The 288,358-nt window shown below is 37.3% G+C and overlaps 5 protein-coding genes and 1 pseudogene across 8 annotated transcripts; 2 read left to right on the top strand and 4 right to left on the bottom strand.

Moving 5' to 3' along the window:
* Positions 1-64,726: 64,726 nt before the first annotated feature.
* PAPOLA (poly(A) polymerase alpha) lies at positions 64,727-115,481 on the bottom strand. Its single transcript, XM_026716981.2, has 22 exons — positions 115,235-115,481; positions 103,040-103,213; positions 102,456-102,522; positions 101,673-101,754; positions 100,312-100,421; positions 98,118-98,171; positions 96,176-96,287; positions 94,701-94,790; positions 94,464-94,602; positions 93,043-93,115; positions 91,505-91,625; positions 90,742-90,826; positions 88,426-88,479; positions 86,399-86,518; positions 77,990-78,099; positions 74,311-74,432; positions 72,338-72,480; positions 71,699-71,799; positions 70,568-70,788; positions 69,597-69,659; positions 67,502-67,579; positions 64,727-66,895 (listed from the first exon to the last, which is right to left on the bottom strand). Exons 1-22 carry the CDS (start codon positions 115,240-115,242, stop codon positions 66,800-66,802), a joined length of 2,223 nt encoding a protein of 740 aa, XP_026572766.1. The 5' UTR covers positions 115,243-115,481; the 3' UTR covers positions 64,727-66,799.
* A 3,774-nt stretch (positions 115,482-119,255) lies between these two features.
* AK7 (adenylate kinase 7) lies at positions 119,256-151,589 on the bottom strand. 2 transcript variants are annotated; one of them, XM_026716999.2, is made up of 18 exons: positions 151,444-151,589; positions 147,946-148,131; positions 147,077-147,185; positions 146,282-146,376; positions 145,889-145,999; positions 145,650-145,733; positions 144,891-144,979; positions 143,543-143,633; positions 142,799-142,876; positions 141,723-141,872; positions 140,391-140,519; positions 138,887-139,034; positions 135,942-136,070; positions 134,588-134,656; positions 131,536-131,733; positions 127,895-128,115; positions 121,877-122,035; positions 119,256-120,062 (listed from the first exon to the last, which is right to left on the bottom strand). In XM_026716999.2, exons 1-18 carry the CDS (start codon positions 151,546-151,548, stop codon positions 120,024-120,026), a joined length of 2,190 nt encoding a protein of 729 aa, XP_026572784.1. In that variant the 5' UTR covers positions 151,549-151,589; the 3' UTR covers positions 119,256-120,023. The 2 variants fall into 2 exon arrangements, with proteins under 2 accessions (XP_026572784.1, XP_087778277.1); XM_087922151.1 differs by lacking the exons at positions 119,256-120,062; positions 121,877-122,035; positions 127,895-128,115 and adding an exon at positions 128,829-128,917.
* Positions 151,590-152,128: 539 nt separating this feature from the next.
* Positions 152,129-157,748, bottom strand: GSKIP (GSK3B interacting protein). Of its 2 annotated transcripts, none has more exons than XM_026716982.2 (3): positions 157,248-157,748; positions 154,153-154,396; positions 152,129-153,759 (listed from the first exon to the last, which is right to left on the bottom strand). In XM_026716982.2, the coding sequence occupies exons 1-3, from the start codon at positions 157,292-157,294 to the stop codon at positions 153,598-153,600; spliced, it is 453 nt and encodes a 150-aa protein (XP_026572767.1). In that variant the 5' UTR covers positions 157,295-157,748; the 3' UTR covers positions 152,129-153,597. The 2 variants fall into 2 exon arrangements, with proteins under 2 accessions (XP_026572767.1, XP_026572768.1); XM_026716983.2 differs by having other exon boundaries at positions 157,402-157,493.
* A 380-nt stretch (positions 157,749-158,128) lies between these two features.
* On the top strand, positions 158,129-207,695 carry ATG2B (autophagy related 2B). The gene is made up of 42 exons (XM_026716979.2): positions 158,129-159,039; positions 164,087-164,249; positions 166,485-166,637; positions 167,259-167,361; positions 167,789-167,948; positions 168,191-168,370; positions 169,960-170,056; positions 170,339-170,521; positions 171,413-171,567; positions 173,327-173,432; positions 174,800-175,061; positions 176,006-176,156; positions 177,122-177,217; positions 177,330-177,518; positions 178,706-178,979; positions 179,488-179,590; positions 180,611-180,806; positions 182,377-182,519; positions 183,500-183,657; positions 183,879-184,051; positions 184,469-184,619; positions 186,382-186,581; positions 187,043-187,123; positions 189,648-189,754; positions 189,879-189,971; positions 190,705-190,772; positions 191,933-192,009; positions 192,558-192,728; positions 193,909-194,050; positions 195,472-195,674; positions 196,557-196,783; positions 197,641-197,749; positions 197,841-198,035; positions 199,696-199,797; positions 200,524-200,602; positions 200,749-200,953; positions 201,687-201,756; positions 203,004-203,086; positions 203,251-203,372; positions 203,535-203,689; positions 204,655-204,801; positions 206,733-207,695. The coding sequence occupies exons 1-42, from the start codon at positions 158,878-158,880 to the stop codon at positions 206,961-206,963; spliced, it is 6,225 nt and encodes a 2,074-aa protein (XP_026572764.1). The 5' UTR covers positions 158,129-158,877; the 3' UTR covers positions 206,964-207,695.
* Positions 207,696-234,759: 27,064 nt separating this feature from the next.
* On the bottom strand, positions 234,760-250,953 carry BDKRB2 (bradykinin receptor B2). 2 transcript variants are annotated; one of them, XM_087922149.1, is made up of 2 exons: positions 250,855-250,953; positions 234,760-237,926 (listed from the first exon to the last, which is right to left on the bottom strand). In XM_087922149.1, the coding sequence occupies exon 2, from the start codon at positions 237,914-237,916 to the stop codon at positions 236,813-236,815; it is 1,104 nt and encodes a 367-aa protein (XP_087778275.1). In that variant the 5' UTR covers positions 237,917-237,926; positions 250,855-250,953; the 3' UTR covers positions 234,760-236,812. The 2 variants fall into 2 exon arrangements, with proteins under 2 accessions (XP_087778275.1, XP_087778276.1); XM_087922150.1 differs by having other exon boundaries at positions 250,846-250,906.
* Positions 250,954-258,171: 7,218 nt separating this feature from the next.
* On the top strand, positions 258,172-280,094 carry LOC148128259 (uncharacterized; annotated as a pseudogene).
* Positions 280,095-288,358: the final 8,264 nt, after the last annotated feature.

Raw genomic sequence — 288,358 nt, 5'->3', positions numbered from 1 at the left:
CATATGGTCTTTTATGGGAGTCACATACCTTGCATAATTTAGCACACACAGCTAGCTCCATCAATCCAGGCCACCAGCCCTATGTAAAATTACACAATCTAATATGTTGGATGGAAATGAGTGCCAAGAGCTGCCTTGCCGTGCAGCACAATGCTCAGGGATATAAGACAAGCTTTGTGTGCAAAAAGTCAGAAGTTTAACATTCACTTTAAAGAGGATCAGGTCACTAGTAAGGGGAAAAAAACCTTTGCAGAGATGTTGCAGAGGTCACAGTAGGAGGCTAGATGGACAAGTACCCAAAGCCAGTAGAGATTCCTCTCTGCTTGATGTCAAGGATGTGCTCTGGAGTTGTTGTCTAGACTAGAGGAGGACCATTCCCGACACAAACAGCTATCTCAAAACTGGATAGAAGGGCTTCCAATAAAAATGTTTTACAACCTTGGATTGCAGATACCAAAATTCTTCTAGAGCAGGGGTGTCAAACTCAATTTTATTGAGCGCTGCATCAGGGTTATGTTTGACCTGGGGGGGGGCATGGCTGGAGTGGGCGTGGCCAGGGGGCATGGCCAACTTGACATCACTCATGTCGGTGGCACCTATGGTGGCCAAGTGCTGAGGCAGGACTTCCCTCACACCCTCCCTACTCATTATAATTTCTTTCCTTCTTTTTTCTTTTTTCTTCCTTCTCCTTTCTTCTTCCTCTCTCCTTATTTTTCTTTCCTTGCACCCTTCTTCCCTTCTTTTTCTTTGTTTTCTCTCTTTCCCTTTTCTCCTTTCCTGTCCCTTCTTGCATGCTCAAATGCAAAAGAGGAAACATTTCTCCTTTTGTTTTTACGTTTTTTGGTTAGGCCTCTGCCAGTGAAAACGGAGCTCAGAGGGCCCACATGTAGGCTTCATTTTCACTGGCAGAGGGCTGCAGGAGGCCATCTTGGCCAAAAATGGAGTGTGGCCCTCCCAAGCTCCATTTTCACTGGCAGAACGACCACAGGCCAGTCCTTTGCTGTTTCCAGGGTTGCCCCACAGGCCAGACCTAAGCAGCCTGCGGGCTGATTCAGCCCATGGGCCATGAGTTTGACACCCCTGTTCTAGAGAGAGTGTGCATAATTTGTTGCTTGGGACAGTTTCCTTTTTTTAAAAGGCTTTTGTTCTAGGCCTACCCAAGAAAAAGTGCAACAGAAGCAAAGCTCCAATCATTTTCTCGTTTAATTAAGGAAGAGAAGAAATCTGCCCATGCTGGGATTTTTTACCTCAATACAGGGGAAACACTCCAAGAGAAAATGGAGTTGTATTTTTTCAAAACCTTACTCTTGATCCAGAGAATAAAATCAGATTAAGATATTTCTAGAACTCCAGATCCAGCTCACAAAGTGAAGCAGTTCTATATACCTCAAGAAGGTACCTGCCTTTGCATCATTGTGTCAGTGGGGAATTGTCTGAGGTGATGACATAGCAACACAGGATACTACCCAGATTTTAAATTTTAAAACGTCTTTTAAATGTTTGCTGTGAATAAAAGCTTAAACTTGTTCTTTGCTTTCTGTTCTCTTCTGACAAATAATATTGGCAATTCCTTCTATTTAATTTCAGAACTTTCTTTTGTTCTCTCAGAATTATTTGTAAATTTAAACACATCTGTCGTATAATATTCCTATTTCCACTAGTACAAGAGAAGTAAAATCTGCTCTATTGTCCCACTGGTGACATAGTGATGATGATTTTGTTATACTTTTCTATCATTTATTTTATAGAGATAACTAGGAAACTATGTCTTATCTCTATCCACAGACATTTCCCTGTGATGCAGCATAAAATAGTTCACAGTTGGAAATGCAATGAAGATTTCTATACTTTTGTAATATGAAGAGATTATACACACACACACAAAATACACTGACACACCCAGAAACAATGCTCTTATCAGAGAAAACACTGATGCTTGTATGTGTGTGTGTGTGTGTGTGTGTGTATCCTGCACACAGACTATTTAGTTATCCCATCCCTCTAATATAACACATATCCAAACATCCAGAAAATTCCAAATCAGTCCTGATTACAGTATCCTGATGATAAGTTTATCAATAGGCAGGAGTGGAAGAAAAACATTCATTTAATTATTGTTACATTAACTCAATTGCTATAAATACTGTTGGTTGATTTCTGCAGGTATTAAATGATCCTCATGGGCCCTGCTTAAAATTTTCAGGTCTTTCAATTATTTATATTTGCTTTAAAATTGTATCTCTTCATTTGTTTATTTGTTTTGTTATTACCTTTTAATTCACTACAATGTTCTGACTCTCTAGTTTATAGAAATAAAACAGCCACAATACAACAATATACGTAAACATAAATCTCCTAAATTTAAAATTAAAACAATATCTCAATTATAGTTTAACAACTCATAACAGTTTAATAACTCAATAACAGTAACAATACCTGCCCAGATTCTCTTGGTAAACAGATGGGCAGCATACCAATTTAATAAAATCAATAAATAAAATAAACATAAATATGGAGGATATCTGGATCAGAGGTTGGCAAATGCTTCAAAAAAAAAATGATTACAGGTACCTATAGAAAACAAAAATCCAATGTTTTCAAATAATGCAAGCAACCTTCTCCTAATTCATCTAGAAGAAAGAAATTATTATTAGAGTTTTCCAAATTCATCTCCTTTTCAGTATGTTACTTAAGCTGTGAATAATCAGACACATCTCTATAAGATATTAAGTGGCTCTCCAGATGCTGCTAAGAATAACTATCCAGCCATTATGACTAATAATAAAGTATGAGAGTTATTGTTTAACAAGGTTTCTTATGCTTCAAATGACGAAGAAGGAAGAACAAGTTTACCATACAGGTAATAACAATAACAATATATTAGAAACTCTTAGGCAATAAGGATTTATGCCACAAGATAAACAGTCAAATAGGATCACAAATAACAATTGTTGCTTCCAACAGTAGAATACTCTTAAAATAGAGAACTAACCAATTTTTAGTCCACTAGTGGTCATGAGGTTTGATATAGCTGCAAATCCATGATGCATTGAATGGACAGTCAACTCAGCTGGTGCTCATGAAATATGATCCAGCCCCAAGATTATCCAGATATGCTGAGCCAGCTGAACTCCCAAGATCACCGCTTTTGAAATGAACCCTTAAGTGCGTCTTATTCTCTAAGTCCTTGTCTGATTTTTAATACTCAACCTAATCCTCTGGATACTAAACCTCAGTAACAAAACTCTTTGTTGCCATGTAGTAGTCATTCAGAATTTTCATAGCCCATATCTGATTAGTCTTTACTGTTAAAAGGAGTGAAATAATTACACTAGTGAAACCAGAGCAGAGTCCAAGTTCTTCAAGATGTAGTATCAAACTTGGTCTGATCTATCATAGTGCTACCAGAAGACAAAAACCTGGATAACAACTAAATGTAAGCAAATAAGCATTAAAAAAAATCTAACTAATGGTTATTTAGACATTTGCTATCCTGATCTCATAGCTCTAGTTTGGCAATGGTTCTAAAAAATTGGAAGTCAGAAACAAGTGGGTTGTGAATTTGCTGAAATAGCCAGATTGACTTTTTCTGATTAGAGAAGGAACAATAACTATTTTTACAAAAAAAATTGGAAACCCTTTGTGGACTTTTTGCTGAAAATGAACAAAATGAATTGATGATTTTGTAAACTACTGAATAAAAGTGGTTGTTTTTTGGAAGAAAGAAACCTTGTTGTATAATTCGGGATGGTGGAAATGGTAATAACTATGTTTGTAACCATTGTAAAGAAAATTGGAAAATGCACCTTTTGATTTATTTTTTCTTCTCTTTTCCTGACTTTTCACTGTTTCTCACTTTTTATCTTTTTCCTCTTTTTAATTCTTTCCTTATGTGTCTAGCTGTAAAATATTCTCAATAAAAATTATATTTTTAAAAAAGGAAGAGAGAGAGAGAGAGAAACAGAGGTGGAGTAGAAGTAGAAGAAATGTGCAAGCTAGCAAGAGCTGAAACAGGGTGTCAGGGGAGTTCATCATCAAAGAGTTAAGCTATCTGCCAGTCATCACTCAGGGGATAGTTTTCAAGATCCAAGGTAATGGATGCTCAGTAATATAGGGATTGATGTTTCAGTTTTAAAGGCTGTCCTCTTCACATTGCTGTGTCTAGATATGTGTGCAGCAGAAAGAATTCCAAACTTTTGAATCTATTTCTGTGGCTTTTCTTCATTTCTCAGTAGCATTCTTAGAATAAACATCCACATGTGTCTGTTTTACTAAAATGTGAGCATTTTTATAAGGACAAGTAACTGATCTAAGCTTGAAGCTAATCTAACCTTAAAGCCATTTTCTCAAATAGTATATACAACATAAACATGAACAGGAGAAGAAGCAATGGATGGAAACTAATCAAGGAGAGAAGCAACTTAGAACTAAGAATAAATGTTTTGATAGTTAGAACAATCAATCAGTGGAATAACTTGCCTTCCAGAAGTTATGAATGCTCCAACACTGGAAGTTTTTAAGAAGAAATTGGACAACCATTTGTCTAAAGTGGTGTAGGGTTTCTTACCTGAGCAAAGGGTTGGACTAGAAGACCTCCAAGGTCCCTTCCAACTCTGTTATTCTATTCTATTCTGTTCTAATTGAACAAATTTATCTCATCTGGCTGTGCAGTGGAGTGGAATAGTGAAATCATTAATCTATTAATAATAGTTGTACAACTTTGTCTACATGATGACCAGATTCCATCACAATATTTTGCTTCAACTTTATCTTTAGGAATACTCCAAACCTTTCTTATCTTTTTAATCTTTTCATTTTTTTAATGGTTTTGTTTAAATTGTGTATATCATACATGTGAGATGGGCGGCTATATACATTTTATAAATAAAGTCACTTAAAGCTTGAGAAAGTGAAGCTTACTGACTTTAAAAAAATATTTCTGCTTTTCTTAATAAGAAAGCTATGAGACAATATTATGGAAAATAGGGCTATTACATCTGGGTTGTAAAGCTTTGAATAATCACTAGGTGGCAGAAAAGAGAAGATTTTATATCTTCTTTTGCCATCTAGTGGCCAACCAGATTTTTGCAGCCCACATATAGTAACCTAAGGGAAATACTTTGGGTAAAAGGAATACTGCAGTGTTCATCACTCTTTGGCCTCAAAGAAACCAGAAAAATGTTTTAGGCCTCCACAAAATTTCAGATGATCCAGGAATGCAAAATGAAAACTACTAAATCAAATGTAAAAAATTAATGGCATGACGTAAAACCTTTACTTTCCAAAAGAGCTACAATAAAAGAGGCTATACCCATATCCACAAAAACATTCATGAAAAGAGACAAGAAATAGAAAAGTCAGAGAGAGAAAGCTTAGATGCATAAATGAAGTTTCAGTAACAGTACAGGAAAAGATATGAAAGGAACAGAATGGCTGCTAACTTCTTATTCTTGAACTGGCTGCATCACCAGATAAATAAAGGAGAATATTTGTAGCTCAGGGTTAAAATGAGGGCTTTTCGGTGCTCTCTGAGCTTAGTTGTTTTGCAGGTGTTTCATTAGCCAAACTAGGTAACATCATTAATGCTAGTGAGGAGTGGGGTTTTCTGTCAGTTTATATTCTAGTGGCCTGCCCTATCAGTGTTGGCGAGAATAGCCTTGGAAGTTCTTTGGCTGGGTTATTTGCTGTTGGCTTGTTTGGCAGCTTCTTGATTGGAGTATCATTTACTTGTTGATTTTTGGTCTGATATTAATCTTGGAGTTAATCTATGCTCACCTGGGTATTGATTGCTGATGGGAATGTGTTTTTATCTTTTTGTTCTCTTTTTCTCATTGATTGGGTTTTTTTTGCACAGTGTGTAGATTTTGTTTATGTGTGTATGTCTATTGATTTGCTAACTTGCTAGGTCAGGTATGTTGTGGAGCAATGTAGTCATAGATTCTTTGGCTAATTCCAGGTTTATGAACATGAAAAGGGCTGTGACCTCAAATGAGACCCTGTTTCATTCTCATCTGTAGTCATATTTCTGATTGTTTTGAAGGCATTATAGTTGGGAGCTGATGGACTGTTTGCTCCATCAGGTGTCAGGTGTCCAGGCTTTGTTATTAATTCTATTGTGAAGTTGTAGATCCTTGGTAATAATACAATTAGATGAAGAGTTATGTCTGGCTTATGTATTTGGGGTGTCTCTAAAAGCATGGGTGGATGGGGCCACTGTTTCTCATCTGCCATTTTTTCTTCTTTGGTAATTTGGTCTTTGTTGGTGAAGTCACTGAAAGTTTTCTTGATCTGATTGTCTAATTTCTGTATTGTGTTGGTCTTCACTGGGATGTAAGTTTCTTTGTCTTCGAGTAATAGTTTCACTTTTTCTACATATTGTGATCTGTCCATAATAACTGTGGTTCCTCCTTTGTCTCTTGATAGGCTAATGATAGCCATTTTTAAAGCTTTTCTGAGGGCTACTCTGTCCTCTGCTGAGTTAATTTTGGTCTTCTGGTCTGTGATAAGATGGTTAGTCTGATGTTTTCTTGGACTTCTGTGGAAAGTCCAGTAGTTTTAAATACTCTTTTTTGCAAAGAATTCCAGGTGATTGGGATCATCTATGTTTTGGCTGAAGCCTACTCCTTCCTATTACCATATTTGAAGGAATCCTTCTTGCTGGATTATGCCTTTCTTGCTGACTTTAGCCTATTTTCTACATCTTCCTGACTTCATTTCTCCGTTTTTGGGTTAAAATTTATAGACATATTTGGTCACAAGCCCTTGTTACCATGTTCATTAAGCATCTTCTTTAATTTTAAGTCTCTTGTGAGCTGCTTGCTCAAATCACATCAGCTTTTAGTCACATTTAGTTATTTCCTGGTTTACTCCTTCACTAATTCATTTGAGAGTGCTGTTCTTAATTCTTTTCAAGGAACCCCAGCTGGCAACAATACTAATACAATATGTAGTAGTATATAATATCAATATGTAGTATTCTTCACATGGTAATGTATTACAATTTTCCTTAGTTTATTGCAATCAAATCCCATAATTTGTATGTGGCTGTAATTTTTACCAAACTCTTAAAATCAATAATTCTAACAAACTGTGGTCATTTGAACTCAAACTTACCACTTTAAAATCTTCAATGATCTCCTTCCTTCAATGATCAGATCCAAGATAGAAGATTCTCTAGTACCCATTTCCATATTTTGAAAAAGGAAATTATCTTCAACAAAAGTCAAAAAAAAATTACAACATTTTGTTTTTGGAAGAATACTACATTCCAGCAAATGTAGCAGTTCTTCAAATCTCTCACCATAACTACTTCCTGATATACTGGGACTACAGTTATCTGCTTTAATAAATGACATCCTTCTTCTGGCTGATTTTGGTGGTCTGTGGCTGAGTCCTATTAAAGCATCTCCTCTGTTAGATCACTCTTATGATGTGTGCAGTTTACTGACACATAACCAGGATGTGCTATTATTTTCTCAGTCCTCCAAAAGTTCAGAATTCTTGTACTAACAGAAACTAAAATTGATCTGTAGGCAATCTCTCTCTCTCTCTCTCTCTCTCTCTCTCTCTCTCTGTGTGTGTGTGTGTGTGTATGTGTGTGTGTGATGTTTAACATCTCTGGAGGCTACAGGACAGTCTCAGCATCTGACACAGAGAAAAGTTTCTCTAAATTCCTTCAGGCAGGTTGGAAAGCAACACTGGTTTGCATTATGTGAAGGGCCTGTGGAGCATACATATGCCCTGCTTTCTGGAACATTTTTCTTTCTGGAAGTCTTGCCAACTTGGGTTTGGCAAACAGAACTGGAAACCAACCTCTCTATGTACAGCATTCTGTTTCTTTTATATAAATGAATTTATCTTCCAAAGTGAAGTTTTTATTGTTATTCACGTGTCTTTTTTTTCTTCCCGAGTGGAACACCCTATACTGTCTTCTTTCTGAGGGACATATGCTACCCTGCTTCTACTCTGTCTGTTTGCCTCTTTATCCCATACTGAAATTCCATTTTCATCTTCAAGGAAAGTAGTTGAAAGGATAGAGTGAACGTTTCATTATGTATGGGCTGTAACAACTTCATATATGAATAGAGATGCATAGATATAACACCCCTCAATATATTGTTCTCTTTTCAGTCATTCGAGAACAATAAAAACAAGGCAGGGGTTTTCCTTTTGCTCCTCTCTGAACTTCATTACCAGTGGAAATAGGCTGTGCTGTTCATCTCAGTCAATGGATTCCCTATTTGGCATCTCAGCTTTCATTCATGGCACTTCCACACCACAACTGTTTTTCCTCCACAAACCCCAGGAAACGATCTCTGAAAATCACCTGGTGGTTTTTTCCCTCATCACAGCCCACTTCAAACATCTACAGTGCTTCTTCCAAATGATGATTTAGAGTGGTATTTTTTCAAACTTGCCAACTTTCAGATACTTAGATGTCAACTCCCAGAATTCTCCAGCTAACACGTGAGCTGGAGAATTCTAGAAGTTGATGTCTGCATGACAACAAGTTGCCAAATTTAAAAAACACTGATTTAGAACATCAGGAACTTGCTCCAACCAAGACCCCCCCGGCATCTGTTTCAGGTCAGATCAATTTCCACCTCTGCTGCCAGCACGTACCACAGCTGCAGCTCATTGGGGTCTCTTCTGTCAATACAGCTTTGATATACATCTTCATTCAACCCATCTTTAAAAGCTTCTATCAGGGCTCCCTGGGACCAACCTCGAATATGACACGCCAGCTCTCTAAATTCCTGGGTGTAGTCGACCACTGATCTCCGCCCCTGATTTATGGTCTTCATCCTAATTCTGGCCTTACGTTCAGCAAGTGGATCTTCAAACCTGGCCCACAGCACAGTCATGAACAAGTCATAAATCATCAGCTGAGGGGCATTATCATTATGCAAAGTCACCATCCACTTTGCAACTGTTCCCTCCAGAGCCCTGGTAACACATCTAACTTTGGCTGCTTCTGAGGAAAAATCCCCTCAGTATTCCTCCATATGGCTCCAGATTTGTGTCAGGAAGAATCCTAACTCCTCAGGATCTCCCCCCTGATATTTTGCTTCCAACGGAGGCACCTTTGGAATTCTACGTCTTCTGGCAAATACTCCCCCCGCTGGGGGCCCCTGGGCTGCTGCTGCCTGTTGCGCTAGCCCAGGTTGATTTATGGGGGTGGCTGCTCTGATTCTTCTGGCTGGGGCTGCCTCCCTCTTCTCTCCCTCATACCTTTGATCAGTTTGAGGTTCTCTGATAGCTTCATTTAGAAGATGCATGGCTCGAGTTAGTAAAAAATTCTTTCTTTCCTTCTCTTGCCATGGCTCTTCTCTTCCATGCCGATAGGTAGTGGTCACTCCTGGAGGAGGCTTTTCCTCAAGATCCTTCCAGCCGACTCCCAGGGACCATTTGGGTTTTACAACTGTTTTTTTGCCAAGACTTAATTCTTCTAATAAGTCGGTTTCCCCTGCTGCCTCTAACAGCAGGGAATCTTGTCCTCCAGTCGCTCCCAGGTCTTCTTGGTCGCTGGCTGGATTTGACATTGTGTTCAGACCCCTCGGAAGAAAATTTATTAATTCTCCGGGAGGGCTGCTAATGTGGAGATTCAGAATAATGTCAGCTGGTGCTCCATTCAACATCCAGGAAAGAAATACTTAGACTCCATTAATCAAAGAAAAGATCTTTTATTGGAAATCAAGAGGTAGCAACAAAAAAATTCTGAATCTAAGAAAATGGGCGCGTAAATCACATATACAAAGTAATGACAACATTCCCACCCCCAATAGTTCAATTGGCTTACCCAATTAAAAGTTGTGTATATCATCAAGTGGACATCTCCAGGTGGTGATGAGGCCTCTGTCTGTTGACCTTGACATATTTTGATAAAGAGTTGCAGCTGCGCATAGCATAGGATACAAGCCTAAGCAAGAATCTACGCCGCCCCCCCCCCCCAGCTTATACAGTTCTGGTTTGTAACACCTCCAGCTCACTTCCCATAACCATTCCCCCCTCCTCCCGCCGTTACTTATGACAGGTGAAAGATGGAAAACAAAGGGAGAAAATCTTGAAGGCTGACAATACCCTATATCACCAGACTTGAAATTTGGGGCTTGGACAATCTTGAACTACGCTGCCTAAGGTTGGACTTAAGCGTAGTACACAAAATTATCTGCTACAATGTTCTTCCAGTCAATGACTACTTCAGCTTCAACTGCAACAATACAAGAGCACACAACAGATACAAACTCAATGTTAACTGCTCCAAACTTGATTGCAGAAAGTACGACTTCAGCAACAGAGTGGTCAATGCCTGGAATGCACTACCTGACTCTGTAGTTACATCCTCAAACCCCCACTCCTTTAACCTCAAACTATCCACTACTTACCCCGTTCCTAAGAGGTCTGTAAGGGATATGCATAAGTGCACCATCATGCCTCCCATCCCTGTCCTATTGTCCCCATCTAATCGTACCTATTTTCTGTATTCTTACTCATGTTTATACTTATATCTATTATTTTGTAAGTGATTGACAAATCAAATAAATAAATAAAATAAAATAAATAAAATATCCCTGGCATCATGCTGAAGTAATGCTAAAGCCCCAAGTGACTCTTCCCTTGGTCTATGAATCCTCCAGAGGGAGTTGCTTTACAAACCCCACCACCAAACCCCACTCTAACAGTGAGCACAGATAGAAAACTGAAGTGAAATAAAATTATCAGTCTCTGAGTTGGCAGAGAAAGAGGCCTGCATCAATTGCCCTCTCCTTTCTATTAATCCATATTCTGCTTTTACTGATGAAGTGAGCAAATGCTTTTATCCATAGTGTTATAATGCAAAACAAATGAAATACTACAATTGATGGATTTCGCTGGCTTCCTTCCTTCCTGCTAATAGTTACGTGCCAGTGGGAAAAACAACCCAATTGCTTTTCTGAATGTAGGATGTGGTGAGTTTTGGGGAGCTATAATTGGCCTTTTGGAATGTAAGGTTAGTCACTTTTCAAGTTCCCAGAAGATGCTCTGCAACTTTGTCCTATCAATTGAACCATTTATGATCACGAGTCTAGTGCTATTCTTGAAAAGTGCTAAATCTAGGTCAAAAAATAACCCATGCTGCTCAATCAAAAGCTTGGATGAAAGACTGGGATAATGATGGAAGATAATGCTCTTGCTTATTGCACTCTTTCCTGCTTCATCCGGCCCCAGAAGCCTCATATACTTCTCCAGCATTCTCTCCTTACTGGGCAAAGGACCTCCAGACTAGGTCAGGGACTAGGAATCAAAACTAGAAAAGGAGGCGCAAGAGAACCCAGATGATAATTACATGCTTCAAAAGTCTAGAGTGATGTCTGAGCCAAAAAAGGGTTTCCTGCAATTGTACGGGCAACACAAAGATCCATAGCCATCAGTGGAACACCTTGCTTTCTTTGTAGAACAGGAGCGTGGTTGTTGAAAAAAGAGGAAAGATGATAGCCACAGTGGTGTGATCAACATGCTGTCCATTTTGTGTATGTGTCACACATACAACAACACCCCATTAAATATGGGTGGGACCTTGATCACATTGCCACAGCTGTCATCATTCAGACATATATTGTAGACGCCCCTTTTGTGGAGCCTTGACAATCTCTCTCTCTCCCTTTCTCACCCTCTCCCCCTCCCCCCCCTCTCCAAAACAGCAAGAGAAAGGAAAATACCAAGTTGTCCCATATTTGACTGAGAACACAAGCAGAAATCCTGCTAAAGATAAAGAGTATGCCTACTCTTCTCTTCTGAACCACAAATCATCTTTGTCTTCTTCTTCTTCTTCTCTATCTCCGTTCTGATCCCTGCAGTTCATTAGCTACCTGCCCAAAGGAGCCCCCATAATGATCTGAATCAATGGAAAATGCTCGTGTATGTCATGTACACCAACAGATCAAACAGAAACACATCAAAGGGAAGAAGAAGAAAGACAAGAATGAAGCAGCCGGGTTTCATGGTCCCTCAATGCTGCAAAGCAGAGTCCCATTCCCTTCACATACAGCCGCTACTCTCATCCAGAGACGGAGGCAATATAGTTGTGGGCTCTTCCCAAAAGCTCAGGGAGAAGAAGGGGGGGGAGTTTCGGGATGGGGGGGGAGGAAGGCAAGAAAAGACAGTCTCTAGTGACTACATGACCAGTTATTGCACTATTCGTGCTCAGACACACTGAGGGGCTAATTAGTACTTTTAATATGCAAATGAGAACTGGAACAGATTAAATCTAGGGGAAAAAAACCAGCTGGTGAATATGTTATTTTAATTATTGCTCCAAAGAAAATATGGACAGATTAAGATGATGACAGAAAGGCCTGCTATTTTACCTGCATTTGCAAAGTTGCAGCACAGATTCTGGTAAAGGCAAATATCAACAATAGGAAACCTGGTTGGAGAGTATTAACAATTTGTGCCAGACTACTTGCAATAACCAGAACTTAGGGCTCATCCTCAAAGTTCCCTAGTTCCCTTAACATGCCTCAGTAAATATTTTTATGTGATATATACAAGAAAAGTCACTTCCTGGCTGGATTACTGCAACATGTTCATGATGGGGCTACCCTTGAAGACCATCATGAATTTTCAACTGGTCCAGCATGCAGCTACATGCACAATTTTGGGTGCCCCAAGGTTGGCCCTCCCTACTGCTCTATGAGCTACACCGGGACCCATTTTCTTTCAACATGCACATGAAGGTGCTGATTATCATCTGTAAAGCTCTGAATGACAAAGGCCAGGTTATTTGTGAGATTGCCTCCCTCCCCTCCCAAGAATATTAGCCCATTCCACTAGGTCAGACAGAATGGGTGTAATCCAGGTGCCTTCACTTAAAAATAGCTATCTAGTGGAACTTAGGCAATGCACACTCTCTCTGTGCAACCTGTGCCCTTTGGAACAACCTTTCTCCTAAGATCCAGCAGAACCTATACTCCTACCATTCCAGAAAACCTTGAAGATTTTACTTTTCCCACATGTATTGGGGTAGAGTGTGGTTAGAGCCAGCAAAGTTGCTTGTTGGTATGTGGAGATGTGTTGTTTTGGAAGACACTGGATTTTTAAATTATTTTATGGGTACTTTTTACCATTTTTATTATCATTTGTAAGGCATTCAAGGCAATGGTATATGATGGGCAGCTATATGTCTTTTAAATAAATTTCCTTAAGGCATTGCCTTCATCTCTTGTCTAGCACAGATATGCGTGGGTTGAAGATTGTTTTGAGAGAATATTAAATCTGTTTTTAAACATGGGTTTAGCCCTTCTGTGCTGCACAGAAGGAAAATGCTCTTCACTGCCAACATGGACTTGATCAAAGTCCCCCAAAATGCAATGGAATTTCTTGCTCTCCAAGATCTTGGTCTCTGATCCTGCTGCATCTGTGCTGAAAATTTTGCAATATTTAGGGTTGGGTAGAGGAAGGGATGATTGTGAAGAGAAAGAATGATTTTCAAGGTAGCAGACAGGCTCTCGGAGCATTCATTCATTTATTTTTCCAGGGATTCATTCAGGCAAGCAGCTAATGAACCAAGGGCATCAGAACAAGATAATAAAAAACTCTGCACTGGAGAAAAAGGGAGGCAAAGATAATCTGTGATCGGAAAGGAAGGTTGGACGTCTTTGTCCCTCTGTCCTTGAGAGGGCTCTAGTAGCCTCCCACCTCCTCCAATCCCTCACTGAAGATCCTTTCCCCAGTTTTGGCACAGCATTCATTATCCTTTTCTTTGTAGGTCAGTAAGAGAACAGGAAAGACACCTTCACCTTTTCAGTCATTATTTTGTTAAATCTAGCTGAAGAGATCATTTGACTGTCTTCATAAATCAACTTTGAAGCCACAGAATTAGTTCTGCTGCTGCTGTTTCTCAGTTCCTTGACATTGCTGGTGCTGCTCATACCAGAGTGGAATCTCAATTTTGTTTTCTCCAGTTAAAAGAAGTTGGTATCACCTAATAGCCAAGCAGTAATGCTTACTCTGCTCTTAATCTCATTCAGATAAACAGGACTTCACATCTGGCTTTTTTGCAAGTGGAACATTTTGTTTCAAACAATGTACAGTGTTTGTTTTTGCAACATTGACATAGAAGGAGGTTACTGGGTTATTAATTGTCATGTTGCCTCTATGAAAGCGATAGTCCTATGCCACTCTGACACATATGTGTTATTTAAAAGTTACTTAGACATGCATTCAAAGCATATTTTTTTAAAAAAAATTCCAAGTGACAAGAGTTGTTTTTATTTGAAAAGAAGCAGTTAGTAGACTCTGGTCAGAATTCCTTCAATGGATGGTAGTATGAAGTAGTGATTAAGGCTAAGGAGACCCAAGTTCAAGTTCAAGTCCAACCTCAGATGTGGAAACTTACTGGATAAGTTTGACTGAATCAGTGATACTCAGCTCAACCAACCTCAAAGAGGCTAGAATTAATGGCTCTCCTATGGTAGCTGGGTTCAGCTCTTAGAGGGAAGGAGGGAGAGTCTAACAACTAAATAATGTTTATAATTTCTGGCAAAATTATTCCCTAGATTGCATGGCCTATTTCCTAGATTGCAGGGCCATAAAATATATACAAAGTAATTTATAAATTATTAACAAATATGGATATAGGTAATTAGATGTGCATGATTGTACTTATATAGACATAAATGTAGACGAAGCTGAATAAGTAATCCTCAGTTAATGACAGTTATTGAACCAGGAATTCTATTGCTAAGTGATGAAGTCATAAAGTGCAACATCATGTGATCACACTGAGTTACGATGGCAGTTCTGGTAATTCCAGTTGCCATCATAATGTGAATCAAGTGCATTCATTAGGCCAGAAGTCAAGTGATAGTAATTGGAGATCTGCAAGCTTTCTTTTGATTTTTCTTGTGAAAAGTCAGCACTGAAGGTCACTAAAGGTGACCATGGGACCATGGGACACTGCAACAGTCTCAGTTTTAAGACCAACTGTAAGTCTCCTTGTTCAGCACTGTAATAATTTTGAGTGGATGCTGAATGAGTGATCTAAGACATGGAAGATCCAGGGAAAAGTTCACCTTCAGCCTTGAAATCCCATAGTCATAGTTGCCCAACCTACTCTGTAAATTCATTATTTTGCAGAAACAAGTTGGAGATTAGAATTATCAAATGTATAAATAAAAATGGATAAACTGCACTGCAGAAGTCTGCTAATATAGAAATATAGGTAAGGATTCAAATTTGCTAATTTTAAGATAAAGTTTAAAAAGTTTAAAGAAATGGTTATAATTATACTGCACAAATATTAGTTAATCAACTAATAGGTATGTCCACCAGATATTATGCAGATTAGGATGAAGAGGTTAGATTAAAGACTGATTAAAAAAAATAGTCAGGGACTTTTATTTATTTGAATGGATGTAAAACTAGGCTCGGATAAATAGCTTCCTAGGGTTGACATGCTAATGATTATGTCAAAATTGTATGTTTTGTCTTGAGAAATCCTGGAGAACATGTAAAGTGTCAGATAAGTGAAAGAGCAGATGTTTCTCCTATAGTATTTTTAAAAATGGGGAGAAACATTCTGAGGCACTACACACCAGTTACTCTGACAACTCTGCGTTGAAGATTCGATAGCAAGTGTTTAAGCATCTTAAAAACAATATGGTGATTCCAAGAAAGGAGAATATTTGTAGCTCAGGGTTGAAATGAGGGGTCCTTGGTGCTCTGAGTTTGCAAGTCAGGGAGCACCAAGGACTCCTCAAGATCTGCCACCCTGATGCATACCAGTGCTTCATCCAAATTGTTTCATGTTCTTGTGTTCAAGCTTTTCTGGAAACTTCAGTACCTCATTTCGGCAACATCCTATAGTCAAAACTGGCTTCTTTTATCTGTTCTGTTGGCAAAACTCTTCAGAGGCTCTATTGATTCCCAATTGGGGGCCCTCACACAGACTTAAGGACTGAAGAGAATATATGCTACGATGTATCATTACACTGTTGAATTTTCAGTTGTGGCTTTTAATCTTGGTAGAACTGACAGCTCCTCTTTCACTCAGTCTCTGGAGTGGAAGCAACCAGTTGCCATATTGTATCCTGAGTTTTAGAATTGCTGCAGCTGCTAAGTACCAGTTAAGGAAATGCCTGAGACATCTTTTATCTCTTATGCACTGGGACCCCTGGCTCAGCAGCATGTAATAGGAGCCATGACAATTTTATAGGCTTTGAAAGCCAGCCTCTACTTCCCTAAGCCGGCCAAATCCCACTATTCTGCCTCTTCTGTTGTAGAAAAGATGTTTCCTGAAAATAATTGGGCCTGGCAGCATCACATTTGTTCCCAAAAACAAAACCAGTAGTTCCAAATCTCAGTGAATATATTTGCTCTGTAAAACAGTCACTGACTTAGGTGTTGTTTTTAATGAATCTGGGATGCTGGAGGAGCAGGGAAAACGTTGAATTGCTCTGGGTTTTTCTAAGGAAAGCAATCATTATTGCATTTATTATAGTCACTACTGGTGAAAGAGTTATTGTGCATTTCTTGTCATTAAATAATATTGAACACTTACTGGATAGTATTATGAACAGTCCACTTGAATATGTATCATGCAGTTGTGTTCAAATTGAGTAAGGAAAGTCCTATCTGAATTAAGCAATTTACCCAGAGGATAGCAGGGTTTAATAGTTCAGTGGACTCTCAATCCAGAGTTTCACACCTATAATTTGTATGGGGAGAATAAAAAAAACTCTGTTTGCTTCTGTGCTGAAAGAATTGAGAATTTGTTCCTGTCTCATTGATACATTCTCTAACTCTTCTACAGATTATCTTTCAGATGAGGTGTTTTTTTTTTTAAGAAATTAGAAAAAATACTGGGATTTTTTTTCAAATCAAGGCCTGCAGGCCAAAAATTAATGACTGTAGATTTATTTTAGTTAAAAGTTCAGTGTTAACATATTTAAATATCTGATATGATTTTTCTTGAGCCCCTTTATATTAGAAATTTGATGTTGGTAATGACTTTTAGGAACTTCTGGAAACAGTGCCAGTGCTTTTGGAAGCCAGATGTCTTCCAATTTTGTTTCTGCTCTGTTGCAATGTGTCAGTTTTTTGCAAAGCAGCTTTCCTTATCAGGGGCATGTACTATGGAACTGTCAGCCTTTCCATATAGACAGACTGGAAACATAACCAGATGAGCTAATTCTGCTTTGTTGTAATGCTACTTTAATAAAACCTTGCAAGTCTGAAAATACAAATCTAGTGCTATCTTCTTTATAGTCTGAGAATCCCTTCTGAGCCACATTCTCTGCCTATTATGTAGCTGCTGGTTATGATGTCTCTTATCAGACACTTTCCTAGGCAGCATTTCTTCCTCCTGTCTCTCATGTTCTTTCTCACATACTATTACAGGAACTTTGAAAGCATGCAGCAGTTTAAAACTTTCTTCATTATCTCTGCACAGTAACCTCCAGTGGATTTGTCTTTTAAACTTAGTATGTATCAATAGAAGAGCGTGCATGAACGCACCAACGTGCCTACCGTCCCTGTCCGATTGTTTCTTTATTTTTCTTATATGTATCCATTTCATGTATTCATAACTATGTTTATACTTATACGTATTATCTTGTAAGTGATTGACAAATCAAATAAATAAATGAATAAATAAATAAATAAACAAATAAATACATAAATACATAAATACATAATAAATAGAATATTTGTAGCCCAAAGTCCAAATAAGGGGCCTTTGGTGCTCTCTGAGCTTGGTTGATTTTTTTTTTTTTTTTTGCTCATGAGAGCAAATCCCATTCCCTACTAGCACTGATGATGTTACCTAGCTTGGGTAGTAAAACATCTACAAGAAAACAACCAAGAAGCCCTCAAACTTTTTTTTAAATTTTAAAATAAAGTTTATTTAAGAATCATACATTTAAAACATTTTAAAAACAAACAAACATATAAACAGATATATATATATATACACATATATACATTTTGCAGCAAAAAGTTGAGCAATGGTTACACATTTTTTATTTTTTAACAATGATGTGATCTGCCTTGTTATAATACCTTCCTTGTTCTTTCAATGCCTTAGTTTCACAAAATGCTTTATGATTAAACGCACGTCTTCAATAAATTTATAGCTTATCCAGTTGTCAAATATTGCCTTTTCTTTAACCATTTATACCAGCAATTCCATGTTTTATAGTAATCACTATCTTCGTTATTTTTTAGTAGTTTAGTTAGGATATCCATCTCTGCACACTCGTGATTTTTTTTGATGACCATCTCCTCTGAAGGGGTGGTAGACAATTTCCAATTTTGTGCATAGCTTATTCTAGCTGATGTTATAATGTGTAAAATTAAATATTGGTATTTTTTTTCCATTTTTGAATCTATCATACCCAGCAAGAAAGTTTTGGGTTCCAGTTTTACTTCTTGTTTAGTTATATTTAAAATCCAATTTTTGATATTTTTCCAAAACTTTTGCGCAAATGGACAGGTCCACCACATATGAAAATATGTTCCCTGGATGAAGTTACACTTCCAACAGTTTGGGGGAAGTTTCAGGAATATCTTAGCCAGTCTCGCGGGTGACAAGTGCCAACGATATACCATTTTATAGAGGTTCTCTTTAAACGAGGCTGACATAGTTAATTTGTAGTTTGTTTCCCAAATATGTTCCCACTTGTTTAATTCAATACTGTGGCCCACATTTTTTGCCCAAATTATCATGCACTCTTTGACTGTTTCTTCTTTTAGTTTATAATCCAATAGATATTTATATATTTTACTAATCATCTTCTTTTCCTCTCCTTGCCAAATTTTATCTAATTCTTGGTAGGTCATGTTAAGGCCAAATTGTTCTTTATCTTTTTTGTAGTGCGATTGTATCTGCGCATAGGGCCACCATGGTATCTCTTTTCCTAAAATTTGTATTTGATTCCTAGCCTTTAACTCTCCATTTTGATGTAATAAATCTTTATATCTTACAATATTGTCAAAATCTAAGACATTTGGATGTGTAACTACCTCCATTGTGGATAACCACAGTGAGACCTTGCAATAATGTACTTTTTTATCTTTTCCCAAATATTTAGTAGCACATTCCTTATATAATGCCTTTGAAAGTGGTGAGACTTCCGGTTTGCAGTGCTTCGGTGCAGGCAGAAATCCGCGACTGTGTGCTGTCCCTGCCTGTGTTCACTGCCTGAGTGCCCCGAGCCATTTGGCTTCGGGGCTAAGCCACCTTTGCAGAAGGTGGTGAAGACTGGGGGGCTCTGGCAGGGACGAGAGACATCACATCTCTCTTCCCTAGCTGGCTAAATCTCCCTCTCCGAAGGCAGCTGAGCGGCGGTCTGTAATGGTCGTCACATAGAAGAGCTCAGCTGGAAAAAGAAAGTGCAGGAGGAGCTGTGAAGAAGTGAAAGTGATCTTTGCTGACCGGGACAAAGCAACAGTGAAAGTATCCTGATATTTAATACTTATTAAAGATACATTGTTCCCAGATTGAGTAAGCGGCGAATGGATATTAAAGGAAAAACTTTTTTTCTTTTCACTCTCCTTCCAAACGGAACAGCGATAGAACTTTGAGAGAAATCGGAAAACCCACATTGGAGGTATGCTAAATGCTAAAGACTATGCTAATGCTAAGGGGATATGGATTTCTAAATATTTAAAGAAAAATCTTTTTTTGCTGTAAGTGGGAAGGGAGAGGGAAAAAAAATTGAAGCAGAATTTGAAAATAAGGAGCAGACTGCCTAGAATTGTAAAGAGCCATTTGAACATTAATAAGACTTCAAAAAGACATATTTTAATTGAAACTTTGTGACTTAACAGTAACCCCAGAAAAAGAAATGGAAGAAAGGAAAAAGTGCTAAAAGAAATAGTTTATCTGGATTGTTTGGTGACTTTGGATCTTTTGGGAAATCTTTTTTGCTTAAAAACACTCAGGTGGTTGTTTTGGGGAAAATATTTCCTCTTTATAATGGCATTATCCTTGGATGAATCCAAAACTGAATATCCAAAATATAAAAAGGAAGAACAAGACTGGAAAGATACTTTGGGCACTCTTTTTCAATCTTTAGAAATGGCGGTACGTTCTTATGGAGAATCGATTGCGCAGCAGGATGATTGGGATAAAGAAGAAACCATCTTTGATGAACATGTGATCCTATCTGGGGAGGAGAAGAAAGAGGAAAAGAGAAAAGGGATTTTAAGACCTAAAAAAACAACCAAAAAAGATAAAAATGAGTTGAAAGGTGGATACAAGGTAGAAAACAACAGAAAGGGGGAAAGCAGAAGAAGAAAAGGGAGGTGGAGAGACAAAGGGGTAAAAAGGGTAAGGAGAAGAATAAGCAAGGGAGAAAGGAAGGGGTGAGAAGTCTTAATGACAGGAAGCAAGATTTAAAGAAACAAAATTCATTTAGAGACAATGGGTAAATCTAATTGAAAAAGGGATTCTGTAAGGTACATAAGATTGTGCTTTTATATGTGTTTTTAGAATAAAATGCTTAAGATATAAATGAGTATTAATATGTATGATTAAAATGGTATTGACAGTGGTATTAGCCACATTATATATCTATAAATTTGTTCTTTTGTTGTTGTTGTTCTTTCTTTTTTTTTCCTTTTTCTTTCTATATAATACATTGTGTAATTTTAGAATGTGCTAAATAGAATCCCAATACAAGCTATGTGTGATATTAAGTATTATTAGGTTAGAGGAAAGAGTTAAAGGCGTTATACTCCAATCAGTGTACAGGAGAAGTTTTGTTTAAAGAGAAAAGATGAATGGATAGCTGAGAACAGACAAAGAATGACAAGTATTATGATTTGAACTGAGATGAGATAAGTAGAATAAAACTAAGAGAGTTAAAAGAAGGAAGAAGCTATATAGAAAATGGGAAACGGTAATAAGATATGGAATGGTATATAAAAGGAACATGATTTTTGAATTTGTGTCTGTACGATGAGTTTTAACCCGGGATCAAGCAACTTTCAGAAAATATGTTTTATGTTTCTATGTTTTATGTTTTGTCTGTTTGTGTATTGGAAGAGAACAATGAAATTGTAAAATAAGACAGATGGATATAAAAAATGTATACAATCTAAAGCAAAAGAGATATAATTTGAATGAATAGAAGGAAAGGGAGTAATAAAGAGAAGTTGGGATAAGATATGAAGTTGAACAGATAAGGTAAATATATATATTAAATTGTGTTTACATGGAAATGTGATAATTTGGAATAACTCTGTCTTTAAATAAGATGTTGTATTGGTTTTTTCAGAAAAAGATTTCTTATGTTATTATATTCTATGTTTTGTTTGTTTGCATATGGTTTTGTAAAATTAATAAAATTTGCTTAAAAAAAAGAAAGAAAGTGGTGTTTACTCTTTCCATCCCACACAAATGCGTGCCATCCAAGTTGGAGATCAAAACCCTATAGTGTTAAAATCCTTTTGTTTATCAAATTAACCCAGTCTTTAAGCCAAGTTGCTATCGCAGCATAGTAATATATTTCAAAATCTGGAAGACCAAAGCCTCCTTTCTTTCTATCATCTTGCAATAATTTATATTTTATTCTGGTTTTTTTCCCTTGCCATATAAATTTGGATATATGTTTATTTAGTTCTTCAAAAAAACTTTTTTCCAACTTGATTGGCACCGTCTGAAATAGAAACAAGAATTTTGGCAGAACATTCATTTTTACTAATGCAATACGGCCTAATAAAGACATTTATAGTTTAGCCCAATTATCTAAGTTTTTAAATATTTAAATTGTTAATTTATCGTAATTATCTTTTTTAATTGATGAGCACCTAGCTGTCAGACATACCCCCAAATATTTTAATTTATTTACCACCTGTATCCCTAATTTTTTGTTAGTTCTTCCTTTTGTTCATTTGTACAGTTTTTTGTTATCACTTTAGTTTTTTCTTTATTAATTTTTAACCCTGCAACCTTTGCACATTGTTCTATTTCTTTCATCAAAATAGGTGTCATTTCCAGGGGATCTTTCACTATAAAGGCCATATCATCAGCAAATGCTTGAAGTTTGTACTCCTCTTTTTTAACTTTTAACCCCCTGATCTCTTGGTTTTGTTGGATTTGTACCAATAGTGTCTCTTCTGCTAATATATAAAGTAGGGGAGCCAAGGGACATCCTTGTCTTACACCTTTGTTTATTTTTATATTATCTGTATTTTCCCCATTTATTAATATTTTTGAGGTTTGGGTGTTATATATTGTTTTGATGAATTCTAAAAAATTTTCACCAAATTTCATGCCTGTCAATTGTTTAATAAGAAAATTCCAATTTAAATTGTCAAACGCCTTCTGAGCATCTAAAAACATCAGCGCCATTGTTTTAGTTGAGTGTACTTCATCGTATTCTAAAATATCCATAATTATTCTTATAGTTGTCTTCATTTGTCTATATGGCAAAAACCCATTCTGGTCAGTATGGATAATCCTACTTAATATTTTCTTTAATCTTTCTGCCAATATTGTGGCCAAAATCTTGTAATCTATGTTTAAAAGTGATATTGGCCTATAATTTTGAATTTTTTGTGGGTCTGACTGCTCTTTGTGAATAAGGGTTATATATGCTTCGGTCCATGATTTTGGTATATTAGCGTTATCCAAGGCTTAATTTAATAAGCCTGTCATTAATTCCTCCAATAACACTTGGAACTCCTTATAGAATTCAGACGGAATTCCACCCAGGCCCGGAGTTTTATTTTGTTTTTGAGCTCCAATTGCCTTTCTAATTTCTTCTGTGGATGTTTTATTATTTAAAATACATTTCTCTTCATTTGTAATTTCCGGTAAAAAAATTTCTTCCAAATATTGGTTAATAAGTTGTTCTGGTATAGATTTGTTAAAAAAAAGTCCTTGGCAATATCTTTCTTTTCCTCAGCCTGGGTACATACTTTCCCTCCTTGGTCTTGGAGAGCTACAATCGTTCTTTTTCCTTGTTCTTTTTTTATTTTATGGGCTAACCATCTCCCTGGCTTATTTGCATTTTCAAAATAATTTTGTTTTGCTAATTTAACTTTTTGGGCCAGGTCTTCCTGCATACTTAAATTTATCTTATGTTTTACCAAATCTATTTCTTTACTAATATTTTGATTATTCGGGTCAACTTGTCTACTTACTTCTAACTCTTTAAGCTTCTCTCTCCACACATTTTGTTGTTGTCTTTTTTTCTTTATTTTTTTTAATATTATAACCAATAGTTAAACCTCTCACATAGGCTTTTGTTGTATCCCAGAGATTTTGAAGAGACGTATGCTCTCTCTTATTTATTCCAAAAAATATTTTCAATTCTTTTCTCACCATTTTAATATATTCGTTATCTTTTAATATACTATTATTAAATATCCATCTTCCAATTGTTCTCTTTCCTTTCCACTTAATTTGAATAGGATTATGATCAGCCCATACATTTGGCAAAATCTCTATGTTTTCAATGTTTTCCATTAAACCTGGGTCCATCCAAATCTGATCTATTCGAGACCAAGACTGATGGGGATTGGAAAAGAAAGTATATTGCCTTTTGGTTGGATATAGTTCTCTCCACACATCCTTCAAGTTTAATTCCCTTACCATGTTATTAAAAGACGATGGGAATAGTCTCCTTTTATTTATTTATTTATTTATTTATTTATTTATTTATTTATTTATTTATTTATTTGAGAACTTTTATAGTCTTTATCCTTGTCTGAAACAGCATTTAAATCTCTACAATACATACATTTGTATATTCATTTTCTACTATCTTGTGATGGAGTTTATTATAAAATTCTTTTTGATTTATATTTTCGGGGCATATACTGTAACTAACAAGGTCTTTTTCTGATTTAATATTATTTCTATAAATAACATTCTTCCATCATCACCCTTATATACTTGTTTGTGTAGCAGCCAGTCTTTTATATATATATATCCCTTTTTCTTTGATTTGAAAGAGCCCAATATATTTTTCCCAAATTAGAATCCTTTAGGAGGTCTGTCTGTTTGTCTATGATATGTACCTCTTGTACACAAGTTACATCTGCATTTTGCTTTTTAAGTTTTTTAAATGACTGTTTTCTTTTTAATGTTGAATTTAAACCATTGATATTAACTGAGAATAAGGTAATTTCTCTGCTCATATTACTGTCTGTGTAGAGCATTTTTTGTTTCTTTCCTTGTTCTGGGTTCACTTGTACTTGGTCTGTTGTCCACATCTTCTCTAAGTTTCTGAAATTCTGACTGTGGTACGGGTTCTTTCTCTTCAGATAATTGTTCTTCCTAGCTTCTTGTATTTAAATCTTTTCCACTTTCATGTTCTTCTTCAGGTCCCAGATATTGTTCGCAAAATTGATGTGATTTCTCTATTGTGTCGATTTTATATTTTTTATCCTGCCATGCTACCAGGAGCCCTTCTGGGGTGAGCCATCTGAACGATATACCATTTTTAATTAACTGAGATGACAAAAACTGGTAGCCCCTTCTTTGCTCCCTAACTCTCCTGGGTATTTGCTTCAACATTACCACTTCATGATCTTTATATATCAGTGGCTCATCTCTGGTCTTGCCGTATAGCATGTCTCATATCGTCTTTCTCACAAATCAGATGTGGACTTCTTGGGGTAGTCTGTGTCTTTGGGCATAATGCGTGTATACTCTGTAGACCTCATCAATGTCATTCTCAATTTTGTGTTTGTCTTTCTGTAGGGCTGTTGCTATCCCAAAAGTCATCAACTAGTGAAATTCGGAATCTTTCAGAGCGGGGGTCCACTCCTCAGCTCCACATCGACACAGCGCCCAACCCTCAAGGAGCCCTCAAACTTATTATCTCTCTCATTGATCATCTCATGAACCCCACCCAATCATAACTTACTTTGTTCTCCCATTTTTCTTGATTTATTCACTCTTCATATACTTGCTTTTCAGTTCATTCTACATTAATTCTATTTGTGTTTTCAGGCCACCTCAATGCACTTTTTTCATACCTGCCACTTACTTCGTTATTCAATCCACATCCATTCAACATCCATTCATTCTTTGCCCACCTTTTTCTTGTTTTATCACAGAGACTCTTCTGTACCCTATTTCCACTGCATTTAATTACTTTTTTTGAATTTTTCTTCATTTACCCAACTCTCACTTCCATATAATAAAGGGAGGAGGACACAATATTGTACAGATCCATTTTTACTTGTTTTAACGATCACAATTGCATTACAACAGACCATTCACTGCCCGCTCCTTTTCTACCAGCATTATATATCTTGAAATTACTCTATCCACCTTTCTATATTTAGTAACCATTCTGCCAAAGTACACAAGTTCATCTACTTGCTCTAATTTTTCATTATTTATGTATAATTTATTCTTATACACCTTTTTTCCTGGGAATCACAATAACCTCATATACAATAATTTTCAAATCCTCTTTGCATCATAGACTCTAATATTCTCTACAAATCATCCAGGTTTTCAGTCAAAAACAGGACAACATGTGCATACAAAATACACATATATTTATGTCTGCAACCAGGCACATTTCTAATGTCTACACAAGCATTTCTTGCACATTTATCTATAAATGCATTAAACAACCAAAAGGAATTCACTCCCAGTATTAAATCATTTTATATCCATCTTACTTGATTTAGCAACCAACTATCCATATTTATGCAAATATTCCATACTTCAATTCTATTAACTTTATCACATGCTTTTTCCAAATCAGTAAACATATAGTAAATGTTCTTGCTCACTTTCATATATTTTTCATTGCCTTGAGGAAGAGCCAAAATCTGATTGGTATATAAAGTCACACTTTCAACATAAAGTCACACTGCACTTGCCAGATTTTTTTTCTCATTGCTACCACTTGTATCCTTTCAATAAGAACAGTGCCAAACACTTTACCAGACACACTTAACACACTAATCCCTATATACTTTTTGCATTCATTTTTGTTTTCTATCTCTTTGTGTAATGGAACGATAATGGCATTCTTCCAATCATCAGACACAGATGCAATCTTGACAAACATGTTCAGCAAACCAGATTCAAATTTTCACATTTCTCCAGTTACATTTACATATATCTGAAGATTTACCATTTTTCAGTATTCTCATTACTTTTAGTACTTTCTTTTCAACAATTTTATTTCTTGAATGCTAACATTTATAAAATTCATTTTGCTTTTACTATTTGCAAAGTTGCTTTTCAGTATTATCTCACTTCAGTCCTATGTCTTCTATGTTTATATCTATCCCAATTCTATTCACTCTGTTGTTTAGCCCTCTTCACCTACTTCTAGAAGAGCACTTTATTTCTTCCAAAGCCTCTTATAACCAATTTCTCTGTCTCTGACTGAATTATTTGCATTTTTTTTATTTTTAACAGCACTTTTTATCAAGAGATAGTGGACTTGTTTTTTTTTTCATATGAACAAAAAAATAATCCAGGCTAGTGAAAGAGCAACATGGATGATCTGGTACAATTGACTGGTGTTTTCCTTTAATCTGCATGAATGACCTTTAAGTTCAACTGCTGGTGATATGTCCATACAATTTTCTTGGAAACAACTAGAAAATTGTTCATCTTTGCCTTCTTCCATGCTTGTTTTACTTCCCAGTTTAGCCTGTGATGTTTATGTTTCCTGATGGGCTTCTATCCAATTACTGATCACACCTAACTCGGCTTAGTTTCAAAGCCCAGACAAGGCTACTCATGTTCCTGGTCACAGTATCTGATGTGTAAACCTAGCACTCACATAAATACTGTTTACTACCCAATGGAAAGATCCTTTACATAACAATGAGAAAAGCCTCATACCTTTCTTTTATCTGAAAAAGAACCACTACTGTCCACTACTAAGAAAAAGTGATTCAACTAAAAACTTGAGAAAACGAACCCAGTATTTTGAGAAAAAACTGTTTGAAATGTCTTCATCCACTCTTCCATTCATTTATTAATGACTTTGGTACATTACAAGGAATTCAGGATGACTGAAAAGAGCCTGGGCTTTACCTGCACATTCATGGTCACTATCTTGAATTCATGACCCTCCGACAAACGCCCCTGACTCGATCAGTTCTGCTTCCTTGAAGAAAGATAAGTGGAAGTGCTTGAAACATTTACCTAGTCTTATTGAAACTCTTCTGACTTCTCTTAAAGTTTCTTATGCCCCAAGCCAAAAGGTCTTCCAGATATGCTCTGAATCTGCCTTATATGACATTTCATTATGTGACACTTCCGTGACATTATTTGTTCCCTAGCATGAATTGACTGCTTATTAGTAACCTATGACTATCACTGTGTTGTATCTTCTGATTCTTGATGAATGTATTTTATTTTTTCTTTATGTACATTGAGAACTTATGCACCAAAGACAAATTCCTTGTGTGTCCAATCACACTTGGCCAATAAAGAATTCTATTCTATTCTATTCTATTTCTATTTCTATTTCTATTATTTCTATTTCTATATTTTTTTCTATGACAATTTAGGTTGGCTTGCCACTTTGGCAGAAGCAGTTTCATTCTTGCACTCTGCATTTGGTGTTTCCAGTATGTTGTTCAGTTGCCATGTTATCTTATAACCTTCCATCTCCCTATTTTGCCATTACATTTTTCTCTTTTGAGGATTATTACCTTACATTGCTCAAGTGCTGTGTTGTAATGACTATGATGTCGACCATCCCCAGGAGCAAAGAAGAAAATTTAAGGTAACTGACAGAGGGCTATTGAGAGTCAGAAGATCATTAAGAGACTGAGTTGTGACGTAGTAGAGCTGGAACAGAACAACAGAGGAGTAAAGGTTTTAGACTGTCGACTGAAAACAATCAATCCATCTAGTTGATATTTTCCAGGATATTATAAGAAATGGCATAGTAAAAAATTGGGATTTATCAGAAAGAAAAGGAAAACAGTAGAGAAAGAAGTGCTATAAAGCTGTAACATAGTGCACAATGCATTAATTTATCATAGATATACATCACTGAACAAAGAGGAGCAATCAATAAAATGCATATATAGGATCAGAAATATATAGCTGAGACAGAATATATGTTAAGAGATGCAAGGTCTTGTCAAACACTTCTTCAAAAACACTATTTTATTCTATCACACTTGATAGCCCATCCAATCTCCTCCACTCAACCCCATAATAACATTCCTGTGGTAACCTCTCTAGTATATTTATTGATCTTGAGCATAGTATGTGAGCATCAGATATTGTTTCTATACTAGTTTCATCAATGTCTTCATAATGAAGCAGTTAAAAAAATCAGGGTCAGTAAGTAAACCAACAGGAGAATTCCCAAATAAGAGAACTGTGCAAGATGCACATTTTAAAGCCCAGATATGGATCAGATGACCAGTAAAGGAGTGCCTGATTTCCCTGAAATTAAAAAAACCTTCCTTTTCTTGTCCATTTTCTTTGGGTTTCTCATAGACTAATTTTTGTACAGTTTCTGGCATTTTAGAGCAATTATTGCAAAATTATTGGGTTATTTCTTATTACACCCATTTGTTCTGCAAAATAGTTCATTTTATTATGACTTTATTATGACTTTCATTCAGATTTTTGGTGTTGCCATTGCTACCTTAGAATAATTATTTTTCTGTCAGATGCATAACTGCTTTCAAATCTTGAAGTTACTTTCAAATAGCTGGTAAAATGACCTCAGATACCTTAGCGTGTTAAAAATTTAGCATGATAGCTCATGCAATCTAGAGTCGAGTAAAGGAAACATGAGTGAGGAACACATATACTGCCACAAGATTTTGTATGTCCAAGAATATGGTAATCTTAAAAGGTGCACTGAGCTTATTTTTAAAAACAAAAAACTCTATAAAGTATAATTGTACTGTGAGGCCAAACATATAAGCTGTACAATAATTTATATGACTTTGAATATGTATAGGTACGTGTAATTAGTGAATTAAAAGCCTACTGTTATGTGGAGGGAGGCTTGGAGCTCAACTTGAAATAAATAATGATACCAGAAAGGGTTAATACCTTATGCTTCAAGAGAAATTGGCAACTTAGGGAAAATGCAAACTTCTTTTTTTTATTTTCCTGCTAGCTAATTTGCTTGAAAGAAGAACCTGCATTTAAACGATTGTCCAAGCACAGACGGCCAAGTTGCAGCTTTGGAAAGTTACCATCATCCTCTCACATCCTACATTTCAAAGCTTTGGAGCAGCCTCGTTTCTTTCCAATTCTGCTTCCTCCTCCCTACCCCTCCCTCCTTAATTTCCAAGAGAGATGAAATCTGGAACAGTGGGTTTGCGTCTGTCTTTTGGCTTTAAGCCCCAGATTATGTGGAGTTCCCACCAACAATAACATTGCAAGGTGTCATCTCCGTGTGCATCGTCACCAAAGCAGAACAGAAGGGCTCTTGGGTTTCTTTGTAGGATTTTGAGAAAGCAGAGCAGGCCCATTTTTGAAAGAGCTGCATATGTGTTCAGAGAACTATCTGTACAGGGCCTGTGGTGCTCCTCTTCACGCAACGCCCCTGCCCTTTCCACGCCCCACTTTGGAACAGCAACAGCAACAATCAACCCCCAAGGATAGCTCACATTTCTGACCAGATTGTGCATAAAGGTTCCAACAGGCGCCTGGAAAGTCATTCCAGCAATTAAGTGTTTGCTAGTGATTTTTCTCCCCCCTTATGAAGGATATGCCCCACTGTGCAGGGTATTGCAGCCACCCTCCCTGTCAGGCCGTTTCTCAGTAGCATTGTGGCGCCATGGAGAGTAGCTAATTGGATTTGTTGTCACCTCCTGAAGCTGCCAGGAGCTCACGTCTGCTCTGGTTACAGATGAAGACATCACGGTGACAGGCTTAGAGATGGCTCAGCTGGCATCCTACGGACACTAATAGAGCCATGTTGATTTAATGTCCGAGTGGAGAGGTGCGGACAAGCTGTTCAAGTTTTCTATTCCAAACAAAGCAAAGATCTGTTATATCAGTCATTTGAGGATCAGTAAATAAACTTCCATGTGGGTGCCTCTTGGTTCTCAGCACCTAACTGACTCTACAGAAGGATGACAAAGTATTTTAAACACTGAGATGGTACTTTCTTCCCTCTAACCAGAGAGAATGCTGTCTCTATGTTTTATATTGCCCTGAGGGAAATCAGTTAATTCCTCCATACATAAATTTTACTTAACTGTGTAATTATGGATGAATCCTATTAGTCGTTAAATTGCTCACTAGTTAAAACGTATGCGTGTTTCTGTGGGATGTGTGTATGTGTGGAAAATCTACAGAACATTTGATTTAAGATTAAAAAGTTGATTTGTAGTCATCCGATTTCTTCTGATCTCAGAAGAAAAACAGGATGGAGCCATACATTTTAATATTTTCCCATATATACCTACTCTGTGTTAAAATGTTAATAATTTGGGAACATTAACAACATTAACTCAGTCACTATAAAAATTTCTATGAATTAGTGAATCCCTATTATTCTCACAGTGTAGACTGCAACATTGTAAACTCTGAGGACCTGTGCGTGTACATAATGAGTTATTTTTGTGCACAGGAAAGAAGGTTTCACCCACTGGAAGGGGAAATTAAAACTTTGCAAAAATACGTGTGACTGTGGAGCGCAACCAATAATTTTACTTCTCAAAGGACTTCTTGACAAGGATACCTGATCTTCAGGTTAGGTCAGTGTCATAAATATAGAATGGAGAAGCTGAAAAATTCTAGAAAGCCCGTGGCATTCTGCATCAATAGTTTGGTTCCTTCTTAGACATGATGTCTTGGGCGCTAACAATGAACACTAAATAAAGTAATTACTTTAGTTAGGAAGGCAAGGAATTCTATTCCTGAACTATCTGGAGGTACCTAGGGAAACCTGAATGATTAATCAAGATCAGCTGAGCTTATATTTACACTGTAGTACTAACAGTGAAGTTGAAACGAAGTGGGGAGGGAATGTTTGTAGTTGACAACAAGAATGAGCTGGGGCACTGGAGTTTTTTAGAGGGTAGATGCTTTTTTAGGATGAGTGATACCTTCTTGATTACTCCTGCCTTTTTTTCCAATTTGCTGTATTTATTCATATAAATATTTTTATTTGATTTCACACTCACACACAAGCCACTTTGAGACAAAACTGCTTTCTTACCAAACAGCCTATAATAACATGACAGTAAAACAGCAATGAAAACCAATAAAACAGCACAACAAAAAGGGTTTTTAATTTACTGAGTCAACATTTATATACCAGACTAATAATAAAACACTTTCTTGAGTAAAAATTAAAGGATAAATTATTACAAAGCTCATGCTTTAAATTTCGATCAATCCTGAAAAAAATTCTCATTCCTGGAACTTCATTGGGAAACCTTGGAAAGATGAAATGGCAATGAGATGCTGTAGATTTATGTGATTTGGTGTGATATACCATGAACACAAGCACATTTTTAAATATCTTGGGTGGGGGAGGATGATTTTATACGATCAATAAAACCAGTATGTCCAGGAATTTAATTAAGGCAGTGTTTCAATTCTAGAAAATCGAGATCAGAGTTTCTCAACCTCACAGCTTTAAGATGTGTGAGTTTCATCTCCCAGGGTGCTGGGTAGGGAATTCTGGGAATTGAAGTTTGTACATCTTAAAGTTGCTGAAGCACTGGTCTAAATGAACATTATTTTAGCCTAAGGCTAATGGTACAGATAGTCCTTGACTTAAAACAGTTCACTTAGTGCCTGTTTAAAGTTACAACAGCACTGAAAAGGTGAGTTATGACCATTTTTCACGCTTATGCCCACTTCAGCATCCCTATGATCATGTGATTTACATTCAGATGCCTGACAACTGACTCACATTTATGACAGTTGTGGTGTCCTGGGATCATGTGATCCCCAATCTTCTGACAACCAAAGTCAATCAGGAAACCAGATCCACTTAACAACCATGTTACAAATTTAACAACTGAAGCGATTCACTTAACAAATGTGGCAATAAAAGTCATATTGGGCAAAACTCACTTAAGACACTTCTTGCTTAGCAACTAAATTTTGGGCTCGGTTGTGGCCATAAGTTGAGAACTACCTGTATATCCTTCCATACAATTTTTTTGTCTTACCAGAAATAAAATAGAAGGTCAGTAAGTAGGCAACTTTAAACCAGCCACTGTCCCTCAAGCTCACTAGATGCTTGTTTGGGGAATACATGAGAGGAAAAAAGTATGAACTCTTTGTGCTTGTAGCGGAAAAGAAGGATATAAATGAAATATTTTATTATTATTATTAAAAGCATTGATTAAGCTAATTGTAAGACAGAATGCCTCTCAGTTGTACTGAGAATTTAATGGTCATTGTCAAAGCAATTTTTTTTTGTTATATATATGATTTATACCATCTCGCTGCAGTAACTCTGCTTCTCCTGGAACTTTCTGTATATGAATGGGAAGCATAGAAAGTTAGAATAGAATAGAATGGAATTCTTTATTGGCCAAGTGTGATTGGACACACAAGGAATCTGTTATTGTGGTGGTGTTTTCTGCCCCCTGCAGCTAGACTATTTTTTGGCAACTTTAAAATGTGTGGTCAATACATCCTAAAATTGCCAGGGTTGAGAAACAATGTCCTGCATGATCTATCCATCAAGCATCAAAAAGATTGCTCAGTTTCATACATCAGGAAGATAATTTTGCCTCAAGATGGAACTGGGCAATTGTGTGAAAGCAATTGTGCACTGGCTGTTAGCTTTACCTGAAGACTGGGAGGTGATGAGGGAAACATACCCTGATAGATTGAGATTTCACCAAATATATCTGCAGAATTTGGTCAAAAAAGTTAAGATGGTGGTCACTATAGTGCAACTGAAGTGCTATTTGTTTACTTTTATTTTTTATTTTATTTTATTATTTATTTCTAAGAATTACAGAAGTAAAAGTATGGGTATAAGCTCAACTCAGAGATAAAGTGTACGCCTGGCAGCATGATTTTTATTCTAGATTAGGCCAGTTATTGAGAATTTTGCTTGCAAGTTTGCTGAGTCAACACTTCCTTTTCCTTTTCCTTTGGGATCAATCAGAGGTGGTTCTGTAGAACTGGTAGCAGAAATTTTGAGTAGTTCAGAGAACCAGCAAATACCACCTCTGACTGACCCTGGCCCCATCTATCCTCTGCCTCCCGAGTCCCAGCTGATCGGCTGGGTCTTCTTTTGTTGCCCTACACAGGAGAATGGAGCCAAAAAGCAGGTTAGTGGGGTGCAGAGGGAATAGGATTTTGGAGTAAACTTCCCCCAGGACTGGTGGGGGGGGAATGGAGATTTTATCCTTCCCCTGCCACGCCCACCAAGCCATGCCCACCAAGCCATGCCCACAGAACCGTTAGTGAAAAAAAATGAATTGGGGTCAATAGTGTGGAGAAGCAATAGGTTTAGCCTGGGGAGATCCTATTTCAAGTCCACCTTCAGCTATCTATGGCTACTGAATAACTGTTGACGAGGGGAAGTAATCTCCAGAGGTAGAATTGAGTTTAAAGATTTTCTACAGGGTGAATTCTTTGCTCTGGAATTCCTTTGAAAGGAATCAGGGACGTCGCCTGCATCTGAAGTAGCCTTGTGAAAGGAAGAAAAATGGACTGTAGTCCCCACTTCATCTCTCAAAAGACCATGTGTGCATTAACTAGCCTTTTTATCCCTTCATTTTCGTGACATAATTCCAATTCTTCCATGCACCATCGCTTTTATCAGCCTGGGAAAAGATATATGGACTGTCCATTGCTATCAAATAAATTGTATGAGGTTTTCTTCTAAAGAAAATGCTTGGTAGCAGTGGTGTTATGAAAAATCAGTTAAATGGGCATTATTCCATTTTGAGGAAACTGTTAGCAGAATGTAACATTTCACTCATGTTTTATAGATTCCCAGTCTCATTCTGCTCTCTGTTTTGCCTCAATGTTGCTGGAAGTAAATCAAGCCAGTAGGAATAAAATGAATCCAAAGTGTTGTGTACCTGATGTTTCCCTGCCAAAATAGTCTATTGCCCTAGGCAGGGGAAATACTTTCAAACAATGCTAATAAAAGAGAGTTCTTTGAAAAATATATATAACTCAGTAGATCAACTGGTTACTTAGAACGCTGAATAGCAGAACAAACCATATAATCAATAAAGACGCATTTCCATCTCCTGAATGTTTGAGTTTCTACCTTTCTTAGTCGGAACTTCTGATATTTCTTTTTCTAACAGAAAAAATAAAAGAAGAAACAGGAAAGCAAAACTTCTTTCACATCTTTACTCATTCTCTCTCAGATTACCATCTCCCCCTTTTCTTCTGTTTCCTCCAAACCAAAGAAACAGGTTAATCCAAACCAAAGAAACAGGTTAAAGAAATGTTTAACCATATAGTAGCTTCTTTCATTGTGGTATGTAAACCATTTTCATACATTTCAAGTTTGGTAACTAATTACACTTTTCTTTTTCATAAATCTTGGTTGTGCAGTCTTGGGTTAGCATGACGTGTGATGTAGTCCATGTTGGGCTCCCTACCTCTTTTTTAAAAAAAAGATTTATATTTAACTATTGCTTTTAAATCTACAATTAGTCTCCTCCTAACTGAGACTCATTAGATACACACTGCTATAGTACTTATTGTAGTTCATATGTTTCAACCCCCTCTTCCGGGAATTGAACTTACGGACTACTGTGCTTCATACAGTGCACCTAATTTTATGAGTTGTAATAGCCTTGTTGAACTAAATTGATAGAAAGGGAGATGCACTAAATATGGACATTCTGTAAGTAATATCAATTCAGCATTGGCTGTCTGTATGCATTATGCTAAATCTCGGTATGGTTTCTTTGGTTCTGGCTGCACAATTCAGAAAGCAGAACACTGACATGTTGCTCAACCAACTGTGGTTCAAATTAACCATGGCTTGGTGTAATTTCTCACTTTGCACAAGGTGTTATTTCTTAATTTCCTTGGCTCTTCAGGGCTGACTATACTTGCATGAAATGCTTATCTATAATTGGTTTTGTTGGATTTTTTATTTGATTTACACAATACATCTAATTATAAACTAACTGTAGAAACTGAATTTGCACAATGCCCTACCCAGGCATCTACACAGGAGCCAACATCAAAATGGTTGGTACAACTAGAAACATCAAGTGTGTTGATCCTTTTTGTATGCATGCCATACATCTGGTGTCTGTTAGAAAGGAATGGTGATTTGATAATGTCCATCTTCCCTTCTTATTGATGCTATTGGTCCTTACTACAGATACCCCTTCCTTAGGCTAAAATAAAGTTCATTGGTTTATTTTTGTGTATTTTGGGCACACATCCACTTTTGTTTTAGTGAAACAGTGCTTCACTACAGGAAATATTTTCTTCATAGGTTCAGTCATTATCACCAGGTTGCTGCTTGCTAATGTATGGTTGATATGCTACCCTCTTCTTATCTTTGCTATTTCTGCCTTAAAAACATGCAAAAGAATTATTTCAAACATTTCTTGAAGTGAAAACCTTAAAGGTATCCAGCTGACTTGGCAAGGCCAATGTTCTCTAAAGAGTTTATCACCCCTGCTACACCTATCCTATTCTACCAAAAAAATGAAACATCTGCAGACATTGTGAGACTTCCCCATGATAACCAATTGACTAATCTTTTTTTTTCTTTTTTCCAAACTGAATCTTTCTTCTTTTCAAATTGAATTCTAACTTCTAATAGTTAAATTTTCAAACCTCAGCTCTGAAATGTTGAAGTGCAAACTTAAATAGAATCATGTCCACCTGAATCTCAAAGTTCTGATTTGTACCTGCCTGTTGTGCATAAGAAAACTTGCTCAATATCTCAATGTACCAATTTTTGATTGAAAAACTTCATTTCTTGAGGTTAAACGTGCAAGGATGAACTCAGCACACTCTTACTGATAGCAAGATCTAGCAATGACCCATTTAGGGCCATCTGGGTAGCAGTCAACTAGGAATGTACTTAATTCCACCACATTAGGTTTCCATAGAAAGAAGGAGGATAAGTCAGGGGGATAGAAGAAGAGAACACTGATGCAGAAAACTATTTAAATTAAAGAATGTACCACAACAAATATATTCATATAAGTAAAATATGCATACTGTTTTGCACTTCCCCAATTCCCCAAATTTTGGAAATTGCATGGAATTTTAATAAAATCTACTAAATTTGCTGAGAAGGCAACAAACATGCAGGCCTCCCACTCATAATGTATCCACCCCCGTGGAATCCCACTATCTGCATAGTAGATTTGAACTGTGGTTAATTTTAAGTAATCAGAGATACATTTCCAGATTTGCCTGTAGTTTAATTCCCACTTCCTTCCTCTCTTTCTTTGTTTATGAGAATCAACACAGTGAAGTGTCTAAGGAGTTGGACCAGAACTGGAGAATTCTGAGTTCAAATTCACCCTCCATCATGGAAATGTGATGATTGTTTTGCAGCCTGTCATTCTCTTGTAGGCCAACCAACCCTGTCATGGGCTTCTGGAGAAAAGATAAAGAAAGAAAGAAAGAAAGAAAGAAAGAAAGAAAGAAAGAAAGAAAGAAAGAAAGAAAGAAAGAAAGAAGGAAGGAAGGAAGGAAGGAAGGGAGGGAGGGAGGGAGGGAGGGAGGGAGGGAGGGAGGGAGGGAGGGAGGAAGGGAGGAAAGTAGGTTGTGTAGCTTGGAATGAGCCAGTTTCCATGATGACCAAACATTCCAAGAGATTTACTATGCATAAATAGCAGAATGTTCCCAATTGTTTGAAGTAAAACAGAAATCCCATTGTATTATAATATCATTGTACAAATAGAGCATAAAACATGGAATTAATAAGGCTGGAAGGGATGTTAGAGGTCTTCTAGTCCAATCCCCTGTTCAATCTCTTCTTCAAAACCTTATATTTTGATTGGTTGCTCCTGCCTCTTCATTCTGCACACACACACACACACACACACACACACACAAAATAGGGCCTCCTTAGGTGTGGTATTTTGCTCTCCACTGTCCCCCACAGAGAGGATTAAATGGGGAATGAGATAGGAAGAAATCGATTTTACCAACTCTGTGAGTCTTAGAGTCAACAGTTGGAGGGGGAGGGATAGCAGGAAATAACAGCCTCTCAGCCATCATCTCCCATGCACTCCCTGCCCCCATGCACATGTGCCAAATACCCAACAATCAGCTGTTGGGTGGGCAGCACGTGCGTATGCGCAGTGGGGCTCTTTGGGGCAACCTCTCATGTGCCGGCAGAAGTGGCTCTGCATGCCACTTCCAGCACGCGTGCCATAGGTTTGCCATCACGGTCATAGGTGGTCCAAAAGCACCCCACCAGCTTTCATGCCTAAGGCAAAATTAAAACTCACGGTCTCCTGGTTTCTAGTCTAGTGCCTTAACTACTTCACCAAACTGGGTCTCAATGTTTTCCCCATAAAGCTGATAGAAATCCATAGCAATTTCAAAGGAAGTAAAATTGATGTACTTCTGAGGTTATAAGTAGAGCTTTCCACTTACAGGGAGATTTCTATAGATTTCTTCAGTTAATACGACAGATGGATAGCACTTCAGCTAAGCAGTGGAGAAAAACCCAGTCTAGACTTGCTCAGCTGCAACTAAAGAGTTTCATTCTTCAAATCAGTGTTGCAATTTTTTGAGTTCTTTTCAAGAATGGATTCATATAATGCTCATTGTCATATCCAAATGGAGGTTATTAAAACATGGTGCTGTGGTGTAAACCCAGTCAATCATTATTTGTTCAGTAGCCAAGGTCAAGGGAATCATAAAATGTGAACCCAGTCTGTCCAATATTAGGCTAATGTGATCATATCATCAGTACAGTACTTAACTTTTGTGTAGCACAATATAACTTGGATAATATTTTTTAAAATTGTAAAACGTGTTCAAGCATATATTTTTAAAAGATAATAAAATTGTGTTTTAAAAATACTATTCTTCAGCAGCAAATGATATTTTTCTTTCCAAAGTAGACTTTGGCAAAGTTCTGTTCTCTTGGCTTAGCTGAACTCCTGAACACAGATGTCCCATTTGTGTTTCATTAGGACATCAGCTTCACAGAGGCTCCTGACCTCCGCACTAGGCAATAATTACCTGGCTCAGACCCATTCCCTCGCCAGCTGGCTGGGGATCTGGTCTGCTCAGGCCGGGACCTTAATTCCATCAGCCCTTTCCAGTCAACTGGACAGCTCAATCAGCTGAAATATTTTTTAAAAATGGGACAGTGTGATACTCAAACAGCATTGCTTTGGCCTCTTCTCATAATGCATTTTTCAAAAGTAAGAGAATGGAAAAAAAATAACCCATTCAAAGGAGGAACTGAGGATGCTATCTATGGAGATGGAGATTTGATGAGATTTTTTGTACCTTCTTTAATTTTGTTTTAAAAAGAAATATTGCCTCTGAAGATTGGGAAATGATTTCCTTAGAATTAGTTTAACAGAAAATGAATAGGAAATGGCTAGAGGTGGATGGAAATACACATGTTTTACATGCAAAAAAAAAAAAAGCTCTTTTTTGGCCTCTGCAGACAGGAATGGGAAAGTAGCAGCTCTAAAAATAGCTCTAGATCAGTATTTTTCAACCATAACATGCTGGCTAGGGAATTCTGGAAGTTGAAATCCACATATCTTAAAGTTGCTAAGGTTGAGAAATACTGCTGTAGAGCAACTTGCTTTCCATTCTGAGGTCTACAAATTCACAGTCAAAAAGTAATTCTAGAAGACTCATGATTTAAGATGTGAGGAGGACCCATTATTCCCCCTTAATGAATTCTCGAACACACCTATTCCCTCATGAGAAACAGTTTTACAATCTACTCTCTGAGACCAGAGTCTAAAGAGTTGCTATCAACTGATGATGATGTTATCCATTCAGTTGTGTTCAACTCTTGACAATTCTATAGGCCAGGTCTCTCCACACCTTCCAATCTTGCACTGCTTCTTTGAGTATGTTATTGACTACCTATGCTAAAACTAGATTTTAGGCCAATTCTGCACTGCATATTAAATGTTTCTTAAGCCAGTTTCAGAAATTATAATATGAATTGTAGTGTGTTAGCAATGGGGACAGACTGGTGTTGATGGTATACCCTGCTTCTTGCCTTTATCATCTATGTAGTGAAGGCAGACATCGTTGGCTAGTTCCTAGGTGGACCAATCTACCTGTTTCTGTCTTCTCTTTTTGGAAAGGATTGTTCCCTTCTCACAGCTCCTTTACTTACTCAGTTGTTTGCAACATTTCACAGCCTTTCCTCACATCCACTTTATTTTTTCCCCTTTATGGTACCATCCTAGCACCAAAGCTATGGTAATCAAAGCAACAGGGAAGAATTTATTCTTTGCTGTCATGGTCCTCCATAGGATTATTCTATATCAAGGAAGAAGTGATAGTTGAGCTATAGTTTTGTGAGACTTAGCATTAAAATAATTTTATTTTTTAATTTAATATTTAACATTTTAGAGACAATTTTAGCATTTGAAAATCTAGCTTTCTAGATGAATGTTGTGACAAAAGAAAAAAAATCACACATGCACAAACTATGTACATATTTTGGGCTGGGCCGTAATGTGCTTTGTATGGTTTATATGCTTAGTGTTTTGAGTGACCCTAGACATTGTGATTACACAATAAAACATGATTAAACTAACTATGATTTAATGTATAAGCCAAGCGACTAGTAGGTGATCTGTAGATATATGGTTTTGCTGTGAACCTGCTGAGACTGAATAATTTTAATTTCTGTTTTGAACATAACACTTTAAAATGAAGACTGACCCTACCAGAGTCGACTCAAAACAGAAGAACATGACTTTCAAAGTTTCAAATTTAGTACCTGGGGATTAAATATAAGATATATTAAATGTAAATAATAGGAACCAACATATTGGTAGATTTGGCCTTGGTTGGTGAATTAATGTAATTTTTAAAGAACTACAATGTTTTTTATTGTTTTAACTTATTTTTTTATCATGTCGTGTTTTATTTTGTTCCTGGTAGATGGAGGGCTTTATAAGTTTATTTAATAAAGAAATAAACACGCCATTTGTTAAATAAGGTCAATTAAGGCTGTATAAGTTATGCAGTGAATTAGAAGTAGTGATGCATTTATAAGTTTTTTTTTTTTAAAAAATGGAAACATCATTATGTCATAACCTGTTTCTCACAATCATGATATATATGCACTGGAAATCTCAGAATGTCTTATTCTTTTATTTACATTTTTACTCTTTGCTATACAGACAATTCTGTGACATCTTGAAGACAATGATTATGAATAAGAATGAGAAGTGTAGGTGCTGCTGACCAGTCTGTGAACATGTATATCTTTTTAAAATAACACAGTCAAACATAATAATATTACAAACACAGATTAAGTTTGGGTTATTGTATTATTTTTATATAATTCAGACCTAATTGTATTTCTGTTATTTCATTTTGGTTTAAAACTAGTTGATATAGAGATATATCTAGGCCAAATTTCTAACTACCACTAGACAGATGTTTTGGAAAGCTAGCATGTGATAACTTGATGCTGATGCTATCAGTGGTGCCATTACGATAGGAAAGAACTCATAATTCTGATTTAACAGTGGAGTCACCCACAAATGCTTCAATATTATTTAATATTGCTAAGTTTACAATAGAGAAAACAGAACATTCCTTTTCTCAGTGATTGTACTACTATGTTGGAACATTTTCGCGGGTACTTACATGTATGGTATTCAGCTTTGTTCAGGTATTTTCCCACGTCATTATAGTTGTGCTTTTAAAGTTGTAGCAATGTTTCAGCAGAATCTCATCTGCCATCATCAGGCTTCTGTATCAATACATTTCCAAATTAATTTCTGTATCAATACAGAAGCCTGATGATGGCAGATGATATATATACATATATATATTTTCCCACATCTTAATATTTGTGCTTTTATTATAGTGATATTTTGGCAGAATTCCATCTACCATCCTCAGGCTTGTGTATTGGGTTCTTTTTAATCTTGTGTGTCAGGCTTGGCAGCCATTTTTTGTTTGAATTTGGTGCTGGCTTTCTGCTTTATTTGAATGGTTTTTTTCCTCATCCTGATTGGCTGGGAGTCTAGGTCTATATATATTTGTTTTCTTAAGTTTTCTCAGGTATTTATATGTATGGTATTCAGCTTTGTTCGTGTATTTTCCCATGTCATTATAGTTGTGCTTTTCAAGTTGTGGCAACATTTCGGCAGAATCTCATCTGCCATCATCAGGCTTCTGTATTGTGTTCGTCTGACGTTACACACAGACGAACAAAGCTGAAAACAAAGCTGAATACCATACATACATACATACATACATACACACACACACACATCAATCTGAGGAGATTGCAAAGTATGCCAAGTTTCTATTCACAATGAAAGAGGGGAAAAGATATCAGATTAGTGCTCCCCAACTTTTGTGTTGGAGAAATGTAAAATGAGGCAGGCATGCTGAGTGAATGGGCATGGGTGCTGATCTGGACACATGTCTGTAAAATGGGAGCAGCCTTGGACTTTTATACATACTGTATTTCCCCCAAAATAAGACCCTGTCTTATATTTTTTTGCCATCAAAAAAGGCACTAGGTCTTATTTTCAGGGGATGTCATCCACTGACTAACCTCACTTGCACACATCACTCCCGGCCTCCTTTTTGCTGTCAGAGGCCTTCAGGAACTTCTTCTTCTGTGGCTGGCAAGCCTTTTCTGAAGGCCTCTGCAGCCAATAACAGAGCTCCGGATTGATCCAGCTAGAGGCTTCAGGTAAGACTTGCCAGCCTCGCCAGTTGCAAAAGAAATGGGCCGGCAAGGCAGGTGTCACGGTGTGTGAGGCCTGGCTACAACTGTCCAAAGTAGTAAGGCAGCTCCACACCCCCATCCCCACCGTAGCTTAGCTTTTACCTGTGCACTCTGGAGAGGGTGGGGTCTTAATTAGGGCTTATTTTGGGGGGTAGGGCTTATATTGGGTACACATGTAAAAATCAAGCTGGGACTTACTTTTGGGTAGGTTGTATTTTCAGGGAAACAGGGTATTATTTCCCTTCCACTGGTTTTAATGGGAAGGAATTTGTAGGGGGAAAGGGGAAAGTGAGAGGCTACGTTGCTTGTCTTTCACTTAATTCATATCAGCAGCACTAAAAGACAGGATACCTGTCTTTATACAAAATAGTCCAAAGGTTGCTCATTATCTGAAAAGAAATTTCTTATCACTGAGCTAAAGACCAGCTCAGCAAGAACTTTATATAAAGAATAGAAACAAGCCCAGCCTTACAATTCAACAATAAGTAGCCAATTTAAACAGTTGATGACATCTCCTAAATTAAAGCTAAGCCTCCACTCATTAACCTCCCAGCCTACCATCCAGAGTCTCTATATAAATACATTTAAGTAACAGTTATCTACAAGTGTCTTGCTATTTCAACTGGTTGCCTTGTGATGTTACTCAGAGAGGTTTTTCTGAATGACATTCTGGAAGGTAATTATACTATTTTTTTGCAGACTGACATAATGGCTACTTCACTATGTGCCATGTTAACGATAAACTCTGTTGCCACTGAGAAACCTTCACAGATCAGAGCAAGGACAAGAACTCTGCAAGATCTTATGTAGTTGTTCCTCTTAGGCTGTGCTTACAGGAAGTATCTTTAAAGCAGTTTCTTGAACCTGAAAAGATGGGTCAGAGTATAATTTCCATACTTTTAATGGCTTGCTATGTTAGCAATATGGAAGCGAGACTTCAACTTTTTTTTTTTAGTCCCACAAACTTTTGTTTCAGTGCAGACGATGGCAAGAAATGTGACAGACCTGGAAATTAGATAGGCAAAGAAATGTTTGGGGGAAGTGAGGGCATCTGGGTGCCAGGTGCTGAAACGGGCCCATCTCTGTCCAGCAGTTGCCCAGGCTTGTGAGGAATGGCTGGCATGTACCAGTACTTAAATGCAGCAGCGTTCCAGCTCTGGCTGGGAAGGGGCAGCCAGCGTGAGCACTTCCGGCAGGAGGCCCACTCACTTCAGCACTCTCCAACCCTCTGGCATTCCACCAGCATTCCACCTGGGCTGCTGCCTTATGTGCAGGCCCTGTCTCCACCACCTGAGATAGTTTTCACTTGATTTCTGAATTTTGGGTAAGAAAAGGTGGAGCATACTATATATGACGTCTTAATAGATGGAAAAATATGGTATTAGCTATCATTACTGCACTGAGTGAATATGTAAGGGAGGGAGGGAAGGAGGGAGGGAGAGAGAGCGATCAAGAGACCAGAATAAGATCCAGTCTCCAGTGCAAACTTGCATAATGTTGAATTTACCAATCTCTTTGGGTTATACTGTAAATAAGAGCAAGATTACCGGCCATTCCACATGGGATCTTAGACCAGTACATGCATTTTCAGCCAGATGCTATTGGATGTGTGTTATTGATGATTTGAACCCAGGAATCCCTGTCAAAAACGTTGGAGATCAGTATAGTTGTGTTGTACCTAATTTTGGCTTTGGGGTACACATCACACTTTCTTTTTGTATGTCCCTGAATTTAACATTCAGGATTTCTGGACTTTCACAATTTAACAGCTTGAGCTCCATTCTCCAATTATGTTTCTATGAGAATAAAACCAAGAAATCCTCAGGAAATTTGTATCCAATTTGGAGGCCAAAACACCATGAGAATTTCTCTTAATCTGATCCCAAGATATGTTTACCCTTGTTTGGATAACTCTATCAAATCTAGCCCCAGGATATTTTACAGTAACATCCAGTGGTGGGATTCAACTTTTTTTACTACCAGTTCTGTGGGCATGGCTTGGTGGGTGTGGCAGAGGAAGGATACTGTAAAATCTCCATTCCCTCCCCAATCCTGGGGGAAGGTTACTGCAAAATCCCATTCCCTCCGCACCCCACTAACCTGCTTTCCAGCTCCATTCTCCTGTGTAGGGCAACAAAAGAAGACCCAGCCAATCAGCTGGGACTCGGGAGGCAGAGGATAGATGGAGGCAGGGCCAGTCAGAGAGGGCATTGGCTGGTTCTCTGAACTACTCAAAATTTCTGCTACCGGTTCTCCAGAACTGGTCAGAACCTGCTCAATACCACCTCTGGTAACATCCCCTTTACTTTGCCTCCAGATACTGTTGAATTATACTTCCCATTCCCATTTCCTGATGGGTCATGCCACAACATTCAAACTATAACCCTCATGTTTTTTTCCCTCGAATTATAAGATTACTGTAAGTAGCCTTAGTTGATTTCTTTATTTGGCTAGCTAAGAAATTACAAAATTGAACTTCTGAAATGCAGTAAATGCAAAACTTACAGAACTAGTTTAAAGGAAGGGGAAGAGAAAGATAATGTTGGTGAGTAGAAGGAACTAGGGCACAAGGAAATGTCTTTAGAGATCAGAGGTGGTATCCAGCAGGTTCTGACCAGTTCTGGAGAACCAGTAGCGGAAATTTTGAGTAGTTCAGAGAACCGGCAAATCCCACCTCTGACTGGCCCCACCCCCATCTATTCTCTGCCTCCCATTGACTCCCAGCTGATTGGTTGGGTCTTCTTTTGTTGCCACGCATAGGAGAACGGAGCTGGAAAGCAGGTTAGTGGAATGGGGAAGGAATGGAGATTTTACAGTATCCTTCCCCTGCCATGCACACCAAGCCATGCCCACAGAATTGGTAGTAAAAAAAATTGAATCCCACCACTGTTAGAGATGTTTTCAAGGTACAGGCTGTTCCTTTCTGCATTCTGATATTGAGTACTAATTGGTCACAGTAATTTCCTCTCTTAAAGGCAAGGGCACCTAAAGAGTTTCTAGGGAAAGCAGCAACCAGCAAGCCAGTTTGTTTCAGAAGGCAAGCATTCCTTGTTGTCTCCCTTTTTTTAGTGTATCTTCCTTTCTATCCAATCAGAATAGAGCTGGAAGGGACCTTGGAGGTCTTCTAGTCCAACCCCCTGCTCAAGCAGGAGACCCGATACCTTTTCAGATAGGTGGCTATCCAGTCTTTTCTTAAAACCTCCAGTGATGAAGCACCCACAACTTCTGAATGCAAAGCTGTTCCACTGGTTAATTGTCCTCCCTGTTAGAAAGTTTCTCCTTAATTCCAAGTTGCTCCTCTCCTGGTTAGTTCCCATCCATTGTTTCTTGTCCTACCTTCTGGTGCTTTGGAAAATAAGTTGATCCTTCCTTTTTGTGGTAGCTCCTCAAATACTGGAATACTGCTGTCATATTCCCCCATCTCACCCCAGTCCTTCTTTTCTCTAGATCAGGGGTGGGCAAACTACGGCCCAGGGGCCACATCCGGCCCGTTGGTCTTTTTAATCTGGCCTGCCGAAGATTGGTACAGAATTAAGGTTTGATGTGAATGATTGCATTCATTTGATTTTGACTTGTAGTGACAGGCATTTCGACACCAGGTGGCGGCCCGTCTGTCAAATTTTAAAAGTCAATGAGGCCCCCGAGCCAAAAAGTTTGCCCACCCCTGCTCTAGATGAACCATATCCAAATCCTGCAACCGTTCTTCATGTTTTTGTCTCCAGGTCACCTTAGTTGCTCTTCTTTGCACATTTTCCAAGGTCTCAATGTCTTTTTTTATAATGTGGTGACCAAAACTGGATGTAGTATTCCAGTTGTGGTCTTACTCAGTGTTGGGATTCAGATTTTTTTTACTACTGTTTCTGTGGGCATGGCTTGGTGGCGTGGCAGGGGAAAGGATACTGTAAAATCTCCAGTCAGAGGTGGTATTTGCCGGTTCTCTGAACTACTCAACATTTCCGCTATCGGTTCTCCAGAACTGGTCAGAACCTGCTGAATACCACCTCTGGCCTTACTATGGCTTTATAAAGCAGTACTGATATTTCATGTGATTTTGATTCCTTTGGAATATTTTGGAGTTGCAATTTCTAATTTCTTGTTAATGCTTTAATATCATTTTTCTCCTTATATAGGATTCTCTCATCTTCCTTTCCCATTCTTCCATTTACTGAATCATGAATCTGGTTATGGTACTAAATTCCTGTTTCTTGCTTCTTCTGACAAGTTAGCATCTGGTATCAAGTTTTTCTATAAAATCTAAAAAAGATATGTGGCTGGGTGGGAAGTCAAGTAAATAGATCTATACATAATCATTGAAAGCTGGAGACTGTATAACTTTAAGTTCAACTCATATGGTGGGGTTCTGAGTTGGAAAAAAAATGCACTAAACTGCGTATTAAGTGGCCACTTTGTCAAATAAACTGAGTTTATATTAAAAAAAGTTCCTTTCATGAATAACTCCATAATTTATTTTGCAGGATAAGCAGATTTCAGATCACATGCAAGCGAGGCTCTTCATATTCTGCATTAATGGCAGGCAAAAATCAAAATTCTATTTCATGATGATTTCCATGCTGTGTTGGATTTAAACTGTTATCAACTATTGCTGCTTTTAGCTTTGATAATGATATTGCTTTTTTCCTGTGTTTAAAAACAGTTGCTAATGGTAATGCTTGATAAATGTGGCTAGCACGGTGAAGAAATTCTTTGCATACCCATGAAAGAGACATTATTTTCTATGCTTCTTTCACAGTAGAATAATTTTTTTAAACATTTGCAATAGGAAGAGGAGAAATAATATATGCCCCTTATTAAGTGCTCAAGATGGCTAAAGGATCTGCCTATCTCTTTTCAGATTAAAATGCTTCTCATTTCCATTAAAAATCTCTTGTTGAGTATTTGCAGCAGTGCGGGGAAGTATCCCTATAATTTTAAAATCAAAAACAGATAAGCAAGCATGGGACATTGTAGCATTAAGTGCCAGCAAAGAGATGTTCACAACTTCTCTTCCCTCCCCATTGCAAATTTTAGAGAAAATGTCCCTATTTCTTGACAATTTTGTTCCCTTGTTTTCCATTCCACCCACCCTACAAGGAAATACTATATGTATGTACATTAATATGCACACACAATTAATTTATACTTTTCACTTTCTTTTAAGTTGTGTTTGGCAAGGTTTTATTCAGGAAACTCCTCCCACGTATTTTAAATACATCCATTGATGCCATAAAAATAGAAAGGGAGTGACAGCGTCTTGTCACTTTCATTTATTCAGACATTTCTAAGGTTTATAGTCTTGACTATTCCCATTTCATTTGTAGAATTATTGCTATAGCCATAATGCCTTTTTTTTCCTTCCCTAAAATGAAAATTGGAGTATTCACATATCATTTCAGGCTTCATGTACTGAATTGCTGAAGCAAGAAAGAAATAATGGTAGCTATGTGATTGTGTGAATTTAGGTAAGTCTTGTCACACAAGTCAGAAAAATACAGGGGCTCGAAACAGCACAGAAAGTCCTTCTTTCCTAGGGTGATTAATCCAGATCAATGTACAAGTAAACACTCTGGTATGAGGTGGACAGGGAAATAATTAAGTAATTTCTTCATTTTAGCAAAAAGCACTGAAGGAACCGCATGAAGGTTGATCTGAATAATCTGGCACAAAGAGAAAAATAAAGAATCGGTAGTAGCAAGCACAGGCTTTTGTATTGTTCAATAATACACACAGAGAGAAAGGGGTGAGGGTAAGGTTCAAGGCAAGCGCAGAGTAACATAATTTCTCTCTGCACAATCACAAATAAAATGACTCTCAATTCGGCAGGATTAAATTAAAGACAGATCTTGTACTTGGTGATGGTTTGAGAGAAGTGAAGTTTGTAGTGCTTGTTTCATGAACATAAGTGGGTGTCTCTAGTGGCTATCTAGTAATTTCTTTATACTCAAGCATTTTCTATACAACATACAAATGCTAACTGGTTTTCTCACATGTTCATAATATCTTTTCCCTTTGCTACTTTTGAAATACTATTCAGGTAAGCCTTCCTATAAGAGGCTGATTTCAGCACCTGCAAATCCCAGGTTTAAAGGAGATAGCTATTTATAACAATTCTGTTCAATATTTTCCCCCCTATTCTGTAGAATATAATAGAACCTTTTATTTTATTCTCGCATTTTAAAAGTTTCTTAAATCAGGATTGAAAATCACTATTTCAAATCATTCTCTGTTTTCAGATCACCCAGAGAGCTTTCACGGATACTCGCGTTCAAGAGTGAAAGTTTAGCTGGAAGATTCAGGCTTGCTGACAAACACTGCAAGTTGGAAAGCAGAGTTTTTAATATATACATGCCCCCACCCCCCTGCACATACATGAAAGGAACATCAGTGCTAATTTTGAAGATATTTCTTTTGGTGTAAATGAAATAAAAAAGGGACAAAACCATTTCTGCCTTGGTTTTCAAAGCAAACAGGTTTACTTAAGCTTTCTTCCAACATGGAGGTACTGTGCGGTCATACATTTAAAACATGACTTAATCATTGAATTTCTTCTCATGCTTACTGTTGAATATAACATTCACAGAAATTGTTTATTGAAAAATTCCATGAATTGTTTTTGTAGTTGTTTGGTTTTTTTAATAATTTTTGAGCTAGCAATCCTACACCTATTTAACCTGAGCATTAGCCCCACTAAAAGCAGTGGGAATTACTTCCGAAGAAGGGATTTTGGCATCTGGGAGGTTAATTTTCTTTATCAAAAGTGTACAAAAATTTCCTAATTTTGCAGAGTAGCAATTTGGTTTAAAAAAAATCAGCAATGGGGGAAAATGTTGGTTATGCTGCACTAGACATTCAGTACTCAGGGGATCAATTATAAAAACACTCGTTCAGCTATTTCTATTCAAATGAACACCTGAAGAGAAGGTCTCAAATGGTTTTAAAAGTGTGTGGATATTACCGGATAAATGTTAGCCCAATAAAAGAGATCATCATCTGCTATTTGTATGCATTTACGTTGACACTAAAAAGATCTTTGTGAAGGATTGCTGCTGCCTCTTCTTCCTTTTTTCTCCACTGTTTTTGTAAGCATGCATCTTTTATCTCCTATTCCCTTAACAATTTGGGAATTAAAGAAAACATACCAGATGAGCTGTTCTTTCGGATTAAAGGGGCCGCATTTAGCCGCACACACCTGAAGAAGGAAAAAGCCTATTTCTTTCGCCACTTATAAATATGGAATGATGTGCTTGGAGGTGAAGTCACAAATTCCTAATAGATTTCATCAGTCAATGCTTGAAAACAGTTCCATTTACCCTTTGGTCTCAAGGCATGGGACTTTTCATGTCCAAATTGTACTAGCTTCTTCCTCCAGTTCCTTTTGGCCATTTCTCCCACCTCTTCCCAATTTTTTTTCTTTCCATCTTATGAAAAACCTTACTACACCCATTTAAGGAGTACTGCCCTCCAGTACTCCTATATTTAATTAGAAAGGCTGAACAATTATTCAAAGAGGCTATACTTTGCAATATGCCGATCCAGATTGTCTATTCTTGGAACTGGAAGAGGCATGATGTGTCAGATGATGACAGTCTACCAAGACTTGGGGCTTCTGAAATGAACACCGGCATGGAAGCAGACCAATATAGTTTTGGTGCTCAGGAGGAAAAAAGAGAGAAGGGGGGGGGGTGAGAGGAAGGGAGAGAGATGCCAGTAACAGCACTGGAAGCAGCTTTACCATCTGGAAAGCAAACAAACAAACAGCTCTTAAATGTCAGTGAAGAATATGGTATAGTTATATATGTAAAGTATTTTTATTGATTTCTGTAAACTGCTATAGCAACCTTTTAGGTGAAGTGTGAGATTTAAAAAGTAAAAAAATAAATATCAAGATTAATAACTTAAAGAATTATCTGGAAGTATGTAGCTAGGGACAGCGGAGAAAAATAAAGAGACAGCAAATAATATTCACAATGAAAATATTTTATTCCTGATATAAATTCCTTCTATGAAAAATGATGTTGTGATTTGGAAACAGAAACATTAAAACTATTGTGTTACTTCCAATCTCTCATACCTTTTCAACAAGGTAATTTTTTTCTCTTTGGGATTTAAGATTTTAAACCAGGAAAGACAAGGTTAAACTTTTAAAAGAGAAAATAAATTTATTTATATAATCATAGTGTTTCTTTGTTAAGCATTTCAGTGTCAAATGTAGCAATGTTTTAAAAACTAAGCAAGATATTCAAGATTTTTATACCCGTTGATAACCTTTAATCATTAAATGCAACTCTTATTTGTTTATTCCCATGTAGAAAAGTCATACCAAATAGCACACTCCTATGATGCTTTCATACTTCTATGATTACTCTGTATCTAGTTGCTTTAAAAATGGGGGGAGAAAACAAGAATAAAAATAGATTTGTGAACATGCATTTGCAGTGACTGATTTTCTTGGAGAGCAAAAATAATTTCTGTGGTCCATAATCAAATCAATATTTTTTTAATTCATTCATTCTTAACTGCACACTGATGAGAGGAGAGAAAGGAGCTAGTACCAACTTTTAAGCAATGAATACTTTGTAATATTTTTCACTCAAAAGTAATGCCATTTCTCTTCCTCTTTCTAGCTTCTAGAGATTCCAAATATACTGCCTGGGGGGCGGTCAGAGATGGTTTATCATGCAAACACACATCTGTACATTGAAAGCATTTGTTATATATGTCCACTTGATCCTTCTTTATCCCCAAACCTTTATTGTTGCTTTCATCACTATGTTTTGAAGAAGGAAACAAAAATTACTCTGAAGGATAGCAACTGTCAAAAAGCAAGCTCTGATTCCAAATCTTACAGTGACACCTGCAGTCGAGTCATATTCATTGATAATTTTATCCTAAGGCATAAATGCATCCCTTGTGCCATCAGTAACATGCCAATATTCATTGTGCTGATCGATTGAGGTACAAAATTATATTGGACAATGCCCATCCCAAAGAAAGTATGAATGAAACTTCTGTTTATCAGACAAATATCAACATTATTTGCATTAAAGCTGTCAGTCACTTGGAACCTAAAACTCTATTGCATGATATGAGAAAAACCTGGGCATATGGTCCATGGTGATTGACTAGCAGTTCATCTTATTAATCTAATTCATCTAGTATATTCATGAACAGTGAAAGACAATTTGGTAATATAGTATATAGCATGTGAACTTAAGTTTCTCACCTTTCTGTCTCCAGTTAAAGAGACTTGTCAAAACTTCTGCTTGATGAAACTGTGTAAAGTTGATCCAGATGAACTAGTCATCTATTTCAGTATAAGTCTGTAAAGATTTTATATTGGTCCTGCTTCTGTGCTTTTAATAATATCTTTAAAATACTAGGGAACCAACGCATAGAAAAAGGTCATCAACTTTGTATATCCCAGAGTGAAAGAGAATAATCTTAACCCACTGGGAAGCAAATGATCTATTACAGGGGTGTCATACTCATGTTGTCGTGGCTGCATCACGTGACGTATCAGGCCTTTCCCCTCTCCGCTACATCGGGCATGGCCAGCACATGATTCATCCAACCCGTGATGAGCAGCCCTGGTCTATTGGAAAGTTAGAAAAAATATCTTTAAAGAAGGAATAGCTTGAGAAAATAAATTATCTGAAAAGCAGGAAGTCTCCCTTTCTTAAACATACCCAAATGAAAATGGGATGGTTGTGGATGGTTTAATTTACATTTCTGGATAGGGTAGAAAGTTGAACTAGTTTAAAGGTAAGCTTCTTTAAATATAAAATAGTTTTTAAGATAAGACCTGTTCCATGGGCCATGAGTTTGACACCCTGGCCTAAGGTGTACCATTGCTCCTGCCTCAATGCAATCTTAGGGAAAGGAAAATATTGCCCATTTGTCTCAAAATTCTATTCCCCTTTTATAAAATAAAACAGAAGAAAAAGTACAAATTATATTCTGATTTTCCTGTTTTCATATACTCTGATCATAGCCATATATACACTATCACAAGCAGGACATTAAGAGGTATGTGTGTGTGTGTGTGTGTGTGTCTGTATCTGTGTGTTGTAACACCAATATTTTGAAATAATCATGATAATTTAAGTAGGAATATACACATAATCAAGCACATACTACTATAAGGTTACTATTTAAGAAGACCTCTCCCTAAGTGGAAAGTTGTGCAGAATAGACAGGGCAAGAATTGCTGAATTCATTTTACAAATGGCTTCTTAATTCAAAAATAGCCCAACCCAACTTGCAACAGTCTATGAATAATAGAGCCTGACTTATACTTGAATCTGGAATGAGAGAATCTGTATTCTTCCATTATGCAGCTTTATTGTGTCTTCAGCAATATTATGAGCTTAATAAATAAATGCCATGGCAATGGCATTTGTTGTCACAAAAAAAATTAAATTTGCAATTAAATTAGAATTATATAAATGGTCAAGGCATGCCATATTTCTTTGAAACTGGTGTGTAAGGGGTTGAGCTATGCATCCTTCAGATCTGTTTTTTAAACTGCCCCCACCCAACCTCCTCTGTCTTTTGCTCTGAAGGACCAAGTTTCAGAGAAATTACTCCAAGGATTTACCAAACCTATCCTGATTATACATGTAATGTAATGTAATGTAACTTTTCATTTGGAGAGAAAATAGACATTGTTCAAAAGGCTATCTACAAATAGATTGAAAGTTTTTGTGCAAATATTTTTGAAAGGAATAATTACGCTCCTTTCTGCACAGATTGGAGCTATTAGAAAGTAGAAGAACTTATTTGACTTCTGCATAAAAAAAAATCTAGTCCTCACCTCAGCCAGTTAAATAAAGCCACTACAAAATGTCTTCTACTTATAAGGATAGGAGTAGTGAGATGACTATAATAAATGGTTAGATCAAGAATATCTTCTAAAGTTCTCTCCAGGTCATCACCAAGTCAATGTGATTCGGCAACAAGTTGCAGTTTGATTTCAAGAACCACTCTGCTGTAAGAGTAGATTTATCACTTATTGAATCACACTGTCTACCTTCCCTTTTCATCAAAGTATTTGGTGCTAAATGTAAAAAAAATGTTTTAAAACAAAAATAGTGTTTCTTTAAACAATAAAAATCCTTTTTTGCACATGGAAGAATTTTCAAATAATATATCAGAGATAGAATGTCAGAGGATTCATTTTTCCGTGAATGAGGACCCCAATCTGCATGAAATTTTTGGTTGATGCTGAGTTGGAGCACAGCTTTAGTGCAAAGTCACATGTTTCAAAGGTGCTATATTATTAATAGCACAAGAATAAGCTACAGCTAGTTTCTGGTTCCTTGGCAACCTTTGTCTTCAAAAACTGTTCTATGTGGGTTTTATATGCCAGTGAGAATTGGTCCTCAGGAGTGCAGGCCCAAAAGTTTCGTTGCATTGCAGGTAGTCCAGAATTGGGACCAGAATTTCCATTGCTAAAGCAGTTGTTATGTGAGTTGAGAAGATAATCTGGCTCCCTTATTGAAGCTGGCTGGGAATGATCACATGACCTAGGGACACTGCAACCATCCCAAATACATGTCAGTTGCCAAGCATCTGAATTTTGATCATGTAACTGTGAAAATGTTGTGACTGTCATAAGTGTGAGGATAGGTTGGATGCCACTTTTTTCTGTGCCACTGTACTCTGAACAGTCCCTAAATAAATGCCTTATAAGTTGAGGACTACATGTACTATGAATTACTAGGAGCCTTTCACTTCATCTTTGAGTATGAACCAACTGGGAAAAGAGGGAGATATTTGTAATGTGCTACTTGTTTTGCCATTTCACTACTGTAATTCTGCTTTACCATGCTGCTTGTAAAATAGATGAACCAAGCAGTCATAACATTATAAGGGAGGCACTGGGTTTTATCTCTAATTTTGTGTTCTTGAATTTCTCTGATCAGCTGCCAGAGACAGAATTGCAAAGTTCAGATCTAGTATTCTTCCTCCTCTTCCTCCATCAATCACTCCTTGAAAACTTTATAATTTGCTGGTCTTCTCATGTATTTGAGTTGCAAATCTCTGATCTGATTCCTCCAATATGCAAATATCTTTACTACAAATGTGTGTAAGAGCGACTATGTTCAAATGTGCAAAAAAAAAATCCCTTTATAACTTTTCTCAATATTCTGCTGATTGCCAGCTCAGTAGCAGATGTGCTGTGCTTAATGGTGCATATACAAGAAGCGTTCCCTAATCCCTAAATGAACTTCTTATCTCTAAATATATACAGGATAAGCTATATAAACTCCATTTAGTTACTCTGCTATTAAATCTACCAGAACTGAAAAGGCAATGAATATTGTTAAAGCTAGCACCTGTTAATGAAAAAAAAAATTATGTCCCCTCCCCAATACAAAACAACAATGCCAACAAATCAAAATTATCAAAACAGAAGTTAAGGCAAGCTAGGATTGTTTAGGCTCAGTGAGGGAGCATTTGGCACTTTCACTAATGATGAAAGATTTTCATTCCCATGTTGAAAAGTAAGAGGTATCAGCCCATTACAAGATCATGGGTCCCCTCTGTGAATTTACCAGACTTATTGGTAGATGGAGCTAATATGGATAAAGGGAGATGTGTTCAGAATGAATATTTCATTAGGGTATTTCTTAATAAAGGTTTAGGAACTGCTAGAACAATTGGTACAAGATGAATTACTTTTCTGCTTCTTGTACAAAGCAAGATCCTTACTTTATTCAGATTAGTAGTAACACCACCACATAGACCTCTGGAATTAATTTTCTCTTTGAGAAAGAGAGTTCAATTCAAAACCAGTGTAAAAAAAACCCTTTTAGAAAGGAATGAAAGGGCCTTCAGGTTGTCCCTAAAAATTTGGCACCCAAATAATTTAAGCAGACAAATGATCACCTGGCTGATTCCACCCCCACCCCCCCACCCCCAGTAGTAAAAGGCACTTCTGTGCTGCAATTCCATTAATTATTTCTGAGATTTATAGTCAAAACACATAGCAATGATGCCAGAGACAAGAAGATTGGCCTGGATATACAAGACCTGATGATGTCAGTCTTACCGGACTTCCCACCAAGCTCAGCGCTACATTTTGCAATATACTTAATCCTGAAAACAGAGACTTGATTACAGCAAAAGCTGATAGAGATAATACTGCTAGATAAATTGCTTAACTGCAGCTAAAATAAAGCCATACCTATAGAGAAGAGCTGCCTCCTGTAGAATGTAGAAATCAGATTGGTGTGTGTCTGTTCTGGAGTTTACATCTTAGAATTTTGTCTCCCACATTTTTGAATCAGTGAAAAGAGAGCTCCTCTCTTATTAGGAGTGAGTCTAACCTGCTCAATGTGTACACAAGAAGTTGGTCTGGCTGCTTCTCAGCTCTCCCACTGCGGCCCTTATATTTCCCATGCTTAGGGTAGAGTAGAATATAGACAAATAAGATGGTGATGGCAGATGCTTTTGTTATTTTCATGTTCACTGTTGCTTGTATTGGTCAGAGGGACGAAGCTGGAGAACAGTAACAAGAGCAACAATGGAGTGTGGGAGGAGCATCCCTTCCTTTTAAAAAAAGGTAGCTTGAAGAATAGCCAGTGCTGTGAACTTATGGTTGTAGTAAACCTGCAATGCATGCTATAACAAAAGCACAGCAAGTATAGACAGGTCTGCCCCATCCTTTTAAGAACAGAGCAGTGGGATTCAGCAATCTGGATGGTCCACATAATAGTACTACTGCAAGGACATCACACCTTTTTTTTCTACGTAGCTCTGGCAGGTAAGGGGATCCTATTTATATTACTCTGTAAGTCAGAGTTGCCTTGATGAGGTGGATGGCATGTACTTTTGGTAAATGAATAATCCTGCGCCCCTTTCACTTTTCGGTGTCCCAGTGGAAACATAATGGAAGTGAATGCTAAAATTAATTGCACTCCATTTAAGACAAAGCCTTTCTTTACACTGGATGATCAAGCCTAGGGTGGGATGGGTGTGGGATAGTACAACCAGCAGCCTTGCAGAGATGCAGCTTTCAGCATTTAGTGCTTCAACTTGCGGCGCACCTGCCTACATTATGCTCAGATATGTCCAGGCAGTTCTATTGTCACCTTGGATAAACATTAAAACATTTACCATGTTTATGATGGAAAACATGAGAAGGAGGGAGGGAAATTTCTCCAAACAAAGAAAAGCCAACGTTTAAAAGAGAAATTGCTTATCCATATGCAAATGTTTTGCGATTATTCCATAGAAAAGCTGTGTCCTAGTTTTTGAAATATATATTTCACTTTATGTTGCACACAGCTGGGTTTATATTGGCACTCATGCTAATATGCAAAATACAAGTCTCTTGCATTCAGAAATGACTCTCTTTATAAAATGCCAGGAGGGCACCTGCTTTCTTTTGAAGGCTTGATCGTGCCAAACACTGAGCAGCCGTTTGTGGCCATTTTCCAGCTCTGACCACATAGCTTTCCTGGCTTCATGCCAACTCAAGACCAAAGAGTGTTTACTTCAATTGCTATGGCCTGGTCAAAAAGTTTCACACATTCCATGGGAAGGCTGCAATAATGAGATGCAGCACATTGAAGAGAGAAGGATGTCAAAGTTGATTGTGCGCAGTGTAATTACAGGGAAGCTTAGATGCACTCACACACTCACACAGTGTCCTGATCAGCTGGATGAACAGGAGTCTCATCTGCATAATACAAAATACTCCTCACATACAGAATATTAACCAGTCTTTGCAAAACTTAGATTGACATTCACACGGTTGCTGGGCTAATCAGAAGCTACAATTCACATTCATTTGGAAAGTGAAGAGTGATATCGACTGGAAGGGATGTGCTGTTGTATCACTGTACAAAGAAGTCATTACTCTGCCAGAAACAAATCTGTTATTTGATGAAGTTTTAGTTTCCTGGAAAATGTTTGAGATCCACTTCCATGGACTTTACCAACTCATCTGATTCTTTTCCAAACCACTATTCTCTATGACATCCCTGCATTTCATGTGATAATTGCTAGAGAGACATGTAAAAACAATTACACAGCTAAAGAACTCTGCATGTGATTTCCCAGTTCAAAATTCAGAAAGGAGAAGAAAGGATGGCCAGCCTGTTCGCCAGTTCAAAAAAACTTGTTTTTGAAAACATTTATGAACAAATGAGAAGCTCCCTTAAATTCTCGCATTATCATTGCAAAGCCCCACCTATAAGCCAATTCACATCACCCAAAAGTTGTGTTTTCCCTTTGTGACTCCCAATAGAGCCAGTACATCCCTTGGTTTGGGGAAGGCATGTGAGGTTTGTTCTTCTCCATAGAAAAATGAATGATTCTGAAGAAAAGAGCTTCATCAACATAGCTCTTGACATTGCTTTACTACCAAGTCAGAGAACTAGATCATTTTTTGGTTAAATCTCATTTGCCTTAATTATCAGGAACTGCTTAGTTTTTTTGCTGTTGTTGCATTAACTACTTTACTTTAATTTTCTGAGTGCACTTTCAGGACCTTAAGATTGCTACTAAAAGGTGTCTTGTTTCTCTATGGAACTGAATAACCCATAAATACATCATGAGATGGTTCAGTGGAAGAACATATGCTTTGCATATAGAACCATACAGAATGCATGTTTTACATCCAGATCGAATCCCTACCATCTTCAACAGAAGCAAATGTTAAAGTTTTCTATCAGGAATTCAATAGTTCTGTCCAATTAGATCAGCACAGTCAATCAACTTCACAATTTAATTTTTCATTCCTTTTAATTTTTTCTATATGATTTCAAACCCAGGTAGAATAAATTTAGATGACTGCCCAAGATCACTGTTGAACTCTAGAGGTCTTCCAGGTTTCATTTAAAAAAAAATGCAAGTTACCCTGATGATGTCATTATCATTAATCAAAATCTCTCCTTTCCCTCCCCTTCAAATTTCTGTATTTAGTTAACAGTGTAATTAGAGGCAAGTGGGAAAACAGCACTGTCAAAGAACAGCCTGCATCAAGTGCTTTGTTATTCCCTTATGATTTTGAATAGAAACTGGAGAGAACATTTTAATTAGCATGTTAGGGCTATTTCACACATTACAAAACAATAAACCCAGGTTTGCCATAGTATTTTCAGTCAATAGGAAATTGCCACTGACCTGATTTTCTGAGAATTCCTACAGATATGTGGGCTTTTTCACATAATTATTTTTTTGCATTTTGGAAGCATAAACTTTACAATATTATATGCAAGGACACCCATAACATGCAGTTCAAAACTGACTATAAAACAGATTGTCATACACAATTGAAAGTCTTGTTGGCTTAATTGTAAAACATATAAAATAAACAAAGGGAATAAATACTATAAATATGTAACAAGGGAAGAGCGGCAGATCTCAAAGAAATAAATATTCGTCTGTGTTCACAAGTAATTACATGCTAAAATTTTGTAATAAAAACCTATGGTAATGGGTAAATTGTGATCCTACAGATGTGGTTGAATTAAAGAAATATAATACAGGTTGTGTTCTTCATCCTTGATTTTTCATTGAATGGCAGCACCTTCTTTGTCTTCATTAAACTTAGTTTTCACTCATACAGCCCTTTGAGTTATTAAGACACTGTTCTAGAACATCAACATCTTCTTGAGGAGTTAATTTCAGTCCTCAAGAAGCTTCAACCCCAATATAAACAATATATTTGTTTAGGAAAGATGTTTACTGCTCATTCACTCCCTGAAAAAGGACTAAACCTAGTATGTCTCGGCACCTGATTGGTTATGTCAGAGCTCAAAAGCAAAGGTTAATACTTGGGTAGGAGACCATCAGAGAATTCCGGGACTGTAGCCTAGACAGAAACCTTCTCAAAAAGTGCTGGTGGCAATCTAATCTGGTACTGCTGTCAAGCAAATTGCAGAACTGTGCCCATGTAGTCATTACCGGATGAGCTGAGATGAAATCAAATGTGCTTTTAACTTGGACATAATATCCCTAGACCTCAGCGTCTAGGAACATCTCCTGTTCACCAGAATTACCATATTAGAAATGGTAGTCATGGTCTTTGGTTCTTTTAAAAAATTATCTAGTATAGAACCAGGTAAAACATGCTTCTGAAAAAAACGTACGTGCAGTTCAAAAGAATGGAAAGAAGATCCACGAGAGACTACTCCTTTAGTACTGTAAATTACTAATATTCAGGAGCTATCAAATGCCAATAAAGAAGAAAGAATGACATGGAGGAATCCATGGCTGGATAATGGAACAGCAAGATGGACAACTCCATACTAAAACATTTGGTGCAGATCACATTTTTAATATGATTTGGTTTTACTGTGGAAAAGAGAAGCCAAGGGCTTGGAGGTTTTAACAATAAAAATGTTATTTAATAATATCTCTGGCTTCTGACATGACAGTTGATTTCCATTAACCTTTAAGTTTAATTATGCATGCCAAAATTTGCCAAATAAATATATTAAAAGTACATTTCAATCCCTGGCACTGCTTCCCAAAATACTTCTGTGATATTATCTCCCACAAAATCCAGCTTTTCTGATACCGAACGGACACATCTCCCTAGTTCCAATATATATCGGCAAATAAGCTTATAATTAAAATAGTATCTCAAAGTTCATACTCTCCCATTTAACCCCATCTGCAGACTATTGGCGATATTGTTATCAAGTGACTTTTGTGTTTATGTTTTACTGCATTTGTCTATTATTCAAATTTTTGCACGACTTCATCCTAATCATTCACACGCACCATCAAGAAACCAGGGACAGTGAAGGAGGAAAGGAGTCAAGAGAATTAGAGATTCCATGTCCATCACTATGCACCTTTCAGCCCTTCTACTGACTCCCTGGGTGACCTTGGTTAAATTGCAACCTTTCTGTCTTCCTTTATCCACCTAATATGAATCTAACTCCTATGACCCAATATTTGTTTAGCTTCTAGTCTGTTATGAAGCTTAATTAATGTTTGCCAAAAGCTTTGAGATCAGATGATTGAAAGTGCTAATATAAAGTTCAAAATATGACAACGACAATGAAGGTGTTTTGGGGAGGCAGTGAATGGACATTTTGGCTAAGTGCCAGAAACTTTAATTGGACCAAATAGCTTCTATCTGAATTCATTCATTAAAAATATCCAAGTTCTTTAAATAAGGATTTAAATATATTCATCTGTATATAGATCCAGTTGCCTATATTTCTGATTTGAAAACAGAGCTACCAAACGGGGAAATCAACTATCAAGTCTTAAGCATTGTGCTGTAAATAAGATCTGCTTTACCTAGTTTGTATCCTTTGTGGACAAACATCCAACACAAATTACAAGCAAAACCTTTCAGTTTAAAGCAATAAAGTGCTTCTTGTTTTTTTTTAAATATAACCTTTAGCAAAAAGCTGAATGTGTTATATGTCAGATATTTCTAATACTGCCATATTAAGCAGCAAAAAGGAAATTAAAATTTAAATATAAAAGAATTCGGGTTTTTGAAATCTTAAATGTCTCCAAACCTTTCCAATTATTGTAGCTGCCATGATAAAATTAAGGGACATCCACATGTAAGCTGCCTTAAGTCTCCAAAGATAGGATATATATTCACTAAGGTATTAAGTGATCATTAGAATTATCATTTTACTTCTTTTAACCCAACAAAACAATGAAAATTATGTAAAGGGATCAAGCTTGTCCATTTTTCTGACAGTTAGCAATACACAGAACAGACTAGGAAGAAATGTAGGGTAGCAGCAGCTGGATCAAAGCCCAAAGTTATGACTCCTCCATACTAAGACACCCTCCCCTCTACCTTACCCCTGGCATGCGACTATGCAGCTTTCTATATCTTTGGAATTTAGGAGCATCGCCAGGATCCAGGACTTTCATCAAAATGATGGAGGCACCATCCTACAGCTGTAATGTAAGCTCCACTCCATTTGTATGTGCAAGGTCGCAATGGACACACAAAAGGGTTCGAACCTGTACCTCATAGGCACAATGTTGTTTTCATCGTTTGTTCCACCTCCATTGATGGGATGCAAGACTAACCAAAGCTCACCCAAAGAACTTCATGACCAAACCAGAGCGTGAATGTGAATCTCACAATCAACTGCTTCTTCTCTTGACTCTGTCAAGCTATCTCAATATTTCTTTTGGGAAATCCTGTTGTGTTCGGGATGCCTCTCTTTTCTCCTCTCTTGTCAAATTAGGAATTGAGCAGCTTTCATGTTGATATTCAAAATTTGGAATATACAATGCACAAACCAAACTGAATGATTTTCAGGCATTTGTTCTTTTAAAGGTTATTTTGACATGGCTGTTATTTTTGCTTTTTAAAAACAATATATTTATGTATTTTGTTCTTTTGAAATGCTTTCTTTTAAAAAATACTTGGTGAGATTAATTGCTTCTTGAAATGCTTACAAAACATCCTGAAGATAAAATAATCCCTTTTTTATTAAGTGACAGTGGTAGAGCAATATTTCTATCATGAGAAAAAAGAATATTTGGTCTAGGGCATTTAGAAATATTAAAAGATTATTTCTAATCATGATTTAAGTAGTTCTTAATTTTTCACAATTGTTTTTGTACTTACTAAAATTCTTAAAGGAAAAATAATTTTTAAAAATTATTTCAATTCCTCATCCAACTTAAGTCAATTAAAATAATCTATTTCCTCATTAAAAGAATTATATATAACAGCAATATTTTAGTGAAAAGATAATGGACCTACACTTTTAGAACAAAATTTTGATTCTATATACAATATTTGGATACACTTGGATTCTATAATCCAAATCCTACATTAAAAACAAATACCAGCATAAACAAAATTACAGAACATTGTTTTCTCAAATGTTAAGCATTTATTTCTTAAATGTTAAGCAGACGTGCATTTTAGTTTAAAATGTTCATAAATGTTTAGGCGAGGGAATCTTTGAATATTTAATAAATTTATTATGAATGGGCCATGAAGCTCATAATGAAACTCATATTTCCTTTCCCCTGGATCAAGGAAGTTAATCCTAACCCAAATACCAGCATAAAACAAAAATAACCAGCAATAACAAAATATATTACTATTATGAAAGCTCTGAAAGCCTCCACATCACTGATAACTTTCACATAATACGTAAGCAAAGTCACTTCTCTGTTGGAGGCAGCATTCTTGGCTGTGAAACATGCCCTCTGAGGCTGGTGGAAAATACTTTCCCAACTATCACTTTTTGATACTTCAGTACCAGTTTTGGTACTGAAGGACTGAATGTAGATGCCATTGAAACAGAAGATTCCAGGAAGTGCATAGTATGCTGGGCACTCACTGGGTGGAATTTAACATTGGATCACAATGCATAAAATGAAAGGGCCGAACTTTTCTAAGATAAATTTTTCCTCCAACATAAGATAAAGAAATTCCAAACTGAAACCCATGAATTTACCAAATATAGAAATCTGACAAAAATGTAACCCCCACAAATCCACTCTCACAGGTGTCATAGTTTCAAAGTGTTTAAATGTTCAGTTTCAAGTTTTTAAGCCTCCTATCAAATCTACAAGTGGGAATCCCAAAGATACTTTTTACCAGGACGATTGAGAAACTCCATAGACATTCAAGTGTAAAGTATATCTTGAGAGTAACCATTTGGTATAGCGATTAAGGCACCAGACTAGAAGCTGGGAGGCCCCATGTTCTAGTCCTGCCATAGGCACAGACCCAGTTGGGTAACCTTGGGCCAGATATTCTCAGCTCACATCAGCTAGCTACTTCTGAAAATCTTGTCAAGAGAATTACATGGACTTATGTAGACAGCTACAAAGAATCAACATTGACTTGACACAAATAAAATAAATATAAAAAGGTGTCTTGAACTAGTTTTCCAATATATTATACACACTCTTTCTAGGACTGAGCTTTATATTTGTTTTTTTAAAAATCTCAAACACTTCTATCAACTATAGCATTTATAACACTCAGATATCCATAACTCACTTGTATCCATTATGACTCCAAACTGCCACTTTTATATGCGTACATATAATGTCTACATATAAAAACATGACTGCTATTATATAAAAACATTTTTATTATAAATGTGCATATAAAATGTGACTTTTATGTGCATATTTAACTGTTTTCTGTGGGATGTTCAATCTGGTACCTGTCATGAACAAAGTAATACTGTCGTTCATTACACAAAATACATATCTCTACATTTGCAGGAAGGTGGAATTTGAGGTCATATACTATTTGTCCTACAGAGCAATCATTGTAAAAAAAGAAAATCCCAGACACTGCTGTTGTGTTAAAAAATTATCCACCCACTTTTACTGAAAAAAAAAAAAATCTTCTTTAGGTAGAAACACTTATTTAAAAGCGGCAATTTAATGTTAAGCCTCTATAGACTAATTAATGCACAGTTTTTCAACTGGTTACAAAACAATTTTATTTGAATTCAGCTTCTCTGCACTTTGCTTTAGAGTTTATTTTGCTTTAATTTTTATTGAAATAATGATGAAATTCCTAATGTGCTTAAAGCAAATTAAAATCAGTTCCCTTTAGCACTATAAATATCGTGAATATGAACATGGATTGAAAAAGGAATATAGACTGCTTGTCATGATTCAACCCTCATCTAAATAAGATCACAAACATTGTGGAATTTAGTATCAACAATATGACATACTAAACATCACTTGAAAGCCATTAAGGTTCTAGTATAAACCAAAACAGATCCAGCAATGCTTCATTGTGATATCTTTTTTATAACAACACCCTGACTCGGAAGTTTGATAACAAACTTAGCACTCTTTTGGTGATAATAGTGGCAGATGTTCAATGCTTATAGATTTTAAATATTCATTTAACCCTTTCACATTGCATCAACAAAATTTATATACACTTGATTCTGCTGAATAATAAACTAATGATTTGAAGATTAAAGTGAACAAAATAATTATTAATAAAAGTTCTGTTCTAGTACATGTGCAATGTACTTTTAATTTGTTTGCCTTTCGTTTTTCCTTTTATTAAATTAGCAATAAAATGAATACTACACTTCAAGCTGATTCAGTTTTTTTTAACTAGGTGTGTAGAAATCTCCAAATTTCTAGATATATAGAAATATAATAAAAATACAAAATAAAATACATGGACATATCAAGGAATATATGAATATATTTCTCAGTTAAAAAACTGATTTCATTAGTCATTTACAGATGCATTCATATACTCAGAATACCAGATGGAAGTTTCCTGAAAAGTCGGGAGTTTCTGCTTTCATTAAGATCTCTTTGACCTTTATTCTGCTTACTTAAGTTTTACAGTGAGTTCTGATCCTACACAAACAGTGGCAGCTGGGCAAATTCTAAAATTTCTTGAAAAGGCATCTTAGTACTTTCTAACTAAAGATTAGAAGTTAATGCAACTTGCTATATACTGTTATGTTTAATTTAACTATAACTACATTCCAAATAAACATATAAATCACCTTCTATTTAAATCAAAACTGCTTTTCCAAGTTTGAAATAAAAGTGAGTAGATAACATTGAGACCTTTCAGTGGATTTGTTTTAACCACAAAGCTGGTGGAAAAAATAATATTAAGTGGTACATGGATTTTGGTATGTCTTTGTTATTGTTGTGCAGATTTTACTCACTGAAATGAAAGAAACAGTGCCATCTCCTGACTGAACTACTAACTGACATTTTTTTCATGACATGCTGATCAGTTCAACAACAAAAATAGAAATATCACTAGCAGTTTCAAGCTTAAATTCCACTCTTCCCCAAGTGAATTAAATTATCATTATTCCATCGTTCCATACTTAGATCAATAATATGCAACATTAAGTAATGGATATGCTCTTTGGTCCTTTGAAAAATAAAAGGTTTCTTATTTAGACTAATTTGATGATTGTGGAATACCACTATCTATAGATTCAAAAGAAACCAAGCAACTGTGGGATTGTGCTGTTTTTTTATTGTTTTCCATGGAGAAATACATCATCTGTTTACAAAATAGCTCTTGAAAAATACAAGGAGTACAGATACTATAAAACAAAGCAACTCCAGTCATGAGACACCTACGTACATCATGCGAAAGCAACAGTCTGATCTCCAGGTTATGAAAACTAGAATTAAAAAGTCACTATACAGGAAAGATTCCAAGTTCCCAGCTTGGCAAAACTTGGGTGCAGATACATGAAACGTTTAATAAAATGAAGGGGGGTGGGGGGAGATGTCCTGATGTGTAAACAAGACTAAATTTGTGCCTGGCAAGTTCGATCTAAATTCCATAGCTACATAAAATGCACAGATAGATTGTACACTTCAAATGATACCCTTCTTATTTGGGCAGCAGGGGAAAGGGAAGGAGCCAAGGAGGGTGTGGGAAAATTTAAGAGGGTGTAAGCCGGATCACTGGAGGCAGAAGAGGGCAGGCCTAAAAAAAATTTATACTAGACATCATAGACAAATGGCAGAAAATAAAGATCTTGGTTACTGCATGGCTGAGGAGATAGGTAGGGAGTAAGCTACATTCTCTTGACTTTGGAAAATTAACTTATAGGGAAAAGGGAAAGAGCAATTAGGTTTTTTTTAATATGGAAATGCACATGTAGAAGGATTGAGCACAATGCAGGGAAGGAAGTTATTAAACATGCTGATCAGAAAAAATGGGAAGGGCAGTTTAACCATCCCACTTAATTTCGCTGAAATCAAGGTTACGTGTAGTTTGTTATCTCCATCTGATAATCACTGGCATTCCACACTTTCTATTTAGTCATGAGAGGTTTCCATTTTTAAACAAACTTGCTGCTAATCATTTTATAGCTCTACAGAACAAAGCAAAAACAACTGGTTTAAGGAGAGCTTCATCAGATCATTTAAGTGCCTGCTAGAAATGTGATTCTAAAAAAATTAAACATTCAGAATGTAAAGCTATTTTCAGATGTGCTATCTAAAAATAAAACTGTTAAAACCCTAAGTGTAGGTAAGATCTGCCTTAAAATATGTAATCTTTGTAATGCAGACAGGACTCCTCTGGAGTATACAAAACTCTTATACTTAATGATGAAAAAGCCATCAAAACAGGACTATGCTTCACAGGCACACTTTATTTACTGTATTTCATTTCTGGGGGAAAGTCGCATCTGTACCTAAGGGCTACAGAGCTTAAAAGAAAAACTACCAGCATTTCACTGACAACAATAGTCCAATTTTTTTGCATACAAACGAAACATGAATTAAATGCAAACATTTCTTTTTCCTCTCCAGAAAATATGGTAATAGGAATGGGAAGGTAATAAGGAGAAGGCTTGATTAAACTGAAGGAAAAAATTATTTGCTTTTTGATAGCTGATTTGTATGCACCATAAAATAACCCCCAAAATAAAAAATAGACGATTTCTTAATCATGCCCCATCAGATACTTTAAATGAATTTTCCCAAACTTATAACCTCAAGATTTGACATTTTCTTATAAGGATTTGCTGCATCCTAATGGTGACTGAGCTAGATACATGCATACTTTTACCTTCGGTATACAATATATCAAGCCATTTTCTAATTTGAAGGTCACAGATTTTGAAGAATTTTTTTAATAAAAATAAAATCTATCACGCTGAAGCACTAAAATTAGTCATATTCCAATAAAAAAGTACATAAAAGTGCATTTAAGGAATTCTTTTGCCAGTTTTAGCTGAATTTCGTTTCTTCCAAACAATGCATCAACACAAACCCAATCAGTACATCAAATATGGCTAGAAATAGTATTCCCATTCCTTTTTTTAGGCAGTAATCCTTTAAAGAATTTAATGTAACTGTTGCTAACACATTAATAGTACTCCTGGCTCCACAAATACGAACCTGGACTTCCAGATCAAGTGATTATAGCCCAGCAAGGGAAGTGCACAAAATATACCTAAATCCATCTGTGTTCACATTCTCCTCTTGCACCTTCTGTTCTCCTTTCCAGTATTAGAAGACAACAGGTTAAATTGGCAGATACTGTTTATGGACCCCTGAGGTTGGTTTTACCGATTCAATCTTAGTTTTATTGAATTTTTGATAACTGGAATAGGATTTGCAGGGAGAGCAGGGATATCTGAAAGATCGGTACTGGGCATTTTCTGGATAGAGAAAAAAAAGGAAGAGAAATATTAGATAAAATTTTGATTATACATTATTAAAAAGTTGAACATGAAAATTTCCATTTGTTCTAATTGTTTCAAATCTTAAGTTTTCCTCCAATTTTACAATTTGGGCCAATTTATTTCAGAATGATGCTAATAACTTAACATGGATTTCTGAAAATTTACACAGATCAACAAATTCCTCTGCTTCTTCACTAACTGTTGTTTGAGTTATTCAACAACTCCCATTACAATCTGCCATTTGCCAGAAATGTAATTAATCTTCAATTATGTCAGAGGCTGTGCAATCCACTATACAGAATTCACTATGAGGGCACATAAAGCAAAGAAATCTATCTTAATCCACATATCAGGATGCAGACCACAGCTTTATATCGCAGGAGGTGGCAGTGTCTTGCCTATCTTGGCAATTAAGTAGGGTTGCTCTTAATTCAAGTTGGTTGGCTAGACTGCAAAGTAGTATTTAAGAAACAACACAACTACTTCTATTGTGCTCCCAAGAAAATGCAAAGATGCAGTTGCCAGAAGTCAAGTTGAAGGCTTTTATTTCTACAAAATACAGAAATAGATTCATTCTAGTACCTGAGGAGCTTGTAGAGATACTGTGGTCTGAAGAGTTTCCTGCTGAGAGGCCATATCTGATTCTGTATCAAAAAGTTCCTGAAAAGAAGAAAAATATGCCAACATTTCTTAGTAGATCATTGTAATTCAATTATGCATTATTTGGATTCCTAACATTTTAATATTAAACAGAGTTTATTAAATTTATTTGAAAGAAGATAATCTGAGGTAGTTCAAACACAATTATATCATCCCCTTCTGACATCTACCTCCAGAGACCTGAAAAATGATAATATTTTTCCCCATTTGTGTCTCCCGAGGTCAATTCTGTTGAACTCACTGAGAATGAGGGGGTATTTCACCAAATCCACTTTCCTTTGGAGGATTTATAACTGTCCCAAGCATATTTCAAAGGACATTCTGGTTGCAAAGTAAGGGGTGAAGTAACTGAGGTTAAGGTGATTACCAAGCTTCTGCTATTTTTTGGTGTGTTGAAATTGTCTTTTTTGGTTGCTCTAAAACTGTTGTACCGGCCATCCAAAGATTGAAAAAGTCCTTTACAGAAAGTAAGAAAGGGACCTAAGCCCTTCCCTTTTGTAGATTCCTTTTTCAGTGCTCTAACAAGTGACAGCCAAGAGATGCATAGCAGGAGAGACTTGTGTAAAGATTGTGCTGTGGTCTTTTCAGCTGCAGCTAAAGAGCCTTTTATTTTCCTGGATCTTTCAAGGCTAAAATTTATTTTAACTTTAAACCATTATAATTGTTCTGAGCTGCTGTTAATGTCATTTTAGAGTGTAAGACTGTTTTTATTTTCTGCTATTGAGAAATGGTCATGATGAATTTAATCTATGAATCTATGATTGAATTTAAAACTGTGTTCCAGTGATAACACACTGCAGGAAACACCAGAAAATTCCCTGAGCCAAAGAACCTGGCATATCCCTGATTATCATTATTACTTGCGATTTCTCTTTTATTATTCTTTTTAAATCATTAAGCTATCAACAAATATTAATCATTTAGAGCATACAGAAATTAAAAACAAATGTAAACTGTAGACTTCCTGATGCTGTTGAAGTCCATTTCCAAACAACACTAACTCCCATAAGTAGTGGTCAGGGAGGATTAATTTGATTCAAACTCTGGAGGCTGATTTTCTTAACTTTATCAAATCTCTCTTACTGAGTGGTACCATATCTCTCAATACATTTTGAGGGGTAGGAAGCAAGTGGAGGAAATAGTTTTATGACCTCACTGTTGATTCCCAAAGGTATGTGATTGGAATTCGTGAAGGTGAATCTTCAAACAAGATGGACAATTAAATTGGTCTATTGGGCTTATATATATTAGAATGTCTTCAGTCAGAGTAAATTCACAAAACGTAACGTATTTTTCAGAGTATAAGATGCTCTGAAGTATTAGAAGCACCTAGCATTTGGGGAGGAAAACAAGAAAAAAAAATCTGCCCCTGCCTTCCAGCAATTTGCCTCCTTGCAGCAAACAGCCTGGTCAGCTTCAGCACAGCCTGATTAGCACGAGCAGCTGATTGTCAGTTGGATCAGCCTCCCGACAATCAGCTGTTTCAGGCTGCAGGGATTGCCATTTGGCTATTGCCGCCTTCGCGCACCTCATTTTCAGCCTCCACATCCCGTTTTCAGACTCTGCATGCCCCATTTTCAGTCTGTGTGTGCCCCATTTTCAGCCCATTCTGGGGAGGGGAGATTGAAACAGGTAGAAAATGGGGAGCGCAAAGGCGGCAATAGGCGATGGCGATCCCTGCAGCCTGAAAAAGCTGATTGTCAGAGGGCCGATCCTACCAACAATCAGCTGCTTGTCCTAATCAGGCTGTGCTGAAGCTGACCAGGCTGTTTGCTGCAAGGAGGCAAATTGCTGGGAGGCAGAGGCCGAAGGGTGGGAGCTGCCAGGTGGGCGGGGCTTCAGCAACATTTGCTGTATAAGATGCACAGATATTTCTACCCACTTTTGGGGGTGCAAATATTGCATCTTATACTCTGAAAAATACAGTATATAACAGCTGGAGTGAAAATTATACATTTGTTTTAAAAATCGTAGTTATTCAATACACTATAGCTACTACACAGTGTAAGAGAAATACCTTAGTTTCCATCTTATCATGATCACTCATATCAATGCAACTAACATCTTCATTTGTTTCATCCTGTAATAAAGGAGAATCACAAGAAAATGGGATACTTGCCCAAAATACAAAATAGTGTCTATCCAGAATTTAATTGCAACTAAGTTATATGTATAGAACTGTTAAGAGCACAAGGATCCATAAAACTTTGAGCATAACAAATATGAACAAAAGGAAACTAGCCATAATGAGTGTTCATCATCGTGAAATTGTACCAGCAATTTGCAGCTATCACGGTTTTGCCTGCTCAAATAATTGCATAAATAGCTAATCATCTGTATAAAATTTATTTCAGGAATATTGAGTTCTGACTCATCCCTCTAAAAAGCACTGGTCTATTTTATAGGAATAGCACATAAACTAATATATGCTTCACAGCACTCAATGAGTGGTTTACAGTGTCAGCATATTGCTCACAACAATCTGGGTCCTCATTTTATCAACTTCAGAAGGGTGGAAGGCTGAATTAACCTCGAGCTGTTCAGGATCGAACTCCAAGCTGCTGGCAGTTAGCTTGCAAAACTCCATTTTGTGTTTGCATTATGCTTTTATGTAACAGGGTTTTCTTAATCATTTTGGATATTTTTGTGTTATTTTGAGAAAATTTGTGTGTGTGTGTGTGTGTCTGTTATAATGTCAAACTATATACTATCTCTCATAATGGAAATGCAGAGATTATGAGTAGTTAATAATATTCTTTAAAAATTTCTGATTTACCTTTAAGTGCTTTTTGAAAGCATTTTAGGCTTGATTGTTTTAAATTCTTTATAATGTAAACATGCAATAAGGTATTAGTGTTCCATTTAATATTTCTTTAACTTTTATCATCATTCTTTCCTCTCAAGAATAGGCAATCTTTTATTGATCAAGACCTGAGAGCACCAAAATGAAGAAAATGTACTGCTGTGCCAACAAAGAAATAGAAATACCTCATCAGTCTTTATTTTTTTAGGAGATTCTTCTTTATGGGGAGATGATGTCCTCTTCACACCTGCTACAGGGCTAGTTACTTTAGTTGCAGTGTTTCCTGAAGGTCTCTGTGGTTGGTTGACAACACGGGTTGAAGAAACTACTCTAGAGATGGTAGGCTTTGGTGGTGGAGAGATGGCTGGCTGTGTGGCAGTTTGAGGAATGCTTTCACTTGAAGTACCTATCAAAATATAATTTCATGTTTACAATGTCATCCAATTTTTAGTTTATAACTTCATGGGCAAAAACCAGTAAAATCTGAATTCCTTTCTTCAAGCAAACCCTATTCTCCACCAAGGGCAGTTACATTTTAATTGTAATAAATTAAGCAAAATATATGATTTCTTTTTTGACATAATTTATTCTGCAGGGTTTATGATCAAAAATTGTATATTTGTGTAGAGAATTTTTAATTAACATGATAGGGGAACTATGAGCACCAAATCTATGACCTTACGCAAGAGCGTTTTTTGTTCTAGATTAAAAAATTTGGAACAGACGTATCAGCAAAAGACAAAAAAATGACAAAATAACAACTATGCTAAGGTCTGCATTACAGTCCACGTATTGTGTATTCTGTATAGAAATGTAAAAGGTACAAAGCCTTTATTAAGGCTGAGAAAAGCGAGATATTTGCAAAGTATATTCTGAATATATTGAACTGAATTGGAGAAACATCAACATGAATGAGCATATGTGAACTGAGTACAAGTGAGAAAGGGATACAGCCATACATCTTGTGTTCTCTTATATGCAAGTTCTACTTAGAATTAATCATGTAAAGAAAGACTGGTTTGTACTCCCTCATCCCTATTTCAAATTTTCATTCAAAGCTTGTGCATAGCTAAAGTCAGTAATATCAAACAACAAGCAAATAATTACTGGGGGAAAATTACTAAAGAAAACCTTGTCATTTCTATTTTGCTGCTTCATCGGTTATTTCAATTATTTAAAGTTGCAAAATGACATGTTAATTCTACACTACAATAAGTTGCTATTGAAAATCTAAACCACACAAATGGGTTTCAATAATCTATAATATCTATAATCTGTAATAACCAATAATTTGAAGATTCACGTGGGTTTCTTACCCCCTGAGCTTTCACTGGAATTTATTTGTGGCACAGTGACTTCAGAAGCTTGTATGTTGGTCACAGATGCTGCTGTTACAGCTGGAGCAGGACTGCTTCTGCTAAAATGTTTTTAAAAAGAGAGCATGAATTACAGGAAGGCATTCCTACCAAGGTGTCTTTTCTCTCTCCTCCACCTAAAGCTTTTGAGGTTTACTTCCTCTCAGAAAGTCTAAGATGGGACCAGTGAAGTAGAACACATGACTGATAACTGTAGTAACTTAGGTGGGTTATTAGTTTGCGTGTCTGAATTAACAGTATTGTGCTTGAATTTGGTAGGCCCATGTGTCACTACAGCTTCATCAGCTGCACTGATTACCAGTGAGCTTCTGGATGCAATCCAAAGTGCAGGAAATTACCTTTAAAGCCCTTCATGGCATAGTATATGATATAGATAGGGTACAGCACAATACAACACAATACAATCTTTGTAGATCCAAGTCTGAAGGAAGAAATAAGATTACTTGCAAATTTATAGTGTTTAAAATCTAAAACATATATATTATATAAAGTTAAAAGATTTTCTGTGTAAATATTATAGTATGAATTATAGATACCAATAATGCTCTGAACATTAAGGTAAGTATTAGAGACAAATACCCCTGAGAGCTTCCAGAACTGTTCAAAGGACTTGTCTTCATAGCACTGGTAGGAGAAGGCACAGAAGTGCTGTTATCACTATCCATAGATAAGTCTAGGCTGCTGTCATTCAGCGCTGTCAACCTGACTCCTTCTGTTGAATGCTGCAACCAAGAAGACAGTGTATCACAGAAGCAATTCAGAAGTAATAAAAAAGACATATTATAATACAAAAATTAAGCACTATCATTTTATGGTCCTGTTCAAGTATTAACAATTTATAGTTTGTTCAGGGACACCAGCAGGAAAAGTAAATTCTGATAAGCACCATAGTTAATTGAAACATCTGCCTAACAAATTCCCTTTCTTTCTGGACTTTCTAGACTACATGAACATACATGCACTACAAATATATTGCTTTCAAAATAAGCATGCTAAATACATATTGTTTTCTTACAATTATGTTATGAGGTATACAAGTGACATAGAAAATCCTAAACTTCTACAAGCTTTGGGTTTTTTTTGCAATTAACATCTAAACATTGCTAATGGCGTATTCCTGTATTATTTGTAGTTAGCCAATCAGAAATTAGAGAAGAGCAGAGTCCCAATTTTAGAAAATAAAAATAATATGATCCATTTTTTTCTGTGCAGCAGTGGACCTTATTTACAGCTAGTCCTCAAATTACAACTGCAATTGGGATTGGTTTGGTAAGTGATGTGGTCGTGAAGAACAATTTCACAGGACTGCAATACTTAGTGATAGCAATCGAGGCAGTCCCATTTGCAGATGTGCAGGTCATAGATTATTAAGAAGGAAGTAGAGGGAATTGCCAGTAAGGGGTGTGGCAAGAAGCACAGGAGAGGAGGGCGATTCTGGGAGGCCCAGTGTAGGCTGTGTGTGTATTGAGGGAGGATGGTGCTATGGTGTAAAACCAAAAACACCAGAGAAAAAGTGCTGGGGGGGGGTGTCATGTGAGCATAGGAAGGCTGGGGAAAGAAGACATGGGCTGCATGCATGCAAATGCAGGGAGGTCAGGAAAAGAAGGAATGAAATGCATGGGAGCACAGGGAAGTTGGAGAGAGTATGGAGTGCATGCAAGTGCAGGGATACCAGGGAAAAGTATGAAGTGTGTATGAGCACACAAGGCTACAGAAAGAGGGCACGGGGTGCAGCAAGCAAGCACAGGGAGGCTAAAAAAGAAGATTCAGGGTGCATGCGAGCAAAACGAGGGGCCAGGAAAAGAGGGAGCAATTGAACAAAAACGGTTGAAAAAGACACTTACCTGAACCACTTGTGATCGTCTCTGACAGCTTCCCCATTGATTTTGCTTGTGGGAAGCTGGCTGAGAAGGTCGCAAATGGTGATCGCTTAACTCTGGGACAATGCAACCAGTCATAAGTGCGAGCTGTTTGCTAAGTGCTCAAATTTTGTTGATGGGACTATGGAAATGTTGCAATGGCCAGAAGTTCAAGGACCAGTCATAAATCCCTTTCTTCAGCACCATCATAATTTTGGTCACTAAATGAACCATCATAACTTGAGGACTACCTGTACCTTTTTTCTCTCTCTCTCTTCTCCTCCATTACCTGCCTCCTGCTTTAGTAAGAAAGGGTGAAAAACCAAGGTACTGCTTTATAGAAAACAAGATTGTGACAACTAATTTTTCATAAATTTGATAGTTTTAATACTACATCATCTGTAACAAACATTAAATTGTTGTCTATTGCCTGATTACATATGTTTAACATTACTCCTATTAACCAATTTAAAATATCAATAATTACATCTGAACAAAAATCATCCTAAACTAAAAGTTAAAGTTAAACCAGGAAGCCAGTAGGTGGGATAATATAAATGGGCTTAATGCGTAACAATACTTTTTTGGGGGGGAAGCAGTGCATACCTGAAATTAATAACAAAAAATAACAGACTACTAAAACACACACACATACAAAGAGAGAGATTTTATCAATTAATACTCAAATGTTACCTTTTTCTTTTTCTGAACGACATGACTAGGTAGTAATTGATGAAGTTGTCTTTTCCTAACATGCATTGCGGCAATTTTCATATCCATTTCAAACATCTTGCTGTTTATTGCTTGCCTATAAACTATGTAATTAGAATAAAATGAAGACATTTTACATTTCAGAAAGCTGAAACTTCCTCTGAAAAAATTGCATTCTGCACATATACTGATTCAAGCTGGAAAAATATAATCCTCAGAAAATACAATATCATTGTTATTCCCAAAAGCATTCTTATCCTACCTTTGCTGAGGTATATATTTTTATATTTATTTTTGTTTCCTGTTTTTATATTTATTGTTCAATAGTTATATGCCATCCAATGTTGCACATTATGAGAGGATAGCTATACAAATTTGGTTATTAAATTACAGATAGTAAATCCTACTATTATAACTAAAATTTGGAATTTAATCCAGTTTACCTATCCACAAAACAAAACAGTCCCTTCTTTCTGTGGAACGAACCAGAATATAGGAGAACCTTTTCACATAAAGGAACAAATGGTACAAACATTATTTCTTCTTTCTCTTCTGTCTCTGACCTCCAGTACCTATATGCTTCAAATAAGAGTCTCCATTTCTCTAAAACAAAGCCATTCAGAGAAATAATGCAGAGGAATGCAAGATGAGCTTATAAAAACTACCATCTCTCCTTTTTACAGCATTCATGGATTTAGATAATTCTGGACACATATGAAAGGAAACAATTTTTCAAAAAGCTACCAAATATTTCTTTTATATCCATTATTTACCCAAAGGAAGAGAGAATTGAGTTTAAATAGTAGATTAAAAAAAAAATCATAGACAAAACCCTTCCCAGAGGATAGAGCCCAAATTGCGAAATCTACCAATTCAAATTCTAAATATTTTCTCCCTTTCATTCAATAAATGTATGCATGACAGAAGTATATCTGTATCCTTATACGTATGTGTGTATACCTGTCAGGAGTCATACTCCAAAGAAATGGCAGAGCCAGCACTCAATAAAAAATTATAATTGAATAACTAAAATTTGTTTTAAAATAAATGTTACATATTTAGAAAATAACTGATGTCCATTTACATAAATTAAATTCATCTTTCGCATTAATATTCTTCCTGTTCCTAGCAGAAAACAGAAAAGCGGGATAGAAATATGGCAAGATGGATAATTGCATTGGGGAAGTGAAATGAAGGGGAATAGGGAATCTAAAGCAAGATGAGAGAAAAAGGCAACTGGACAAAGAAAAAAAGAAAAGGTTGGGCTGTGTCGTTATTACATACAGAGCTAAATTCACCAGGCAAACAGCCCCATCAAGCATTATTCACTTTGCCATTGACATTAAATGCTTCATTTCAATGGTTTCCTTGAAGAGATTCTCTCATCCAAAAAGAAGAAAACAAATCAAGGTCCTGTAGCGTCTCAAGTAACAAATTTTAGTAAAAGACATAGCACTCCTATATCGGGTGTTCAGAGTTGCTAGACTGGTATAGGATTTATTTGGGAAAGGATGGAGGGGAAGGCTGGTTTTTATGCTAGATAAGATTGCAAATACATAATCAATTAACATCTGTAATGTTTAAAAACCCATTGTGTCTGACTGAGACCTTCTGATTTTGCCTGAAATCTTTTGATGTATGTGAGTTCATATATTTGAGCTCTGAGCTACAGGTGACAATCAGTGGTGTTCTATTGTTCTGTTTCTGTTTGTTTCTATTGTTCTATTTGTCTTTTAATAGATACTCCCTGGGAATAGATCTGGCTCAACATCCTCATTGAATTATTTGTTCAGCAACCATTCAAACTTGCAATGGCACTGAACTAATAGTATGATGTCCTTGAAGTTCTGGCCAGTGTTAAAAAGCTTCCCTGCCAACATCCCACAAGCTATATGATAACCAACAGGAAGTCAGAAGTCGCAACCACATGAGATCCTCATTTTATGACTTGTGTGATCCTTGTTAAACAATACAGGTAGTCTTCAACTTACAAAAGTTCATTTAGTGGCACATTTTTCGCACTTATGACCATTGCAGCATCCCCATGGACACGACTTACCTCTGGATGCTTGACAACTAGTATTTATAATGGTTGCAGGGTCCCAGGGTCATGTGATCATCTTTAGAGACCTCCTGACAAGCAAAGTCAATGGGGAGCCAGATTTACTTAACAACCGTGTTATTAATTTAACAATTCCAATGATCCACTTTACAACCATGACAAGTCGTAAAATGGGGGCAAACTCACTTCACAAATTTCTCACTTAGCAACATAAATTCTGGGCTCAATTGTAATTGTAAGTTGAGGACTATCTGTATTCATCAGGGACTGCCAGAACCACTATCACTATGCAGCATGATCATGTGACACTGAACTTTAGAACTGCATTGCTTAGCAACAAAAATTCCAATTCCAATTACTATTGTTAACTGAGACCTGTATTAATTTGATTGTTTATCTCATGCAGCTCAGCCTCCTGAATGTCTGATTTAATTTCAATTGCACATGTCTGTGAAATGGGTCTGAACAAATGTGATTGTAGTTTAGAGCCTCTCTGAAGACGAGAAAGTTGGTGGTGTACTGGCAGCGTTGAAGTATATGCAGAAGGGCAATTTGTAGGTTTCCCGCATTTATGCATATATGGCATTTATATGTTCTTATTGCTTTATCTTCAACCTATCCCTTTTGAAGAATATCGTTGAGACAGTGGCGAAGGATCAAATACAATTGGTCAACCAAATAAATAATCTGTATTTATTTCAATTATTTTTTTCAACATATCAATATTATTCCTGTACAACTTTCTAAATTTGCCTTTCAGTGTTACTAAATTTAATTGTATTCCAAAACATTTAATCATCACAAAAGAATGGGCAAAATGATTAGTATACTAGAATAGGCTCTTTACAAAGAAAGACCATAGTGCTTGGGGACCAATTAAAAAAAAAAGAATATGAAAGAAGTATCATATATGGAGTAGAACATGCAGAGAATTGAAGTTTATCTAATGAAGGTAAATTGAAAAGAATGAAAAAGGAGGCACACTTTAAAGTATAAATAGTTAAACCAAAGAATAAACTGCTATTAGATATAGAAACAGCCTCCATTTAAGATAGATTTAAAAGAGACCCAGAAAAATTCATGAAAAATAGAATTACAAAGCTTTTTATCACCTCATAATCAAAGATGGCATTCTTAAATATCAGTTGCTAAGAAACAACATTGAAAAAAAACTACTCCTTTTGAGATTCTGGGATTTATCTGGTCACCCTCTGAGTCCAGAATGCTGGATGATATATACTTTTGTTCTTATTCATTTATTACCCTTGTGGAAGGTTGTTGCATTTTATAGACAAAAGTATAGGCTATTTTGAATTTTCTGTATTAGTATTCAAACTAAATTTAAATCATGTTATGGAAACTATAGCATAACGGAATACAATCAGTGGTACTATTACAATTACTGCTGATACTAATTAGGAGACCATAGTATTTATATTTAAAACTTGGAGGGGGTCAAAATTATAAATATGAAGGCCAATACTTTTCTAACAGTTGCCAGTACCATGAAAGTATATTTCTATAAGCAAAAACAGTTACCTGACTAATATAGCTTGAGGGAACGGTTGGAAGAGAACAATTTCAGTCAGTCAAACTTACCAGTATCAGTAAAAGACTGAATGTCAAATGTAAGATCAACACTCAGATTTTCAGAATTCTCAGTTTTCTTAAACACTAATCCAATCACCCACATTGTTCGAAACTCTTCTCTGTGGGAAAATAATAATAAAAATCACAAAGGACAATAGAAAGAATCCTAAAATATAACTTTTGGTAAATAACTATTTCCAACATCAGCCATTTGTGTAACATGTTAAAAAATATTCAAGAAAGGCATGACAGTTCAGTGATTTTAGAATTATATAAAAATCTTGGAATTCTCAGAAACTATTGCTCAGTTTCAAGAGAGCAAAACTGCCAGAGGCTTGTTGCCAAAACAGGGTAAGTGAAGTTGTGTCTAGCCTGATTTCAACCACTTCATGATAGGCACAGAAAATTATGGATTTTTATTTTTAAGTTCCCACCAAATTGAATAAACATTAGCTCATATTGATTTCAGCCTTCCTAACGATGTGAGGAAGGCAAGTCAAATCTAGTTTGGGTATGGTAAATTTGTTTTCTCCCATGCCTATCCCATCTATCAAGGCTTTTTCAGCTCCTCTGAAAAATAAATAATAGAAATGCCTTTCTGCTAACATAGACCTACTTCCCAGGCAGAAGGAAATCAACAACTAGCAGATGACTTGAATGTGTTTTACTGCAGATTTGAAAGGAAACTACAGCCACGTATCTCCACAACCCACATCTCAAACACACCAACAACAGCCAAGCCAACTACAATTGGCCCAAACCCATTGGGTTCACAACCTCTGGTGATCACAGAAAAAGAAGTGCAAGATCTATTACACAGACAAAAGCCAGGAAAAGCACCAGGGCCAGACAAGATAACTCCTTCTTGCTTAAAAAGTCTGTGCTGACCAATTGGCCCCCATCTTCACATGAATCTTCAATAGATCACTAGAGATGTGCTTTGTTCCTTCCTGCTTCAAACGCTCTACTATCATCCCAGTGCCAAAAAAGCCCTCCATCAAGGAACTGAATGACTACAGACCAGTTGCTCTAACATCTGTAGTTATGAAATCTTTCAAAGGCTTGTGCTGTCCTACCTGAAAACCATCACAGATCTGCTGTTAGATCCCATGGAGTTTGCATACCGAGCAAATAGAACAATGATGCTGTTAATATGGCTCTGCACTACATCCTACAACACCTTGAATCTCCAAATACCTACGCAAGGGTCCTCTTTGTGACTTCAGTTCAATACCATCAGTCCAGACATTTTTCTAAGTAAATTAAACCAACTAGCGGTACCTGAACACATTTGTAAGTGGATCATAAGCTTCCTAACAGACAGGAAGCAGCAGGTGAAACTAGGCAGAATCACATGATACCTGTACAATTAGCACAACCCTCCACCAAGGCTGTGTGCTATCTCCACTTCTCTTCTCCCTATATACCAATGACTGCATCTCAAATGATCCATCTGTTAAAATAATGAAGTTTGCTGATTACACAACAGTGATTGATCTCATTCAAGACAACGACAAATCTGCATAGACAGGAGGTTATACAATTTGCCTCATGGTATAACCAGAACAATGTGGAACTGAACACACTCAAAACCATAGAAATGGTGGTAGACTTTAGAAAAAACCCTCCCATACATCTCTTAAAATACTAAATACAGTATCAACAGTAGAGATTTTCAAATTTCTAGGTTCTACTATATCACATGACCTAAAATAGACACCTAACATCAAAAATGTCATCAAAAAAATGCAACAAAGAATGTTCTTTCTGCGCCAACTCAGAAAGCTCAAACTGCTGAAGGAGCTGCTAATACATTTCCACGGAGGAATTATTGAGTCTATCATCTGCAACTCTATAACTGTCTGGTTTGGTTCTGCAACCCAACAGGACAGACACAGACTTCAGAGGATAATTAGGACTGCAGAAAAAACAATTACTCCCAACCTGCCTTCAATCGAGAACCTGTATATTGCACGAATCAAAAAGAGGGCTGTGAAAATATTTACAGATCCCTCACATCCCGGACATAAACTGTTTCAACTCCTTACCTCAAAACGATGCTATAGAGCACTGCACAGAACAATTGGAGAAAAGAACAGCTTTCCCCTGAAAACCATCACTCTGCTAAACAAATAATTCCCTCAACACTGTTCAACTATTACAAAGTCTGCACTACTATTACTCTTGATCTTCTCATCACTCCTTATCACCCATCCCCTCCCCACTTGTGACTGTATGACTGAAACTTTGTCACTTGTATCCTTATGATTTATATTGACTGTTTCCTAGTATGATTTGTTTGCTTATTGTACCCTATGACTATCATTAAATGTTGTACCTTATGATTCTTGACTTTTGACAAATTTATCTTTTCTTTTATGTATACTGAGAGTATTTTCACCAAGACAAACTCCTTGTGTGTCCAATCACACTTGGCCAATAAAGAATTCTATTCTATTCTATTCACCCAAGTGCATCTCTGAATTAGGACTGCACTCTACTTGTTCAACATTTAATGATTGTCAAATGAAACAAATTTTGGGTTATAAATATTACCAAGCAACTACTTCAACTACTTTGTCCCTTCTTCAAGTAAGGACCCATTATAGCTGTTTGAGATCCTAATCCATGGTCTATTGCAGGTTTAGTAACTGGGAACTGAGAATTGCTTTTCTGCTTAAAAACATTAATATTGGATGGGATAAAAATAATGTTATCATTTTCCATAATCCAACCAAAAATTGTCCTGTTTACTTTTGTTTGCATCTTACTCATTGAATAAGAGTTTGCACCCAGAAGTGCAGTCCTCTAGAAGACTTTGTGCAAAAGGGTAAATTCAAAAGTATATATCTATTTGTGCAAAGTCTCTCAGAAAGGGCGTTGGTACTTACCTGATACGCCCGTTCTCTATGAGCTGTGAGGAGCAACCAGTGATGGGAGGTGCTTCAGTCCCTTCTAGGAAGGCTGGGCTTAAACTTGAGGACACTCCTCCTCCTCCACAAGACTCCTTAGCATTCCCAGTTTTGTGAAGCCAAGGTAATGATACCCTATATGCTTAAGCCTATGTAATAACCCTGGCCGGAATAGACCCCCTACCAGACGGAATAAAAGGGAGGGGCTGAATGCTCCTCACAGCTCACAGAGAACGGGTGTATCAGGTAAGTACCAACGCCCTTTTTCCCATGAGCTGTTCAGAACATCCAATGATGGGACATACCAAAGCTTGGCACTGTCCTAAGGGCAGGACTGCATCTGGGTTGCAGACCTAACTGTCTCTGAAATAACTTGCTGCAAAACTCTTCTACCAAATGAAGCCTCAGCAGAAGCAAAGACGGCAATTTTAAAATTTCTAATAAATGGAGATGGAAAAGCCCAGGTTGCAGCTTGGCAAATCTCCTCTATTGTAGCTTGGGTCGCCCATGCTGCTGTAGTGGCTGCACTCCTGGTGGAGTGAGCGGTAATGCCTTGGGGCACTGGAATCAAGTGAGAGTCATACAACTTAGCGATGGTGGCTCTTAGCCATCCACCTATGGTAGAGGGTGAAACCTTGCGCCCCAGGGTGTTAGGCTGAAAGGACACGAAGAGGGCTTCTGTCTTTCTGGAGGGCGCCGTGCGCTCTATGTAGATGCGTAAGGCTCTTCTTACGTCCAAGCGGTGCCATTGGTGTTCGAGCCTGTGTGATGGACGTGAGCAAAAAGGGAAGCTGTGCATTGAGTGGGGAGGCAAACAGGACGACTACTGTCGGCCCAACCTCCGAGTAGCCTCCAAAAGATCTTGGGGTCCAGACACCACTGCTGAGCCAATCCGCTTGTACATTCGCTACTCCGAATGTACTCCGCCTTTAGAGAGAAGATGGATTTCGGCCTGCAGGAATAGTCTTTCTGCTTCCCTCATTAGTAGATTGGAATGAGTGCCCCCTTGTTTGTTGATGCCTTTGTGGTTACATTGTCTGTTAAGATGAACACATGTTTGCAATGGAGATGCGGGAGGAATTGTCGAAGTGCCAAGTACACCGCTCTCAGTTCTAGCCAGTGTATATTGTGTGCCTTCTCTGAATCCGTCCAAAGGCCTTGCGCTGTATGTGATTGGAAGTGGGGCCCCCATCCCACTAAACTGGCCTCTGTTGTAACAATTGACCTGTGTGGATCCTTGAAAAGGCATCCCTTGTTGATTTCGGGCTATGTCCACCATCGTAGAGATCTGAGAACGGTTGATGGAACTTTTACGCAAGTCCTGCCGTCGTCTCTCCCAGCACATTGGTATGGCAACAGGAACCATTGCAGGGTTCTTGCATGGAACCGGGCCCAAGGGATAATAAAAATACAAGAAATCATTTTTCTGAGCAATTTAGAAAGGAGACATAGTTGTACTTTCCTAAGAGTTCTGATCTGTTGAGCCAAATCTCTAATGCTTTCTCATCTGTCAGGGGAGAGGAAAACTTTGCCTTCCAGGGTGTCAATAATGGTGCCAAGGTGAATGAGTCTAGTAGAGGGTGTTAAATGACTTTTTGACCAATTGATTGAGAACCCATGTTGTAGGGTTACAAGTGTAGTTTGAGTGTTTGAATTTGCTTGATTGATGGAAGATGCCAGAATAAGAATGTTATCCAACTAGCATTGAAGTCGGATGGACCTATCTCTGAGTGATGCTGCCAAGGCAGCCAAGACCTTTGTAAAAGTTCTGGGAGCTGAAGCTAGGTCAAATGGAAGAGCAATATATTTGTAATGAACGTTGTTGTAACAGAAATGAAGGAATTTGAAATGTGAGGACCTAACTGGGATATGTAAGTAAGCTTCTGGTCTATGGAGTAATGATGCTGAGTAAGATGGATTGGAGAGTGGTCATTTTAAATTTTCGGTAAACTAAATATTGGTTTAGACGTTTTAGATCCAGGATTGCCCTCCATCCCCCTGAACTTTTAGGGACCACGAAGAGGTGTGAATAAAAACCAAGACCTTTTGATTAGAAGGGACGGGTTGTATGGCCCGGATCTTGAGTAGATGTGCTATGGCTGTGTCCATGAGAAACCTTTTTTCTGCGTGCCTGGAAATTGGGGACTTCATAAAAACATTGGGGGTGGGGGTGGGGGTGGAGCTGAACTCCAGTGCTAGACCAAATCGTACTGTTCCTGACCCATGTGTCAGTGGTAGAGGAGCCCCATTGGTCGGCAAACCTTTTTAGGCGACCGCCTATGGGAATCTCATTGTGGTCGTTACTTGGACCTGCGGAAGGGCCTAGATCCTGTACCTCGAAATTGTCTCCTAGGATGGAGTTCCCTTCTATATCTGTCCCCAGGTTCAATTCTATCTGTCTGTTGTCTGAATCCAGGCTGTCTTTGAAATCTTGGATAGTAGGGTTGGTAGAAGGGGCGAAAGGAACCTCTACGAAAGGACTGTGGTGATCTGGACTCTGATCAACGAAAAAGAGAGGGAAGAATTTTCTTTTTGGTTCTGGTTTCAATTAGGAGGGGTTCAAGCGCAAATGCCAAATAGTTTGTTCTCCGAGATGGGAGCTGAGACAAACCGCCACTTGTGCTTGACATCTGCCTGCCAATGCCTGAGCCAAAGTAACCTTCTAGCCGTAATTTGGGAAGCAATGGCCCCCGAGGAAAATTTAACTACATTGAAGGTAGCATCTGCTGAAAACTCTGCAGCAGCGATTAATTTAGCCACATCTTGATGTGCCCTAATGTTTGAGGCTGGAATGGTATCCCTCAGGTGGTGGAGCCATCTGAGAGATGATCTGGTGAAAATGGAGGCAGCCGTTCTGATCGCCCATGCATCCGAGACGTGTGCCCTGCAGAGAGCTAATTCTGCCCTCTTTTCCTCAGGCTTGAGAGCCTCTTCAGCTTCACTTGGGATGGCTGAGGAAGATGCAGGCTCATCCACTTCTGGAGTGTTTAGAAATTTAGAGAACTCGGGTGCCAAATTATAGTATTTTTTATCGTGTCCTGTGGGAGCGGGATATGAGGCTGCTGCAGCCCATTGTTTTTGTACTAAATTGGAAAACATGTGTGACATAGGGATAACCTCTGCCTCAGTGACTGGTTGAGAGAATATGAGATCCTCTGCTTCCCCTGAAGTATTTGGTGGGGGAGGGGTACCCACGTTACCCAGTCGTGCAGTGTTCTTGGCCTTAAAATAGCAGGGATTTAAATAATTGTGGGCGGAATAATCCTGTAAATACGGAGAGGTCATGTGAGAGGCCTTCATCATCAGACATCCCCCTTTCTAGCGGATCCACCTCTGACAATACCTGGTCAACGGTGTGTACCGACCCTTCCTCCATTTGATCCATTGGATCCCCTTGATCTCCCATATCCTGTGTGTACTGAGGGTCTCTGACAATGGGCAACGATAGTTCTTGGGGGGGGGAGAACCGGACCTGATGAAGATGTGGATCTGTGATGCCCAGAGATCGTTCAGAAAGAGATCTGCAACCCGAAGCTGAGGGTGTTCGTCCTGCCTGAATGGCCTGTTGGATGCCTGCTGCTATGCCCTTCTGGATAGCTAGCTCCATCCACGCCCTCATGTTGGCAGGGATTTCCTCCGGAAGTTCCTCCTCTTGTCTGAGGCCAGCAGCAGTTGGTGTGAATGTTGCCTCTGGAGCCCTCCTTGGGGAGAGAATGTTAGAAAGAGCCTCCTGGTGAAGTTGTATCGATATGCTGCTCCTTCTGGATAAATCCAGAGGGGCGGTTGGAGGATTCTGGCCCTGTGAGGTAGAGGGTATGATGAGTGGTAAAGTGGTGGGCTGTGCAGCTGCTTGTGTACGTTTTTCCAACTGCCTTTCTAATGCCTGATGGCGTCTGCGTGCATCTTTCTCTGCTGCCTTAGAGGTCTTTTTGGGCTCCATGGACTTATCTCTATTTTTAGCACTTAGTCTAGATCTGGAGTTGTAGCTGCTGGCCATGGTAATGCCTTTGATAGCAATGGAAAGAGGCTATGAAATTAGGTGGCTGGAACACCTAGGGGCCTGCTCCCTTAAGGGGCAGGGGATCCTGGAATAAATAGTTCCCCAATGCCTTTAGCAAATGTTGTCTCCTTGTTCTGTTTTGCTTTGTTATCTATTTATCTATATGTTAATAACTTAAAGATTTGTAGAATTTAAGTCAATCAAGTCAATTGAATAAAGTACTTGTAATATTAAATGTGGAGACCAGAACACCCCACTCCAGATCTGGCACCTATATGAGGGCACAGAGGTCTGTAACTGATAATTAGATCAGTTTAGCTGCACTCACTGCCTGTGGAATCCAGCAGTTCAAGTCCTCTATCATCCAGTGGACTGGAGGCAGGGACTCCTCCTTCTCAGGTCCTCAAGAAAAGAAACCTTGTTGGGAAACTTTCCTCACAGACAGTAACAATACTCAGCAAATTTAACCACTCAGCCTTTAAAATGCTGGCTGCTTCATGGCAGAATGAAAACGAAAGCAGCTATCACAGCCCTGCCTGCTGAAAGCAAAACCGCTCCGCAGGAAGGCGCAGGGGCTAATTCCCTGCCCTGAGGTGTTCTTCAGTGAAAGCCTCATAATAAAAAGGGAAAAAGGCTGCACTTTTAAATGGAAGCTTCAAGCCTCCAAGGGACTCCGGCTGAGAGATCAGAGAGATAAGCCTCTTTGTTTAGAAGTTTAAGGCAGCATGTCTCTGAAAGGAGAGGCTTTTAGCCTCAGGGCAGATTGGAAAGATAACCCTCTCTGTTTATGAAGCTTTAGCCTCAGGAGGCTGGAAGGTAAAAACAAAACAAAAAATCCAAGCAAAATGACTTTTGGAGGTTCTCAGGGGCGTGGTTGGTGACAGAAAATATGGTATTAGCTGACCTGAGAAATAAATCAGCTAAATCGCCAGTGCTCTGTTCTGACCAGGGAAACAATAACACAACCTGTCTGAAGAAAGGCTGAGCTAAAACTGGGGACGCTAAGGAGGAGTCTCGTGGACAAGGAGGAGTGTCCTCAAGTTTAAGCCCAGCCTTCCTAGAAGGGGCTGAAGCACCTCCCATCACTGGATGCTCTGAACAGCTCATGGGAGAATATCTCAAAATGTATAACTGCAAGGCAAAATTTTAGATATGATTTTGTGAATATCAGCATACGGTATCTTCTGTTACCTCTCTTACACCCGTGTTCATAGAATAAAGAAGACAACTGCTAGAATTTTTTTTTTTGCAAGCACACCTCTGGATCCATTTCCAGCTTTTGTAGTACAATAAAGGTATTTTAAATCTTAACTGCATCTGCATATATTATCCCAATTTTAATCTTTTTCTTTCAATTTCTCTATTGTCCTACATTTCTTGTGGAGAACAAGAATCTGATTTTCTTCCAAATCATGACCTAAATTAAACTGTCAACCTTCTGACAAAGTTAATAGGAAAAACTGCTTTTTTCTTCCAGTCGCTTTATTAAGTTTTTAAGTGCCTTACTTGTCAGGATTTTCTTTGGGTGCTGGAAATGACTGAGGATTTACATGAGCCAGTGTAATGAATTCATTCTTCTCCAAGCTTCCAACCAAGATACGGATTTTTGACTCTACTAAGCCAACCCTAAAAGATAACAGGCAATATTGAACAATACAAGTAGTTAGTCAACTGGAATAAGTTAAAAGTATAATTGCTTGTGAAAGAAGTTTCACAGAATATTTCTGCCAGTGATAATATTCCCCTTCATCCACTATTTCTCAGGACTGCAGAACCTTCCATAAATGCATGGGTGGCAAGGTAGAGTTGTGGAAGATAAGCAAAAATAGCCTTAACAAGAGAATCCAGTGCATAAAAGAGCTATCCATAATCTATTTCACAAATTCATAATTTTTAGAAAATGCTGATTTGGGTTTATGGTATCTAATTTTCCACGCTAATCTCCCTATCATCAGTTAAAGATTTATTCTACCACAGGCAAGATAAAGATTCTAGTTTTTTTCCCCACTAGAACCTCTTGCTGAATATCTTAATTCTGCATGGGAAAAATGTGTTATTTACAGGACTAACTGTTTTCAGAAGTTTTGGGAGACTAATAATATGGTAATCTTTGTGGCTAGGGCTGTGGTTCTCAGTATGTTAATACTGTAGGTAGGAAGTTGGTTGTTTGGGATTTTAAGTTTTATTTATTTATATCCCACCTTTATTATTTTTACAAATAACTTAAGGTAATGAATATATCCAATACTTTCCTCATTCTACTTCCCCCACAATAATAACCCAGTTTGATGAGTTGGGCTGAGAGTGACTGCCTACCTAAGGTCAGCTAGCTGACTTTAATGGTCAAGATAAAACTTGAACTCACAATCTCTTGATTTCTAGCCTGATACCTTAGCCACTGGAACAAATTTTATTTTGAATCTTTTCATTTTATTTTTCTATCATTTGTAAGGAGGTCATATTTAGAAATGAGTAGCATTCAGATTTTAGGAAGTAAATGAATACAATAATCAAAGAAGAAAAGTTATGCATACTTATGGAACAGTGATTGTTTTTTGTGAATTTGCCTCAATATGATTGTGACATGTAGTCAGGTTAGTAGTCAAACAAATTATTTGCTTAAGAAGCTATCAAACTCTGAATGAGGCATTATCTGGTAATGCTAGTTTTTTAAAGTTGATTTAGAGCCTTATCAAACAGGAAAATAATGTTGATTAGAATAATAAGAATAAGTTGTGTGAAGCCTGCCATTCAGACAAATCAGCCTAACTACCTTTATACACCATTCAAAGAGACAATAAAAAAGCTAAGAAGGAAATAGAAAAATAAAAATATATTTTCTCAACAGCCAAAACCCAGATAAGCAGGAATAAACACCAGACAAACTCCAATCAAGCAGAAAACAATAGCCTACTCCCAATCAAAGAACTACCAAGCAGTAAGTATCCCCCACCAATACTGGCAGGGCAAGCTTCATTAGCATTAATGTTAGCTAGTCAAGTAATGAAAGTTGTCTGCAAACAAGAAATTCAGAGAGCATCAAGATTCCACAAAAATGAGTATCGTGCTCTGGTTTTACATGGATTTTTTCCTTGTTTTTCTTTTTAATTAAGTATTTTCTGTTGTAAGTTTTAACTGAGCAAATTTGCTGTCGGCAGCCTGAATAAAGTGGGGATGAGGATTGAAAATGAATATAATCCCACTTGTTGTACTTAGTTTTAGTAGCTCTGATTAGTGAAAACAGAAGTAAAGATAGTTATCAATGATTCCCCAGATTTACCCAGTTTTGCATAACACATTTTTAGAATGTGTGCTTATCAGCCAAAAAATAAAGAATTCTGTTGTTTCCGAGTTTCACCTTTATCGATCATTCGCTCCCCAATAGGAGGAAAAGTAAAGCAGAGATGTGGGTAACTGTGTTATATGTAGCATAGACATTTACAGTGTTCTGCTCAGACCAAATTATCTGCCCATAATCACAGAAGGATCATAATCAAATGCTAAAAGATGGCATTATGAAGAATTTTACTCACCATTCTAATCGTTGTTTTTCTGTTGGTGCACTTGCTAGAAGAACAATATAATGCCTTTGAAAATTAAAAAATTATATTTCTTTTGAAAATTTGATTTGTATCCTATTTTTCAACATTTACTGTATCTCATATATTAATGTTGTCTCCAGTTAACCCGGTATCTGCTGTAAATATTTTAATCTTAAAAATCTGCACAGACACTTATAGTGGTTAATGTTATCAGGTCAAAACAATATTAACAAAATCAAAACACAGTCCTACAAGTTGAAATAAAATGAGATTCAGATTATGTATTAAAAAACTTTACTAGAACTAATAAATTTATCTTTAGTTGAAAAAGATTGTTAGTATTCTAGTAGTCCATTATTCTGAAAATGACTTCTAAACCATCTTCCCACATCTATACTGATAGCATGGAATATATTCAAGGTTATTCTGAAACGTTTTACATTTATGAACTCAGCAAACCATTTGCACTTCTACCCCCCCCCCCGCCCAAAAAAACCCCACTGCTAAATATAATGGCCTCAATCCAGAACCCACTATGTGTTTTGATGAGTATGCAGAACTGCTTCAGAAAACAAAAACAGCAATTGTGCCAAGAAAAGTTCACAGCAATTATCTGCCTCTGTTGAAGTGAATTAGTTTGTGGGTATCTTTTGGTCTGTCTGTTGGACGTTCTCTGATAAATGTGATTGTTTTAACATATTGTAAGTTAACCATTTCTTGATGTGCATATCTATAGTAGGTGAGTGCACACACACACATAAAAGTAAAGGTTTCCCTGTACAGTCGTGTCTGACTCTAGGGTGTGGTGCTCATCTCTGTTTCTTGAGTGAGGGAGCCAGTGTTGTCATTTTCCATAGTCATGTGTTGTCATTTTCCATAGTCATTTTCCAGTACTATAGGGCTAAACACCAAAGGAGTACAGCACACAGAAATTTGGTTAAGAGCACTACAGGTACAAAAAAATAAACAACAAATGCAGTCAAAGCATTTCTGACTTCCAGAACAGACTTAGAAAATTGTAGTGAGTGATATATGGAATGAACAACGTAGAATGGAATCTGCCACCTAACTGTCATCTCCAAACTCTGCTCTTTATTATTTGTTGTTGTTAGTTGCAAAGTCATGTCCCCATTTTATTATATTATATTATATTATATTATATTATATTAATTTAATAATAATCTTTATTATTACTACTAGATAAAATAAAACTAGAAGCATCATTTGCTTTTGATGGACTGCAAATAATATTACAATGGACTTTCCCACACAAATGTTAGGATTTGTACAAAATTCTTTTCCAGCAAAACGCATACAGTAAATTCATTCTTAAAGTTAGTCCAAAAATAATCCTACTTTGTAGATGTTTAGTTTTAATTGTTTTACAATTGTTATAAATTTTAAGTTATAATCTGTGATTTGTTATCAATAGTAAACTGAGCTTTCAAGCTATTTCAAATGAAATGAAAACTTTTTAACAATTTATTGTATCCTAAACTTGTGCTTTTTTCAGCATTTTGTTGGCATGAGATTATTTGTATCTGAGGGATAGATGCTATTCTCTGATATTTTGCTTTAATTTATTTTGTTATGAAATATAATTAAGTTCTAAGTTTTTTGTGGCAGAATACAGAAAACAAAATATTAGATCATTATTGCCATTAAATATTAATCAATCTGTACTTATTAAACTTGCACCTATCCATATTTAGAACTGGATCTTTTAACATAGTATCCTCTAGTTATCGTTACAGTTAAGAAGACACATTGTACAGTAAATTCCATATACAGAAAGTACCTTCACTAAAATAATATGTGGTTTCAGTAAGAATAGTACCGTTATAACTATATAAGCGTTTTAGATCTGGGGAATCAACCTTTATTAAAACATTCTTGGGAATGTACAATATGTGTTTTACTTAAACCCAGTTTTACAGTTTACAATACTGCATTCTAATTATTGTAACATCAGAGCTCCTGACTATTCAATTAATCCAACTATTTTCCATTATACTAATTCGATTTCTAATAATTTATTTGCAAAGCCCCAAAGATCCCAAGAAAAAATTATAGAGATGATTTGCTAATTATTAGAACTTACATATATATTTCATACTCAGTTGAAATAATAAAATCAACTATTTCTCCTAGGATAAATGTAATTTAATCAACAGTGTGTGATCAATTCAGCATTTGCCCATTACAGCAATGCTAGTCAATTGACCAGTTGAAATCATAGCAATAAGCATAAGAATGTTAAGAGATCAATATACTTAAAAAGCATCTTTCATACCATAAAATACATACTTGTATTTTTGAAAGAAGTTTGGAGCTTCAAAAAGTTTGGACCACTCTGCCTTACTCAGCAAAATTTCATCTGTGATAGCAAGACCTGAATCACAAAAACACATATTCAGCCTTTTACACATTGTATCTGTTTGAACATAATTTGCAAATTACAAGGGCTAAGATTAATATTACAATTAAATATCTTCATTATGAGAGCTTTATTAATCAAACTTTATCAACAAAATATCAGAACTCTGTAATGCTTGTTAGTACTCAGTTTGCTGTGCAAGATTTCAACAAAAACTTTATTTGCTTTGTCACTCAAGCTTTTGAAAATCAGAAAATCTAGGGATCAAATTTGGTGTAATTGTTTTTATGTCATTAAGCTGGGTAGGAGTTGTATATAATCAGGTATTTAGAAACCAAATTGTAGTACGGCTAAAATAATTAACTGAAAGATTTGCTGCTATTAAATCTTTATCAACTTTTCTAGTTCACACTTGAAAGTTCTTAGGATATATGTTGTGGTATTTAATTACTACAACGGTATATCTGAAAACATACCAGCTGTTGGTAGGAGCTCCTGGAATATTTTAGAAAAAACTGGATAAAATACTGTACTCAATTACTTTCCATTTAGGAAATATTCTTATGTTTTAGTATTTGGGAAATCCATAAATTCATAACTTACTACTATTCATTAAGTGCTTATCCATTTACAGCATATATGAAGTAGGGCAGAATTAAAAACTTTCAGGAATAGATCTTCAGAATTTCTTACCTTGCTTAAATTCTTCAACCATGACCATACGTGTAGAAACAGATACATTGTAGGTAGAGTTCTGCTGGGGATATGCTGGTGTAATTATAGGCATAAGATGGTACCTATCACTGGGATTTACCTATACATAACAACAGCCAATCAGTTTTCTTCAATCACATTCAAGTAAAAAAATTTGGATCTGTCCATTGAAAAAAACTTCAAAATGATTATTCTGGTAAGAACTAGTAACTGTGAATCATATTAAATGGTTAAACCATTTCAAACATAAAAAATGGCCAACAAACTGTATTTTGCTTTTAGCAATTGAAAAAAAACCTGCTATATTATGGTCATAAAACTGAAGCACTACTTCAATAATACTGAGGGATGGTGAATTAACTGGTTTTAATCCAGTCAGTACAATATTGATGAACCTGATGGCACATTACTACTTGGATCTGCTCTGTAATATGTGGTCCAAATTTTATTGTAGTATAAATTAAGAAAAAGGCCAATTTTATTTTTTAAAAAAAAACAAACAAAAAAAGACTAAGCACCCACAGGATCATATGTTTTTAATGTATTTTTTATTTAGAACAGTTTGTTTGATGAAGGAATAGCAAATGCATTTCAATATTTTTAGTTTCATTTTTAGACTTGAAACCCTATTATTTCCTTACATTTTGTTTTACTTATTAGAGTATACATTGTTATTGTGCCAAAAGGTAACAAGGCAATAGGAATGGTAAGCATAACATAACATTTAATGAGGGCTTTTATTAAACTATTTATTGTAAACAAAAACTGTACAGTCTTCACATACACCCATTTTGCTTGTTTTGGTGAATCAAACGAGCTCCGATTCCATGTGCTCTGTAGACATAGGTCTTAAATCCAGCTGGGATTTCAGCAAGCCCCAAATTCAAGTGAGATAGCCACATACAATAGGGAGAAAAAATATTCTATTCTTTTTAACCTTTTATGTAAGCCATACAGAAACCCAATAAATTGTCCAGAAGTACATCAGCCTACAGCACTGCTGAACTAAGGGGATGTGGAGCTGGTTAGGACTGAGTTTAAAAAAAGTCACTGGGAATCCCATGAAAGTTAGAGTTTTCTAATGGAATAATTGAGGAGTAGAAAACCATGCTCACAATCATCCACAGGAAAAAAAAGGTATTGTAACCAACTGCCCATTAGCAGGCATGTATGACATATGTGTACAATACTGAGCCCTCATAGAACCATTATTTCTAATAAAATTATTGGTCATAAACACTTAATTCTCATATTATACGGTGAATGAATGGATGTAACTTTAAACCTGAAGCACAGTTACATTTTAAGGCTCATCACTGGTGAATTTTTACCAATTGAGGGCAGACTTTATAGTAGACTTGAAGTGTAATCCAGGACAAAAGTAACCATAATCTATATGTTACAAAGAGCAGAAAGTTCTGAAAAACTGAATTTGTATTGAATAGGTTCTCAGGGGTTTCATCACTTTGCTTTACTTTACAGTTTGAACTTATATGGGGAAAAAATAATACACTAACCCTTGGGTCCCATACAGGCAAATTAAGATTGCATTCTTCTGGCTGTTTCAATAGCACTGGATTTGGCCATTCCCTGTTTAGAGAGATTGTAGCACTGAGTAAGAAAAGCACTTATTAAAAAGCAAACAAGCATGTTTGAATGTGAGCTTTTATTTTATACAGATGCAGTATTAGCTGAAGCTTTTTTCAAAAGAAATCTCTCTACTTTTATTGATTAAGGAATGTTCTTTCAACTAAAAAAATTATCAGGCCGCAGAATCAGCAAATGCTATTTTATATAAATCACTCCCTCCCAATTAATCTTCAGATTTAAAGGGCTCCTGTGTGGGGTATATAGTTATGCTATCTGTTTATGGAGATTAATTTAACCTTTATAATCCATATCTCATGCCCAAATGGATAAGAATTGCCATCAGCAAAAGAGTATGAATGGTACGAACATTTTACATTACTTGGCAAATGAACACAGCATTTGTCTGTTAGTTGTATCCTCACAGAAGAGTGCATTGATCATTTCAAAATGAATTTAATATGTAAATTATCCAATATATTAGGTTTTAATGAGTTAACTAAACTTAATAATTCTATTATTCTATCTAGTCAAAAAGTGTTTCTTCTGAGAAACAAATTTCAACTCAAATTTGAAAAACCACATATTTTATCCACACCATTCTATCTATCTTACTCAATATTTATAAAGTTTCCAGCATAAGGCAATGGTGCATATGTGTAAAGTACCACAATGTTTTACATTTAATTCTGACCTATACAGGTATTATTGGTCATTCCAGTTCAAATAATATTTTAAAAATTAAACCCAACATTAAGAATGACCATGAAGACAGTGGTTATGTTTTTTTTATCATAGAGCATTCTTTTTTATGAAAAAATAATGAAATTGTTCCCTAGTGGTACCTGGAATTATTTCAGTCTCACCCACCTGCAAAAAAATCTTTGAGGGAAAGGCTTAAAAAGCGTTCAGTCCACCATTAAGCATCTTAATTATTCCATGAAATATGTAGCATGGAAATTACATCATGCATGGTCATTGTGGAGTAACTATCCTTCTTTAAGGGTCTTAATACCACTACATTCAATCTATTTAGGCTACATATGTTTGTGTACCCTCTAATAAGTTAAAACTAAATGGATGATATTATAAGCCAGGAGCTCCCAGGCTGCCAAAGGCCATGTTCTGTTTAGTTTAAATGATGTAAATAGAAGCTCTATCCTGACAGTTATAAAATAAAGTTTAGCAACTGTTAAATCTATGCCCCAGTGTCTTGCAATCTCTTGGGAGAATAAATGCTCCTTTAAGTGAAATTCTTAACCTGACACCATCTGAAAAAATGCCATAGAAACAACACTAAAATTCAGGGTCTATAATAATTTTTATTTTAGTGTAATCTAAAGAGACATACCATTTAGAAAATACCAAGAAAAATTTATGTACAAGAGTTGATGCTATTGCATTTGGATAAAGCTGGCAAGTTCTTGCTACTAGCATAGCCCAGGAAACTCCACCAAGGAAACCTAGTATATTGGAATAGATGTTGTGCCCTGTTGTTTAGAAGGGAAAAGAGACAGATAAGTTTAGTTACTTTCATTCAAGGCACAGTATCCTTTTTAAAAATCTAGTTTCATAAGACTCCACTTACGTTTGGCCCACAGTTTGATAGCTCTCAGTGTTAACCTGAAATTGTCAATGTTTGGTACTAGATGGAGAATTTCATCAGTTACTCTGCAACCTGAAACACAGAAGCAAAAATAAATAAATAAATAAACACCACCCCATCATAATCTTATTTTTCTTCCAAATACTTGGAAATTTAGTCAAAAGATAACTCAACTCTAATCTAGCTGTGAGATTTTATATTTGTAATCTAACGCACATATCGGCAAAATAATACACAAACTGATATTCAATCTCAAGTTTGAAATTCTTTAAGTTCAGATGGAAACCATTAAAACACAAGCTCAAGTAATTTTGTTATCGGGCAGGCAAAAATTATGATAAATAAAGCCTAAATAAAAGTACTAGTCATAATACACAGAGGTGCAGTAGTTGGAGCAAGAAACCTATTTCCCAGAAGTTATTTCTCCAAAATGTACTACTTAACAGGTAAGACAGGCATGATATTCCCCTCTGAAAAAAAATCAGGGCCGGCCAAAAGAGACCCCCCCGCCGTGCGCCAAGAAATCGCACACACAACACCAATGCTACACACCCTTCCTTTCCAGCCGGTCAGGTGTGGATCAGCTCCGGAGCTGGGCAGCCGTTTCCCTGGTGGTGGGGCCAAGGCCGCTGCCCGGGGAGTGCCCGCTGCTTTCCCTCGCCAGGGCCAGGCAATGCGTGTTGCATGGAGGCTGGTCTGTGGCTGCCCAGCTCCCTTTTCCTGCCGCTCAGCGGCCTCCACTCGCACCGCCCGGGCTCTGCTCAGGTATCCGGCTGGGGCTGTCAGGAGTTGCTACCGCCGGTGCGGCTCCAGTCCCGCGTTGCCTTGGGAAGGGAAAGGCAAAACCGGGAGCCACTGCTGCCGTTGCGAAGCGCCACCGCGGCTCTTCCTTTTTGCCTTTCCCTTCCCGAGACAACGCAGGACTGGAGCCTGTGGAGCCGCACCAGCGGTAGCAACTCCTGACTCGGGGAGGGGTGGGGGGGAACAATTCCCCCCAAAATCGGAATTCCGATTTTAATCGGAAGAATATCATGTCTGATAAGACAAAAATGCATTATTGTGCAAGCTAAATAATAAGCCAACATTCCAGCAGAGAGCTGCTACTCTTCAAAGGATTGTTTACCACTTTCATATCCCAAGCCATGTCATCTAAAAAAACCTTTTTTTCAATTTGCCATAAATGACTTAAGTTCGATGGGGACAAGAAAAAAAAAATGGTCCTGATTTTGTAAATCCTCTGCCACATGGCTTTTTTACCACAGGTTACACAACTGTTTTATATTTAAGGTAACTCGAGGAATGAGAAGGAAGTTAATGTCCAATTTGGATAAAGAATGAATTGTGAAAAACTTTTATGCAATTCAAAGCAGAAATCATTATGAAAAGCCACTCAGTTTCTTAAAAACTAAGGTTCAACTTTTGCTTTGATTACACAAATCTGGTTAAAATAAACTTACCATTAAGACTTCGTATGCATCTAATGTCTAAATTTTTAAGTAGACTATCATCTCGAAGGTCTAGGTCTTCAGGAATAGTTTGCAGTGCTAACCTGGCAAACAAGATATCAATCTAAACAAAAATAAATAAAATAGAATAAGTTCTCAATCATATTATCCCATTTGCTGACAAAATATTACAAAGCTACAGTTTTTAGGGACATTCTAATGTAATTTTATTACAAGGTTCTCTCAACCAGAATAACCAGTAATTTTCATAATGGATTCTGCAGCTTTGTATAAGGTAGAAATCTAAACAGAAGATATTTTCATTATTTCCTAATAAAACCTGATAGATGTAATCCTCGCTTAAGTACTATTCATTCAATGACCCTCAAAATTTGCTTCAAGTTATGGCCATTGCAGTGCCCTTGTGATCATGTGATTACAATCTGGGGTCTTCGCCATCAGTCTTACAACAGCCTTATTGAATATATAGGGAGTCTTCAACTTACAACCATTTATTTAGTGACTGTTTGAAGTTATAGTAGCACTAAAAGAGAGTTACAACTAGTGCCTGAAGTTACAGCTGTTGCAATATTACCATGGCCACATGATAAAAAATTTGGCCACTTAGCAGCCTGCCTGCATTTATGGTTGCAGGGATACTGCAATTCCCCCACCTGCCCAATGCGCTCTTTTGTGTTCCTGCACTCTGCAACCCCCAACATTCTGGTTGACCTTTACGGTCTTCTTGCTCCCACTGTTGATCAAGCGTGTTCAGATTGGGGCTCTGAGAGGCAGCTGCTGGCAGTTTTCTATCTTTCTCTGTTCTTTACTCACTATCTTTTCTGTATCAAATCACTATTTGTGTCACTGCTTGTGACACTGCTTTCTTCTCTCATGTCCTCTGAATGGTGCATTCAGATATCATAATCGCAAGGTAAAGTTCAAGAAGCTTTGCAGTTTATTTTATATGTCGATTGCAAGTAAAATTATGCATGAATAGTGAATGAAATTCCATCCCTTACTACTTCAGGAAATCTGTTTATTCAATAAACAGATTACCTATCAAATGAGTTTATCTCATATTAAGGTGTGTAATTCTGACTATCTGAACATTTTGAGAGGTTTGGTATTGCTTGTTGCTTTTAGAGCACTACATAGTATGAGACCAGATTATTTAAAAAACTGCCTCTCTGCAGTAGCTTCTGCTAATCCCTTCAGATCTAGAAGAATTGGCATGTTCTAGGTACTAGTGAAAAAAACAATGTCATCTAGCAAGTACAAGGAAGTGTGCCTTCTTTATCACATAGGAACAGCTCCCCTCTCCAAATACAGACACACCCTACTCTATTAGCCTTTTGCAAGGCCATAAAAATCTGGACATTTGGAACTGAGATGTTAGTTTAGGAGTTTTGGTATACTTTGTTTTTAATGAATCTTGATGCAGTTTTAATTGGCGTTGTTTTAATATAATTCTCTGTTTTGTTTCTTTACCGTCCAGAGTTTCTTGGACTGATGACCAGCCATATAAATTGGATGGCTAGATGGACGGACAGATAGATTCTTATAACTGAAGCCACAATGTACTCTGCCTTACAGAAGCTCTATCCATGGGAGTCTTACAAAAAACTAAAGCTTCTTGTGACAATATGTACCATTGAAGGTTAAGGACCCTCATTCTGTCTTGAAGGCTTTGTTAAAGGTCTTAGAAAACAAACAAACAAACAAAAGGATTGGGGATGATAAACTACTAGTAACACCTCTCTCATCAAGGGCCTACTGTGAGATCTATAACAGTGGAATGTTCTGGTCCCTTGACACCTAGGTCTTGTCTTTTAATACAATGATTCCTCTAAACTGGGAAGAATTGTGGACTCCTTTGAAAACAGCCAAGTATGACTTTATTCTTTTCTAAAGAGCAGGTGTGTAACATAAAAGAATTTTTTTTTCATCTTACCTCTATTCCATCAAAACACAATTTAATAACAGGGACAAATGCTTCTTCAACAGCCTGAAAAATAAGCATTTTGCAATGAGAACTATTCATTCTACACAGAAACAAAGCTAGACTGTCCTAGACTTACAATCCTTTGTTCAGTGACCATTTCAACTTATGGTACTGCTAAAGGAACTGAACGGTCTCCAAAGTTATGACTATTGCAGTACTTTCACATGTTCAGAATTTGAATACCTGTCCACCTTTAGGACCACAGTGGTGCTTCAACTTTCCTCCTTCTGCCTATCTCTTTCCCATCTATTCTCTTTTGGTCTCCTGCACTTTGTGGCTCCTGATGCCCTAGATCAGTGGTCGCCAACCAGTAGTCCATGAGAAAATTTTAGTAGTCTGCAGAGAAATGTCACCCCCAGATCACCCACCAATTAATCCAGGCTGCATGGGAACATAAGGCTGTGCTGCCTACATGGCCCGTGGGAACCCTCCCCTCCCACTCACTCCTTACCTGGCAAGCTTGCTTGCTAAGTTGCTATTTTTCTTTTTTCTTTTTCCTGACCATCAACTGTTCTGCTGTGCCGAGAGATTTAGATTAGCTAGAAAGCAGGAAACGGTTGGATTTCTTGTTTTCTAGCTAATCTTTAGATCTTCAGCTCTGCTTTTAAGCAGAGCCAAACTTTCCTTAGGACTGAAGCGTCTATTATTCAGTGCAGGTAGCTGATGGCAGAATTATTGATCTAAGTGAATCTGTGATTCTGTGAGCAACTCAATCTGACTGCATTGCCTGATTTTGGGTAAAAGTTTATCTCTTTTATACACACACACACACACACACACACAAATTATTTATATAAATATTTATAATATTCACATACAAGCCACGCCCAGCCAGTACATGACCACCAAGCCATACCCACAAATTAGGTCACGCCCACATAACCGGTTGTTAAGAAATTTGAATCCCACCGCTGCCTGTGTGTGTGTGTGTGTGTGTGTGTGTGTGTGTGTGAGGGTGGGGGGGGGGAGAGATTAGATCAGCTCTCTCTCTCTTCCACCAACGTCAGCATGCTACTGTCAGTCAAAATTCTTATTAGAAGTCACCGGAATTTAAAATTATGAGTTTGGTGGTCCCTGAGGTCCAAAAGGTTGGCAACCCCCGCCCTAGATGACTTTTACCATCTTACTGATCTGGCTGCTGACCAATGATGCCTAGCCTGGTCCTTCAAGGCTTTCTTCCCAAGATCACACATGGTCGTTTCCTTATGAGAACTGATGAACTCACATGGTTTCCTTGTGAAGAGCTAGGGACGGCATGCACTGTCAGCAGCAAGTGCAAGATGAAAAAGGGCAGCTGGGGAGGTGGAGGGCAGCAAGATTCTTGAAGCACAGGGTAGCAAAAGATTCAGCTGCAGCAGCTGGGGCTTCCCAAGACACAGAGACTTTTTGTTGCTTGGTTCTTGGGATATGGCAAATCTGCACCATGCTACTGGGGTTTCCTAAGATGTAGTGGCTTTGCATCACCATGCTGCTGGCCTGGATTGTGACAGGTTTCAGGGAGAGAAATGTTTTTGCACTGTGCTATGGCTATAAGCTTCTTGCATTCCCAGGGCCTTCATTAACCAAGAAGCCATTGAATCGAAGTGTGGCAAACAACCCCGGGGCCATGAAGTTCTGTGACTGCTTGCCGCACATAAGGCAGGGTTCAGAGTAACCAAAAGGCCAGATATGTAGGAAAGATACTGGGGCGGTGGTGGTGGTTGGAGGCAGTCCCTTACTTTACCAAGGCTTAGGGCTGAGAGGGACTAAGCCCAGAAAGGCTTGGATTGGAATGGGTCCTTAGCTAACAATTGGTGGAATTAGCTTCACAAAAGCAACAGGGAACATCAGAATTGCCACTGCTAAGTGATGAAATCACATGATGTCACACTTTATGACTGCATCACTTAGTGATGGGAATTCTGATCCCAACTGTGGTCCTAATCAAGGACTAAAAAGATGAATAAGATTGGTTTTGAGTCCTACTGTTTCTAATTCTATAATAAATAGCAACAAAATAATAAGCAACTGGAATAGAAACAGCACTGCATTATTGGAGGATATTGCAAAATTAGCATTACTTCATCATGCACTACAGAAGCAACTTTTTGAATTTTTTGGTTTGGATTTATAAAGTTTATAAATTAAAAGAGAAGCTACATACCCGTAAGTCTTTGACCTCTTCCTGTAATTTCAGTTTTTCATAAAATGATGTGAAGAAATCACTCCTGTCAACATGCCTCGGCGCCACACATAATGCATCAATGTCTGCACCTAAAGCAAGCAACCATAAACTGTTAAATATCATATAAACTGCCAAAATGTTAAGGCTGTAACATCTACTTTCAAAAGCAATATTCTATAATGTAATATATCCAAGTACATTGGACAATATTCATGTTTTTCTTCTTAATTCAAATGCATACTTTCAAATCTGCCATTTACAATAATCCTGAATAATCTAATTGTCAGTTACATTTATAATTCCCTCAAATTTAAGATAAACAACTCAAAACATGAAATTTAAGATTCTCTATAATTTTGCACCTCATTTCTTCTACTGAAGAACTGTTATTTTTAATTCAACATTTATGTAAATGTTTCATAATATGCATACCAAACGTCCGAAATAGAAAGCTACATTCCCATTGATTAGTAGTATTTAATTAAAATAAGAGATATATTTTTCATTTTCCAAATATATAGTATTTTAAATGAGAGTATGTTTTTAAATTAATGAAATTTATAAATGTTATACAATTTAATGCTAGGTTCAATTCACTTACACAGAATTAACTGGGCAGACCTAGCAGTTTATATTAGGGCTAGTCAGAATTGGAAGTGTTAAAAAGTGTTCCTGAAGCTCTGGACTGATCACAGACTGTTGCACTGACATCAAAAGGGATCTTCTTGTAGATTTTAAAGATGGGAATAGGAGATGTCTTTGATTATAAAAAATCCTTGAGAAATCTCCAAAACATGAAAAATTCCCCAAAATCATGTTACTTATTTTCAGACTCCAAACAGCTAAGTTTTGGTAATACACAGAGACTACAAAGTATATAACTATCACCAAAACATGAAAGGATACCCATGCTGATTTTTGAAGAATGCATCTTTACAATAGGTACAATATTCTTCATTGTTTTGATAGCAAAAATACCAAAGTATACCTACTGTATAGTTTATTGTAAGAGATAATCACAAAAGTTTGAGTTGACCAGAAAAGTTTTAGTTGACTTAATTGAAATAGGAATTGTTAACATTATAGGGCTAACATCACACAGTGGCTCCTTGAAAAATTTTCTGGCCAATTTTCTCTAATAGCCAAGATCAGTTTAGAAGATGACACTCCCTGAGATAGCAAAGAGCCTTTCCTGCCACAAGTGGGAAAGTTTCTGCTACTTTTACTTCCAACAAAATTCTTGTGAAAGCTGTGTACATTTTCCAGATTTTTTTTTTTGTAACTGAACACATATCTGTCCGTCCGTCCATCCATTCACCCACCCACCCATGATAAATTACCTTTCGTGTGTACGCCTAATCGATATGAGCCAAATGTAAAAATTTTCCCTCCAACGTTTTCTATTACAGATTGAGGAAGATTCTGAAGAAATAAAAAATATGATTTGAGTTTTTTCCCCAATTTTGTAAACCATGCAGTCAATACAATACTGAAAGTTAGAGAACAGAAGCTAGCTATCCTATAGACAGCACACTAGTTATCATGTATCTGAGCTCCAATTAGTAGCTTATTGCTCAGACATATAGGAACAAATTCATCTCTCTCTATATAATAAAATTCTACCAATTATAATGACTTTCTCTATCTCAACAGAACTATACTGAAATACTAAATATAATTCAACATGAACAACTATACATTTAATGTATCTAAGTAGAAGTTATAAAAAGTTGCTTCCTTATATACTGAAAATCCACTTGCTGAAATAGTGCACTGTAAGCACAACAAAAAAGAGAAATGTAACGAAGTGCGAATTGCAAATCACCCTTGGTTACTTTCATTTTACAGAATCCATAATCTCTGTCTACTGGAGATAATAAGACTTGTATAGACTAATTAAACATTTTTAAAAATAAATCTATAGGGACAAATGCCTGAAAGTCTATTTTTTCTCCTTGAAACTTTTTACTATTTCTGCTTTATTCATACAAAAACTATGAATATGTAATATTCCTCTCAAGATATCTTTTATCCATCTGATAGAGTTTATTACCTACAAGTTTACACAATAATACATGTGATCTTTTAAAGCTTTGTTATTTTTAAATGAATAACATTCATACCTTAATTTCACTGATTTCTCGTATCCATTCCTTTACTAAGTTATTTAGTTTTCCCAAAATTAGAATTCTGTTGATGAAATACATAATTATTACAGCTACATACTTTGTTGTTACTATCATTATCATCAAAATCATTCTGTCTTTGATGTTTTTTCTGCTAGATTGTTAGCTATTTTAGGACTTCCACAGGTAAAAAAATGACTACTAAATAACATTACATTTGAAAGGTAATACACAAAATACTCCCATTTTGCTAACAATTTAGCATATATTTTATGTTCATTTTGTGCTGAAAAACTGTGCAATAGATATAATTCCCATTTCACTCCTATGTGTGATGAACATGACCAGAAAATGGCTATGTGATAGGAACAACTATACTGCAAGAATAAGAATCAAATTATGAATGAAAATTCGACAAAACTAAACTTTTTAAATATAAAAACAGTCCTGACATGTTCAGAAATTTAAATTTTCAACAAGTGGAGCCTGAGACAATTGGAAGTTCTGTGTTGCTTCTGTTATGAATTTTCATTTTTCCTGAGAAAATCTCACACAAGAAAAATAAAAAGAGTTGTATTCACCTGCGTTGCAGTTCTTCCTCTTCTTCAAAGACACCAAAGGGTTTTAGGGTTTCAATTAACTTCTGGGTAAGTATACAGTCATTCTCCTTAGGGGAAGCTAAACTGATTGGTGAGGTAATGCCATAATGTTTCTGCGGCTGTTGTGTTTGTTGTGATCCCTGGGTTGTAACTGGACTGTAAGTAAACAAAACAAAATTATAATTAGTAACATTTTAACAAGAAGTAGTTACTGTACTTAACAGAAAAAAATAAACTGAAAGGCTAGAAATTTGAAAATAGTTTATGAAATATTTATTTATAAATTTGTAAGCAGTTATTTAATGAAATTTGTAAACAGTTATTAAATAAACATGCTATTACATATGAAACCACCTCTATACTAAGTAACTTATTTCGCCTAGTTCATCATCATCAGTTCTTCTTTGTTCTTAAGGAAAATTAACATATAACGCTAAAATAAACAAATCAACAACAAATAGTCCTTAATGGAAGTACGTCTACATGGAGGCATGCATGTAATGGGATACCTCAAGGTTCAATCTTAGCCCTGATACTTTTTGACATCTTCATAAACTATTTAGATGAAGGAATAAAAGAAGATATCATCAAATTTGCAGACAACAAGCTGGCGGGAATAGCCAGTGTTTTACAAGACAGACTCAAACTCCAAAAGGATATGACAGACTTGAACACTATCCAACAAAACACAATTCAGTGGTAAGAAAAGTAAAGTTTTCTTAGGCAGGAAAAGCCAAATGCACAAGTATATAATAGGTGATATCTGGCTCAATGGCAATAACTGTGAGAGGGATCTAGAAGTCCTAGGGGACAACCACTTAAATGTGAGCCAGCAGTGTGCTTCAGCTGCCAAAAAAGCCAGCACGGTCCTAGTATCATCAGAGAGATAGAATCAAGATCACAGGAAATGTTACTACCACTTTATAATACGTCACCACAATAGAAAAAAGATGTCAAGATTTCTAGAGTGCAGAGAAGAGCAACAAAGATGATTAGAGAACTGGAAGCTAAAACATATATAGAAAGGTTGCAGTTCATTGAAATGTAATAGCCTGGAAATACACCAAAACTATACCATTGACTTTATTTTGTAAATGAAAACATTTTTGGGAATCAAACATTTTCAGTATGATTAACAATGTATCTATTGACTTATATTTTCTTTCCATTCTAATGTTTTGTCCAAAAGTTTATGAGAAGCCTGAAACTAATTAGGCCAGTTCTTTTTTCCCAGTTCTCAGTATAGATGGTAGAATTAGCACAATAGTGATCATCATTTTAAGTAATGTAATATAATTTAGTATTTCCAAAGATATTTTTTTAAAAAATTTGCAATTCTTGTGTTGCAGTTCTTAACTTAACAACCACATACCACCATGTATTAGGATGATAGACAACAAAACAATTAAAAAATTAATGGAATATTATAGAAATTTTCTAGAATAGCATAATACATGAGAGTCAGCTTAGTGTTTAAGGCATCAGGTTAGGAAGTAGGGGACCATGAATTCTAAACCTGCCTTAGGTACAAAGTCAGCTGGGTGACATCAGTGAGTTATTCACTTTCAGTCAAGGGAAGGAGACAACTTTCAAAAATCTTGACAGGTAAACTGAAGGGATTAGTTTAAGCAGTTGCCAAGACTCAACATTGACTGGAAGGCACAAAAAAGAAAATAATATACAACCTACTTGAGGTTTTTTTATCACTCTAACCATCATGCCATTCTGACTGCATCCAGCTGGATATTATACCATATTTTGACACAAGTCCATACTAGTTAGTCAGTGTAACAAGACGGGTATTATATTTCAATGGTTTCCAATCTATGGCCCATGAGATCTATCAATCCCTTGGCTGATTTCTCTTTAATAGACTCCATAGAGTCTCAGAAGCAGCTTTTGGGGAAACAGGGAGAAAGGCATTATCTTAAGATTTTATCATCCATATGTTGGAAACTTAAGCCATTGGAATCTGTTAGAATCTCTCTTACAGATATATGCCCACAAACTTTACATTCTTACTAATTGATACTTGTTAATGAAATGGTTTTTGAGGGAAAATAAAGTACAAGAAAGTACTAGCTAAGAAATAATCATTAATGTTGTTTCATTTGCCAGCCAACTTATACTTTAAATTATCTGTCAATCTTAAAACAATGTGTTGTATTCTACTAAATTCTTCCTGCCATAGAGATATTTCATATAGTTGAGATTTCAATGTCATGGATAGTTTAAAAGTTGTAGCCGCTTTACATTTAATCCTTGCTTACTGATCATTTGTTCAGTGGCTGGCTGACATTTGTGACTTTGCCTGCCAACTTTCCATAAGCAGTAAATAGAGAAGCAGGCAGGCAAACACAGAAGTCAATCTGGTAAGTGCCCCAAGGCTTCCTGCAGTTGTCTGAGAGCCTCTCCAAGCACTTCCCTAACTCACACACAGCTAGCCCTCCCAATGCCTTTCCCAACCCCAGTGGCATTTCCATGCTCCTTGCTGGTACTTTCCTTGTTTTCTCTGGTACTTTTAACAACCTGCAAATCTTCGGCTACAACAATTGGGACTTCTGGAATTGTCATTGCTAAATGATGTGGTTATGTGACATTGCTCTTTAAAAATGCATTGTTAACAATGGCAATCTCAGTTCCAAATGTAGTATAATAGTAACCCAAAGACTACCTTCTATGTTATTTTATTTGGCAGTCTCCCTCAAATCTGCCCATGACAGAAACAGTATTTTGGAACATCAAACTGGAAGTGATTACTGTTGATCAAAAAGCACAAACATTAAGAAAAAGTTCAATCTGTGGTACATCTTGGTCTAACATATTTCATAAGTAAGATTTCATGTTTTAAAAGAAATTCAGAAAACTTGTTCATTGTAAAGAATAGCTTTCTGTTAAATTTAAAATAAATTTCTAAGTAAACAGCTATCCACTGGTTATGTAAATTTGAGACAAAAATAATTTGTTTATATTTAGAAGAAATGGAGAATACACATTCAAAAATTAAATACATGCACTTGCAATACTTTTAAACTGTTGAAAGTCAAAATAAACTTAATTAAATTGAATTTTTGACTTAACTTTTGACTCTATATATCTATAAAAGAGGACATCCAAAAGTGGTATGTTTCTACCACTTAATCTGTAAGCAGAATCACTGTCATTATCTTCCTTCTTATAGGTCTGATGATTAGTTAATTAAGAGCATATTATTGCAAATAATAACTAGACACAAGAACAGTTTTTTTTCTTGAAAGCCATCACTCTTCTAAACAAATAATTCCCTCAACCCTGTTCAACTATTACAAAGTCTGCACTACTATTACCATTAATCTTGTCATCACTCCTTATCACCCATTCCTTCCCACTTGTGACTGTATGATTATAACTTTGTTGCTTGTATCCTTACGATTTATATTGACTGTTTCCTAGTATGATTTGATTGCTTACTGTACCCTATGACTATCATTAAGTGTCGTACCTTATGATTCTCGACTCTTGACAGTGTATCTTTTCTTTTATGTAAACTGAGAGTATTTACACCGAGAAAAATTCCTTTGTGTGTCCAATCACACTTGGCCAATAAAGTATGAAGTATTCTAATATAATAAGAAAGTCAGTAGATGCTTCATGGATTATAGAAACACCTTTGATTCCATTGATCATATCGAGATTTGGAAAGTGCTCAGAAAAAATGGTATCTCTGAACATCTCATTCTCATTAGAAACTTACAGAGCTCAGGACACCACAGCATGGACAGAATATAGCGAAAATCACCGGCTCCAGGTTTGCAAAGAAGGGCAACAAAGCTATATATTCTCGTTTTATTTATTTTACCAAGACTAGCACTTGGTACAGCAACTATGAAGACCTTGGAAAAAATACATGCAAGTCATTGTATTTCCTATGACTCTATGGAAGTGAAAGTTGGACTTGAAAGAAGCAGAATAGGAACGGCATTGCTGTCTTTGAACTTTGGTTTTGGAGAAGAGTTTTGAGCACATTGGATACAATCAGTAAAACAAACTGATGGATCACTTAACAAATCTACCCAAAATTCTCATACAAGACACAAATGACATGGCTGAAATTATCCTATTTAGGACACATTATGTGAAGACCCAGTTCTCAGGAGAAGGCTCTAATGCTGGGAAAAGTAACACGAAAAAGAAAAGGATGTCCAGTTATAAGGTGGATGGATTCAATTATGCAATGAGTATTGTAACTGAGTCTATGAGCATTGGGAGAGCTGGAAGAACAAATTATAGAGGCAGACCATCACTTGAAAAATGTTTTGATAGTATATAATCAATAATAAATTGCTCTTTGGGAAGTATCTTAGTCATATTTAATTCCTAGATGTGTTGTACTCTCTTGATGCAAAATGCTTCAGCTAAGGGATATAAATACTGAGAAAGATATGATGGATGACTATGTGTCCACTTAGCATATATCCCCCAATGGAACATACATGTTGACCGTGAATGAGGTGGCTATAACAATGTAAGCTCTGCCCCATAGACTAGTAAAAGTGGAAGCTTTGCTCCATCTTATGATGATGGCTGAAGATACTATGGCACCTCTTAGAAGAATACTAGATAGTCTGTGAGCATGAGCGATCTAGGTATATTTTTTATTGTAACTTATCCATTCCTTCTCCACCTTCCATTTGGCTCAAGTGACAAGAAAACTCAACTGTTGTGAACTATACAGTTCATCCCTAACATGAGAGAAGTACTCATTCAAAAAATCTACTTATGTGATGCATTGCTCCTCTATAGTAGAAGTTCCAATCTCCAAGACCAGTGACAGATATTATGAAGGCCACCTTCACAATAACCATTTTAAGGATATGGTGTATAACGATGGAAGGTGTGAGTATCTTAATGCCTTGACTAGGTTAAATACAACATGGAAACGCAAAGCAACATCATAAGTACAAGGAGCTTGCTAACTTGGATTATTATGCAGAAATGGGCCGAAAACCATCTTCTGCAATAACTGATTGGGACTAAGAACCACACCCTTTCTTAAGATGCTTGGTTTAGGCTATACTGTCTCAACTATAGGGAGGTCAGATTTTGGGACATTATCAGAGCTTAGGTAGATGTTTACATTTTTTTTCCTTTCTAGGTCTGATTTTGTAAAGTAAGTCTATGAGATTATTTTCAACTGATATTTAGCATAACCTAACTGGCACAGCTGGTTCTCTTCAACCTTCAGTAACGCTGAATTCTAAATAACAAGGGTCTCAAATATAAAATTCTTTTTGGACAGTAATTATATGGACAAACTTGAGTATTTGAGGGTCATCCAATTCTATATTCTGTTCCTTTGTTAGGTAAAATAGAGTGAGAATCAGCAGGAACAGAAAGAGGCACAGAAAACACTGTTAAGTCCCTGTTGTGAGTACATTATCCACCCCTGCCCCTTTCTTAGGGAAATGTGGTAAGCATTTTACCTTGCAGTTGTCAATTTACAAGGTTGTTTTCTGCCTTCTAAATCATGTAATACAGATTTTGATCCAGACTTCATTTGCCTGAATTTAAACCTTTATGGCTCAGCCGTTCTACTGTCAATTGTTAATTCCACTGATATGCCAACCAAAAAGGAGAAATCATATGTAGCTCAGCTCATATGTAACTCCTTCTTTAACAAGTGCACATGATCTATTTCTCTTTCTCACTTTAGGTACAATCCTTGTCATTATAATATATATTCATAATATGGCACCCTACTTTCTTCGTACACACGGTTTTTTTTTTTTGTAGCACTAGTCAAGCTGGTATTATTTCTAAGAAAGCAATGCTTCACTTTACCTCATTATTTAGCCAGATTTTCTGAGATTCTCCACTTAGGCAGGACACTCCACATTGAAAGCTGGATTAGTAGAAGATCATAAATGTTTAACATTTCAATAATGTTGTAGAGAATCACCACCGGAGATAATGTTTTTCTTTATTGTGACTGGCAAGTGCCTCTACAACTTACTGTAAGGCAACAGTATCTACTGCAGTGATTGTGACTGTACCTTGCCAACTAGATGCTATCTATATATAATTATTATCCTTCAGATGACTAAAATACTACCATAAACTAGATTTCCTTTATACACTCACTTTCTGCTTTAGGATGGAGCCTAAACATTGCAGTCTACGCAATAAGGCCAATGAAATGTTTTATATGCCTTGGGATCTGAACAAGCCATAATGGAACAGGACCACTTTTTCAATACTCATGGGGATGAAAGTTAGATCAAATATTTATACTGGTAATATATTCTTGGTTTTTGAACCAAGGAGTTTTCTACAGGCCAGCTAAATGGAGATATGTAAGTATACCTCCTATAGGTTAAAGGTAAAAGTAAAGGTTCCCCTCGCACATATGTGCTAATCATTTCCGGCTCTAGGGGAGTGGTGCTCATCTCCGTTACAAAGCCAAAGAGCCAGCGCTGTCCGATGACATCTCCGTGGTCATGTGGCTGACATGACTAAACGCCAAAGGCGCACAGAACACTATTACCTTCACACCAAAGTGGTCCCTAGTTTCTACTTACATTTTTACATGCTTTCGAACTGCTAGGTTGGCAGAAGCTGGGACAAATAACAGGAGCTCACTCTGTTACGTGTGCTAGGGATTCGAATAGCTGAACTGCCTATCTTTCTGATCAGCAAGCTCAGTGTCTCAGCCACTGAGCCACCGCATCCCTTAACCTACAGGTTAGGGAATGCTAATTCATCTCCTTGGTGAAGGCATCCAATAATGAATCTCAGTACTGTCACTCAGAATCAACAGTGTTCTGTTTCAGTTTATAAATTTTAAGTGAAGATAGCTAGCCCTTCTTTTTTAGAGACAGTTTGAATAGGAGCTTGAATACTTCTCAACTAATGACACTATTGTGCCTGCCTTCTTTTAAGGAAACATGTCTATTATCTGCAGAAGGTGGAGGGTTTTTTGTGGGATCTAAGGGAATAATTAAGTGATGGATACTAATTTGAAACCTTGGATCAACATTCCTAATATCTACAAATCTGTGGTCGACAGTGGAATAATTTGCTTTCCCTGTCTCAGTGAGAGAACAACAATCTACAGTATCTTGTATATTGTATTCCTTAGAAACTATTTTGAAGAAAAATAGTGATTCCTTCATCTTCAAAATACAAAGGGGAAATTGGCTTGATTGTCTCAATGCTTTCTCCCTCCTCTTAGGAGAAGCCTGGAGAACAGGAAAGAAAGACTATTAATTACCTACCAAAGCAATCTGACATTGGTTATCATTTCCTCAGCTATAGGCAGCAGAAAATAGTTTTAAATGCTGGACCAAAACTCAGGATACGGTGAGTTCTCTCTTAAGCATGGAAGCAAACTGGGTGATCTTGGAACAATCACTCTCTAAATCCAACCCACACTCAAGGTTATTGTGATGGAAAAAATAAAAGCATATATTGAGTGGAGATGTATAAAATTAAGGGAAATTGTAAATCTAATAAATAAATAAAGGTGTGTGTGTTATGTACTATGGCTATTACCCAGAATTCACAAAGAGAAATAAATTAACATACCTGAAGGCCTCACTGCCGGATTGTTACTTCCTAGGATGGCAATAGCTTTTGAGATACCAGTGATGGCTAACCTTTTCCACGTTGCGTGCCAAAAGTGCACTCGTGTGCCTGCACCCATGAGGCAATGCATGCACGACTCCCGCGTCCCACTGCACATGACCCCCTGCACACGCACCATATGCCTCTGCGCATGCACATGCAACCCCCCCCGCACATGCCACATGCCTCTGCACATGTGCATGCATCAACCACCCTGCGTCTCCCCCCACATATGCAAATACCCGAATCAGCTGGTAGGGGCATGGGTGCATGCGCAGAGGGGCTCTTCCGGGCGACCTCTTGCGTTTTGGCAGAAGTGGCTCTGCATGCCACTTCCAGTACGAGTGTCATAGGTTCGCCATCATGGTGATATACCAAAGAACTGCAGTATTTGAATCCTTGGAATAGACAGATCTGGAGTTTAAAATAAAATTAAAAGGCTACAAAAAAGTTATGAAGCATTATGTTCTCTGCAGCATCTCTACCTCAAGGCAAGCCAGGGCTGAAATTGGAGACAGGTTTTTTTTTCTCCCACAGCAAGGAGGATAACAAAATTGGAGTAAGTGAAAGAGGACTTTCAGTACTGAATGCAGGGCTCCAGTTTAAGAAACAGCCATTCTCCAAACTGAATTTAGAGAAACTTCAATAGAAAAAATAAAACCTGAAATAAAGTTTTCTAGTTTGATTGCTTATTCATATAAAACAGGGCTGGGCAATTAATTTTCCCAAGGAGCCACAAGAGAAACTGTTGTGGAGCACTGCCCCCACCCCACCACCCAGCCATACTGCCACCACCCAGCCCAACACTGATACTATAAACTGGACAGGGACCACGCACAGCCCATAGGTTATAAAATGCCCAGATTGTTTTACACTGAAGTTTACAGAAAACTCACACAAACAGATCAATATTTATATTTTGATTCTCACCAACCACTAAAGCACAAAATGGGAGTCACCAGAACCCTACACCACCAAGCTGAAGGTCTGCCTACCAGCAAAGATGGGAAAGAAAAAGAACTAAAACACATCAAGGAAGCCCTCAGAAGTAAAGCTATCCTAAGTGGGCCTTCATCAAATCTCAAAAGACCCTACTGGAGCTCCTCCACAACAGACAATGAGAATAAAGGAATCAACATTCCATTCGTTGCAGTATAGGAAAAGCTCAAGAGAATCTTCAGCCAACACAATATATATGCACATTTCAACCCCAAAAATACACTAAGGCAGAAGCTTGTCCACCCCAAGGATAAAACACCAGACACAAACTGAGCAATGTGGTATATGCAGTACAATTCAGTGAGCCATGTACAGTTCTGTATATTGGGGAAACAAAATGACCACTTCATAAACACATGGTAGAAACATAGAAAAACAAATCCATCAGGACTAGATTCAGCAGTCCATCTGCATTTAAAAGACAAATGCCATTCTTTTGAAGACAGCAAAGCCTACATTTTGGATAGAGAGGATCGCTGGTTTGAAAAAGAGATCAAAGAGGATATCTGTCAAAATGGAACAGCCCTCTCTCAACAGAGGGGGAGGATATGGCTTCATCTATCTCTAATCTATAACACAATCCTTTCAACAGTTCCAAAAAGGTTCCACGCCTATTTGCACCACTCAGGTGAACCTGATGACACCAATAAACCTCCTGGTGGCCTTAACAACTCAAAAATTACCAGCTGTCTGCAAGGAGTATAAATCCCTCTATTCCCCATCATTCAGTCAGAGGTGAAGAAGCTTCTTGGATGAAAAACATCCAAGACATTTTGTCTTCAAAGAAAAACCAGGAACTCCAGTTGCCTCTTGAAAAAGCACAGTTGGGATGCTCAGGTCTGATGGCAGCAAATACATTTGATAAAGAACCCTGAGCAAAATATTCATTATTTCCAGTTATTGAGATAAATTTCCCATTTACTAGAGAATAATCATGTAAGAAGTAATCATGTACTGCCCCCCAAAATGAAATATTTTGGGGATATTAAGAGGCAGAATATATTTCCCCAAAGGAGAAACCTTAAGACAGAAAGCAATCCAACAGCCTCTTTAGATGGATAATTTGTGCCATTAAGAAATCCAGGCCAGCCTATTCACAAACAAAACACTTTCAGGTCCAGATGATGGGATTAAGTATTTACATCCCCACCCACCCAAATTCTAAGAACAGGACATGACTTTTAAGGCATAATAGGATTAACCCACCACCATTAAAATAGTAAAAGACATCAGACTCACTACATTGCACAACCCCCTGCAGCATCTTTGCACAACCTCCTGCAGCATCTCAGAACCCTATAAAAATCCATGTACTCATCAAACCAATTTGTCAGCTATCCCAGAACTACATGCTATTGTTCCTTCTGCTCATCAATAAACAGAGTCCTTCTTTCCAATCCATTTTATTTACAGAGCCTTTTTCACAACTTGGAACCAGACTGGATTTTTCCTCCTACAACCACATACCCTATATGAATGAATGGAAGCATTGCAAGTAACCCAAACCACAGCAATGGAAGTTCACTGTGATTAATCTCTCCTTCTGGCATTCAGGCAGAGATGGGAAAGAAGTAGCCACGATATAGGACCACTCCAACTGCAGCATCTCTACTATCCTGAGTGACACTGGGAAAGATTTCAGTTACCGCATTTCATATGGAACAATTATTGGCCCAGTAGCCTAAACCAGGGGTCTCCAACCTCGGCAACTTTAAGACTTGTGGACTTCAACTCCCAGCTTTGCTGGCTGAGGAATTCTGGGAGTTGAAGTCCACAAGTCTTAAAGTTGCCATGGTTGGAGACCACTGGCCTAAACATCATTACCAAACCATTTTAAAGATACAGGAAGTATTAGCCAGACTGCCAATATAAAGATGACAATGATAAAACCAACAGAAATGGTAACCTGTAACTTGTGGCTCACAATCATTTCCTTTTTAATTGACACAATGGCAATGAACGAATAGTTGAGCATATTATATTTCAGGCTCCAGTACATTTCACAAATTATTCATTATTTTTATATCCTCTTTTATATTTGGAAAAGTAGAAAGTTTTGGAATGCTCTGTAAGAAAAAGAAATGATATTAACAAATTATTCCACCTTTATAGAGCAAGCTAATTTCAGTAAATTTTCAATAAATCTAAATACTTTTAGTCAGAACTGTGATACTTTCCTTAACTTAGTCTTCTGAACTTGCTTCCAAAAAGATGCTTTGGAGTGCAGGGGGGGCAGGGCTGCAAAGCATAGCATTTATCTGCAACAACTTAAAGCTACTTTAAGAATCTGCATACAGCCACAGGCATTCCAATACTCCTTTTCTGAAATTCAGTCTGAAGCACTGAATTTAAATTGCAACTGCAATTGAAATTGTTGCAAAATATTCCCAACAATCATAACAATTATTTCCTGATGCTATTTCAACACAGGCTCTACGAGTATACAGTTTTGTATGTATGTATGTATGTATGTATGTATGTATGTATGTATGTATTTCACCCATGGAAGATAGCAAAGTAATCCTACATGATTCAGTAATACAATTAGAAAAGTATTCATGCATGGAAACTACTTTTAAAAAGCGGGCCAAGAAAATTCTCACATCAATCAACTCACCTCAAACGGGTGCACTTTCAAATCTTAATATTCCTGAACGCACCAAAACATCATAAACATCACAGCTGGGTGGGGGGAATCTACAAAATGTACCGAAAGCCTATAGTTTTGAGGCTATACTATGCCAATGACAAACAGAAGTAAACGAGTAAAGAGGATGGGTAGGAATAAGTTTGCCCTCCTTCAAGACCACATACAATTAACTGTAGGGATCTAATCTTAAGAAAAACAGTACGTGAACGTGCCTAAAAGGAGATCAAATTAAAATCTCCCTTGCTGAATGCTTCTTGCATTGGGGGAAACGGATGGGTTGCAACCCGCGTGCAACTTTCATTAGTCGGCGATGGTGCCAAGCAAGCAAGGCTGCATGGATGCACGGAACCCTCCGGGTCTCCACCAGACCAACCAAACCGCCTAAGAGCTTTGTATCCAGACAGCCGCCGCCTCCTCCCGCCAGGCCCCACAGAGGAACGGCTTTAGGCATCACGTGAGCGGGGGCAACAACCCGCCTCTCTTGAGTGCCATCAACGGCGCGGGGAACGGCTTTTGCCGGCCTCTCAGTTCCTGCTGCCGAGGCTCGGCCAGGGACTCGGAAGCGCCATCCCGACTCCCAAAGTTGTACGGTTAAAGTCGTAAGTGGGGAAAAAAAGATATTTAAATGAGACTCCCGGCCGGATTCCATCTCTGGGAGAGAAGAAATGGATTCGGCTGAGGGAAGATGCTGCCCGGCCTAATAACCTGAAAAAAAGGGGGCCGGGCGTGAGTTCGCCAGCAAAGAAAAGGAGCGGTGGGCGGGGGGGGCTGAAATGTGGACACCAGAAGAAAGCCGGCCGGCCAAATGGCCGCGAACTCGCCACGGCCCGGAAGCGCTCACACAGGTTGCCTTCCAAGGCTCCTGCCAGGCCTCACGAGTATACCCGAGCCCGTCCCTCTCCCTCCTTTGGCGGCCCTCAACTTACAACGGCATCGTCTCTCCGGCTGTGGTTAAACGCCGTCTCTTCTTCTCCGGGACAGTCACTTTTTCCGCCCCTGAAAAACGGGCCCCGTGAGCATGATATGGGCCTGGCTGGGGCCCTCTCAGAGAGGGTGAATAACCTCTCACTAGGCCTGCTAGTTGCTGCTGTTGTTGCTGCCGCCGCTTCTAATTCTTCCTCTTCCCCTCCGGCCTCCTAACATGGCGCCGAGGCGCTACCACAGCAACGTTCTGGAGATGGGAAGGAGAAGGCGGGGCCGCGGTGCAGAGGCCAATAGACGTGCTGACGCAATGGCGTTTCCCAACCCTCTGCGTCAAGTGACGAAAGAGGGCTGCGGGTAATGCGCTTGACTGTCGCCGGTTTACAATGGTTTATGGGTAATGTAGTCCTCCAGGCGATTCGGGCGTTTGAAGTTGAATGAATTAAAGTTTAATAACGGTTCCTGCACTGCCTGAGCATGCGCCGTGGAAAGGCATGGAAAGTTGATCATTTTGATTGTTGTTGTGAGAGATGTTTATGTATAGGGTAATTCTTGTTTCCTTTACGATTTGTCAAAGGGGCGACGGGAGGAGATTGAAAGAGAAATCTCCCATTTACACTTAGAGGTAAAGCTTGCACTTCACAGTAATCTGTTTTCCCTTAGAATGTTGTATAATTTGTCGTTCATTCTTTCTTTGGTTCATATATGTTTGAGCCATTATTTTATGATTCATGTTTTGTGAATAAGCTATAATTGGAAACATGCTGTGCAATAGATACTAGTAGAGGTATTTATGCAACATACCAAGTTAAAATTAAATAAATCATGGCTTAGCATAATATTTGAAATGAACCCAGTCTTGTGTAATTAATCAAGGAAGGGGAAGATTTCATTCATAAACTGCCTGAATAGAAGGATAACAAGTGCAGATTATTTAAGTATACAAAAGCCAGGATTTTCTAAGAAAAATCATCAAGATGTCTATTAATAATTATTGCCCATAATGCCCAAATGAAATATTTATATTTGACAATATCCTGAGGGATCAGAAGATGTGGTGAGATCTGGCCCATTGAATCGCCAAGAGTTGGAGATGACTGAATCACCGTTATATCCTGAGGATAAAATAAAAGGATGATTTAGAGTGAGAGGATACACTCATATTTGAAATGTGTGCCAAAGGCTCTAGTTCAATATTAGAGCAGAACCAAATGTTTGGTGTATAGTTTTTATGTTTCACCAGATAAGACTAGAAAAAAATTACTTGAAAGTCTGAACCTCAAAGTGTCATCATAGTTGGAAAATTCTGGGATCTGTACTGTAGATAAATAGTATCAGGAGAGCTGCATGTTTTTAATCCTATTTTCTAGAGTACATCTGAACCCATTCAGATTGCCATTCTAAGTACAAGTATTGAATAGTGGAGCACACCAAAAATACTGATGCCCCCTATAAGAAAAGAACCATCCTATAACCATGCCTATAAGAACCATTCTAGGCATCTATTGTATGAAGTCATTTGGATTCAAAATCTGGCTATCCAAGTCTATTGGAGTTGCCTAAGGTAAAATTTGGCCCAGTTATCCTGGAAGAGTTCAAGCCAGTCATCACTGATGAAGTTAATCGTGTCATCAGCAGTTTGAGTTCAGTCTCCTGTATTTTAGATTTCTATCACCTATTGAAATCTGGGAAGTGATCGTTGGGTCAGGGAATGGTGAATGTTTATCTGCAGAAGGGTGTAATTCTGTTTGCCTCGAAGGAGACAGATGTCTGCTCTTGCGCCCCCACCCCAATGAACAGATTATTGCTGTGACTAGTTTTGTACCCAATGGATCCAGACAATTTTCATCCAATCTCCAGCTGAAAAGGTGAATGGTATACAGTTCTAAAAGAAGCAAATTATCTGAATCATTCTTGGTTATAAACTGAGACAACATTTATAATGTGGATTATTTTTGACAGACCCGATATGGTGGTAGAGTCCATCCTGCCTTCCTTGATTTCTCTGCCACCTTGCTGCCTTGCCTCTGCCGATTTCTCTGCATCAACCATAGAATCCTTCTGGCCCATCTTAGAGAATTGGGAGGCACTGTGTTATAGTGGATTTCCTCCTTTGTTTGGATTTCAGTCCAATCGGTCTAGGCAGGAGGAGAGGTCAAATTCTACCTTGAGAGGTGCCTTAGGATTCTTTTATCTTGGCACTCCTATTTAACATCTAAATGAAGCAGCTAATGAAGTCATCTGTTCATGTGGGTGTGGTATTATCAGTATCTCCAACCAGAATCAAGTGATGCCGCTGAGGTCCTTTCCTTTGCACCTGGAAGCTGTTAGAGTCAGGATGGGGGGAAATGGACTCTGGCTCAAAACACTGGCTAGACTGGCTGTGGCTATTGATCCTCCTTCCTGACACCAGAGATTTCCCACATTTAATTTTGGCTGGAGGATGCACTTTGCCAGTGAGGGTGTGCAATTTGGGAGTCCTCCTGGACTCATGATTTCTGCTTGATTAGTAGATGGCAGTCATGGCTGGAGGGGTCTTTGTACAGGTTTGCCTTGTGCACCAATTGCACCCATTCCTGGACTTTGTACCTAGTGACTCATGTCATAATAAGCTAATCAAGTGATTACATTCGGATTACTATAACACATTCTGCATGGGACTGCCCTTGGAGAGTATTTGGTAGCCTGCATGGGACTGCCCTTGAGGAGTATTTGGTAGCTACAGCTGGTCTAAAATGTGTTGGCATGAACAGTTTTTGGTTTTTCTCATTTAACACCACTGCTCTGTGAGCAGCACAGCTTCCCAATAGGTTTATGGGGGTTATGGCTGATAACAGTTGTTTTAATCTTTGCACATTGTCTGGAGTCATTGGTGTGAGATGGGTGGCCATCTACATTATTTTTGTTTCTAGATTCAGGGGCTAATAGGTGACCCACTAAACCTTTCTGAGCTTCCCACTTTGTCAATCAGCATTAAAGGCAATGCAGGATTAAGGACATTTCTCCATTAGTGACTAAGAATACAAAATGAAGTAATGTAATGCTTCCACATCCATAGCCAGTTTAAATAGAGTTATTTTAATAGTTGAAATGAAACTATGAGCCCTTTTTTCCCCTATGTTTATTTCTCCACATACGGTAACCCTAACCCATTCTTAAGACCATCATGAAAGAAATGCAGATTGTTGTTTCAAAGTATTGTTACTTTGGATGGTAGTCTTGCCAAATTTAGATCATGTGAATAAATATTATCTGCATACCAACAAATGTGTATAGGCAGTTAACGGCAATAATTAGGATTTAAATTTCATCACAAAGCAGTGCTGTTTAAAGCATGATGTCATGTAAGTACATCACTTAATGACAACAATCCTGGCATGCCCCACTGCCATCATAAAGTGAGTCCCAGGCTATTTGTACCGAGCCAGCAGGCAGGAAAGGCACAACACAAGTGTAATGCTGCCAGGAATGGGTGCTGCTAGGCCGGGGAAGGGTGCAAGCAACTCAAGTTACTTGTAACCTCTCTGTTTCCTCACTATCTTTGCTTTTGGGAAGCTAGCAGAGAAGATAGAGAATGGTGATCACATGACTGCAAGATGCTGCGACTGTTGTAAGTGTAACCTTATTGCCAAGAGTCCAGGTTGTGACCAAGGGAACTTTGAACATTAATTGTAAGTGTCCTTTTATAGCGCCTTTGTAGCTTCAGATAGCTGCTAAATGAATGGTCAGTAAGCAAGGGCTGCCTGTAAGCATTTCCTGCCAAAATGTGGGCTTTGACAATAGAGGGCTGACAATACTGCAGAATATTAATGCAATCCACACATTCCCGTGAAAAGCCAAGATTGACGGCAATTTTCTTTGACTTTATCAATTGTCCTTAATCAGTTCAACAACCTTTCTCATGTGAAAGTCGTCAATTGCTGTGATAGGTTGTCCACTTTGTTTTTGATATTATAAATCAACTCTTCTTGGTTCATTGTTTCACTTTTTTTTTTGCCCAGCTATTCAGTACTCACATCAACACAGTTATCACCAAAAATGCCCTTTATTTGGTGGTGAATTTCACAGGGGGAGGGGGGAAAATTCCAGCAGCAGTCAAAAATTCAGTTAATCATTTGAAGCGCACTTAGCTTTCATTTCACAAGCAATAACAATATACATTTTGTTCACAGCAACTTCCCAACAATTGAAGTGAAAGAATAGATGCTAAAGGAAATGTGAAAGCTTCTAGCATTCCAGTACTGGTCAATTGTTGGTCACTTGTACCAATTCTCATAGTGTCACTCAGCTATAGAGGTGATACAATGCATGATCTCATTATTGCTTTACATTGCCTCAAGGATACCTTATTTGATGCTATGTCATGGAAGAAATGGCTTAAAGCTATAATTCTATTCTGTCAGTGTAATTGAATTAATTGCCAAGAAACAACTTCGAATAAGCTTCCATATGGCTGCATTGTAAAAGGACTTTTGGTCAATTGAACAAGTACCAGTATTCTTCTTTTCCTTTACTGCGTAGCTTAAGTACATGTTGTCAAAAACTTGATAAACTACATAGTTACTTTTCCAAAAATAATAATTTTGAAGCTTTTTCTTTAAATGTTTTAAAGGAACGTCCTGCAATTTATCAGATATTTTATAAGTTGTCATTCATTGTAGATAAATGTACATATCCTCAAACTAGATTTCTTAATTAAAAAAAAAATAAATTAGTGAATTGATATTTTACAAGAGTATTACACAACAATCATTAACATTAAATTTAACATAACAGGGCAACTGTTTAGATTTCTTAGTCAAATTCTGGATTATTCTTGAAGAGATATTCTGCCTGTTGATTAAAAAAAAGTCATGTAAAAAGATATGTTCAGTTTCTACAGGTTAAAGATAGCATTGCATTTCCTAAAATTAATGGAAATGGACTGAATTATTGTTAGATAGCCCTGGTATTGGTGAAGGATTAGATAGTATCTTTTACCAAAGCTTTTAATAGCAACATTTGCTTGGTATTCACAGTACAATTCCTGCTATAGGCAATCCCATTATGAAAGTGTGCCTCATATGTGGAAGTGAATGTATACCTGGAATCCAAGGAAGAATTTAATCAACAGAGACAGAGAGCATATTAGAAAATTGTTGAGCTCAGGTTCCATTAATCAGATGAAAACTTGCAATAAGCCAAACCATCCACCATATGGAAATGACCTAATAATTAAAAATCAAAGTCCAAGGCTACCTCCATAAAATTATACCAAGAAGGATCTATCTCAAAACAAGCTAACCTATGTCTATACCTTGAAAGATAAAGTCTATTGTTATGCAAATTAATGTTTATGATAAAATACCTGAAATGTTTGTAAACTATATGTCATCTGAATAAGCTTGTTTCCCTCCCCTTGTCATTCTGTGTTGATCACTTAATAAACTAAATTAGACTAAATATTTTGTCTCAGCCCTCTTTTTTTATTTTCATTTTTTATTGATATGGGCCCAGTCTGTGTTATAGTGTGTCATTTTCTTATATATGCTAATGTCTGCTCAGTTCCCAAATAGAAATTTTATACATATGTACCTGGAAGTAAACAATCCTTTACATAGTGGAATTTAATTTTAAATAGATAAGGATTACACTGTCCATGGTAGAAGGCAGTTACAAACTGAAGTGTATAGTAAAACCTGGGAGGAAAATATGTTGCTACAAAAGAAACAATATTCTATACATACCAATAAGACTGGTTCTAGAGCTAAAGTCAACCAAAAGTCTGTTTCTAGGACTGTAAAAAATGCTTATGACGATCCCTGATGGTTAGAAAACAGCTTATAGGATAACAGCAGATGTATTATCTTTAGCATGATGAATAGAAATAAGAGGCCAAATTAAGAAAACTTATGGGATATTGTTGAGTTAGATGTACATTTTTTTTTACACCAGATAAATTACAATTTCAAAACACAAGCCTTTTTTGAAGGAATTGTGCTAAGGGCACTGTAGATTGTATAGAGCAGTGGTGGCTAACCTTTTTGGGCTCCTGTGCCGATAATTGTGTGTGCGCTTGCACGCGCTCGCTTGCATGCCAGCACCCAGAAGGCAATGCGTACAGGTTCCCCCACACCTCCTGCGCATGCGTGCGTCCCTTGCATTGCGTGACTCTGCACATGCGTGTGCACCTACACCATGCCTCACAATTGCACATGCATGAGCGACTCTTGTGTGTACCACACATCTCTGCGCATGCATGTGCATCTCCCACACACCCCTGACCCCCGCACATGCACGCCAGATACCTGACAATTAGCTGTCAGGCAGGCGGCGCGCATGTGCAGTAGACCTGCTCTGGGCGAGGGCCCGTTGCCAGCAGTAATGGCTTTGCGTGCCACTTCTGGCAATGTGCCATAGATTCGCCATCATGGGTATAGAGGAACTGATAGAGGTATCATAGGCTTCTTATAAAGTTATAGGATTAGTTGCTAGTATTGCTGAAACCAGAAAATCTACAAGTAGGTTGTAAAAGAAATAACTAAGGTTTACAAATAAGTAATAAAAAAACACTATTTTTGTCTCCTACATGGGAAGGTGGATGGGATGGACAAATGGATAAATAGATTTAGATAGATAAGCAGACAAACAGACAGACATTTCCTTACCAGAAAGTCAACCGGGTCATCTGGCCTAACCATGCAACATTGATTCAACCCCTGCATAAGTGTTGGCATCACATGCTTCATTAAGTAGTTTCTCAGTGGAATTGATTGGGCTTCCAGAAGTTCTTGTTCTTGCCGCTTCACTTCTTCTAAACGCTTATTCTAAACAAAGACAAATCTATTAAATTGCATAAAGACATAACATAAAGTCTAGAGCAATAATAATAAAAACCTGATTTTTTTTAACTTCTTTTCAGATCATATACCTGACTTCAGTCTCTTGAATTCTACATCCACTCGTTATTAAAATGTAGCAAAGTTTGTATAACCTACAGTTCACATCATGCATATGCCCAAGAGAAAATGTCTACTGTGACGTTTCCTGAACATATTTTTCTATATAAATCATATCTAAACCAGCTGTGCATGCATGTATACTCTGTAGATTTTTAAAGCAAAGGAAGTGTTGGCAATTAAGATTGTGATATCAGGTGACCAAAAAAAAGTGCATGTAATTGCCCAGTGTAAATTTATTTTCCAAAAAAACCAGAGGACATCATGTATCAGGCCTCTCGCTAGGAAGGAAAATGCTGCAAGAATTTATTTCTTCAAACACAAAGACTCAACAAAAAGATCAAATGTAACAAAACAGTAAAGACATTATGAAAAGTATATAGCAATGGCTACATTCAGTATCAAATCCACACTATCCTATGAAAGTTAAAATCATCTAAAGCAGGGTTGTCAAACTCACATCACAGCAGCATCACATGATGTATCAGGACTTTTTTTCCCTTTCACTAAACTGGGCCTGGACATGACCAGTGCATGACACATCCGACCCTCAGGCCAGGAGTTTGACAGCCCTGATCTAAAGGGCTAGAAGCAATTCTTTCTATATAGAAGTTTCCATTCATTTGTTTTTAATAATTTGATTTAGTATCATTTTATTCATTTTTGAATGTATGAAGACTTTACATCACAAATTTTAACACAAGAAACTTATTGTATTTATGGAGGTCAAACGTTTATCCAAAGTTCAGTATATCGACAGTATGTTAATTAACAATAGCCGTAACTCAAAACAGCTATTATGAGTGAGCCATGTTCCATTCCTAAATCTGGTTCCTAAAACCAGCATGTCAAGCTAATACAGATAATTTATCACTAAAACAGTATATCTAGTTTTGTTAATTCATTTGAGGCAGAGGTATGCGCAACCTGCATATTTGTAAATTATGGTCAACAACATCCACAATATGCAATGTTTTGTTAAAATGTAGCCCAAATGATAACATCGTAATGCATGTAGAAAAGTGCCAAGAGTTGTAAGATGATGATGCAGGGCTGCTTTTATCATGTGCCCCTATGGCCTCTCCTGCAAATGCCTCTAGTTATAAAAGTTATAAAATGCCAGTAAATCTCTGATGACCTCACAGTAAGGTAAGGCCTCAAGGGATGCTTACTATTCATACCATAGATAGAAGGTTCTTTTGAGGGAAGGAAATATCTTTCCATATCCAAAAATTAGCAATACAAAAAACAAAATCACACCTCCTTTAAGCTTTCTGTTTCTGACATGCTTATATAGACAAATGCTAGATTTCTCAACATTTTTTGTTATAAAAGCTTATTTTCATTGAGTCTGAAATGTTCTACTCTCAGTTTCTACAAAATAGTTATTAGCATTTTTCTCAACAGGATCTGGAGTGCTGCTTGATTATCGTTTGGTGTTTGATATAGGTGGCAGATGGGATATAGGAGATACAGGAGATTGAAAGATGAAAAAATTCATGGAAGTAAACACTGAAATTTAGAGCATTAAGGGGAAATGTGGCACCTCCCTCCCTTGGCTAAACTATTTATGGGATCTTATACAATCTACTTTATTTGAAGGCTCTTCAGGTAAAATTAAAAAGTATTTATTTGCTGCTGAAGTAGACATTTAATTAGTCTGGTTCTGAAGACTTAAAATTCATTCATATTATTCAACTGCTTCCTAACTACTGCTTGTCTGGGATTGCTACTCCCTCATGGAAATTGTTCTGACTTTTGTTTGGGGGTGGGGAATAGAAGCAAAGCAGGAATTCGAAATCTCTGTCTATTTTCTGTAACATGTTAATATGCATCCTTTTCAAGCAGCCTACTGCCCCTCCCATAACCCTTCATTTTGACAGAGCTAAAAGTTCTTTTTATTGATGTTTCCCTTATAAAACTGGAGTCCTTTGCTATTCTAGTATGTCTGAATTTCTACAGATATTAGCTGCTTGCTCTTACATTTCCTTGGCGAGTTATCAATCTTCCATTTCTTATGAATGAAATGGATAACTCTTAGTAAAAGGTCCTTTTACTAAGTAATCAACACTCAGATCAGCATAGATTAACTCCAAGGTCAACTTCAGACTAACAATTAAGCAATACCCTAATCACGAAACTGCCAGAGAGCCATTAGTAAACAGCCCAAACAAAGAACCCCTAAGACCACCCCCACAGACAGGCAAGACACCAGAATTGATGAACTGATAGCAAACAGCACTCCCTACTAGCACTGATGGTATTCCTTGAATCCCAAGAATATGCTTTTGTTACCTGTAAAGTTATCACTACTTATCTCTATTCAACTGGTTCCTTCCTGTTAATTAGGATCAGATTTAGTAGCACTGTAACAGAAATATATAATACTATCCAAGATGACATAAAGACTACAGCAAGATTTGCACAGAGAGATAGAAATTATAATAGCAAGGAGTCAAAACTAACATTGTCTCGTCCTGTTCTCAAAAATTGTTTGCAGTTTCTTTTTGTAATGGGAAAACTAGGTAATGCAGATAATTTGTCAGCCCTCTAAGGCAGATCAGACCAGAAAACCAAATTTATAGTAACAAAATCTTGTAAATTTGAATACACTTCCCATCTCCCTCCCTTAATCTTTGTGAGAACTAGGGAGAATCTTGTCTGAAATGTTTACTTAGGCTACACATCTGGCCCAGATTCAAATTTCTTTTATCTGACCATTGTCTTGGTTGTGTCTCTTTTTCCTGTTCTTCAAGGATATTCCTCCTTCCTATTACATTAGCCTTTGGAATCAGTTAAAAGTTGAACGAACTGAATTTTAAAGCACTGAAGGAATTTGCTGAAGGTCTGGCTAAATATTTGTATATTAATTTTTCTATTTTGGAGAGCAGGCAAACTGTTGAATGACTTGAGGGCAACTGTCTTATTTTCAAAAGATCTGGAAGATCAATATGTGAGAAGATTCTAGAGATTTCCAGGTATTCAAAAAAAAAAGAGCAACATTATCAGGGGCCAACATTATAGGTTTGCCCCCTAAACTTTTCCTCTCTTTTTTAATTAACTTCCACAGTAGTGTGGGAAGTACATCCCAAAAGGAAGTACACCCCAAAAGGACAGAAACCTCACAGCACCTGAAACCTCAGAAAACAGTGCTAAGAGACTCAAGCCAGCCCTTTCCCCTTTAAGAAAACCAAGAAGCACCATCTGAAAGGAAAACTCAGAGCAGCTGACAACAGAAGCATTTAAGTAGAGCCATTAAGATAAGGGCAATCAGGCTAAAAATAAATTCCCCAAGGTAAACCAAAACTCCCTTGTTCCTGCTCCTGACAGGATTAAAACCCCAAGGACAGGAAAACTAAAAGGCCTGAGACAAAATTAACCCAGGAAAACAAAACTCAGGGCAATCAGAAACATATCAAAACTCATCAAGCTGCAGGAGCTTCAAAGGAAATTCAGCATAAAAGGCTCAGATTCACGCTGCTAAGCTGCTTGCAAACCAGGACCACTCTAGCTCTGTCACTTTTTTGCTTCTTGCCTTCCTACATTAAAAGAATTCCATTTTCTGGCAGCTGGCTTCTGCATCCATTTCTTCTCAGCATCTGTAGTGTGTCCCAGCTGAGAAGGAACTGGGAAATATCTTCCATTAGTAGCTATTGGGAATGCTCTAAATAGAAGTTTTGATACTATTTTGCTACTTTGATACTAGCAAAATAATTTTTAAAAGTACCACACAACATCTTCATTAGCACATGTGTGCTGGCATGATGATTAAAAGGATATAGCAGATATGAAAGCTATACACATAGAACACTAATCACAAAATTCCTTGTGAAATTGAAGTGAGGTTTCAAATGGGATGTCAAAACATTCATTCCTTGGCCCTATTCAATATTTGTATTCATGAGTTGCAGGAAAAGGTAACATCAGATTTGCAGATGAGATAATGTTAATATACTAGAAGACAAAAATAAAATTCAAAGAAATGGGCTGAAACATTAACATAAAATGCTAAGCTAGTTGTATAGGAAAAAAATCAGATGTAGATATATAGAACAGGTTATACTTGGCAGTGGTTTATGTGAAAAAGATTTAATTATTGTTAACTACAAACTGGATACTGGATACTGCTGGATACTGCTGGTACAGTGTTATGTGGCTAGAAAAAATATTAATGCAACTTTAGGCTGAATTTACAGAAATTAATTTCCAAATCAAAGGAAGTGATAAGCCTACTGTATTGTACATTAATTAGACTCACTTGAATATTGCATCCAAGTTTGCCTCTCCCCAGAAGTCACATTTCCCAAGTGGGAAAAGTTCAGAGAAAATCAAGAAAGATTACCAGGGGACTAGAAATTAAGTTGTGAAGAGAGGCTCTGAACATATTAAGCCTCTAGAAAATAAGACCTAAAAGAATATCAAATAAGGAAACTAAGCCACATGAGGACCATGGGTAACATGGGATTGTTCTTTGACAACACTTTTTAAATACCATATTTAATGTCATAAAAAAGAACATTTTTCGCTATCATCCCAGGAGACATAGGTAAAATAATGAATTAACTTCCATGAATAAAAATTTTGGTGAACTCTCCTAACAGAGCAGTTCTACAGTCAAATCTATTGCCAGGAAATGCTAGGTGCTTGTTCATTAAATGTGTGAAGTAGAGGTTGGACCATCGTTTGGGGTGCTTCGGGGTGAGTTCCTGCACTGAGGAGTGGGGTGAACTCAATAGTAATATCCAACTCTGTTAAGATATTAAGGTTTAGAAACTGACCAGCAGCGAGTAGCTGCAGGATACTGTGAAGCTGATGTAAATCTAGCTGATGTAACAAGAGTGATTCAGCAGAGTATGGGTATTTCCCTTTAAGTTCCCCTTAAGAGGTGTGTATATAAAGGCAGCCTTTAGGGGGTATAGTTCTTTTTCCTTGTGACTAGTATTCAGTGCAGAAGTTCTCTGTGTGTTAAGAAGAAGAAAAGCTTGCTTGATGAAGGTATTGCCACCACATGTATATTGTCTATATATACCTGTTGTATATTAAACCACTGTTACTGTCTAAGTCTCTGTGTGCTGTGTAGTGCCCCTGGGTTATCTCATAAAGCTGCCAAATGCTCTGACAAACTCTAGTTTTCTCTATGTGTTCAGTTCAGCTCTTATCACTGCTCCTGAGAATATTTATTAGAGTTTAGATACAAAATATCTAAATCTCTTAGCAGCACTTCCTTTCAAACAAACTAAATAGAAACATCAGGTGCAGGTTGCCTTCAACTTACAACCACAAATGACCCCAACATTTATGTTACTAAGTGAGGCATTTGTTAAGTGAGCTTTGGCCCATTTTATGATATAATTGTTAAATGAATAATTGCAGTTGTTAAGTTAGTAAAACAGTTGTTAAGTGAATCTGACTTTCCCATTGACTTTGCTTGCCAGGAGGTTGCAAAAGTTGATCACATGACCCTGGGACACTGCAACCATCATAAAGATGAACCAGTTGCCAAGCATATGAATCTTGATCACATGACCAGGGAGATGCTGCAATGGTCATAAATATTAAAAATGATCAAAACTTTTTTTCAGTGTCATTGTAACTTTGAATGGTCACTAAATGAACTCTTTTAAGTCAAGGACTACCTTCCTGAAAGATTTTTTCCCCTCTTTCCTCCTCCTTTGATAAGAAATCTGTAAATATGCTAAATTTTTCTTATATTTAGGATTAACTTACCCATTCTTCCCAGTTTGCTATTTTTTGGGCCCTTTCTTCCAACTCCTGTTTCTCCAAGTCAGCCTTTTCTTTAGCTTCTCTAGCAAGGCGTTCTTCTGCTAGTTGCCGTTCAAATTCTTCCTTTTCTTCATCTGTCATACCATAATTTCTAGGTTCACCAATGTTTTTTATTATTTCTTTTGCTATAACTCTGTTTTCCAGGCCCTCAAATTTTGAAACATCTTTCAAGTGTAAAAAGGCAGGATAGAAAAAAATTGTGAGTTACATAAAATTATATTCAATGTTATTACTTTTTAATTATTATAAACAAGCCAGTTGCTTTGTTAAAAATGCCTCCTTGCAAATTTAGCAAAAAATATGCCAAATGAATGGCACCAAAGCAATATTTGATATATAATTTTTCTATTAATATAGGCAAATGTATAATGTTGTAATATTTGAAGGGATCATGTATTTTTGCATGATACAACCCAGAATAATATATGTGTGGAGCAAAAGTAATGAAATTTGTCAAATGTACAAAACTATTCATTAAAAGAGTTTTAAAAAGTAGACATGGAACATCTATGGCTCTATGACTGTTATCGGTAACAGCAAGAAAATATTAAACTGTGGACATTCCACTATGATAGCTTTGAATCTAAGCAGTCATTTAATTCATTTGCTTCTCATATTTATATCACATCTTTCCTCCACGACCTCTAAGCAACATATATAGTTTTTTTTCCAATTTTTTTCCATAATAACTATCTTGTAAGATAATGTGATAAACTGATTCTGGTATGACACAACAGTGTTTTGTCAAAGCATATGATGTCCCCTATGCTTGAAAGATGGAATTCATCTTTTGTTTTCCAAACAAAGTCCTTAAACATGTTGAAAACCTTTTCTAACTAGCCACTTTGTAATTTTCTGGCTTACTGGTTAGACACAGGACATCAGAGAAGCTCTGGACAAAGTCAGACAAGCTTCTCAAAAATAGCAGCCTTTTATATCTCCCTTATTCTATAAGACAGTATAGTACTGAGGAGAAAAAGAAATGAAAAAGGAATGAGGAGAGGACCCTGCCTAAAACCATTCAAGCTCAAGGCACGCACAATATTTCTCCAACTATTTTCTCTTCAATAAATTCTGAACAGGTACTTTTCTTTCGAGATTGACCAGGCCAAGAAACAGATATCAGAAAAACTATTGAAATTCTATCACTAAAGTTATTGTTAATTTATCAATTGATTTGTTATTAATTAAAACAGGATCTTGAAAACCTGAACAGAAATTCCCTCTCGCCTTATTATACCAAAGAGAATCAAGATGGAGCAATCTTGAATTTCTTTTTCACTCCATTCTCCCTTCCAAGGCTAAGTTGGCATTCACCTAACGCAGTGGTGGTATTCTACCGGTTCGGCCTGATTTGGCCAAACTGGTAGCTCTGAGGAACATCTATGAGTGAACGGTTTGCTCCGATGATCAGCTGCTGGAGCCTCCTAACCACCCCAGCTCTATACTGACCTTTATTTCTTGCTTTTCAACCTCAGCTGCTTTGCGCAGCACAGCCGATTGCTGCGCATCAGCTGTTTTACATACAGGGCTTGCAGCAGAAGGTGAGTTGCAAACACTGTGCGTGTGCAAAGCGTGCACACCAAAACAGTAGGAAAACTTTTTGAAACCCACCACTGACCTAATGGCTATTGAATTCCTTCTTCAAGACCCCTTTATACTTCTTTATAACATGTGCTGGAATCCATGAATCTATTCAATAACAATTTTACATAAGCTGACTACTGTTTTTATTTGGAATTCTGTGTTTGTGACAGAGAAAGAAAATCTTTTTTCCTATAATCCCTTTTTCTCAATAAAGGAAATGATAAATGATCAGCATACAAATGTAAACAAACACATGTAACTGACAATATTGCCTAATTGGGTAAAGGCATTTCTGCAAGAAAACAACCAAGCTCAGAGATAACCAAGGACTCCCCCTTTCAACCCTGAGTTACAAATATTCTCTTCTATTGGAAACCTTGGTCACCATACTCCATTTTGTTTCTAGGGATTTGGTTTAATAGTGGAATTTCTCATTAAAACCTTTGCGACATGCAAACATTTCCTTCTGTGTTTTGAGCTACATGTTCTTTTCTCTTTTTCCTACAATAGGTCAGGGAAGACCCTGACCAAACATTAAAGAATTCAGGATGGGCAATTAAGGCACATCAGGAGGCCTAAATTGATTGGTAGTATCCCATCATAAATATCAGTACCTGAGGAATTCTTGGAAGCAGTTTGCCAGCGAAACTGTATTATTCCCACTATCACTAAAAAGAGGTACTTTAGCCTGAGAGACTGTTATTTGTACCACACATTGAGACTGCAAAATTGAGGAGGGATTTGAATTGGGCCTACCCTTCTCTTGTCTACCATTTTTATCAATAAACAAATAACTTCTGAATACAGGTAGTCCTTGACTTACAACCATCTGTTTAGTGACCATGAGAGGTTGCAATGCCACTGAAAAAAGTGACTCATGAACATTTTTCACATGTCTGTTACAGCATCCCCATGGTCATGTGATCAAAATTCAGCTGCTTGGCAACTGGCATGTATTTATGATAGTTGCAGTTTCACGTGATCAGCTTTTGTGATCTTCTATCAAGCCAAGTCAATGGGGAAGTCAAATTCATTTAACTATTGTGTTACTGACTTAACAACTGCAGTGATTCACTTAACAACTGTGGCAAGAAAGATTGTAAAATAGGGCAAAACTCATTTAATCACTGCCTTGCTTAGCAATGGAAATTTTGGTTTCAATTGTGGTCATAAGTCGAGAACTATCTGTAGTAAAAGAAATAAGGATATTTATAACTTAAAATAATCAACTGCCATATATCTGAGTAAAGTGAGTAAAGCTTATAATTAGATCATTTAGAAAGACTATCTGAACTGTATCTGATTTTGTGAGAAGATTGTTCAAAGGGAGCTCACACATTCACTTGACAAGTGTGAATAGGTTCATGTGTGAGAAAAGGATATGTTGTGTGCAAAAATGCATGAATAGGCAGGGTATAAAGTAGATGCCAGTCTGGAGCCTATTCCTACTGCTACTCCACCTTTTGCTGGTCTCCCCAGTCATAATCAAAAACTTCTCCAATCATCAGTGTGGCCTTTCATATGAAAAAAAAGTCACCCAAATTTATGTCATTGCTATTAATAACATCATTTGATCTGATACTAGTTTTATTATCATAATTTAGTGATTATTGTTGTAGTGAAACAGATGCTGTCTGGATTTTGCAGAAGTATTGGTTTCTTTAATTACCTCACAATGCAGCTGAGGTTACATATGCTGACTGTGGAGGGCAATCCCTTTTTATATTTTAATTCTCTTTCATGACTTCCTTTTTACATGTTGAGAAAATTAGCTGGGTATGAGAAATTGAGACCGAAAGGCATAATTAAAATAATTAAGCTATTTTCTTGTTTCCCTTTATTTGCTGTTTTCAAGTTGGCTTAACAAAATTTGACATATAATACTGTGCATGTTGTAATTTTACTCATTTGTTATCTATTGATAGTACATGAAAATGACACAAAAGATCATAATGGTAGATAAAATGAAATGGAATTAAATGTATTTTATATCATACCAATATATTGTGGATGTATTTCTATTTCATCAAAATAGTTGAGAACAGTTTCATCCTCAGTGTTTAAGTCCCTAAAAAGACTGAGGGATCTTAAGTATCGATCCTGGGCATAATGCGTTCCAGCAACAATGCTTTCAGGGAGATTCATGATTCGGTTTTTCAAGAATTCATCAGAAGCATTCAAAGAAACAACATAGTCTACAAAGTAAAAAAACATTTCAGATATTATAATGGTATTAGAGTGACCTGCTTAGTTCATCTTTTGAATTACCTTTCTGTGCACAATGATGAATCAGTAGTATTGAGATCCTGTTTAAAAACAATATATAAAGGATATATAAAGATTACAAGAATGCTGAAATAAATATGGCTTACATGGAGACAAAATTTGATCTGAAACTACCAAGCACACATCTGACTTTACATAATTAAAGATATATTTTCTTTTATCTTTCATGCAAGATATCTTGAATGGACAAAATATCAATGTGAACAAATCATTTTTGAAAGATTAAATTCACATATTGTGCTGATTCAAGATATAATTTGCTCACTTGTAGTTTGTTGCATAGTATTAACAGGATGACAGGGAATAGTATTTCATCACATAAATACTATAATTTACAAATTTCAGGACACAATTACATAATGGGCGGTTGCATCATTGTGTGTCTGTTACTTTGGCATCATTGCAGTTTATTGCAGATGATGCTGTGCCTCTTGAAGAATCTGAAGTTAGCTAGAATCACACATGATAATCTACAAAACATGTTTTACAAACCATGCTGGCTAGATTCAAATATAAATAACCAACCATTATATTTAGTGCAATAAGTGGGTTAGTCAAAATTCTTTGTGTTTTATTTACCATTAGATAAATAAACCATCTTTTTATTTATGTGAATATCAAGATATTTACTGCAGTTGAATTGTTAATTATAATTAATTACTTGTATTTTTTAAAATTACTATTGTATTTACTGTAAATGCAAATCATTCACGTTTTAATAATTTCAGTAACAAGAGATACTTGCCACAATGTTGCAACATAAACATACCTATCTTAGTTTCAAACAACATATCTTTTGCCATTTTATTCCCCACTGAATGTTCAGCACTTTCTGGCTGAATAGTCTGGATTTATTAGAAATCCATTCTCACATGAAGGAAATGACTTGACAGTTATAAACTAATGTTGAATTTAAGAAGTGTTTAACCAAGTTATTTGATTTATTTAATATTTTATATATTCTATAGCTTTTGGCCACTGGTTACAGAAACTGGCTAATATTGAGTTTTAAGTTTGATTGCCAATGTCTTGGTAGGATAGGTATTGTCCTGATTGTATTGAAGGTAGAAGCATTTAAGATTATTGAAGAGATATTATGTCCAGTTAGCAATTCTGGGATTAGTTTTGGAGTATGAAGTAGCTTCTTATACCTTAGGCATTTTTACTCTATTTCCCACCTTGTTTTCATGCCCTTATCTTGCTGGACAATTTTTCAATGAGTAGTGGATTCATAACTGCACTGGCTGGATACTTTTGTATTTCTCACCAACTTCTTATATTGATCAATATTTAAAATAATATCTCACAGATGGGATTTGGTGTTGTGAAATCATTATGCTTTTAGTTATTTTTAAAGAAATTTTGTAGGAAGGTGTGCTGTTGTAAATTATGAATGGGGAAGGTCAAAGGCAATATGTAAACTTCCTTTCCCTCAAATACTTGTATTTGAGACTTCTACCTGAGACTTCTCAGAAAACAACAACTGAATGAAAAACTTCTAGTGACCTTCTACTGCTGCACCATAGAGAGTATCTTAACTTATTGCACCTCTGTATGGTTTGCCAATTGCACAGTGGCAGATAGGAAAGATCTCAAAGATCCATCTCATCCTGGGAACCCATTTTTTGAAATATTATCATCTGGCAGATGGTACAGAATAATAAAAACAACCACAAATAGGCTGAAAAACAGCTTCTATCCCAGGGCAGTAGCTCTTTTGAATTCTACTGTATAGTGCAGCGTTGATGTGGTGTTGGGGGTTTTCGGTTCAATGTGTGGAGTGTGAAGGATGTATGTTTGTGTTTATTTTCATGGTATGATGTGCACTGAAGATGGTGTTTGATTTCGTTGTACAGGTGCAATGACAATAAAGTAAACTAAACTATTTTCGGCTTGTGTCTTCTTATACCATAAATACCATGGATGAAAAATATGTGTTAACAGAGCAGGATGTGGGAAAATTGAAGGCAAAGAGCCTGTGATGACCAGGGGCATGGCACAAAGGCAACACAGTCAAATAAGCAAGAAGAGTCCCTTTATTATCTCCAACTTTGCCCCCAAGGTCCAGGTTACCTTCCGCTGGAGAAAAACTCTCCCAGGAACAGCCTTTAACTGGAGAAAATTCAGTCCAAAGCAAGGTACATACAGACTGTAACTAAAAATCCAAACAAACCAAGCTGCAGTAATTAACTTAACATGGCAGGAGAAGGACTTTTAGACCTGAAAGCACAGCAAAACTCACACAGTTGGGAAGATGCACAGTTGGGAAGACGCTAGGAATACAGATAAGCCACGACGACACCAGATAAATTCACAATTTGCTCCCAACAGCTTGCTGTGTGCAGCTTCCCTTTTTAAACACTGTGTTCCCAGCTGTAGCTAATGAAGGGAATCGGGATCCTTTCCACGTTGCTCCCCTCTCTGTTCCTCCCTATGTGCCCTAGGATGAAGAGGGGGTGGACCTGGGTCCTCCTCTGAATTCCCTCTCTCTTGCTCTACCTCTCCCCTGCTCTGGCCAGCCGGACTTTGCCCTTCCCCAATTTCTTCCACAGCCAATGGAGCCACACTCCCACTCCCTGTCAGCTGTTCGTCCTCCCCCTCCGAATCAGATTCTAACAGGGGCATGACAGAGCCTTTAATTTTCAGCAGTATGTCACTTACATTTTTATTATGGATGCTTTCCATGTTTTCTCAATTCCCATATGACTACAACCAATCTAGGTTTAAAAATAGAATTAGAATAAATATTGCAAGTATGCTTACCAGGAGTTATTAATTTGTCATAGTGATACATTTTGCCTCTCATATCATCATCTTCTTCCTCCTCTTCAACTATTTAAAAAAAATTAACATGTTTTAAAAACAACTGGGATTTTGCAGTTTGCAATAGTGGTCTAGTATTAATGAGTATATTTTGGGCTATACCAAATATAATTATTGCCCTTGCTACTAACTGCCAGATTATACACCTTTCTTTAGTCTTAATCTTACTCTTGCTTCTTTCCCTTTCGTTTTTGTAGATAATCATGCTATAACATTATGTATATTACTGACATTTTCCTAAACAACATTTCTGGGTCTTCTGAATCTAAGGCTGAAAAAAATACAGACAACTATTAGAAGGCAGGACAGACATTTTTCTATGTTTTTATTCCCATGCTGCATTTGTTTAGATTTTCCCACACTGTATTTGTCTGAATTTGTCAGATACCATATAATTAATTTATAATGGGTAGAGACCTTAAAAAAGTACATAAAATTAGGGTCTTAGATAACCAGTTACAAGGATCTCATTCCATTCCATTATGAGCTTCGCAAATTTATTCATAAATAAATAAAATTAAAAGGGGAGGCAGATGTTGAATGGAAATGATAGGATGGAAAACTTTATGAGGCTATGGGTCTCATAATTTCATAAATACCATACAGTTAAAAGAATACATAATATATTTTTACCTAGAATTTCAGTAAGTTTTACATTAAATATTAGGCTGTAAGAAAACAGGAAACAAAGTGCCTTGATAATTGATTGCATATTATATTTTGACTAAATAATTCCATTTCAGCTGAATAAACTTTTTGGATGAGAAGTGAAGTGCCTTCAAAGAAAAAAACCAGAAAGTCCAGTTGCCTCTTGAAAAAGCACCTTTGGGACAACCATGACCTGGATGACTGAGAATCTTCATAGACAAATTTTTCACTATTTCATCAGCCTCATGAAATTACTAGTTTTTCTATATGAAGAAACATATATATAACTGACTATACACAAATACATTTATACATAGATACCATACATATTATAGCATGTGAATACTGATACAGTATTTTCAACTGAAAGTGGGGTAAAACTATTTAGTGTTGCCCTCTGTGCAGAACAGACAGCCTTTTAGAATTTCTCAGCAGCAGTCTTTCTTATCGTTTGCCATGTTCTGGGCATATTAGTTATCCATGATTGTCACTAGAACATAGGTGCTATAAGATGAATACTTTATTTCAGCACAATTTACAAGGTAGGAGAAATCTGTTATTGTGAAACTGGCCACAGGTAAGTTGCTGTAATGCAATGCAATGCACTCTACATTAAGTTCTAATAAAGCAGTATACAAATACTTACTGTTAAAAAGATCTTTTGCCAGGTCATAGATTTTTGGAAACCCATCCAAAACGTACCCTTGGTTTCTACAAGGCATAGACATTAGCATTTCCTTCATGAACCGAATCACATAGTTATCATCTAGACGACCTAATTTTAATGGGAGATGTATTAGTTGAGGCAGAGTGGTCAAAACTGAAAATTACTATTATCTGGACACATACTTATTATACCTATAGTGTATTAGAATTACATACCCATAGTTACTTTAACTATAGCTTGATCAATTGGCCCAATTAAACTGATCCATAAACTAACTGCAAAGATTGGCCATTCACAACATGCTACAGTAAAACATGGTTTGCTAGTTTGTGACTCTGTTGCACAAATCAGTCAATGGGGTGAATTTATAGCTCAGCCAATGAGCATTTGCTGGGGACAAACTGACAAGCTGGCAAGGATAAAGCTGGGTGGCAAGATTTTGCTTTCTCTTTATTGCTGTTTGCTATTGTGACCCCCACCCCCAGAAATCTGCTTCTTAAAATGGGTAGCCTTACAATACTTTTAAATAAATAAGGAGGGGGAAGTGATGGTGGATCTATCTATGTCTTCATGGCTTCTAACAAATGCCTGCAATTCAGCGTATTGTTTGAATGTAGGCTATCAGTCTTTTATTAGACAAATAATTTTCATTTATATGGCATTTTTTTCTGTAAGAATGGATGTCAGTTGATTCAGTTGTATCTGAGAATATAAAGGAATGGAATCAGGCACCAGAAAATTATGTTTTTATAATCTGATTAAGTCTTAAACCCTTCAATCATTATTTCCATAGTAGCACTCTTTAACATTTCTGCAAATGGTTGGATTAAAAAAATTAAACTAACTTTCCACATAATGCTTCATATCTAATCTAATCCCTAGGCCACGGGTGTGAAACGCAATCATGTCATGTGATGTATCACGGCATACATTTTTTTGTCTTTGTGGAGCTGGGGTGGGTGCGGCCTGCATGTGATGCATCCGGCATGAGGGCCACCAGTTTGACTGGCCTGTGCCTAGGCAGAACACTTTTCAGAAATGATTCAAAATAATGTACCAATAAAAACTTCAAAGTTTCTGCAAGGAAAGTTCTTTTCTGCTAATCACTAAAGCAACATTTATAGATGTGTACTTTAAGGGACAGACTCATAATTCAACTCTTAAAGCAGCTGCAGTGGTGTTTCAGGCTCATACATTTCCAAACACACACAGATATACTTTCCTCTGTAGTTAAAAATAATTATTTAATTGCTTTTCAACAAGAGCCAGTTTGGTGTAGTGGTTAAATCATCCAGCTAGAAACTGGGAGACTGTGAATTTTAGTCCTATTTTGTTCACAAAGTCAGCTGAGTGAGCTTGGGCCAATCATTCTGTCTCAGCCTAGGTGGGAGGCAATGGCTGATCTAATGATGAGTGATTGCAGGTAATCCTCGAGTTATGACAACCACTGAGCCCAAAATTTATGTAGTTAAGTTAGACGTTTGCTAAATGAGTTTTGCCTCATTTTACAACCTTTCTTGCCACAGTTGTTAGTGGTTGCTAAGTTAGTAATCTTGTTGTTAGGCTTCCCTATTGACTTTGCTGTTAGAACATTGCAAAAGATGATTACAGGACCTTGCAATCTGAATATTGAGCACAGGATCATGCGGCTGCTGCAAAGGTTGTAAGTGTGAAAAATGGTCTAAGTCACTTGTTTCAGTGCCGTTGTAACTTTGTGCAGTCACTAAACAAACTGTGTAAGTCAAGGGCTACCTGTATTTCTCCTTAGAGCAGCTGAAGGGATGTTCAATCATCATTCATCATTAGATCTATCAAATCTTCAATTGCAATGTTCAATATCATCATCATCATCATCATCATCATTTTAAACATTGCCTATCCACAGCAGGATAAAGGCCTTTATATAGTGGGGTGCTAATACATGTGTGACAACCAGCTCTGTCAGTTCCATTGCTGCTCACTGTGCTGCAAGGCTGCCAAAGAGCTGATTTGGATGGTACATATTTTATATTTTATATATTTTATAGCTCTGCTCTTCTCTCAAGCAGCTTGCAAAATTCCTGAAAAATTTAATACAGGTAGTTTTTGACTAATGACCACAACTGTGCCCCAAAATTCCATTGTTAAGTGAGACATTTGTTAAATGAGTTTTCCCCCCATTTTATTACGTTTCTTGCCATGGTTGTTAAGTGAATCATTGCAGTTAAGTTAGTAACATAATTCTTAAGTGAATCTGTCTTCCCCACTGACTTTGTCAGAAGGCTGCAAAAGGTGATCACATGACACCAGGACACTGAGGGAGTGATAAATATGAGTCAATTGTCAAGCATCTGAATTTTGATCATGTGACCATGGAAATGTCGGAATTAACTTAAGTGTGAAAAATGGTCATAAATCACTTTTTCAATTGGGTTGTGACTTCAAATGGCCACTAAACAAACTGTTGAGGTTGAGGACTACCTGTAATCAGCTCTTGTGAACTGTTATGAATGGGTTCTACCATACCACTCATTCCATACTTTATATTGTCTAGATTTTTGTAGCCAAAATCTGGTGGCCTGCCCATTACAACAATACTATTTCCAGCTATTTCTATCATTTCTTTCCTGCTTTCTTATTCATATTTTATCTCATGTTTATTTTCCTCTGAAGCGTTCACCATAATCTAGATGAGACTGATGAACCTGAGAGATGATAAAGGCATGGAAAATTGAATCAGCCACAAATGGTTGAGATGACAAAACATTCAATGCCATAAATCATGGTTTGCAAACCACAAAATATAGGTTTACACAAAATCAATAAAACCAGGTTACAGTTCCATATTTTTGTGAATACAATCAAGAAAGTTAAATGGAAGAAACACTAGGAAAACCATTGCATTTACTCTAGAAGAGTGAATTTTTGCTAATTTTTTCATTAACCTGAATTTTGCTCCATGTTTTCTTTAATTCCATCTAACAATTCTTGTGCTTCTTCTATATTATCTGCTTGTTCTTCCTCCTCCTCTTCCTCTTCTTCTTCCCCTTCCTCTACAGACTCTGTTCCCTCTTGAGGAGCAACTAATTTTTCCTGCAGTTTAAATTAAAATAAAATGACAAGAAAATTTGAACTAACTGGGGAAAAACTAAAGCAACTTTGCCCCGTTGTTTCTACAATGTATGAAAGAGTTCCCCAATGTTTCCAGTTTTGTAGACAGCGGAGATGAGGGGAAAGGGAATGGTTTCATGCAAATATCCACCTATGCATCTCTGACTGAACAGTATACATACCAAATAAATTAATAAGTTTTTTTAAAATAAAAGATACACAATCAAGTTATTCCAGAGAATAGTGAATAGCTAATCCATATGAACACACCCTTAGCAAGATGGATCAGCATCAAACATTTCAGATCCCGATCCTCCCACGAGAGTTGCTGAAAAAGGTCAGCTTTGATCAGAGGTGGTATTCAGCAGGTTCTGACCAGTTCTGGAGAACCAGTAATGGAAATTTTGAGTAGTTCGGAATACCACCTCTGATTGGCCCCGCCCCAATCTATTCTCTGCCTCCCGAGTCCCAGTTGATTGGCTGGTTCTTCTTTGGTTGCCCTGCACAGGATAACAGAGCTGGAAAGCAGGTTAGAGGGGTGGGGAGGGAATGGAGATTTAGCAGTATCCTTCCCCTGCCACGCCCACCAAGCCATGCCCACCAAGCCATACCATGCCCACCAAGCCATGCCCATAGAACCGGTAGTAAAAAAATTTGAATCCCATCACTGGCTTCAATGCCTTAATTGAAAATAGTTAACTAACTTTAGTTGTACAAATGCAATCATGGCTATTACTAAACTGTCCACCCAAATTCAAGGCTGAGTTTAAAAATTTGCCCTTGCTACTGCAAACTTAAATCTTCATTAGAAATGTGACATTATCAACGAAAATTTGAATTCCTATTCCCTGATTGGTTTTGCATCCTGAATTAGAAATCAGATGCCATGTCTGTATTGCCCTTAGTCCATGATGATACAATTGATTTAAACTTTGTACAAATCCAACTTTTGATGATTGTGCCAATAAACTTTAAACTGATTTTTAAAGTTTAAACTGGACTTCTATGTTTAATTTAAAGAACTATTTAAGAGAAATGTACACAGAAGTCTACCATACTGAAATACATTATTTAACAGCTGAACTATATATGTTCCAATTTTTCTATTGAAATATTGAGAAGCAGAGAATAGAATGAACCTAAGTTATAAAGCACATGTTTTGCTTGCAAAATGAATTATTTTCAGACATCATGACAGAAACCATAAAATGCATAATCTGATGACGTACAATGCAGGACATTTTTGTTTTTAAATATGTTACTGTAAACTGTATTTTTAATTCTACTCATACTTCTATAATCTTATATAACAGCCCACAACTTCAGTGATCTGCTTACCAGATTTTCTATGGCTTTAGTGATCACTTCCTTTATTTTAATGTGGTGCACTTTGTAATATTTGCATAGTTCTTCTGCAATTGAAGTTTTCCCTACTCCAGGAGGACCAAGTATACAAATTTTAACTGGCTAAAAGAGAAGGATTTAAAATGCATATTTATTAATAATTCTTCATGCACCATGGCCAAAATTAAAATGAAAAAAAAAACCCTATCTTTTTCTTAGGTTCACAATGACTGATACAGGCTGGAAAAAAGCCTTCAATTCTGGTTTAATTCTAGTCTTCCTGCTATCATAGAAGACTGGCTGGAAAAACACTGCTGCTATCGGTGTTCTGCCAATTAAGACATAGTGGCACAATAGTTGAAACATAGCAATTGTTAACAGGATGAAAGGCACTGCTTTTTCTTTTTAAAGAACAACAGAGTTGGAAGGGACTCTAGAGGTCTAGTACAACCCTCGGCTTAGGCAGGAAACCCTACACTACTTCAGGCAAATGGTTATCTAATCTCTTCTTAAAAACTTCTAGTGTTGGAGCATTTACAACTTCTGGAGGCAAGTTGTTCCATTGATTAATTGTTCTAGCTTATGTGGTGTATTGCATATTCCCATTAGGTCATGGCAGCAGCCCCTCTCCCCCAATAGCACAAACATCTACCCATAGTGGGGAAATAGCTCTATCCATACTGACTAATCCATCCATGGCTGTAAAATAGCTTAGGATATAGTATAATTGAGGAACTTTTTCCCAAGGACCGTATGTATCCCAAGCTCTATTTTTGTAACCTTTAGAGGATTCCTGATGATTGATAAAAAGCATACTCCCCAGGGGTGGGATCCAACCGGTGTAACTACCGGTTCGGTGATTTTACGTTTTGCGCACAGATGCGCCTGACACGCAGTGCGCATACATATATCATCATCAGCTAGCTGCCTGGACAGCTTAGCAGCGCTGCACGCAGGTGTGCAGCAGTTGAAAAAACACTTTTTTCCTGCTTTTTCAACCACAGCTGTGTCGTGCAAAGCAGCTGTGGTTGAAAAAGCAGGAAATAAAGGTCAGGTAAGAGACCGGGAGGGCGGGAGGGCCAAAACAGCAGCAGACATAGAACTGGTTCTATGTATGCTCTCTGTCTGCTGCTCTTCAGAGCTACTGGTTCTACAGAGGTGGACAGAACTGGTAGAATCCCACCCCTGATACTCCCATGTTAATATAGTTCAAATTGCAGGTTACAACTGATATATAAATACATATTTTCTCCAAATTGTATAGGAAATACGTAGTAGGTCACAGTTCACTCATGTATTGCAAGTATGGATTTCCATTATGATTACCAATAATCCACGAGTTAGTTTATACTCATTGACAACTTGTTCAATGTTTTCTACTATCCCTCCTTGAGCAACCCATTTTATGTTGAAGTTCTCCTTCAAGAATACAGCTTCCATTCGTAGATTCACAAACAATTCATCCAAGTATGTTTGCTGTAGGAAGTGCAAGAAACTCTTATTAGCAGTATTTATAAACAACCTTTCTGCATAGTACAGTATAGCAGAACACTTCATAACAGAAATTAAAATCATAAATGCAAATGGATAACAAAAAAGGTAAAAAAACACTTCTCTAAATGTCCAATGAATTATAAACATCAGAAAAAAAAAAAGAACTTTCTCCAGGCTATAACTATAAAGTTTTACTAAGTACCCCCTAGTATAAAACTAATCTAGAGACCCTTCAGAGTCAGCTGGGAACTGTACCTGCTGCGACAAAATCCATTAAAATATATCAACATGAACATTACCAAGGTACATGATTGATACTTAGGTTTATCTTTTGGGATTTGTCATACAGTAAATGAATAAATGAACTATCAATTTAAAAGATGGAAAGTATTGCTTATAGATTTAACTTATTACTCACATTCTCTCAAATTACTCCCCCCCCCACCCTGCTCCTTTTCTGTTAGTTAGAAGTCTGAGATTTTGACCACATTGGATATCCTGAGCATCTGCAAATCTTATTTTTAAATGGCAAGATACTTCTTTCCTCGTATTGTAAATACCAGTTGCAATCCTCCCATCTTGATCAACTTCTGCCAAAGCTGCTATATGAAATGGGAAGGAAACTGCAACCAGTTGAACTTTATCAAATTTACAAGGCTGCCCAACTCCATGACAATTCTTAGCAACATAATGTATTTTAAAAAGAAATAGATATACAATGAGAAAAAAATACAGATACCCAAAATAGAACAACAAACACCTGATCTGATATAATAACATTTCCACAAGTTAACCTAGCTAAAAAATGTAAGGCCTTATTTAAATGAAGTCAATGTGAGGGCAATACAAATCTCTTCTTCAAATAATCTATCCTTTCTAGTAGAAAATATTCAGAAAGATAAGAGTACCGTTAATTCTTTGCTCAGGAAAGCATTTTCTCTTGGAACCTTCTGTATTTTTCCTGGGCCCACATTTTTGCTGATGCACTTGAGAAAAACAACAACTGAGTTTCATATCTACCACAAATAACAAATCATTAAACACATAAAGTCTATTGCTTATTATCTTTTAACCCATAAAGCTGTAATATTAACACTTAATATTGAGTCAATGGTGCTAAGAAACAAAGCACAATCCACCACCTTTTTGCTCAGTGCTATACCTGAACTTCTATACAAAACTGCTGCAGGTTGTAGAAGCTAAGCAACTTCTTTATAATAAGTGTTTTATGATGCAAAGATGTTGATTTGCAAAATTCTACATTTTTAGTTAAGAGATATGATCCAGACACATCCTTAAATTGTTTAACTCCATTCAGGAGATTTATCATCTTTCAAGGATTGTGATCCTGGAACAATAATTATCTTTTTCTTGTCTGGTTTCAGGTTTAATATATTCTTCTTTTAATCTATTACTCATTTCAGGCAGGGGAGAATTGGAAAGGGTAGGTGTGACCTTCCAATGGTTCTGATTCCTCTGACAACAGTAAATGCCAGGCTATTCGCCCCCTTAGCTCTATAAATCACATGTGTATTCTATATTTTATTTGTTTTCTATGTGCTACGTCTAATTGTATTTAGGACAGAGATTTTGAAAATGTGTTGCGTACCATGAAAATAAATCTGACAGTTAAAATTCTTCAACCATTTTACCTTCACAATTTCACCCAGGGTTTGTGTTGATTCATCCACTGCAATTAAGTAATTGGTCCTCGGTCTATGGTCTGCTATATTCTGCAACACTCTAGTGTGAATGGATACATAGAATGTACAGTGAATGTATAGTATATAATAAATATATAAAAGTGAGGAAATAATAATTTAGTTTCTTCCACATAACTCCTGAAAAATGTATTCAGTAGGGTTTGTAGATTTAAAAGGGCAATGGTGGAGTGTTGGAAGTGGAAGTTGATATCTGGCCAAAAGTAATTAGAGTTATCCCTTCCATATTAGCACTCTATAACTATTGCTTTTTTTTGTTCAATAAAGTCCAATTTTCAGAGACTGCCTGGCCAAATTCCTGCAGATTTCTTGACAAAGTTTTTCAGAATTGGTTGCTATTGTCTTCTTCCTAAGGCTGAAAGAAAGTAATTAGCCCAATGTCTCCTAGCTGTCTTTGTGCCAAACACAGGACTAGAAGAAGTCTTTAGTTTTCTAGTCTGATATCTTAACCACTGTTCCAGACTGGTTCTTTATATCAAACTGGCACTCTAATTATTACTCACAGATAATTAAATCAGATAATCAATTGCATCATTTCATGCACATTTAGGTCTTCGGGTGCTTAAATGACACCAAAGTTTTACTTTCTTCAGGTACTTGGCATTAGGCAACATCCCTTTTCATATGCAGGAATTTGTAAATTAAAGTGCAGGAATTTGTAAATTAAAAAAAATCAATTTGGAAACCTATAAAAAGCTTAAAGCTGGTTTACATTTTATTTATTTATTTGTATCTTGCCTTTATTATTTGTACACATAACTCAAGGCAAAGAACATATTAACTGATTCAGTGCCATGAACATGAAGGGAACATGCTATTAATTTCAGCAAGGCTACAGGGAAGACATCAGCAAAATTCTGAAGTTTTGGGTTGTAGATTGTTCTCGACTTATGGCCATAATGGAGCCCAAAACTTTTGTTATTAAGTGACTTGTGCCCTGTTCTACGACTTTTTTTTTGCAATAGTTGTTAAGTGAATCACTGTAGTTGTTAAGTGAATCATACAGTTGTTGAGCAAATCTGGCTTCCCCCCATTGACTTTGCTTGACAGAAGCCAACTGGGAAAGTTTCAAATGATGATCATAGGAACCCAGGACAATGCAACTGTCATAAAATATATACCAGTTGCCAAGTGCTCAAATTTTGATCACAAGACCAGGGGAATGCTGCAATGGTCCTAAGTGTGAAAACCAAGTCACCTTTTTCAGTGCTGTTGTATCTTTGAACTGTCACTAAATGAATGGTTGTAAGTCAACAAAAGCAAAAAAAAGTATACTTACGCTGCTAAATCAGTAATGTGAATGGTTGGAACCACATTTTGTCCATCTCCAAAACATGGTATTGTAGGAGTCTCACCAAGCCAAGACAACTGCAAATATTTACCAAGTAGCTTAATCTATCATAAATACAGTAGTATGCATCATTCCTTTAAGAAGGTAGCTTACCAATTAAAAGGACCACATTAATTACAGGCTTTATAGGACTTGAATACTACATCTGGTTTTAAGTATTATAAACAGCCATTAAATGCCAAGAAATTACAGCTACAAATGGTAGAGAAAATGCACGACTGCAAAATGTATCACGGCTTTTTTGTTTTTGAGGTGACCGAAGTAGATTAGGAACCATGAGTGGGAACGAACCCCTTGGATAAGGAGTACAAAACTATTTTGAGTTGAAGGCAGCACTTCAGTGTTGAATGACTTGTCATGGACCATATTTCAAAAACAGGTAAGCCAAAGTAAGTAGGTTGTACCAGGACAGAAATAAATTCTTTAATGTGTTTAAAACTACATGGAATGTAATAGTAAGTACACTGTAATCAGTAGCAACTTCTGAAAGCCTCTAGGGTTCTATTTAATGATGGGGGAGGCTACAGTTTCAGGCAATGCACTCTATAGCTATTGCAATCTGCAGGTTTGAAGAAGCTCCATTAGAAGGCTGTGCTGGGATTACCTAGCCTTTCTAATCTGTTAGGTTAGATATGTTTTTTTCTGGATAAGTGGTACTTGTACAATATTAATTTTGTAGTATATTACCTTAAAAAAGTAGTGGAGAAGTCTTTCTTCAGCTCCATACTGAACACCTGAAGCAACAACATATGTGCCAAATTTGTTTCTGTTCTGGGGAGAAAGATTTTAAAAAGTCTCTGTTCAAATAAATTTCAAAACTTTATTCTTTCTAGGTGAAAGAACCAAAAAGAGCTTCTAGAGCCAATGAATCTTTGGCACTATGTGGGAGACAGATGAAATACGCAACTTTTTGTGTTAATGCTTACTGTTTTCCCAAGTTTGATAATGGTTTTTTCAGCGTTGATGTGTTCCACAAAATTAAGATGAGGTTTTCTTCTACGGTAGTCTTCTTCAGTGAAAGGTATTTCTGGATCTTCCTGGATAGAATAGATAGGCAGAGAATGATTTTCTTAATGTGATCGTTGTAAATTTCCCATGTTTTTAATATACAGTATTTCATCTGAAGGCTACTCAGGTCTTAATGGGAAGAAACTACCAGCATTGGTTATCTCTCAGTGGTTTATCTGAAAGACGGTATGAGATGCTTAATTATTATAAAAATTATAAAAAGACGATTAATCTCAGTTTTCAGGCTGGTAGAAAACTAGTCAGTAAAATTAATTATACTGTATTATTTGTTTGCTTCTTCCGTCACTCACCGGATCAAGAGGCTTGCTTCGTGCCCATGTCATTATTGTTGATAGAAGAATGAATAATTTCTGCTTTTCAAAGTGTTTTGATTCTGCATGTAATGCTGTAGTTTATAGTTTATAGGTTAATATAAATAGAAAATCACAAATATTGGGCTTTATCTTTCCCCAGTACTGCACAGAGAATAGCATTGCTAAATATTGCATTGTAAAATTCTTATAATGCCCACCTATCACCTGTGAGTGGGGTCAATATAGCTACATAGTCTATATGGATAGTGCTTAGTTGGAGAAGACAGAAATCAGATATCTTAATCCAGTCACAAAGAATACAATACACACATACCAGGATTTCACACTTTTTCACTACCTCTCCTTGATTGTTTTCTGCTTACAGTATATGATTATACACGATAATTTTGAAGCTGAAGTGAATTTGAAAACATATGATTTAAGTAGTGTATGATAATCCTCTGTTGCATCACAAGGAGCATATCCTATACATTCCAATTTAAGCATTATGATAAGCATTGCTAAAGTTCTCCTGTGCACTTGGGTCAAGCCATTTAATCCAGCATTGTCATTAGATAGTCACTCAGTATGAATGCCTTAAGATCCTACACATCTAGCACAAATTAAAAAATAAGGAAAACTACAGCAAGGTATGTCCAATTGAATTTCTGAAAGATTTGAGCAAATTATTTATAATTGAATGTTTCATTTGCTAAACTAGATTAACTGTCTAAAGTTTGGTAATACAAGATTACTGCATTCTATATTATTTAAAGAAGAAATTTGACTGACCTGTTGCTGCCCAGGTTGCCTCATCAATTTGTTTGGGGTCTTCAGTAATGTTATAAATAATGACATCGCATTCTAACATGCGAACTAGCAGTTCATCTTGAGAAGTTGTCTAAAAACAAGCAATTTATCTTAGGTTATTCTGGGTTTTTTCCATTGATATTCATCTGATATAAATCTCTCACTGCCTAGCTGAATTTAGTCACCAAAGATAAAAATTGGCATGGTTATAAGGTAAGGTCAGAGCTAGCTTTAAAACCATGGTGTTTTTTCAGTGATTTATCATCAAACCAGTATGAAATATCAATGGAATGCAACAAGGGAAGCACTGCAGAGGTATGGGATGCAAAATATAGAGTTTTTTTTAAAAAAAATTAATAACAGTGCATGTATATAACTAAGCATATGAATACGCTGTATATGAATCAACTTCTGAAAAGAAATATGTTGTCTGAACCTGTATAAGCAAAATATAGTTTCCAAATAACAAAAAAAATATTTCCAATATGTTTTTGCACAGGGAGACCACATTTATTTCTTTATTTTTCCCCCACCTTTTTATATACTGTGTATTTTGTATAAAACTCAAGGCACCAGACATCCTCCTCCTAAGAGCAAAGAGCATTAAGGATACTATGAAAACTCAAAACTGGTTTTCATTGACATGTAATATTGAAGTATGTAGAAAATGGCTGGAATTTGCATTGTCACAATACATACTTTATCATTTGTTATTCCTTTCGTTACCCAAGAATGCCTATATCCACAGTATACTTTCTTTTGATGCTTTATATTGTAAGATCTTGCAATTTAAAAAATTTTATGTGAATCGAATGCACATCAAGAATCTATTCAATAAAACAAATACATACTGTATATACTTCCATGGCAAAATCTGGTTTAGTATTCTCTGGCTGTGAAAGAGTTCCCACTATTTGATATATTCCTTCTCTTGGTTTAGGGGGCCCAGTTTCAACAACAGATCTTCCTTCCTCATCTTCTTCCTCTTCTTCTGCTATTTCTTCCAGGGAGGCTCCAACAATACAATTGGCCAGATACTTACAAGGTACAATGAATGATAAGATGAGGAAAGGTAATTCAATGTTATTAATTAGTTATTCATTATTCTGTCTATCTATCTATCTATCTATCTATCTATCTATCTATCTATCTATCTATCTATCTATCTATCTATCTATCATCTATCTCAATGTTGCAATCTAGGATTGTCCCTCCCAGTAGCAAGATCTGCCCTGTGGAACACACTCTCCCCTGAAATCTGGGAGGCACCACTCTTCCAGCCTTCCAGAAAGATTCAAACAGCTGGTTCTTCCCCCAAACATGGGATGGGGTCTACTTGGAGCCCAGCAATTGTTTGCTATTTGGGAGTGGTATTTTAGAGCCCCAGATGCTGTTTCATGAGATTTCATTTTACATATTTCCTCCTTTTAGTTATTTTACTGTGTCACTCAGAGTTCTGATATATAAGATGAGCAACCCTGTTAAAATAATAAATTCTCTCACTCTAAACAAACAAACAAACACATAAATTCTCTCTCTCTCTCTCTTTCTCCCATCTTTCTACTCCGGTGTTCTAGGCAACATATTTCATGAAGAGCAGACAAGAAGCACAACCAAGAGTACTAGCTCTATATGTATTGTAAAGCTATATTAACAAAATTTCACAACATTGAAAGTTTTCCTTTCAATAGCTTCTTTTGGGGCTGTTCCAAAGCATCACTGCTCCAGAAAAGTGACATCTTCTATTTGCATTCTCCCAAACTTCTGACATATGTATCACTATGTATAGCTTCTCCCTGGATGTTCTGATAGGATAGGTTGATGCTGTTTGGAGTAGGGATACTCTGGTTATTGTTTTTGGTTTTTAATTTTCTGAAGGTCTCAGTGAATCAAAGTATCAGTCAAAACTGGACCCCAAAAGGAAGCTATTCGAAGGCAATAATGCACAGATCTTGGTTGTTCACCAGAAATTTGAGATAATCTCCAAGTAGCCATTTGAAAATTAAATGGATATATTAGGGGTACACCATCTGAATAGGTGCCATCACTTTGTGAAAGTCACAGGTGATTAGCACATGATCAGGATATAAATGGGATGATAAATAACCTTTCTAGATGACACAACTGTCCAGAAAAAAAAACTTTTAAAACACTCTATGACCACTACATATGATAGGCCTGATAAGCTCATGGAAGACATGTACATCTAAGAACCAACTTCCAGGGTAGGAAGGCTGGAATTCCCAAACAGTGGAAATTTTCTATTATCAGTCCAAATATAAGTTCCAGAAATTCAGGAAGGAATCCTACGGAGCAAAAATTGGTACAGCAGCAACATCCCAAGCTACAGCCCATTTCAACAAATAGGTATTCATATCACATGTCTCAATCACCGAATTCCTGATTACAAATAAGCCCTGCTCACAATTAACCCCGCTCCTCCAGCCATGGTGTTGCAGTAATGTAAGAGACTGAATAACCTGTCTTTCACTGTACAATTATATCTTCAGTAACTTGCAGTTACCTACACTGCCACACTCAGTTATGCTCATTGCTAAGGGGGAGTTTGAGTCTTGGTTTTGACAAAGTATTGGAGAATATATAGGATACTTATGTTTGCATGAGAAACTAGACAACCACATTTTAGCTTACAATTTTGTGCGAACTCCCATGTATTTAGTCAATGGATGTGGATTAACACTAGAACTTTTGATGAATTGAATTAACTGAATAAACCATTGCAAGTATGTTATACATTGAGGCATATATGAGCAGTTCAAAAATGTGAACAATAAATAAAATATACAAAACAATCAAAATCCTGTCCCAGAAATTGGGGGGAGGGAGTACAAAGATACAGATATGAGTATACAAAAGCCACAAGGTTCAATCTCCATCACAAAATATGGTTGGCAAAGTCCAAGAGTCGAGACTTTTCTGTCCTACCTCTCATCCTTTGGAATATTATACCCCATGAGGGTAAGATCCACCCTCAGTTTCTTTAGCCTTCCAAAAGGGCTTTAAACATGGTATTTGGAAGTGGTTATTGGATTAAATAGTAGATTCCACGTTTAACTCATTGTATACCCTTTTGACTTGTTAATTGTGTCAATTTTGTTTTTATGCTTACTGTTTTAATATTTTTGCAATAATACTATTTTTATTATTATTGGGCAGGAGGTTACAAAAAAAGCAATGAAAATACTATACTTGGTTAAAAGCAACATAGAAGAAAGGCCTAATTTGGGCAGAAAATATGATGTTGTCCAAAGTCAAGTTGATTCTTTTCATGCCTCTTTTTTGATTCATATCAAATAATTACACTCTTCATAATCTTTATTTATCCACTAGGACAGAATATACTGAGTTCATGATGACTGACTTCCTGCAGATAAATATCAGAAGGAGGGCTCCCAAAACATGTAAAACTGTAATTGACATATAATCACTTTGTAAATTGTTTTGAAGATAAAACATTACAATACTTCAAATACAGAGTGGGGTTTAGAGATTAAAACATTGGGAAGATCCTTGAACACTAATAGTCCAATCCCTAGATGTTATTACTACAGATGATCTCACTGAATATTGGGGATTGGAAAAATCAGCTGTTTTGAATGACTGCAGGAAAAGTAGGTTATCTTGCATTAAACCTATGCCACCAACTACCAAATATTCAGACATCCCTCATCCCTTCCTTTCTCATCCCTTCCCATACAACTAACCTGTTGAAAGAGTTATAATTTAGCTACGCTATTTGGATGAACACCCTTTGAATGGTGTGGGAGTATGAATGGATTTCCGGAAAAAGAATTTTTTTTTTGCAGACTACAGGAACCATTAGCACTACCCAGGTGACCCGGAGGACACAGATAAACCTCCAAGAGCTTCAACGACCCTCTAAAAAGAATGCAAGTGACCAGCTGTCTGCAAGGGATATACAGTATAAATCCTTCCAATCCCTTCCATCCAGACAGATCTGAAGAAGCGTTTTGGATGAGAAGCGAAACGTCTTCAAAGAAAAAAACAAGAAAATCCAGTTGCCTCCTGAAAAAGCATATTTGGGACAACCACGATCTGGATGAACTGAGAATCTCTATAGACTTTTATAATTTATATATCACAACTAGAAAAAAACCGCGTGGATTCCTTCTCCGATGCTTCCCCTCCTTTCCAACCCTCGCTACAGGTGACGACAATGTCATCCATTCAGTCGCCTCCGACTTTCCCGTAACTTTGCTGCGATGGAGATGCATCTGGCGGGTCCGCGGCGTGCCCCGAAGCGGACCTCCACCCACCCTCCCTCCCTCCCGTTTCTGAGCAGTGCAGCCCAGCCTTGCGCCCCCCACCTTCCCAATATTTCTGCCGCCATAGCTGTCCAGATGGTTGAGGAAGATCCGTTGGCTGCGAATGATCTCCTCTGCCTCCGCCACCGCCTCCTCTTCGTCCGACATGGTTGCAGTTGACAAAAACGCCCGGAGGTTGCTGGGCAACCGACCCACGCGCTTGGCACCGGGGGAGGGAATGGGAGGCAAGCAGCCAAAGGCGGAAAAGGGGGCGGGGCTTCAGACTGAAGGGAAATCTCCCGTCCTCCGCAACGCTCGCCTGAGACGCGGGCCTGTTCTATAACAAGTCGGCGTATCTGAGCTGGGGAAGCGGGTGATTATTATATCCCGATGGACCGTATCGCTCCTCAATCGAACGCCCAGTGATGGAAAGTGCAGTCCAACCACCCTGGAGAGCTAAGGGCATGCTGCCGAAGCATACAATTATCAAGCCAATTTGGTTTTGGGTGCAGATTTTAGCATGTAGGGGAAATAAAGGGATAATAATTGAGAGGAAACGAACTTCCATCCATCCATCTCTTGTGTGTACATCTAATCTGAAACACTGGCTACATTTACTTATTATTCTATATCAATTTTTCTTAACCAAAAGGTCATCAAAATCAAAATTATATGCCAGCCTATTTTGAAAAATAATTCAGTATTAAAATCCCTTCAAACTATTATGAGAAATGATAGAGGCAGTAAGTGCATCAATTTTAATTTTTAATATAGTAAATATTGATAAATGTAACCAATACAAACAAAAGTTCCATATTTTTTTAAAGTGAGAAAGGATCCTAAACTCTTAGAATAAGACCCATTATACAGATCATGTATGTGCCTTTATTTAAATGTACAACTGCTAACATAAATCAGTAAATAATAAACATGGCTAGGTTAGTCACAAAGGAGTACGAAGTTAGCTATGTAAAGTATATTTCCTCCTATAGGTCTAAACGTGATCATACATCTACTCAATAGTTTGTGCACTTTATATTTTTAAACAAATGTACAAAATGAAATACAGCATTATAACAGTTAAAAGTGTAAATTCCTGGACTAAATTCTCAGCTAGGTCCTAGGATAAAACTATCACCCAAATAAATCCAAAGGCGCAAGACATGTTTAAGTCCTTCAAACTATAAGTTCATCTGTCTGAGAACTAGGAATGTTATCATTATATAGCAAAATGTATGGTGCTGCTGTGACTGCTATACAAACTTTCATTTAAAAACAGGCCCTTTTTGTAAGCAGTAAAAATTAAAAACAAAAAACTACAGCACCACTGTTAGCAAATTTCATATTTAGGTACCTAATTTGTTCTCTCGATTCAAATCCAACTTGACTCTTTGGTTTTGAATTAATATTGTGTTGTACATTAATTTAAAACAATGGTTAAAATACTAAAAGGTAACATAGAAATATTTAGTAACTGGGAATATATTAAGGCGTGCAAAATACTTTCCAATATACTATACATTGTGTAAACGTTTAAACTGTAAATAACCCTTTATAGAATATGCATTTCATTTTAACAAAAACTGTAAGAAAGATGGGGCTTTATGAAGAATGCACTTTTTTAGTTCTTTATCTTTGTGCTTATACCATTTGTATTTCAACTGATGAATACATTCATTATGCCAACAATTCATCGTCTGTTCAGTATTCAAAGTTTGCAACCTATACAATAAACACTGCTTTTTACTGCTCACCAGCATTGGGCTTAAAATTGTAAATGGAAAATCTATTTTACTAAGCTTGGCAAGGCAATTTTCTGTTCATCATAAAATTCCAAGTTAGTCTTGGAAAACACGACTGTATTGTGCAAATTTTGAACAAGCATTATCTTGTTACAAACATTTAATGCCAACTGCAACATTGCTAAAACTAAGCATTGAGTTAGTACAGATTAAAACTGAAACATTATTCAATCACTTGAAAGAAAATTAACCAAGACTATAACTTTGTTTGAAATTTTGAGAACAAATTGAGTTATTTACTGAGAACAGCTTCAGTTATGAAGGTTATAGATAGTGCCATTACAACTAGTAGAGCAACTAATGTTAAAAGCAAGGAACGCAAGTTAAACGAAGTATTCCTTTTCACGTTCTCAGCATAAGCTGCTCAAAATTCTCAGTTACATTTTTTGGAACTCTCTTTTGGTTCTGAATTCAATCAGGACTGCCCATCGCTTTTCAAATCTTCTAGTCTTTGTAGTAATGCATTTCCAAAAGCTTCTCGATATGCTGGGCTAACTGAGTCTAACAAAGAGTAGACAGTCTCATGGTAGGGATTCTGTAAACTGTCATCCATCTGGTCAAAATCATAAGCAACCACCTACAAAAGAAAAATATATTTCAAAAGTAAGAAAGGATCCAGTACAATATAAACACATGGATAAAGTAAGACAACATAAAATGTTCTGCAGACCTGTCCCCACCCACCCTTTTGGATATTTACAAGACAACCAACAACACAGAATTCTCAAGCCTGATTAATACTAAAGATGTATTTCATGGATTTTTATAGTTACAGTAAATGGGGTAATTATGAAGCATTTAGTGCATCAAATTACTGATTCCTGGAAATTTATTTTCTATATAAAATATCTGGAGCTTAAGGAAAAGTAGGCTGGTTTTGTAACAATGTACTGTTGTTTACTAAATAGTCTGCAGCAAAACACTTAAAATATAAGTGTTTAAAATATATAAAACACAAAAGGAACATTACCCTGAGTCCTGCTTCTGTTAGCTCTAGGCAATATCTGTTCTTCTCCCTAGTTTCCACATTGATGTATGCTACCTCTTCAACACATGGGAGATTTTTAGAGACAAACATGTTGCTCACAGCAAACAAAACATCATTCACAACAGCTTCTGCTTCTATTCTCATGTCCTTCACATCTGTTCCTTCAAAATGGTTTTCAGTTCCACTGTTACTGGATTCATCCATGGAATTATAATCCGTGTCCATTCTGCACATAAAAATATGTGAATAATATTTAGTACATATCCAAAGACGCATTTATTCAGCCAGAACTTTTAATTGATTTCTAAAAGTGATGTGAATTTTCAGAAAATTTAGAACCATAATTACAATTTGTAACAATATTTAGGCAATGGGAAATTCCAAACAGAACACAAACTTTAAAAAAAAAAACCCTGGATTTTAAAATTTTGAAAAAAATCACTTCAACCTTAATTTCATGATTTCAAAATGGAAGCCTTTGGTGCCCTCACTGGTTCTGAAGTAATTGATCAGACAACACTGTATTCAACACAAATAAGGCTATCTATTCTTTTTTCTACTTAACCTCATTTATTATTATTTCTAGTCTAGGCATGTTTCTTGGAAATTTCCTTACCACTTGCTGCAACCTTCAATTTTATAGGTCATTTCTTTCTTATCATTCTCAAGCGCCTCTAAGATCCTACAATCCAGAGACACATATTTCTCATCAATCCCTCAGTATTTCTCAGTATTTCTTGTGTGACACAACTCCCCACTGAGAACAATGAAATATATATGTCAAAATTGACCTGGGGGAGTCTTTGGTGCTCTCTGAGCTTGGTTGTTGACTTGCCGATCTTTTATTACCCAACTGGGGAACACTATCAGTGAAACTAAATGAAAATACAGGTAGTCCTCGACTTACAATTCATTTAGTGACCATTCAAAGTTACAACAGCACTGAAAAAGTGACTTATGACAATTTTTCACAGTTATGACCAGTGTAGCATCCCCATAATCATGTTATCAAAATTCATATGCTTGGCAACTAGTTCATATTTATGATCATTGCTGCGTTCCAAGGTTCAGTGATCGCCTTTTGCGATCTTCCGACAAGCAAAGTCAATGGAAAAACCAGATTCACCTAACAACCAGGTAATTAACTTATCAACTGCAGTGATTCACTTAACAACTGTGGCAAGAAAGGTTGTAAAATGGGACAAAAGTCACTTAATACATCTCAGTCAACAACAGAAATTTTGAGCTCCACTGCGGTCATAAGTCGAGGACTATGTGGTGATAAACGTACAATTGCAGAACATCTATACAAATGCATACAGGACACTCTCCAGCCAACACACCACAATTGAGATGGAGAAGCTTCCCTGTTTCTCTAGCAACCATGGAAGTTGTAGTCCCAACACCTCTGGAAGACCCCAGGTGGGGAATGTGTGCAAATGTATGCAAATGCAGCAACTGTTTTGGTTGCCGATTTGATTCCAGCTGCAATTCAAGGTGCTGGTTGTCACCTTTAAAGCCCTTCCTAGCTTGGGACCAGGTTATCTGAGGGACCGTTTCTTGCTGGTCACATCTACCTGACCCACTAGAGCAGGGAGGCAAGAAATGTTGCAGGTCCTGTCCCCTAAGGAGATACATCTGGTGGTACCCAGAAGAAGGGTGGTTTCAGAAGTTTTCCGTGGTGGTTCCTTCTCTCTAGATCAGGGGTCACCAATCTTTTGGACCTCAGGGACCACTAAATTCATAATTTTAAATCCCACGGACTACTAATATTAATAGTATTTAGTGCAATATAAAAAATGCAAAGAATTTTTCAGTGGACCACCAAAATTTTCTCACAGACCACCAGTGATCCACGGACCACCAGTTGGCGACCGCTGGTCTAGATCATCCCCCCAAAGTTTAGGCTAACCCCCCCCCCAATGTCATCAAAAAAGCACAACAAATGTTCTTTCTGCGCCAACTCAGAAAGCTCAAACTGCCCAAGGAGCTGCGGATACAGAGGAATTATTGAGTCTATCATCTGCACCTCTACAACTGTCTGGTTTGGTTCTGCAACCCAACAAGACAGACACAGACTTCAGAGGATAATCAGGACTGCAGAAAAAACAATTACTACCCACCTGCCTTCAATCGAGGACCTGTATACTGCACCAGTCAAAAAGAGGGCTGTGAAATCCCAGACATAAACTGTTTCAACTCCTTCCCTCAAAACAACTTACAGAGCACAGCACAGCAGAACAACCAGACGCAAGAACAGTTTTCCTCAAAAGCCATCACTCTGCTAAACAAATAATTCCCTCAACACTGTTCAACTATTTACAAAGTCTGCACTACTATTACTGTTAATCTTCTCATCACTCCTTATCACCCATCCCCTCCCACTTGTGACTGTATGACTGTAATTTTGTTGCTTGTATCTTTATGATTTATATTGACTGTTTCCTAGTATGACTTGATTGCTTATTGTACCCTGTGACTATTAATAAGTATTGTACCCGATGATTCTTGACTCTTGAATCTTTTATGTACACTGAGAGCATTTGCACCAAGACAAATTCCTTGTGCGTCCAAACACACTTGGCCAATAAAGAATTCTATTCTATTCTATTCTATTCTATTCTATTCTATTCTATTCTATTCTATTCTATTCTGTTCTATTCTATTCTATTCAACACTCTAAGACTCTGAAGATGTGGTTCTGCCAGCGGGCCTGGGGAACCCAGAAGGGGATGAAGCCATAAAAAGGCTAGTATGTAATGTGTGTTGCCACTGGGGTGGGGTGGGAGCTTATTTTTTTATTATGTTTATTTTTTATTACGTTTATTTCTTTTATGTTGCCCTTTTTATGTCCTGGTAAGCCGCTTTGAGTCGCCACGTGCGAGCGGGCGGCAATATAAATTTAATACATAAATAAAACAAAAACAAAAACAAATAAATAAGGCAGGGCAGATGCCAGCAGCGGATGCCCCTTTCTCTCCGACGTTGCAACTCAACAGTCGCATCGCCACCACCGCGGTCCCCCGTGCAACCCCTTCCAGTTGCTTTCGCCCTCCGGTCGCGACGGCATTATCTACCCATATCCATTCTCCTTCGGCGTCTGTCCGTCGGATAGGTCTTGCATGAGAATTGCTCCCGGCCCCCTCACTAACGGAGACGATAACCTTCTCGCGCGCTCTCTCTCTCACTCTGCTCCCAACAAGCGAAACCCCTCGCTTCGCCCCTTCTCACTTTCCAAGCTGTCACGTGCCACCATCACCAGAGTCCGGCGGCTCGGGAGGGGGAAACACAAGAGGCGCCACTTCCGGTTGCCGATGGAGCTTGCACGTGGTTTAGGGCTAAACAGTTAAAGCTGGCTGAGGACCTCTGGGAGTTGAAGTCCACAAGTCCTAAAGTTGCCAACGTTGGAGACCCCTGGTTTAGGGAGAGGGAATCGTCGGATTGCGGGTCCAGGGATGTATTTCATTAAGGATAAACCTCTTTTAGGACATCATGATTTCACTGCGAAAGTACGAATAGCTTAGGCTTTAAAAAAACAACAGCAAATCGCCGTTATAAATTAACATTTGCATTAGGACGTGATGATTTCATTGCACATTTCATTGCATTGCGAAAGTACGAATAGTTTAGGCTTTAAAAAAAAACAATAAACCTTAGATTCATCTCCACTTTGGATTTAGTTTTGTCTTTTATACGTTTTTCCACCAAATTAATATGACGTCTTGAAAAAAACCAAAGACAGCTATAGAGGAATGGTGGGAAGCCCTTGAGTATCTCCCTGCAGGCGCTTGTGGATGTTCCCGTCCTTTTTTATGCTAACATTGACTTGCAAACTAAGGGCCCCTCTGCTGCTCTTTTTTTTTGTCCTTATCTCTATGGTCCAAAGGTCACGTGACTTCTCCGGTCTCCTTCCCCGGGCCTTCTCTCCCTTCCGCCCCCCAGAAGATGACGAGGCTTCCTCGCAGGGTTTGACGTCCTCCGAAGCGTGGCTACGCGATCCAAGCTGAGCGGCGTAACGACTTGGCCTCGCCGCCCCCAGACAGCCGGGCGAGGAAAGGGGGCGGAGAGGGAGGGAGAGAGAGAGAGAGAAAATAACAACCTCGCGGCGAGGCTTCTCCGTGGGACGGCGAGAGAGGATTTTTTTTTGGCGCGGCGGGTGGGGAAGGAAGAAGCCGAAGACCTCGTGGACCGTGAAAACCTCCCACGGCCGTCCCTTTAAATTTCCCGGCCGGAGTTGGGGGGCAGGCCTCGGAGAAGATGGCGGCGGTTTGAGAGGCGAGATGGAACCTCCCGGTCTTGGCGGTGCTCTTGCGACCTGAAGCCGCCTCGGGCAGGACTGAACAGACGAGTCGGGAGGCTCTTTCTGACCACTAGCCGAGACCCCGGATGGGGTCTCATTTCCCTCAAGCAGGCTTATTGTGCGGGTCGTCCCCGTCCCCGTCCCCGCTTTCAACTCTCTCTGACATTCACTGACAGCTTCGGCACGCCCCTTTCTGGAGTTCCTGACCGGTGGGGCTGTCGACCGTCCTCCCCAGCCCCCGCCAACCATTTTCTGTCCTCTTGAACAGACCCGCGTCTGGCAGCTCCCGAAGACCCGTTTTGTGACTTCCTGGCTCCCGTCCTCCAGCCCCCGCATCTCCTTCCCTGCGCTTCCCATCGACCTTCCCCCCGCTCTCCCTCTCTCCTTTCTCTCTCTCCTTGGCCATCATGCCTTGGCCTTTCTCGGAGTCGATCAAAAAAAGGGCCTGCAGGTATCTGCTGCAGAGGTACCTGGGGCACTTTCTCCAGGAGAAGCTCAGCTTGGAGCAGCTCACGCTGGATCTTTACCAAGGCACAGGCTGCTTGGCCCAGGTGCCTCTAGACAAATGGGTAAGTGATCCAGTTCCAGCTGGCAAAGGAGGAAGTGTCTTTTGACAGGTATAGCCGGCTTGTTTGTTTCAGTTTCCTGCCCGCCTTCTGATTATTGTTCTGCCTTGACAAAATATTGACAAAATATTAGAGGGCGCTAGAGCATATGGAGGCTGTTTGGAGTAAACCAAGTTTAATAAGATGTAAAAACAGATTTACCTGTGAGCAATTCCCAAATATTTGGATCATAATCCAAGTAATAATTTCTATCCTTTCAAATTGAAGTTGTCAATGGTGGTGGCATTGAAGCCAAAATGGATTTTTTATTTTATACTTAAGGAGAGAGAAAAAGGGAATAATAAAAGAAATGGGAAACCTCCTTCAGGTTGTTTTCAGTTGGTTCACTTGGAAGAAATGCAAATTCATGTTAGAGTTAACTTCTGAATCAACTCACATTTTGATACATTTTATTTGGTACTGCTAAGCCATAATAGTTTCAAAAAGATGCCAGGTAAGGAAAAATTATCTAGATTATGGAAATTCTAGTATGGAAATAGTACTTGACCATTGCCTTATGATTTAAATTGTGAGATGAATGGATTAGTAGGATTACTAGGTCCCTAATTGTATTATTTGCATGATCCTGTGAAAGTGTATTCACAACTCATAGCTATGGTGTATTTGATCAAATCCATATTTGACAGCATTATAATTAGGGATAAAGATGGGTTTTAAAGAAGTGATTCTATGTAGAGAAGTGCAAATTATGCCTTTATATTTTAATATAAACACCAAAGGTCTTTGTAAACAAACACTTGTGATTTTATACCTCCGTTTCATAGATGAAGTATGTTTTTACAGAAATTTAGAGGGCATTTAGACATTTTAGAAAAGGTTTTTTTTAAACTAAAGTCTTATTTTGTAGAATATTTATCAGTATCTTTCTGTATTTTTATATTTTAATTGATACGGAAAATATTACAATTCAACCCCAGCAAGACAGAGTGGCTATGGGTATTTGGACCCTCTGGAGACAGAGTATTTCCATCTTTCTGTCTGTCTGGGGTTGCACTACCCAGACAGACCTGGTGCACAATCTGGGGGTCTTTCTGGACTTGTGGCTCCTGCTTTTGGTGATGCACCAGTTGCACCCATACTGCTCACAGTAACTCAGGTCAATTCAAGGTAGTGGTAGTTATCTTTAAAGCCCTATATAGCTGGGACTGAAGTACCAGAAGGACTGCAGGACTGCCTTTTTCCAAAGCCTCTACCTGCCCAACCATATCTAGCAGGATGGGCATGCTGCAGATTCTGTCTGCCAGAATGTGTCTGCTGGCAGAGATTAACAAATGGCATTTTTTGCTATGGCCTGTCCACTATGGAACATTGTCTCTTTGGAGATTGGAATAGTCCCAACTCTATTAATCTTTCCTAAGGCCTAAAAACCTCACTATGTTTCCAACCCTGGGATGCTGAATTTTATTTATTTTTATTCAATTTTTATGCTGTCCATCTCCTCTACAAGGTGACTTTGGACAGCTATGTGATTGTGTTAAGGGCCCCCATTTCCTGACTGTATTGCTAACTAGCCAAATATCATGGCTATAAATATAAATTTATTTTGTTTCTATTGTTTTATTCTTTTTTTAAAAAAAAATTGTATTTTGATTGTAATATATATTTTTTGAATTGTAAGCTGCCCAGAGTCATTGACTGAGATCGGCATCTATAGAAATTGAATGAATAAAATTAATTGAAATAAATTGTTTAGTTTTAATATAGATATTTATGCTTTTAGGAAATTTGGTTGAAAGAATCTTATGATTTAGGAATCTTAACTGTCTGTAGTAGCTGAGAAAAAAGTATGAATTAAAGTTTGGCTACTCACTGGTTGCCTTCATTCAGTGATTGCGTTTCTTATCTGCTGCAGAATGCATTTTCCTTCAGTCTGTTCTTTCAGACTGAAAGAGCTTCAGTCTGTTCTTTCAGCTGCTAAATGTTCTCCTTGGGAAATTTTCATCATGGTATTGAGCATCTCTAGAGTTGTTTCCTTTCTAGCTTTCTTTCTCCCTTTTAAAATACTTATAGCTGTTAACATTGGCCTTCAATGCATTATGATAACATTGCTTTGACTCAGGTTACCAGAAGAAGTAATTGTTAGCAATGATTTGTTAAGGCTTTCATGTTGCTTACAATTAGTAAGCAAAGCCTTTTTGTTCCATTTAGCATTAAACATCATCAGTAAGTCTACCTATTAAAACTGTTTATTTAATTCTGTAATTTAAGTCTAATACCTACTAAATATAGACATTAGATGAGGCTCTTTTTAGAACAATTATAATAGTTTCTGTGTTATGATAAAATGTGAAAATGATAATGATGGTGTTGGTAGATGCAAGATAAGCTTCATAACATTTGTCCAAGTTCATATTACTAAGATTTGATAACATTTCTGTTCATATAATATCAACAGCCAGAATTCTGTGTGCACTATTTGATCTGGAGCAGCTTCCCTGTCTTTGCTTATTCTACCTTTTAGTAAAATATAGAATATTACAAAGAGAGTTTCTCTTTTGACTTGAAATGAACTTCTTAAATATTTTTATGTATAGGAAGGTAATTATCAAGGTTAAGGCAATTCTAAATATTGACATTTAAAAGTGCAAAGTTGAGAAGCCATTGGATTGATTTGTAAGTAAGATATGTGTACTATGACCGTACTTTATTGCCCAACAGTTGTAGATCTGAAATGTTTAGTCCATATATATGAAACATTAATTAAACTGGGTTTAGTAGCTTATTGAAAATTGGTATTACTTGCTATTTTCTCAATTCTTCAGTTTAATTCTCTGGAATATTGCAGTCATTTTGATGGTTTTCTGATTAAAGCAAATAATGTTACTTTAGGGTGTTTTGAATGAAGGTTTTAGGAGTGCAAAATTGCCTTGTGACAAACCAGTTGGTGGGTCTAATTCTGCCTAAAGCTGATTCATATTCTGATTCATATGTAGCAAAGAAGGTCCACTTACATTCTTCTAAATGGTAAGGACCTTCTTCATTTGAGGCTACTTGATTTTTTGGTAGTTTGCTGTGGCTTATTTGCTAAGCTGTCTGATAAGTTGTTCATGTTTGTTGAAGTCCATCTTGGAAAATGATAAATGTAGTATGAGCCTATTCTTTACATAGCCACATTTGCTTATTTCAGTTGCTATAGCCTGAGGATGTAGAGAGAGTCCCTGGAGAGATGCAGTTTATCACACCCATTCTTGTCTGTTTGGGCAGAAATGTTATCCAAGATTAAGCACCTGAAAGAGATTTTTCATTGTCCTTAGTTTTACATGGTCTCTAAATGTATCTCCTGATATGTTCCTGGATATCTCAGTCGTATTCAGTACCATTTTTATGGAGTCTGGCTTCACTGGACACAATCCTACTTATTAAGCACTCAAAAAACCAACCTACCTTTGCCCCGATGGCTACCAAGTAGGATCTCCCACTCAGGAAGGAACAGAATTACTTTGGTACAGTTCTTCCAACCCATTCAGATGGGCCTGAAGGATACTTATTAGACTTCTTGAAGGCTTCTGATATTGATTATAAGACAAAGGTAATCATGTTTCCTCCATGAGAGTCTCTCTCTGGGTTATTAATGAAGGAAACCAGCTTGGTTTCAGCCTTGTGCCTGGGCCTCAGTCTTGATTGTCAGAGGTCTAGATGTAATCTGTTTCTTCTACTCTTTCCACAACTTCCTCTAATATTTAAGTTCTGTTTGGCGAGCTTTTTGTAAATTTGTTTTCTTCGATGTTTTGTATATATTTAGCGTCCTGTATTGTGACTGACATTTTTAGAGCTTCTTAAGCCTAATAAGCTCCCTGGGTGATATTTTCTACAGTAGTGGGTTATGTTAGGGGAACAATATTGACTATGTCGATGTTATGAGAATAACTACAGGAATATGCAATTGAGAACATCTCTAATGATAAAGATGTCTGAGCTATACGTTGAATTCTTTATGAAATATTGTATGTTCTTAAATGAACACCATTTTCTGTTATGTGCACTTTTATGGGATTGTTTTTAATTAACTTTTCAGTGTTTCAACATTTGAAAGCATTTGCCTTGTTACAGTATTTAGAAATGTCATTATCAATGTACTACTATTAATACTTTTCCACAGCTTTTTATAACTGATTAACACAGTAGCATGTGGCTTACATAAGCACAAATAGTTGTTGGCAAGTATGACAGGCATTTTGCTAAAAAAATAACAATTTATCTTAATTGTGATCACCCTTTATAATCATTTTACCTGTTAAGTATGTTTATCCGTGTCTATGACATTAAATTTTGCAATACTTAAAATGATAATGATGGTTAATTGGATTTGTTGACACTGGATATATGAAGCAAAACGTATTAATGTATTGCAGCATGGAAGTTATAGAAATGGGTGTATCCAGCCATATTGAATATTTCTATGAATGCATATCCGATTTGCATTAAAATTAGAGATTGCAGTGGAGAAGGAAATTAAGGGGTTTTGTTGTATTATATAATAAGAACTATGATGCATCAGATGAAAGAGCTAGATATATACAGTATTCTACCATATTTTTTTCTCACAATGGCTAATCAGATGTCAGTAATTAGATTACAAGCTGGACATGAGTACATTATTATTTTTCATGTATGTTTTGCACATACCAGAACCATTGTATGCTCATTGTGATTAGTAGACTTCGGTAATTTTAACCTGTTTTCCCATATTTATGGGCTTTGGGAGGTAGCCAAATGGTGGGATCTAATAACCACACACCAAATACCAAAATGTATTTAAAAAAAACATACTGTATCCACATTTCCACATATTGAAAACACCCTTTGAAGATTGAATCTAAAGCATTGTACTACCCTAGCTGAAACTTGTATTTTTTTAGGCAGCTAAATCTAATTTGCCCTAGATGCAGCAGAGAAATTAATTATCCATATATATGTTAGAATTGTAATTAGTATTACAAGTTCTGATAATAAATATTACGACTTTTCTGTTTTTCTTCTCTGTGCTTAGAGCCTGAACGAAATTCTGGAATCTGCAGATGCTCCATTGGAAGTTACTGAAGGATTTATTCAGTCAATAACTCTGTCCATTCCTTGGGGCTCCTTGCTTCAAGATAACTGTGCCCTTGAAGTAAAGGGCTTAGAGATGGTCTTCAAGCCAAGGCCATGTCTAGGTAAGTTAATAAACAACAGTTGCTTGTCATTACATATTCTATAATTTTTTTTGCATGTTAGAAGATAAGTGGATTAGTGTAAATCAGTGTTTCTCAACCTTAGTGACTTGAAAATGTGTGGACTTCAAACTCCCAGAATTCCCCAACCAGCAAAGACTGGCTGGGGAATTCTGGGAGTTGAAGTCCACACACTTTTACTGATGTAAATGAACTAGTATCACAATACAGGTAGTTCTCACTTAATGACCTTAATTGGGACTGGCAACTGTATCACTGAGTAGGGATCATGTGATTGCCCCATATCTCAATAGAAGTCCTGGCAGTCCTGATTCCAGTTTAAACAAAACATTACATGATGGCATCACATGACCTCCTGCTGGCTTTCCTGTTGACTTTGCCAGCTGAGAAGGTTGCAAATGGTGCTCACATGACCGTAGGGACGCTGTGATAAGTGTGAGGGCTGATGATAAGCTACTTTTCAGCACTGTTGTAACTTTGAACTGCAATAAACAATTGTTAAGCAAGCACTACGTATATCCACTTAATTTTTGCTAGGTGGAGTGTTTGAATATCAAATAGGCACGATATCATGGGACAGTGTGTACCCTGTTTCTGCAACAATACGGCCTCCCCCAATAGGAAATCCCATCATGTTTTATAGGCATGAAATGAAATTAAGCCCCTCCCCCCAAATTGAGCCCCTCCCCCCTATATTAAAACATGCGAAATGGGGGGAATTGGGGGGGGGGCTTGCCATTAGGAAGTACTTTTGTTGCACACCCGGATATGGTGCTGCCTGCGTTGACCCCAATACAAAGTGCCCCACCAACACCGAGGTCAACATCCAAGCCGTCACCGCCCACCCGAAGATGCAGTGGGGGGAATTAAGTCACCCCCAAAAAGACAGCCTAGCCATTTTTTCGGGGCTCAAAAATAAAAAAGACCCGGCCTTATTATATGAGAAACACAGTATGTTTGCCCATGTCTGATCAGATAATAAGGAAATAAGTATCACTGCAAATAATCTCCTTGACTCGGGACAAAGGATATTGGTTAGTGTTCAAATGTATACATTTTTGGCTCAAATACTTTATTTCAAAACTATGATATCCTTTGTCTTGTAAACAAATTTATGTTACTTTATAAACACCTTTGTAGGCTATCGAGATGTATATAGATTCACTGTGTTTACAACCTGATATTTTAAAGAAGAGATTGGATAGCCACTTGTCTTAAAAGGTATAGAGTCTCCTGCTTGAACAGGGGATTGGACTAGAAGACCTCCAAGGTCCCTTCCAACTCTCTGTTATTCTGTATATTATAAACTCACATCTGACCTAAAGTTTCTTTATAAAATAACAATCTTCCTTCTGCTTTTCTTTTGTTCAGAAACTTGACCATAACTACATTATTAGATCTATTGTCTGAATCCTGACTATATGGGAAAACCAGCCTTATTTTATCATTATGTAGCCATATCATTTTCATATATCATGTTCATACTTGGAGAAGTCCTGCTTTTCATTCAAAGGCAATATAAGTTTGTTGATTGGCGTCTTGGAGCAGTTGGAAAAACCCTCAGAATGCTTAAGACCAAACATTACATTTATTGGACGTTTGTAATATAATTATCCATACTTGCATATTCTGCTGTAGAAGTCTACCATTTTGACAACTATAGCAGAAGGATAAATTTATGTATTTCATTGATCTTGAAATATTTGGGAAGAACATTTTTTCTCCATACATGAATGAAATAAAAGTAGATATATCCAGAGGTGGTATTCAGCAGGTTCTGACCAGTTCTGGAGAACCGGTAGTGGAAATTTTGAGAGTTCAGAGAACTGGCAAATGCCACCTCTGACTGGAGATTTTACAGTATCTTTCCCCTGCCATGCCCACCAAGTCACGCCCACAGAACCGGTAGTGAAAAAATTGGAATCCCACCACTGGCATATATCCTACAATCTAATTTACTCCACAATATTACTTCTCTAGTTTTTACTTTGCTACATTTAATGTTACTAGTGTAAAGTTTCTATGTGAATAAATATAAACTTTGAGAGGATTTTCTTTTTCTTTACTACATTGGAAATCACTACTGTGCGCATAGAAAGTATCCATCAGCAATGTTTTGCTGATTGAGTTCATGATTTACTATTACTGACTCATGATTTAATATTAATAATGGCTAAAGTTGATTAAAAATAAAGCATGTTTGACTTCTTTTGGCAGCTTCTAGTTCAGAACCAATGTATTGGTCAAGCTTTATGACGAGTAGCATGCAGCTTGCAAAGGAATGTCTTAGTCAAAAACTGACAGATGAACAAGGAGAAGGGTCCCAGCCTTTTGAAGGACTTGAGAAATTTGCCGAAACAATTGAAACAGGTACTGTTTGCTTCATAAATTGCAAAGCAGATTAACAGTTAATCAAAAGTATATTTTGTTAATTAAGTCACAATAATTGTTAATTTTTTAAATGCTGTATTATTTAGTAACATATGCAGAAGGTGTTACTGTGTTGTGATGGGACAGGTTTGCATGCATAAACCGCTTTCACAATATTTAGAAAAGGGGTGCCAGTGACAATGTTCCAGATGTTCATTCAGCAGTCTCTTGCCCAATATTTTAGCCCTTAAATCTACTAACAGTCAAGGCAAATTGGTGCCAAATAAGAGTCAAGGGACCAAGGGTAGCTGGACTTAAGTCTCTTTTAGGGTCGTAGCGGTTCCAAATGGATGATGAGTTTACCTCCACCCTCAGGTTCAGTCTGGTCATTCCTTCATCAGTCAGTGGATGCTTGGAAATAGTAGTGTATACTTAGCTGATGCAAGATTATATAGTTTTTTAAGTATTTCCTTCTGGCTTAATATGTGATCAATTATGATTTATAAACTGTAGTTTATTGCTCAGTGTGTTGTGTACTGGATTTGTCTTGATAATACAATTCTGCCTAGTCTGAATCTAGCAGGTGTAACACTATTTCTTATCTTGGTATTTTTACTATAGTTTTAAGAAGAGTGAAAATCAATTTTTTAGACACTGTTCTGAGAATTGAACATGTGCCAGATAATTCTAAAAGTGGAACAGCACTGGAAATTCATATTGAGAAGTAAGTAGGTTTTGTTTATTATTTTAAATGATGTCTGGAAGAGAATCAGTACTTTATGAGACTTTAAAATAAAGGTTCTATTGTATTCCTCAATAATAGAACTTGACATTAATTATGTCTGAAGCAATAACGATTAGGGTTTTAAACATGTAAGAAGATATAGAAATTTTGTAATTAAGTTAGTGCATTAATGTTACTAGAGGTTAAGCTGCATATGCTTCTGTGCCCATGTGATACAGTAATGTTTTGCTAGATTTTTATGGAGATTTTCAATCATCCAGGTCCTGGTTGTTCCAAAGGTGCTTTTTCCAAAAGGCAACTGGACTTTCTTGGGGTTTTTTTCTTTGAAACTATTCATGTAATATAAACAAGAAAATTGTAAATTTATATTCTATCCTTATTTCATTATTGATTTCACTGTTTACAGAACAGTGTACTGTGATGAAACTGCTGATGAATGTTCTGGAAATGTGCATCAGCCCACAGCTTTTGCTCACAAATTATTACAGCTGTCAGGTGTTTCTTTCTTCTGGGATGAATTTCAGGCATCAGCAAAATCCTCTCCAGTCTGTTCCACTACACAGTTGGTAAAATACTTTTTCTTTATTATTGTATTTCTATAGCACCAGAAATTCAAATGTCAAAATAAAGTTAAATTTCTAATGTTAAAAATGTTTTTATCCCATTATTGCAGTGTTTCTAATTTTGTGCTTGTACTGAAAAATTGTGCACTATAGTTTTGTAATGGCTTGAATACATATATTTCTGTACACAGCCAAGAAAGTGTGCTTATGTATTACCTCTATATTTTTATTTATGTATTTTAAAGTTAACAGAACCAAAGCTTTCACCTAGCTGGAATCCAAAAATTATGTACGAGCCACATCCTCAACTAGCACGAAACCTACCTGAAGTTTCTCCTTCAGATCCTGTGCAAATATGTAAGTTGATTGGAAGGATGGAACTGAGTCTTACATTAAAACAAAATGAAGTGCTTCCAGGAGCCAAGGTTAGTTGTTGATTATAGTCATGTTTTTTTTAAACCCTTGGTACATGATATTCCAGTCTTGGTATAGATATCTCTCTTAATTCTGCATTCCATTTTTCCTTGATAAAGCTTTTTTGGTATATAGTTGAACTCTTGTTTAGTCCACTGTGTAAAAGTGAAGAATAAGCATGTCGTAATTATTAAGCCATTGCATGTACATTATTTAAAATCACTGCAGATAATCTGAAATGTGTGTCACTAACTGCTGCATGCTTGCTGTCTATGGTTTGATCTTTTTTTCTATTTTAAGGCAAAGGGCAAAGAATCAGAATAAATAAATATAACTAAATAAGAATACATACAATTAAAACAGCAGTGTTTCAGTTATACATCCAGACAAGAAGAAAAAATCAAGTTAAATTAGTACAATGTCATTTGTAACATTTTAAAATAAAATTATTTAACTAGTAGTCAGCCCTTGTCAAGTTTAATTCAAAGGCAAGAAACAAGTACATCAAGAGCAAAACAATAATAGCTTTTCTTTGAGCTTTTGCAGAACTAAAACTTGTGTGCTTCAATATTAGATAGAGAAACTATTGACACCAGAAAACAGAGGAACAAAGAAATCTTTGAAATAATCCCAAAGTGTCAGGTGCAAAGAATCAGGTCTATTTATAAAATTGTAACATAAAAATGTATTCAAGCCTATACATAAGAATCTGATCAACTAAAGTACATCACTACATTGGTACCAGATAAGGATCAACGGAATTCAGGAGGGTTTGGACTTGGGACACTTATAGGAACACAGTGACTCTAAACTGATGATGTACTTAACTCCACCCCGACCCTCCTGCCTGCTCTTCTCCTATAAAAGGATCTTTTTAAAATATGAGAGCTGGGTTTTTTGGTATCTCTTTAATTAAATCAATGCTACTTGGAGACTCAATTTTAGTCAGCGTATAAAGTAGATATAGATACAGTAAAACCTCCACAGTTGACCACCTCCCTAAGTTGACCATCTCCCAAAGTTGACAGATCAATTGTATATATAGCTTTTCAAGTACATATTTCCTAGGTTTTACTTGACATATATGTTGTAATATACCTTGGTGATTCTGAGCTTGGTTGTTTTCTTGCAGATGTTTCATTATCCAACTGTGCAACAACATCAGACTGGTAATGTTATCTAGTTGGGTAATGAAATGTCTGCAAGAAAACAACCAGGCTCAGAGGGAACCAAGGACTTCCCAGTTCAACCCTGACCCACAAATATTCTTTTCTATTAATATCATATATTTCAGATGTTTAAGCATGTCTGCACATAGTAATAAAGCCTTGGATCTCGGGTTGCTAATTTCTATGTATGTAAAAAGAGATAGTTCAATTTGGAGATACCAAAGAACTTTTATAAACAATTAAGCTAAAACATATAAATGCTACTCAAAAATAATATGCAAGCTGGATTTCAATAAATCATTATATTTCACAGACTATCCACAGTATATTTCATAAGATAAAGAATTTAAAGTTCTGTTTTTGTTCAATGGCAAGATTGATAACTGAGAAAACAGGTTCTTATAAAATGTATTAAATCTTTTTTTTTTTAGTTGGATGTAGATGGACAAATAGATTCCATACACCTGTTCCTGTCACCAAGACAGGTACATCTTTTATTGGATATGTTTGCAGCCATTGCCAGACCAGGTAAGTTGAAACTGTGTTGATTCGTATGACTGAAATAAAGGGAGCAGCCTAAGTTTCGCATGTTGCTGCGGTTTTAAATATTTGCTAGGCAACTTTTTTAATGTAGTTACAGGAAGGGTACAACTTTTAATGGGGAAGCATGGCTGATAATGTTATGCCATCACTGGAACAATGGGGCTGAATTCTTTCAAATATAGGCCTTGAAGCCAAGGTGGAGAAAATTGTGTTTCCTGGGACTTTGGAATTAGATACCTTATACTTCTATTTTGTGTTTCACTGCAGAGAATCCTGGCAGAATAGAATTATCTAATAAAGACAGAAAAAATCGGCCAATGCAGCAGGAAGATGAGTATCGGATTCAGATGGAGCTCAATCGTTACTTGAGAAAAGAAACTTTGCCAGTAGGCACACAGTCTGATCTGAGTTTTTATGAAGCTGAGGCAGCTAGAACTCCTTCAAGTCGTGGTGAGCAAATAACCCAAACTTCATAGGGTGGGGGCACATTGCTATTTTTATGGGTTTGCACATAATACTAACTTATGATTTTTAAATCATGATTTGTGGACTTGACCTTATAGAATTAAACATTGCATTTAGCCAAAACCAAACAAGCCACATAATAGTTTAGCATAAATCAGCGACTAAAGAATAGAGTTGTAAGAAATTCAACATTATTTATCCAGAAGGGTTGACAGCTTGCATTAAAAAGTTATTAAATATTTACAATACAACCCCTGTACAATCAGCAAAACAACACCACTCAGAATGGAAGTATTTTTATGAGTAAAAGCCCGAGGAAAATCAGTTCATACTAAATATTTTAAAGTCATTGAATAATGTTAAATATCACATCTATTTCAAATGTCTCAGAGTGAAAGAAAAGGATTTAAGCTAAGCATCTAGACATCAGATTTAATTTTTAATATGGTACATTTTTACTAACAGCAATCCCAATGTCACTCTTGTGACATAGTAAGAAACAATGAGACAAAAGTACAAGCATATGTAATATTCAAATTCCACCTTTAAAACATTTGTGTTCCAACATGAATTTGGGAGTGGGGAGAAGTTGGTGTAGAAGAAATTGCAGGTAATCTTAAGTTATGAAGTGGCTTTTAGGGAAATATATATGATTCAATACACAGTACATATATATTGTTTTCTTATTTCTCTGTATGTGACATAATGTATTATTCAATGCTTATGCTTCTTTTCTAAATTGTAATTCTCTTCTACATAAGACATTACATAAACTCTAGCATAATGCTATTTTTGAGACCTACAGCTTTGTGTATTTCCTTAAATTGTGATTGATTGTTTAATATTGAATGTTACAAACAATATCTACTCTTTTAGAAGAAGAGGTTTTTTTCTCAATGGCTGACATGGAGATGTCTCACAGTCTTTCTTCATTGCCACCTCTTGGAGAACCACCAACCATGGATTTGGATCTTTCTTTAACTAGTACATATACTGCTACCCCAGCAGGATCTCCACTTGGTGCTGCAGTGGTATGTAATACTTAATTGTTTGCATTTGAGTAAAGGAACTTCATGTGTTTGGGGGTGATTGTGTTTGTAGAACATACTAAGCTAAATTTAGTGAGAAACATGGCCAAAAACATGCATGCCAGTTATCCAACATATAGTCACATTTACTACCCCAGTATTGATCCTGCCTTCTGTGGGTCTGAAACCACATTGCAACACGTTTTGTGCTGATTAATTGTCCAGGTTTTAATCTATGTTTGTAAATAGTAAAGTCCATAATGGCCTGATAGGCTTTGGAGCCAAATGAATGAATTGTAGACAAGCTAATACTCATCCTGCACCAGCTCATTTGTTTCCAAAAATTTGTGTTTGTTTGTTTGTTTGTTTGTGTTACTACATCTTGTATGCTGTTGTATTTTTAGAGACACTGAACCTGTTACAAGATTTATATAATAAGATTCAAAACAAATATTGGTACAGTTAAAAACAATGAAAATTGTATGTCACTATTCACACATAGTATAATTTTACTTCTCTCCAGATCCCTTCTGAAGAGTCATGGTTTTTTATAGTTGTCCAAAACAATAACAAGAAACAAACAAAAAACCACCAGTAAGATGATATCTAGGGGCATACTTTTTAAAGGAGGGGAGCTATTGCTGAAAAGACTTAAGCCCAGGTTCTTGAAGCTGGCATTCTAGTATTGAACAAACTCCTTCTCCTGGATCTTGCTGGACAGTCAAAATTACCTTGGAGAATGTGGTCACATATATACAATGTCTGAGCCTGTTAGGGTTTTAAAGGTATAAATCAGAATCTTGAATTGTACCCAAAAACTATCTGGCAGCCATTACAATTCCCATATTAGCGGTATTACATTGGTGAACCTTGGGTTTGTGTAGAGTTCAGACAATAGTGGGGAAGAGAGTAAGCCATCCAAGAACCATAACAGAGTGGCTGAGGGCTTGACTTCTCTCTGTCCACCATATCTGGAAATGCCCACTTTATGAGTGAAAACCATTGAAGAAAAGAGTACCCGCCTTCCAGCTTTTTCAGTCAATCCAGAATAATGTTATCAAAGGTCATCAGATGTTGGACAGAATGGAACCATAATGGTTGTAGTCCTTATATCCAGATCCTGCAATAATCATCAGCAAAAGTGATGACTGGTCCTGATTGAAAAGAATCCAAATAATACATTTCGTCTAGGGCTCTCCATAAGTGTAGTCCAACCGTCTTCTCAGCAACTGTACCTAAGAAATAGTTGGAGACAGTGGTGGGATTCTACCAGTTCAGGTATTGTGCAACTTTCCAAACACCAGCTGAGGCTCTGCCACACCAATCAGCGGAGAGGATAAAGAACAGAAGAGTGCAGGGGCAGGTAGGACGGCTGATCCTGCACTTTTCTCTTCTTTCTCCTCTTAGCTGATCGTCAGAGCAATTTTTGCTACAGGTTCAGCTAAACCAGGCCGAACTGGTAGCATTTCACCACTGGTTAGAGACCATTGATATTTGTCTATATTAATAATTCTTGAGTAGGAAATACTTTTGACTCTAATGAAATTCAATTACTCTGTCAAGGAGGGGAGGAATAATTCTTGAGTTCATGTTTCAATCCACAACACAGGCAGATATACATTACATTTTTTTTGTAAGGGTTGGTTTGGAACAGCTGAGAGGGTGGGAACATTTCTATCATTTATTATTAATAAATAACTTAGAGAATGCTGAAATGTTATGCAATGGAAGCATAATAACATTTATGTTCTTATTTTAATAGCAGACAGCATGGGGAGAATTTGATCAAAGCAAGCAGGAAATGCCACAGTTAAGAAATGCATCATTTACACCTAACACTGATCATTCAGTTCCACTACGAAGGACTCGTAAGTGAAAATTGGGGAATAGCATACCTCATTATTCAAAACCAATGTAGCATATTTTTCAACATGGTGCAACAGAACTTTTCTGTTTCTTTTAGTGCTGTGAATAACACAATGTATATTGTTACATACAGTTTTAGTTTAAAAATAAAGCTATTTTAGGATACTATGTTTGAAACTGCAGTTTAAACTAGAAGTCAATGTTATTCTCACCTGCTCTTCTGTGTTGTTATTGTTAGTCCTCTGGTTTTAAATCTAAATCAAGATTTCAAATATTTATAATCCAAGGTATCACAGCAATCTATTTCTTTACTTGATTAAAAGACTTACTGATATAGGTAGTCCTCAACTTACAACTACAGTTCAGCCCAACATTTCTGTTGCTAAGCGAGACAGTTGTTAAGTGAGTTTTGCCCTTTTTGCCACAGTTGTTAAATGAATCACTGAAGTTGTTAAGTAAGTGACACAGTTGTTAAGTGAATCTGGCTTCCCCACACTTTGTTTATCAGAAAGTTATAAAAGGTTATTACATGACTCCAGGGATACTGCAACAGGGTCATAAATATGAACTAGTTGCCAGTTGAATCTTGATCATGTGACCAGCGAGATACTGCAAGTGTCATAAGATGGTCACAAATCACTTTTTCAGTACAATTGTAACTTAGAATGGTCTCTGAATGAATGGTTGTAAATTGAGGGCTACCTTTATTTGCATAGTTAGTACTGGATCCAAACTAGCTGCTGATTTTGGGGTATTTCAAAAGTTCAAATTGAATATTTTGATTTTTTATATATGAATTTCTGTTAGTTTTATTGGGCTCTTGCTTCAGAAAATTTGCATAGCCTATACGGTTTTTGTTTCAACCCCTCCCACATTAGTTGTATTTTCATAATTCTGAGAATGTGAAAAATGCAAGACTAAGTTATGTTACTGCCATATAATATATTGCTAAATGTGAATTTGAATATGATATACCACAATTATTTTTGAATGTATTTTTATTATTAACATGCATAAATAAGGTATCCAGTTACCTTCTTATTTATGTAGAGAATTGAGGCATATCTGATATTCTGTTTATTGAAGAAAGTAAGTATAATACATTAAGTATGTAATGTAATAAAATTTTAATTAATACTAATGCTGTTTTCTTAAGTAAGCAGCATTTCAAATATGCCTCAACTACATAGATAAGGTATCTAGCTTCTGTATACAATATTTAATTGATAATACATTACAGTAATAATATATTACAGTTGTAGCAATTTAATACTTAAATCTGATGTTGTAGTAATTAAAAATAATGTTAAATTGTGAAGACATATTATTGAAGATTATTTTAAGTAGTATAATTTTTATTTCATTCCAGCTCTTCCATCCAGATCTATTTCAGTGGATGAGTCAAAACCTGAACTTCTTTTTAGGCTAGTAGTGGGTGCTTTCTCGGTGTCCGTGCTCCATATTGATCCTTTACCACCACCTGAAACTTCACTAAACATTAGCCCGCTAACATCAATGGCACAGGATTTTTTTACCCAGATAGAAAAAATTGATCCAGCTCAGATTCCCACAGAAGATTTTTTGTTGCTTCGAAAAGTATTTGCAAAGGCTTGTTCACATGACCACCTTCGGTACATTTTTTTTCTTGTTTATCTAGTAATGTAACAAACAGAGCCCAGCAATCTATATGAACGATAATAGAGTAACATTAATTTATTGTTTAGTTAATATATAAATTGACATTAAAGCATAACAGCTTTCAAACATAAAAGAGAATCCTGTGAATAGTAATATTTTTGAGTAACTCCTAAATGTAGTAAGAAAGGGGTTGCTTTAAATCCACAATAATTTATTCCACAATATGGGCCTCACCATTGACACAGTTGAATTTGTTTTTGATATGAAATATATTATGATAGAACCTGTTTAAAGTGCCTGGTTGATGATTTTAAAGTATGGAGACAAATTTTATAGAAGTATTTTTTTAATGTTTGTTTTGTTTGTTTATTTGTATCCAACCTTTATTATTTTTTACAAATAATTAAGGGCAGTGAACATATTCAACCTTCCTTTTCCTTTTTCCCCTACAACAACTACCCTGTGAAGTGGGTTTGGCTGAGACAAACTTGCCCAGTCACCCAGCTTTCATGCCTCAGGCAGGACACGAACTCATGGTCTCCCACTTTCTAATCTGGTGCTTTAATTACTATTTCAAACTTGCCAAATTATTTTTTATCTCTGTTTGCAAGATGTTCCACCACTCATGGTCACACAGTTGGCAGTTGGATGTGTTTGGGAGGTTCCTTAATCTGGACTACAGAGCAAGATTTGCCATTATTTCTTTTTTCTTTAAAAAAATACCTTGACCAACTTTTTTCTTTAGTGTCAGATAGCACTTGGAGTGGATTACTTTTTCATGTCCTTGGGATACTATTGCATATTTGGAAAAAAAATAGCAAAACAAATGTTTTATTCTGGCAATTAAAATTATGTCTTTTCACAACTTTTTAACAATAAGTAAAAAGTAATTACATGTGCATTTGTTGATTAATAGTTTTCTTATTTCTCATGTTAGATTTATAGGTACAGGCCTCAAAGTATCCTATGAGCAGCGACAAAGATCAACCTCTCATTGTTTGAATACAGACTTATCTATTAGACAGATGGAACTTCTGGAATGCCTGTATTCTACAGACTCCCATTCCCAAATTCCTCACTATACAGAGGTACATAAATTATATGTGTGCATTAATATTAGTAGTTGAAATACACTGAGAAAAATATGAAATTGTACTTATACTTTTATTTATACATAAATTGCAATCAGTGGGTAAATGTGTAAACATAATTGCTTTATGACAATTGACTTTTTGGTAGCTAGATGTTTGGATTGGAAATGCCTATTTGGAAAAAGTTGATCCAGTCAGAAATAATTCTTTCCCAGTGGGGAGATCTAAGATTATAATATAGTACATATAAAAAGTCTACACACCCATGTTAAAAAAAACTGCCAGGTTTTGAGATGTACAAAAAATCAAATCTAGATAAATCACTTCACAATTTTTCCATCTTTAACATATAAGCTGTAGAATTCAATTTTAAAATATGGCATTTTAACAGGTGTATAGACTTTCTACATTCCCTTTAGAAATTCATGCCAGCCAGAGCTTTTATAATCTAGCAGTCAGAAAATAGTCCAAAACGCTTAACTATTTTTTCCCCTCTCTAAAGTCCTTGCGGCTCTATTTTCTCCAATATCTAAGGGTGTTGCAAAAAGCAAAAAAAATTAATCTAAAATCTATTAGATTGCTTTAGATAACCTTAAAAAAGCAAGGTAAATATGAACTCTCTGGGTTGCTTGATAAAAGATCATGTAATGAAATGAGGTGAACAATAACATTCTTATTTTCCCCCCAAATATTTTGAGCTTTGTCGTTCTGATAATCTAATGAGAGAATGGTAACTACGCAAAAGCAGATTTATTTCCCATTTCATCACCCCATGTCTTCACCTCCTCCCTAGTGTTTTAGAAGGCTGAAAGAAGAAGATTAAGGGGATTTCACAGTGCACATGTGGAAACCCATTCACAAAATGGTAGATGGTGTTTTTGGTTTTTCTAAGCTGAATTATAATAATAATAATAATAATTCTAATTTGAATTATTAACAGTTTTGTTGTCTTTCTTTTAAAGCTCCTTAGGTTTAACTCTGAAAAACAAGAAAACAAGTTACATTCTCCCTCATGCCTTCAACTTCATTACAAGCACTTGGACAACAAAGGGCCTCAGGTAAAGTTGATAAAAATTTCTCTGAGTTTTGAAATATATAAATATAAATGTATTGAATTGTGTATAAATTATATTTTACATTTGTAATAGGTCTGTAGTGTTTTATTAACAGGGTAGCCAGGGGAGACTGAGCTCTGTTCCCCAGAAAGCAGATTTACAAATCAAGCTGAGTCCAGCATTCTGTGAATTGGATATTAGCATTGTAGACAGACTAAATTCATTGCTTCAACCGCAAAAGCTAGCCACAGTGGAAACTATGGCATCCCATATGTACACTTCTTACAACAAACATATTAGCCTGGTAAGTAGAAAATCATTCTGCTTTACTCGTGTACTGGTTGTGTAATTTTGATTATAGAAACATTTGGTTTGTTGGAAATTTGATGTATTGACAGTTTTGCTTTTTATTTGTGTAATTATTTTTAGTCATATACTGTAACTGTCCCCTACATAATTCAGAGCACTGAACAATAAAAAAAACAGAGAACAAAAATTTGTATCTTCTGGTAAGATACAAAACAGAGTAAAAACTAATATAAAAATTTCACCAAGGCAATGCAGCAATGCTACTAGACAGAATTGCAAATCCTTCTGACTAAACCCCTGAGAGGAAAGCTAGGCATTATGAAAAGCATCACCCTGAAAAGGTCTTTTAGTATCGTGATTTTGACATATGAGAAGACCTGAAGGTATTTCTTGGTTAGGAGCCTCGTAGAGTTCAATATAAAATGGGCGGCTATACAAAATATTTAAATAAATAAATATACAAATACAAACATTTATTTGTAGTGGTAGCTCTCAACTTATTACCATAAGTGAGTCTGGACTTGCATTTATAAATCAAGGTACCCGCATGATTGGATGCAATTTTCTGGCCTTTTTTGTAATGATAGTCAAGCAAAATTCGAGATCATTAAAGAAATGCCACATTCATTAGCTAAGCCCATTCATTTAAATGGGCAGCGGGGTGGTTTGGTCAGAAATCAGCAAAATATGCTGAAAACTGACAAATAACATCATGAAACACCTTGACCTGTTGTAAAGCTGACCCATCTGATGTGCGGTCACATGACTGCGGGAGGCAATGATGCGATTTGACTACCTGTATACATAAATAGATACAGTAAAGGTATCTAATGGAAATTATAGATATTTAAAAATATACCCCATCTAATGGAAATTATAGATATTTGCTAGAATTCAGAGATCCATAAATCTTAAATCCAACTCTAGTATCTATATACCTGGATTTTATCATCCCTTGCCTAGGTTGTGACATGGGGAAGATGTCCTGCCCTGAGTGAAGGGTTAGTTTGCAAAAACTCCCAGTGTGAGATTAGAAATCTCATAAACAGTTTTATTATTTTTAGCAAATATTGTGAATATAGCAACCATAAGACATATATATATATATATATATATTTCAATTAAGTTTTCCCCCCCTGCTTTAAAAACAGTGTTTTTTTCTTTTATTATGCACTGTTTTAGCATAAGGCATTTGCTGAAATTTTTCTGGATGATTCACGTACTCCCACTAATTGCAAAGTATCGATTCAAGTGACTGCACCAGCGCTGAAGCTTTCGGTTCGCTTCCCAATACCTGATCTACGATCAGATCCAGAACGAGGACCATGGTTTAAAAAATCACTTCAGAAAGAAATTCTTCAATTAGAATTCTCAGACACAGAACTTAAAACGGAATTTATTGGCGGGCCATCTTCAGAGGAAATTCAAATAGAACTCACTTTTAAAGAACTAACTGGTAAGATAAAGAACCAATAATAGTTTATAATAGTTACTGCCATGAAGTACAAGAGATCAGATAACAATAGCCTATTTACTATTCCCTTTAGGAAGGGAAAGGGAAATAATTTTATACATTTAGCATATAAGTGAAAATGATTAATTATAACTTTAAATAAAGCCTTTATTTTTTTTTTGTTGTCTTAAGAAAGAGATGGGGAACTATGACACTTATATATGACTTGTGGACTTCAACTCCCAGAATTTCTGAGCCAGCCATGAACTCCAGTTGAACTCCAGAAGTCATAAAGGGGCCATAGCTCCCCACCTCTGTCTTAAGAGGACATAATCTGCAACTTACGGGATAGCTACTCTTCTATGCAATTGAGAATCATGGTTACAAAACACTATTTTCTTGTTTCTGATGGATGTAAAGACAAAACAATTCTATTAAGTTTCTTGGTTTGTTATTGCTTCACTACTGTCGATAGGAACATATGTAATGATTTTCTCTGTTTTTGTTGCAGGGTCATTTGAAGAGAACAAAGATCAATGTGCTACACAGTTTTTAAAAGTTTCTAGTGGTATTCTTGGAGAAATGGTTTCATCAGACAATTTTGACTGGCCACGGTAAAGCAAGATATTTAATCTTCCTCCTACATTTCTTAAAATGTTGATACACTGTCACACAATGCGTGTTTCATTCATTCCCTGTGTAAATCTTCGGTTTTCCTACCCAAAACCATGTTATTAAAGCCAAATTAGCTATATTCTGACAAATTTGCAAAAACAGTTGAATGTGATTGTAACAGTTAGATATTGCATTTTTTAATTTATATTTATAAATTGGACATATCCCCTATTGCTATGGAGATGTTTTTCCATATCCCCAGGGTAAATATTTTGCAAGTCAAGCATGGAACTCTATGCTTCTATGGCAATGACTAGATGGCTCTCTTGGCAATAATATGTTTAAATTTCCTACTTCAATTTACACCTTTGGGATTTTCTGGTGGCCCCCTATCCAATTATTAAGAAGATCTGATCATGCTTAGCCTTTTTCAGATTTGCCAAGATCAGTTAGGTCCCATCTTCTCAATCCATCATAACTGCTGCTAAGATATATATCTTATAATAATTTAAAACAAGGGTTCCCAACCTGTGAGTGCGGTCTGCTACCAGGCTGTGGTCTGTTGGCCACCGGGCCGCATGAGTGGCTGGCCAGTGTGTGTGTGTGTGTGTGTGTGTGTGTGCGCGCGCACCCCACTTGCGCTTCCATTGCCATGAGTGCCACACAGGTGCTACTGTTGACACAGGTGTCACTCATGCACATGCACAAGTAAAGTCACCTGCCCCCCACCTCCGGGCTGCCACTCCAGAAAGTTTAGGGAACTTTGATTGAAAACATGAAGGATAAAAATATCTTTGAGACACTTTACAAATTAGCACATCATGTTGTGGGTTTATAAAGACATTAAAAATATGTGAAATGTTAAAAATGAAATGAGAACACTCGACAATACAAGATGAAAAGGGGTTCTATAGAAAATGGAGTAAAAAGGATATATGATGTTTCCTGCTTACCTTTCATAACAATTCATTTAACTGTTTTGGGAATTTGCCATGTTAATTTTCTTGTTTGGAAAACAGGATTGTACTGAAAATAAACCCAGTTGCTGTACACTCCATTTTGGAAAGAATGGCTCCAGAGGAAGAGGAGGAAATTGATGGTCATTTTCATGAGGAAGAAGAAGGAGGATGTCAATCCCTGAAGGAGCTGTGTGATCTTAGAAGACCAGAACCATCTCCCTTTTCCTCTCGTAGAGTAATGTTTGAGAATGAAGAGGTAGGATGAATATTCAAGTTTAGAGATCATTTATATGATTTTGGGGGTTTACATAGTGTTTTTTTTAAAGTGTATTTGTATCATAATCTCAAAATGTAGAAGCATAACTAACAAAACTAACACACAGAATAATGCCAAGTAAGCACGGCCTGATTTCAATTTAGGAACTTAGAACTAATTCTGTTCTGCTTCGTTTACAATTATATCTTGAAGTTGTTGATAATAAAATACTGTAAAACACAGTATTTGTCCATCCATCCCTAACATTTCTAGCCTAAAGAAAAACTCTGGGTGGCTGAAAACAATAAAATATAAGAAAAATATGGCAATAGCTTGAAGGAAGCAGATAGAAAGAAAAACAATCATCATACCTGTCTTAAACAGCCTGACCACTGATGACGTAATGCTTGGAGGAATAGCCAAGTTTTAAAAGTTCATTTAAAGGAGAATAGAGTGAAGGCTTTGTGAATCTTCAGGGGTATACTATTCCAGAGAAGAGGTACAGCAACAGAGAAGATTCATTCACTTCCTGGACGTGGATTGAAGGCATAGAGACCTGAGATATCCATAAAACTTTTGGAATTGACTCTCTGTCCCTCTAACAACAACTAGAACCAGCCAAGGAGATCGAAGAAGAGCCACCATAATACAATACACTCCCACTCCATACAATTTTTTTGAAAATATTTTTGGGGCGTGGGTTCTCTAGGGCTAAAAGTGATTAGCTCAAAGGTGCTCATCTGACTCTGTGCTTTTTAATACTAGATAGGAAATAATTATGCACTGAAGTAATCTGTGTTCAGTTTTGCTTTTGAAAGAGCTGCTCTTAGAGTTTACAGGGGATGATCATATTGCCAGAAATCTTTTTTGCTTAGTAGAAATATTTTGTTTTTTTAAATGTTCCCCAGCTCAAATTATTTGAGGATAGATCAGCTGATACTAGCTCCTGTACACAGGATGTAATAAGCCATACCCTCCCAAACATAGAATTAATCTTCCTAACCCCATTGAGCATGATTACAAACTATTTCCCTAAGACATATCTGTATAACAATTAGAATTGCCAAAAATTTAATTATGAACTTTATTGTATACTTTAGCCATGTAAGACAATGATGGTCATTTAGAATATTACACTTCAGGTACTTTAGCAGGTGTCTAGATTTAGAGCTCCCCTGCAAAACAAAATTATTTGATTTCAAAACTTCTTTATTTTTAGTTGGTATATGAACATGTCTCTTAAGATGTCCTTTGATTAAATATCAAATCTGATTGACAACATTAGTCAAAGTGCTACTTAAAATTCAAAGAGACGAGTCCCAGAATGTTTTGGTAGCTCTTATCTCAAATCTTATTGATTAGCCTGGGTTGAAGAAACAACAAAAATAATAAATATTTTAGCCATTTTAATTTTTAAATTGAATTAAGTTTAAGATTTATTTGAAAATATGCCCATTTTTTCTGGAAAGAAGATATCCTAAAATTGATACTAGAGCTTGCATTTCTGTTTGCATTTTTGGTTTTACTATTTATGTCTCTGTGTTATATTCCCCATTTGTTTCATTTCTAGATGGTGATGCCAGGAGATGCAGTGGAGATGACTGAGTTTCAAGATAAAGCAATCAACAATTCCCATTATGTGTTAGAACTCATGTTGCCAAATGTTTATTTAACATTACCAAACAAGAGTTTTTATGAGAAACTTTACAATAGGCAAGTATAAAAACAAAGGTCATTGAGGCATTTTGAAATAAAAATCTGGGAAGGTAACTTTCTTCTCCTGCAGCCCCTATGACATCCTCCACATGATTCTCAGAATTTCTCAGTCCCCTGAGAGATATTTTCAGCAATTACTGGAGAGTGCAGGATATTTAGTTTTTCCAAAAAAAAGCATGAGGTATTTTGGAGCACCAGCCTATAAATTGATTCCTGATTTCCGGCAAATATCTGAACCATATTCATATTGTTTGTGTGTGTGTCTGTGCTATTTCTAAAGAAGTATATTACAGTTGTATTACTGTTGACTTACAACAGTTCATTTTGTGCTCGTTTAAAGTTACAGCAGCACTGAAAAAAGTGATGACTATTTTTTACATTTACGACCATTGCAGCATCTCCGTGGCCACATGATCAAAATTCAGATGCTTGGCAACTGGTTCATATTTGTGACCGTTGCAGGGCCTGAGATTATGTGATCACTTTTTGCAACCTTCTTACAAACAAAGTCAATGAGGAGCCAGATTCATTTAACAACCATGTTACTAACTTAACAACTGCAATGATTCACTTACCTTTCTGTGGTAAGAAAGGTCATAAAATGGGCTCACTTCACAAATGTCTCACTTAGCAACAGAAATTGGGCTCAATTGTGATAATAAGTTGAGGACTAACAGTACACATTCACATGTTGAGTTGCAAGACAGTCACCCTTTTTGTCTTGTCTTAATGTTTCTTCCTAATCATTTGACAAACATAACAAGTAAGAGAAGGAAAGCTAAATTACCAACCTATATTTATCTGATGTACAGGTGTTTCTCTGATGCACAGGTTCACTCTCCTGTTAATATATACTATTGATTTTCATGCGGTTAATAATTTAAAAAAAATATTTTTCCACAACATAGGTTTGTTGTGATTGATTATATTCCCATATCCACTTGGAATAATATCAAGAGTTTTTTCTTTCTTTCTAGGATTAGCAATGATCTACTATTGTGGGAACCCACAGCTCCCTCTCCTGTAGAAACATTTGAGAATATCTCATACGGTGTTGGGATTTCAGTCGCCAGCCAGCTGATCAACACATTTAGTAAAGACAGTTTTAGTCAGTTCAAATCTACTATTCATTATGGTAATGTATTGCATAAAATATATATCCAATGTTATTCTGCTAAACAAAAATATGAGTATGTATTTATGGTAATCTGTTTAAAAGAATTTAAGAATTCTGGGAAAATCTGTGCATAATCTGTGCATAAATATTCTCAACCTAGGTATATTGTCCACCTAAGTATACAGTTAATCAGTTATCTTGATTAGTTTCACTAATTAGATATTTAATTGGTTTTATAGATGATGAGAGTGGATCTGAGGAAGAAACATTACAGTATTTCTCCACTCTTGATTCTAATTATTGTTCCCGGAGAAGGAAAAAAACTGAATTGCAAAACAGAAGCACACAGAATTTTCTTTCACTTTTTTTAAATATAAACCATGGATTATTATCAATATTCACAGATATCAAGGTGAGATACCTAAGTAGGAATGATTTGTATGGGTTGGACTAGTGGGATTTTATGTATAAAACATTTTGGTATGCTGACATTTGGCAAAAAAACATTTTTTTTCTTTTTAAAAAAAAATCTCCCAAAACTAGCTGTTAGTACAGCTGTTAAGGAAGCATTTGGGAAGTCCAGAGCTATTGATTATATTGAGAAGAAAAAAGATATCCAGAGGACAGAAGATACAATTTCAGTAATACTGCTAAGAAAGCTGCATATTATAGACAGACCACCAGGTGTCAGGATCAGATCAAGGTTGTTTTTATCTTTGTGTATTAAGCAGCATAATACTCTTACAAACAATACAATTCATTCTAAAACAAAGGCTATCAGATTCAGCCAACAAATAATGTTAATATATCTTTTTCACTGTTTCTGTAGCAGGATGATGGAAGAGTATTCGAAGACAAACATGGAGAATTTTGGTTTGAATTTTGTAATGGTTCTTTATTTTGTGTAACCAAGTACGAAGGTTTTGAAGACAAACATTATATATGTCTCCATTGTAATAGTCTCAACTTATATCATCAAGGTATGAAATTGAAATGTTAATGTAGAATATGAATTTGTGTTCAGCTTTTTGAAAAGAAGGATTAGTGAAAGTCATAAAATGTATTACAATTTTTGAAAAACAAATGCATACATGTAGCTTTTTTGCTAGTATTAAAAAAATTCATTTTGTACTACTGTGTTGCTAAAAATAGAATTATATTTAATTACACTTCATTCAGAACTTTGGAGCTAGGAGTTTTTAAGAATATAGCATGACTTTAATATTGCTTATGGAACAAAAAATAAAAGATCAATAGTTGATGTATTTATTTATCCATTCCCATTTGTATGCTGCCTAATCTCACAACTCATCCTTTGATATCAATTAATCAGATATCAATTAATTAGAATTGTGGTTTATAAAAATTATATATACAGAGAAGGATGGAAATAATTTGGAATAATTATGTCAAAACTAGGTAGCATAATGTTTTTGATTCAGTGTGTAAGAGGTGCTTTCAATAGCAATAGCAGACTTATAGACTGCTCCATAGTGCTTTACTTCACTCTGAGCCGTTTACAAATGTCAGCATATTGCCCCCAACAATCTAGATCAGGGGTGTCAAACTGGCACCTTGCAGATCACATCATGTGCAGGCCACACCCACCCCAGTTCTGCAAAAGCAAAAAAGTCACAATACACCATGTGATATCACGTGACACGATCAAGTTTGACACCTATGATCATAGATCCTTGTTTTACCAATCTTGGAAGAATGGAAGGCTGAGTCCATCTTATCAGATCTGGAAACTTACCACTTTATCAGTAAATCCCAGGGAGGTCGTGCATTCATACTCCTGCTTGTTCCATACAACTTTTTTTAAACACAGCTGAAGCATTACCCAATCAAAATAAAAAGAAAGAGTAAAATTGTGCTATACTTTTAAGGTATGTACACCTTGGTACATGAAAGTAATAGGAATGAATTCCTCAGTTCCATTTGAATCATTTTATCAGTTTTCCTGATAGAAATATATTCTGGCACGTCCACACACAAGTCCTAGGAAGGGCTTCAAAGCAGCTGTGGCAAGCTTTCCAACAGCTACTTTACTACACAAATACAGAGGGCTATTTTATCTTCAAGTAATGCACCTCACATAGCTCTATGAAAAGGTCTATTGATGAGTGTGAAACAGAATTATGTTGATAATTTTCTAGCTTGACAGTAGTTAACAATGTCTTATGCATTTAGAATATAAGTGGAGGATGTTAGTCATTAGTAGGTTTATTGGAGTATTTCTCTGGGCTTCTACTGCCAGAAGGAATCTGTAATGTACTGTATTCTAATTTTTAAAATGCTTTTTCTGATTTTTTTTGGTGTTAATATAAGTAGTCAATAAATTGTTGATCTTTGGTGAATTTTGATGTGTAGTAAAATATATTGTAGAATTTTTTTTATTTGTATATAATAGAAAATGGATTGTACAATACTTCAGAGCAAAGACAAAAAGGTGCTTTGGCATGTAGTTGAAGCCTCATTGTGCAAATCCATAAACTAAATGTGTCTTCCTGGAATTGCATAGCAACTTCATGAGTTCCTAAGAAAAGGTGTGATTTAAAAAAAAATGTTGCAGACAAGTGCCACATTTGTGTTCCCATACACCTTTCATTTTTGAATAGCATTCACAGTCACTATAAATATTACCAGACTTTGTCTATCTTCATTTATTCTGAAAGATAGAATCTGTGCTTTCATTCTACATTCCAAATTGCTTTAAGTAATAACCAAATCCTTCTGCAGGAGTGGTAGAAGAGACAATATCTCTGTCTGAAATAAAACTGCCAAGTGCAACACATCCACATTGGCTAGAACCTACTGTTTATTTTTCGGAAGAAGAAGGTCCTAATACAGCTTTTTCAGACGGCGTAGGAGCAGAATGCTTAAGCATGTTGTCAGTTGCCATTAAAATACAGTCAAATAAATCAGAAACAAATACAAAGGTTTGTATTTAGAATTAACTTATTTATCTGTCAATACAGTTATATTTTGGCTTTTCTGTGAGAGCTTAGGATAGCATATAGAAATATCCTCCCCACCCCTCCAACCCTGGTGCCCCATTTTATTTTCACAGTAAATTCATGGATAAGATTGTATTATGGGAAAATGACTGGTAAATAAAGTCAGGTAAGAATTTGAACCCATAACTCTATACATTTGGCCCTGCTTGATAGGGCTACCTTGACTTCTGGTCCAACAATTCTGGAATTGTTTACTTTATCACTACACTATAAAGTCTTTGAATTTCCAGTCAGATAGTAACTTATTGTACTGTGTACATAGTTCTTGTTATGGTACTAACATTATTAGCATTGTTAATGTCAGAGAAAAGATAGGTTATGATGTTCATTTAATTCCAAACATTTCAAACCATTAAACTAACTAGATATACTTTGTTTTCTAGGAGTTTTTAGTTGCAGTTGGGTTAAGAGGAGCCACTCTGCAGCATAGAGTGCTTCCTTCTGGTTTAAGCTGGCATGAACAGGTATATCACTTTGCTAATTGTTTTTTGTTTTCAATTACTTGTCACTCAATTTAATGACCTCACAGCGATATTAAACAGCTGAGAAACATTATAGATATTCTCCACTGAGTTGATGGGAGAATCCAGGTTGGGTAGTCTCTAGTCTTGTTGCTCTTCAGACTGAGTTGAATACTGAGGACACGCCTCCCTGATAACGGTCCCCAGTTTTCAACTCAGTCTCAGCTCATTCAGGTGTCCCTTAAGGACTCTGAAGATCTTGAGTTTTAAGAAAGAGACTTGTATTACTAATCCCTGGATCTCCCATGGACACCGGAGTCAGTTGGAAAGGTTTGACAGCTGTCCGACTTAGTTGGGACAGCTGCCCTTCGTTTTTTTGCGCCTTCGTATTTTTGTGCCTTTTTTATTTTTGTATAAACCTTTGGAGGCGGACCTAGTCAGGGCCCCAGATTATCCCGTGTTAATGGGACGGGGCTGGAGTCACTGCCCAAACTTTCGGTCAGGCTCTGAAGCGAGTTTGACAGCCGCAGCAGCTGCGAGTCATTTAAGCCTGCCATTAATTCAGCAGCCGACTCAGGTCCTGCAGGCAAGCTCCTGGACAGTATCCAGAAGGAGTCTGTTCTGGATCTAGCCTAGTCAGACTTGACAGGTCCCTGAATTGCCACGGCAGCTGTGAGTCACATAAGACTGAGATTGTGGCACAGCTATGTTCTCAGATATTAACAATTTGATAAAAAAGCCTAATGACAACTTAAATATACTCCATAGAATGCAGAGCATATATTGCTAAAAAAAAGTAGGGTGGGAGAATGACATGACTTACTTGAAAGAAAATCTACATCCTGCACAATATCATCATTTTTATGGAGAATATGTAGGTCATCCTTGTCTTACAACCGTTTGTTCAGTGACCATTCGAAATTGCAAAGTTCCTGAACAAGAGGACTTATGAGTTGAGGTTATTGCCATTGCAACACCCCAAGAGTCACAATTGTGATATTTGCTATACTTTTGCACTTAAAACTAGTTGTCAAGTGCCCCATGATTATGAGATCACCATTTGCAATCTTCCCTGCCAGCTTCCCCAGAAAGTGAAATGCCTCTGTCCCCTGCTAAGAGAACTCCCTCGAGTTTCAGGGGCTTGGTGAAAAGGGTTCATGCTGAAATCCAAGCAGGATTTTTAGTCATGGAGGAATTTCAGTTTTGGAGCAGAGAAACTTGTCTCTCCGCTCAGAGCTAAAAATCCTGCTTGGATTTTGGTAGGGAGGATTTTCAACTCTGGATCAGAGAGACTTGCAGTGCTTCCATAGCCTCATTCTCTAAACGACGCAAGGCTTGCAGAATAATGCATGGTGGCTTTTGGAAAGAAGGTCTGGCATGAGTACGAGCTGTCTCAGATTTGTTGCACAGGCCTTTTTAGTGGGAGGAGAAAAATAGCTGAAGGTGAGTGATGCAAGGTAGATCGGAGGGGCAGCAGCCAGGGCAATCACGCTGTCCCCTCAGGCTTGTACACTTTGAAGAACAGCGCATATTTGTCAGTGGCAGCGGTAGTGCTAGCGGTGAATATGAGCCCCGGGAAAGTGAAAACTTGCTGAGACTGCTGATGGTTTGGGGTTTCTGTTTTGAACGTCAGTCCCAACATTACAACCAAAGGCTGCAGGGCACACAGCCTAGGTCACAAAGGAAATAGGTGGACATGGGAAATTGGGCAGCATTTCACAGTGGCAGCAGTCATGGCCTGGGAGTAGAGGCAAGTGGCAGGGACTGCTGAATGCCTACAGGCCTCTGCATCAATGTTGCTGCCACCAAGTGCTGCATTTCATTCCTGAACATGCGCACTGGCTCCACTGATCCTCCCCCACCCACCTGAGATACTTCATTGCTCCTTGGGACTGTATCTACTTAATGTCTTATGAGTTCACTTCACAGCCACAGCTAGGATTGCAGTAGTTGGACAAACTGGTCAAGTGACATCTTGCTTAACCACCACTTTACTGAGTGATCAAGAGTCCAGTCCCAGTCATGATCATATGTTGAGGACTACTTGTAATATGGGATAAAATAAAAATTTATAAAAATGTGTCTTAAAAGCATTGCAGCATTTTAATTTTGCGGTTATTTTTCAGTATCCTCATTTTCTAACTTCCTAGTATTATTGGTTAGTATTGAAATGTGTTTTTTAAAAAACTGGTCCGCAACCTCAATGAGTTCTTATAAGCTCAAATGAAAGATTCTATCCAGAAAGAGTTTAGCAGAGCTCTGTTATACTCCTCAAAGCATATTCTAGTTCTCCCCCATCCCTGAGGCCTGGGTTCCTCTTAGAAACCTACCCTGGAAGATTTTGCTCTAGCATAGTAAGGAACAAAATTTGAATGAGCAAAGCTGCAGCAGGATAGTAAAACTGCAAGCTACCGCTGGGTCTCTTATTTCACTTTTTAATATATGTTGTAAAATGGCCTTAAATTGTAATTTTTTACAATTGTAATTTGAAATCAATGGGTCTACTTTTATGCTTTTGTAATTGTAGATTTTGTATTTTTTGAATATTTCTGATGAACCTGTATTGGGATATAATCCTCCAGCCTCCATTACAACATTTCACATCCATCTCTGGAGCTGTGCTCTGAATTACAAGTAAGTTAAATGAGAAGAATATTCAGAGTAGCATATTATGGCGATTGTTGTCAATCTTAAATCTCTTAAATACTTTGATCCAAACTTTTGGAAATAACTGGTAGGATTTATTTTTTTTTGGCAGGCCTTTATTTTTACCCACTAGATGTCTTCTTACTGTTGAAACATTTAGCATTTCAAGTAGCATGGCACTGGATAAATCATCTTCTACTCTCAGGTAACACTTAAAAGGCCAACAATTCCATTTTTACCTTTATATTTGATTTTAAGTATTATGAAAATATAAAACCATATATGAGGATGAAGATGAACTTTTAATGAAATTCAATGTTTGAATTTTTCATAAGTAACAAAAATCCATCGTAAATCTATAATTGTTCATATTTGTTAAATCATCCATTTTTTGGCCATAGTGACTTCTGTTTTTAAAACATGAATTTGGAATTGAGAAAAGAAATAGGACAAAACATGTGGTATGCATATATTCTTGTTTTAAAATATTTGTAGGATTTTCAACAAACACAATTTAAACTTTGAAAAGTTTTTTCCCCCTACATGTTGTCCTTCCCTTGGTTTCTGGCCTACAGGATTATAGTTCAAAGACATAAACGTGGTTTTAAGGAAGCTTTGACTACATTAAAACTTAAACTGGTATTCGAACAATCACATTCTTGTTTTAGTTTCTCACTTTTTCCTGACAACCAAAGACTTTTATTTGGCTGTATGTAGTTTTTTGTGACCTTCCCAGCTGCAGTTCAATGAACAGTGCAGGTCAGTTTTGTTTTTACTTTGGGAATCTATTTCTACTTGTAGTTAAACTGCCTTATCAGAACAAACTCAATAACAGTGCAAAGTTAAAAAGATGATTACATTTGTATTCTTTAGTCAAGTGGTTAAATGCATCATTTATTTGTATACCAAATACACAATTTAGGGTTTTTTGGCTGTAGGATAATCTTGGATGAGGCTGCTTTGCATTTATCTGACAAAAGTAATGCTACTGTGAATCTCCAAAAAGGTAAGAGTATTTCGCATTGGAAAAGAACCTAGAGAATCAAACATAACCAATTAGGATATTGAAAAGTGTTACAATATTAAGCATATAAAATTGGTTAGTAAAATGTCAATTGGATCTCTAAGTTTTCTTGAGTACATTAAGACTCTGTAGCCATCATTTAATCTTAAAAAACATGTGGTGGCAAATAATGGACGCTTTGAAGCTAAAACTCATGAAAGTCTAAAATGAGCAGGACCAACTCAGATTTAAGGTACTCTTTTACTCAATGCTTCATTTGCATATTTTCATCTACAATAACAGGCCATTGAAACATTTCAAAGATTCGTTCCTTCTTTATCTTTCTATCCTTGCACATACACATTCAATTATTTGCCTCACTTCCTTATTTTTTTTCCTGTTCTTGCTTTCCTATCCCATTTTGACAGTTTCCTTTTGGCTATCTGCAGACAGTTCCATGTATGCATCCATTTACCCTCCCTTCTGCTCTCTATTCTTTCTTGATGAGTCAGGAAAAATGTTTATTGTTTTCCAGCCAAGCAGGAAAGGAATCATAGCAGGGATACAGAATATTTGATTGAAAAAATATGCCGGAGGGGAGAGTAGCTTGGACACTGACTCTTGGACACGTAATGGCGATACATATATATGCTAATTAAATTCATTCCCAGTAAGAAGTGAAATAACACTCCTTAATGATGAATGCAGTGTCTGTTGATTTATCTGCTTATTTTCTCTAGAGTAGAATGGGTTTGAATATTAATTATAATACTATTTTATATCAAGTGAGAAGTGCAGGTGGCTTGGACAAATAAAGCTAAAAGGCCATTAAGTAGGAGGAAATCACAGTATAACCTCAATTTAACTGACCCCCTTTTAATAGTCATTAGATGCAACTGAGCAAACAACTATTTAGGATTCACCCCAGAAATAAAGAAATCTGTTGTTGATGAAGTTTATTTGCAAATGATGTAAATTGGTACAAATCACATTAAATTATGTATTATATAATAGAGGAAATGACAAAAGTTCAAAATTGTTAGGGTCTATACTATAAATATGGAAACAATTAAAATGTGTGATGATTTAAGTAGTTTTTTTTTAAAAAAAAGCAGTATTAAAACAGTTTTATAAATAGATATTTTTATTCTTTTTTTCCCCAGATTATGTTCAAGTTATGGATATGGGACTGTTGGAACTGACCATAAGGACAGTGAAATCTGAATCTGGTGAAGAGAGGGTAAATGAAAACATAAAAACTACATTATTTATTTACAATTTTGACAAAATAAGGCTAATTTTGAACATACATAAAACACACACTGGCTGCATACGCACACACACACACACACACACACACACACACACACATCTTTAGGGGACTTATTTACAAATAAAGAGGGGTTTATTTACAAAGTAAAATGAAAATCAGTAGGACTAGAATTGTATTGGCTTCCCTAACATACTCTTTTTTAGTTTTTCTTATCTTATGTTTTTTATTTTTATAAAAGGTGGTGAATATATCTTAATACTCTTTCCTTCTCCTATTTTTACCCCACAGTAGTAACTTTGTGAGGTGAATTGGACTGAGAAAGTGACTTACCCAAGACGGCTTTCATGCCTAAAGTGGAATTGGAGCTCACTATCTCCTAATTTCTAGCCTGATGCCTTAACCACTAGACTTGGGGGTCTTCTAAGCATATATGTTTTGTTTGTTGGTAAATATGAGTGTGTGTAGTTTTCATAGGGATCAAAAATGTTTTACTTGTTTTACTTTCTGTTGCCCAGAGCAATCCATATTTTGAACTACATTGTTCTAGTGACGTTATCCACATTCGAACATGCTCAGATTCATGTGCTGCATTGATGAATCTTATACAATATATTGCAAGTTATGGTGATTTGAATCCTCCTGCTAAAATGGAGTGCACTTCTGGAGTGACCAAACAGAATGTGAAGGTATGAATATATATTTCTCTTAACCCCTTAACCCCACCCCACCCCCACCCCCAGCAGGAATCATCTAATTTTCATTATTTACTTTTGTCCAGATTAATGCAAATTATTTATTTATTTATTTGAAGGAGGAGAAGAAATATTTTCAATTCATCTCAATTTACTAAGACAATGATTGGCAGATGTAGAAGATACATTGACACATACATATATATTTTTTTTCATTTTAGCATCTACTAGTTATTTCTAGAAAGAAAGTTGTTTTTTAAAAAAAGTTTAACTTGCTTGATGGATTTTGCAGGCCACGCACAATTTTTTTTTTTAGAAAACAACAGTTTGAAACTCCTAGTTAGATTTTTTTTCTGTTATTTTCTTATTTTATTGTGATAGTCACACATAAACTTTTCTCAAAACAGTGAGTAAAATAGCGATTTGAATAGACTAGATTTCCACTTTTAGTTGTACCATGCAGGAAGTATTCTCTGATAACATTAAACAACTTTCATCATATGATAAAGTGTAAAGATAAAAATTCTATTTTTATAACAGACTTGTAGTTTTCAATGTCATGTTTTACCGCTAGGATTACTGTCCTTACAATTTTACATACACAGTGCTTTTATGTTACATTTGTTAATTCCATGGCCTTTAAGTTTATGCTGATGAAAACATGAGATAATGATATTTTATAGTACTGTAAATAAGTGAGAACAGTCAAACTTTAAAATCAGCAAGGAATGTTGTGGCATTTTAAAGTATATCACATTGTTAAATAATCTTTCATCAATGACAGATTATTTTCTGAGATACTGAATGATAGTTCATCAAAGCTTAGATTACTATAAATGTATTAGTCTGTTGTAATTAAAACAGTAAAGGATTTGCATTATATGATAGACTTACTTCTTTGAAAATAATCAGTGGTTCATTTCATTTACTTAAAAAATGGTACTCATGTTCTTATTTATATATATTAATGTTTTAAATAAGACAGCTAAACCAAATAAAGATGGAGGTATTTGGACACTAGATCACCAAGTTGGTTTAAACAACTTTAATCTTGTAGGTCTCTTTATAATATATGGAGCAGTAGCCTTATGATATTTTTGGATTTTCAGGAGTAACTTCTGAAGAAGTTTGTTGCATGTCCATTTCAAATTTGGTTCTGTATAATCTTGTTTAGGCAGAAGCTTCCAGTTTCCCACCTTCTCAAGGGCCAGTTCTTCCTGAAGCTGACCAACAGATTTTACGTGATTTAATGAGTGATGCTATGGAAGAGATCGAAACCCAGCAGTTGCTTTCCCCCTCTGACCTACAAGCTAATGGTAAATCTATTTGGACTTTATTTTTAATCAAAAGCTATTTAAGTTTCATATTTATTTTTTTGAACACATTGCATTATGCTTATCATTTGCACACCTATGAGTATTAAATGCTTTATTAACATTTTAAGATTAAAAATTAATAGAAACTTACTCTATATTAAGACAAAAGAAATAATTGAAAAGGCTAAGAGTGCAAAAGCAAAGGAAGAAAGAAAATAGAGCTGTGGTAGCGCAGTGGTTAGAATGCAGTACTACAGGGCTAGCTCATTCCTCAACTCCAGGAGTGGCTCAAGGTTGACTCAGCCTTCCATCTTTCCGAGGTCGGTAAAATGAGGACCCAGATTGTTGGGGGCAATATGCTGACTCTGTAAACTGCTTAGAGAGGGCTGTAAAGCACTGGGAAGAGATATATACGTCTAAGTGCTATTGCTATTTACAACAGTTATAAATACAATTATAAATGTACCTCTTGTTCTATGGTTAGAACACAACTTATTTTTTCTATAATTATTCTTAATAATCAAAACCATAAATCATAACTATATTTTTAGTTTCATGCAACAAATCTATAAGGGGTTTCTGATCAGCCATAAACATATTGATTTTTCTCTGATTAAAGAGTTTGGCCATTTCTTCAAGGTCATCATCTTCATCAAGCATTGCTCCATTGTGGGTGATACTGAATCTTTCCATCTTTCTGTGTATAACAGTCTTGCTGCAGTGATCATATATAAAAAGAAAGGAACATATCTTTTTCCAATTGTTTGTCCAGTCTTAAAAGAAAAGCCCCCAGTTTCAATTAAAATCCTCAGTTAGTGTATTGAATCTAAAATTTTCTGGCTTTTTACATATCCATGATAAACATAATAAAATATTCTTTCTTGTTCACATCTCCAATGTAAATTTGAGGTACTTTTAAACATTCTAGACAATTTCTTGGGCGCCATACATATACATCATTTTATAAAAATTCTCCTTAAAATCATAACAGATGATGAAGAGTCAAATACCAGTACCAGCATGTTCAGATAAATTTCAGCCACATATTTTCCCATTATTATGTCTGTACATTATAGCCAAAGTGTTTAACCCATTTATCCTACTTTTATCCCATTCCATTCTTAAATAAGTGTCTTTACCTAAGTTATCTTCAAAAATTATTTTAATTATATTTTACATTATCCTTCATTATTGCTTCTTTCTGTAACAACTTTTGGCATGTAAAAAACTAAAAACACTAAACATTGGACACAGTTTAAGAGTTTAGGTAACATGCTAAGGTATGATTAATTTCTGATCTTCCCACAGCCATATTAGAAGAGTAAAGAATTGCATCCAGACATAGTCAGTCTATCTTGGTAACCTCTTGATTACATGGAAAAGTTGAAACTTTTTCAACTTTTTCTCTTCTCTTCTTCTAGGAAGCACAGATGAAAAGAGTCAAACACCAGTACCAGCATGTTCAGATCTTTTCCTATTTCCTGATGAAAGTGGGAATCTCTCCCAAGAGCCAAGCCCCACCTATGCATCATTTACTCCCAACATGATTACTGAAGTTATAAGAGATTCACCTTCTGAAAATGATGACTTCTGTATTCTTTTTGCACCAAAGGCAGTTATTTCTGTAAGAAACTCAATAACAATGTTACTGAAAAATCAGAAATTTAAAAATGGAAAGTAGATTTTGGAATACATAGATTAAATTATGGCTATTAAAATACTGTAAAATGACCATCTGCACAGTTATTAATATTAATGTTAATAACACTATGTACATTTCTAATATTCTAAATATTAGAATGGAGTGATTGAGTATCATTTAACAATGATATTTATTAATCTATCCATTTAGAGGGACTAGGCCTAAATGGAAAATGTTCAGATTTTTAGCCAGTGTTTTTGACTTACATTAATAATGACTTCAGTTGCTTTTCATATGTAGTGAAAATAAAGTGAGTTTTAAGTTTTTTGTTTTATTATTATTTTTGGTCTGCTAACAGACCAAATTGGTCATTGTTGTAGAAAGTAATTGTCAATTGACAGCTGAAGTTGTCTTGGATTAGGAAAATAGATGAATTATTTGGTTTGGTTTGGTTTTTAAAAATGTTATGACTCGATAAAAATAAAACCTAAATTAATCATAGGAAATATTAATTCCAAATTTTACCTCCCTTTTTACAGAATATTTTGGATATACTTGAAATCATATCTCCCTTTTCATCAGTTTGAATAAAATAATTCACTGTTTCATTGTACATTAAGGTTCTGAATAATCTGTACTATTGCTGTCCTTTTGAACATGTGTATCATTTTTATAAATTTATAACTTTTTTATTTTTCTCATTTCCAATTTTACATTTTACATTATTTCATTTAAGCAATATATAATTATATTTGTAATGCAAAAGAAGTTTCAAATTATAGAACCACTTCTAAAAGTATGAAAATGGAAAAAAAGGGGGGAAAGAAAAAATACATATTCAGCTAATAGTTTGTAATCCTTTAGGATAAGGAAGAAGAGCCAGTAGTGAAAACTATGGTTGAAGATGCGATTATAATAAAAGAAAACCATTTCAGTTTACCAGTGAAAAAGGCAGATACAAACAAGACACCACTGCATTTTCCTGTTCCCCTCATGCGCTATGTTGTGAAAGAAATTTCACTCATTTGGCATCTTTATGGAGGAAAGGATTTTGGGAACATAACACCTACATCTCCAGCTAAAAGTTATATGTAAGTATTTCAATATAAGTCCCTTCTGTTTTTTCACAGGAGCTGAGAATTAGACTTCTAAAAGTTAAATATTAACTTAAAGAATTCCAGTTATTCAGAAATATACACACCAGTGATGGGATTCAAATTTTTTAATTACCGGTTCTGTGGGCGTGGTTTGGTGGGCGTGCAGGGGAAGGATACTGCAAAATCCCATTCTCTCTCTATCCCACTAACCTGCTTTCCAGCTCTGTTCTCCTGTGCAGAGCAACCAAAGAAGACCCAACCGATCAGCTGGGACTCAGGAGGCAGAGAATAGATGGGGGTGGGGCCAGTCAGAGGTGGTATTTGCTGGTTCTCCAAACTACTCAAAATTTCTGCTACTGGTTCTCCAGAACTGGTCAGAACCTGTTGAATACCACCTCTGATACACACCCCCTCGGTCATTTTCTTTTGTAACTGTGGCAGCAGCAGTGAAAGAGGATATGGTCTACCAGCCATGACCATGAGCTCCTTGAATGCATATTCAGGGACCATTATAGGTCATGGAGTACTGGACTGGATGTGTAATATAGGCCTGATAATTAGCATTATATTAAACAGAAATGATTGTATCTTAAATTGTAATTTGTTAAACAAAACGTAATAAAATTGGCTTAGTTTGATGTGTGAATCTAGTCAAAATCTTTCTTACTCCATGATTGGAAATATTTTAGTTATGGAAAGAAGGAAATATGTTCCTGATGATAAGGTACCGGTAGTACATTCAGTTTCTTTTCTTGTTCACAAAACTCATATTGTGCATTGAATCTGAGATCTGAATGAGTTGTGAGGTAAACTTCTAATTTAAAGAGAAAAATATTTTTTCTCTTATCCAGTAGTCCTCAGAGTTCTCCATCTCATACCCCAACAAGACATGGACGTAATACTGCCTGTGGGGGGAAAGGAAGGAATCCTGATTTTTTGATAGAAATACAGTTAAGCAAGGTAAGAGGGGAAATTATATTATTTGTTTTATTTCTCTAATGCCTTAACCCATCAAATTTGCTCTTTTTCCTGTCTCTTGTTTTTTTCAAAGGTGAAATTCCAACATGAGGTATATCCCTCAGGTGAACCAGAGTGTGAACTCAGCTTATTAGAACAACCTGTATCACGTCAAATATTTATGGTTCAAGATCTTGAAATCAGAGATCGCTTGGCTACATCTCAAATGAATAAATTTCTTTATCTTTACTGTAGTAAGGAGATGCCTAGAAAGGCGCATTCTAACATGGTAAGAGCTCATAAACATTTGCTGAATATTTTAATTCTGAGAATTACAAAGGAAGATAATACATTGAATTGTAGACTGCCCAGAGTCATTGACTGAGTTGGGCAGCTATAGAAATAAAATAAACAAACAATAACCAAGTGCACTGCAGAAGCATATATTCTTTATTATCTGTGCATCATTTGTAGGATGTCAGTTCAGGACTATTTCAGAACCTTAGAGAGCTAAACTTCATTTTGGTGGGGCTAGATTTATCCTCCCCTTTATTTCAGTTTCTTTTGGTTTCTGTGATAAAGGTGCATTTTTCTCTATATTCATTAAATAATTTTATTTTCCTACTGAGCTTTACTTTTAAGTGGCATTTAAAAGATAAAAGCTATTTGACTTCTTTAGACCTGTTTTGGGCATTTGAGACATGTATATAAACTCCTGAGGGTCTTGACTATCTCAGTGAGAGAATGTATCAAACATGGAATAAGCATCCACCCTCAGATGGACACTTATTTATTTTATTTAGAAGAAAGTCTCTTGATGGATTTTTCAATCTCTTTGCACTGCCTCTCTCATCTGCAGAACGTGGAAGCTGATTTTAGAATACTTCTTTTGGAAATTGGCATATTTATCCAGAATGACTGGTATACTAAGTTATCCAAATGATTGATAGTTCAAATCCAGTCTGATAATGCTTTACCCAGAGTTTGTATCCTGATTTTACCAGCTGCTTGCAGAATTACTATAACATGCTCACAAAAATCAATATCCACAGTCCTGATGCCACACACATTTGATAGTGAAGAACTTCCTTTTTAACAAGAGATTGCTAGATCTAATGGCTAAATAGTGCCTCTTGAAAAAGCACCTTTGGGATCTAATGGTTAATTCATTATAATGAAAATTGCACAACACAGTAGCAAACTTTATTACAGACTTAGATAAGAATTTAAATATAACAACTGTTACATAAAATCAATAAACATTGTAATCACAATCTTTATCTCCAAGAAGTCTAGAATCTGCCACATATCTATCAGGGTTAATTTATTCTACCCAGATCAATAATCTTAATTATAATTATCATTAATTATAACTATCATTAAATGTTGTACGTTATGATTCTTGATTCTTAACAAATGTATCTTTTCTTTATGTATACAGAGTATATTTACGCCAAGTCAAATTCCTTGTGTGTCCAATCACACTTGGCCAATAAAAGTATTCTATCTACTGGATAAGGGAATGTTATTGATTGGATACTATTATTTTTAATTATGTTTATAAATATTTGAGTAATCATAAATTATTAACAGAAAAATGTTCTCAAAGAAATTTCTATCCATGTAATGGATAGAATGGTATAAGATGCTAAACTCACCCATATAAATACAACTTAAAAGCTACACACACTGTGAATGTGAAACTGGCTTTGTTCATGTTTGCCTTGTAATGCAGGAAAAGAAATTGTGATTATTCAAAGAGATGACATATTTATATGAATCCTCTATTGATTATTTATTTAAGCAATTTATATGGGTGCCCATCCGACAAAAGTGACTTTGAATAGCATACAACGTTACATGTTAATAAATCAGCTATAATGCCCAGGGTCACAGAGGATCCCAACTGGAAAAAGGACAACATTAACCAATATATGTTTCATTTACAGTTGACAGTTAAAGCATTGCATGTTCGTCCTGAGTCTGGTAGATCACCACAAGAATGTTGTTTACGGGTATCTTTAATGCCACTTCGTCTCAACATTGACCAGGTTAGTTAAGAAGACATCATGTTGGGGAGATGGGTGAACCAATTGCCCCTTTTTTTCCTCTTTGAAGAAAAATATTGATCCTGCCTCCCATATTCCCACAACAGCAACCTTGCTGTGAGTGACTAGCCCAAAGTCAGCCAGTGGTTTTTCATGCTTAAAGCGAGCCTAGAACTCTCCGTCTCCGGATTTCTAGGCCAGCACATTACCCATTATTTCAGCTCTTTGTATTTGATACTCTTTCATTAATTTTGAAAATATTATGAATATATCTTTACTTTATGAATATTTTTTTAAAAAAATACTGTGAAGAAATTAAATCTTGTTTTGGAACATAGACAGTTTTGTAGGATATAGATATTTTTCTTTTTGCAAAATAAAGTACAAGTAGTTATGTATTGGGTGTGTTTTGTGCGTCACATATACATAGACATATGCTCATGGAATTCAAATACATACGATTGTAAGATAAACTTCATTGTTAATAATACAGTACTTTGGGTTTTATATTCAAAAATTTCACCTGACAAATGATTAGTTAGTTAAATATTAGTGTTTAGTATACTATTTAGTATTATAGTAATTAGTAATAGTACTAATGTTGTTAATACTATGTATTACTATAACTAGTAAATACTATTATTACTATTTTCCACTTCTACATATGATCACATAATGAACAATGTAATGATTTCCTTTTCTTAGTATATACTGCTTTTTATTTTGTAGGATGCCTTGTTTTTCTTGAAGGATTTTTTCACTAGCCTATCAACAGAAGTAGAAGTCCTAATGACTCCAGATCCTGAGGGTAAATATTCTGATGTAAAATCATACATAGGCATTCAATCTAAATTGTATGAATTATATAAATATATAATTAATTTGAAAACAGCTATGTAGAAATAATGACTATTTGTTTGCCTTGGATTTTAATATCAATTATTTTATTTGCAGTTAAAAAGCCTCCTGGTCCTGAAGTAACATGTATTTTGCCCAGGCATCAGAGTGGTTTCAAAGAACCAAATCCAGTCATTTCTTTTTCATTACATAAGCAATCAAGTCAGAATGGAAGTGTTGATTCCGTGGATATGCTCAATGGGGATGACCATAATCTCTCACATGAAGAGGCATCGTTCAGTGATCAGCCAATATTTTTCAGGTACACTTTGGACACCTGCTGAAAACCTTTATTTGTTTTCTGAATTTTTGCTGTTTGATCTTCAGTGCGTTGCAAATAGGAGGGATACTATCTAGTGGGTGGTTGCTTACCCCTACTCTAAAATGTCTGTCTCTTCTCATGTTACTTTTTCAAAAGCTCCGTTTTGGCACTCTTGCGTGTAAAATCAATTGACTTCTTTCAGATGCTTATAGTCATGAATTCTCTATATATAGTTACGCTAAATATAATCACAGCTAAATATTCCCTTTCAACAGAGTGGACAATTTACCTCTCTATGATAATATTTTCACTTTTATTAAAGTGTCCTGTAATAGGAAATTTAAATGAAAACAAAGATCAGAAAAGAAAGGGAAATGAGAGAAGGAGGAAGAAATGCAAGGGTATGGAAAGAAAAGAAAAAAAAGCAGTGACTTCTGCTTTTTTTTCAGTGCAATGGAGTACAGAATAAAGTTACAACCAACCTTTTGCTTTACATTTCTAGTAGATGTAAGCCACTTCTGTAACATTTAATCATCTAAACCTCAGATTATTTAGATAATAATAAAAGCTGGAGATTATGTTTAAAAAAGCCACTTATTCTGCTCATTCTAAGTGTATCTAGACTCTAGAGATTAAGATTGTGATACTTGTAAATATTGTCTTTATTTTCCATTCTCATTTTTCTCCTGAGCTTTTTTCTGTGTATCATCTAACCACTTCTCTTTCTTTTCAGAGAGTTTCGATTTACATCAGAAGTCCCAATACGTCTTGATTATCATGGTAAACATGTGTCTATGGATCAGGTTTGTTAAACCTTATGCTGTCAGATAAAATATCTTCCTTCCATTAATGATGTGGATTCATATCTGCTTTAATAATATACCAAATAGTTTTTCAGATCTTGATATAATACAAAGCTGAATTACAATAATTCTGCACCAAGTTAGAAATTTAATGACACAAAAAAGAATTTAACCAAACATTTTTGAAAACTTCTGTTTTTTAAAAATGAACTTCCTGTTTGTAATAAAGAATTCATATTGTTTGCTGGAATATTTGCTCCGTTTGCCAACCTGGCAGGGAGACCCTTTCAAATCAATTGCTTTCCCTCCAGTTTATTCATTAACTTTTTAGGCCACTGATCTTAGGACACATGGTCAGTTTGCAGAAATGAAGCATCTATGCTGGGATAATACTGCATAGCAATAGCACTTAGACCTATATACCGCTTCACAACGCTTTACATCTCTCTCTAAGCGGTTTAGTCAGCATATTGCCCCCAACAATCTAGGTCCTCATTTTACCAACCTTGGATGATTGGAAGGCTAAGTCAGCCTTGAGCCAGTGAGACTTGAACTGCCGAACTGCTGACAGCAGAAGTAACCTGCAGTACTGCATTCTAACTACTGCGCCACCACGCCACAATATACCAATTCCTATAGTTCTATTTAGTTTTTTTAAAACTCTCTGGAAGAAGTTCTATTTTGGCCAATTTCCAAAAAGCCAATAAAATTGAAGCAAGCCTATCTTCCTTAGAAAGTGGTTGTTCCCTAGGAGGATAATACATACAGAATTTGGAAGTAATATCTGAGAAGTAATCACACACAAAAAAGTTACTATATTAAAAAAAAAAATCCAAGTTGGGCTTATTTTGGATTTCCATTACAGATAGTCCTCAAGGTACAACCACCCATTCAGCAAATGTTCAGAGTTATAACAGAGCTGAATGAGGAGGATTGGTCTGCAAAGTTACAGCCATTGCAACATCCCAGTGTCATGTAATCATCGTTTGCAACCTTCCCTGCCTTCCCAATGGGAAAGACAGGAGGAGGTTGCAAATCACTGCTGCTACCATCTTTTTTTTCTTTTTGCCTCCCCATTCGCAGGATCCATGTACCTGCCCACTCTTCATAGAATCCACCCACATTTCTTACCCACAGTTAACTATTAAATGGAAATAGGCATAATATGTGAAAAGCAGACTGAAGAATTTCTTTTTCTCTGTGTTTCTGATGAATTTATAGATGAACTAAACATATTTAATTTTCAGGGTACATTGGCTGGGATTCTGATTGGTCTCGCTCAGTTAAATTGCTCAGAATTAAAACTGAAGAGACTTTGTTATCGACATGGGTAAGCTTATTTAAGTATATTTATTTGAATAGTTAACTTCTACAACAAAACAAAACAAATCAAAGCAGTTTAATTCTCACATCTTTTCTTTTTCTTAATTTTCAAATATCACTAGGTATGTGTGTGTGTGTGTGTGTCTGGGTTAATAATACTATTTATTATAGGTTGCTGGGTGTGGATAAGCTGTTTTCTTATGCCTTATCTGAATGGCTTAATGACATCAGAAAGAACCAGTTACCAGGTATTCTTGGAGGTGTTGGCCCAATTCATTCATTAATTCAACTAGGTAAGGCTGTAAAATATTCTCGACATTTTTTCAAAATTATTATTATTTGTATTATTAAGAACATTTCAGTTTAAATATATATATGAAGCAATTTTTCATATCTGCTTAAAGAAAAAACACTTGGCCCTATTGGTTATTTGTAATATTCTTTCTTTGATTCAGTTCAGGGCCTAAAAGATTTGGTGTGGTTACCAATAGAGCAATACCGAAAAGATGGCCGTATTGTGAGGGGCTTCCAGAGAGGAGCAGCTTCTTTTGGTACATCTACTGCAATGGCAGCATTAGAACTGACAAACAGAATGGTTCAGACCATACAGGTATATTTTCTATTTATACTTGCTGACAATTGAAGACTAATTTTGGTTTATTTTGAAGCACATAAAATATTAGAACATACATGAACGTACAAGCCTTCAGCTGAACAAACTAAGGTGTCTGTCACTTACTTAATTTGGATAAGGGAAGTTCTAGCCTGTAATGAATAACTTCAAGGGTTTGGAACAATGTACGAATGGTTTAGATTTTTGTTAGATTGACTTTATTCAAAACCAGACAAATGCCTATCATTGAGCTGATAGACAACATGGAAAGTAGTAGAGAAAAGGAGGAAATCTTAATGTTTTCACTGCTACATGGGATGCATGTTATAGCATGGGATACCTGTTATATCAGGTCCATGTTGACAAAGGCCAGATAACTAAGCAGAAAGCTGGTTTTGGACTGTATCTTCCAACAGGCTCTGAGAGTTATATTTACGTATGATTTTCTAAGCACTAGCAATGGTGTAATACATCTGATTTGTTCCTTCTAACATAGTTATTTTTATTGGCTTTTAAATTGTTTTAACCCTCTAGAAGCAGGCAATTTAAAAAATCAGTTAAATACATAAATAAAAATTTCCACATGATATTTAATCTCTTTAAGACCATAACAGCTTCCTAGATTGTGCAGTAAATGAATGTATTTTGAACAACTGTCTTGTAACTGACATCCTTAATAAACAAGATTCAAATAGAATTCATTTCTGTGAAAATAGTTGTTCCCTTTAAATTTTAATACCCAAATTTTGAACTTTTATAAATAACTTTTGTAAGCATGGCTTATAAATGTTATATTATGTTATATTCAATGTTACATGATGTGTTACATTAAGACACATCTTAAGTCCTGAGGCATTAACATAGCATGTTAGGGATGAAGTAAAGTTATAATTCATAAATCATTAGTTTATTCTTTGTTCTATTAATGATATATTGTTATTTTTGTATTGAAATTGAACTAGGCAGCTGCAGAAACAGCTTATGACATGGTCTCCCCTGGCCCTAGCTTAAATGAGACAAAGAAGATCAAACGACTTTCTCGTCGTCTAGCTTACCAGCCTGTGGATCTTCGTGAGGGTGTGGCAAAAGCATACAGTGTTTTAAAAGAGGTAAAGTGTAAATTAATTACAAACAAATCTCTTCTTTTGTTGGTAGATTGTATCCTTGTTGTTTGCTATAATTTGAGATATATTTATATTCACCTCCTAAATATTAAATTGAAAACAATATCAAAAATAATAAAAACATGGGAGGAATGGAAAAGAAAAGCTGAAATAAAACATTTTTTGATGACTAATTAGCAGTGTATGGATGATAGTTGCTATTCGTCCTTAGCTAGTAAATATATAGTTGCTATACCAGATAAATAGTGTATATACCAGAATAATATTTTAACCCCAGTAGTCAACTTTCAGTGACAAAATGCCTCTGGAAGCCACTCCCAAACTGCATATAAACTCTAAGAGAATGCAGACTCATAGAGAAAAATTTATCAAATCCATTCTCAGAAATGACCCAACCAACAAAGTCTAAATCTTGTCAGGATTCAGTCTCAATTTACAGGTCTAAGATTATCATTCCAGTATAAGCATTTATTCTTCAGCGTTTTTGAGATTTCATTTTTTTTTCAGAGTACTCCAAAAGCATGAATTGTCTGCAAAAACATCCTTTTAATTCCAGGATGATTGCTTTATTTACATCATTTCCTATAATATTACAAAAATGTCAAAAATACATAACATTTCTAATTATGATTAGAAAGGTTTGATAACAGATTTACCCTTACACCAAATCTGATTTGAAAATTCTAGTAACTTTAGTCACAAACTAGTAGTGTTTAACTCCTTCATCCCCAAAAGGAACGATGCCATCAATATATATGCCAAAAAAATGTGGGGTTTGAGATCTTTCCGGTCCGAGTTTACAGCAGCTAACAAGAATACTCACATATCCATCAGTCATTAGTCATTAGCATCAGTCATTAGTTTGTTTATTTTCTATTCTGTACTTTTTTCATTTTTCTTAATAACATTATATTTTTAATGAAATAACAAGAGTCTAAGTGGCGCAGTTGTTAGTGTGCAGTTACTGCAAACTACTTCTGTCATCTGCCTGCAATTTTGCAGATTGAATCCCACTACGCTCAAGGTTGACTCATCCTTCCATCCTTCTGAGATGGGTAAAATGAGGACCATATTGTTGGGGGCAATATGCTGACTCTGTAAACTGCTTAGAGAGGTATATAAGTATATAAAGCACCATAAAGCGGTATATAAGTCTAAGTGCTATTGCTATTGCTAAAAAAAGAAAACAAATTCAAAGGGAACAGAAATTACAGTGTAAATAAAATTGAATATTTTTGAGAAAGAGCTTTATAGAATTTTTAATCTCTCCCCCCCCCCAAAAAAAAATCATGGAGTAATTGGGCCCTCTCTTCCAATAAATAAATAAATAAAATAATTCATATGTGCAAGAAATAGTATCATACTTTTATTTGACATGTGTTGCCTTGGAGAGTGTTATTTCCTTATATTTACTTTTCTAGGAAAACATTCAAAAGATTTGTATACTGTGCATCCATTAAACAGTAGATATTTTTTTACCTCTAATCTTTTGGAAGGATACTTCTGTATCCCAATGTAGGTTGTGACTATTGTAAGATTATCTTTTACTTCATAATCTGCATTGATTCATTAAAGTCACGCCTGGTTTTTTTTTTTTATCTCTGCAAAAGATTTTCCGCAAAAATATATTCCATTTTTCATTTCTTTTTGAATTCCCTCTGAAAATAGTTTGTTTAATCTCAATTGCTCAAAAACAATCAACAATAGTGTTGCAGAATGTTGATTAATTGTATTATTACCTCCGTATGGGAGGGCAGTGCCAGCTCTCAGGTGAAACTGAGAGGCTTTGTTGAATGAGATCCTCAGCCTAGAAAACTGCTGATCTAAATCTCTGAATGGTTTTTGGAGAAGTTACTCTATTAGACAAGACTGTTCAACTCCACTTATGTTGTTTTGTATGTTTATAATTTTCCCAGGGGATTACAGATACGGCACATACAATTTATGAAACTGCTACTCGTGAACATGAAAACAGAGGGGTAACTGGAGCAGTAGGAGGAGTTCTCCGCCAGATTCCGCCAACTGTAGTAAAACCACTAATAGTTGCAACAGAAGCAACATCAAATGTTTTAGGAGGCATGAGGAATCAGATAAGGCCTGATGTACGTCAGGAGGAGTCTCAGAAGTGGCGTCTTGAAGAGGATTAATATATTAAATATATTTGAAATACAGAGATTGGGAATCTGGAAGAAACAATTTCCTCATGGTAATCTAAAATGGGGACATACCTTTTCCATATGCTCATCTCAGGAATTTAAAAAGCATATAAACATATTTAATATCCAAAACTGGATTATTCATAGAGAAAAGCAAGTTTGGTATTTTAGTCATTGGCATAATGCATGTCCCCAGTACCTGCTGGTCCGTGCCAAACAAGGTCATCATGTGTTGCCAAATCCATAGTGGATTGGTTTGTGACCAGGTACCATATTTTCCTCAATATTTTGTGTTGGAATCTTCCATTTTTCTTTTGAAACAACGTCCCATAAGCTACTCGGACTGTACATGTAAGTTTTAAAAGATTCTCAAATTTAGGGCTGTATCAGTTCCCTTCTGTAACAGGGTAGAATTTGACACGAGAGAAGTCATTTCAAGATATTAAAAATTAATTGAATTTTCAAATATTTTCTGATTGTTACTTTGCCTTTCGTGCAGCACTTAAAAAAGAGGACAATCTGTCTTGATACCTAATCATAATGTCATTTTCATATAATTGTGAACATTAATTGTGTTGACTACATACTGAATTCTTCCTTTTGTGGAGATCCGAGCAATCTGAACGTTGCAGACATGTTCTGTTGTTTTGCACTTTAAAGAATTTAGCCTGTACATTGCTTTTTTAAAATAGTTAATAAAATGAACTTTGTGGTTTATCCTAATATGAGTTCAGCATTTATGCAACTTATTATTTATAAGACAAAATACTACATGATTGTCAGTGACAATAAAAATGAATTATGGTACTTAAAAGTATTCAGGTTTGCTGTATAGCAACAAAGATTGCAAGATACGTGCACTTGCACAAACACACAAATGGGAACTATAAAGGAAGAGTGGTTTCTTGAAATAAAAATACTGGTAATGTATAAGTTAGTATGGATTTTTGTTTGAGCTTAAAAACCTTTGGGTGTTGCATGTTTACCTTATATTTTCCTTCAATTTTCTCTATAAGAATATTCATTTCATATGATTTTAAAATATACTGCTTCTTTAATGGTTTCTTTAATAGTTTTGTCTTCAAATTCTACTTTTCTCTGTGTCCAACCCAATAAGACAGCCAGTCCTGTGCAGAGCTCAGTAAAAATATATATGCAAAAAAGATACTATAGGTTCCTGATACCAAAAATCAAAAATAGAAAACCACTCAAGTATTTGCATTGATAAAAATATAATTCAGCTATCTTTGATCAACAAAATTTCCACTATTTATTAATGTAAGTATTTGGAAAATAAATATGCTGTTGTTCAAACAAGCTATTTGTAAGTTTAATACACTTTAAAAAACCTCCTAGTTGGAGGTAGCCAAACAGTTATGTTTTTATGCATGTGCTATAGACAGAAATTGTCAATATCTTGCAATTTAGTGGATTTAGATGCTAATAGAATAAAGAATGCCGTGAAATCTTGGTGCATGAGTAAATTTAGCAAAACAGTAATAAAGTGTGTGTTGATAGGAAAATTGCATACTAACCTGCTATCCCCTTCATCCAATATTTATGGTTATGACATTAGTGATAATAACTAACCCCAAGACATTTGGCACCTACCCATAGATGAATTTTTATGATTTCAAAATATTGCCTGATAATTTTACACGGTTGTGATCATCTAAGTTGGATATTACAAGTCCTTTATAAAATCATTTAATATCAGTAATTCTCTTTCCATAGTGATTGTAAGATCAACAAGAACACTGAAGTATAAAGCAATAAGTTTTATTTTATTTAGGAATGCACTATAGAGAGCATTTACTATTGATAGTAATTTAGCTAGGTGGCCAGAGGTGGTATTCAGCAGGTTCTGACCGGTATCGGAAATTTTGAGTAGTTCAAAGAACCAGCAAATCCCACCTCTGACTGGAGATTTTACAGTATCCTTCCCATGCCACGCCCACCAAGCCACGCCCACAGAACCGGTAGTAAAAAAATTTGAATCCCATCACTGTAGGTGGCCATAACCTATTGCAACTTCAGATGATTTATAAAGAAACACGAGTTGATAAACTTTCAGGGAGTGTTTCTAATAAGGACTAATTTTATCATAGGAATAAATCAAAACCTTAATGATTATTTCAAAAAAAGCACTTTTCTTGGTGAATTTCCAAAACCACATTGTAACTACTAATTATTGTTTTGTAATAAAAATAATGATGTCCTAATTGTTAATTGTCCTTTCATGAATTTTATCCAAGTCCTACTTACAACTAAATCACATTATATTTGCTGAATCAGTAGATGAACCAGGTCACGATAATCCTGACTTCCTGATGTTGCAGTTTTGGGGACCTGGAGGCGTCTGCTTATGGTCAAACAAACAGTTATATTCTTCTGATTGCTCAGCACTGGCTGTCCTGAAATTTAAATGCAGGACAAGTAGACATGCTTTTTTCCCTGTCAGCTTTTGTGTATTGGCACTTTCTTTGCCAATTTTTATTAGCTCTTTATTTGGATTCTTAGTTCTAGTGCTAAACAAACAAACAATCCAACATTTACTTTTAAAATATGCATGCTATGTAGATAGCTAACATTTTTCACTCTTGTGCAGTGGTCAAATCTCTAAAAGTGACAATACAAATAAGGGCATGGTATGCTTTTGATTGCTTTACTCACTGAGTCGTTCATGATTGTTGTACATTATTTCATTAAATTTATTACAGCCGCACACTTGAATAGACTCTGGTGGTTTACAAACATGTAACACTGATTAAAATAATCAAACCACAGACAAAGGAGCCTGAATTAAAAACATCCATTGAAACATACCATGACAGCCCATTCCTACAAACCCATTGGTTGCAGGCCTGGGACTAAAGCCAGGTTTTAACTCTAGATACTATTCCTTTTAAAAAAATTAACATCAAAACTCTTGATGTAAATTAAGAGTATCCAACCTTGGTATGTGTCACATGATGTGTCACATGATGGCCCTGACCCGCCCAGTTTAGCAAAGGGGAAAAAAGTCTTGATAAGTCACCTGACGCCACGAGTTTGACATCCCTACTCTAGTTTGTAGGAATTAAACAATTTGTTTTCCTCTCAAAGTGTTACTTGGTGATTAGCTTTAAAGCAGGTGGGCTCAGTAGTATACAATTAGCAAATGAATAGACTTGTCTGTGGAAAGTGATTCAAAATATAGGGGTTTCGTGTATTTATCTAAAGAAAGCACTTAGAAAATAAGTAAATCCCCTACAAACTAGAAGCTTCACATGCATAGAGTAGCCATGGGTCATAATTGGTAAGGCATTTATATTTTGTCCTTTGCTGTAGAACCATACTTAGTTTGTATTAACATCGTTTTATTTGACATTGTTTAGTGAACTAAACCATAAAAAGAATTCTTGGAATTTTGTATCTCAAATCAGCTGCAAATGTAAAGAAAGAAACTGGGTCTATTTCAGATGAAACATTTAGGCAACCTTTCTATTTGTATTATACATGTAAAATAATAGTAACAGTTAATTAAGGCTAAATGTATATTAAAAAATAGCGTCATAGCAATAGAAGATAGCTTTCAACACTAAAAACAGGTAGGTGTTTGTGTTCTTGGATTATTTATTATTTCACCTCATCTATCACCAGCCTAATAGAATGTATGCTTTTGAGAGCAAATTTGATGTGCTGGAAAAACTGAATCATGTTTACATTTTGAAATCAAGTTAGCTCATTACTAATAATGAATCACTTCTTCTGGATTTCTGATACAAAAAAAACCACATTGCTCAAGCAGATGCACTGTTTATATACATGTGTATTTTTACTTATATTTGTTGATTACTTTTTGTGGTATCATTTGTATATAGTTTATTAATGCAAAGCAACTGTATAATCATATGAAAAGCAGAAGCTTCTCTGGAAATAGAAAATAGTTGTACTCTATTTTTCTGTATACTTCTAAATTACTGTAATGCCTCCCTACATTTGAGCATAGCTCATTGATCACTAGTTTTGATGCATTTTCAATACTAGAGACTTTATATTAACAAGGTATTCTGTCCATAACTTTTTCAACGTGTCATTATTGAAATAAACATAAACTGTTTCATGTGAATGTTCTTGTATGAGTATATTAGCACTTGGTTTACTTCTTTGGTTATAATCTCCCCAGACAGAAATAAAACTAAGACTGCTATATTCCACAGAACAACAGCATGGCCCATCTCATTTGCAGAATACAACACATTAAATTGGAATCTAAAGGACAGTGAACCTAAAGGCAAGAATATCTACAGTACAGCATTGAATAGCGAGATGGGACATGGATTAATAAATAAGCCAATATAGGTCAACTACTATTGTCATCTGATGCTGACTTAAACATTGCTTACAAACATTGTTTACTGTCAACAGTCAATGAGAAATCAAAGGATATGTATATATATAGTGTTAGTAAAATACTATTGAAAAACACTTCAGTCTGGTCCTTCAGCTTCTTCCAACATGTACCCATCACTGCTGTACCTTAGTGCATCCATCTTGCTTCTGGTCGACTTCTCATCCTTTCTATCTTTCTCAACAATAGAATTTTCTGAGAGTTAGGTCTTTGTATACTGTGCCCAAAATAGAATAATTTGAGTGTGGTCATTTGTGCCTTGAATGAGAATCCTGGCTTGATTGGTTCAATAATCTATCTATTTGCTTTCTTGGCTATCCATGAAATTTTCATTTCAAGGAAATAATGCATTTTTTATGTGAGGCAGAGTTTTATTTTTTATATCAATCTGTCTACATAAATGAACTTCCAGTGCCCCACCCAAAGTCTTTCCTATTAGATTAGTTCCAGTGTGAGGTACAGCAAATGAAACTATATGATAAAGGTATTTCACCAAAATTAAAGGTCTATGTTTTAAACAAAGTCCAAATGAATTTAATTGCAACAAAATAGAAAAACGGTCATTTCACATATTTAATCAATATGCCTGTTTTTAATAGGAGAAATGTTAGTAGTATAGCAACATTTACAGTACTTTCAACAATTTATATTAATTGTTCAAAAAAGAAATATTAATAGTTTATCAGGTTTATATCCTGCAATCACAAGAAAATTATCTCTGATTTACAATAATGAAACACAATAATACAGATTTTTTAAAAAACAAAAAACCATAATAATGCATGGTGTCAGACTTCCAAAGCCCTCTGAAAATAACTGCTTGCAAACGTCTCCAGGAAGGTGGGTTATGCTGGAGACAAACGCGGGCCAACTTCATCACAAAAAGCTCTTCCAGGATTCATCCCTCTACCAATGTCCTGCAAATGAGGGAGAACTGGTTGCCATGGAAATGATTCAATTCTATTGGGGAGGTGAAATCCTGCAGGTAACACAGCATCAAGTAGTGAAGGACTTTATAAAGGACTATATAATGACCAGTTCTGTAAAGTGCACCTAGAATTTAATAGGAAGCCAGTGCAGGGCCTGCAAAAGACATGTAATAGATGCCCAGGCCACACATTTTGCATCAACTGAAGTTTCCAGGCGGTCTTTAAAGTCAACTCCAAATAGTGTAGATTACACTAAGGTAAGTGGGTAGTAATGAGGTATAAACCATTGTGGTCAGGTTCTCCCATCCCAAATAAGGCCACAACTGACATTCCAGTTGAAGCTGGGCTAGTGACTGCTGGCCTGGACTGCTGAACCAGGAGACCGCCCATGTCATCAACATGCTTGAGAGGCAGTGTAACCCCATCCAGAGGGGGAAAAATGGGGATTATAAGTGCAAATAGTTCCATAGGCAATGGTACTGAAGGCCAGAAAGAGATCCAAAAGGGAGGGCGGAGCTGATGTTGTGACGATACGGCATGCGATCTTGGAGGTCTGAGATTGCTGCCGATATCTTTGCTCCTGGACAGTCCAAGTGGATCTAAACCGTCCCGAAGAGACGGTGAGTGTAAAGAGCGCATCCTGTCGATCCCAGGGATATTGCAAAGTCCCTGGTAGATCCAGGAGAAGCTCTTTTTGCCAGCAGCAAAGAGGCAGCCATTAAAGCTGCTGAAGTTGGGACAGCTCCGAAACAAAAAAGAACGGAAAGAGTGTGCCGGTTTGGTGAGAACTTTTTCTTTACTTTAAGACTTGAAAGGACACCCTAAGGGAAAGAAAGAATCTGTAAAAGTTTTGACAGAAGTGATTAAGTGGCGATTTTAAACAGGAATGTCAAAGTAATTTTTTTTTTCTCATTGCTGGATGTTTTACACATGATCTTATATTTTGAAACTGGACTGTTTTTTTTTCTTTTTATATATTCTTCTTCTCTCCTTTTTGATTTTATAATGTTTTAAGCCAGAGACTCCCCTTTAGTTATTTTTTAAATATCTTTTTCTTTTTTTTAAATTAATTCTTATTATATTTTGCTTAGAAAAGGAGGGGGAAAGTGAAAGCTAAAGAAACTTTGTAACACTGCCAACTAGAGGCTTGGAAAACACTGCCAACTAGAGGCTTCTATTTTTCTTTTGACCAGACAAAGCTGAGAAAGAACTGAGACTTTGTTTCAAGGACATTGCCTGTTTGATAAGATAGAGGGAAGAGCAAGGGAGAGTATTATTACAGGTGCTCTTCTGGGTTTCTATCAACAGTTGGAGTCTGGTGTTGAAGCTTAGGAAAAGAAAAGGTGATAAGTCTTTGGAGGAGAGTTATAACAAGAGCCTTGGATAATTAAACAAAGTGTAGTGTGCTCTTTTCATTCTTTTTAAGCTGTGCTACCCCTCATCATCAGTTTACTTTTTTTTGAAGTAGCTATTTGGATTTTTGGCTCTCTGGAATTTGTCTTTGTTTTTTTGTTTTTCTTGTCTTTGGAAGTTAAATATCTACGTCTGCTTTTTATTTTAGAGGAAAAGGTTTAGTATTAATGCTTCCCTTCCTTTTCTTTTTAAGCGAGTAGCCTTTTTCTTCTCTTTCCCTTCTTGGTATTTTTGTCTTTCCATCTACCTTCCATATTGGTTTTTTTCCTTTTTTTTTGGTTTATGTTTATGCATACTTTTATATTTGAGACCTCTTAATTGGATTATGGTGTTGAAGAACCTGAAGAATTTTTCCTTTTTTTAAAAGCCTTTTTCTTCACTTTTTCGCCTTTTTTAGGATTTTACAACTTTTTCTTTTGTGTGTGTGTTCATGGTGTGTTTATAGTCTTTTCCATCATTTTTGAATTTTGACTGTCATCTAACCAACCGATTGGATTAAGGTATACAAGAACCTGAAGAAATTTTTTCTTCTTTTTCTATTATTATTACTATTTGGCTTCTCTTTTCTTACTATTCTCCTACATTTTTCCTACTATTTTTATTTGGAACTGCAATTGGTTATTTTACAACTGGATTAAGGTCTAAAAGAACCTGAAGATCTTGAACTCCTCAAAATGAGTAGGAAATTAACAGGTCCTGGTTCTTCAACTTCCACTTCTTCCTCTCCACCATCTGGAGGACACAGACAATATTAAGGCAAGAAAAAGAACAAGAAAAGGTGACCCTGCAGATGATTATGCAAGAATTCAAAATATTCAAACGAGATCAGAGAATATTGAAAAGAGAATAGAGAACATTGAACAAAGAACATAGAACATAGAACAAAGAACAGGGAAAACCAATGAAAAAGTGGAGAACATCCAACAAATGATGATGAAGTATGATGAGAGACTTCAAAAAATTGAAGAAGATAAACAAAGAGACAAGAAGATTGGAGACATTGATAACAGATTAACTGTAGCTGAACAAGATAAAAGTGGTATGCTGAGATGGGAGATGGATAGATCAGAATTTTATCTTAGATTCCAAAACATAGAGGAAGAAAAAGGACAAAATCTAGCTGAGATAATGATAGAAATATTGGCTGAAGCTTTGGAAATAACTGAAGAGAAGATGATTGGATGGAATAGATGAGGTTTATTGAGTCTTTACAAGATATGCAATGAGAAATAGCTTACCAAGAGAAGTTCACATCAGATTTACAAAGAAAGCCATTAAAATGCAAATATTGCAAGTGGCAAGAGAGAAAACATTGAAATACAAAGATAAGGAGATTGTGGTCTTGAAACAAGTATCCAGAAGAGTGAGAGAGATGAGAAGAGAATACTGATTCTTGACCAAATTGTTACTTAAAGAAGAGGTGAATTATAGATGGCTGATTCCAGAAGGTTTAATGTTTATATGGCAAGAACAGAGATATAGAATTGACTCAATTGAGAAAGCTGAATCATTTTACACAGAATTTTTCAGAGGGGAGGAAGAGGCAGAAAAAGAAATTTCACTAATTGAATTCCAAGAGGATTCCCAAATGACGACTGAAAAAGAAGAAGGTGCAGTAGGTGGAAAGGAGGAAGCCAAAGAACATGAACCAAGATCCATGAGAGCTGTCAAACCTAGTTACAAAATATAACCATGGAAGAGAAAAAATTGATTACAATTAATATAAATGGATTTAACTCAGCCGTTAAAAGAAGGAAAATCTTTCATAAATTAGAGAAATTAAAATTTGATATAATCTGCCTACAAGAAGTACATATTAAAAAACAATATGAACAATTGTTGATACAGCCAAAATTAGGGAAAATATTCACTTCCCTGACACAATGTAAGAAAAGAGGAGTGGTTTTATATATTAAAGAGACCATCTCAGCGAAATTGATTTTACTGATGACGATGGAAGAATATTAATGGTGGAAATAATGGACAATAATATGAAAACACTCCTGATTGCAATCTATGCCCCGAATGACAATCAAGAAGAATTCTATAAAAAATTACATATGAAAATAGTTGAACTGGACTATGTTAATATAGTTATGTTGGGAGTTTTTAATGGAATTGTAGACAATAAACTGGACTACACAGCACAGAAAACAATAAAGCAAAATAGAAAGACTCTTCCTAAATCTTTTTTTAAAATGGTAGATGAAATAAACTTAAAAGATACATGGAGAGAAAGAAATGCTAAAACTAAACAATACACCTTCTACTCAAATAGACACTTATCATGGTCCAGAATAGATATGATATGGATGTCAACAGAATTGTTAACTAATATTCAAGAAATAAATATTGAAACAACTACTTGGGCAGATCACAATCCAATTACAATTAAATGGAAAGGACAAAGAAGAAGATCTAGATGGACATTAAATAATACTATTTTAAAGGGAAAAGACTTCACACAGTGGATGGAGAAAGAATTGGCCTTTTTCTTTGGAGAAAACAAAAAAGAAGATACATCAATCCAGAATATATGGGACACAATGAAGGCATATGCCAGAGGCTTGATAATAGACTATACAAGGAAAAGAAATACCATGAAAAGATTAGCCTCTAAGGCATTAGAAGATGAGTATAAAGGACTTGAAAAAGAGCTACAGAAAATGCCACAGAGAAAGGACATTGTTAAAAATGGATATAACCAAACATAAAATGGGTCTAATAGAAAAAGAAGAATTAGCACAAAAAATTAGAGGTGCCAAACAGAACTATTTTGAAGATGCAAATAAACCAGGTAGATGGTTAGCATATAAATTGAGAAAGGAGAAAGAATCAAGGAAAATATTGCAATTAATAGATGACCAAGGCCAAGTTTGCTCTGGTAGTAAAGAGAAGAAGGAAATTATTCAATATTTTTATGGGAAACTATACACATAAGAGAATATTGATGAGGAAAGAGTTAAACAGTATTTACAGAATGCTAATTTACCCCAGATACCTAAAGAGATTGAAACAATGTTAGAAAGCAATATAATGATGATGGAGTTAACTGAAGCACTTAAGAAACAAAATAATGGAAAGGCACCAGGCCCAGATGGACTTCCGGCAGAATTTTACAAAACATTACAAGAATCATTGAATTTTCCATTGCTAGAAGTTATGAATGAAGTTATGTTAAAGAAGAGGATACCTAAATCATGGTCAGAAGCTTATATCACACTTGTTCCAAAAGAGGAGACTGATCCATTACAAATCAAGAACTATAGACCTATCTCCCTACTAAACACAGATTATAAAATCTTTTCTTCAATATTGGCAGAAAGACTTAAAAAATATTTAAATAATTTTATCCATCCTGACCAAAATGGATTTCTGCCAAAGAGACAAATCAAAGACAATATGAGAGTAATCTTGGACACTTTGGAATACTATGAGGCACATCCTGAAAAACAAATGGCTTTGATATTTCTAGATGCACAGAAGGCATTTGATAATGTGAATTGGTGATTCATGTTATTACTGCTCGAACAGATGGGCTTTACTAGAAAATTTATTCAAGCAATAGAAGCTATATATCATAAGCAGACGGCAAAGGTAATGATAGAGGGAGAACTGACAGAATCTATCGATTTAAGAAAAGGAACAAGACAAGGGTGCCCATTATCACCTTTGTTGTTTGTGTTAACTTTGGAAGTGCTAAAGAGAAATATTAGAGATGAAAAGAATATAAAAGGGATGAAAATTTAAAAGGAAGAATTTAAGCTACAAGCATTTGCAGATGATCTGGTTTTTATTTTAGAAGACCCAATAGAAACAGCATCAAAATTGATAGAAAAGATAGAGACATATGGAAAGGTGGCTGGTTTGAAAATAAATAACGATAAGACAAAGATCTTGACAAAGAATATGATATCAAGACAAAAGGAAGAATTGGCAGACCTATTGCAAATTCAGGTCACGAATAAGATCAAGTACTTGGGGATATACTTGACAGCAAAATGCAGTACACTAAAAGAGAATAATTATATCAAACTTAAACAGCAGATAGCGCTAGATTTGGCGAAATGGGAAAATTTACAACAGTCATTAATAGGGAGAATATCAACAATCAAGATGAATATATTACTCAGAATTTTATATTTGTTTCAAACAATTCCAATTAGGCTTAGAAAAGATTACTTTGAAGATTTAAATAAAATTGTGTTGAAATATATATGGCAAGGTAAGAAAGTGAGAATAAAATTAAAACTTTTGCAAGATGCTAGAATAAGAGGAGGATTTGGTTTGCCTAATTGGGAGTTGTATTACCAAGCTACAAATTTGATGTGGGTTAAGGAATGGATAACATTAAGAAATACTAGATTGTTGACATTAGAAGGACATGACCTGTTGTTGGGATGGCATGCGTTTTTATGGTATAAAGGAACTAAAACACAGTGGTACTTTAGAAGACATTATATACGGGAGTCTCTGTGGTTAAATTGGGAGAAGATTAAAAGACAATGTTATTTGAAAATTCCAGTCTGGCTATCGACTGTTGAAGCATTTTCTTATCCTATAATATACAAAAAGGAAGAAACAGTAAGATATGGTGAAATATTGAATGAAAAGGGTAAACTTAAATCTATGCAAAAACTAGAGGAACAAGATATAAAGATGAATTGTTTTTCATATGCGCAAATACATTCAAGGTATGATAAAGATTCTAAAACAGAAGGTTTCTATGATAAATTGACTGACTTAGATAAGATTTTGACAGGTACTGATGAAAAGGTGATTAAAAAATTGTGTAGATATTTATTAGAAATTAAACTAGAAGAAGAACAAGTTAAAGAAACAATGATTGCTTGGGGGAAGAATTTTGGATATGGGATTGATCTAGAGAAATGGCAAAAATTGTGGTCTCAAAATTGTAAAATGACAATGTCAACAGCATATAAAGAAAATTTGTATAAGATGTTTTACAGGTGGCACTTTCTCCCGACAAGAATAGTAAGAATGTTCAAGAATAAATCCGAAAAATGTTGGAAATGTCATCAGATACCTGGCTCATATTACCATAGTGGTGGATTTGTGCGGATGCTAAAAAATACTGGACTAAAATCCACACATGGTTGGAAAAAATGACAAAAATGCATATAGATTTGAAACCAGAAATATTTTTATTGGGAATTTTACCTGAAATATATAGTAAAGACTTGAAATACCTGATTGTAAATGTATTAACAGCGGCTAGGATTGTATTTGCTAAAAACTGGAAAAATGAGAAAATACCATCGCAGGAGGAAATCATTAAGAAAATATTGGAATGTGCTGAAATGAGTAGATTGACATTTGAAATTAGAAAACAAGATGATAAACAATTTTATAAAATTTGGGATCTATTATTTCAAAGGTTAGACAATAAAATATAGTAATGAAATAGGTAGACTTTTAGAAAATAATAAATATATAAAGATGTATTCTTTTCTTATTATATCTACAAAATGATTCTAGATCTGGGATGATAATACGAATTGTCATAAAACAAATTAAGTAAAATATGATCATTTTGGAAAACATGTATGAATAAAAGTATAGTCAAATGATTGATTAATAATGATATTAATGTATTTAATATATTGAGATTATATACAATGTAATTATAATTGAAGACTATGAAATGGAAGCACAAAACAATTTGTAAACCAACTGGCACACTGTATGTACATATATGGAAGATGATTTGATGTTTTTTATGTTTTGTTTGTTTATGTTTGTTTTAAAAGCCAATAATTTTTTTTTTAAAGAAAGAGATCCAAAAGGACTAGAACAAGCACCTGTTACCTGCATCCAAGTCCCAACACGGCTCATGAACAAAAGCAAGCAATGATCAATATCCTAAACCCTGACTGCTTAGGGTCCAAATAACTTGCTTCTAGAATGTGCTCTGGTCAGTCCCAAACCACTCTTTCAACAGTCTTTGCCCAGAAAGGAAAGTTGGAGGCTGGTGGTAGTTATCATCTTCAGATCCAAAGGGCTTCTCAGGGAGATGGTTGAAGGACTGTTGGCATCAACCATGGCCTCCCAGATGCAGGGAAATACTGCATTCTGCAGGGTTACTGTTGATAAGCTCAATTCAACTAGCTAGTTTGACTGCAGAAATGGCAATAAAATAAAATATAAAACAAAAACTTAACTCTTCCAGGATATTTTATAACTTCCCATAAGTTTTTCTGTAGCAAGCCACTTCTAACCTATCTAGAAAATTGTAAGGAGGCAAATGGTCAAGCACAGAGCTTATTCGTTAATCTTTGCTTAAACTAAAGAGATTCAAGATTTATCTACGAAATTTATTTTTAACATCTGTGGCTTTAACTGGAATTGTGGATTTTTAATGCACTAAATATGTAAATCAACCTACCAGTTCCATCTATTTAATTATTCCTGTAATAATTCTGTTACATTGCAGGTAGTCCTTGACTTACAACAGTTCATTTAGTGACAGTTCAAAGTTACAATGGGACTAGAAAAAGTGACTTATGCCTGTTTCTCACAACTATGACCATTGCAGCATCCCTATGGTCACATGGTCAAAATTCAGGTGCTTGGTAACTGACTTATATTTATGACAGTTTTGTATTTATTATTTTCATATCTCATTGCTCTTTTCCCATTTTTTTTCCTGCATCAGTATATATAACTGAATGTGGCTGAATACTGTACGTTTGCTAATTTTGGATGATATTTTATACATCTGATGAATGCACATTGACTCATAATAAATATGTTAGGGTTCATATATTATATTTCCTATTAACACAGGGTATTGTACCAATAACTTAAAGCCCCTTGTCTTGGATTCCATTTTAATTTTGCACTTTGATTGGATATCTAACACATGAAAGACTGTCATATAGAAGTGACTTAAAATGTTCACTTCTGTATTCATTTATTGAGATATAATGGTTGAACAGTAGAGAGAGCACAATCAATATCTTTTTGGTTTTTCTTTGTTCAACTTTTTAAGATTACAGTTAACAGAGGTGGTATTCAGCAGGTTCCGACCAGTTCTGAACCAATAGGAAATTTTGAGTAGTTAGGAGAACCGGCAAATACCACCTCTGACTGGAGATTTTACAGTATCCTTCCCCTGACATGCCCACCAAGCCACGCCTATAGAACCTGTATTAAAAAAAATTTGAATCCCACCACTGCTACAGTATTAGGACAAAATAGCTTGATTCATTTAAAAAAAAATCAATTTGTACAAGTTGTGATTTTAAGTTGCACTTTGTGATATACATGCCAGACTAGGAAATGGAAAATTATCTTCTATCACTGCTCTGTCTGTTCTAAAATTGTAAAACTTATGATTATGTAGCAATGGTTTCAGAGAATAGCATGTGGTGAGTGAGCTTGATCTGATCAGGCACTATCTCACACAAAAACAAGAGACAAAATAAATTATGGGGTTTTTTTGTTCCTTCATGTTCTCCATGTCTGCTAACTTGGAAGATTAATTAAACACCCACAAACAGCAACGAGGAGTAGCAGTCTTCATTGATAGTTAATGTTAAGTTTGGGCAATGAGAGGCTGAACCAGAGCATGAGTGCAACAAATACTTTATTATAACAATAAAGGGCTGACCGTGCTTGCCACGCCTGGAACTGGCTCGCAGCAATCAGCAACTGGTTGGACCCCGCAGCCTGCTTTTATAGCTGGCTGCTGGGGAGAACCAACCAATGGGTGAAGGGAAAGGACGCCCACGCAAAGGGACTGGACCTGAGTGAGAACTCCTAGAATCCTCAGGACATAACAGTTAATCTCCCTGCCCCCCCTCATAGCAGGAGTCCAACATTACTGACTCATAATAGTGGTTGCAAACAAGAAAAAGCAATTTTCTTTTAAAATAATAATAAAAATTAAGCTAATTATCAGCCATTATTCACAATATGCAAAATATCATTATGCAAATGTTCTGTATTATTGTTATTATTTCTTACAAAGCTGTTATTTAAAAATACATTATCTGCTGCACTTTTTTTTTCAAGGTTAGGGCAATGTTAATATGTTAAAATGTCTTTGCAGAATTACTAATTTCAGTAACTTATAATTGCATTGTAACAAGGATGGTGACAGAGACTATCCCTAGAGCTATTTAAACAATTAGTAATACCTGTGTTGAGGTCACTGCTCTTAAGAAGCAGCGATGTGTCTCACATGCTTTATTTATTTATTTAATTTATTTGTTTGATTTATATTGCCACCTATTCGCCCATGGTGACTTGAGGTGGCTTACACAATGTAAAATCATATTTAAAACAAAAATAAAAGTAAAAACAATAAGGACTAACAAAAAGAATCAAATAAATTAGTAAAGTACAATAGAACAAAATTTGGGAAAAACAAAAACAAAAAAAACAACTCCCACCCCCCACCATTTTTTATCCTAGAATTTTTTATTATGAAACGTAAATCAGAATATTTTATCCTAGAATTTGTCTTTAAAATTTAGAAAATAAACATGGCAGGGTTCTTTTCCAAAATATTGTAGCAGACCAATGTCTGTATTGCTAAGGAAAGTTATCAGCCAAGAGAAACATCAACCCAAAGAGATAAATTGTACCCTTTCATAATACAAAATACCTGAGGAAGATGAGTTAAAGCTGTCTCATCCAGGCTAACAAAAAACAGGAGGCTTGTCTGTCCCATAGCCACATCTGAGTACGCTACAAATCTGGCTTTTCAATTTTTCAGGCACAGAATCTTGACTTTTATATTGCTGTAATAGGATGTATTTTTAACTTCACAGTGGGGAAGAAGAACTTGCAGTGGGGCTTCCACACAACAGCCAGCACCTGTTGTATTTATTTCTTCTAAATGTTTACATGCAAAGCATTTTTCCTAAAAAGGCTTTTTGCATACAGAGCAACAAAATGTAACTTGGCCGTACCATGGTTTCGGATTGAACTTGAGATGGAAAATTCATTTTGCATTCCTGTCCTCCTGGCTTAATATAGAACCAGACACAGAAAACCTTTTGAAATTTTCTAACAACTTCCAGGCAACAGAAATTAGATAGATAGTTTCTCCAAAGTTCTTTGTCTAGCCACATTTTGTAGCAAGCCTGCTGGCTTACCAGGGGGCCATTTGGCTGAGGCGCAGATAGAACAACTAGTTACATAAGTTTCAATGTCCTTCTTCAAAGTAGGCCACCCAAATTGCCGTTTAACCAAGTGTAAGGTTTTCATGAATCCAAAATGACCAGCCGTTTTAGAATCATGAGCTTGCTGTAATATTTGGCTCCTCAGTTTCTCTGGCACATATAATTTGGCTCCCACTCATGCCAATCCATCTCTAACCGTACAGTTATTTGAGTGAGCAAGGAACCAGTCATCAAGTTTTAGAGAATCTCTTAATTGTGCAGTCAAACCATTCGATTAATCCACCTCCTTCTTCTCTGGTAACCACTGGAGCTGCCAACTGTTTGGTTGGGACAATTGGCTGTACCACTTCCTGGCGAGCACTATTATATTGAGGTAGTCTAGATAGAGCATCCGCCATGAAGTTCCTCCCCCCTGGAATGTACTTCAATGAAAAAATAAAGCGTTTAAAGTACTGTGGCCAGAGAATTTGTTTGGGGGACAGCTTCTGGGGCATTTTCAAGGCCTCCAATTTTTTATGATCAGTCCACACCTCAAATGGGTGTTTTGCTCCTTCCAAGAAATGTCTCCAAGTTAACAGGGCCCAGCGAACTGCCAAAGCTTCTTTTTCCCAGACAGCCCATCTCCTTTCGGTTTCAGATAATTTATGGGAAGTATATGCACATGGTTGTAAAGTCCCCATCTCATTTGCTTGCAGTAACACCGCTCCAACTGCTACGTCAGTCGCATTGGCTTGGATCACAAAAGGAGCATCCATGTCCGGGTGCTTGAGTACTGGTTCAACAGCAAACAGTCGTTTCAGCTTTTCAAAGGCAGCTTGACATTCCATGGACCACTCCAGTGGCTTACTAGGCTTTGGTTTCACCTCCCCTTTGGTTTTTAGGAGGTTTGTGATAGGCAGTGCTATCTTCGCAAAAGCCGTGATAAATTGTCGGTAAAAATTGGCGAATCCCAAGAAACTCTGAAGTTGTTTCCTGGTGCGTGGAAGGGCCCATTCCAAAACGGCACGAACCTTCCCCGGATCCATTTCTATGCCCTCATGTGAGATGCGATAACCCAAATAGTCAATTTTCTCCTGATGGAATTCACACTTGGACAATTTTGCATGCAGCTTAGCGGCTTGGAGTTTTTCCAAAACTGACCACACTAGTTTCACATGTTCATCACGAGTCTCCGTGTAGATAAGGATATTATCAAGGTAAACCAAAAACCCTTTGTATAAATGTTCATGTAACACTTGATTGATCATTTGCATGAATATTGCTGGGGCCCCCTGTAGGCCAAATGGAAGAACGTTGAATTGGAAACAACCCATTGGGCAGTTGAAAGCGGTTTTCCATTCATCCCCTTCCTTAATTCAAACCCAGTAGTATGCTTCTCTCAAGTCGAGCTTCGTAAAAAATTTCCCCTTGGCCAGGTGGGTCAACATCCTTCATCAAGGGGAGGGGGTACATGTTTTCCACAGAAATAGCATTCAGGTTTCTATAATCAACACATAAGTGAAGGGAGCCATCTTTCTTTTCATGGAACAACACTGGGGCTGCTACCCGGGGTCTAGCAGGTTGGATGAAACCATGTTCCAAATTCTTATCAATAAATGACCGCAGCTCTTCTAGCTCCTGTGGTGTCATCGAGTATAACTTCGGTTTTGGGAGTTTCACCCTGGGTAAAATTTCAATACCACAATCTGTTGAACGATGGGGTGGAAGCTCACCCCAGGCCTTTTCACTGAATACTTCCTTTAAGTCCCAATATTCCTCCAGAATTTTCTCCTCCCCCTTCAGTTTCCCGGTACCCGTGGAGACCAGTTCAGTGGGATTCTTGAGTTTCCATTGAGATCACCCCTCCCCTTCTGGGCACTGGTCAGTATGTATGTGCAATGACCCCCTCCTCCAATCAACGTGGGGGTTCCATTTCCGGAGCCAGGGCAATCCCTGTATTAGCGGCCGTTCCATTCCAGGGGCCACAATAAAACACAAAGTCTCTCTATGCTTCCCCATTGTCATTTCTATGGGTTCCATCATGAAATGTGCAGGTCTGCCCCTAGCTACCAATCCATCCAATCCATCCAAAAGGCTATGGGTGTTTTTAATGCCTTTAGTTTTAAACCCATTTTCTCCACTACTTCCGAGCTGACTACACACCTTGTGTACCCAGAGTCTAACAAGGCCAACATTTTACCTTTGGCTCCTGATGTGGGTACCCTTAACTTCACTGGAATGGTCATAGGGCCCTTGTTTGGACTTACCAGTGAGTCATCTTCCGATTCGAATTCACTCTCTTCAGAGGAGGTTGGAGTTCCCAGCTCCTCTCCTTTTGGAGGGGCGACCTCTACAACCTCGTCCACTTTAAGCATCATTTTGCGAGGCTTCGCTAGGGTTTTTTCAGGGTTTTTTCCTCTTTGTTCAACTTTTTATTAGAAAATAAACATGGCAGGGTTCTTTTCCAAAATATTGTAGCAAACCAATGTCTGTATTGCTAAGTAAAGTTATCAGCCAAGAGGAACATCAACCCAAAGAGATAAATTGTACCCCTTCATAATACAAAATACCCGATGAAGGTGAGTTAAAGCTGTCTCATCCAGGCTAACAAAAAATGTTGAGCTATTTTCACTAATGGCCTTAATACAATATTAGGTAGCTTCCTCTGCTAATGAGTAGGCTGAGTATCGAACTCACATCTTGTAAGTTTCAGAAACTCTCTCAATACCTCAAATTTCCTGCTAATCTAGAGATCAGCAAGTTGTGGTTTAAAAAAAGGCTTCCTCATTTGGGTAGCATTTCAGCTGCACCACTTTGGCCACCTATTTTAACATTGGAAATGGATTTCAATGATATTTCTAATAGTTCCTCTGATTTCTCTACAGTACTTTTGATAATTAAATCTTAGCTATCCCAAAAGGCTTGTCTGTCCCATAGTCACATCTGAGTACTCTACAAACCTGGCTTTTCAATTTTTCAGGCACAGAATATTGACTTTTATATTGCTGTAATAGGATGTATTTTTAACTTCACAGTGGGGAAGAAGAACTTGCAGTGGGGCTTCCACACAACAGCCAGCACCTGTCGTATTTATTTTTTCTAAATGTTTACATGCAAAGCATTTTTCCTAAAAAGGCTTTTTGCATACAGAGCAACAAAATGTAACTTGGCCGTACTATGGTTTTGGATTGAACTTGAGATGGAAAATTCATTTTGCATTCCTGTCCTCCTGGCTTAATATAGAACCAGACACAGAAAGCCTTTCAATATTTTCCAACAACTTCCTGGCCACAGAAATTAGATAGATAGTTTCTCCAAAGTTCTTTGAAGAATCTGCAGTGAGTTTTCCCAAGCCTTCTTTTGGGACTGATCAAAGAGAGTCCAGATCGTTGGAGAGATGATTGTACAATAAAATGAAATTGACTTGGTCCATCTTAGTTACTTAGATGCAAGAACACTCCTCCCATTAATGTTTCACTGTCATTCTCTCCTTGAAAAGTAATTAGAAAGGAAATTCATTTTCATCAAACAAAGCAGATGGGAAAAAATCAGGAAAATGTATTTGCCAGCCGCTAATTTCACATTTATTTTAATGAGCTATTCTCATTCAGTTAAAAAAGGCTGACACTATTTCCTATACCACACTTAGAGTTGAGCATTTTATATGAGGCTTCAACAGACTTCAACAGAATGACGGGTTGCTTTACAATTGTTTGGAAGCTACAGCTACATAGTAGTGTACCCAAAGGACTTTCTGCTTAGGTTCTTCAATTTCTTCCAGAAACAATTCCATTCCCCATGTATAAATTTCAAAATACATGCAAATTTCTTATATATTAACCTTTTGAATTACATTTTCATCAAAGTCCATTAAATCTGAATTTAGAACCTGACCTGACATAACTCTGGTATAGTCAGTGCTGCCAGCATGCAGGAAGATTTATTAGTTAATCTTCTGCTAAACTTTTTTCCATAAATAAAATTGTATCCATAAAGTTGCCCTTTACCCTACAAAGTAACAGGTACAGGTGTAGACAATATGCTGCAATGAACAGTGCTAATATTCATTTTATGAATCAATCTTCAGCCAGCATCAGCTAAAGATGATGGATTTCAATTCCTACTATCCCCAACGCTCATCACCTTTGGTGGTTGAAATCTTGCATATTTGAAAGAAAATGTTTTTGTGAACCTTCACATTAATTTGCTTGAATTTGGACAAGCTGAGACTTGAGTAGATTCCTGAAAATCTCAAATGTAACCCTTAATCGTAACCCTCCAAACACAGTTATTAAGTCATAATTTTTAAAATAATTGACTAGTACTGTAGTCTTATGAAAGAAGCTTAATTTTAATCAAATAGAAATGAACTCTAAGCTTGGCCCTCGTTCCACCCTCTGCAGTACTGTTTGTGGAGTGACACATTCTCCTGTGGTTGATTAAAATCATTGTAAAAATACTTATAGGGGCTATTAATACCAATTATTGAGGTCAATCTGTAAAGTCTGAACCAGAGACTTCCTTGTTGCTAGTTACATTGGGCTTAACAAATTTGAAAATAATAAGTTCCTTGGGAGGCCATTTCAATCAGACTCTCTTTGAGATGTTTCCTTCCATGAGGACCATCTCTAAGGAAGTTCATGGGAAAGATGCAGAACTCCTGCTCTTAAAGTGACTTTTTCTCGCTGTAGAGATGCCTGGTTTTCAGAAAGCTTCTCATCTGCATTACTGTGCTTCCCCCTCAGCCTCTGCAATACCTGTTTGGCAAGCTTCCAAGGGATACCAAGATGGTTTGACAAATATAGCAGGACTTTAATGTTTTGAGAGGTGTGTTCTCATGCTTTGACATGAACAGTTGAAAAAGAGAGGCACCTGTCAAAAACTCAAACCTCTGTTCAGATTGATGGATGACTTCCTGTCTGTTGGCATTCTGAAAGAAAGCAGATGTGACAGGACAGAACATTTCACCCATTACCTTGTTTAACATACCCTGCACAAATGAAATCAGGATTCTGTACCACCGTTCAGCAGCAAAATAAAATGAGGGCAATAGATGCAAAATAGAGGCAACAAAGTCAGAAAATTTTAAGTCGGTATATTTTCCTTTAGTGCAAGGATGGGTGGATAGCACTTTGATTCAGCACAGTGGAAAACTTGATAACCTGTAACCTGTGAAAATATTTTCTACAAGACTATTTTGAACTTCTAAAAACCTGCTGTCTGCTTTATTATCAAAGGGAACTATGTAAGAAAACTAGGAGCCAGCAAATGTTGAGTTTAACTTGTGGTGGTCTCTCATGGAAAAGATGAGGCACAAGCGAGTGTTCTCGGGATGAGAGCCCAGAGCAAATTCCAGTGCTCCCTTTTATTGAGATTTTAGCATAGCAAGTATAGTCACATTGTGGATTACAATAATTAGATATAGTACAGACTTGTTTACAGTTGTCTGAGCTGCTTGATTGTTTCTAGTGTTTGTTTTTAATTTCCTTACACTATCTTAGTGACCTTTAAGCAAGCATGTATGTATAAAGTCTTAGACTAATCATTACCCAATATCCAAGTCAAAGTTTATTCCCACATCTCCCCTGTTTTAGTTTTTTGATGATCGCGGATGCCTCGGTAGATTTTCGCCATCTGCAACAGCAGTTCTCCTTCCGTAGGCTTCACCCGACACATTCCTAAAAGTCCAGGGAGACATTGGATACAACAGCATACACAAAGAGAAAATATAATAAGCAATATCACTCCAACAATTAGGTGACGAATCCATGAACCATTTGGCAACCAGGACCAAAGTGCAGACCACACGTCCAGTCCCTCACCCTCCAATTGTAATGGATTCTCCTTCAAGGTTTGTTCCATATGTTGTATAGTAGCTGTAATGTTTGGAGAATAATCAGAGATATACATGCAACAATGCGTATGAGCCACAGCGTAAACTCCCCCTTGTGCAGCCAAAATAGTGTCCACCGCATATCTGGTTTGCTGGACAAAGTCAAGAATTTTGCCTTGCTCTTCTTCAAGCAGCTTTAGCGTTTTAATGGTGTCTTTAAACATAGTAACTGTCCAATTGTTTAAACGATGTAAATCTCTATAGTTCATCATGACTCCTAAAGGGGGAATAACTCCCTTTGATATTTGTGTCCAGTAGTCATGGGTCAAAACAGAGTTTACTTCCGTTGCAGAACGCTCATTGCGGATATGAGCAGTCCCCAAAGATTTTAAAATGACATGAGATGGGATTACTTTCCCAAAGGTGCAGACCCCTTTCCATCATGCTGGCATGCGATCATAGGCCATCCATCCACACAGCAACCATAGAGTTGCTCCCAGGAGATGACCAACCTTATTTGGCTCAGCATAGATTAGTTTTGCAAAGGACTCCATTTACATAGCCAAATAAGTGGACGATGGTGTGTTATTCCCATTTGCACATTTAGGCAGCTGGTTTTCTTTCGTGGTGGGACAGCATGTGGCAGGAATATATGGACACCCATTTTCATTGATCAAAGATGTGATATCAAAATAAGAAATGTTGTGTACAAAGTAAGTAAGATTTTTTGTTTTCATGACACCCGAATAAACCCAACTTCCATTGCCAATAACAATTGTTTTGTTACAAAATGGATATGTTCCCAAGTAAGTCATATTCTCTACCGTCTCATTGTGGGTCCAGCAAATACCTTCCACCTCTTGGATCCGGTTTCCAAGGTGTAAGGTATTTATGTTACTTGTAGTCCAAGTGCTAGACCATGTCCCTGAACAACCATAGCATTGTCCCTTATACCAGTTGCCTTCGGCCAGAGGTATTGCAACCATTGGAAGCCCTGATGTTTTGTGAGTTGGCATGTGCATACATACCCAACAATCAGTTTTATTATGAAGGTTTGCTAGCTTCTCCATGTCCTGGATCAACGTGTTTCTTTTCCATTCCCCCAAATCCACCCCCTTGCCCCTTTGGCTGATGATAAGGACACGCACACAACGAGCAGGAACCCAAACAACTGTCCCCTCATCTTCAACGGCAGCATATCCTCGGCCCCAAGTTATCAGCGGGACAGGTCCTCTCCACGTTGGATCTGGCAGTCTCCTATACTGAACTTTCGGTCTTGGCGCTCCTGCAGAAGGGGAGGAAGCAAAATGCCTACTGGCTGCTGTAGCAGCAGGGGATCCTGTCGTGTTAAAAAAATTTAAAGTGTATAAGGTAATATTAAGAATGTTTTGTATGTAAGGCAACCCATATCCATCCACTTCCCCCGTTTTTGTTTTTATATGAAGGAGTGCTTGTTTGAGTGTCTGATTAGCTCGTTCCACGATGGCCTGACCAGTGAAGTTGTAGGGAATGCCAAATTTATGTATAATTGACCATCGATGACAAAATTCCACAAAGGTGGTGCTAATGTAAGCAGGGCCATTATCGGTTTTTATTTCCATTGGTGGCCCCACATGTGTGAAGGTACGAAGACAATGGTTGATTACATGTTTTGTAGCCTCTCCTCGTTGAGGTGTTGCCATAATGAATCCTGAATAGGTATCAACGGTGACATGCAGATGGTGCTATGGTTTGAAAGGAGGGTGTTGTGTGACATCCATCTGCCATAGTTGACAAGCAGCTGTTCCCTGAGGATTTACTTCTTGAGGAAGAGCACTGGATTGGGCACTGCAACTAGGACATTGCTGAATAATAGCTGCAGCTTCTGCAGCAGTGAGACCAAATTGTTTACAAAGAGCTTTGGCATTCTGATGAAAATAGCTATGTGAGTCCCACAGAGTAACAGGGGAAAGCGAGAGGCAGGACATGGCTGAGGTGGCCACATCGGCCAGGTCATTCCCTTCCTGCAGCTCCCTGGGAAGTGGCTGGTGGCTGCGAATATGTGCGATATGCAAAGAATGTGTGCAAGAATGAAGACAGCTTTGCAGGGCTAGAAACAAACTCATAAGATTAGCATCAACAGATGGGGAAAGATAAGCAAATTCAATGTTAAGTATCAATTGATAAACGTAAAGAGAATCCACAATTAGATTTAGCGGTTCTTGCGCAAATTCCTGTAAGGCCAAAATAGCAGCAGCTAATTCAGCCCTTTGCATTGATTGATGAGGAGGGGTAATCTTTGTTTTCCATACCCCTTCCTGTCTCCATGCACAAGCGCCGTAGGTCTTACCACCATCCGCATAAACAGTCATGCCCTCAATTGGCTGCTTAGCAATAACTGAATTAAAATTTACAGATACGTTTCGAAGCAACTGGAAACGGGGGTCACTGGGGGTATGGTAAGAAATCTTCCCTGGCCAATTTTCAAGAGCAATTTGCAATTCAATGGATTGACTATACCAAGTTTCCCACAAAGTGAGGGAGATATGTAAAAATAAGTGAACTAGATCTATGCCATATAAATGCATACTGCGATTCCGGGCTTTGATGATTAACTCACTATAAAGCATAGCCATAGTAGAAACTGTTTTTCTGGGAGTGGCCCATGCAAATGAGTGTGCTCAATGTACACTTGATTAGAAAAAGTCACATCAATCGAGTGCAACATTTTTAAACACAAACCTGCATTCCTGGTAGTTGCGGGCAATGCCTTTGTAACAGCCTTGGGAGCAGGGCTAGCTGCACGCCCCGAATTTAGTTTCCCAAATTTTGGTTCTGATCAGAGTGACATTGATTTGCCCAATGAAACCCTTTTTGCATTTCGGACAAGACTGACTTCGGGCAGGACGTCCTTATTTTTGTTTTTGTTAAACACCATCCCCCCAGGTGCTTGGCACTGGGCTTTAAATGTCCAGGCTTCCCACAATTAAAACAATTCCCCGTAGGTTTCTTCTCTCTTTGTAATGCCATAGCCAAAGTCTCCATGTTGTAAGCCTGAGAACCCACCACTGCACATGCCTTTAACAGATCAGCCAGAGTAACCTCACCTCTAGCCACCAAAGGCTGTAAGATACACTTGCAGTCAGCATTTGCATTTTCGACTGCCAATCTCAGCAAAAGTTCCTTTGCCGCTTCCTCATTGGAGATTTTCCGGGTAATAGCCAATTGTAGTCTTTCCACAAAATCGTTATAAGACTCAGATGCTGTTTGCTTAATTTGAGAAAAAGACCATGCCGGGGTTCCCACATCCTGGATGCGGGACAACACCCCAAGGACAGCCGCCATAACCACGGGAAGTGCGTGATCAGGCAAATTAGTAGCTTGATCAGCAGTGGATTCAAACAAGCCTGCCCCATAGATTTGGTCTGGTGTATACAGCCCTCCCGAATTCTGTCCCCTAGTGAGAGCTTCCCTTTGGTACTCTGAATCAAAAACCACATACTGAGTAGAGTTCAATATCATTCTCATCAAATCTTTCCAGTCATTAGGAATCATGCGTGAGGTAGCCAAACTTGTCAGGAGACCCTTTGTAAAAGGACTTTGAATACTGTAATCTTTAGCGGCTTTCTTGATTTCCCTAAGTACTGCCAATGGAATCGGAACCCATTCCGCCTGCATGTTGCCTTGAGCATCCACTTGCCTATTAACTGGAAACAAATTCATCTGGGGAATCTCATCAGGCTCTAATTTCCCCTCATTGAAAGCCTGATGCATGATTGCTTGAACTTTTCCCATTTGTGGCTGGGGTTTCTCCTCCACAGGCGTAGGCGCTGTTGGGGTGAGAAAACATACTCCAGCTTTGGAGTTGGAGGGTGCAACACAACTCCTTTATAAGGAGGAAGTTCTGCTAAAGGTTTTAAAAGAGGTTGTTGCTGGGTCTCTAAAGCAGTCATAACAACCTTCCAATATGTCAAAATTTCAGCTGTTGTCCGTGGTTCCTCATGAAGGATAGTTCCAATTCTCCACGTGTCTAACTTTAAAGAGCCCTTCTCTGAGTACCAGGGGCATTGCCGCCAGATCTCTTGCAGCAGATTTTTCACATTACCTCTTGAAAGAACTATATACTCCCCCCCAGAAGGTTTAAAGAGAAAGAAATTTGTCCTGACTAGCTTCAGCAGCTCACTAACATGACGTTCCTGTGGCTGAGAAAGTTTTCCTCCCATGTTCCCTGAAAAATCCTATTGTCCAGCAATAGTTAAGTACGTACTTTACCTATTCCAGGCGAGGAAACACAGAGGTCCGGACACGTACCACCTGCAGTGGATCACGTCGGGGTCACCACTTGTGGTGATCTCTCATGGAAAAGATGAGCCACAAGCAAGTGTTCTCGGGATGAGAGCCCAGAGCAAATTCCAGTGCTCCCTTTTATTGAGATTTTAGCATAGCAAGTATAGTCACATTGTGGATTACAATAATTAGATATAGTACAGACTTTTTACAGTTGTCTGAGCTGCTTGGTTGTTTCTAGTGTTTGTTTTTGATTTCCTTACACTATCTCAGTGACCTTTAAGCAAGCATGTATGTATAAGGTCTTAGACTAATCATTACCCAATACCCAAGTCAAAGTTTATTCCCACATTAACTGGAAAGGAAAAATAGAGCTGGCTGTCAGGAATCACAACTGAGCTGAAGTGCTAAGAAAGTATCTCATGGACAACTTTGACAAAATGATGCCCATTAACTTAAGTCGCAAAAGACAGAAGTGATTGAAGAGTGAAACAACTTTCTACATTTATCTTCTAAACTCCCCTATTTTTCCCAGGCCTGTTACATTTTTAATTTGGCAGAAAAACTTATTTCATGATACAATACAATATATGTTACTGTAAACACGTTCATGTTTTAGAGAAATGGGCTGGCAGTGTTTAGAATTAATTTTATATTTTGTTTTGAATTTCTGAATATTCAATCAAATATTCAAAGATAAATTTGCTTTCAAATATATCCAAATTGCAAACATACTATGAATTTGTTGGGTCCTTGCTAGACAAATGACAAGGCTGGCAAGGGCTGTTACCAGCTAAGTTGTGCAAACCATCTGCTTATAAATAAAAAGGAGGGTGCCTTTGTCCATATTTTGAGGCTCAGAAGTTCCTTTTAGTACTATGATTAAACTAAACTCATGATACTTTTTCCTCAAAGTTCATAGAAGTAAAAAGTTAGCAGATGGATTCGCTAAGTCATACTGCTGTTTGCTTTGATTGTGCAAATATAATTACAATAGTTTGCGTGCAAATCAGCCATTGTGATTTATTTGACTAACCTTGATTAAAAATATTTGACCCACTAATACAGGGGTGTCAAACTCACGCCGTCACGGCATCGGCACATGACATATCAGAACTTTTTCCCCCTTCGCTAAACCGGGCATGGGCGTGGCCAGCACATGATGCATCCAGCCTATTGGCTGGAGTTTGACAGCTTTGAACTAGTATATGTATATGCACAGCTATTTCTTTATCATTAAGTATTTGAGACTCAGAGCAGCTTGCTGACATACGGTGGTTCTCCTAGCTATTTGTCATTAGATCTCAACATACTTTCAGGCTACCAAAGTTAAGATAGAAGGTTATATAATGTAAAGCACCATCTACCTGAATGACTCCAGATTAGACAAGTGTGTTTAAAATGTTTATATCTTTATATCTGAAACACGTGAACAATGAAAGCTATAAATTAGGAGTTAATGGGGAACTTAGATGTGGTTGAGCTACAATTCCTACCATTATCACCTGGAAAGAAAACTGTTGGGAGATAATTCAGCAACTCTTTCAGTGCTATATCCCTGGTATGAGAATCACAGTGTCAGCAGATTACCATCCTGAATTTCAATTCATTCTTTTGAACATTTCATGAAATACTTTTGAGTATTTCAGAACAAATACTGTTTCAGTGCAACTAACATGATTATGTGGAGGGATGAAGTTGTAATGTGGTTCTACTGAATAGATAGGCTGTGTTCATCCCATTACTTTTTTGGAATCTACATGGAGAATACTAGAAAATACAGAATTCTAGAATTAGTAATAGCTGATTAAATAAAATAGAATTTCAGCAAATATTAATTTTATTTAACGTGTGCTAAGCACAGTTCAAGACCTTTATGACAAAATAACAATTTTGGAATTGAGAGAACTGTTTGATTCCTAAGTCAGCATAGTAGTTCTACAGGAGAAAATATTTTCTACAAGAGAACTGCTTTCAAAGCAATTGACCTTTTAAAAAATTACATGTGTTCATGTACATTTAGGAGTATATTTATAAACATATATGTATACAGATCAAGTAAAGCAATAGAAACAACACAAATATTCATATCTCATAGTTTCAGTGGCAAACAAACCCACTCAAAGAAATATAGGTTTACAACTGACTTAAGACAGCATTTAAAATATGAACACGATTCAAGTTTTGCAGTTGAAAGCCTTAGGTGGCCTCTGACAAAACATCGCTATCTCGCTCTGCCTTTGACTCACCGTACTGTAAGGTGGAGCAATTGTATATTGCCAATGCAATAGAACTCAATAGAATTCAGACAAAAAGAATAACTGCTTTTAGAGTGTTCTCTAGATGCCAGTGGTTCATTGAGGAAAAAGGGATAATCTGGCCCTTCACACTTTTACTACATTCAGGGCTAGCTACACCAATAAGAAGAGTTATGTTGGTTTCTGCTGGCTGATGTCATGGAATAATACTACCAGTAGTACTTCCAGACCTGTCCCTATGTCCCATAACTATCTCCCCCCTGCTATCCCCATTATTTTCTATAGTCAGGGTAGGTGGAGGTTTATTAGACAATTGAATAACTGAAGCAACTCTAGGTGTCTATTGTAGGTATTCCTTGACTTACAACAGTTCACTTAGTGCCGAGGTCTTCAAACTTGGCAACTTTAAGACTTGTGGACTTCAATTCCCAGAATTCCTCAGCCAGCTATTACTTTCCAGCCAGATAAGGATAATCAATTGTATAACTCTTTACCCATAAGGCCCTTTTAACAAAGTCTATGCTATGCTGGCTGAGGAATTCTGGGAGTTGAAGTCCACAAGTCTTAAAGTTGCCAAGTTTGGGGACCCCTGGTTTAGTGACTGTTCGAAGCACTGAAAAAAAAACTTATGACTGTTTTTCACACTTATGACCCTTGCAGCGTCTCTACGGTCATGTGATTTACATCCAGATGCTTGACAACTGGTTCATATTTAAGATGGTTGCATTGTCTTAGGGTCAAGAGATCACCTTTTGCAACCTTTCTGACAAGCAAGTCAGGTTCACTTAACAATCTTGTTATTAACTTAACAATTGCAGTGATTCACTTAACAAATGTGGCAATACAATGGGGGCAAAACTCACTTAACAAATGTCTCACTTAACAACATAAATCTGGGGCTCAGTTGTGGTCATAAGTTAAGGACTCCGCATATAGCTTTAGCTCCTAGTCAGGGTGAATAAGAACTGAAAGTGTAGGGGTCGGAAGTATTCATCATGGCAGGGCTGCTTCCTGAGTACCAGACTTTGTTAAAAGGGCCTTATGGGTAAACAGTTATACAACTGATTATCCTTATCTAGCTGGAAAGTAAATGCTTGGAGCTGACACAGAATGTGTTGCAACTTGGAGCTTTTTGCATGGAAGTTACAGCAGGAGCAGTCATCTTCTCCTTTTTGTATATTCTGGATAGGATTTAGGCTAACTCTCATGTTCAAGCCAAAAAGAGCCTTTACAATGGCTCAGGTGTATTCTTATGGCAAAAGAGCAAGGGTTCCAGACCAAAGGAAAGCACCAGAAGATTTCCCAAGTATTTGAGCATCTTTGAATTCCCTGTTAAAATACTATAGTAGACATATATGATTTTTCTTTGCAGAAATATATTTTTTAAAAAAAGGATCTTCAGAATCTGATATCTGATGCAGATATTTGATATACACATACACATATATACAAGAAAATATATAAAAACATACTGAGGCCCATTCATTGACTGGAGCTGGCGTCCTATGCAAACCAATGTCAGCTTTCACAAACTTTAATCAGTAATAATAATTTTAGTCTATCACTAAAAATGAAGTCCCATGTAAAATAATTTTACTTAATCTCTTATTTTCTTCTTCATGAAATAAGCAAATTATGCTTTTGGGATAAACTAGCAGCAGATTTTTTCCTTTGATTATCTACTGAAAAGGAAGTATGGAGAGTTTCCATGGTCATCATTGAGGGTGCTGCACTAGGTCTTCGAAGAACTCTGCCAAAGTAGACTTCCTTGCATTTATTTCGGAAATGTTTGCCTATGATGACATAGACAATTGGGTTAAGACAACTATTGATGAAACCCCAATAGGCAGAAATCTGGCTAGCCACAGCAAGGTCTTGATCTACATCACAACCAGAAATGATATGCATTTGAAATAACATATCTATGAATGTGGTGATCTGGAATGGAAGCCAACAGATGATAAACAGAAGTAGGACTGCAAGAACCAGTATGGTGGCTTTTTTCTCAGTTTGAATGGTTTGGATCTTTTGAATGTCACGGCTTTGTAAAGTTTGGATGATCTGAACAGAACAGTAGGTAATGATACAGACTGGTATCAGAAAGCCCACTGTGTTCAGCAAAATGGCCGTGGTAATTGTCCACTGAAACGCAGGATAGTTCAAAATACAGGCCACATATCCATTCACATCCTCTAATGACCTGAATGCCAGAGTAGGAAAGCAAAGGAAAAGGGCAGAAACCCAAATCACAAAGCAGTTCCATTTGGCATACGCTGGTTGGCGCATGCGTCCCAGAGACATTGTTTTCACCAAAGCCAAGTAGCGATCAATGCTCACCATGACCACAAAATAAATGCTTGAATATAAGTTGATAACAAGGAATGAGTTGATGATTTTGCAAAGGATGAGCCCAAATGGCCAATGGAAGTTGTTGGCTGTGTTGATAGCCCAGAAAGGCAACCCAGAGAGTAACAGAAGGTCAGCTGCTGCTAAATTTGCCAGGTAAATTTCAGCCACAGTGGAGCGGCTCTTATGGAAGCACCAGACAATGAGAACAAATATATTCCCCAGTGTTCCCACTATAGTAAGAAACCAGAGAAAGGCAGGCTGGATACGTAACAACTGTTGCCAGACTTCTGACCAAGGGCAGGATGTGTTTGTTCCATTCCAGCTGTCTGTACCATTAGGACGGGCTGTACCGTGCTCAACCATGATAGCCATTGCTTCAGTGCTGAAAAATATTAAAAAAGAGGATTAGATCCCTGTTCAGTGCAATATTTAAAAATCAAATCTTAGATGAAAACTAAGGATTGAATTCAGTTCTATTAGAAGAAACTGTTTGGGGCAAGTAAAACAATTAAACATCCCAGGAACTTAGACTTACTTACAACTTAGAATAACTTTATTGTCACTTTAAGTGTACATTAATCGGCATACATTAGAATGAAATTTCATTGCATACAGCCTTCAAAGGGTCATTACCTCCAATATACACTACATACACATGACAAAATAAATACAAAATTATGCATATATCCACATGTTGTGGCCCTGATTCCTGAGCCTATGCTGTCAGAGGAAGAGGACCTGGAAGATGAGGAGGAGGAACTGGGAATGCCTTCCTCCCCAGGACCTTCCTCTCTGGCAATGCCTTCCTCCCCAGGATAATGCCTCAGGTTCCATCAGGCAACCGAGAGGAACAGCCTGAGATTAATCAGGAGGAAGGCATATCGGAACAGGCCCTGACAGGGAGTAAAGAGGAAAAGTGTTGGCTCGATCCTAAGCAGCGTTGTAGGGAGAAACGTGAGCAGCAATGTAGGAGGCGTGGGAGGGTTAGAGAGTGAGCTGAGTCATTGAGCCACACCCCACAGGGAATAAAAGTAGGTGTGTTTTCTCCTGAAACTTTGTACGGGACAAAGTTTAACCTTACTTCAGATTTTCTTCATGAATGACTATTTTTGTGGACTGCCTTATGATTTTCTGTGAGTAAAACTTTATCAGTTTGGACTTGGCATGCAGGACATGTGGGAATGCCAAGAATATTATCAGTTCCAAAGAATTAACTCTGTGAAGTCCGAGCCAGCTTGCCTGCCTGTGATGGTGTGAATTTGTACTCTTTCATATTTTGGGAAAGAGGAAAGGCGAGACAGAACACCCACATACCCACATATATGACGCAGAGAAACAGATGTATACATGTACATGGTGAGAAAAACAAATCTTGCGAGTTTACCAGACAGATGGCAACACTGCAAGATGCTGAAGAAAATATTACAAAGAAATGTTCTTGCTAACAGCATTTCCTAGATTGATACTACATCTGTGAAGCCAAAGGTACAATATAGATGTAGGCTGAAATTTTAAAAAAATCATTCAATCCACCTGCAAAGCCTCAGCAACAATGACATAATGTTGTGTTTGGCTGTCCAAATTAGTGTTGAGGCTTTATTATTGACTCTCCTTTAGTCAGCCTGTTCATTTCCAGCTTAATCTCTGTTGCTAGGTTGTTTTGAAGAGAAACTTAAGAATTGCCAGGTGCTTTGAAATTGACAAAATCTGAATGGCTGAATGAACTGGGCATATCTTGTAGACATTTGTAGTCAACATTTGTAGAAATATGTACATCAGCAGTGTCCTACCCTGGCAACTTTAAGCTAAGGAATCTGCTAGTTACTTTTCTTAAGTTGTCCTGCCTTAATAATAGTCTGTTTTTAATTTGATGAAATAAGGCTGGATAACTGATTAGGATATTTCATGGAGAGGTACATGGTGATTAGTGGTCAGTGTAACCTGTTTGGGGATAGTTAACTCCACCCAATCATTTGTGAATTGGTAGTTAAAGACTTATAAGGAGAAAATGGATAGTAAGTGTCTAGCCGTTAAAAAAATGTGCAGAATACTGCTTTGGAGTCTGATTTGCCTTGTTCTTGGGGACATAAACCAGAGACATACCTCTTGTAGAATGTGTTATTTGTGGAGTGAAGGAGAGAGATTTTGAATTGAAACTATCCCACTTGCTATAAACAGCTGGGGTTCTAATTTAGAGTGCTTGTTTGGCTTACATTTAGAAAGGAAAATTCATGATGCATGATGCAAAGCTGAATGCCATACAAGTAAGTACCCACGAAAACTTAAGAAAACATATATATATATATGGTATTCAGCTTTGTTTGGGTATTTTCCCACGTCATTATAGTTGTGCTTTTAAAGTTGTAGCAATGTTTCGGCAGAAACTTATCTGCTATCATCAGGCTTCTGTATTGTGTTTGTCTGTGAGTCAGACTTTTACAGTGGTTTCAGTTTTAAATTTGGGGCTAGCCTACTGCTGTGCCAGAATGGTTTTTTCTTCATCCTGATTGGTTGGGAGTCTTGGTCTGTGTTTATTGGTCTTGGAGTTTGCTGTGTTCTGCTTGATTGGTGTTTCTAATATCTTCTGTCTGTTTTGTGGCTCTTTTTGTGTCTTGATTGGCTGGCAACATTGTGTTCCTGTATTGGAGGCCTTTAGTGCAGCTTGGCTCTGGGTAAATGGACGGCTATCATTTATTAGGAAGCTAGGTTTCATCTGGGTGCCTGGTTGGGGTGTGTTTGAGCTGGAGGTATCGGGGGGATCTGTTTGTGCCCAGGTGTTTGCCTGGCTAGTGGTGTGGAGATTTTTTTGTTAGGGTTAGGGTTAGTGGAAAATCCACCCTCTACTTTGGGACAAGGTATAACAACTTACAGCTTGGAGAGATGAAACTGAAACCACTTACAAAAATGACAAACTCTTGAACAAACTAAAGAAATTAGAACATGACAAGAAAGCCCCCAACAACTCACAACAACACCTGAAACAATTAGTATATAATGTTTCCAACAGAGAACTCACCAAAACAGAAACAGATGTCCTAATCAAAAGATTCAATTATGCTATAGCACCCAAAAAAATCCCCACAGAATCCATCATATGTGCAGTAGAATCCAGCCTAACTAAATTAAATACAGATGAAGCTGATAGAATAAGACACCAAGTTACTAACATCCTATGCACAAGCAAACCACCCAAAAGCAACTTGCAGAAAGAAGAACTAAAGGCGCTGCAAGCCCTGAAAAAAGATAGCAGCATAATCATACTTCCAGCAGACAAAGGGAATGCCACAGTAGTAATGGATAGAAAAGACTACAAAACAAAATTGACAGACCTACTCCAAGACTCCACATACAAACCCATAAACATGGACCCAACCACATATCTGGAAAAATTAACCAAGAAGAAAATTATAACCAGCCACATGAGCAAAGAGATCCAACAGACGATCATCCCAAGAGAAAAATCTTCCAGATTCCCCAAACTATACGGCCTCCCAAAAATGCACAAAGAAGGCATACCTCTCAGACCCATAGTCAGCTCCAGAGGAGCACCACTACAAAACCTAGCTAAACACTTAGCAAAACAGCTACAGCCCCATGCTGAAACAGCAGCTTCACATGTACAAAACTCATACCACTTCTTGGAAATGATCAAAGATCTACACATGGAGCAAGAAGATCTGCTTGTAAGTTTCGACATGGTTTCACTATTCACTCAAGTCCTGATAAAAGAAACTCTTGAAATCATCAAAAATACCAACCAGCTAAACACCTCATGGAACTAACAGAACACTGCTTAATCAACACATATTTCATATACAAAGGACAAAGATGAAAGCAAATTGAAGGAGCCCTATGGGATCACCACTGTCACCCGTCGTTGCAAATCTGTTCATGGAATCCAGAGCCCTGGCTAATGCCACCCACAAGCCCAAACTATAGTTAAGATACATCGATGACACATTCGTGATTTGGCCCCATGGAAAAGAAAACCTAAACAATGTGCATCATGCCCGGCCACATACATTGGACAGACCAATAGAAGAATAAGTACCCGCCTGGATGAACACAAAAATGCAGTAAAAAAGCTGGAACACACTTCCTCACTAGTCCAACACATGAAAGCTACAGGTCATAGCATCAACTTCAATGGCACCAAAACCCTAGCCACTATAGAAAACTCCAACCACAGAATTATCAGAGAAGCCATAGAGATTGAAAAAAGACCTGAAAGCATGAATAGAAGAAATGATTCCACCAGACTGTCAATTATTTGGAAGCCTGCACTCACAAACAAAAAAATCTCCACACCACTAACCAGGCAAACACCTGGGCATAAAGAGATCCCCCCTGATACCTCCAGCTCAAACACACCCCAACCAGGCACCCAGCTGAAACCTAGCTTCCTAATAAATGATAGCCATGCCAGAGTCAAGCTGCACTAAAGGCCTCCAATATAGGAACACAATGTTGCCAGCCAATCAAGACACAAAAAGAGCCACAAAACAGACAGAAGATATTAGAAACACCAATCAAGCAGAACACAGCAAACTCCAAGACCAATAAACACAGACCAAGACTCCCAACCAATCAGGATGAAGAAAAAAACCATTCTGGCACAGCAATAGGCTGCCCCAAATTTAAAACTGAAACGGCTGTGATAGTCTGACTCACAGACGAACACAATACAGAAGCCTGATGATGGCAGATGAGATTCTGCCAAAACGACTTTAAAAGCACAACTACAATGACGTTATACCTGAACAAAGCTGAACACCATACATATAGATACCAGTGAAAACTTAAGAATGAATATATATGTATATGTATATGTGTATGTGTGTGTGTGTGTGTGTGTGTGTGTGTGTGTGTGTGTGTGTATACTGAGGTTCTCGCGGGTATTTGTATGTGGATCTTTGGTTATTCGGGTTTTCTCCCACATAAGATTGGGTGGGGGTGTGTTCCCTACCAATGAGAACACACCCCCACCCAATCAGAACACAGCCAAGCCCCCACCCAATCAAGTCACACCCCCACTAGCAGTTAAAAGGGAGAAGCAGCTGCAATCTCACATCACTCTGAGAAGCACAGAGCCGAAGACAGAAGCCTGAAGATGATGAATGAGACTTCATCGAAACGTTGCCTAGATACTGCCAATCTTATGCGGAGAAAACCGAATAACAAGATATATATATATATATATATATATATATTTGTTTTCTGAGTTCTCGGTATTTATATGTGGATCTTTGGTTGCCTAGATACTTGAATCTTAGCGGGAGAAAACCCGAACAACCAAAGATCTATATATATATACATATATATATATATATATATATATATATATATATATATATATATACACACACACACACACACACACACACACACACACACACACACATACATACACATATTCAGCTTTGTTGGGTATTTTCCCACGTCATTATAGTTGTGCTTTTAAAGTTGTAGTGACGTTTCAGCAGAATCTCATCAGCCATCATCAGGCTTGTGTATTGTGTTTGTCTGTGAGTCATGCTTTCACAGCTGCTTCTGTTTTAAATTTGGTGACCTAGTAAGAACTGGAATGTGGATTATAATATAGAATTTGGGTTTATCAGTTGAGGAAAAGTGATGTGTGGATTGACGAGGAGAAAAGTGTTAAGCATCCTTGATAAGGGTAAGAATTCAACCCTGGGCAAATGTTGCTAGTAAGTGACATCCTTTGGGGATTCATATGTTATGCAGGAAGCCATTCTTTCTCATATATTTTTACCTACAGAACAATAGAAAAGGAAATTGAAATCATGGTTGGATTTCCTGCCACAATTGCTGCATAATAATGTTATGACTCCACACAAAATATTCAAAGATATATTGTAGAATCAAGGAAAGGGATTTTTCCCTAATCCAGTCAACCAAACTATTATTTATTTATTTATTTATTTATTTATTTATTTATTTATTTATTTATTTATTTCTGTTTTGTCAAGCATGCATTTGATAATATATCTAAGTATAAACATGATTATTAATACATGAAATAGATACGAATAAATGGGAACAGTAGGGCAGGGATGGTAGGCATGTTGGTGCACTTATACATGCCCCTTACAGACCTCTTAGGAATGGGGTGATCTTGCTGCAGAACAGTACAGATTTTCCAATTGTGCAGTGATCATCTGGCCTTATGTTAGGAAACTTATTGTTGGAAAAAATATCCTTCAGGGTTCAGTTCCAAATGTGGAAAAAGACACTGGAAACATGGAGGCTGTTTGGAAAGATGGTTTAATGGTGGACAGGACCACATGGCTTGGATCTCCAAGGTGAAAAGGATGATCACATGCTTCAAGATGTGGGATGAAGGAAAAAAGAAAGGCCAAGATGCTGAGGGACCCTTAGTTATATAGCCTCTGTTGGGCCTCACCTCAGTGCTTCCTGTTCCTGTATAAGAAATGTATCCCATTGGCTGTCAGACTCCCAGGGGCGGGGGTCTTAGCTAACTTTGAAGACTTTGTCTGGAACATATGACTTCACCTGAGTGCTGGCTAATGCAATCTTCCCAGGACAGGTGGTGAGATGGATAGAAGCCTTTGTTATTTAGAATACCATGGCCCAGGCCTTATTGGCCTGCCCATTTACAAAGGTGGGGGTGAGCTTCTGCTTCTGAGGTGAGTTTCTGCTTCTGAGTTTCTATTTCTCTTTTTAGGGGAAATATTCTGCCTTTTTAATATTTTCTAGGCTATTTCATTTTTCTAGGGGAGGCGTGGATGCTAACTTTCCAGGAATGTTTTCCTGATTTATGATTAATAAGGAATGTAGTTTGTTTCTTTTTAATTAAATTTTAAAGTGTTTTTTTTTCTTAATCTTGTTATAAGATTAACTTACCTGAGAAAACCCCTTCATTTTACCTTCCTTCTGTCTGTGATATCACTGCTACCTAGCATTGTTGTTATTTTTTTATATTATGAAGTAGCAGTCAATTTATTTATGACAACATCCAATGGCATCAGTGAGAAAATTATAGGTAGTTAAAATGTAAACATAAATTCCATGAATTAAATAGAATATACTCAGAATGATAACCATAAATTCTAGAAACATATTCCTTAGTGAGACAATGGATACGTATAATAAATTCATGCCTTTAGTATATTACAAATTCTCCAGGTTTAGCTGAATTCCTAACGGCTTGAAGGTGAGCAGAAGACAAGGCACATACACTGATATGTTCTATTCTCTCTGACTTGTGGTTGAGCAGGACCTAACCTGAGTAAGGATCAGTAGAGTAGATTTTACTGATATAACAGAAAGGAGATTTATTTACAGGAAATACATTGAAATGGAGGGCAGTGTTTCTCAACCATGGCATTCAAAACTATATGGATTTTAACTCCCAGAATTCCCCAACAGGCCAAATTCTGTTCACATTCTGGTACATGAAATGTATTGATTTGTTAAAGTCTGACTACATTCCATTTTGGGATATATTGGTTCAAGATCTCCACATTTTGAATCTCAGATTTGAAACATTGACCAGCCTACTTTTGGTTTAAAAATAAATAACCATCAAAAAGAAGAACCAAGAGCCTTGACATAGTTCCTGAGCATGTGAAAACCATGGCAGAAGATTTATAGCAAAATGTAACAGTCCTAATACACTTTAAACCTTATACAAAGTATCCATTGATCCATTTTATAGTTCTTACTTGAAAATGTAATTATCAGTGTATTGACTGAGAATTGAAGAACTTTTAATAAACATCATCAACTTCTTGCTATACTGTAACTTTAACAGGTGTAGTTTCTTAATTGCATGTATTGACCACCAGGGAGCAATATCTGACTGGTTTCATCTTACTCGGGATTCATAGTTCATAGTAGCTACCATTTGAGTTTGAAGCTCATAGAAAAATCTGTAGCTATGTATGCCTGATGAGTTCCAAATAGATTAAAACGCATTGCATACTGCCCCCTGGTGGTCAATGTAATGAAAAAACCCCACACAGGATGTATTTTTATTTGATTTTTTAAAAATCCCACCTTGATTATTTTTATAAATAACTCAGGGAAATGAACATACATAACACCTTTTCCTCCTTTTATTTTCCCCACAACAACAATCCTATGAGGAGGGATAGGCTGAAAGAAAATGACTAACCCAAGGTTGCTTTTATTCCTAAGGCAGAACTAGAACTTAGTATTGTGTAAAATATCCTTCACTATTCAGGGTTGTAAGGTGAGAATGGAAAAGAAGTTATACAAGGTATCCTCCACGAGGGCAAAATGTGACATAACAGCTCTTTCTTTCTGGTATGGGACCTTTTAAAAAATGAAGGTGGATTGTATACTGTATCTAAATCATCCAGAGTCCCTCAGATAGTGAGGTGGGTGGTATCAAAATTTTATAAATGAAATAAACACCATCCCAAAGATAAAATTTGTTAATTGTTTTGCAGTCAAAAGTCCATGCTGGTGACCTAAGCCTCATATTGCGCATGTAGTTTTGTGTTGTTTATTTTATTGATTGTACTTTTATTGGTCAATGACCAAAATAAAGTTTTGCCTATTTATCTACATTTTGTTTGAAGTACAGAATCCTCATTCCGTTAGGAGTGTTCTGGTTATCTCTTATTTTAGTTATTGTGGAGAAGTAATTGGGGGAAAATCTACATGGCAGTTCATCATTACCAGGAATTCGAGAAATGGGTACTAATAGTAGCTAACCCAACCTCTACTGATACCCACAACAAAAAGGAAAATGATGAAAAGCTGCATGTTGAATTCTTATAATTTTAATTATAATGTTCAAGCACTTTGAATTCGCTACTCAATCATCTAGTACTAATTCTGAGAGGTGTAAGGAAATTATTTTGTCAAAATACATTTGGCAATGTTATAATTGTTATATTATGCTGCATTTATGAATACCCTAGACTTGCTTTTTAAAATTAATTTTGTTCTATGCAAATCATAATTTACCAGAAAGTGCTATCAAGTAGCGATTTCATTACTTTTTGTTGCCTGTAACATTTGAGGTTACGTTCCCATGCAGTCGGGAAGAAGGATTGTATAATATTCTGTATTGTCTAAAAATGTTTGCATGCCAGAAACTGGAAAAGAGCTCTGTAGGAAATCCAGGAAATGGCATTAAAGCACAATTCTATTCTGGTCAGTTTAAAATGGCTTCTTCAGATTATTTCTGAGAAGAACTAAGTAGATGGAAATCAACTTCCTGCACAAGTGGGTGTAGACTCAGCTCGTTACAACTGAAATAGTTTTAATTTTATTCTTCTGGGCATGCAATCTGCTTCCTTACCTCAGGAATTTTTATTTTCAGTCACTAGCATATTAGATTAATATTAGAAGCCATTGTCCAATTTCCCATTCAGTGGTAGAGTAATTCTTATTTTAACTGATAGTTTTCCTCTGTCCAAGACTCCATAACAAAATCACAACTTTATTTGAGCCAATCTTTTTGAATTGCTATAATCACTAAATAATTTAGTTTTAATAATTCTATATCTACTTCTTCTAATACTAATAATAGTAGATTGAAGTTTATATCATAAAAAAAATCACACAGAGATAGAAATATATAAATAAGCTTCAAAATTAGTACAGTAATGATTTGAGAATAAAAAGACCAGAGTTTAAAGTAGACCAAGACATTTAAAATTAATTACCCTTTTATTTTATTTATAAATACCTGAATATACATGTGAACATATGATTTTTATAGCTACCCATCCCACACAAGTGATACTTGGTGGCTTCAAAGATTAAAGCACAGAAAGCCCATTACATATACTCGGTAGTACCCAAGGATAAACTATAATCATAACCGAAAAATCCTGGTGCCTGACTTACCCCTGAGCTAGTGGCGAAGGAAGGTATCAGTTCAGGGATATAACAAATCTGAAAGGGCAGTTATATACAATACACTTGAATTTAAAAGAGGAAATGCCAATAGTTCTTTCTCTAATATTCATTTATTGTTTCAGATTTCAATCAGTTCCCTACCTTTCTGCCTATTGGGTGCTCAAGGAAGCTAGTTTATATAAGAGATGGGTTGGGTTTTAAAATTGGCTCTTTTTATTTGCAGTGGGAGGCCATACAGTTCTAAATCTCAGTTTGTCACTTCTGCAGCATATGGAAGAGTGTGAGGGACATCTCTTGTTGAGAGGTTTTTTTACATAACACATTAATTCAAGTTTAGAGTTTGCTGTGATGAGATATGGTGCTGATTTCAAAACAAGGTTCATCCAATACATGAAAATCTTGGAGACCAGTCGCTATTAGGCTTGATGCCTTTGAATGAAACATCTGCAAAAAGCAAGCAATCTTAGAGAGCACCAAAGACCCCTCATTTCAGCCATAGGCAGAGATATTAATGGACTTCCTTGTGCAGTTGGTTGGCCACTGTGAGAACATAATACTACAACAGAAGGGGAAGAGGCCCAATCTGATAAAGGAACTGTTTCTTGGTAAAACAGACATGAAAAGTCAGCAAATTCTTTCCATAGGAAATTCAAGAGAGCAAACAGGTAGATGAAAGAGCAAAGAAGCTTTACATTTCCCAGTTGCAATGTGTGTCTTTTCTTAGAAAGAATAAAGTTTGAAGCATAAAATAAAAACAAATTACATTTTTTTATTATTATTTTTGCCATGAGTCACACAAAATCCCATAGAACTCCAGGATGCTAATTCTCTTATCCAATCATTTTCATAGCTGGCTGTAGGAGCTCAGCTGGCAGAATCTTTTACAAAAATTATGTTTTTGTTCTTTCATGTTCTGCATTTGTCAGAATAAATAAAGGATTACTCTTCAAACTACATTAGCATAATAAACACACCCTGTTCCATTTCTCCTCACCCGACTGTGACCACTGAAGATATTACAATGCTCACGGGACTATTTTGGGGCTACCCACATCCCTAGACTTGCCCTGAAGTCTTAAAAAAAATCTGCAAAGCAGATTAAGGCTCATTAAGCACAAAGAATATCTGAACCACATAATTCACATTTAAATTATCCTAAGCATGATATAAAGAATGTAATTTATTTTCAATCCACAATTCTAACTTGAAGTTTTGGCACATTTGAATACATCTTTATTGGACTTATAAGGATGATTTCTGGGAGTGGTTCTGAATCTTTGATAAATATTTGATATGAAGCTATTATCAAATGATATCAAATCAGAATGTTTACATATATATTATAAAACATTTTTCACCCTGGTTGACTAGCCCACGCTACCCATACATTGAGTTATAAAAGGGCTTCATCGATATATGCTATATAATAATTCCAAAATAAAATTTTAAAAAGGCTATTAGAATAGAACTAATTCTATGTTTTAGCTGAAACTGTCTTCATATTGATTATATGCCAATATTAGAAGCTTTCTCATTCTCTTTCAAAGGGTTGCTGGTAAAATAACAATAACAATAACAAAGCACCCTATTTAGTTTTGTAGATTCTCTCAACAAAAATAAAGTTATCTATTTAATTTCTTTTTGTCAGCTGCAAGGCTCTTTGCTGCACATAGAAATCATCTGATGGGATTAAAAACAAGCTTGACCTTTCTTTTCCAATTATTTCTCTAGACGAGTTGGCATCTTTTCTCTTAGTTTCTAGCAATTGCTTCCAGCTAGCTTAATTAATCCATTATTTTCATGAATCAAGACCACTTCTGCATTAGTGATTTTGCAAAGGAGGAATTACATGCGGTTGATAGAGATTTTGTGATTTTATTCATGTTAGTAATTCAAAGAACTAAAATCACTAGAGTGGATATGAGCATTTTTGCTTTATTCTAGTGAATATGTTCTTTTAAAAAAGTCTTTTACACCTTAATTTCTGCAGGGAATATTGCCCCAAAATACCTAGTAAACAATATACTAGAAGAGGAACTGGATATGTCAGCTTCAGTGAGGAGGATTATGAATTACAAAGTGTATTAGTAAATTTCTATGACCTAGAGAGCAGAAGTGCAACAACTTGATTGCATTTTTCTTGGCTCCAGATTACTAGATTATATCTGTGACACACAGGATGAAAGTATAAGTAATTGGATTCACACACACACTGTCAAAATGTTTTCATTGTGTACTTGTACAATATTTTATTTGTTTACTAAGAGGGAAGTTTGAATGAGTTCAGAGGATTTCCTTCTTAGTAAACAGACAGTTGGACTGTAGCCCAAGCTAATCTCCAATATTTTCAAGAGCAAGGCCATTGCATTAAGACGAGCACGTGGTAGATTCTAGATATTATGGACCACAAGTCTCACAGTCCTTTGTCATGATGAACACCAATGAGAGCTGAAGTCCAAATCATCAGGGGGAACCAAACCAGTTTCCCTGCTCTAGGGAAATTGAAGATGGCTGTTCCTAGTATATTATCTGTTCATAATAGTGGCTTCATCTAGCATTTTTTAATGCAGGACAACTTTTTAATTCCATTGTTAATGCATTCTTCCTTCAACTCTCTGGTTTTCTTCTCTTTCCCTTATTTTTTTTAAAATCAAAACACTAAGAAGATCATCAGCTTACAAGTAAATGTCATCTTGACTGATGGCCTGACCTCTGCATAGAGGTTCTGACCAGCAAGCTTACTATCATCAACATAAATAAAACCACTCTACAACTGTTTGCTCCATTACCACCCTTTCCTCTCAAAAAAGAATGTTGATTTATTAAGCAATACTTAGATTTTAACAACTTTCCTCAGCTTATAGTTGTCCCAGCATGTTAAAATGTATTTCCCATAGTCTCCAGCCATCAGGGCAATTTTATTCAGTTGTGCTTAAAAATAGCCAAGCAAAATGAATATTCAAGGACATACAGAACAAAGCAATCACACTGTCTAGGAAAATTACAGCACTTGATTTCAGTCCACCTGGAGAGCACCAAGTTAAGAAACATTCATTTATAATTTACAGCTTCTCTATTTTTTGTTTTTGTTTAAGTCTCACTGCATCCACTCTTGCTCCTCGGTGTGTTCCAGAACTTTTCTGTCCAATGTTTCTTATGTTCTTTTAATCTGCCTTGAAAGCAGTTATTGTAGCACACTATAGTCAAAACCAGATACACACACATATATATCTGTTATTTGTCTTTTAAGTTTGTGCTGGGACAAATAATTTAATTGCCAGTAATCATTGTATTCAACAATAAAAATTAGGGATTAGAGAACCAGCAAAAAGTTTTAAAGAGGAGAAAGGAGGAACAATTGTAAGAAAGATTTAAGAAAGTTTTACATTTAATAAAAGCTACTCAAAGAATAACAGACGTACCGTACATACCCTATTCCAGCAAAAGCTTCAGGTTTTGGATGTTCTCTCAAATTGTAGCTCCTTTTATGAATCACTTTGTGCTGCTGCTGTTGCTTTTCTGGAACGAATGCAAACAGCTCCTCCCACAGTAGATTAAACTGATTTGTGTTTCTACACCCATCTCTTCTAGTGTTCTCTAAGCATCTGCTTTTGGCTTTATGAAATTGTGGGGCTTTTGATGAGGAGCTGAGAATAAAATATAGATCACCCCCAGACACTGATAATTTCAGGAACACAACACCTTTTTCTGGATGCAAATATGAAGGTAGCTTACATTTCATGAACCCAGTGTGCTTAAATGGTTTGTTCTGCCTTCTTTTTTCTTTTTGCCAGTTGGTCATTTCCCCCACTCCTTTCCTTTTTGTATGGTACCTTGAGTCACATTGTTTGAGTTGGGTGCCCTCTAAATACTTCAATTAAATAGTCTGCTTCTGCTCTGCAGTTATCGCTGTTCAGCCTGTACATTTGTAATATAATTGATAAACATTAATGACAATTTGAGATTATGTCACAATGTAGCACCTGGAGGAAGTGTATGTAATAATGGGACACCAGGGGTCATAAAATTATACAGGTTGGTTGGAGGTTAGAGTGGAAGGAGGGAAAATAATACTTTACTGGAAGGTTTTGTGCCTATGTCTGGTCTGTGTTTGGTTGGAGGGTATGGTCAGCTGCTATGGGTAAGTGTCATTATACCTACATATTCACAAGCTGCATTGTTTACTTCTGGGTGCAATTCATGATGATAGTTATCACACACAGAGTCCTACATGGCATAAAGCTTAATAAGTTGAAGGCTCATCTATCTCCCATTGATTCTGGCCATGATCTCATTGAGTAAGCAGTGCCCTCTAGTGGTACCCATGAATGTGCCTTCTCTATCACAGCACCAGCCTTCTGGAACAGAAGCAGTGGTGGGATTCAAATTTTTTTACTACTGGTTCTGTGGGCGTGGCTTGGTGGCTAGGGAAGGGGAAGCAGGGTTTCCATCTGGCTGTTTTTCGGGCTGAATTCAAGAAATCTGGCCAAATAGAAATCTGTTTGGCCTTGAAAAAAATCATGTCTCTGTTCAAATCAAAATTTTGGCCGAATACCAGTTTTCAATACAATATATTCGCATGAAAATGACAGTCAGATCGTCTGAAAACCTCTGAAAAACGACACGATACACAGGCCGAAGCCTTCTGACTGTGAACAGCGCTGTGTAATATAAGCGGATGTTAACCCGGATGTAAACATCTCAGTATTGGATTGTTTTCTCGCCAGCTGGCATGCGGCGTCACGGAAAATCCTGGATGTGCGACTGAGAGAATACACCTGTGGTACATGTAAGCTAGCTAAACGCATTGTACGTGTACTCTGCATGCATGGTAAGGCAGCTATGTGTAATGTGTATGTGCACAGCGCATGTATATTAGCAAGCGGAAGCCTTACTTTAGCGTTAGCCTAGTCTCTAAACCATATATATAATCAATATATAATTGCTATTTTTGTGTCATTTTATTTGTTTAGTGATCATATTTTTTCAATCGGGGGGGAGAAATCCCCCTAAAAACCCTCATGCCCTAGCTCCCCCCTCCTCAGGATCGTTGCATTTGGCCCTGAGCTTTCCAAACGGTAGTAGCGGTTATTTGAAGTGAGCTGCCTAGCCTGGATGTGAGTAAAGAAACGCAGAAATTCCCATGACGTCACGTCACGTTGTCGAATAAAGACTATTTTTTATGATTTGATTATTTAAAAACAGTTAAAAAAACAAAAAACAATATATCCTTATGTTATATTGCATAAAAAAATTGGCCATGACAGAAAATAATTTGGCTGAATTTGGCCGTATTTGGACTTGAGTTTGGCTGCAGAGCCAAGCTGCGATCTGGCAACCCTGAAAGGGAAGGGGGATCAGTAAAGGCTTTATTTCCCTTCCAAATGATGCAGATAGCAAAATCAGCTTCTGGTTTCTGTTTAAAAATATACAAGCAAGATTTCTCAAACTTTCCAACTGAGGTTTGGCCGCAGAGCCAAGCTACGATCTGGCAACCCTGAGGGGAAGGATACTGTAAAATCTCCAGTCAGAGGTGGTATTTGCCGGTTCTCCAGACTATTCAAAATTTCCACTACTGGTTCTCCAGAACTGGTCAGAACCTTTGAACAGAAGATTCAAACTACCACAAGTCCTGAAACTTGGCCTTTTTCTCTAGTTTTTGGAGTAAAATGGTAGTTGGGCCCTTTAAGTTAAGTGTTGTAAAGAAAACAGGGTTTATATTCTTCTCTCGGGGTAACTCATCTTTCTTGATATTGTGTGATGTTTCTTCCTTTTAAAATTATCAGTGCCTTAGAAATGTATTTCATAAAAAAATAAATGATGGTATTTGAGGGGGGGGCAGGTAGGATATAATGCTCCTCCAAATAGCAGTTTTTGACTGGCTTAATGACTGCTGACTTTTTCCCAACAACATATTTAACCAAATCAAATGACTTTGTTTTTTCTGGAAATTAACAATCAGAGCAAACAGAATCTCCACCTAATCTCCACCTAAGAATGCTCTTCAGCCTGTTGGTGTGTCTGGCTATGCTTCTATATCTCCTACCTGATGGAGAACAGGTAGCGGAAATTTTGAGTAGTTCAGAGAACCGGCAAATACCGCCCTTGACTGGAGATTTTACAATATCCTTCCCCTGCCACGCTCACCAAGCCACGCCCACAGAACCAGTAGTAAAAAAAATTTTAATCACACCACTGGGTTGATGTAATGGGGTGAAGATGGTAACCTGGCCCTATGTCATTTAGGACTTTAAAGGTCATAACCACAAGTGGTATTCTGCAGGTTCTGACCAGTTCTGGAGAACTGGTAGTGGAAATTTTGAGTAGTTCAGAGAACCAGCAAATACCATCCTTGACTGGAGATTTTACAGTATCCTTCCCACCAAACCATGCCCGCAGAACCAGTTGTAAAAGAAATTGAATCCCACCACTGGTCATAATCAATACCTTGAATTGGACCTGGAAGCAAACTGGCATTCAATACAGCTAGTGAAGCACAGATGTTCCATATCCATCCTTGGAAAATCCAGGTTTCCTTGTGGAGGCATTCTGTACTATAGTTTTCTCCTCAAGCACTTTTCTGCTGTCCCCCATGATATCTAATTTGAGGTGACCACTTCACTTGCTTAATAACAGAGCCAGCCTAGTTTGCAGGTTATATTAGATTTCCTTTCCCTATTTCTAAGACAGAGCCAGGGTTTGCCTACCAAATAACAACAAAAATATATAGTGCAGTGTGCTTCATTGATTTATAAAAGTGATGTATAATTGCCTCTTTGCATATATTTCTACACCTTTGATTCCATTTCCAATGAATATAGGATGCTGCCATATATCGGGTCAGACAAAAATTCAAATGCAGTTCTTTCCAGGATGAAGGGAAGTGGCTTTTTAGCAATAAGAAACTGGCTTATTTTCCAGACTTACCCGAAATCCAAAGCTGTATATTTCTTCATTCAGTGCTGGAAGCTAAATGACAAAATTGGATTAGGGAAAAGCAGAATCAAATGCCAGCTAACTGTAAATCATGCAGGTATTTTGGGGACAGTCACTTCTTCAAGCCAGTCTGTCTTTAAAGTTATTGTTGAGAGGATAAAGTTAGGTAAAATGCCTATGTAAACCCTCTTGCATTCTATTGGGGAAAAAAAGAATCAGGAAGCTCTTACTGTTCTTATTAATGTATTACTTCTAGGCACATTCACACATTACCGAAGTCTCCCTTATTTTGGAACATAGGTTATCTTTGATCCAAGTTTAGTTATATTTTACTGATCAGAACATGGCTTAGAGAAGAAAAAGCTCTGAAATATATATCAGTAAAGACCAAGGTCAGTAAGAAGAGAAACCTTCTTTTCTTATTTTCCATAGCAATGAAGGGAAACCAAGTGGATTAGCAGTAATCCCCAGGCGAGGTTTATGTTAATTTTACTCATCTGGTGTTGCAGATTAATAGCATCTTCCATAATCCCATTTAGATAAAATGACCCTGTATGTAGCAATAGGCATAGGGAAAGGAAGAGATAGGAAGCAGATTTGCTTTCATTAGGATATTACCGGGGCTGTGGGTAATAAAAGGACAGGAGTGGGGATGGGAGATTCAATTATTGCCATACTTATTCAACATCTGTTTGTATATGCACCATGTATTGAGTGAATCAAGCAACCTTTATCTTAGCAGAATGATAGCTTGATGACTTTGGGCTGGCAAGGAGGAAATGAAAGAAACCAGGGAGGAAATGTCAGCGTTCTCATCCCATTAATTGCGAATCAAATCGGACTTTTGAACTCTCCCCCACCACAATAAACCAGTTAGAAGTTCCAAATGAAGCATTCTCCATGAGGATGTTGGTTGGTTTCTAATTTGATAAATTTCTAAATTTGATAAATAAACAAATCCAAGTAATGGCTTCACTATAGAAAAAGGAAGATGGGTAATAAAATTGAGTAATATAGATGTTAAGTACAAGGCGATCAAGCTGTAAGGAAGACTAAACTTCCAAGGGGGGGTTGGGCAAACAAGTTCTTGTTGGCCTGTATTAAGATTATCAGGCTGAGGCTATCTAAGCATTTTTGTCTCAAAACTTTCAATTCCACCCTAAACCCCTTCTCGAACCGCATAAACACCTGATTCTTGAAGGTTTGTGGAGAAATCGGTTAAAAAATTAACTGATTATACTACTCTGTTTTTGTACCTGCCATGCTGTTTTCTTATATGCCTTCAGTTGAATTTCTTCTAAGTATGGGATCTTATATCTGTGGGAATATGCTGTCTCTTCTAGATAAATTTAATAGGAAATTTACCAAAGAATTTATGCCATTAGCAGAGGCTGAAATTTTAAGAATGCATCATGTTGCTTTCTTATCTCTATCCTTCCTTCCACAGAAAATTGCACGGTCACTTTGCTAGAATAACACATAGAACCTTGCCATCTCTGATATATTGAAACTGCTATGCATTTTGGATTGTCACCATCAGTGGTGGGGTTCAAATTTTTTTTACTACTGACTCTGTGGGTGTGGCTTGGTGGGCCTGGCAGGGGAAGGATACTGTAAAATCTCCAGTCAGAGGTGGTATTTGCCGGTTCTCCGAACTACTCAAAATTTCCGCTACCGGTTCTCCAGAACTGGTCAGAACCTGCTGAATACCACCTCTGGTCAGCATGCTTTGAATGATGCCCATATCTTCCTTTTTGTTAACAAATACCCTTATTGTCTATGGGGATTCTCAGTCATCCAGGTCATGATTTCCCAAAAGTGCTTTTTTCAAGAGGCAACTGGACTTTCTAGTTTTTCTTGAAGACGTTTCACTTCTCATCCAAGAAGCTTCTTCAGCTCTGACTGAATGGTGGGGAATGGAAGGATTTGTACTCCTTGCAGACAGCTGGACATTGGCATTCTTTTAGTGGGTCATTAAAATCACCTGGAGGTTTATCTGTGTCATCAGGGTCACCTGAGTGGTGAAAATGGATCTGGAACCTTCTTGGAACTGTTAAAAGGACTGTTTTGCAGATTGGAGATATATGATGTCATATCCCTCCCCCTGTGTTGAGAGAGGGCTGCTCAATTTTGACATAGATGGCCTCTTTGACCACTCTTTCAAACCAACAATCCTCTCTGTCCAAAATATGGTTTGTGTTGTCTTCAAAAGAGTGGCCTTTGTCTTTTGAATGCAGGGGGATCGCTGAATCTAGACCCAATGTGTTTGTTATATCCGTATTAGTTGTAAAACAATTATTTCTCATTTGGGACTTTATTCTGGTGCATATGTATGCTCACATTATCTTTGCTTAACATTCTGTGTAAGACCTATATAATCTTGGTTTGTCTGGTTGCAAAAGATCAGCGGCTTAGCAGGGGTGGGATTCCACTTGGTCGGACCAGTTCCCAAAGAACCAATTGTTATGATTCTGCCCAGTTCGGAGAACCAGCAAATCACGCCACTGGCTGGTCCGGCCCCTCCCCTCCCCGCCCACTGGCTTCTTACCTGGCATGTGTACCATCAAACTTGCCTGCATTTGGTAAGTTGCCATTGTTCCTCCCCCGCTCCCCAAGCATCAGCTGTTCTGCTGTGCTGGGAGATTTAGAGTAGCTTGAAAGCAGAAAATTGTCGGATTTCTTGCTTTCTAGTTAATCTAAAAGCAGAGCTGAACCTTCCTAGCTTTTATTTTTCAGTGCAGACTCAGACAGCAGATTGCAGAAAGATAGATCTCAGTAATCTGTGATTCTGTGAGCAGCTCAATTTGCCTGCCTGTTGTGCTGGATTTTGTGTAAAAGTTGCTCTTTTATTATAAAAACAAATCAAAATTTACATAAATATTTATAATATTTACATACAAGCCACGCCTAGCCAGTCACATGATCACCAAGCTACACCCACAAATTAGGCCACACCCACAGAACCGATTGTTAAGACATTTGAATCCCACCCTTACGGCTTAGTATAATTTGCTAGCTTTAGAGAGTAAAACAACCACTGGATCATCCCCAATTGTCATTTATTTAGATATGTGTTCCACCATATTTCATAGCATAGTCAGGAAGATTATTTAAAACTACTGGTTCAGATTCAGGGTGCTTTTCCAGTTCTCTATTTTCCATATTGATGACACATAGTACCAAATTTTATATTGCAGGGACTGTTCCCTGCCTCTGGTTTTTTTCAAGAGTAGTTCCCATTACACTTGGGATTGTCTATCCTTTCAGCAAAACTGTACATCACACAATTTTGCTTCCACATTTAATTGTCTGAAATGGAAGGACACACTGAGAGTACCATATGAAGTGGTAATCTGCTGCTATTAGTTTTGATGCTGCTTCCCCACCCCCCCATCCTTTCAGGGGCATTTTTAACTGTTTACTAACATCCAGCCAAGGTCCATTAACACAAGGCGTTTGCAATTGTAGCAGACACTGTGCTGTGGCTCTAAAATAATGCAGTATTTAATAAACGTTTCCAAATGTCTTCCATACTAATCCCCTGGGTGTTCATCAGCATGCTGCTGGCATCCTGAAATCTTACACCAGCCTTGCTTTATGGGATACATCATTTTTACAGCTCCCCAAAGGCAAACTTTTGCATCCTGAAACTCATAGACAGACACCTTACATCCCATGTAATTGGTTATACTGTTTGGTATTACAATACAGCTTAATAATGATTTATGTTACTCAAGGTAGGAAGATTCACCCCAGAGTTCTCACTCAAATCACAAATAATTAGGCTCTAATTATCCAACTTTGGACACGTTATGGAAGACCCAGCTTTGGGAAAAGGTTCTAATGCTGGGAAAGGCGGAAGGAAAGAGATGAAGAGAATGACTAGTAGCCAGGTAGATGGACCCAGTTACAGTGGCAATGAACGCACTGTTGAGAGAGTTAAGGAACAGGTTAGGGCAGTGATGGCTAACCTTTTCCTTTTTTTAAAAAAAAAAAATTTTATTAAGTTTTCAAATTTTAAAAACATAAAATAAAACTTTATGCATTGTTATCAACATCACGACATCTTTTGCATCTCCTCACATTTTTCAGAAAATGTATTTACTTATTCCTTTACCATTACATCTTACTCTTGCTATAAATCAATATCTTTTATCATTACATATCAATCTTCTCCACGGTATATTTACATATTTACATATTCCCTCATTCTTTTCCTAATTGCCATTTTATTTTCTTTTTATTTCTAAATCACTCATACCAGGCATTGCAGGCCCTATAATAAATTGAATCTTCTCTGTCTTTTATTTTCATCATTAGCCTGTCCATCTCTATACAATCTATTATTTTTTTTATAACCATGCCTTCTGGTGGAACCCTTTTTTCCTTCCAGAGTTTTGCGTATGAAATCCTTGCAACTGTTAATATGTGTAACATATCTATCTGTTTTATTGCATTTTTGTGTTATTATACCTAATAAAAAATTTTCTGGATTAAGTTCAATTTTCTGATTCGTGATTTCTTCTACTCATTGTCTAATTGCATTCCAATATTTTTTCACTTCCTTCCAGGTATGAAAATAAGTGTCTTTTTCTTTTCCACATTTCCAACCATTTGGGTCTGAGTTAAACATTTTTGCCAGTCTAGCGAAGGGAAGGTGGATGACTAACCTTTTCCATGTTGCGTGCCCAAAGTGTGTTCGTGTGCACACTTGGTATATGCTCACATGCCTGCACTCATGATGCAATGAGTGTGTGACTCCCCCCACTTCCTGTGTATGCTCACGCAACCCCCCGCACACCTCTGCACATGAGCATGCAACCTCCCACATGCTGCATGCCTCTGCACATGTGCGTATGTCTCCCACATGCTCGTCTCCCCTGTGAATGCACAGCAGATACCCGACAATCAGCTGACTGATGGGGGGGTACGCGCATGCACAGTGGGGCTCTTCTGGGCGACCTCTCGTGTGCAGGCAGAAGTGGCTCTGCGTGTCATTTCTGACACCCATGCCATAGGTTCGCCATCACGGGGCTAGGGACTGATTGTGATGGAGAATCATGGTTATTAGGATTTGAAAATGATGGCACAGGATCAATCCATCAAAAGTCAGATGGTATCTTTGGAACCAATACCTAATGAATATAGCAGAATAAAACCTATTACCAATATTATTCATCAACAAGCTTTTCTTTTACGCATCGTGGTCCAGGATGTTAATTTTTTAAAGTTTGACCCAATCCTTTTTGCCTGAAGGCTCTCCTATCATTTATTGTTGTTTTGAAGGTGCTTTTTGTTATTTTGATGCTAACCTTACTCTTTATTTTATTATGTTATTCATTTCTATCAGTTTATTTTTTGTATTTCAATTCCACTATAGCCAAAAGATTCTTAGTGCCTTACCCAGAATACACAACTGTCAGTAAAAAGCTAATATTCCTTCACTTATCCCCCAAATGGATGTAGTTTGATCCCCTCTGTTCTTTCTTCCTGTCACTACAAATATAAGCATATAATCTGAAAAAATAAGGGGAAGCGCATGCCCAAAACTGAGTGAAGAAAGACCAGAAAACGTGATCCTGATGGGAACGTCACTATCAAAGATCCTCTGAAATATTGGAGTGAAGAAGCAACATTAGGACCTTTTTGATTTCAACTCTTCACATACAGTATACAGAATGCTCAAATAAGGTATTGCTATGCAGCTCAATCTTTTTAACCTATTGCTGCCACTTTGCTTTTAATTGCAGTTTCATGCAATAAGGAGAGACACATTAAGTGTGAAGTACAGAGATCAATGTAGGAACATCAACAACCTCCAATACACAGATGATGCACAACATTTACTCATGGCAAGCAAGGAGGATCTGGGGTGAGTAATCCTGAGAGTCAAAGATGAAAGTGAAGAATTTGGGCTGCACCTTAAGATCAGGAAAACAATGCATGGAGAGTGCTGATCGATAGAAGGGCTGAGGGTCGGACATGTCGGCTATGACTGAATGTTGGCTATGACTGATGACGACAAGAGAGAGCTACAACCAAATAATGATATCATAGCCCTAATCACTTGGTGTATGCCTATGATGGAATTTATACACTGTCTGAAATGGGTGACTAAGAATATATGTAAGATATCAATGGAAATATGTTTTAGAGCTGTGCAATGCTTTCAGAGACTGTACTTTCCCCAAAAGTGCCTCAGAGCTTGCAAATCTGGGAAAAGATCCAGTTGTTTTAAAGAGTGGCAGGCAGAGGATATAGTCATGCTCTTTGTGGCATTTTTGTGGATTCATATCAAAAGCAGTGTGCACTCCTGATAAGCTTATTGAATGCTGCTCCTACAGAACAGGAATATTTCCCCCTCAATTAAAATCCGTTTTTAATGCGGCATTTTATATCTTGACAACTGCCTTACTTCCTTGGGAAACACAAATCAAATGTACATTCACTAGCTTGCCAAATGGCACCATACAATATTTGTGATACACCATGGCACCATACAATATTTGTGATAACATTTATTTTTTAAAATATTAATTTTGGAGCATCTCGCATAAAAACAGAAGGAAAAAAAATTCTCTATGACTAGAAATTGTTTTAGCATTATGTATTCTTTGAGTCTGCATTGCCAAATATGGAATCTTTGAAGCCCTCAAGTTTTTTACACTTACAAAGTGTTAATCATTAGAAGGCATTTGACTGATGTGGAAAGAAACAGCTCATCATAATTACCGCAAATATCCCACATTAAAAAAGAGGCCACACATTTGCAGGAACAGCACTATAGAAACGGTAGAAAACATTATAACTCGAAGAAAAAGCAGAAGGGAAAAAAAAGGAAAGGTTTCAGAATATCTTGTCTCACTAACATTCTTTGACCTTCTTCCCACTCTTCCCAGGACAACTGCCAACAAATTGTATCGCATGGAAACAAAATAGAAAGATGTAGTTCTGTGAATTATTACAAAACTGCAAGTACATTTTTGATTGTGAAATTTTATATGCTGCACAGTTTGAACAAATGTGGATAATAATATGATATGAAACAGTCCCTTTGCAAATTTTGATGTTCCTTTTGCCCAAAATTAGTTGATTCACATGGTTTACTCCAAGTAAAATTGCTTCTATCACAAACACAATGTTCTTAATAATGAAGCTGACTCCCATATCTCTCTGTACAGCATTTCATGATTGTAGTAACTTCTAGGGTAAAGTTAATCAAACTAGAGAAATCAAGAGTAGGGTAGAAGACATTGGAGCATTATCTTTAAATGGTAAAAATTCCAAGGAAGTATTAAAGTGATAAACATGCATTCAAGAAGCACAAGCCTAATATTGTGATAGGATGAATAAGAAGCTAGTGGGATTTTCCAGATCTCCAGTATGAGCAGGTATGACAGGCGTGAACTAAAAAAATAAACAGCAAGAAAGAATGGGACTGTCAAATTTCACCCAGGCAAAACAGTTATGAAAAATAATTTTATTAATTATTGGAGGAGAAGAAGAAATATTAGGAAATGCCTTTTGTATGAGATGGCTGAAATTTTCTTTGAACTACAGGTGGTGAAAATATAAGAAGCATCTTATTTGCAATATATATAAAGACTATGCAATTGTTTTATGAATGAAGAGATTCTTCAAAAGAAAGATGTGCTGGAAAATTGGTTAAAAAGCAGTTACATATAGATAAGCAGATACATATAGATAGATAATATAGAGAGCAATTTCATAGAGTTTGATGCCAAACATGCAAAACTGTACAACTCAAAACACAATGAAAATTATGATATTGGGATGTAAAGAAGGATATGCAACATTTAAAATAAGGCATCCTCAGTTCCAATCTGTGAAATCATGCAAAGCTAGGGAAACTCTTCAAGAGGCTATTGCTTCTTAATTCTAATCTATTCTGTTCCATATTAGCCGACTTGAAGACCTGCATTCCTATTGGTCCAGAAAAGCCGGACCGTGATTGGACATCTTAAACACCCCTGATTGGCTCGTATAGGGTTTGCCGCGATTGGCTAAAACCAAGAGCGGCAAACTCAAAGAACCGTCATTGGCTGCCTAGCCGTGACCAGCTCTATAAGAAGAGCTGCCGTGCGCTAGGGTTTTTGTCTCAGAATTCTTCCTGTTAAGTAAAGAGCTGTTTGTTCACTACTCAAGCCTCGTTCTTATGGGACCCACCGACCAAACTTAACATATTCTGTATATAATGTGCATATTTGCTTTAATAATTTAAAGTGTGTGTTACCATTTGAATCTGTTCATGAAGTTTTTTCTAGAGATTACAAGGTCTAGAGGATCAGACAGATTAATAAAAAATAAGCTATAGGTAAATAATATCTAGTACATATTATGACTTAAGAAATGTTTAGACTCAGGCATACTATAAAATTCTCTTGCAGCAGAAAATTATGACAAATTGGTCTGACAACTCAGAATATTTCTGAATAATAATAAATTATCAGGATAGATATCATTCAGGTTTGAGCACTGCCATGAGAAGATAAAATCCTTGGTTACATTGGCAAGAACTGAATAAAAGAAGCATTTTCTTGTTAATTTTTATTGTGCAACCTGTAATCCATATTACCATACCAGATTCCTCAGTGCCTTCAGTGGAACTTCTGATGTACTACTTTCACTAGAAAAGGTGGGATACATTCAGAGATCTTCCTTTAAAATAGTCCATATTGTACTACATAGCACAGTCAAATATCAGCACAGGAAATGTTTTATCACATCTGTATGATAAAACAGCATAGAGAATGTTTGCATTAGGACATGGACTGTTTTATAATATTTTTATGCCATAAAATATTTCATAAAATGTGCCACGTTTCAATTTCACTGGAGTTATGGGCCCCAAAGTTTGGATGCATTCTATAAGTTAGTCCATTTGAGGTAGATACCTTGGTTCAGAAAGAGAAACAGAATGATAACAGATGGGCAAAAAAGCAGTAGGAGGAGGAATGACTTCTGACTTCCTGTCAGCTTCCCCATTGAATTTTTTGGGGGGGTTTGAAACTGACAGCATCAGGAATTCCCTTCCCTTCCCTTCCCTTCCCTGGCTACTGCTGAATGGGGGAATAAGTAAAGGGAAATTGTCATCAATCACATAACTGCAGCAGAGCAGCCTATAGCAGGGGTCTCCAACCTTGTCAACTTTGTCAATCTTGTCAACTCCCATTGGGAGTTGAAGTCCACAAGTCTTAAAGTTGACAAGATTGGAGACCCTTGGCCTATAGCACTGAAGCAGTCACAACTTTCACTCCCTCCAGAGTTATACATCCTGGATTTAGGATGCATTGTGTAAGTTAGCCAATTTGAGGTACCTTTGTTCTAAAATTGCTGCCGCTCTGATGAAGTACTTTGCCCAGGTAAAGGCCATGATGAGAGTTTTAGTAGTATATAGTCTTCTCTCTTTTAGTCTACTACTTCAATTATGGAATCCTCTTGGAGTGCCTGAACAGGAGAAGACTGGGAAGTCCATTTTACAGGGGCCATTCCGAAAGTATGTTGGGAAACAAACTTTTGGAAGAGCCCAGGAGACCATGTCCCAGTCTTTCTAGGGCCACATGATGCTCTAGAAGAGGAGTTTTATGTTGGTGATTTATGTTAGATCTCCTCCTCCAAATACTCCCTGTTAATTTAATGAAGCCTGCTTTTCAGTTGATATGCCTATGTTTGCTCTGCCAGTATTGGGAGTAGAGGAAGTAAGTCATTGGAACAGTGGTTCATAATTTTTTCTTCATCACAGGCCTCCTTTAAATACCTTTTGTGACCACACCAACCAATGCTATGTGTTAAGTTTGAGCAATGAGAGGCTGAACCAGAGCATGAGTGCAACAGTACTTTATTTTACAAATAAAGGGCTGACCGTGCTTGCCAAGCCTGGAACTGGCTCGCAGCAATCAGCAACCAGTTGGACCCCGCAGCCTGCTTTTATAGCAGGCTGCTGGGAGAACCAACCAATGGGAATGGGGGAATATCGCCCACACAAAGTGAGTGGACCAGAGTGAGAACTCCTTGAGTCCTCAGGACATAACACCCCTTCCCCCAGATGCGAACACGCATAGTCCTTGAGGTAGATGGGGGTTTGTGTTGGCGCCGGAGCGGCGCAACTCGGGAACATTGTCTGTCTGTTCGGTATCAGTCTGTGACGGTTGAGCTGGCATAGTGTCGCCAATACTCTCTCTGGAATGGGCATCCTCGGAAACCACCGGGTTGGTTTCTGGGGTCGAGCTCTCGTGGGTTGGATCAGGTAGGTCAACTCCCTGGGCGCTGTTGTCCGAGTTTGGGCTGACCGGAACGACTGCTGGCGCAGACTGGTCGCTGGGTGCGATGTGGCTGGGCGGTGGATGAGACGGTTCCCCTTCGACTGGAGACTCTGGATTCTTGTTTGCGAGGTTGCTGAGGCGCCTTCTGAGTTGGTCTATGTGTCTCCTCCAGACGCGACCATCCTCCAGCCTGACTCTATACGATCTCGGCCCGGTGACGGCGATGACCTCGCCTGGAATCCAAAGTGGGTCCCCAGCGAAATTCCTTGCTAATATCGGCTCCTGCAACATAAAATGTCTAACCCCCGAAGTGGAAGCGAGGGGAGAGTCAGGGCAGTATTGTGGGTGCAGTCTATCCAATACAGTCCTCAGGCGCCGGCCCATCAGAAGTTCCGCTGGGGACTTATTGGTGACTGCACAGGGGGGTTGAGTGCTGGCTCATCAGGAAACGAGAGAGTTTGTGGTGCCAGTCATCTCTGCCAAACCTAGCGAGGGCCTCTTTGGTGGTCCTGACGGCCCTTTCAGCCAACCCATTACTCGCAGGGTGGAATGGGGCTGTGAAAATGTGGCGAATGCCTAGGTTGGCTGCAAACGGCTGAATTCTACTGATGCGAACTGTGGGCCATTATCGGAGACCAAGGAGTCGGGTAGTCCATGTGTACGAACAGGCGCGTTAACACGTTGGTGATTGCTAGTGTGGTGGTCGTGGATAGCTGTGCCACGTCTATCCATTTGGAATAGGCGTCCAAGACCACTAGGAACATCTTTCCATGCACGGGCCGGCCAGATCGATATGGATTCTAGACCAAGGGCGCTGGCGCTCCCATCTGGTAGGGGTGGCGATGGGGGGAGCAGGACGGGATTCCTGGCAAATGCTGCAGGAACTTACCCAATTGACAATTTCCTCGTCTAGACCCGGCCACCACACGTAGCTGCGTGCCAACGCCTTCATTCTCACAATGCCGGGTGACCCTCGTGCAACGCCTCCAGGACTCGGGTACGTAGTGAGGTCGGAATGACCACTCGAGTGCCCCACAGTAGACAACCCTGCAAACTGGACAGCTCCTGCATGCGAGTCTTAAAGGGTGCGAATTTGTTATCAACGTTGCCTCCCGGCCACCCCCTCCTCACCCAGTCGAGCACCTGGGCGACGTTTGGTCTGCTTTGGTTTTGGCGGCGATGTCAAGGGCGGTGATGGGCAGGTCCAACTGGGTGATTTCAAAAATGGCGTTGACAGGAGCTGGGTCTTCAGCCGGAGCGGGTAAGGGGCAGCGACTGAGCGCGTCAGCGTGGGATAGAGTTTTGCCCGGGCGGTGGATAAGTTTGTATGAGTAGGCCGCTAGGAAAAGTGTCCACCTTGTCATCCGAGGGGAGAGGACTTGAGGTGTCTGTTTGTCGCCGGCCAGTAGGCCCAGGAGGGGCTTATGGTCGGTGACCAGTTCAAGAAGTGGCCAAAAAGGAATTCGTGAAACTTTTTCACGGCTGCAACAGCTGCTAGGGCTTCCTTGTCTATTTGGCTGTAATTTCGCTCCGTGGCCGAGAGCGTCCTGGAGAAAAAGGCGATGGGGGCCTCGGCGCCATTGGGGAGTCGGTGACTAAGGACCGCCCCAATTCCAAAAGGGGATGCGTCTGCTGCCAGTACTAAAGGAAGGTTGGGGTCGAATTGGATGAGCACTGCCTCTGACGTAAGTAGTGATTTGACGGCGTTGAACGCCTGGTCTTCTTTGTGCCCCCAGTGCCACGGTGACTTTTTGTCTAGTAATCTGTGTAGGGGTTCGGCTACTGAGGCTTTATGGGGCAAGAAGGATGCATAAAAGTTTAGGAGCCCCAAGAAAGCTTGTAGCTCCGTTTTGGAGGTCGGTGTGGGAGCTTCGTGGATCGCCCTGACCTTGGATTCCAGGGGGGTGAATGCCAGAGGCGTCAATTTTATAACCCAGAAAGTCCACCTGTCTAGTGGCAATGGCGCATTTTTTTTTTTTAACTTGAGGCCATGCTGTCTGAACCTCTCTAACACTGCTCGCACTCTCTGGAAGAGTTGGGGTCTGTCCCTGGCCGAGACTAAGATGTCGTCAAGTAGGGTACTACACCAGGAGGCCCTGTAAAATCCGCTCCATGAGGGACTGAAAAATACCCGGGCAACACTTATGCCAAATTGGAGACGCTTGCATCGGAAGGCACCCTGTGAGTGACGATGGTCTGAAGTTCCGCTGTTTGGTTATCAACAGGGAACTGTTGATATGCTTGAGACATGTCCAATTTAGCAAAAATACTGCCCGGTTCGAATGTGTGCAATAAGTGCTGAATGACGGGCACAGGGTAGGCGCTAACTTGTAAATATTTATTGATTGTTGTTTTGTAGTCCGAGCAAATTCTCAGGCTACCATCTTTTTGAGGGTGTGACAATGGGCGTCTCCCACTTGGCGAAATCTGTTGGCTCAATGACCCCTTGTTTTAGTAGTTTATCCAATTCAGCGTCTAATTTTGGTCGAATAGCAAATGGAACTCTACGTGGTTTTAATCTGATTGGGACTGCCTGGGGTCAACGGTGAACGAGATGGGGTTCCATTATAACACCCCAGCTCCTCGCTGAACACATCTGCGTAGTCAGCGAATAAGGAGTCAGTGTCTGAGGTTGAGACAGCATGGACTCCTGTTAACCCTAGGCCGAGGTGGGGAAACCAATCGAGCCCCAATAAGGTGGGTAGATTGCCGTTAACTACCACTAGAGGTAGGTGGCCTTTAAAAGCTCTAAAACTGACAAAGAACTTGCCTCTGCCGATCACGGGAATGGCCTTCCCCTGGTAGTCCTTCAGACCGAACTGGCAGCTCTGAAGCCGGGTAGTAGATATGCTGGGGTGGAGTCTCTTGAGGGTGTTCCACGAGATTATTGAGAGTGCTGACCCTGTGTCCACCTCCATGTGGCACGGTTTACCTTCTAGGGAAACGGAGAGAGAAATTTTACTAACAGTGTGGCAAGTATGCCTGGCAAGGCGGTGCGTGCGACAGTTTAATACTTGCCTCTGTGGTCCCGAGTGCGAGGACGGGGTCTGTGTGCAGCGTTTTGGGGGCTTGGCAGACTCTCGCGATGTGCCCCTCTTATGGCAGTTGTTGCAAACGGCTCCTTTAAACTTGCAGGTGGCCCTTTGATGTGATCCCCACAGGCTAGGCACAGCGTGATGTGCTTGGGTGGACCGGTGTATTCTTGTTTGGTCCCTACCTGCGACCGTCTGTCATTGGTGAGGCGATGGACATCGTTCTCATCATTGTGGGCTTCCTCCGCTTCCACCTCTTCGGAATGGACTGGGAACGATGCTAGCTTGGCACTTGGGCCCTGAATTTCGGTGGCTGAGTTCGTTGCTAGCTCGGCTGCTAGGGCCTCCTCTACGCTTGCGCAAGGTTGAGGTCTTTTTAGCTAGCAGTCGCCTCTGTAGGTTGAGATCCTTGACCCCACAAACTAATTGATCGAGGAGCATGTCCTCCAGGTATGTTCCAAACCCGCAGTGCAGGGCTGCTGTTCTGAGGCGGCCATATATTGATTGATGGTCTCCTTACTTGATTGCTTCCTCATACGGAACGTGAACCTCCTGGCGATTTGTGAGGGCCTGGGAGCGTAGTGGTTAGTGAGGATCTCAAGCAACTCGGACCACGGAACGTTTTTCAATTCTCTCGGCGCTACAAGTGCTGCGGCGGTATCAGAAACGGTGGCTCCGCAGTAGATTAGGAAATAGGATTTTTTCCAATGCTCTCCCGCATCCGCCAGGCCGACCGCATCGATGTAATGATTGAAACGGTTCTTATCGATTCCCACTTCTCTTCGTCTGGTTTAAACGCTGGGAATACTGGATTGGAACTCATGGTGCTGGAACGGCTGGGCTACCTGCGGAAAAATCTCTCTGGGACTACGAGCGCTCGTGAGTTACTAGTGATATCAGCTCTGGAGAGGTTTTTTGCTAACCTCTCTCTCTCTCTGGGTTACCACGTTGGCTGCTAGCCGTTGGAGGTGTCTAGATTCGCGCCAAAAAAAAGTGGGCGTTAGTGACTCTCTACAGCGCTGTGCTGTGATTCCTACTGGTTCGAAATTCAAATGACACCCGTTTGAATTTCGCGCCAAATGCAGAGCGGCTGCGGCTGCAGCACTTCACTTTCCCGTAGCTGGGCTAACAAGCGGCTACAGACGCTTCTAACTTTTGACTCAGACCGCTTTCTCTGGCTGCGGATCTGCGTTTGCTCTTTTGATCGCTCGTTTTGTTAGCTGACCGCTCTCTCTGGCTGCGGATCAGCGTTTCCCTTATCGCCAGCCGATCGCTCTCTCTGGGCTACGGATCGGTGGCTAGTGACTCAGCGGTTGCAATGTGCATCTGGTAGCCATCCCATCCTCGTCGCCAGTGTTAAGTTTGAGCAATGAGAGGCTGAACCAGAGCATGAGTGCAACAGTACTTTATTTTACAAATAAAGGGCTGACCGTGCTTGCCAAGCCTGGAACTGGCTCGCAGCAATCAGCAACCAGTTGGACCCCGCAGCCTGCTTTTATAGCAGGCTGCTGGGGAGAACCAACCAATGGGAATGGGGGAATATCGCCCACACAAAGTGAGTGGACCAGAGTGAGAACTCCTTGAGTCCTCAGGACATAACACTATGGATTACCAAGACACAACTCCAGATTTAAATCATAACACTACTTCAAGCCTTTGTGGACCCCCTGTGATGACATCATCCCCCTCCCAGGATCTGCAGACCAGAAGTTGAGAACCACTGCTTTGCTTTAGAGGGTCATTCTTAAATAATAGTGCAAAAAAACATCTAAGAAAAATCATAGCTAGTGGTGAATTTGTTTTTTGAAAAAAGGGATCTAATCGATTTTTAACATGTATATTATAGGCAGATATCAGCAGACTAAATATTTCTGTCAGATTAAAGTAGGCAAAATGTTGCCCCGGAAAACCTCCTTCAATTGCCTCAGTAAGTACTCCTGTATAGATGTATATTGGCATTAGGAAGAACAAGGTACCGCAAACAATCACCTCATGGTTGCATGTAAAATTAAAACAGAGAGTAGAGAAAATAGGGAGGAGGAATTAGCAAATCAAATGGATTACTCAAACTGAGGGAGCAACAACCAGGAAGTGATTCAACACAAGGGGTGGGAGAGTAAAGACAGCAATGAGAAACTTGTTTAATGCCATTAGTATTTATAAATAAGAATGACTGGAAATATTTGGTGCGCTGTTCTGGTTTTGATATTTCTCTCCTACACAGTATTCTGGTTTCGCTTCTCAGGATTCTATGGTCCCAACTGTTCTTAAAGCTGGCATAAGAGTAGTTGTTCCTGAGAATACTCAGCCATCACTGACCGAATTTATGAGTTATTTTTTTTTTCTACAGATAGCATGTACTTTTACAAAGCCTTGAGGTTTTTCCATTTTTTTTATTTCTATCTCTTTTTGTATGGGTCATATTTTTTGGCCATATAAGAAATGGCTCTCCCCTAAATACCAGAAATAAAGGGAGTAATTATCTTATCATCATCATTAACTTACATAACTCTTTATTGTTTACTAAACTATATCAAATTTGCAATGTGCAGAAGGTCAACCTATCTGTCAGAGATAGCTGTGTCTCACATGTTTGGAAGACCTGGGGATAACAGATCTTTCCTGGCCTTTCTGAACATGTCAATCTTTCTTTGACGTGTAGTAATAAGAATGTCATGTGTATATGGCTTTTTATAGAAAGTGACAACAGACCTTCAGTTGTTTTCTTTAACTTGGACTGGACTGGCATAATAAAATGTATGATTTTCTGATTCAGTCTTTCTTCTGAAGTTGTATAGTAGATTTCTAGCTGTGGAAATATTTAGGCCTACAAAATTCATCTAATAGTAATAAGACATAGTTTGAAATACATCAAAATGAAACTGTTGTGACTTGAACCCGCCAGGCTCTTTACATTATGACCAGAGGTGGTACTCAGCAGGTTCTGACCAGTTCTGGAGAACTGGTAGCGAAAATTTTGAGTACTGGTAAATCCCATCTCTGACTGGTCCTGCCCCCATCTATTCTCTGCCTCCTGAGTCCAAGCTGATTGGCTGGGTCTTCTTTTGTTGCCCTGCATAGGAGAACGGAGCTGGAAAGCAGGTTAGTGGAATGAGGAAGGAATGGAGATTTTGCAGTATCCTCCCCCAGGGGTGGGGTGGGAAGGGAGATTTTACAGTATCATTTAAAATGGTGCCACGCCCACCAAGCCATACCCACAGAACCAGTAGTAAAAATTTTGAATCCCATCCTTGATTATGACCATATTTGCTTTAGTCACATTGATTGAAAACAGCTACTAGTTTGTTTCCCAAATTCTGTGCCATAACCTATGGTTTACAAAGCTAGGTGGTTAGGTTCTATATAATCTAAAGTAAAATTAAAGAAAGCAACAAAGACAATTAAGGGACTGAGCAACAAAGATGATTAGGCGACTGGAGGTTAAAACATATAAAGAATGGTTGCTGGAATTTGGTATGTCTAGGTTAATGAAAAGAAGGATGAGGGGTGACGTGATACCATAGCAGTGTTCCAATATCTTAGGGGTTGCCACAAAGAAGAGAGAGTCAAGCTATTCTATAAAGCATCTGAAGGCAGTACAAGAAATAATGGATGGTGAGCTCAAAACTAAACAAGAATTGAATGACAAGGGAGCGATATGGTTTGATATTCACTACTGCAAATACAATCTAGATATGAAAAATATACTAAATTATATGGCTTTTATAAAGAATTGACAGAATTGGATAAGATATTAACAGAAACAGATGAAAGATTGATAAAAACATGGTATAGCTATTTATTGGGAATTAAATTGGAAGAAGAACAAGTGAAGGAGACAATGATAGCATGGGCAAAAATTTTGGTTACACAATAGAATTAGATTAATGGCAGAAACTTTGGGATAGAAACTATAAACAATGTCAACTGCATATAAAGAAAAACCTGTATAAGATGTTTTATAGATGTCATTTTGTGCCAGCAAGGTTGGCAAGGATGTTTAAAGATAAATCAGCTAAATGTTGGAAATGCCAACAGATACCTGGATCATATTACTATCTTTGGTGAACATGTGTAGAAGCCAAAAAAATATTGGGCAAAAATACATAGTTGGAAAAGATGACACAACAGCACATTGATTTAAAACCTGAAATATTCTTGTTGGGGATTTTATCTGAAATTTATAGTAGAGAGAATATGTATTTGATTATTCATGTATTAACTGAAGCTAGAATTGAATTTGCACAAAACTGGAAAAGTGAAGAAAATCTTACTGAAGAAAATTTGATCAGGAAAATATTACAATGTGCAGAAATGAATGTTAACACTTGCAATTAAAGAGAAGGAACAAATGGAATATTATATGATATGGGAATTATTCTATCAATGGTTAGAGAATAAATATGAAAGTTAGAGACAAAAAAGAAGACTAGTGAAATATAGAAAATATGTTAGTAGGATTAAATAAATTAAGCTGAGGATTGTTTTAATAATTAGACATATTATGTATATCAGTATTAAGAGTAGAGAATTAATAGTAATGTAATGAATATGGTTGTAAACTTTGTTATTGCATAAGATATTTGTTCCCAGACGACACAGTGTTTAATGGATGATGGATTGTTTGTATTAAAAATTAAAAAAGAAATAATGGATGGAAATTAATCAAGGAGAGAAGCAACCTCAAACTAAGGAGAAATTTCCTGACAGTTAGAGCCTAGACAAAGAAAGGCTTAATGAGGATTGGTTAACAGTAACAGAACCTCATTTTATATCCACTGTATCAGTCTTATAGAAGCAGAAGACAAGTGAACTGAAACCACTGCACACAGAGAAATGAAGCTGTGAGCATCTGAAACAAACTTAGTGCTATATTTTTACTTTGTTGTGGTTCACCGGCAGCAGATGCAAACGGCTGAGATCTCAGAGAGCGAGGACTCAGTGAGGGGCCTGTGTGTGATGCAGGGATGGGGCCAGGACCATCAGGGAGTGGAATGTTGCCTTCGGAGATTGTGGAGGCTGGCAGCAGTGATGAAGGGGTCCCTGAGGAGCCTGTGCCCAGTGCGCATGCACGCAGGGCTGCTTGAAGGAAAGAGCAGCTGCAGCAGCACGAACGACTCAGGAGTAAGGCTGCAAGGTAATGGCCCCTCCCTTAAGAGATAAAAGCCAGTTGAGAAACCAGAGTTCTTTGCAGGAAGCAAAGAAGTTTTTGCACTTGAGACTTGTGGACTTTTGGAGTATCTTGGTTAGTGTTTGGAGACTCTTTGTGTTTGAAATATTTCTTAGTAACTTTATCTAGTGTTCTTGGCAGCCTTGCACAATCTTGGCAAGGCTCGTTCTTACTAGAGACAATTAGTTTGAAACAGCCTTTTAACTGTGAAGGAGTGGAATACGTAAAGAATCATTAAAAGGTTTTGCTGTTACCTCTGTTTCGTGTTTGTTTCCTTGGTACAAGGTTTGGGTCAGAACACACTTGTATATACTAAAGTCGGTAGGATTTATGTCAGGAAAAAAAAATCCTCAAGCCAAAAATGTTTTTGGATATTCAATGCTTGGTTAATGGCTGTACGTTTCCAGTAAATAAACTTTGCTTGTTTAGATTTTGCTAATATTTGTGAGCTGTACTGAACAGGCAACTCTGCTTTTACTGTTATATCTAACTATTACTCATTGAAAAGAATTCTGAATCTGATTCCACAACTCAGCCTCCCCCATAAAACCATGATTGCTTGTTTTAACCATAGTTGATCTTCATAGCTTTGCTGAATTTCCGATCCTTGGATGTGTGGTCTTGGAAGCAGTGTTTTGGAAAAGTAATATTTATTCTGAACAGGTTAAGATTAATGGTTGAAGAACATAGTATATTAAATCATAGAGCTTGGAAGGGATCCAAACCCTCTTGCTCAAGGCAGGAGCCCCATACCATCCCAGTCAAATGGTTGCCCAGTCTATTTTTGAAAACTTCCAGTGATGGGGCACTTGCAACTCTGGGAGGCAAGCTATTCCATTGATTAATTGTTCCCACTGTTAGAATATTTCTCCTTACTTTTTGTTTGTTCTCTCTTTACCAATCTTTCATACCTTATTTATTGTCCAGCCCTCTTGTGCTTTGGAGAATAAGTCAATCTCCTCTTCTCTATGACAGCTTGAACAGAACAAAACAGAACAGAACAGAACACAACGGAACAGAATTCCTTATTGACCAAGTGTGATTGGACACACAAGGAATTTGTCTCTGGTGCATAAGCTCTCAGTGTACCTACAAGCAACACATGATAAATCAAACACTGGAAATAGTTTTGCAATAGTGGTAAATATCTGTAGCTTGGGTATAGGATGAGGGTGAAGGTTCATTCTCTGAGCTTGTGGGTTCGTTTCTGAATGTTTCATTACCAGGCTAGGTAACATCTTCAGCAGAGTTTAGGAGATGTCAGTGTCAGTGTTCTTCTGTTTATAAAGGGCTTCAGGTGTGGGTGTGTCAAGTGAGGGTTTTGTGATGGGTCAGCTAAGAGTCATCAGTGAGTCTTGCAATAGGTCTTGTGATAAGGAGATTATAACCCGCCATGCTGATGAGTTCATCGAAGCCTGGCACTCCACAAGCAATTCCATCAACAGACACATTGACCCTACAACCAGCCTACAAACCCCTCAGAATCCAAATCAACCGCACAACAACCAGAGACAGCAGTGGCCCACAACCAACCCTTCTATCACTGGTTCACCTCCTAATGCTGAGGTGGTATTCAGCAGGTTCTGACCAGTTCTGGAGAACTGGTAGTGGAAATTTTGCGTAGTTTGGAGATCCAGCAAATACCACCTCTGACTGGAGATTTTACAATATCCTTCCCCTGCCACATCCACAGAACCGGCAGTAAAAAAAAAATTGAATCCCACCACTGTTCCAATGACCCTGAACTGATGTAATTTCCTTATCACAAGACCTTTCACAAGACTCGCTGATGACTTACAGCTGGCCCATCACAAGACCCTCACTTGACACACCCACGCCTGAAGCCCTTATAAACAGAAGAATACTGACACTCCCTAAATTATGTTGAAGATATATTACCTAGCCTGGTAATGAAATGTTTGGAAACCAACCCACAAGCTTGGAGGAACTTTCACTTTTTCTTTGATAGGCTAGACAAAGATTTCAAACAAAGTCAAAACAAGCAATTAAGCTGCAACACCTCTTGATAGGGAACTGTCTCTGACAATGATTCGTGTGATTTAAATATCATGGGATGCTATTTTTATGGAGAGGAATAAAATTTCTTTGAGTTAATTTTCTGTTAACAAGATGAGAAACCTCAGAGTTTCTTCTTAGTTCCCAAAAGGCCTTTTCAGTTTTGAGAAACGTACATTTTTTAAGTCTTTTTGTAATTTAATTATGACTTTTCAGTCTACTGAAGTTGTGAGAATATTTTGCAGCCAACTATTAAAAGCCCTGATGATGCAACAGTAACTGTTATATGTTGTATACTAACATATCACTGTAACAGTTCAATGTGTCCCTTAAAAAAGGAAGGCTTCAGGACAATTCAAAAATAGTAAAGGTCATAATCGATTTGAAGATTCCAAGTTTTAATGGGCATCACTTTAAAATTTATTAGGCTGAGTACTGTCTGGAAATGTAATTATCTGCAGAGGAAAGTATTATATATTAGGTTAATGGCACATCTGAGATTTAATTAGTATAAACTTTGGTTCTATTTTCATTGTATAAAGTGCTTCGTGCAAAGCCCAGTGAATATTGTGGTTCATCATGTTTTAGGTGTTGTAAATCACATCACGTTTCATCATCAATCTATTCTTTTTTAGATGTGCTAGACTTCAGTTCTGGTGGAAATTATGCTTGTTGCAGATTATAGGATTTGAAATCCATAAATATGTAAGAGGGAATATGTTTGGGAACACTGCCATAAAGTTTTGAACTTGAACATTTTCATAACTGGAATTATTATGTTGTCATTACATAGTAAGCATTATTTGAAAATAACATTTATCTTTTCCTGGGCTGTTCAGCACTAGTAATACATAAAGTTTCTTCAAGCCTGAGTCCCACCACACTGTCAACTTATTTACTAAGACAGTATTACTATTATTCCTCTACTACTGCTATTAGATTATAATAACACTTCCTAGTACCTATCTCTTCCCACTTATGACTATAACCATAGTCTTTACAATTCATATTGTTTTATTTGTTTCCTAGTATGATTTGATTGCTTATTAGTAACCTACTGAGAGCATATGCACCACAAATTCCTTGTGTGTCCAATCACACTTGGCCAATAAAGAATTCTATTCTAGTCTATTCGTAAAATTGCAATCAAACTAACCATGAAAATAATGTTCATTTGGAGGTCAGATTCTCGGTCTAAGTTTCAGAATAAGACTGAAAATATGGCTTTGTACCCATGTACTGTTTTGTTCAGCAAAACTTCGCCTCTGCTTAGAACTAAGCACTTTTTCATTGCTTCAATATTTATGCAAGGTAAATATTCTCTTCAAAGTGAGATCCAACCTTTTTTCTTAGAAGTAAAATAAGTGGCAACCAAAGTGGTTGCATTAAACATGCTTGAACATTCAGCTCATATAGTAATGCCACCCATCTTAGTCAGATAATCATGTCCCAAAGCTAGAGTACTCTTCCTTTGGCAACCCAGAATCCCCCTTGGCTTATTTCATAGAAGCAGATGCAGTGCCAGCAAGTATTCTCCCCACTGTTCCTTGAGGTTTCGCTTCTGTTTTATTGAGCTGAATAAGCTGTTCCTATATTTGTGCTTCTTTGCACCTGCTTTTTAACAAGCAGAAACTATTTTACTAACCAAGCTGCCACTTGGGTTAAGTTTTAAGTTCTTCAGTAACAGGACTGTCTTAGCAAAAACAGAAATGGGATGGCACATGATGACATCAACCCATTTTCAATTCATTATATTTATTGTTATGGTTTGTCACATAGTCAGCCAGAGATTCAGAATGTTATTTGGCATTTTTGGAGACTAACAAGTCCTTCCCAAGGACCTGGGATAGGCAGATGTGGGTAATTTGTGGTCTTAAAGATATGATTGCAAGTTGTAAGCTGTTCAGAGCAAAACTTTTGCAATTTACTGGTGGTGATTTTGTGAATGACAATGGTGTTCAAGTGGTGTTCCAGTTATTTTGGGATTGCATCCAAGGCATAAAAAAAGGAGAAGCTCAGGCTAAGTGAGAAGTTGGCATTTTCACCTCTTCTGCCCTTTCAAAGTACACTGCTCAAAAAAATAAAGGGAACACTTAAACAACACAATGTAACTCCAAATCAATCACACTTCTGTGAAATCAAACTGTCCACTTAGGTAGCAACACTGATTGACAATCAATTTCACATGCTGTTGTGCAAATGGAATAGACACCAGGTGGAAAGCATAGGCAGTTAGCAAGACATCCCCAATAAAGGAGGGTTCTGCAGATGGTGACCACAGACCACTTCTCACTTCCTATGCTTTCTGGCTGATGGTTTGGTCACTTTTGAATGCTGGCGGTGCTGTCACTCTAGTGGTAGCATGAGATGGAGTCTACAACCCACACAAATAGCTCAGGTAGTGCAGCTCATCCAGGATGGCACATCAATGCGAGCTGTGGCAAGAAGGTTTGCTGTGTCCGTCAGCGTAGTGTCCAGATCATGGAGGCGCTACCAGGAGACAGGCCAGTTCATCAGGGGACGTGGAGGAGGCCATAGGAGGGCAACAACCCAGCATCAGGACCGCTACCTCCGCCTTTGTGCAAGGAGGGACAGGAGGAGCATTGCCAGAGCGCTGCAAAATAACCTCCAGTAGGGCACAATTGTGCATGTGGCTGCTCAAATGGTCAGAAACATACTCCATGAGGGTGGTATGAGGGCCCGACATCCACAGGTGGGGGTTGTGCTTACAGCCCAACACCGTGCAGAATGTTTGGCATTTGCCAGAGAACACCAAGATTGGCAAATTCGCCACTGGCACCCTGTGCTCTTCACAGATGAAAGCAGGTTCACACTGAGCACATGTGACAGACATGACAGGGTCTGGAGATACCGTGGAGAACGTTCTGCTGCCTGCAACATCCTCCAGCATGACCGGTTTGCCAGTGGGTCAGTAATGGTGTTGGATGGCATTTCTTTAGGGGGCTGCACAGCCCTCAGTGTGCTCGCCAGAGGTAGCCTGACTGCCATTAGGTACTGAGATGAGATCCTCAGACCCCTTGTGAGACCATATGCTGGTGCAGTTGGCCCTGGGTTCCTCCTAATGCACGACAATGCTAGACCTCATGTGGCTGGAGTGTGTCAGCAGTTCCTGCAAAAAGAAGGCATTGATGCTATGGACTGGCTCACCCATTCTGCAGACCTGAATCCAATTGAGCACATCTGGGACATCATGTCTCGCTCCATCCACCAACGCCACCTTGTACCACAGACTGTCCAGGAATTGGGGGACGCTTTAGTCCAGGTGTGGGAGGAGATCCCTCAGGAGACCATCTGCCACCTCATCAGGAGCATGCCCAGGTGTTGTAGGGAGGTCATACAGGCACATGGAGGCCACATACACTACTGAGCCTCATTTTGACTTGTTTTAAGGACATTACATCAAAGTTGGATCAGCCTGTAGTGTTTTTTTTCCACTTTAATTTTGAGTGTAACTCCAAATCCAGACCTCCATGGGTTGCTAAATTTGATTTCCATTGATAATTTTTGTGTGATTTTGTTGTGAGCACATTCAACTATGTAATGAACAAAGTATTTAATAAGAATATTTCATTCATTCAGATCTAGGACGTCTTATTTTTGTGTTCCCTTTATTTTTTTGAGCAGTGTATGAAACAATTCATTCTGAAGCTTCTAAATGTCTAGCATTCTCCTTCTGTATTTTTCCTAAGGCTCCTCTTAGCAACAGGAATGCACATATCATTGATCTCAGGGTAATTTTTTCCCAAGGTATCTAAATTATCCTACGTGCAAAATGACACTCTAGGTTCCACATAGGACAAATGTTACGAACTTTGTGCAAAGCCATTTATGGACACAAGTTTGACACCAAAACTCAAAACAAAGACACATTAATATCAGAGCATTTCAACCTCTCAGGATATTCTATGGAAGATCTCAAAGCAACTGTTTGGAAAAGAAATGAATTTAAAAGCAACGTTGAGCAAGATATTTCTAAGCTTATATACATCAAAAAAGTTTCAGGCAATTTCAAGTTTCAAGTCCCCACAAACACAACTGTTAATTGACAAGCGACTTGCACTCTGTCTCACATAACCTGCAGGGGCATAATCTCCCTGCTTCTTCTCCTTTCATTGCCTACCCACTCTGTGTCTCTGATAAAGTGAGATGCATCTCATGAAAACTGATATCTTTTAATAGAAATTGTTGTTGTAATGACAAAAGGTGCTACCAACGTCCTTCTGATTTTTTGGGAACAAATGACATTATTGCATCTTAAAACATTTTCTCTCTTACCCTTTCTGTCAACACTATTTGATCACTGCTTCAGTTTTGATTGATATTTTGAAAAACTTTTTCTAGTAGCATGAAATATTATTTACATATGCATTTTATGTAAATGTGAATATTTTCACAAAAGAGCTGTATATCACAAATTTTAAAGTAATAACCTTCTCACCAACCCACAAGTTTTAGGAACAATTTTATATCATATTTCATCACTATGAAGTTTTGCACAACTTTTGCCCACATGAATCTCTCCTTCAAGCAATCTTCTCTCATGCACCCATAGATGCACAGGAACATACCTAAAGACACAGATACTTGTATAGAGATATACATTTAAACTTTCAATGAAAGGAAGGAGGTAGCTCATAATCATGGTGAGTTAAGTGATGTCATGTCCTCCCTCTCATAGTGCCTGGAGGTTGTTAGGGGTTGGATGGGGAGCAACAGGTTGAAACTAAACCCTGGCAAGACCTAGTGGCTCTAGGTTTTGGGGTTCATTGTCTAAGGGAGAATTGCCATATTTGGTCCTGGATGGGGTGGCACTACCCCAAACAGACCCTGTGCATAATCTGGGGGTTCTCCTGGACTCTTGTCTCCTGCTCGAAGAGCAGGTAATGGTTGCAGCCAGGAGGGCCTTTGCACAACTGCAGGTTGTGTGCCAGTTACGCTTGTTCCTGGACCAAAAATCCCTACTCATAGTCACTCATGCTTTCATCACTTCCCATCTTGACTATTGTAACACGCTCTACATGGGGATGCCCTTGAAGAACATCCAGAGGTTCCAGTTGGTGCAAAATGCAGCGGCCCCTACAGTTTTATGCAGACCCCAGTGTGCACATGTATCCTCCCTCTTGCAGGAGCTGCATTGGCTGCCGATTTGCTTCCAGGTGCAATTCAAGGTGGAACCAGGTTATCTGAGGGACTGTCTCTTGCCGGTCAGCTGACCCATCAGAACAGGGAGGCAGGGAATGTTGCAGGTCCCATCCTTGAGGGAGATACACCTGGTGGGACCCAGAAGGGCCTTCTCCATGGTGGCTCTCCCTCCCTCTGGAACATCATTCCCCCAGAGATTAGACTGGCCCCCACTCTGATTCTCTTCCAGAAGGCATTGAAGACCTGATTCTGCCAGTGGGCCTGGGGAACCCATAGCAGGATGGAGCCCATTAAATGACTCATGTAATCTGCTGTGGCTGGGGCAGGGGGTGATTTTACTTCTTCTTCTTCTTCTTTTTCTTCAGCGTTTGTCTCGTGCTCGGGCGAGGTCCGCTAATGTCCTTGAGTACTGCTTCCACACCTCTCTGTCTGCCACGTGTGTCGGGTCTGCCTTCGCGATCTCTAGATCGGCCTTGATCGTGTCCATCCAGCGTTGTTTAGGTCTACCACGCGGTCTCGCTCTTCCGACAGTCACCTTCATTACAGATTTGATGATGGATTCTTCCTTGGCGCGGCTCATGTGGCCGAACCATCGTAGCTGGGACTGCCTCATGACCATGGGGATGGGCACGACGTTGAACCGTCTCGCACTTCTTCGTTCCTGACGCGATCGAGTAGGGTGAGGCCTACCGACCATCGGAGCATTCGCATCTCCATTATCTGGAGTCTGCTTTCGACTTCTTTGGTGCCGGCCAGCACTCTGCGCCGTATATGGCCACGGGTGCACCACAGAGTTATAGATTTTCGCCTTCAGGCGCATCGGCATCTTCTTGTCACAGAGGACGCCATGACGGACTTCCATTTGCCCCACGCTGCATTGATCCTGGCTGCCACCTCAGTTTGTAGTAGGCCTTCTTCCCCAAGAGTAGTTCCCAGGTACTTGAAGGTGGAGGCGCGCGTGTAGCTCCTGCCCGTTCACGTGGATGGAGCCTGTCATTTCATTGTCAGTGGTCAGGTATTCGGACTTCTTTAGGTTCAGCCGGAGCCCGAACTGCTCGAGGCGGTCGTGCCACTGTTGGACTCGGTGCTCTAGTTCAGCCTTGCACAGGTTGGCCAGGAACACATCATCGGCGTAGAGCAGCGTCCATGGGGCGGGCGTGTACAGGTCGTGTGTAATTGTGTCCATCACCAGAATGAACAGCAGTGGTGAGAGAGCAGAGCCCTGGTGTACGCCGACGGTAATATTAAACTCCTCTGATATCCCAGCTGCCGCTTTTACATGGCTTTTGTGACATCTGTATAGGAGTTGGACCCATTGTACGAGCAGCTCAGGCACGCCGTGGTCTCGCAGTGCGTACCAGATGAGATCGTGCGGGACTCGGTCGAAGGCCTTTCCAAGTCTAGGAAGCGGTGTGGAGCGGGATTTTCTTCTCTCTGTGAGCCTCCATCAGCATCCGCACACCGAAGATGGCGTCGGTGGTGCCGCAGTTCTTGATGAATCCAGCCTGGTTGGACGCTGATGTCGACAGTGTCCCGAATGCGCTTATCAAGGACGCGTTCAAAGATCTTCATAGTGTGTGACAGTAACCTGACCGGTCTGTAGTTGGAGCAGTCCGCTGGGCTGCCCTTTCCCTTCCAGATCGGAACAGTGGTGCTGCGGTACCAGTCGTGTGGCACTTTTCCCGTGGAGACGATGTTGTTGAACAGCTCGCACAGCCACAATGCCGAGCCGGTAGTGCCTTTTTCCAGAAGTCGGCAGGGATGTCGTCTGGTCCTGTTGCCTTACCGTTTTCATGGCCTTGATGGCGTCGGCGACCTTGCTGGCATAAATGCCTGAGACTGGGCCTTCAACTGGGTCACCTCGCGGGGTTCGTGGGTGTGGGAACTCCTCGGTGGAGATCTTCTCGAGAGTATTGCCGCCACCTCTCCGCAGCGTCTCTGGGGTTGACGATCAAATTTCCCCTTTCGTCGTTGATCCCATGAAACTGGTCAATGTCCAGGGTCTTCCTGTGTCTGCTTTTGGCTAGGCGGTAGATCTCATTCTCGCCTTCTCGCGTGTTCAGCTTCTCGTAGATGTCATCGTAGTGGGAGCTTCTGGCTGTCGCTACTGCTTTCTTGGCTGCCTTTTTGGCCGCCTTGTATTCGCAGAGCTTCTCCCTGGTCTTGTCCTGAAGAAAGGCCTTGTAGAGCCGTTTCTTCAGGTGTACGGCATCTTGTACTTCCGGTGTCCAGAGCCATGTATCTCGTTCGATGCGTCTCTGTCCTGGCTTGGTGCAACCAAGCTGTTGGCAGCCGGCAGTGTGAACAGTGTTCTTCAGCATGGACCACGCTTCCTGTGGCCCGTCGACCATCTGCGGGAACTGCTCCGGTTTGATGAGGGGTCCCGCCATCTTCTTCTGGTTCCACCACTTGATTCGTGGCTGGTCTGCATTTCTTTTGTCAATCCTGGTGATTTTACTATATTAATTTATTTGATTTTACAAGTTTTATTGTTTTAAATTGTGGTTTTATAGGTTGTAAGCTGCCTTGAGTCGCCATGGCGAATGGGTGGCAATACAAATCTAATAAATAAATAAATAAATAATAAATACATACATACATACATACATACATACATACATACATCATACATACATACATAAATACCTTTATTTTTACAAGGAAGCTGGTTTTAAAAATCTATGTTTATTGTAATTGCTGGTGTAAATGGAAGCTGCCTGGGACAGATTTCTATATCACCCTTTCTGCTAGCTGTTTACTCTTGTTTTGGGGCAGAGATCACATTTCAGGTGGAAGGTATGAGTGCTTGCTTAGCAACTGCCTTGTTAAGTGACTGGTTGTGTTTACTATGTTGATGGAAATGTAAGTTTGCAACCAATCTTTAAATTTATGATTTCTGTAAAACAAATGAACGCTGAAATAAGATTTTAAGCACAATCATGACTTCACTTAACAATTGCTTTGCTTTATGACCAAGTTACAAATCCCAATTGTGGCCACTAAATGAGGACTACCTATATTTGTTTGTTGCCTTGAGGTATTACCAGTACTAACACTGACAGAGAAATACAGTAGAAATAACTTTTATTCAAGCTGTATCATTTGTAAAAATAACTTTTTGGGGGGGGGGGTCTTACATCTAAGCAAAACTTCACACATATACCTCCATGGCATATGATCACCAACAGAGATGCTTGCATGTTCAGAACAAAACATTTGTCTTTTACACTGGGAGAATCAAACACTGTTTAAATATTCATTTTTTATTCCCTTAAACATTACCAAACACAACCTTAAATCTTCAAGGTAGTGGAACATTCCATTTAGAGAGAAACTTCCCTAAAGCCAAGAATTTTATCCAGGTGGCAGGTATCAGTAAACTATCCATATACAAATGAACTATACTGTAAACTTTGTATGCCACTGAGACAAGTGAGAAGTTGCATCCAACATAACAGATTTAACAGATAATCAGAGTTGGAAGGGACCTTCTAGGTCATCTAGTCCAACCCCCCACCCAAGTGGGAGACCCTACACCATTCTGACAGATGGGAGTCCAATCTCTTCTTGAAAGTCTCAAGTGATGGCACTCCCACAACTTCTGAGGGCAAGCTATTCCATTGGTTGATTGTTCTCACTGTCAGAAAGTTTCTCCTTATTTCCAGGTTAAATCTCTCCTTGTTCAGTTTCCATCCATTATTCCTTGCCTGGCCTACAGGCGCTTTAGAAAATAGCTTGACCCCTTCCTCCCTGTGGCACCCCTCAAATATTGAAAGACAACTATCATGTCTCCCCTGGTCCTTCTCTTTACTAGACTAGCCAAGCCCAGTTCCTGCAACCTTTTGTTGTATGTTTTAGCCTCCAGTCCCCTAATCATCCTGGTTGCTCTTCTCTGTACTTTTTCTAGAGTCTCAACATCTTTTTTATAATGTGGTGAACAAAACTGGATGCAGTACTCTAGGTGTGGTCTTGCTAAGGCTTTATAGAGTAGTATTAGTACTTCCCTTGATCTTGATTGTATCCCTCTGTTAATACATTTTAGGATTGCATTAGCTTTTTTGGATGCTGCTGCACACTGCTGGCTCATATTTATCTGGTTGTCCACTAAGACTCCAAGATCCCTCTCACAGTTACTGTGCTGTCCCAGCCAATCTATGGGAATTGGATAGTTACTTAGGAATTGTGAGCTGTCCCCTTAAGGGAATACATCATGGGAAATGTAGTTAAATGTATCCTGGGAAATGTAGTTCATGTCCAGTGGCCACATCTGTAATCCTGATTGGTCACTAAATTGATCCTCAAGGGGTTGAGAGAGGTTTCCCTCCATTCTTGCCTACACTCATGGACAGATAACAGATTTTCTTTCTATTGGTACGTGATGGGTTAGGAAAAGAACCATTTTTTACTCTGCACTGCTGATATACAAAGGATTGGTCATTATAGAAGAGCTTCATCACAAATGTGAGTTATGAAGATACCTGATGTACCAATAAATGTACTTTGCTATGGATGCTTTGTTGAATTATCTATCTGCATCTGCACAGCCACAAATCCACCTCTGTGATGAGACAGGACAGAAAAGTAAAAAATGATTTCTAACCCATCAAAATAAATTTATTAATTTTGGATTTGTGATAAAGCAACGTGATATTGAAGCCAAGAGTGAATGTGCTATGTTGATCTGAACCTGCATGTCTCGTCATTTCTCTCTCTGTGTGAGCATCGGAATTCTTTACGTGCTGTGGATGTTGGGCAGGGCTGGAGTTTCCCACATGCTACAAACAAAAAGACTTTCTATCCATCCACCCACCCCTCCTCTCTGCTCAATTTGTCTTCCTACTATCTCAGAGACTCTATTTGCATAACAAGGAGAGTTAGAAATTTCCCCGTTCTCCAAAGATAATCAAACCTCAGTTGGAAAGTTTGAGAAATCTTGCTTGTATTTTTAAACAGAAACCAGAAGCTGATTTTGCTATCTGCATCATTTGGAAGGGAGACAAAGCCTTTACTGATCCCCCTTCCCTTTCAGGGTTGCCAGATCGCAGCTTGGCTCTGCGGCCAAACTCAAGTCAAAATACGACCAAATTTGGCCAAATTATTTTCTCTCATGGCCAAATTTTCCGGCCCATTTTTTTTAATGCAATATAACATAAGGATATATTGATTTTTTGTTTTTCTAACTGTTTTTAAATAATCAAATCACACACACACACACACACACACACACACACATATATTCATTCTCAGGTTTTCGCGGGTACTTACATGTATGGCATTCAGCTTTGTTCGGGTATTTTCCCACGTCATTGTAGTTGTGCTTTTAAAGTTGTAGCAACGTTTCATCAGAATCTCATCTGCCATCATCAGGCTTCTGTATTGTGTTGATAATATTGTGTATAATATTGTGTAGATTCTGCCAAAACGTTGCTACAACTTTAAAAGCACAACTACAATGACGTGGGAAAATACCCAAACAAAGCTGAATGCCATATCTATCTATCTATCTGTCTGTCTGTCTGTCTGTCTGTCTGTCTGTCTGTCTCCTGGCTTTATTAATTTACAAATAACTCAAGGCAGTGAACATATCCAACATACTTTTCTCCTCTTGTTTTTCCCAAGAGAACAACCGTGTGAGATGGTTTGGGCTGAGAGAGAGTGATTGGCCCAAAGTCACCCAGATGGCTCTCATGGCTAAGGCAAGACTCACAATCTCCCATATTCTAGCCTGGTGCATTAATCACTAAACCAAACTGGCTTTTATATAACTTCTTGATTAGCATATTGTACCTACTTAATGATCTAAGATTGAGGGAATTATAATATAGTGCTTAAGAATATTTTTGCCAATATTGAGTTTACATTTACAGGAACACACAGTTTACAGATTAATCCAAAGACTAAATAATTATGTGGACTATTTGGGGAAGGGGAGAAGAGGAGAGAATATTTGGCAAACTAGACTAAAAAATGCCTGTAGAAAAAGGTGATTGTATTGGAGGTTGAAGGAATCTTTCTGGACATCAGTCAAATACAAATTAACAGTTTTGAAAACAGAAGTTGTCATACATTTCAAATAGATAAGGAACAAATGAGTTAAAACATCAGAAACATTTTAAACTTCCCAGATGAGGCAGTGTAAACATGTGTCAAAGCTCTATGAACATGAAAATGTTTGTGGCTTTTACAACATTAAATAATAGATACTAAAATCTCCATTTAGTCCATTCTATTTTTTAAATATGAGTATTACTGTTTCCATTTCCTTCTGGTTAATCAGGAAGTCATTACAAGAGAATAATGATGATAATGATGATGTGCATAGCCTATAATAGTTCATCATTGGATAAAAAAAATATTTTTGGGATTACTACCAAATTAAAATATAACACTCATGCTGTTATCACTCATATTTGTACATTGCACAAAAGGAAAGTTGGCATAAAGATGGAAGAGGTCCATCTCAGAAGTCGGTAGAATCTGGTTGGTAACAACTTTTCTTACTAAAAGTATACCCAGAATAAATTCCAAAACTCTGCATGATGTTGATCGTGCATTAGCTTAATACCAAATTTCAAGAAAGTTTCTGTTGTATATGTGCATATTCCTGTGTATGTGTGTGTGTATACAGAATATATATATATACACAGTGTGTGTATATAGAGTGTATATACAGCATACAGTGTGTGTATATACAGAGAGAGAAAGAGAGGAGAGAGAGAGAACATTATTTGAAATTTAATTTTAATGTTAAGAAAGTTCATTGGTGGTGAAATGACACTGTTGCTTTTACAAACTGATAAAATTTTAACCTGCATATTATAATATAAAATGTAATTTTGCTTGTTACCATCAGTAACTTTGGGGGGGGGCGTAATGGTCCCTCTCCCTCTCCCCCTCCCCCCTCTCTCTTTCTCTTTTGTAATCCCTCAGCTGCTGGAATCAGATGCTTTAAGTATGAGTATTTCCTCTGCTGATCACATCTCTTCAAGGAAACAGTCAATCATTCCTGGATTCAAAACGAAATGGGGGTTTGCCTCTGGCAGCCTATGGGACTCATTGTAGCTATCCTGGAATGCATAAGTAGAAACTGACTGTCCCCTTTTTCTTACTTTCCCCAGATACTCATTTTCACATCTACATGAGACAGAATCAAGAAAAACCGGCTCTTCCTTTCCATAATTGGCAACGCAGAAATTAGCACCTTTGCAGTGATGTTGTATCTGTTAGTAAATCAATAAGGTGACCTTCCTCCAGCTATCTAGGACTTTTGGGTGGAGAAGGAGGTGGCGAAGGTGTTATATTCATTCGTACCAAACATTAATTTATTTGTTTTCTTTCTTTAATTAAAACATCAGTCAGTTTTCATTTAAAGTGAACCCCAAATGATGTACCACATACTAAATACTATTGCAAAATAAAATAAGCAAACAGCATGATGTTAATCCCCTCAGTTAAACACTAAGAAGTTGACCTAACTCTGAATGAACAATAAGTCACCAGTTGGCACAGAAAGCTAGTAAGTGAAAGTATCAAGCATGGAAAAAAAGGGGGAATGAGTTACTTCAATCAGCTTAACTTTGTAATGGTTGCTGTATATGGCAAAACGTGGCACTATTAAGAAGACAGCTACTGTAAATGTAGTGCAGGAGCGGGCAAACTACGGCCCACGGGCCACATCCAGCCCGTTGGTCATTTTAATACGGCCCGCCTCTGAAAAAAAATGGGGGCCGGCCAAAAGAGACCCCGCGCCACGCGCCATAAAATCGCACACACAACACGGGGCTGGGCAGCCACTTCCCTGGTGGCGGGGCCGAGGTTGCCACCCAGGGAACGCCCACTGCTTTCCCTCCTCCCGGGCTCTGCTCAGGTGTCCGGCTGGGGCTGTCAGGAGTTGCTACCGCGGGCGCAGCTCCGTGCGGCTCCAGTTCCGCATTGCCTTGGGAAGGGAAAGGCAAAACCAGGAGCCGCTGAGCCTGAGGCTCCGGTGCCGTTGCTGCCGTTGCAAAGTGCCACCGCGGCTCTTCCTTTTTGCCTTTCCCTTCCCGAGGCAACACAGGACTGGAGCCGCGCGGAGCTGCGCCGGCAATGGCAACTCCTGACTCAGGGGGCCTCCGAGGGGAGGGGAAGGAGGAGAAGAAGGGGGGAAGGGTGGGGGGGGCAATTCCCAAAAAATCTTGTGCTGACCCGGCCAGTCTGTCAAATTTTAAAAGTCAATGTGGCCCCCGAGCCAAAAAGTTTGCCCACCGCTGATGTAGTGTCTTTATTGGCTAGGAGAACTTAGACATTTTCAGCACACATTTTCTTTATCAGATTTAGGAAAAGCAATTGTATGCCT

The sequence above is a fragment of the Pseudonaja textilis genome, chromosome 1 (genome assembly GCF_049901715.1).
Source record: "Pseudonaja textilis isolate UNSWEBS1 chromosome 1, rPseTex1.2, whole genome shotgun sequence".
NCBI lineage: Eukaryota > Metazoa > Chordata > Lepidosauria > Squamata > Elapidae > Pseudonaja > Pseudonaja textilis.
This window is presented reverse-complemented; position numbering and strand designations above follow the sequence as displayed.

Bases quoted from the DNA above. Each gene is read 5' to 3' on its own strand.
- GSKIP (XM_026716982.2), bottom strand. From the start codon at position 157,294: ATGCAAGACCTATCCGACGGACAGACGCCGAAGGAGAATGGATATGG. The intron at 154,397-157,247 runs GTAGATAATGCC...TTTTATGTGCAG, and splicing joins CCGAAGGAGAATGGATATGG to AATGGACACGGATTATAATT. The intron at 153,760-154,152 runs GTAATGTTCCTT...TTTCTTTTGTAG, and splicing joins TAACAGAAGCAGGACTCAGG to GTGGTTGCTTATGATTTTGA.
- ATG2B (XM_026716979.2), top strand. From the start codon at position 158,878: ATGCCTTGGCCTTTCTCGGAGTCGATCAAAAAAAGGGCCTGCAGGTAT. The intron at 200,603-200,748 runs GTAAATATTCTG...TTTTATTTGCAG, and splicing joins AATGACTCCAGATCCTGAGG to TTAAAAAGCCTCCTGGTCCT. The intron at 203,690-204,654 runs GTATATTTTCTA...AAATTGAACTAG, and splicing joins GAATGGTTCAGACCATACAG to GCAGCTGCAGAAACAGCTTA.
- PAPOLA (XM_026716981.2), bottom strand. The intron at 100,422-101,672 runs GTAATTTATCAT...TGCTTGCTTTAG, and splicing joins ATTAGGCGTACACACGAAAG to GTGCAGACATTGATGCATTA. The intron at 88,480-90,741 runs GTATGTATTTTA...TAATTTTCAAAG, and splicing joins AACTTCTTTCAAAAATACAA to GCATTATATTGTTCTTCTAG.
- BDKRB2 (XM_087922149.1), bottom strand. From the start codon at position 237,916: ATGGCTATCATGGTTGAGCACGGTACAGCCCGTCCTAATGGTACAGAC.
- AK7 (XM_026716999.2), bottom strand. From the start codon at position 151,548: ATGTCGGACGAAGAGGAGGCGGTGGCGGAGGCAGAGGAGATCATTCGC. The intron at 134,657-135,941 runs GTAAGTATTTGT...TTTTTTAAATAG, and splicing joins GGCAAAAGATCTTTTTAACA to TTGAAGAGGAGGAAGAAGAT. The intron at 131,734-134,587 runs GTAAGCATACTT...TTTACTTTGTAG, and splicing joins TGACAAATTAATAACTCCTG to ACTATGTTGTTTCTTTGAAT.